Source organism: Lutjanus erythropterus, chromosome 15 (genome assembly GCF_056507025.1).
Source record: "Lutjanus erythropterus isolate fLutEry1 chromosome 15, fLutEry1.hap2, whole genome shotgun sequence".
NCBI lineage: Eukaryota > Metazoa > Chordata > Actinopteri > Lutjaniformes > Lutjanidae > Lutjanus > Lutjanus erythropterus.
In genome coordinates, this window is record NC_139331.1 from 28,514,856 (window position 1) to 28,739,317 (window position 224,462).

The 224,462-nt window shown below is 40.7% G+C and overlaps 4 protein-coding genes, 1 long non-coding RNA gene and 1 other non-coding gene across 20 annotated transcripts in view; 3 read left to right on the forward strand and 3 right to left on the reverse strand.

The window, feature by feature from the left end:
* Window positions 1-10,794, reverse strand: part of LOC146314580 (testis development-related protein) — a 21,135-nt gene extending 10,341 nt beyond the window's left edge. For both annotated transcript variants that reach the window (XM_084738182.1, XM_084738183.1), the window contains exons 1-2: window positions 10,360-10,794; window positions 153-209 (exon numbers count right to left, since the gene is read on the reverse strand). In XM_084738182.1, the coding sequence (XP_084594308.1) occupies window positions 153-209; window positions 10,360-10,446 (144 nt within the window). In that variant the 5' untranslated portion in view covers window positions 10,447-10,794. The remainder of the gene's footprint in view (window positions 1-152; window positions 210-10,359) is intronic.
* A 15,153-nt stretch (window positions 10,795-25,947) lies between these two features.
* Window positions 25,948-29,140, reverse strand: LOC146314581 (uncharacterized). Its single transcript, XR_014771958.1, has 2 exons — window positions 28,861-29,140; window positions 25,948-26,214 (listed from the first exon to the last, which is right to left on the reverse strand). It is a non-coding gene; the product is annotated as an uncharacterized LOC146314581 (long non-coding RNA).
* A 2,794-nt stretch (window positions 29,141-31,934) lies between these two features.
* Window positions 31,935-47,306, forward strand: cmtr1 (cap methyltransferase 1). 2 transcript variants are annotated; one of them, XM_084737134.1, is made up of 24 exons: window positions 31,935-32,352; window positions 33,974-34,078; window positions 35,935-36,080; window positions 36,248-36,406; window positions 36,620-36,712; window positions 36,830-36,901; window positions 38,736-38,830; window positions 39,405-39,477; window positions 39,583-39,781; window positions 39,868-39,986; window positions 40,157-40,253; window positions 40,450-40,582; window positions 41,919-42,098; window positions 42,184-42,240; window positions 42,348-42,405; window positions 42,527-42,595; window positions 43,065-43,196; window positions 43,473-43,598; window positions 43,881-43,972; window positions 44,060-44,128; window positions 46,219-46,266; window positions 46,384-46,496; window positions 46,578-46,686; window positions 46,862-47,306. In XM_084737134.1, exons 2-24 carry the CDS (start codon window positions 33,979-33,981, stop codon window positions 46,995-46,997), a joined length of 2,475 nt encoding a protein of 824 aa, XP_084593260.1. In that variant the 5' UTR covers window positions 31,935-32,352; window positions 33,974-33,978; the 3' UTR covers window positions 46,998-47,306. The 2 variants fall into 2 exon arrangements, with proteins under 2 accessions (XP_084593260.1, XP_084593261.1); XM_084737135.1 differs by having other exon boundaries at window positions 31,935-32,123.
* Window positions 47,307-49,593: 2,287 nt separating this feature from the next.
* On the forward strand, window positions 49,594-56,730 carry hebp2 (heme binding protein 2). The gene is made up of 5 exons (XM_084737136.1): window positions 49,594-49,732; window positions 50,001-50,099; window positions 51,496-51,631; window positions 53,678-53,858; window positions 56,270-56,730. The coding sequence occupies exons 2-5, from the start codon at window positions 50,028-50,030 to the stop codon at window positions 56,451-56,453; spliced, it is 573 nt and encodes a 190-aa protein (XP_084593262.1). The 5' UTR covers window positions 49,594-49,732; window positions 50,001-50,027; the 3' UTR covers window positions 56,454-56,730.
* A 4,869-nt stretch (window positions 56,731-61,599) lies between these two features.
* Window positions 61,600-223,624, reverse strand: nhsl1b (NHS-like 1b). Of its 13 annotated transcripts, none has more exons than XM_084737979.1 (8): window positions 222,891-223,624; window positions 92,459-92,611; window positions 86,079-86,206; window positions 81,415-81,607; window positions 76,876-77,007; window positions 70,416-73,697; window positions 67,995-68,127; window positions 61,600-64,028 (listed from the first exon to the last, which is right to left on the reverse strand). In XM_084737979.1, exons 1-8 carry the CDS (start codon window positions 223,210-223,212, stop codon window positions 63,377-63,379), a joined length of 4,995 nt encoding a protein of 1,664 aa, XP_084594105.1. In that variant the 5' UTR covers window positions 223,213-223,624; the 3' UTR covers window positions 61,600-63,376. The 13 variants fall into 13 exon arrangements, with proteins under 13 accessions (XP_084594105.1, XP_084594104.1, XP_084594107.1 ...); XM_084737978.1 differs by having other exon boundaries at window positions 70,416-73,700; window positions 222,891-223,623; XM_084737981.1 differs by lacking the exon at window positions 222,891-223,624 and adding an exon at window positions 150,951-152,295 and having other exon boundaries at window positions 70,416-73,700.
* Window positions 178,693-178,774, forward strand: trnal-aag (transfer RNA leucine (anticodon AAG)). Its single transcript has one exon. It is a non-coding gene; the product is annotated as a tRNA-Leu (tRNA).
* Window positions 223,625-224,462: the final 838 nt, after the last annotated feature.

A 224,462-nucleotide genomic window follows, 5' to 3' on the forward strand; every position in this document is an offset into this window, starting at 1 on the left:
CATAAGAGCAATATTAGAGAGTGTTCAGTCAATGTGTGATAAGATAAGAGCGTATCTACAGGGGGTAACTGTCAGACGTACAACTGTGTGTGCATTGAATATAAGTCTGCATCTGTGTTACGTCCAAATAGCTGTGAAGTGGTGCTGTTTACCTTGGATACTGCAGTGACAGCTTCCTCCTCCTCTTCCTCTCCTTCTATGTCTTTGTCCTGAGACACACACACATACAGCAGCAGTGAGTTAACACAAATAGCAACTCGCCCCAAAACAAACACACACACACACACACACACCATCCACACTTTGTGGCACAGGGATGTGTGTGTGTGGAGTGTGTGCAGACTTTCCTGTGAAACACAGGTCAGCCTTTTTAAAGCTCTAACATAAACATGCAGTGTTTGGAGGGCGAGATGGAGGAATGGATGGATGGAACGATAGATGGGTGGAGGGATGGATGGAGGACTGGAGGGGGAAGATGAGAGGAAGCCACAGAAGTCAGAGGGCAGAGTTAAACAAAAGAGACAGAAAACAAATTCATGACCTGCTGCATCATCATTTGGTTATTTAAGTGCAGCTATTTTGGTTCCATTGTGCTCCAGTCTGCCGGCTTATTTTTTCATTTTTTATATATCCTTTGTATAATATTTGTATTACAGTTTCATTGTTTTTATTAATTTATGTGAAGCTCTTGGTTACTTTGTTTTGATCAGTGCTGTAAGTGGGTGTCAGAGTAAGAAAATAAATGTGGAAATATAAAGAATAATAAAAAAGGATATATTAATGCAGAAATATGGCAAAAATAACAAATTATAATAGAATAAGAAGCACTTTCATTTTATTTTGACCTTTACTTTGTAATTTATCTGTGTATTTATTTCGTTTTCTAGTGTTCCTTTTTCTGTTTTATGACCCCATACTATAAATCTAATAAAAATAGTGATAATATTGCCTGCCTGTCTCATCGCCTGCCAAACTACAGTAACATTTTGCTTAAATTAACCATAACATAAGCATCTGCTCCACCTAAAAGATTATTAATGATATCTTACAACTCATAAAGGGACATTTACTCATTCAGCAAACATTCGGCATTAATTTGAACTCTAATTAACATGAAATGAGCAAACAATAACACAACCTATGTGGCCAAATAGACTGTGTCTGCAGTGATGTTGTCAGAGAAGCGAGAAATTCAGTCAAGCATATTTCCTCAATCTCTGATGGCATATCATGGTCATTTTTTAATTTATTAGAGTAAAATATATTACAGTTTTATCCTTTAAGAAATCCATTTTGCCATAGATTTGCACTTTCCCTGGAAAGGCTTATGACTCGACTTCGACCAGCTCCGAAGGACTTAAACCCATTAAATTATGAGGAGGGGGCAGCGAGAAGTCATCAGACGTGCAGCTGAGCCTCAGATTACTGAAGCGGAGCCAGAATTCTTGTAAAATGATCAAAGCTGTAAGAACTTCCAACATGTAACGACTGCATGAGAGTGAGAGGAGGAGGAGGAACTGTGGTCGGACATGTCTGAGCAAAGTCTGCTGGGTCTCCGCCACCTGAGCTGATCAAAGACACACACTCACACACACACACACACACACACTGATCGCTCACTACTGTTTTAGAGAGCGTAAAAGCATTAACAACTTGGAACAGAGGGAGAGAGTGAGAAGAGGAGGAGGGGGGGATTCAGAGTAGTGTTTCGGGGCAAAAAAAAAAAAAAAACACTCCTAACAACAGAAAGCAAGAGTTCTGTTTTCACAACTCAGAGGGGGCATTTTTTCCCCCCGTCTGTCTCTCTTTCCCTCTTTGACTGAGACTGAGTGTGTGAGTGTGTAAATTTTAGCACAGTGTTGTCTTTAAAAAAAAAAAAAAGCCAGATTACTAGGCAATAAAGACGCACAGTGAATTCTAATGCCAAAGTACCAACACTAGTTTCCAAAAGCCACCAACAATACTCCTACACCCTCCGAGCTCAGGGAACGGTTTCTTTCATCAAACATTTCACCAAATATATTTAAAGAAATCTTTCAGCATTTTGAGAAATACACTTTTTTGATGAGGCTTAGATGAGAAGATTGATACTAATCTCATCTCATGAATGCAGCACCTGTCCAAAAAAAAAAAAACCTAGTTGCATCTCTATAGCTCACTAAAGCCCCTTTTACACTGGACAAAAAAAAAAAAAAAACACCATCACCCACAAACATCTGGCTTTTGTCTGAAGTGGAACAGGGTACAATCAGCATTCACTTCCTGGTCAAGTGACTCTGCAGGAGTCATAGGCATAGGCATCAACTTGAGTATTAGATGGTGTCATGTGGTGAGGTGTAAGGATAAATCAGACTTTTTTTTTTATTCTGGAATAGAGGCTCATATCCCATGAAATGCACATGTTATTAAGGTATAATTTTGGATATAAAAAAAAAATCAGTGATTAATTAATTAATTAAAGGAGCAATATGCACATCCAAAAAATGAGTATAGCAGTCCAAATAATGAGTTGGAGCCATAGGCTGTATAGGCTGAAATCTTATTAAGTTTACAGTCTATGGTTGAAGCAGGTTGAAGCTGAAGGCCTCCTCTTCCCAGACTCGAGGAAGCGCAGGCAGGCTGCAGGAACACTGTAGGAGTGCAAGACGAGTGCAACATTGTGATTTGATGATAACGAGCATCCGACAAGTCAGCTGTTTATAACTGTCGACTACCTGTCAATGTAAAGCTAAACCCGTTGTCCTGAAAACAAAAGTCCAGTGCTCTGGAAAAACATACTCTGGAGTTTGAGTTCAGTCTCTGCCTGCCAGACTCCATTCACATTTTGCTCAGTTTAACTATTATAAACAACTCTCCATTCTCCATTAAAGTTGTAAGATAAACCTCTCAAACGTTTTACCTGATCTTAACTCCATCCCCTTCAACAGAAGATCCGCTCAGTTTTATTTTTTTCCCCTCACCACTAATGATTTAGATATGAGGCCGTCTGAAGTTTGTGCTCAGACCTGATCTGTACTCTGAACGATCCCACTTCACAAAGAGGGAATTAGAGTGGTGTTATTGAAGTATTCAGGTGTGTTACTGCTTTAAGCCAAAGACAAACAGGCGCACGCACCTCCTGCAAGCTCACAGCTGCCTCTTACAACCCGCTGAACTTCAATAGAGAGCTGAGCGGTGAGAAAGCAAGCTGCTGCTGCACAGGGCCTGGACTGTAGTCGCCCTGGAGCACTGTGTTGGGAGGACCGATATTAACTTCAAATCCTGCATTTTCTCTCCTCCATCTCCCCTTTATGCTCCCCCTCTTTTCCTTTGTGTTGGTCTATGGATGTATTATCCCTTTAAACTTGTCTGTCTCTGTCTTTCTGCCTGCAGGTCTCTGTCTGTACGGTCTAATGTACGGTTTCAGCTCATTTCATTGGCAAAACATGTAAATCACCCGTTCTGCAATAAAACATTAACAGAGATAACAGAGAGCGAACGAAGTACAGAAGAAAGAGACCTGCTGTAGCTTCTGAGGATGAAGTAAACACAACATTTTGATCAAGTGATTTGAGAGAATATTACTTTGTACAAGAGTCACTGTTTCCATCACTGATGCACCAGGACTAATACTGGTGGGGAAAGAGAAAGAACATCACTTGTGGGGCCCTTGAGTGAGGCCCCTGACCCTAACTGCTCCAGTGGTGATGTCCAGCAGCCAGCAGATCAGACTGTGGTTGTTCTCAGGTTTGAATGTGTGTGAAAGCACAGCTTTCTTTTTCAGGAAAACCGCTGAAACCTCTCTGGATAAATAAAGATACAAATAAGCAGACCTGCTTGTGTCTATTTAAAGATTATTTGGCAACACCTTATTTTGCAGCGAAATGACACTGTTGTAACCTTCACATGAGACCTGTCATAACATGGAGTCTGTATAAATGTTTATGACTGTTGTCAGTGACTGTCGGTGAGTGTCATTCAGTCAGTTGCGTTGTTTGAGATGTCTTTGTGACAACCTGACATAACTGTTAACAGTTTAAGAATTCTGCTTTTTTAGAAAATTCCAAAGGTAAATGCTTGAGACATTTTTAAGATGTAGAGAATATATGATAATATTAATTGGCTTACAAATTAATTAAAGCTAAAATATGTAAAAATGTATGCATTAAAATGTCTAAAAACTGCCAACAACTACTAGTTGCTTCAACTTCCATGAAAACACGGGATACACCGAGTACTCAACATGACTAAACGTAACGTGAATAAAAATTAAACCAAGACAACATAAACATAAACACGTCATAAACATGCCATAGCAGGCCTAGTTATCAAACTTAAAGAAACAATTTAGCTTTATGTTTTAACATCACATTATACTGTCATATATGTTGGTTGGTTTTGACATTGGCTGTCATAAGATCATTGACCCTAATGGGAGACCTGTAAAAACGACATATAGTTATGTCTTATGTTAGCTAATGTTAGCAAAATGCTAGCTAACAGCTAGATTATTAGGTAGGTAGTTACATCTGATAGTTACTGCTAGTTAGCTTGCTTTTTGTTAACTTTAACTAACTTAAGATGTGACTATATATAATTTTTACAGGTCACCCAGCAACAATTTTAGCCATCTACAAAATGTGGTTTTCTTAAAAGCATAGACAAGCCTGGCGCAAAGCATATCGAAGTACAAGAAACAGGAAAGGAGAAACTTGACCGATGTTCTGCTGTGTACCAAGCTCACTCATCTGTTATTGGAGCACAGAGCAAAACGGGGCAGGACTTAGCACGATTATGATGGTGCTATGAATAATTACCTCAACTACTGGTACCATCTGGACTTGTCATAAATATTAAATGTTATAAGGCCAGTTTGTCAGCAGAATACAGTACCAAGGTGATTTTACAGACTCAACTGATGGACACAGCTAGCTTACCTTGTTATAAGAGTAGGCTAAAGCTGCTCCTAGATCAATTGTTAGCTTGCTAGTTAGCTAGAAAGTTGACGAAGGTTCTAAAAGGGACAGAATTTAGAAAGGGGCAATTAGAGCTGCAACGATTATTCAATTAATGGATCAATTGTAAACTGTTGAATTAGTCACCAACAGTTTTCATATTCGATTAATTGTTTTGAGTTTTTTTTCCCCTCTGATGTGAATATTTCCTTGTTTCTTTAGTCCTCTTTGAAAGGAAACTGAATATATTTGGATTGTGGACAAAACGAAAATTTGAGTATGTCATTTTGGGTTTTGGGAAATAGTGATCAACATTTTTTACCATATTTTGACATTTTATGGATGAACAACTAATCAATCAAATGGCAAAATGATCGACAGAATAATCAGTTATGAGAATAATCAGTAGTTGCAGCCCTTGGAACAATTTTGAGAATCAATTAACCATTAAGTGATTGTTCAAACAAAATCGACATAATTAAATTAAATATTTGAGTTTTGAACTGTTGGTCAGACAAGACAAACTATGAAAATATCAGTTTGCATTCTGTGAAAATTTTCGCTGTTTTCTGACATGTTACAGACCAAACTATTCATCGAGCAGTCAGGGAAATAATCAGCAGATTAATAACCCTATTTTAACTTACATTTATGTAGCTTTAGAGTTGATCAGACATATTTCTAATTCAGTCTGACATGTTTATCTTTGGTGACTCTAGGATGGCCGAAAGACTTTTAAAAAAGAAGCTCAGCAGATAGTCATGCAATGTGACCATGACGCAAACATTCTCAAGATAATCCATCTTTCACCCTCTCCCTGCTGGGTGCACAGACAGCGTAGCGACCACAATGTGAATGAGGGGAAGGAAAAGCCTGCATGTCCAGACTGTGTTATCATAACTTTTTATCCTGGCTTCATCCTGTATCACTGCTGCCGGGTTGGATCAGCCTCTTCTCTGTGTTTACGACATTTTATGATCCAACCTCTGACCCCTGGATGTGTTTTATCGCCATGGCGACTGGATGAGACCTCCCTGGTGACTTTCCCAGGAATTCTGAGGAGAAGTTGCAGCTCTGACTTCAGTTCTGGTCGCCACTGGAAGCAGCAGCAGCAGCAGAGTCACCCAAGCTGAACTCCTCAGAGGTAAAGACCACATGTGACGGTTCCCAGGGTGGACGTTAAAAACGGCCAATAAAAGCCAGCCAAGGGTCACAGATCTCGACATTATCACGACAACAGATGAAAAATGCTGGGAAATGGTGTTGACTGATCTTCCCAATCGCCCACTACATGACACATTTATACATCCAGTGAATGCTGTCAAGCAATGCACTGAAGGATCTACAGGCAGTGAATAAAATCGGACATGGTTTAACATCAAAACAAGTTCACACTGTTTTAAAGAACCAGTGTGTAGGATTTAGTAGCATCTAGCACACAGCTTGTACATTGCAGACACGATGCCTCACCCTCCCCTTCCATGTGTGTAGAGGAAACTATGGTGGCAGCGAAACTCAATGGAGTCTTTATGAATGTTTGTTGTCATTGGGTGTCAATCATTTCATGTTTAATTTTAATTACTGTTTGACAACTTAACATTAACCAAGACAGCACAACCCATCATAAACATGTCATAGCAGGCCTAATTGACAAAACCTTTATTGACTGGTCATGTTTCCACCACCAAAACAACAAAATGTGACATCAAAAATAAATTTTTTGAATTAAATGCATGTCTTACTTAAGTACAAGTACAGATACCTGTGTAAAAAAATACTCTGGTAAAATAGAAGTAGTGATTTAACTTCTTAAAATAACTTTAAAATCACATTTTGAAGGACATTTCTACAAGCTGTTTCTGTGCAGCCAACTGAACCTCGCCCTCTTTGATCTTGATCGCAGGATCAAGTCCCCTCTCGTCTGTTTCATCTTGTTAGGTCTTGTCACATCTTTTATGTCGTTTTGTTGCATCTGTCATTCGTGATATTCACTGATAGATACAAACTGAAACCGGTCTTGATGTTGGGCTTTCACATCAGGGACTTGGGCCCGAGTACTCTAAACCACAAAGTTTGCGCCAGAGTCCACTTGAAACGGTGGTCTCAGTCACAGTTTGCATCTGGTGTAGGGATGCACCAGTACTGATACCAGCATTGGGTATCGGGTCCGATACTGTCCTCACGTACTTGTACTCATAAAACTACTCCAATACCCAATAACCGATACCACGTCACGAAAAATAACCGCTTGACACAAGCAAACATCTCCAACACGACGCAGAAACAAAACTGTAGCACATGGCACCACACTCATACCTGTCCCCCCCAAACAATGGCAGGTAGGAACTAATTAGCTCTTAGACAAGAGGGACATGAAGAAGAAACTTAAATACTACACATGTAAACAGGTCATTAAAATACTAGTTAAAGTGCTGTAAATGATAATGAAATAATTATCATATATAACACCATTTGTAATCACCATTTGATTCTGCAAGTCCATAATAAGGTTGGGTAATTGTTGTTAGTAAAATAACTTACTACAAATGGCCCAAAAATGTAATGTGTACAGTAACTATGGTTACACCAGCAGCAGGAAACAGCAACAACTTGTTACATTTAGAAATTGAGGAACATCTGATGAAAATAAAACAGGTTTTTTTAAAGTATTGTAAGAACTGGCATTATTAAGTACTCGTATCGGTACTCAGTATCAGCAAGTGCCCAAATGTAAGTACTTGTACTTGTACTCGGTCTGAAAAAAAAAGTGGTATCACTGGATCCCTAATCTGGTGGGAAAGTGCACTGTACCAAAACAAGTAAGTGGGCTGCAATTGGGATCTTGCGATTACAAGGATTTTCTGCACCATGGCAATGACATAAACAAAAGGCGGGATGGGGGAGTGGAGAAGTTGGGCAATCGTACTCAGATACAGTACGAAGCAATCATACCCATGCAAGCAATCATGCCTGTTTTGAAAATTTTAGGGGTAGAAAGGACAGATATATCCGCTAAAATGTAGGGAATAAAAGTGAAAACTTGTCTGGAAAATCAACACTCAAGTAAAGCACAGATACCTGAAAACTCTGTTTAAGTAAAGTAATGAAGTATTTGCACTTTTAAAGACATTTAACGATATTTTGATCACATGTACAGTAATCTAATTACACACCACAAGCATGATGATGTGGCACATTATTTAGACTCCATCAAGGCTTCAACCTTTATGAAGAAAACTGCACTGTTATAACTGGTATCTACAATAAGAAATCTGGGAATTACTAGAATTTGACCAGCACTGAACAACTGAAACTTGTCCCATCTGACCTAATCCATGCTCCACAGGTTTAAAAGGATTCTACTACAAGAAGTTCAAGAAATAAACATGTCAGCTTGCTATTTCTTATGACACAGGACTGCTGCATGCCTTTGTGTGCGTGTGTGTGCCTTATCTTCTCCCCTGTACCCCCCAACACCTTGACAGGGCCCAGCTGTGTGCATGTGCTGATACCGATGATTCAGAGGCTCTCAGACCTCACACACTGCTGCTCACCTTTGAAATGTGGACTTACACGACGGAGTGTCTGAGTGTGTTTGTATCTGAGTGTTTATCACTCTCTTTTTCCAACAACACAGAACATTAACACACACAAGAAGTAAAAAACAAAATGCTAACTGTCAGTCAAAACTTCATTCAAAACCTTCAAGATTTATAGGACACAAAGTAGATTCAAAAAGATTCAAAGCTGACACAAATTTGAGTCTGAAAGTCTGCCTACTGTACTTTAAACTACATATCACATTCCCATTTTATACATTTGGGTTTTTATTGTGTTCAAAGCACTCAATGATAATAGTCACTTTACCATACTTATAGTTTATAGTATCCATCTAAAATATATTAGGATTGTTGTGGTTCTTTCTGGGGAAATAATGAGCTATTTCTTCTTTGACATCTCAGCATTTTAGGAAGTTTAGCAGCTCTGACAGACAAGTAGTAAAAAAAGAAAAACATGAGTTGAAAACTGGCTTTGTGCCTAAATCAGAGATTCTTATTTTTTCCCCCTTACAAGATATAAAATTTACCAGGAATCATATAGATTTATATACAATATATATTTAGTAAGAGTTGCTGTTAGTTAGGTTAGAGTGTAATCTTTTATCTGTTTTAGATTTTAAAATGATAATATATAAGGGATAACGTACAGTGAGGAGATCATAAACCCAGACGAGGTTTGTTTGCTCACTGTTCATTATCCACATTAACACAGCTACATACTTTAAAAGAATAATGATCAATAATTTGACACAAAGTATTGACCGAAAAACAAATTTATTGATTTACAGAGTCTGTGATAAGAACTGCAACCACAGCAATGGTCCTTTATTGAGAAATATAAACAGACTGTAGACAGCTGTATCTGACCAATCAGGACTGATTGGTCAAAGGTTGTGTTATACTGTTTGTTGAAACTATGTAGCCTTTTGGGTTGCACTTAAACTTTACAATACACAAATAAGACTTAATAAGCCATTCTTTGTAGTAAATTAGACAAAAACTAGAAATATGTTCTTTATTAGACAATAATTATGCCCTAATCAGACACCATACACTAACAGTACTCTCAGTTCTGCTGTAATGTGTCCTTAATTACCCTCTAAGAAAATCTAATAATGGTCTAACAGTGAGAAATAATGCCCTTTATGTCTTTGTAATTTAGCTTTTGATAAAGCCTAAGAGTCTAATAAAAGGTCTAATACTGTCTAATAAAGAACATATTGTTTCTAATTCTGGACTAACCTGTTACAAAGCTTGATATGTCTTAATACTGTACAGTAAAATGATGTTCAAAGTTTTTTTTTGTGCTTAGGGTCACTTGAACCACTACTACTTAATTTGTGTCTAGTTTCTAATTGCTTTATTGATCATTTACTACATAGTAATATGTATGTTGGTCCACCGTTGAAAGAAATCAGTCAGTGCTTCTGTACTTCATTAAAAACATCTAAGGCTTTTGACTAATATCTCAAACTGCAGTGTAACTTTTACTTTCCTGTCTTATTTTTTATTTACTACTTAACTTTATGGAAATGAATGTGTTTTTATATTACCTCGTGTTCCTTTTTACATTTTGTCTGTTTACATTTTGCCTGTTATGTGAAGCACTTTGAATTGCCTCGTTGTTATAATGTGCTGTACAAATAAAGCTGCCTTGCTTCACTGTCACTGTGACACCTATTGAAAAAACATCCTGAAACAAGTGAAACGGTACACTGAACAAGTGGAATGACACACTTTGGTAGACTTACTCATACGCCTATCATTTTTGCCAATCTTTAACCCTATTTTTAAACCAAAACAAACGGAACATAACTGCCTGTCATTGTTAGCAGTGACTTGTCTCTTTCCATCCGTCTCTTTACCTTGTAGGAGTGATGATAGTGCCAGGACATGTCGTCTTCCTCTGACGCATAATCCACCAGCACTTTACTCTTGCTTTTCTTGAACATATCTCCACTTGTCGCTGAAACAAGCCCGTCTTGACCTTTTTGTTTTTTTAAGTTGCCTCCTGTAGACAAAAAGCCCTAAAGTTCTCCCTGAACTGTCCGTTTTCGTTTTTCTGGAGAGATCGCAGCGACGCACCACCTCAGCGCGTCCCGTGTCCGCTCTTTTGGTTACTTTCTGCAGCAGCAAAATCCAAGAGGCTTTCTCTGCAAACAGCTTATTCATTCAGAGAAGTGCCAGGAGGTTTTTTTTTTTTCTAATGACGCTCACATTTCGTAAGAGTTTGGCGTGTGTTTGGTGCGTTTTTACGCAGGCTCGACCACCTGGACCTCCGGCCGTCGCTCCTCCCACATCCCCCCTCTGCTCCGGTTCCCTCAAGTTGCCATGGCAGGAGGAGGAAGGGGTCATACGTCTCATCTCCGGCCAATGCAAGCACTGAGCCGCGCGTAATGCAAAATAATGTAACTTTTTCATATTCTGAATTAACTGAAGGTTGAAAAAAACATGGAAACTGACATTTGGATGCTGCAAACACTTTTCAGATTTTACAAGTAGATACATGTGTTTTATGTTGTTATTCAGTAGTAGACAAAGTAACAATAAAACAATGTAAACATCATCATTACAAGTAAAAAACAAAACAAAAACTTTTGTACAAGTATTATGAAAGTGTATAAAAATGCAACAGAACGTTGCCTGTCAGTGTTATACAGTATATTGTTATTGTTGTTGTTATTGTTATTGTTGCTACTGCATGTTACTGCTTGCTACATAAGCATGTCAGCTGTGTTTAATGTTATTGCTGGTCAAGATGTTTCCACATATTGTTTTAATGATGGCTGAATAAAAACAAAGAACTTAGGGGGAAAAAAATGCATTTTAGATGATTTGTTTCTTTGTTTGTTTATCTTTCTGTATTTGTGATTAAACTGATGAACTGGAGTAGCAAGGCATTTACTAATACATGTATTTACATAATGTCATAAACAATAAATATTCATCAAATACTGTATATCACATTTAGACAGTAATATGTATATTACCTCAAGCACACGTACAAAGGTGTTTTGAAATACTCACATAAAGTAGGCTACAAGTAACTCAAATTTGTACTTAAGCTCAGTACCTGAGTAAATGTAAGTGTACATTTCACCACTGGTGACTCCTTTAAGATATTTATATGTACTATTAACATTTTAGAAAATATGATACATTTTTATGGATGAACCTTTTATGTACGTTAAGATATTAAAGCAATATCACGAGAGAGACAGAGGGCTGTTGGACTGAATTTGAGCACAGCTGTGACTCAGGCATATATAATCACAGCCGTGCTGATATTCAGTGCAACAGAACTCCCTCCTGTGTGATATTGCTTTTATTTAACAGTTTAACAAAAACCATTTATTGATTAACAGTAATAAGTGAGAATTGATTATGATTTCTTTGTTTATGTGTTAATTTATGTGGCTCCGCTAACACAAATAGTTCTGCCACTGGACTGGACTGTTGCCAAGCAACACAATAATTTTTCCTGCACACTAACGTTAGCTTGCTACCTGCTTTGTGTAAGTCTACAAGTTACCGCAGCAGAGCTCTCCTTTAGTTGTAAGGATGGGTCAATAAAACTGTCTCCGGACTATAATCAGCTTGGACTTCTTACGAGACTGAATGTCCATGTATAATTTTTGAGACTCACCCTGGTGTGGGCCAAACAACAAGACTGAGACCGTATAAAAAGGTCCTGTCTGTGGTGTCCACCTATTAGTCATTGTAACATTAATGTAACGGTTATTAGAACACCTGTAAAGCAGAGTTATACATGTTGTTATAAGTCCCAGTGCCGTTATACTCCATATCAGCACTCACTGAAAGTCTCTCGTCCAATCAAATTACTTGGTCAGAACTAACTGTTGCAATGGTAACATATCATCTCAGACCCCTAAGAATCATCTCTATCTGTGACATATGACACTTAATAACTGCCAGTGAAGTACTTTATATGTGCTCTGTCTACCAACTTATTTATTTATTTTATATTCATTTGTATTTTTCGTCAGCCTCAGACTTGTCTGCGTAGCCATATAATTGTGCAACTTTGTCTCTATTCCATGTGTCCCACCTCTCAGCTCTTACAGATGATTATGTGTTGTTTTGAAAAGAAAAGAAAAGCAATAAAAACGATTGATCACCAAAAGATGAGTCATGAGTCTCTCTGCACTGTTATCTCCCAAACTTCAAAATAAAATAGATATTTTTCAGGGACTAAATCAATTCTTCAGTTAGTTCCTGTCAGATCCTAATTGGACATGAAAACAGCTGAATCATAGTTTTCTCCCCCCCGATTTTTTTAAGGTTGATCTTGTATTTACTATAGACAAGCACTGTTGTAGCTCTGCATGACAGTAATGTCTATGCTGTATACAGTTTTTCGTGTTTGGTGAATGCATACAAATAAACAGAAGTATTTTAGAGTTGGTGGTTGTGTATTTCACTAAAAAAAATAAAACTCTCTCTCACATACACACACACACACACTTTCTCTCTCTCTCGCTCTAAGACTTGTGACGCCAGGGGAAACAAATGACACATTATGCTGGTGGGCTGACCTCTTAAAATAACCACAGTTTAGCTCCGGTTAAGACCACTCACCTGATTCAAAGGTCCTTAAATTCCTGTTTCAATGTCCACATTATACAGTAAGTCAGCGGGGAATGTGGATTGTTAGATGTGTAAGAACTTGCCGGAAAAACCAAAAGGAACACACAGACTTGGCCCAGAAAAGGTTTTAAAGACGGTAGTGTTTTCAGTCATAAGTTGTTATTCAATGTTTCACTCAGCGTGTAATCGAAATATAAGCATATAATAATGATATTACAACAGCTTCATTCAGCTCCAGTACAGCAGTGATCCAGATCAATACTGAAAACAATGCTTGACTCTGAAGAACTGTGTCAAACAATGCTGCTTTGTGTGTTTTTGTGTATGTTTGTGCAATCATCAGGCTTGGGAAGTAACATTTTACAAAGGTAACTGTATTCTATTACAGTTGCAAAATAGATGTAATCAGATTACACATACATATAGGTAAAATGGGGATCATTAGTAGCATTATGATTTTAAAATAATTAATGATATACTGCCATGCATAACAACACTGTCAGTGAGACCAGGTAAATTTACATTCAATTCATTATCATGGCCTCTAGTGAAAAAACCTAGCTAACCGCTTACCGCTAACATTAGCTACATAGACCAGCCACTAATGTTAGCTACACAGAAATCCAGTTTGCAAGCTAACCTGTCAATACTACGTCTACTACTACTCCTACTACTACTAGTACTATTTTCATGACTGTGTTAAGCTAAATGTGGTCTGAAACAAATGTCTAACATTGGGCTAAATTTGAACAGAATCAGATGGACTAAACACAGCCTAAATTTTAAGGTCTATTTTTGGGCTAAACAAAAGCCACAACGGACCAATCAGGTTAAACCCAATGTTGAAATGATGCTGGGTGCTTGTTGGCACCAACTGCTAATGTAAATTACACAGACCAGCCATGAATGTTAGCTAAAAAATAGTTTGGGACTGCTGGTGGTGATGCTGGTGGCTGAGATGGTGTGTTGGTAAAAACAAAAGCCCCAGACTGGAATAAGTTTCTGTCAGTTTACTTGAAGTTTGACTGTGTCAAAAGCGTACATAAAAAAGTACATTAAAATCTGCAGAATTACCACTGTTAATCTAAACATTTTCACTTAACAAAGGAAGGAATAGCTGGGCAAACAAATTATAAACAATCATAATCAGTTGCTCTTAAATGGTCTGGTGTCAGCTCTTCTTTAGTACCAGCTGACACAGCCCACGACTGTGTCCATCACCTGTCAGCAGGGAGGTCAGTCACCTTTGACACTGAAGGTCATCAGTGGGTCAACTGTCCATTTGAGACCCATTTCTGCGACGTGCATTCCCACAGTATCTCTACAGTGGTTATTTACAGTCTGAGTGGCCCTGGTCCCTAAGCCATCCTCTTGATTGTCTTCGACCTACAGTGACCAGTTATTGCAATTTAGAAACCTTTCACGTTATTACAGCCCATCTGGGAGGACAAACTGACATGTACTCCTTCTCTATGTACCATATAGCTCTAGCATATTTGTAGTCTTTTTTTCCAATGCATATTTGAAATCTACTGAAACATGTCATGTGATTCGCTGAACCCTTTAATGCTGTAATGAAAATAGAGAGCTGTCTATATAAAACATAATTACAGGGGCTCAATTTTAATTTGTTTTATGTTAACAATTGTCCTTGTTCATATAATATTACTCTTGTGCACCGTTCTTATACAAACAACAATCAAAGCTTTAATTTTTGTTGATTAAATGAAGGAAAATGGTAGAGTAGTTGTTGTATTTAGGGAATTAAAATACCTTCAAAACCAAGGCAAATACTACTGATAGGTGTCTCTCTCTCACATTAAAACAATAATAAAACATGTAGTTTGATAGCATCATGAAGTAATATGGGATGATGGGAGTTGTTTTCTTTACTTTTAAACCACCACCATAGCTAAAGAAACCTGACTTAGGCAGAAATCATGTTCATGGATGAAGTAATATTGAGGTACGTTTTATTGACCTTATGTTAAGTCACTTCCTTCCTCACTCTCTGAACTATCCGACGAATCCCGTACTTTCCCTGAAGCTAACTAGCAGGCATCAGCCAACAGGAAATGCTTCTGAAGATTGTTGGAAATATTTGCGATGGTGTAAGTTTGAAACTCAACAAGACATATAACATTTGTCTAACGTTTTTAGACATTTAGTGCAGAAATGTGACATATTATAGCTGTGAAGAAAAGTGTTGCTGTTACCACAAAGTATTTACTGATCAGTCACCAAAGGGTCACTATGGGCCAACATCTAGTTTTTGTCCTGGGGCCCTCTAGCCCCGCTTGGCGATTATAGCCTTTCATGGTGATCTGTATGTGTGTCGACATGTTCTGTACCGTATGTGTATTGTTAAGGCGCATATAAGTCACTGTTACGTCAGCTGTTCTGATCATTGAGACAGCAGGTCAGGTCTGCAGGGTCACGCAGTCATGGTTGGACACAGCTGGGATTATCCAACCTGCTTCTCATGTCTCTCACATTGACACAGGGGTACTCTGCACAGTTTAGACTGCAGAGCTGAACCTGAAGAATGTCTATGGCAGCATACGTAGCTTCTTAGTTGCTTAATTGTGCTTCATTGATATGCTACAACAACTGGGAAGTGTTATTCAGAGAATGGGGTGAAAAGTTCCCATAGGTCACAGCTTGCTGATATTTTAAACTGACTATAATCAATGCTTTACATTAAGAAATGATAACACAGAGCTTTACAGCAACTCAGTGCATTTCCGCCATAGAGACTAGGGTCTAAATGAACTAAAGTATTTTCCAAAATTACAGGAACTTTAGGACAAGACATCACCATGGAGTGAAGTTATCCGTTTGTGTTCGCACCAAAAGTGGTGCAGCCAATCGGCATCCAAGGAGGGACTGCTTGCAACTATGGGTGTGGTTTTTAGGTGTGAAGACAGCGAGAAGCGTCCATGGAAGAAGCGTAGATCTGATTAGCTGAAGTTAGCCCATGTTAGATGTGATAGACAGGTGTTTTTTTTTTTTTTTTGGAAAGTGCCCGCCCTTTTCCAGGCAGTATCTAAGGACGACTTCCCAGACAGTTCTGTGTAACAACCCATCTGATGTGTCAGGTGAGACTTAAATCTCCTTCGTGCTGACATGCTTTTACAGTGTCACAGAAATAACGCTGCCAGTCAGTTGCTTTAAACGGCATCATCAATCTGCAGTCACACACAAAAATGAGGTGTAAAAGCCATAGTGGACTAATTGGCCTAATCTCTGTGGGGCTTTAGATTGTGGTGAAAACATGGTCAACAACAGGCTGAAGAAACCTTTTAGTTCCTTGAAAAGTAGTTCCTGGGATTTAAGGTTCCTGGTACTTGGGGTGGAAGCATGGCTTAAGCAGCCTTGTGTTCACAACTTGTTTCTGCTGCCCTCAAGTGGACATAAATTTAGTTATTACAGGTTTAATTAAATGAAAGTAACACCTGATTGCTTAAAAAAAAAAGTAAAGTAATCCAAATAATCTTCTTTTTTTTCCAGTTATTAAGTTACAGGTTTTTTTTGGTATTATTTAGCAAATCAAAACTGAAGGGGCAACAATGTGATCTTATCAGGTCACATACCTGTGCTTTGTATTTACATTCCATCAATATTTTGACTTATGAGTGGAAGAATTGTTCAAATAACCATATCAGAGATGTTTTCCATTCACTGCAGCTGTGGTTACACAGCAAAATTACTGTACACTACCTGATCAGCACCAAACACCAGACATTACTAGCTAACTAGCTAACATTAGCTAGTTGCTAAACATGGATATGTTCCTGAAGAGTTGGGGGAGACCCAAACAGAGCAAAAAGAGAGAGAACTGCATGAGTAAATGTGTAACTATTTGCGTACCACATCAACCTGGTAAGGTGATAATGAGTCAGTGTTGTGTTCATGATTTCATGCAAATTTAATTAAATGAAAGTAACAACACTTTAAAAAAAAGTCATTATTGCACAATGATTTTCCTTCATTTCTTTTCTTCTTCTCTTTTTTTAATTATACATTTATTAGGTCACGGGTTTCTTAATTTTATTTAGCACAAAAAAGTACTGTTGGCACTCGAGTGCCCTCTAGTGGGACACTGAGGAATCTCCTACAATTTTAAAAATGAAATAAATAAATTAAAAAATATACAAATTTTCAAATGAAAATACTATAAAATCTATAAGATCACACAAATGTAATTTTATTTAACTTTAGTCCTGTGATGTTTTTGTTTCAATATTAGCCTGGTATACGGTATACATATGTGAACCATGATTAGTTAGAAGCTATCTGTGTGGCTGTGGCGACAGTCAACAATAAATAATCTTAGAAATTAGAAATAAATTAGAGATAAATTAGAAATAAATCTCCCTCATGTGTGAACTGTCTGTAGCTGAATATTGTAAGCCCACATATTTTAATGTCAGTCATAATACTGGTACTCGGAGAGCCTAAATATCTTCTGAGGTGCTACCTGGTGTAAAAAGTTTAAGAAATACTGATTTATCAGCTTTAAACTGAAGGAAACATTGGGGTCTTATCAGGTCACCTAACACTTTGTATTTACATTCCATCAATATTTTTGATTTAGGAATGAAAGAATTGTTCAAATAACGATATCAGAGATCTCCTCTGTTCAGTCCAGCCGTGGTTTCAGACCGAGCGGAAGGAGCCAGCTGAGATTAACCATGACTCAGCGACTATCTGATGAGATTCACAGGTCACACGGTTGTCCAGTGAAAACCCACGGGACCACATCAAAACTCGTTAGCCAAGAACAGAGATTAAAGCTTTAATTATGTTCACAGGCCAACTCTCAGAGATGTTCCTCAGAGACTCTGCGCTGAGTGGAGCTTTAATGAAAGGTTCTGCATCTGAGGAGGGACCTAAAACTGTTGTATAGAATTTAAATTACTGTCTACGTTTAAAATATGTGTGACACTCTGAGAAATTAGGGTTCCAAAAGGGTTCTTCCTGAGGCTGAGGTTCTATCCAGAGCCATTTGCCACTGAAGAACCTTTTTTTGAAGAAAGAAAGGGTTTTCTATTAAGAACCCTTCTTGGAAGAAAGAGTTCTTGGAAGGTTTGTTTATGTACCATAATATAAAAGGATTCTTGGTAGAACTACCAGGGTGGGTTCTAAATAAAACCCTGACATTATAAAAGGGATTCATGGTAGGACCACCTGGATGGGTTTTAGATAAAACCCTTAGAATATAAAAGGGTTCTCTGTAGAACATTGTAGGTGGCTTCTACAGAAAATAAAAACCCTTGGAACACTTTCTCTCTGTAGAACCCCCCTGGGTGGGTTCTTGTTAGCAGGATGAAAGGATCTGGATCGAATCCCCCCAGGGATGGTTCTGGGTGAAACCATTACACCATAGAAGGGTTCTCCTTTAGAGCCTCTCACAGAGGTTTCTGGGCAAAACTTTTCACAGATGGTTCTCGGCATAACCTATCATGTTGGGTTCGAAGTTTTGCACCCTCTTAAAGGCTTCCAAGTGGAACCTTTGCAAAATGTTCTACCAAGAACCAAAAAGGGTTCTCCCACATGACTACCTAGTTATAACTCCTTTATTTCTAAAAGTGTAATTTTCATAATTTGTCTTAAATATTTTTTAATTTCTCAACACTGTAGAATATTTTGCATGCAGTGACAACTTTAACAAAGTTGTAAATCACCAACTTATACAATAAGATCAGGAAGGAAAGATCAGAGTAACAAAGAGTGAATCATAAATTAAATCATCAGTGGGAGAAAGCTTGTTTCAACAAAATACATTATAGTGCAATTATAGATACCCTCAGACCTTTACAAATGTTTGCACAGCAATTTAAGGAAAGATTAAAGGTTTAAATCTACAAATACAAACTAAAGAGTCACTATTATAAGAACTTTTTCCCATTTGACAATGCTTCCTGCTAAAAACCCCTTTATTTGTACTTTTCTATTTTTCATTAAGTTTACTCAGTTAAATTGGTTCTGGATGAACTAAAAACCTAAAAAGGTCAGAGACGGAGACGCTGGAGGTGAAGTAGTGGAAAAGTGAAACATCTTGGGGGGTCTTGAAGCTGCAGGTAGTTTGAGTGTTGGACACCTGTGAATTTGAAGTGCTGAGTCATTAGTGCAGCTTTCACACCGAAACTAGAGGAAAGTACGTGCTCTTTCACTCATGCAGTCATGCTTTGAAGTAGATATAACTTTAGATTTCTTTCCAGTGGGCCCTCAGGGATCTTGTATGACTTTCATACATCCGTGGACAAACTTTTCTGTTTTTGTAAAGAGGTGAACTTCACTTTTATATTTGCAAGAGGATATTTCTAAGAAAACATTATCAAAGACTTCTAATTGGCTGCTCAAGTCCATTCGCACGAAGGTAATTTTCAGTCACACCTCATCGGTTCTGCACAGTGGACCTAAAATAGATCGGATGTGTCCTGGCATACACACCACGTTGTGTTTGGTAATAAGCTGCCAGGTAACATCACACATCCACACAGCTGCTGTTTCCACTGTCAGCCTGTAAATTAGCCAAGAAAAACAATGTGCGCCTAATCGGATACATACAGTATCTGATATCATTGGTTAATAATTAAAGTTTTTTAGGTTTTATGCATGTGTCTGCAAACATGTGTGCTTGTTTTGTGGTTGTATGTGTGTGTGTCACTTGTGTTAGCATGAGGGGAAAAAAGTAATTAGGTCCTGTGCACGAGATGTGTTTTAATGAGCTCAAGCAGGTGGAGAACACATTTAAAACAAGGCTAAGCTCTTCCGCTGTTTAAGAAAAGCCCATTTAAAGGGGGGACGAATGTGCTGTGTCACTGACGACACACACACAAACAGATAAATCCGCCAGGCTAAAAAAGGAATTGTGCCTTATCATGCCAGACCTTGTGTGCACACGTGTGTGTGTGTGTTTATGTTAGTGTGTGTGCAGAAAAAGACCAAATATATACAGTTACAAAAGTAAGTAGTAGTAACTTACAAGTTAGTACAACTACTCTGCCACTGAACAAAACTTAAAGCTCTCAAAACTGATGTTACATACTGTATGACTCCTGAGAGGCCTCTCTATCTGCTTACATCCCTTCTATGAGGAGGTCAAAGGTCAAAATCTACCACAGAAGAGCCCGGAGCTGATCAGGATTTCTCACTCAAGAACACTTCACTGAGGTGTTTACTTGATACCTTTGGAGCTTGAACTTGGGACTTCACTGCCATTAAGAAAGTGCTCATGGACACATGGGAACAATGCTCACTTTTCTAAGTTAACAGTGTTGCCTGCAGCTGATCTGTCACCCTTTGACCTCTGCCATATTTCCTGTGCAGCAGTGTATAATGAACTTATTGTCATTTTCTTTACTTGTTAAGACTAAGAGTCTGTGTACTGAAGATAGTGTGAGTGGTTAAAATGCATTCCTTCTATATAGTTAGTGTGTATAGAGTATATTTGTCAAATAGAAATATATGTATAACTCCACTTTTGTTGTTTTATTTGTTTTTAACAGGTAATTAGTAATTGCATCAGGATACATTTTTAAAGTAACTCTCCCAAACCTGCTTACCATTTCAGGAGTAATTCTTCAAACAGATTCACCTGAGGCAACCGTTACAGGTGCAGCAGCACATCACATATAAATATATCAGGCTACTGTTGGTATTTGCTTTCATTTGCTACAGGTATGATACTGTAAGATTAGATTTTAAGAGACATAACACTCACAACTCCTCAAGGGACACACACACACATGAACATACACACACAGTCAGTATTAAGCCTTTAAATGTCTAAAAAAAAAGACCCTGTGGACATGTCCCTCACTTCTTCTCATCCATCTCTGTGGTAGCAAAGACATTCGGCTCTTTGTTGTTGGCTGTAAGAGACGGTAACAAGAGCCTCCTGAGGAGAAGCCACTGAAACAGACACACAATGGACCTCTGTATGTGTGTATGTGTGTGTGTGTGTGTGTGTGTGTGGATTTGGAGAGAGTGAGTGAGAGTAAGACATTGTGTCTGTCTGTCCCTGACTCCTGGCTCCTCTCTTCCCTGAGGGTGGGAACGTGATAAAAAGCCCAGACGAGCGTCCGTGTTTTCCCCTACACACAACTAGTGGTCAAACCTGTGTTAATGACTGCAGGTGTTGGAAGCTCCTGGTATATTTCCACACATTTTCTCTGGAAAGCTCAACATAAGCTCCCATTAAATCCAGAGAGGCACAACTGTAACCCTGAACGGCTCCTACTGGGAAAGATTTGGGCTTGTTTCCAAAGCAGCTTAAATCTATAACTGGGTCAGAACTCTGGGTATTAGCCTTGAATTGTTAACTGCTAACTACCAACTCCAGAGGTGATGGTATGGTAACACTTTTTAAATTAATGAGTAAGGTTCTTAATACAATACAATCAGTTCAACATGTCACATAATTGTCAGCTCTTCAAGAAATCAAATTTCATGATTCGACCTTATATGAGTTGCTAAGACCAATTACTAATGTTAGCTACACTAACCAACCACTAACATTAGCTACACAGGCAAAAAGCTAATGTTTGCTACACAGACCAACCCCTAATGTTAGCTACATAGACAAAAAGTTAATGTTAGCTACACAGACAAAAAGCTAACATTTGCTACACAGACCAACCGCTAATATTAGCTACACAGACAAAAAGCTAAGGTTTGCTAAGCAGACCAACCGCTAATTTGAGCTACACAGACCAACCACTAATGATAGCTATATAGACCAACTGCTAATGTTAGCTACACAGACAAAAAGCTAATGTTTGCTCGACAGATCAGCTGCTAATTTGATGTACACAGACCAAACATAAACATTATGTTAGGCTAAACATTTTTACCATATTTTGTAGTGAAGTAATCCAAATGCAATGGGAAGTAATCAAGGTACATTACTTTAACATTGTGTTACTTGGATTAGGTTACTGGCCACATTTTAATAGGTAATTAGAGATTGTATCAGGATACATTTTTAAAGTAACCTTAACAGGGATAGTGTTGTAACCCTACTGTCAGTTTTTACAATCAGAAAGCAAAAAGTCTTCCACACTGTCTCCTGCACTTTGCAAATTCAAGATTTTAGTAATAACATTTTGGTGCAATGACCTTCATCAGGTTACTTTTAGTTATTTTTGTTGAAAAACTAACCTGATGAAGCTCATTGCACCAAAACTTTGCTTGAGTCTTGCTTTTTACTGTTGACTCTTCTCCTCTGCACCTGTCTACTCAGAGGTGTGCAAAACTCTTAGTTTTAACAATTAGAAAGTAGAAAATACAATATTTCTCTCTGAAATTAAGTTGAATGGAAGTATAAAGTGGCATAAAAGAGAAATACTCAAGTAAAGGACAAGTACCTCTAAATTATACTTAAGTAAAGTACTTGTGTAAGTGTACTTGGCCAATTTCCACCACTGGCACACCTTAATGGATAATGGAGAAGTAAAACTCACTGACCTGTTGCCTCAGTGTGAGAACATGGCTGAAAATCTATGGTGACATCTAGTGCATGAAGGAAGCATTTCTTACTCTTTTTCTTCACAGTACTTTTCATAAAGTCACAGGAGACACACAAGAAATCTGCACAGTTTTTTACAGCCTTTTTTATTTATTTTTGCATGCAGCGTGATTAAATCATACAAAATAATGCATGTTCAAAGGTGCTTTCTTAAGCATTTATAATGCTTCACGTCACTCAGGCAAATCTAAACCAGAATGCCACCTAGGACTGGGTAATCAGCTGTATTTTTATATATAGTCACGTTGTCGTTACTCCGACGCTTGGTCTGTCTCTGTCTCATTACAAACATGAAAAACTAGTTTTGCCATAAACGTGTTAAGACAAAGTCAGGAACGAATGAAGTGAACCTTTAGAAATATATCACATAGTCGATCTGATTCCAAACTGAACTGAACTCACTACAACAGAACACATGTGAAATACAAGTACAAAAATATACAGCATCCTGCATATGCACACCTATGCAAATTTGTACAACAAACAATACGAAAGCGCCCCTACGTCTTTTGTTATTGATTCACAACACAAACTCAAACAAGACTGTTTTTTTTAAAGTGGCATTTGTGACATCTCATGCCTTTGTACCACAATGAGGACTAACATTCGACAAAAAAAAAAAAAAAGCTAAACTCACACAATTAGGCATGATGAACAACACTCTGCTATTCAAAATGAAATTCCTTGACCAATTAAAATCCCAGTCACAAGCTCAGGTGACATAAATAAAAACAAAAACGTCTTGCTCTGTCACACTCCTACATGTCTCCATTTCAGGGTCAGTGACCCTCTCATATGTAAGTATAAGCTGGTCTAAAAAAGACAGGTATCGTAAGAGGATCTGTCAGGGATCACTGTATCACTGCACACACCTTGTGACCTGTTAACGTGCTAATCTTTTCTTATTTAATCTAAAGACATCATCTCTCAGAACAGGACACATAATCTTCTAATTTTCATTCTTTGTCGGTGATACATTCATTCGCTGTCAAAGTTATAATTTTTCCTTACAAAGCATTGTGCACAACATATATACAGTCATGAAAAGTCTGCCTATGTTAAGAGACCGTAGCGGTCATGCATCTACATACATCTTGTCTGACAGTGGCGTGCAACGGGGGGAGATCCAGGTGGATTCACATGCTGTGGTTCAGGTGGTGTCCAGGGTGGCTGTCCTGGTCCCTCTGCCTGAGAGCAACACAGCCGTGACGCCGTGAGTCAATCCAGCTAGATGTCTCCCCCCGTCCAGCTCACAACACAGGCTGGAAGCACCCAAAGTCCCGCTCTAATAATCTCATACAGCATCAAGTGATATGTACATGATTATGTACAAGATATGTACACAAAAACGTGCAAAAGTTGCATATATTCAGACATCAAAGGTCACAGATTTCTTATGTTTCTGTTTGTACTGGATTTTCTCTGTGCATTTTCAGGTGTTTTGTCACCCACAAAAAAGAGAGATATCGGACGGACCAAAACTCATGCTGTCACCTCCAGAATCAAGAGTGAAATATAAATGCCTTCATTCTCTGAGTGAAGCTGCTTCTGATGTGATATCCAAAGAGAGCAAACAGGCCAAGATGTCACGACACTGGCCGTCCTCCGAAAGAGGAGGGAGCTGAGAGCTCTGTGTTACGTCATGGAAATTGCCAAAATGCCAAAGGGAAAGTAATGATGATTAAGAGATTTTGGAAGAGATTTCTTGGGGCTCAGCTCAAGCTGCATTTAGAAAAAACAACAACACTTAAATGGTTAAATTTGGACGGGATACTCCCATGATAAGGCGCAGGACACGAGGAGGGACTGTGGTTCAAGTAAAATGTCAACCAAGTTCATCAAAAACATCGAAAGCTGCCTTTCTGTTTCACTGCATATGAGTCACAAGAGAAAAACTGCACTGTGCGCAAAAGGATGAGAAGTTTTTAAACAGGGAGGATTTGACCTTACACTGTACAAACGGAGCCATAAGGCAACAATCTTTTAATCTTAACATCACAACAAAATCATAACGAAATCCAGAACATGGATGACACTGAACTTGAACCATCCATATTGATGGGATGCACAGAGAAAAACAAAAACAGAAACACAGAAATGGTAGCATCACTCCCCTCCATCCTGTTAATCTTTACATGTTGCCGTAAAGTAGTTTGACATTTTGGGAAATTCACTTATTTCCTTTCTTGATGAGATAGATAATTGATAATGTAGCAAAATAAATCCCAACAAGGTGGTGCAGAACTTGAATCACCCAGGATGGGTTTATCATGCAATAATGACCCACTCACTGTACATTATTACACAACTACTTTCTTAAAAAAATCAATAATTTGAGACAAATTTAATGATTTCATTGTTTGAAAACATATTTTATTGCTCCTCCAGAGTCTCTGATCACAATTGCATCCATAGCAATGGTCTGTTATTCAGATATAACAGACCATAGCATGCCATAACTGACCAATCAGAATTGAGTATTTAACAAAGCCATGTAATAAAAGCAGGATAATGTACAGTGAGTGGGTCAATATTGCGATTCATGACCTGCAGCACGCTGTCCAGGTTTATTTCACAATAATGACCTGCTCTCTGTCCCACCTTACAGCATCTTTAAAGCTCAATAATTACTGTTATATCTTGTTTTATTATTATTATTATTATTGTTTCATATAAAACCAGTGTAAAATCAATAGTTTGCTGTTTTATGTGGAGTTATATGGTGACACTCTTTTAACCACAACCACTAATTAGCTTCCTGCTGTGGTCTCCACTGGTTGCCTGGCAACAGCTCAGAGCCAAGAAACAGTTGGAATAAGCGGATTTCTCAAAATGTCAAACTTCACCTTCAAATAAAAGAAGTGTGTGTGTGTGTGTGCGTGCGTGTGTGTGTGTGTGTGTGTGTGTGTGTGTGTGTGTGTGTGTGTGTGTGTGTGTGTGTGTGTGTGTGTGTGTGTGGATGTGCATTTACCCACAAATTTGTTTTCACACACACACTGTGGGGATCTGACTTCGTTATGGGAACAAAACACAAGTCCCCATAACGTAAATCATAAATTTTAGTGTTAAGACTTGGATTAGGGTTAGGTTAAAGTTAAGATAAGGAAATTAATCCAAATCAATTTAATGTTCTCTGAAATAATAAAACACACCTATGTGTGTATGCAGATGTGTGTTACTGATGTTGTGGGGACACCTGCTAACACACTACATTTTGGGGACCCACCTTCCTTATGGGGACAAAACACAAGTCCCCACAACATAAATCATAAATTTTAAGGTGAAGACTTTGTTTATGGTGAGGGTTTTGTTTTAGGTTAGGGTTATGGGTGGGGTTAAGGTAAATGTCCAGGAGATGAATGTATGTCAGTGTAATGTCTTCTGACTGTGTGCATGTGTGTGTCTGTGAATGTCCTTCATCGTCTCATCTGAAGAGGTGACTCGCAGGCTTGTAGTTCAATGTGAGTTGGCGGGAGCTGTAGCCAGACATGCCGACCCCCATGAGTCCCAGCAGGACGGCCATGCGCGGCATCGCAGGTGCCTCCCGGCCCTGCAGCACAGTCTGGGCTGCCTGAGTCTGAAAGAGAGAGCAGGGGTCATCACCACCACCCACGTAGCCACCAGGGCAACCACCACCAGGACCACCGATCATCGCCAGGGACCAAGGCAGTGTGTCAGCAGTGTTCCTCCTGGCTCTGGCTGCGGTCGAGTCCTTAAAGAGGCGACCCTGGTCACACACCTGTCTCATCCCGGCGATGGTCTTACCATACGGGAAGAGCCGCACTATAATCTCCATTTTGTCAAGTTTTAATACATGTTGAACCAGATCAGACTCAAAGTCCTCTGCAGCTTTGGAGACATCTCAGAAATTTGAGCCAATCCAAGACATGTCCTAAAGTCAGATAAATTCAGTTATTCACTTTCTCTTTTATTATCTTGTATGTTTGCAAGAAAAACAAAAACTGAAACAGTCAATTGATCATCACAGTAGCTGCAGATCAACTCCCTGCTGATAAACCAATTCTCTTGCGGAAGCAAGATCAGATCACATGATTATGTGCTTTCCACATTTATTTATTTTAAGCTGCAAGTGCTTGATTTTATGTTTCTGCTCTTGTGTTCTTGTTGTTATGTTTGATACTATAAAAGTTATATATCTCCAAGCCTTCAGACTGAAATGTTGAGATACATAATATTCAAAGACAGCTACAGAATGTGTCTCCTCAGCCATATAAGTACGCAACAGGTGCTCCTTTAATGACATAATAGTCATTTGTGCAACCATGACCTATTTTATCACAGAGCGAGTCTGAGCTTTCTAACATGAACGCTGATGAGCTGAGACACAGATAATGAGGTTTGACACCGTCCATTTTTAAAACAAACACAGGCCACACTTTGGGCTTCTAAATCTGCAGCTGCAGGCCTCTGAAATACCCAGCAGGGTGATTGGGAACATGGATCTCATATTAGTCCTCTGGACATCCAATTAGAGAGCATTTACCTGACCCTGGCGAGCTAAGGCATCTCTGTTCAAATCCATTCAAAGACAGGCTGCTGTAATCCCCTATTCTAAATCCTGCCATGACACAGACAGGCACAAACAGGCACTTCGTGCACTTGGATGATGAGTCAGTGACATCAGTTCAAAATGAGCTTTCAGAGCAGTGAAGTGACAATTTAACACAAATCTAACTTCTATTTATGTTGCTCAAACAGTAAAGCAGAGCAGTTGCTGGATTGATACATTTAAATTCTACATGTTAGGGCTGGGCGATAATCATAATCATAGCAACAGCCTGTTTATCACAGCAGTGGTCTATTATTCATATGTGCATGTTGAGATTTATTGCATGGCTTTGTTAGATAATCAATTCTGACTAATCAATTACCACATCAAGGTCTGTTATTTGTGAATAGCAGATTGTTGCAACGAAGAACAGACCGTTGCTATGGACGTGTTTATGATCATTGACTCTGGAGGAGCAATAAAATCATTTTTAAATTAACATTTTGTGTCAAATTATTGATCTTTTTAGTCGGTGGCTGTGCAATAATCAGGACGATGTTCAGTGAGCAGGTTATTATTGCAAAATAAACCTTGACAGGGTGGTGCAGGACCCATATATAGCAACGATCTTTTCTCCATAGCAACAGTCTACTATACAGAGATAACAGACCTCATTATGCTGTAACTGACCAATCAGAATCAAGTGCTTAACAAAGCCGTGTAATAATGTGTAATAATGGCCTGCTCACGCATTCATTATCCATAGTGACCAGCACATGGTACATTATCCTGCTTATTACATGGCTACTTTCTAAACAAATCAATAATATCATACAAATATGAATTTTAAAAGGATTTTATTAATTTAAAAATGATTGTACTGCTCATCCAGAGTCTATGATCAGAACAGCATCCATAGCAGCAATCTGTTATTCACAGAAATGCTCTGCTTTTAATAACAGACCTTAGAATGCTGTGATTGACTTGATCAGAATCAAGTATTTATACGCACATTTTCTCCAAAATAAGACCATAAGGGCAGGGTGATATGGACATTTTTCACAGTTTTCTGATACTTTCTAGATTAGCAACTAATTGATGAATTGAGAAAATAATCAACAGGTTAATCCATAATGAAAACAAATGTTGCAACCCTAAAAAGCTGTAAAACATGCAAGACAGGCCTCCACTCTCACATTTATATGTATGGATAATTTACAGCCTCCAAATTACCTAACTTTACTGTTTTATTTTTATTATTCATGATTTTATTTATTTATTTTTTTTATTATTTGTATGGCCAGATGACTTTTATAAAAATCAAATATCACAATATTCCACTGATATTTATAGATATTGCGACAGTAGTAGCAGCAACAGGGATGACTGTTGGTACTTTCAGCCTTTAAATCCAGGAAAGACAGCACTTATGCCACATCACAATATAGTTTTATCCAAAATCTAGGACGATATCTAGTCTCATATCACAATGTTGACATAATATTGATACATTGCCCAGTCCTACTACCCATCATGGCTCTGTTAAATCAGGGAAACATGCAGGGCCGAGGCTCTAGAGCTCAACAGTTGTTTGTTATTAGAGACTCTAATGGAATTTGCTTTACTGTTGCTCCTCTGCAGATGTCCCTTGATGTCCAAGACTAATCATTAATCTATCTAAAGGAGTAAATCGCCCTAAAGCATCTTACGCACCTGGAGGTATCGAATATATCCAGGGGTCAATCGAGGGATGCGAAAAAACATTGTTGTTGTTCTCTCCAGCGTGTCACAGCTGAGACCACAAAAATCCCCTCTGCAACCGACCCTCAGGACTTCCTGCTAGGCAACTTTGTCCCCGTGAATCCCCCTCGCCCCTTCTGTGTCTCTCTGGCCTGGATCTTCTGCACCAGCAGCAGCAGCTCTCCCCTGTGTCCTAACACACACTCCTGGCTCCCTCACTCACCCACACACTCTGACACACACCTGCGCTGTAATGATGTCCCCTGAGGCAGAGCGGTCCCTATAGGTAGTATATAAAGCCTTGGCTTCATTGCGTAAGCCGGTCACATGGTGCTGGACTGTGTTTGTGTGTCTCTTCGTGTGAATGTGCATTTGTGTCAGTGGAGGATTAGCAGAGCAACTGGATTATTATACCTGTGAGAGATGTTCCAAGTCCAATGGCCGCCAATTATATGGGGAAGAAACACACAAGCCCACTGTCGGATGACAAAGCACTGACGTCTGTCAGGGTCACGGAGAGGCAGTTTGACAATTAGGAACAGTTAAAAGGCAAATTGGATTACAGCAGAGGCCACGGGTGTCAGTAGGCTTTACCAAAAACAAAACACATATATCAATGAATCAATCAGACTTCATTTACATATCACTTGCTCCATACAAACAAAGTGCTTCACACAATAAAACAAAGGTCTCCACCACAAACACACAAAGCAATCACTTTGTAATTAATAAAACACTAAAATACTAAGAGCATTCATTAAAATCAGGAACTGAGGAAACACTATCATTAGGAATGAAACACCAGAGTACAAACAGTAGATGAAAAGTACATGAAAGGTTAAGATCACAAGATAAAATAATAAAATACTGAAAGAAATGTATTGTATTATGTATTTAAATAAGTACAACTTAAAATAAAAGGTTGGGTATTGCAAGGAAAACAGTCCAGCAAATAAAAGATAAATAAATTAATGAAATAAAAGGATTTACCAGCTAATGAAACAGACTAATACATGGAAACTTTTAGATTTTTCCAATATCTCAGCCATAATAAATCAATATATTTTATACACTTCCATCATTCCTCCCTAGAGTCTTGGTGGGTCCCAGCATGCATTTGATGAAAACCAATAGAACTGCAATGACTAATTGATTAGTTGTCAACAACTGAATTAATTATCAACTGTTCTGATAATCAGTTTTATTAATTATTTAATAAAAACAAGTCAAAATTGTCTGATTTTAGCTTCTCAAATGTGAATATTTTGTGGTTTGTTTGCTCCTCTAGCTGAATATCTTTGGATCGTGAACAAAAAAAAAAGACATTTCAGGATGTCATCCTGGGCTTTGGGAAACACTGATTGACATTTTTCACAGTTTTCTGATACTTTCTAGATTAGCAACTAATTGATGAATTGATAAAATAATCAACAGGTTAATCCATAATGAAAACAAATGTTGCAACCCTAAAAAGCTGTAAAACATGCAAGACAGGCCTCCACTCTCACATTTATATGTATGGATAATTTACAGCCTCCAAATTACCTAACTTTGCTGTTTTATTTTTATTATTCATGATTTTATTTTATTTTATTTTATTTTATTTATATGGCCAGATGACTTTTATAAGAGATAACCATCTCTTTTTCAAAAGAGCCTATAGGTCCATCAAGAATTAACAAGCTGCTCAATTAAAGTTATATTATCCAGGATCTTATCAAAAAACAATGCATAGAACAATACAAAAAAAATGTGTAAGCCACAGCCCATCAGAAGTCTGGCGCCACCTGCATCCCCAAGGACCCCACCCTCCACCCACCTTATTCTCTCATTATTTTGCTGTGCTCCTGAGAATGAGACTCAACAATCAACTATATTATAATAATTAATCGTGTGCTCTCTCAGTGCACTACACTTAAAATGACAAATGTGTCAATTAAAGTGTGTGAAGCAGTATCCTGTAGAGGTCAGATCTGACTTAACACATATTACCATATTTTTGTTCACTATATTAAAATTTATTGAAGAATTACTGTCAGGTAGCAGAGGTCGAGTGCTTCCTCTTATTATCTCTTCAGTGTCACGACATCAGGGTATTGACACTGCTCTTCTAAGAAGGATTTCACAGACTCTTCAATGAAGGCATGCGATGCCGTCGCTTCAAGCTACATCACGAAAGGAAGAGCATTTATTTGAAACTTAATAACCCTGCAGTACTGAACCTTGCTGGGTGCTCGCATTTTGTAAATGCACTGAAAAGATTATTCATTTAGCCTGTGGGACAAAAATGATTTTCATTCCATGTGCAGACAGTCTGGAGCCTCAAAGTTTGTGTTGGCATGGTCCTGACTGTCTTTCTTTTTCATAGGAAACAATAGCTGACTGTTTTTTCATAAACTATTGTATAGTACCAGTGGAACTAGCACAGTAATTGTTTTGACCAACAGCTCAGGATCCCTTAACTTACATGCCAAGAACGGATTAGCCCAATGTAACACACATGCAAGACTGGTAAAGGAAAATCTAATCACTTAATCACACACACAAACAAATGCACACACACACACATGCACACACCCAAAACAATGCAATTAAAGTTTTATGTAGTCTTAACTAATGTTATCCTTAGGAACAAGACAATCCGAACTGTCTGCTCTGCACCCACATGAAGGTAACGCCAGGCCAGTTTAACTGCAGGCAGGTTTATTACAACTATCAAGTCCCTGAAATGAATTAAATCCAATTGTGCCAAAGATCTTTATTTATTATTAGAAACTGACCTGATGAAATGTATCATTCTGTAATATTTGTTTCATTTTTAATCTAGTGTAAGTAATCTAAGTTTACAGTAATACAATTTTAAAAAGATTTTGAATACAGCAGTCATAATCCAATATAACAAAGAGTAACCCAAGCAGCACCAATAAAATGAATACAACAAATAAAACAACTAAATTACAAAATAAAAACTAAAATAAAAACTAAAACAAACAGGCATTTATATAGACAGTCCTTACGTCATTCGCATCATCGCCGCGTGTCGTCAGAAAAGGAAGGACCCCTGAATTCTCTAAAAACAGAACGCGGGCTAATGTGAACTTCAAAAAACAGCGCATTTATCGGAAAAGTTTCCATTCAAATAAAAATCTAACTGGGAAATCTCGAAACATATGCGGAAGTAACGTTTTGTCGCTGCAGTCTCACCACAGAAGAGTGAAGTTTTGTCTTCTGAGCTGGTAAAAACTGGCTGGCTAATTTTAGCTAGCTAACAGCTAATGTTGCTACAGCTGCGCAGTTTCGTTGCACAGAAAACACCGTAAACACCCTCACTGACACCAACCAGTCAAGCCTGTTTGAGTTACTTCAGCTGTGTTTTCCTGCAAAAATACATGTTGGAGAGTGGCATGGGCCGACTTAACCAAACTTTGATAGATGACTGCTGCTAACTACAACATAAATACAGAGGTAACGGGTCAACTGTGCAGGAAATGCTTTCTCAGACTGTAACATTACAGCTAAATGTGAACTTCTGGCAACGTGGAAGAAAAGGACGTTTGTGTTAATTGTGATGTTGACTAGCCAGCTAGTTTACGTGTCTTCTATGTAATGAAAAGCACAAACTGGGGCTTTTTTTTTTTCCGAGATCACCAAGTGAGCTGTTTATGTGTGGGTTAATGTCAAGACTTGTTGATAATATCAGTTTTTAATGGCCCGGAAGAAAGTAATAGTCACCTAACACCTAATCCTATTAGGGCTCAGTATTGGCGAGAATCTGGTGTGATATTTTGCAATACTATAAGCAAGGTGCTATATTTCTTATTTTAATATCTATTCAATTCATGATTCTGCAATAAAAAAAAGAAACTCTTGAACAGCACTTGTCTGGGTGTCAGGGATTTCAACAGAAAATGAACCACTGCTACTAATCTTTACATGTATCACCGTATATTGTTTTTGTGAATCTATACAGTATCATAACATTTACTATTGCGATTCTCAGGTGTCTTACACCACTAAAATTTACATGTTTTGCATTGTTTACCTGGAGAGTAGGGATTGGTTTTGTTATGATTTCATTGATACTACAGGGTTTAATAAGAAGGATGGCCTGGGGCAAGTAAAATGGCATGTTGGGCAAGTAAATTTAGCAACTCACTTGTCCGACTGGACAAGTGGTAAAAAATAATCAAGCTATTAAAATTTAGATTTTTTTCAGTAATTGTTTAAGTAGTTTTTCATGCATAAATGACAAAAGGTGTTTTCAACAATTATGAAGATTTCCAAATTTTAGGAAAATAATCATAGTTTAAAGAACATTTCACCATATGCATAAAGTCGGAGTTAAAAAAGTGAACTTTCGTGCTATTATAACATTGAAGATTAATTACACTGCTGTCTAGTGGCTGGGACTTTAAACACAACACAAAATGAAATACTGCGATGAATCTTAAAAAGCAAGATCTTCAAAGCAAGTTTCCATTTTTTCTTTGTTGCTCAATTTAGACCTTGTATTTATGAGTTCAGAGCAGAAAATTGGTGGCAGTATCCACCGTATTCATACATGTTATTTAAATATGTTGAGCATTCATATATAAGAAAATATGAGTCAGTACATGTGTATTGCTAACCATTAAGCCATTAGAGTTGCAACTAAATGTTAACCTAATGTCAGTCAAAGTATAACAGCCTAAAGCGGTGTCTTAAAATATTAAAAAACATTTTAATATGAGAATAAAATTAGGAAAAGTAAAGTATCTTTATTAGTCAAGGCCGCAAATGTTCATAATTTCTACTTCATAAATAAGCTGAATTATATGCTTGTGGTTTCTAATTGATTATATTTAGATTTTCAGTTCATTTATTCATCTGTTGATTGACTAATTGTTTAAGCTTCAGCACTATCCTATCCATGCTTTTGGCTGCCTCTCAAGTCTACCTTTATTGTTTTTAATTTTTTATATGTGCATGAATGCAGATTCTGTCTCATTCTGAGATTTTGCACATATTCTGTTTTCTCTGTGTGCTGTTGCACCACGTCCATCAGACCAAGTGTCTTTTTCTTATTGTCCTCTCTGCTCTGTTTCAGCCACGATGAAGAGAAGAATTGAATCAGCATCGGCACCACTGCATGGGACAAAGAGGCGTCGTGATGACAGCAGCTCAGATGAAGAGTCACAGTTATCCAGACAAGGTAGATGGATTAATTTTTTGGGTAAAAATCTGATATTTTGTCATTAGAAGGTGGGGTAGTTGGTTGTGTGCAGGACAGATGCAGCAATGAAGAAAAAACAACAACAAAGAAAAAGAAAACTACATGCTGTTGATGAAACTGAATGACAAGACTGCTATTACTAGGACTCTGGATCTGAAAGATTTAAGTTCAGCTGACTAGAGAGCTGTTTCCTTTGTTAGCTTGTTTGTTTGTCTGCCAACAGAGAGCATGGCCTCTCACTCACCTTGTAATCCAGGTACAAGTACACCTGTAGAGAAAACTGATCTGAATACTCAAGAAACCAGAGTGAATAAAGAAGGGAAGAGATCATCATGTCATGAACTGCTACAAAGACTTGAGCTTACAGACACAGGACATAGCCTTTTATTATTGCTTGAGCTTAATAAGATGGACATTCTGGACGCATTGCAAAGGGATATAAAGGACTTGAAAGAAACTATCAATGTTATGAGGTTTGAAAATGAAGAAATGAGCAATGGCCACTGGAATATGGAAAAAGAAATCATGCCCCTCAAAGAGGAGAATGTAAGTGTGAGAGAGACTGTGATAGGTCTTCAATGCAGATTGATGAGTGATAATCTCTGGGATCAGTGAAGATGTGAAGTCAACCTCTCAGAAGAGCCAACAGTGGAAATCATCTTCTCCCAAGCACGTCATCTAGGAGAGATAGGATCGTTTGCAGAAACGGATGCCTCCTTCAAGGCCTATTGTTATTAAATTAGAGCACTTCAAGCCATGTCAGCTTATAAAAACTCTTGGCTCATGGCTCAAAGGTAAGCCTTTCTAAATCTCTGAACAGTTCCTGAGGGCGTTAATGGAGAGGAGGAACGTGCTTCTACCAATTTACCGCCGCAAAAGAAGAAAAGGCATAAAGACAAATTGATTGACAATAGATTATATGAAAAAGATAAACTTTATATGGTTTCAGACTTTACTCTCTGACTTAGAGCACAGTCCTGAGCTCACCTTTCCCCTTCCTGTTTAAACAGCACATTTATATAATTTAACAGAGTTGTATAGCAGTTGCGCATTCAAGAACGAGTACTGCAGTCCAGATAGTGGGTTGGAGCCATAAATTGTATAACTACAACTATAGACTGTATATTAAATCTTATTTAATATACAGTCTGTAGTTGAAGCAGATTGTTTCCCCTGCCTGCTCCTCCCCAGACTCGAGGAACTTCAGGCAGGCTGCCAGGAGTTCAAAAGAAGTAGAGCATTTTAATTTGACAATAATAAGTAACGATGAGTCCTACACTGTAAGTAGATCAACTTTTATAAAGATTGCTGATTTCTTCCAACTCATAAACTGTCACTTACTCGTTTGACAACCATTCAGCATTAATTACGTAACTCTAATTAATGCAAAATTGACGCAAAATTTCAAAGGAGGACACCACAGATGTAACGTTGTTGACCTGCTCACTGTACGTTATTTGACTGGACTGAAAACACAGACGGTGTATACAAGAAAGGTCAGAGCTGGCTGTATTTTCTCAGGACACTCAGATCTTTCATTGTCTGCAGAACCATGCTGCACATTTTCTCTCACTTGGTGGTGGCAGCATCATCTTCCTAGTGTGCTGGGGCAGCAGGGTGGAGGCAGCTGATGCTTACAGACTCAGTGAGCTCAGCAGGAAATCTGGTTCTGTCCTGGGAGTGGAACTGGAGTGCCTGGTGGAGGTGTCAGTGAGGAGGATGTTGAGGAAACTACTCAGTATTATGGACAATGCCTCTTAATAAAGTTCTGTCTCATTTTATCTTATCCCTCACATGATTTGTGCCTGTGTCTCTGTGTTTTTTTTCCTGTCTAGACTCGAGCCAAAATGATTCCCTCAGTGACCAGGATGATCACAGACCAGGATTCTCAATGCCCTCCATCTCGTCCTTTGATGACCAAGACACCACACAGACCTCCTCCAGTTTCTCTATGTACAACAGCGTGTCACAGAAACTTATGGTAACGTCCTGAAACTGGCACCAACACTGGATATTTAACAGTTGACAGTTTTGATTATATGTTTAAGCTTATTAAACAGTTTTTATTAAACAATTTATAGTTTTTTACAGATTTTCCCACTGTCCTTTTCTAATGCCATTATTTTCTCTTACCTCTTACGCCTTTAGGCCAAGATGGGTTTCCGTGAGGGTGAAGGTCTGGGAAAGTTTGGCCAGGGACGTAAAGAGATCGTGGAGGCCTCTACTCAGCGAGGGAGGAGGGGTCTCGGTCTCACACTGCAGGGCTTTCAGGGGGAGCTCAATGTCGACTGGCGCGATGAACCAGAGGTACGCAGCAGTAAATAAGAACTATGTAATGTTTGTGAATGTGAACTAAATGTCTATTATTGAACTAGCAATTGTTTTATTTCCTAATTTTTTTCACCCCTGCGGTCTATTTTCTTACATATCAATCATGATGACCTGTTGATGACATCTGTTGTTTCCCAACTCTTCTGTTTTCTTTTTTTTGTTTGTCTCTTTTTCTGTTTCTCTGTGCAGCCCAGTGCCATAGAGAAGGTAGAGTGGTTCCCAGAATGCACTACAGAGACCCCAGATTCAGATGAGCTGCGTGAATGGATGACAAAGGGACGGGTAAATACGAACCCATCAGATACTCTCATATAGATACATATCAAACATGTGTGCACTCATTGGTACTATTTTGCTTGACAGGTATACATTTTAATTCTTGTATTTGACTGCTTGCAGAGAAAACTTAAGATTGAGGACGAGACAGAGTTTTGCACCGAAGACCTCTTGCACACTCTTTTAAGGTGCAAGGTGAGTTATGATTTCTGTTTTCATTTTAATCCCTTTTTAATGGTACTAAAACAAACAAAATCTGTAACAGTTTGCAGTAGAAACGAGGAGGACTTTCATGGCTCTGATGGCTGATCTGACAGATGCTCTTTAGTGGGGCAGATCAAAGTACAAAACAACAAGACAGAAAAAACAACAAAAACAAACATCTTCATGTGAAATTATGTTATGAATGTGTTGTCTTTAGCACAGATAATCAAACAGACCAATGCATGTTGTCTCTAGGTAATGGGTCTGCAACCTGTGGCTCTGGAGCCGCACGCAGCTCGTTTGCTCCTCTCTGTTTGCTACCTGTGAAATTTCATTTATCATTGCTGTAGGCCTAAACTGATTCTTATGTTTTCAGATTGTAAAAATGTGTAGCCTATGCACCAAATAACAGTTGTAATATTTTGTCAACTAAAATGTCATGGCCTGTGTCTACGGCTCAGCACCTTTCCTTCTGGATGCCAAATCCAATCCAAAGAAAAGGAAAGTCTCTAAGACAAATAGCAAATTATTAAATTCTCTGTTTTTAAAAATCGCTCTTTTGATAGTAAAGGTTGCAGATCCCTGCTCTAGGTCTTCATTGGGGTCTGACTAACACATAATCAGTCTAAATTTTATGTCAGCCATGAGTAGCATTCTAGTAAATAACCCACAGAGGGTGCTAAAATAATAGCATGGATCCCATTAATGTGTTCATGCCAAAAGTTGTGAATCTACAATAAGGATTTATAAGAGTGATAACATTAAGTAAAAATATATCAAATGAACAACAAATACTAATAAACAATTATATTAATATATATTAATGAAATGTAAAATATATATACATGTCCATGTCCTAAAAATGTATTAAACAAACTTCACATACTGTCAATTAATTGAAGTAATTCAATGAGGAAATAATTATATACAAGAAAGATGAGCCAAAAGGCTGTAAATATGTTTACATAAACTTATAAAGCAATAAGCTGAAGTAAGTTCTTTTACACCAGAAAAAGATGTGAATTTTCTGAGGCGAATATAAAAATCTCATTTTGGCAAATAGTTATCTGATCTCCTACAGAATGGCAATATAATTAAAGCAAGTACTTGAGTCCTTAGAGCTTTTTCATGGCAGCCATACTGATATGAAATAGTAGACAGATATTGCCAATGATACTAATTAAAGTGCTGCTTCATTTAGTGCAGCAGGGTCTCGTCAGTGAGCCAACATGCACAATAGCAGCACCCTGACTCTCTTTGACCTGAATGGAACTGAACCCTCCAATTGCAGGCTCACATACCTTGTGTAGCTTTACTCAATTTCATTCTGGTATTATCCTGTAGTTATGTGGTGTGGGAACAACAGGAAAAACTGGAAAACACAGGGAATTTACATGAATACCCCCTCAAGTCGGAACAACAGCTTGGGAAATGGGACTAACCAAGGAGCATGTAACTGATGTGATGTGACGTTTAGGCACCTTGCTGTGTTTCCCTTTTTCAGGACTTTTGGGACTCACTGTTGTTCGTGGCGAGTGAGGATCTTAGTGGACATTTTTGCTTGCATAGCTCAGTAATTTTCAGTCTATGCTGAATGGACCAAAATCATAATAGTGTCTCAGGGAGGGAATTAGCAAACACCACCAGCTGGTAAAATATGAAAGTGGCTGGAACATTTCAGACAGAGTAATGATGATGTACTTTTAAGTGGGTTGTGAATTTTAACATTTATCTCTCAGTTGCTGGTTGAGTTCCATGTTTTAAGAAGTTAATGTTTTACCCCCCTGTAATAACTCTGTAACCACTGTGTCCTTTTGCTGTTCAGACCGTGTTTGATAACCTTGAGGGCGAAGAGATGAGGAGAGCTCGGACACGCTCCAACCCTTACGAGACGATCAGAGGAGGCATCTTCCTCAACAGGTCAGTCTTTAGGTAGTTAATGACGGGGTCAACAAATGTGGGTAATATTGTATTAAGTTTATTTGCTTTTTTTTTGTTGAGATTTTACTTAACTTAGTTATTTTGCACATATTGCAGTCCATCCAGGAAGCTGCAATGTTGCAGCAATTCATGCAAATTCAACCAACCTCCATGAATTCTGCACAGCCTTACAAATTTGACTAACTGCTGTGTTTGTGTTGATGCAAATTTATATATGTCATTTTATATATGACGTCAGTGCACCCAATGCAAATGAATCAATACAGTTATATAATTTAATTAATTCCTGCCTTTTGAAAAACTGTAGTGACAAGAATCTTCTTCATTAATGCATATATGAAGAACTAGTGGATTATTGTGTGTTATATTGCATATAATTGCTTCTTTTAATACCGTTTTTTGTATGGACATTGTATTCCCATTAATGGCAGATAAATACCTTACTTAAAGTTTACTTTCACTTTTCAAATGGAGAATCAATTAATGAGTATCTTGTGGTGTGCCAACCCTCTAAAGACATTGACCAGTTGTAGTTTGTTCTCTCTGTATTTAGAGCTGCAATGAAAATGTCCAACATTGACCACTGCTTCGACAATATGTTCACCAACCCAAAGGATCCACAGGGGGTGAGTTGGTCAAAGTAACAGCTGATTTGTGTTGCACTGAACTCTTGTTGGCTCAGCTCATGGCCATATGAACAGATGGTGAGAAAAACGTCTCTCATTATGTAGAAACCTCTGACAAAGGACCGCGAGGGCGAGCTTCTGTACTTCGGCGACGTGTGTGCGGGACCTGGAGGCTTTTCAGAGTACATCCTGTGGAAGAGGCGTTGGCACGCCAAGGGGTTTGGCATGACACTGAAAGGACCCTGCGACTTCAAACTGGAGGATTTCTACGCAGCGCCGAGCGAGCTTTTCGAGCCATACTATGGTGCGTGCATGCACATCACGTTCAGAAACTGGTTATGTCTCTGGTGATGAATGATTCAGTGGAGGCTTGACCTCTGTGTGTCCCAGGTGAGGGAGGGGTGGACGGCGACGGAGACATCACTCTTCCTGAAAACATAACGGCCTTCCGAAACTTCGTCCTGGAGAGTACGGAGAGAAGAGGGCTGCACTTCCTCATGGCAGATGGGGTGAGACTGTTTCACAGTTTCTTTACTGCAGACTATATTTGTAGCTACTTCTCAGCTTCAAAGCGTTTGAAAATCAGCAATTTGCATATCAAACAGAAGATGAAGTCACAGATTACTGCTCTTGGTGGGTTGAACTGAGATTTTCATGTTTTTTTTAATGTCTCTGGCAGGGTTTCTCTGTGGAAGGACAAGAAAATATCCAGGAGATTCTGAGCAAACAGCTGCTGCTCTGTCAGTTCCTCACAGCCCTTTCTACACTCAGGACAGGTGTGTGTGTGTGTGTGTGTGTGTGTGTGTGTGTGTGTGTGTGTGTGTGTGTGTGTGTGAACGTGCATGAATGGATGAGTCATACCAGCAAAGAGGAACACTCCTGCTGTCCTAAAAACCCTGTGAAACCAGTGAAAACATTTCTGCTCAGCCTTCATACACTCTCATCATATTATATTTATTTTGTCTCCTCCAGGTGGCCACTTTGTCTGTAAGACCTTTGACCTCTTCACTCCCTTCAGTGTGGGTTTGGTCTACCTGCTGTATCTCTGCTTCGACAGGATCTCTCTCTTCAAACCTGTCACCAGCAGGCCCGCCAACTCTGAGAGGTGGGGCTTTGTGTTTGTGTGAATGTAGATATGTGCAAGATGATCTGTGTGGCTGTTTATGCAGTGCAAGTTGGTTAGAATTATATTTTAGAGCTTGGGACTTGTACACATAAATAAATAGGATAGGCATTGTTAAGATTTCATCGATACCGATGCTTAGTGATGCTCTTATCAATCCTACTCTCCTTAATCTGATGCAAAAATTAAAAACATGATGCAAAGATGTTAAAGATTCAACAGTATTTTAACCGGGTTAGCAGGTAACTGGGGTCAAGGGCTGTGGTCATCTCTTGAGCGAAGGAGCAGCTTGTCACTAAAATGAGAATAGCTCATCTGATTCGCCTTTAAGGTCAGTCCACCTTAAGTGAGCCTGTGTCGAAGTTGTTGCTGCTTTAGAGATAACGCTAAAGGGGGAGCAATCTTTGCAATGAAGTAGGCTACAGCAGAAGCATCCATGAAAAGTTTCTGAAGCTCCACAAAAAAGAAATTCAGCATTCATAGGATGTATGACAAAACAAAAACGGACAAACACTCACTGAGGCATACATCATAAGCACACGTTGACAGTGTTTGTGTAATAACTCGCACTGCCAGAAGGGGGAGACAAAAGTGCTGCACTGCAAAGTTGCTACTACAGTAAATGTGGTTTTGCAGGTTGGTTTTATCAAGTGGCTACTGTACTGTACTGTAAGACTACAATACCCACACGTTCTGCAACATAACACAAGTAATCTGCAATGCTCTCCGACATGAATCCTTTCTTATTCATACCCAATGGGACAAACACTGTAAGTTAATTAAGTCCTAAATTCCTTTTTGAGCTTCAGATAAATGGCACTTTTTTTTTAAATGTCTGAATTTTGCCCTAAAACATTCAATCAATGAAAAATAAATCAAAACACGAAACTGTTAATTGACCATGAACACGTCACAATGGCAATTTGTTTATTTTTTTATAATTTAGTGCTGATTGGAAAAACAAAGTGCTGCAAGTAGTATAAACCTCACTATGGCACATGGCAGTGATATGATAGACATAGTGCAGCTGTGCAGACAAAAAAAGACATTTAAAAAACACTGGAAATATGGGGAAAATATCAGATATTTGGTTAAATTAAGTAATAATCAGTGATTCCCAGCTCTTAAAAAAAAAGAAATGTATTAATTGTAAATGTAGTCTCAGATTTGACATTTCCTGTGTGAAGGAAAGTATTTCTTGACCAGTGTCAGACAGAAGAAATAGGACTGTCTCTCTGCTTGCTGCTAGTTTTTGATTTTGAAGAAAGAATCTGTAGGGATAATCTGTAACTGTTTTTCTCCTCGTCACTGTCTGCAGGTACATAGTGTGTCGTGGTCTGAAGCCCGGTACGGACGCCGTCAGGGAATACATGTTCAAAGTAAACCTGAAACTGAACCAACTGAGGAACACAGACGAAGACGTCACTGATGTGGTTCCCATGCACGTCATCAAGGACGACACCGACTTCTACCAGTTTATGGTGAACTCCAATGAAAGGTAGAGACACGGCATTCACAAACTGCTTCTTCTTCTCATTTCAAAATGTGTGACTCACCAAATCTGTTTTTAACTCCCACTGCAGCCTCTGTGCAGTCCAGATCAAGGCCTTGGCTAAGATCCACGCCTTCGTTGTAGACCCGTGAGTAACCTTTCCCGTGCTTAACTGTGTGCATTTATCTCTACTGCAGTGTAGCCATGTGTGATGGCGTTTGTGGTCACTGTGTGACTCTGCGTCCGTTTCTTTAGGACTCTCTCAGAGCCGAGGCAAGCAGACATCAGGAGGGAGTGTCTGAAACTTTGGGGGGTGAGTGGAGAAACTTTGATACATGTTGGAGTAAAACTGATGTACTAGAAGTGATTTGTTGAATATTGACATTTTATTCTATGTTATTATATCTCTAAATATACTTTATATCCATTTTTAGGTCCCTGACAAAGCCAGAGTCGCTCCAGCTTCCTCAGACCCAAAGTCAAAATTCTATGAGCTGCTTAAGGTCAGTTTTTTTCCTGCTTGTTAATAATGAAAGTAAAATAAAAAATGTCGGTTATTTTTGTGCAATTTGGTAAATTTTCCAAAGTTTGAGGTTTATGCTGTGGTGGCGGTTCAAAATCTAATTTTGAAATTTAGTTGAGCTGTTCAGACAAATTGTATTAACCTCTTGCACTCCTTGCCTCCCTATCATAGGGAGGTAGGGAGGGAAGTGTTTTTTAGGGGGGAACAGAGGATCTTTAAGTACATAGCAAGTCAACAGAATGTGCCACGCAGAACTGGTATACATCATCTGAAAGCTGGGAACCTGAGGATTAATGTCAGATTATCGCTTAAACTAGTTTAAAAACGAAGCCCGCTACAGCCTCCTAAAGATGCCTGAATGTCGACCGCTGGCGTGGCCGTAGAGGTTGATAGGAAACACCGTTACTAATGGTCTGGTTTAAAATGTTAAATTTCTCTCCACTTCACAGAATTCAGATGTGGAGTCGTTCCAGTGTAAACTCACACCTCTCAACTCCAGCACACTCGATAAGCTGCGTCACATCCTGGACCACAGGTGCATTGTGGGAGGTGGAGAGCAGATCTTCCTCCTAGCACTTGGGGTGAGTCTTAAGAGACACAAAACACCAAAATGTAGGTCTTGAACTTGTGTTCTGCAGCCCTACTCCTATGCATTATTGCACACTGTAATGGGACAGTTCAGCTATTTTATTTGTAACATCATTTCATTTTTCATGGTGTTCATGGTGACCAGAGAGGCATTACTTTCTTTTTTTTTTTTTTTTTTTTTTTTTTTTTTTTTAAAGTATGGTAGCCTGTGATTGAACCTGTTCTCATCTTTTTTATCTGCTCTCTCCATTTCCCCTTGGCTTGTGTAGAAGTCTCAGATATACACATGGGATGGGAAGATGCCTGTGCGCTGGAGGAAACTGGAGAGTTTCAAGCTGGAGCTGCCAAGAGATACACTTCTGAGCGTGGAGATCGTCCAAGAGCTGAAGGGCGAGGTGAGAGATGAAATATCGCAGCCTGGATCCCAGCCTCTGCAAGCTTGGCTCCATTTCTATTAATGCTGAGACAACAGATAAGAGTTTTTCCTCACTGGATGATGTGTGCTTTATTTGCGTCATGCTTTCTTGATCTTTTCCTCCTTGCATTTCATGTAGCTTGTGGTCCTTCTAGTCCTTTTTCCCAAAAAAGAACAATTACAATTTGTTAGAAATACAACTGAACAAGCTTGTTATTTGCTGCTCATGGCTGTTTATTAATGCTGTGTATTTGATCCTCAGGGCAAAGCTCAGCGTAGAATCAACGCAGTTCACGTAATGGATGCACTAATACTGAATGGCACTGATGTAAGAGATAAGCACTTCAACCAAAGGTAGGACAGCATCAGCTGTATCATTGATTATTATACTTCTATTCATTTTCCTCTAGTTTTACCAAATAATGCCTGTTGTCTATCCAGGATCCAGATGGCTGAGAAGTTTGTGAAGGCAGTGGCCAAACCCAGCAGAACAGACATGAACCCTATCAGGTATTATTTTAAAGTTGCTTTTGGATTTTTTGTTAGTTTGTTTTTCAAATAGTTTTTGGGCTTTTTGTGCCTTTAACTTAACTCCGCTTTATTTATATAGCACCTTTCATATACACAACTAGCCCAAAGTGCAAATAGCACAATTAAAACAGCACAGACAGGAAACAAATACAAACAACAACAACAATAATAATACTAAAAAGAAAATGCAAGAATAAAATTACAACAGTATAACAGTAAAATGTTTTAAAAAAAAAAGATATATGAAGGTCAGTAGAATGAAATAAAAGAAATCCTAAGGATAAAAATACAATAAAAACCAATGATTGAAGCGTAAATGTTTTAAATTATATCACTCCCAATTACAAAATAAAAGCCAGTTTAAAAGGATGACTGTTTACTGTTTATTTAACAATAGTTGCAAAGCTTGCAGTTCTGATGTCTGATGTTAGGAGAACAAAAACAGAAAGCGCTGTCACTCGTACACTTATGGGACACACAAGGAACAATTAAAGAAAAGCAGCGGAGAACATGTGTGATCTGTCTGGAACATAAAATGAAAGATTGTCTGGTGTATGGAGGAGCCATGAAAAAAGAAGTAAAAAAAAATGTAAAAGTCAGTTCGGAAAGATACAGGTTTATTATTTTAAGGAAACAGATAATGTGATCACTTTTCTTGGTTTTGGTTAAGACTCTGGCTGCAGCTTTCTGATCAACTTTTTGGGTAAACCAGTGAAAAGGGAATTGCGTTAGTCTAAATGGTTAGGAATAAAGATGTGAGTGAGTATTTCTGCATTTTCTGAGTTGAAAAAGGTCTGACTTTGGCAATATTCCTAAGATTAAAAAAAAGAACATTTTAATAATGTTAAAATGAGAATTTGAATTTAAATCAGAAACTAACGACACACAGTAAAGGGCTGCAGACAGGGATCGAACCACGGCTGCAGCAGAGGACTCACAGCCTCAGTACGTGGGGCTCGCTCTGCCGAGTGAGCTACCAGGATAAATCCAACTATTCTGAATGCTGCTTTGTAATTTGCTTTCAGGGATCTGTTGTCACTGAAAGCACTGGAAGCAGAAAAGTCACACTTACATAACATAGTACTGGATCGTAACTAGATATTGGGGAACATTAAAGGAGTTTTATCATGAAGCTGATAAGCAGATTTAGTCTCTGGGTGCTCTCACACTTACATCATTTGATCCAGACTTTTGGACTTTTGCAGTTTGTTCCGAACAAAAATTTGGACCAAACAGCCGAATTTTGATCCAGCCGAAAGAGGTGGTCTCAGTCCAGATAAAACTGAACCATGGTTCAGTTTGTGTCTAGTGTGAAAACATTGTTTTGGACGATTCAGACTCTTGGACCAACTGCAGGAAGTTCTGGCAGCAGCAGTAACACATGGGGAGAGGAGGAGGCCAAATGTGCAATTGACATTTGGTCTGACAACTTCATAAAGAGTCAGCTGAGGGAAAAAGAACTCACAAAACTTCCAACACTTTTTATTATTTTCCAAAAGAATGAAAGAGTGAGGAAGTGAGTTGAACTGACAACACGCTAACGTCAGCGTTCACCCGTCAACAAACCAATCAACTGCAAGTATAATGAGACACAACTCAACAACAGAATGTAGGTATGTCATGTATAGTTGTTTAGTGCAGTGGTTCCCATATGGGGTCAATTTAGGGGTTTAGACGTGAAAACATTTGAGAACCACTGCCTTAGTGTAGACAATGGAACAAAAACATGAATCTTGGTTCAGATTTCAGACAAGTTCATACAATATTGAAATTAAATGCTATTTTGACAGTACTCCAGATGCTGACAAATACTGATGAGGTAAATCAAGTTCAAGTTTAGTCGAGTTCAAGATGCGTACATACAGTACAGGCATGATTTTGTGATGTCACAGTTAAAAATATGTGCATATTCATAAATGATGAATGTTTCAGTGGGTGAGATGTAATTTTAATAATTTTTCACTGTTTTATTTTTTTTGTAGAATAAAACATACCAGTTATAAATTATTATTCAAAACATATTTTTATATGTCTTAAAACTTAAATGTAACACGTCTGTTCCCAAACAGAGTGAAGGAGGTTTACAGGCTGGAGGAGATGGAGAAAATCTTTGTCAGGTATGAGCAGAACAGCTGTCCAGTAGTCAGTGTAATCTATTAAACATGTAAAGTTCCATGTAAAAATAATAATTTACTAAATGCTTTACACTTTTTTTTTTTCTTTGCCTCATCCAGACTAGAGATGAAGGTGACAAAGAGTTCAGGAGGAGTCCCACGTCTGTCCTACACCGGCAGAGATGACCGACACTTCCTTCCCACGGGGCTCTACATCATTAAGACCGTCAATGGTACGTTTAAGTATTTGTACTGCAGCCGGGTGTCAAAAAATGGCTCTTCCATCTTTTAACTACGTCCTTCTCATCCCTCAGAGCCGTGGACGATGGCGTACAGTAAAAACTCCAAGATGAAGTTCTTCTTTAATAAGATAACCAAGATGTCCACGTATGAAATGCCACTCAACTCTGCTGCCCCCTTCCAGTACGTACCGTCTTCTCTACACACCGAGTTCATTTATTTGCGATTTAATCAATTAAATCATTTGAGAAACTTCCAGTTCTGTAGAAAAAAGTAACTATCACATATGCATTAGCAGCAGTGATGATCTGATGAATGAAATGTGTCCCTTTGTCCCCCCTCTGTCTTCGTCCCCCAGCGTTTGCCACTCTGAGCGGCTCTTCTGGGCCTGGGTGGACGGCGTGATTGTCCATGACTCTCAGACGCGGATGGACCCTGAGAAACTGTCCAAAAATGACGTTTTGTCCTTCGTCCACCAGAATCACCAGCCCTGAAACACTCACAGAGCGCCAGAGCTCCGCCAGCTACAACTAGCTGGACGCAGAATGCACTAACGTGTGAAGGATGCAGAGCCATAGAAATGGTTATCAGACGATGCTTTGATTGATATTTATTTTGTCAGTAAAAGAGGGATTCATAAAAGAATGTAGGGCCACATAAATAAATACATCTACCAATACATAGATCAATGTATGGAAGCCCATTTCTGCCAGTATGATGGAGGAAAGGGAGAGCCAACAAGTCATTATGAAAAACTTTTTCAAAATAATGAGTTAGCATCTCAAAATAATGAAAAATGTTCTTGAAATAATATCTCAAAGTAGTGAGAACGCTTTGAAAGTTTTTAATTGTTTGTTTCTCATTTCTAGAAAGTTTTTTATTTTGGGATACTAAGTCATTATTTCAAGAAAATTTCTCATTCTGACTTACAGGACTTTTTCTTTCCCTATCAAATTGGCGGAAATTGACCTTCATATCAGCACTATCATGTCTATTTAGTAAACTATAGAAATTGAAGTTTTTATTAATCCCTATTTTTATTGTCCAGTTAGATATCAATTAATAAACTGCATTGCAACCATTGTCGAGGCCCTCTTGTTCCTCTGTGTGATGCTGCTTAGAGAAATCATTACAGGTTGTAAGTCAGTGGAGTTCTGGAGCTGAAGTGATGAATTGTTTGCTGTTATTTCCAGCGGTGACATTCGGGACTCGGACGTTTGACAAACAACTCTGTCTTTCTGCCTTTTCCACTGCCCTTGGCTCCATGAATTGTTCTTTGCCTCACAGGACAATACGGAGACAAAAAGCTTCTTCTGTCTCTACGCTGGATTGCATGTCTCTGTAGATGAGATTTTTACAGTTCATCGTCCGTACGATGCTCGTGTGTGTGTGTGTGTGTGTGTGTGTGTGTCACAAGAGAGATGCATCTGTGATTTGGATAAAGCTAGATACAGTTACAAATGTTAAACTATGCATCCATGTCTGTAAACACAGTCTCGCTCGCCTCGCTCTGCACCTGCTCAGAACACACGCCCTCTCCTCTCTTCATCTCCATGGAGACCGAGATCTGTTTACCCAGGCCGTCTCACCAACAGGCTCCTTGTCGTCACACCTGCGAAACCATAGCTGAAGCCTGAATGCAACAAACATGTTAATCTTATCCTCGCCATCATTTCAACGTTTACGTCAGTCCCAGATGTAGCAGCCTTTTCTCATTCATACCTGTTCTTTCACACCATGTCTGTGCGTGTGTTAAAAATTTGAATGGTGTCCTCCTGTTAGGCTTTAGGTTGTTTCTACTCCAACTTCTATTTGTGATTGTGCCTCATATCGCCTCAACTGTGTGTTTCTTAAATATTGCAAATGAGTTATTTTTTTCTTGTAAAGTCAGCTATCAATCCCTTTGATGTAAATAATAATAATGTAGTAAATAAATGGGAGATGCTCCTCCGAGAAATGACTTTCCAGCTGCCTGGTGAAATTTGATTTCGACCATGTTTATTCTGTTACTTTTTTAGAAGGGCCAGATTTGATCTGAAAAAATTTGGAATTTAAACGTGCAAAACAAATGCACCTTTTTTTCCTCCACTATATTACAAAAAAGACATGTACAAAAGTACTTGAAAAACTTTTGCAATCGGAAGTAGCTTGTTTGACTAAACACAGTGTTGTATTTAAAGGGATAGTTCACCCAAAAATAAAGATTCAGTTATTATCTACTCACCCTCATGCTGATTGAAGGTCAGATTTAGTTTTTTAGTCCACAAAACACTGCTGAGGCTTTAGGAGACTTGGATTGTGCCAGACAAGCAGTATGGGCATGTTTTGTGGGGTTTTTTGTTTGTTTGTTTGTTTGTTTTGTTTGTTTTAAAACTGGTCACCTTTCACTTACATTGTTTGGGAGATTCTGCAGCGCTGTTTTCCTGTTAAACTCCAGCAGTGTTTTTGCAGACTAACAAAATCATCTTTTTACTTCAGTTTGACTCGCCTAAATTTCCTCTACTTAAAGAACATGAGTTGAAACTACAGAAACATAAAAATGATTTTGGTAATTACCAATGCTGTTAATTTAGGGCAGCTGTGGCTTAAACCTTACATTGGGTGCTGGTCTAATACATTTGTTAAACACTGTATATTGATTTCCGCTATTAAAAATAAAAAAATAACGGTTGAATTTATCTTATTGATAAAGACCTCATTTACAATGTTGCAGAGCAAAACAATAAAATAAAAGCTCCTGAACACAGAAAACGCCAGATAAACTACACATTGTAAGCGCCCTTCTGTGCACCATCTTCCAGAAGAACAAACTCTTCTGAAGCAGGACAAAAAACAGATCAATTTCCAGCATTAAAGGCAGCAGGATTTTGCTAGAAATTCCTCACGACTGGACAATATGAAACAAAAGCAAAATAGATTGTGGATATCAGTAATAATTGCTCACCTAACCGTGTATTTGCGGTGTCATTTCATCATTTAGCCCTAGATTCTTCACTATTTTGTTGCAAGAGTGCTGGGGAGCTCAAACACACAGACTAATTTTAAACTGAGACTAAAGTTTAACTCTTGATTTACTCAGCGGCATCGATGTCAAAAACCGCGACTCTTATTTTGAAGTTCCGCTCGCTCAGCCAATCAGATTTCAGCTTTATGTAACAGACAGGAAGCGATGTTATGAAAACGCGGAGTCCTCAAACTGACTGCAGGGACCAAACGCTTGAAAACACAGGTGATTAAGTCTTCTTTTCTGTCTTTATTTAATAATTTCACAACTTACAAGTCGATAAATTTGTTTTAACAAAACTATTAAGTTAGGTCGTAAAGAATTACTGAGCCGAATATTAATTATTGTGTTAATATGTTTCATAAGATAAATTGTTTGGATACGTAACCAGCTGCACGTGACTTGATGTGACAGGTGGCATCTTTCCTAACTTAACATGTGATTATGTTGCAGTGGTTGGATAACTTGTTTGTCCGTATTTTACTTTTAACAGACACTTTGGACCACATTGACAGCAGTCATGAAGGCTGTGAAACAAGCTTTGTTCTCCACCGGACTGCAGAATCCTAAATTCACAGCAGAGGAGACAAAGGTAAATGTTTCTCAGAGTACCTCGTATAAAAAAACACCTTTGGCCTGATGTGGGTTTCTCTGTTTATCACACCGACATGTGACAAGAGATGTGAGCTGTGTGTGGTGTGTAGTTGACAATTCAGAAAATCAGTATTTTTTTAGGCATTAATGCCAAACTTTCAATGATTCCACCTTTCAGTTGTAGTAATTTGCTGCTTGACTTTGTTTTGTATGATAAATTGAATATTTTGGGGGGGTTAAACTAAAGGTAGGACAAAATTTGAGATATTTTAGGACATCATCTCAGACACTAGGACCGTATGATAGGCTGTTTTCAAAGTTTTCATAGTGATGAGGAGATTAGTTATTCAATTTATTGATCAGTTAGTGCCAAACATTTACTGAATCCAGCTTATCCACAGTTAAAATGAGCTGCTTTTCTTTATTTTTATTTCACTTCAAACTGAAAATGTTTTTCATTTGGGACTGGTGGTTGAACGAAACAAGAAGTTTACAGATAACAACATCGGAAATGTCTCCGATACAGACTAAAATTCTGGATCGGGTATTGGCAAGTATGTGAGTCTATGCATCAATCTGATATCGTGTAATTTGTTAGCACGGACAAAAATGAGAGTCTGATGATTCCAGCTTGGTCCTACCTGAGCCAGATGATACAACAGTGATATCACATCCATACAGGGTTAATGGTACAAATGTAAAAATCTTTAATAATATATAGACTTTACTTACTCCCCTTCTAGGTGTGTAGGTGTAGATGGTGGCTGTATTTAGAGCCAGTACTTGGTTTGTCTTTTCGCTGTCTGTAGATATAAACAGCTCATTCTAAGGTAACGAACACAACAGTTCTTATTTTCATTGGCTAATATTTCAAAACTTTTAATCAAGATCAGAGTGATCTGGATAGGATTAAATCTCAAATTTGGGTTCTTCACAATCAAGAGATGTGAATCTGATCCTACAAAATTGGAACTTGGTAATCCAATCCTACCCAGAATCCAAAACAAATGTTATTCTGGTTATTTCAGAACTCCAAGTTGGAAATTAGGATAGTTTTGATCCCACTGGAAAGATGGATTCATCATGGATTCAAGATGGATGCAGAGACATCTGGGGATTATGGGATGTATTTTAGCATTCTTTTATTCATTTCTTGTTGTCTAAAATGGGCCGGTGCAGAAACAAGAATTTCACATTTCTTCCTCCAAAAGTGCGAGAGTTCTTATTAAAAATAATACTGATGATGCTGTGATGTGCTATGGTGGTAAAAAAAAAAACAAAAAAAAAAAACTTCTGTTTCTGATATTTATTGTTTGTTGATTGATTGATTATTGAGAAAAAATAAGCCACAGATGGATTTATAATGTATGTGTGCATGTATGTGTGTTTTGCAGGGACAAGACTATGAGGTTCGCACCTATCATGCCACGAAGTGGGTGAGCACCACTCTGAGTGGGATGCAGTTGGATGCAGCCATGAATGCTGGTTTCCGCCGACTCTTCAGCTACATTCAAGGCAACAATCACAACAGTGAGTTTCATCAGTTTTGGTCCAAGAATGCCTCATGAATGTACTTTGAAATGCAAAATAAAAACCTGCGCCGTGCGGTGCAACTGTGGATTCTACAGTGACGTATAGGGCCTTTGTAGGTTTAAAAAAAAAAAAAGCCAGGAGAGGTTTAAGTTGAAATTTACGAGGAAAAAAACACAGATTTACAGAAAAACCTTAGATATGCTGTGAGATTATAGTCATACAGAAAAATTTCTTAAAGTCACAAATTTATGAGACAAAAACTCAGTTAACCTAATTTGAAATAATAATCAAATTATATATCTTTATAATTGGATTTAACATTAAGATCTGTTGTATTGTGTCCCCCTTGAATCGCTCGTAGATGCAGGCTCGGTGCTACACCAAGCCTGGGGGGGGGGGTGGGCGCTATAACCACCCCATGAAGGGTAAATACATTTCTTGTTGTGGCTGATTATAACCAGTGCACAGCAGGATGCGTGTATGTCATCGGTCTACAAATTTTGTTTTGTTTTTTTGGAATAGAATCACTAAGAATGTGATTATAGCCTGTTCTTTTTACTTTCACAGTTGTTTCTTGCACTTTATTAATTCTGATTATTATATTATTAATGTCATCTGTGTCACTGCAACAGCCATATGATCTGAAATATCATTGTAACCAGTGCACAGTTGTCTGATTGTGCATATGGAATAAATGCACTGCTTGTTGTTTGTCCCATTTTGGATGTATTGTATTTTTAATTGTGGCAGCAGTGTGCCAGATCTGCTTTCGTCCATAAAATGAGAACTTCCTTATGCAATAACTCTGAAAATGCACCGTTGGACTATTTCCTGAGCGTAGTCGATTAATTGGTTGATTATTGTCGTGATAAATAAAATTAGATTGTTGGAACAAATTTCCACTTGTGTTTCCCACAGCTTAAGGTGAAGTCCTCAAATGTCTTATTTTACTCAAGACCCAAAGATATTCAGTTTACTTTCACAGAGGAGTAAAAAGGCCAAAAAAAATTCACATTTAAGATGCTGAAATGAGAAAGTTTTGACATTTTCTCAAAAAAACAATTAATAAGTTATGAAAATAGTTGCCGATTAATTTAAAAATCGATTAATAATCGATTAAGAGATTAATCCTTGCACCTCTAGTTGATATAACCAGTGATATCTTTGCAACTGTCCGTTGCATCGTAGTTCCTGATGCACAAAAGTTGTCATGTCATCCAAACCAGCTGTGTTACACACAAAACAATATACTAATTTGGATGAGAGAAGTAAAGGTTTCCTTGCCAATAAGACACAATTTTTCTGTTTGTAAGTTTTTTCTGTGTATCACCCCCCTCTCTCAGCTCTGTAATTTATTTTTGAACCTACAATGGCCCCAAAATGCTGTCATAAGTTTCTTTTGTGAAGTTTGTGACAGTCTTTATTTTGTTGAGAGGTGTTGTTTTATTTTGTGGTGTCGTAAACAAACCTGATGTGAAGCCATCAGTGTAGCTAAATAAAAGGAAGCTTGATTAAACACAATCAGTCAAGTTAATGATGTTGCAGAATGAAATGAAGTTATGGGGAACTTTGGTGTGAATGCAAGGGAGTCGATGAATAAATGCAAGAGTGCACTTTAGTTCTTGCTCAGCAGTTTGTAACAGCACCACTGCCTTTGTCTTACTCAGCAGTTTACAGCAGCATTATTTATGAGAATATATATTGTTTGTGCTGTTGGCACTGAGGTCTGCAGCGCGAGGAGAGTTTGATCTGTAAACCTGCTGTTTTAATCCTCCACATCTGCCGCACGCTGTCATTATATGTCCACCATCTGTTCAGGTATCATCATGTACTGAAGTTTTGATTCGCTAGCTGGCAGCTGAGGGTTTGTTTACAAAATCTGTGCATCTTACAAAAGGCAATTACATGTCAGACTGATCATCAGTGTTGTTTTGATGCTTCTGACAACATTTATGGGTCCGTTTTTATGTATTATACCTGTCAGACGTGTGTTTTTTTTTCTGCCTCCTTTTCTCCTAAAATATTTATTTTCTTGTTCCTCAGAGGTGAAAGTTGAAATGACGGCCCCCGTGTCGTGCCGCGTGGACCCCGGAGCCGGCCCTGCATGTGAATCTCAGTTCACCGTGTCCTTCTTCATCCCAGAGGAGCATCAGGACAGTCCGCCGGAGCCGACCGACCCGGAGGTGTTTGTGGAGCACAGGAAAGAGTTCACAGCGTACGTCAGGTAGAGTACAACCTCTGCACCAACTGATTATATAAATGTAGGTGCTAATTCAAGGCGATTTTATGTCCCAATAAACACTGCAAGTCTTTTATATTTATGCTTTCCCCCCCTCTTTTTCTTAAAGCAAAATTTACTTTATTTAATTTAAGACAACAGTCAGACAGGGCAGGATGTGTGGGCTGATAGTGGTTTGCATTGTTTTATTTACTTTACTCTGATTATTTGCTCTTGCTGTTTGATTTGATTGAGTCATGTCTGGTGAAAATCGGGGCAAAAAGCTGGAATGGTCAAGCATTTTACAAAGTGTATCAGTGAAATGTGTAAAAAGGGGGGTAGGACTTGATTAAATACTCACTTCTTCCTTCTTTTGTTTGGACATAAATGATTTATTTATGCTAAACTTTTGTTGTCAAGTTAATTTGTTACTCTTGTTTGTTGTGTTTTTTGCTCTTACTTGTATATTTATCTTTTGTATTTTAACATGTTCAAAATCCAATCGAATCTAAAAAAAAAAAAAACTGTTTGCAGATACCAGAATAAAATTTTTTTAAGTTATATCAGTTTAAGTATACACTATATTTAGAATGTTTTCACTGCTTTACTTTGCCATCAGAGAGCCTTTTCTGACATAAAATCGCTGTTATATAAGCCAAAAATTACTCTTTCCAAACCAACCAAACTCCACTGGCAAAATCAGTTGTTTTACCTCACAGAACACAGGAGTTACTGCTCTACCACTGCCTCAATCTGTTAGTTTGTTTGTGTTATTGTGTGGCTTTGGTGTTTTAAAAGGTTAATTCAGATTCACAGAATAGCACAAACAAATTCAAACAAATAAATCAGTTGAGGCAGCGGTAGAGCAGCAACTCCTATGTACTGTGAGGTAAAATTACTGTTTTTTCCAATGGAGTCTGGTTGGTTTGAAGAAAGCGAGATCTGGCTTCTATAACAGCTGTTCCTGTCAGAAAAGGCTGTCAGCCTGCAAGGTAAAGTGGTGAAAATATTCTAAATATAGGTGGCTAAAATATGTTTTGTTGCTGATCCTGTCCACAGCAGTACATTGCTTAGCTTCCAGAGCTGCAGCAATTAGCTGATTAATTGATTCGTTATCAACTATTAGTCGCCATTTTGATGATTGAATAATCGTTTTGAGTAATTTTATTAGGACAAAATGTGTAAAATAATCTGTTTTCAGTTTTTCAAATGTGAATATTTTCTGCTTATTCTTCTAGTGAAACACAACCTCAATAAAAATTTAAAAGTGCTATTCTGTGTTACACTAATGAGTTAAGTGGGAGGATGGCTCCCTGTCAAGGTGTAAGCCTATTGGTCAAAAAACAAGGAAGTGAAACATCATCCAAATAAGGAAAAAAGGAGGAGGGAAGGGAGAGAGAAAGAGGAGATAAGGGAAGGGGTAAATCTAAATCTGTAAAAAGAAGAAAGGTGTAATGTGGCTGTCAGGGACCAAGCAGTGAGACAATGAAGTGAACAGGAGTTTGTTGAAAAACAAAAATAGGGTTTTTATTTACCCCCAAAATGCAAAACAGTATAAACCAAGAACTTTATAACTAGGCCTATAAAAGAGGTGAATAAAATAGAATTGTACTCAAAATAAGAGCAACAAAACAAACTGACTTAACAAAAGTAAAACCTGAGGGAACATATATACTGGATTGGCCAATAGATATTAACTAGAACTAAAACAAAGGACAAAAATTAACTAAACCCAAATCCCCCCTCTGACATGGCAGCAGATGGTACGGCCTGATGAGCTGACCACAGGATTTAACAGTCCTCTGGCCTTGGCCTCACCTTTTGCTTCTCCAGGAAGAGACCTCCCACCAGCATGGTAACTCAAAACAAACAAACAAACAAACGTGTTTTATTCAGCAGAAAAGTGCTCATTCTAACCCTACAGTGAAGATTTGTGCACTCGATTTAAACAGCGTGAGGCTAAAAGTGAATTAAAGAGATTTTAAGTTAAATAAACTGTGCAGCTTGAGCTTGGATTTGGATGTGAATTGTTTGGGGTGTGGCTGACTGCACCAGTGTACCTAACAAAGTGGTGAGGTGACTGTGTGAACAGTATTACCCCTTATGGCTGTCACTTTGCGTAGCTTTCGTTAAATGTACATACAACAAAATCCTCTTAATTTACACATCAACCTAACCATCAGCAGTTCCATGTGACATTTTATGGACCAAACAACTAATGAATTCAATCAGCAATGAAAATAATCATTAGTTGCAGCCCCTCCTACACTGGTTCTCCCGCTGCTTCTCCAAATTTGCGACGTGCTGACTGCCATCTACTGTAGATAATCCACTGACTGTGAACAATAACCTCATACAACCCCACTTAAAAAAAAATACGAACCATTCCTTTAATCTTCTGTCGTTCCTTCCTCCAGGACGTACGGGGGCTTCTCCAATGAGAAAATGAAGCGCGAGGAGCTCCTGAAGCTTCTGGAAAGCCTGCAGAGAGACGGAGTCCAGTACGTGGACAAGCCGTTCTACGCCGCCGGGTACGACAGTCCCTTCAAACTGACCAACCGCAGGAACGAGGTCTGGGTCCTCAAGAAGCAGCCGGAGTGACAAGTTTAAAGGTCACACAACACTCAAACCACTATAACTGTAAAAACAGACACGAAAAAAGTTTACATGATCCTCTGATAACACTTCATAAATTTCAGTTAAACAGCTCTTAATATTTGAAGGGACAAATAATCATTGCTATTTTATAAATATGATGAAATGGATGTTTTAAAGGTCAAGCTAACAGCTGTTTTAGATTACCTCACCTGACTAAAAGTTACTGAATTACAGACTCATTGGAAGTCTTGATAAAGAGACCAAACAAATGATTAGAGGAGCTCTAAGAGGTCATCATTAACTAATAAACCAAGAGGGAAAACTGGATGCAGTGGCACAATATGTCCAGCAGGTGGCGCCAAGTAGTCAGGAAACATTTCTCTCATTTGTTGCATCTTGTTATGACAAAGTGCCTTTTCCTTTTTTTAAAAAATGAGTGACTTGTTGAGAATACACTAATTTTCAGTTTTTGTTTTGCTCACATTGCTATTTATTTCACTGATAAAAAATAACAACAAAGAAACAAAGGACAGGTTCACATGTTTTCAACAGTTTTGTCAGTTGCCATAATTATTCCTCCTGTCCACACCGGCTGCAAGAGATCATTTTCTAGAGGTGAGGGACAAAATCTCGAGTCCTTGAACTGTCTGCTGTCTAAAGTTGAGCCAAAACCAACATGAGGCTCTAACAGGGTTAGTCTAGTTAAAGGTGCGGTAACCACTTCTGGAGAAAGGGTTAGATTTTCTAAAGCCTGAAAACACAGAGGAGTCTGATTTCCTCTCGGACCATTTGAATTACATTATGCTTAAAGGTTATTATGGACCAATGATTCCAAAAATTGAAACAGCCTGCCTCAGCTTTAATGAAGTTTTTCCAAATCCTTTTTCTTTCAGTACCAAATTCCCTCTTTGTGTTACAGCAGCAAAAAAGGACTTATTTTCTGAAAGAAATCCACTGACTAAAGCTTCATATCAGCTTCAGATGAAAGTATTTTTACAACATACGAAATACTTTTACAACATATTTAAAAAATGCAATGTAAAAAATAGCATAAGGGTTGTTTCAGTTGGGTATTTGTAATCTACAACCACTTGGCTAGAGTGTTATTAGTAGAAACAGCCACCCGACACCTGCAGTGTGCAGATAGCAAAAATTAAGGTGCATTCTGGGACATGTAGTTTATGGACACCACACTTAAATTCTGCAACCTCTCATCGGTCACATTAACTGAGGTGCCGGGCCGAGTTTAAAAGTCACTGTGACCTCATAAAACATGTCTTTGGTCATAGCTCGAGAAATCATGAACTGTTTATAACAAAATTTCACGCAAAAGTTTAGTCAGATAAAATGACGAGGTGATGACATTTCGTATCCAAAAGGTCGAAGGTCAACTTTACAGTGACATCATAATTTTCAACTCTGAATTGGTTTTCTGTATTTTTGCTAAAAAATACACTTAATACCCTTTATTAAATTCTTTCACTGCACATATTAAATGAGTCTCGATAAACAGTTTTGTGCAGCTGGACTGGTTCACAGGGGCGTACGACCATGACAGATTAATTCTGTCCTCTGTGAAATGTGCGGTTCTCTATAAAAATAAACCTGATCTGATCTGTTGATAGTCGTACCAGACCAGCTAAATGACACTGTAGTTTCAGTGTCAATATCTGTAGTATAAAGTATAAGCAGGCGGTGTGGCCCAGGAGTTGGGAAGTGATCTTTTTACAGCCAGTATGGACAGAAAGGGACCAATACCGCTTTCGGTGTCTAAACGAGCACGCTACTGTTTGTTTTAAGACGAACTTGGAAAAAATGCGAACCTGTCCTTTAACGTTGTAGGTCACCGGCAGGTCGCTCTGACAGCGGGCTTGTTCCCCTGTCTGTCAGCTGTCGCGCTGTGAAGGTGACTCTGCCTGCCTGCCTGACAAAATGTTGGTAAATCTCAGTTTATCTGATCTCACACCTGACTTAACTGTCACTGCTATCACGCTCGTTATGATGAAGGACTGAGTCACAGTCAATCTGCGCCGGTCGCTCCTGCATCGCTCGACTCTCGGCAGAAAACATCCCCCTGATGAATGAATAAGTGTGTAGTTACCTGCACGTGTGCTTTAAACTCAGATCTACCAGCGTTTGTGCTGCTTGGTGTGTGTAAGATATTAGCAAAGAGTGACACTTACAAGCCAATATAAACATTAAACCTTTTTTAATCAGTTTACCTCTTTTTATACATTAAATCATATCAATCAGCATGTATAACTCAGTCCTGAAGAAGGGATACTACATGGTACTTGATGAGGGAATGATGAAACTGCACTGATAATGAATTACATGAGGTGTTACCTCTAAATGTTTAAGAATGTATAATTAATTATCTCATCAATAATAAATATAACTCAGCATCAAATGATTGATTATTCTGCTCCTTTATTACCTTCGTCTTCACTGTAATTGTATTTTTGTCGTCCCTGTTTTGTGACAAACCACAGAAAGCTCCACCGTGAGCCGTTTTATCTGATCTGTGGTTGATATAGATCGGGATCGGGCCGTCCTCCACACTCCGACGATCGTGACCTTTCATCAGCCGGACGAAATCCTCGCCACAGTTCGCGCCGCCCTTTATCCTCCCTCACCTTCCCCTCTCCCCGCCGTCAGGTTCACGTCTGCTGAGTCACTCGTTTTATTTGTGGCAGAATTGTTCCCAATATCATGTTCAGACACTCAGCAGAAACGATGTCTCTTTTTTTTCTTTTTACCCCGTCTCACACACACAACAGAGTCCGTCTCCGTCTGTTGTTCAGCACTCGGATCGATCTCATTGGCTGCGCTCAGCGAGGTGAAACATTGCTGCGGATAGGAAATGTATAATGAGGCTCACAGTGTATTCTAATGTTATCTCCCCCCTCCAGCCTGGCGGAGACTCCAGTCAGGATACAGTTGATGTGGAGGACATGTAAAAATACTTCCATGACAAAACTCATTTTCTGGCGACGGAGATAAACTTGGTAGAAACTAATGTACACTTTTTTTTTCTTTTACAAGCCATGTAATAGTGAAGTCTTCTCATTTGACTTTATCAACGCTCCAGTTTTTTTCCCACATCCCATATTGCAAATTAGGTGGACTTGATTGCCAAAACTGTAGGTGTCAGTAGGTGTGGAAGTGGTGATTTTCTGTGCATCTTTGCAGATAAATTTACTTTGCTGGCGACTGTTCTCCAAAGCAGCTTTTATAATCATTTAATTTCTCCCAGGCTGCCATTAGTTTTAGTTTTAGTACACTATTAAGATTATGGCAGCAACGAGCAGTGAATTAATCTCTTTATTATCTCAATTAATTGATTAATTCTTTAGTCCATGAAACAGCCACCACAACTTCCCATAGAGCTCAAAGAGACGTCTTCAAACAGCTTGTTGGACCGAGACAGATTTCATTTACTCTCATTTTAGACATTTGAGAAGCTTTCTGGCATTTTTTGGTTTTGGCTGAATCAGTTAATTGATGATTAAAATAGCAGAGGATGCATTTTCTTACAATCAGTTAATAGATTAAATGACTAAATATTGTGCTCACGATATCTACGATTGGAGCACTCGACTACAAAAACGGTAACCTGTGTCGTCTTATAAGATATTCATAATTACATTGCTGTTTTCATAATTATTATTGTTTAATATTCTGACACCGTAACTTGTGAAAGCAACACCTCATATCAATTGACTCTCAGTTGTGATTAAGTGTGAGCTTCTCTGAACGTTTCAGTACAGTCCTGTTTGTAGCTGCTTTGTTCTGCAAAGAGAAGTTTATATTTAAAACAAATGTCAGTGTTTCCTCTACAGTTGTTTTGTAGCTTTGGTGGCAGGGAGTAATTATTTGTTTTTGTTCGACAGTCATCCCTCTTGGCCTCAGTTTTTGTTCTGGTGCTATGTTGTTGTTGAGTTTCTGCACAAACAAACTATGTTTTTATTGAAGGAAATTAATATACAAATAATTTGTAAATGGCTTCGGAGTAAAGCATATGTAAATCTTATGTGGCTAAAACAAAACGTCCTTAAATGCCCTGAACTCACAATGTGACAAATTCTTAAGGACAGGGTTTTATTTTCGATGGACTTATTGTCATTTTCTGACAGCATCGTCTGCAGCAATGCCTCAAATCCGCTGATGTTCAAAGTTTGCAAGTAGAAGCTTCTTTAAATGCATCAGTAAAGGCAGCAGGTTTCAGTACAGTCCTGCAGTGTTCCTGCAACCTGCCTGAGACTCCTCAAGTCTGAGGAGGAGAAGGTGAGGAAAACAACTTGCTTCAACCGTAAACTGCATATTAAATAGGATTTCGACCTATTTAATATACAGTCTGTGGCTCCAACTCGCTATTTGGACTTCAGGACTCATTTTTTGCCGTGCAGCTGTTAAATATTGCTCCTTTAAACGAGAATGAAAAAAGCCATCCACTGCTTTTCACTGTTTAGGACTGAATAATTGGAACAGCACCTGTTGACCAGGCTGAGTCACTCATAAAGACTCCTCAGGCACCGAAAACACAGCTGGAAACTGTTCTATTCTTGTGCTCGAGTCAATACAGTCAATCCGTTTAATTTGTCACTTCATATGTTAAAGGATGCTGCACGTACCGGAGGGCCTTGAATATAACAGCAGAGGGAAAGAACTGAAGTGTCAATAGTGTGATTATGGCTGGGAGGAGTTTGTATTGATTTCTGTCTGACAGCCAGATGGACGGACGCAGCGTCGTCAGAGGACAGGTGACTCAGGGGCGACTTGATTGTAAATACTAAAGAGGAGGCGGTCAGTGTTTCCGTGCCCTTGTGAGCGAACGGTCGACGTGCCGAGGCGTTGAAAAGGCAGCGAGGACCTGCGGGGAATGTTGAAGACAGTCACAGGGTGGTTCAGCACTGGAAAAGGTCTATTATGGGCTTTAATAGGATGTCCAGAAGGAGACATAACTGATGACCCTGCCTGGACGGGGGGGGAGGAGGGGGTGAACGATGGGCTCTGGAGCTTTCCAGATGACGGACGAATATGGGTGCCATGGCGACGGCGCTAATGAGGCGGTGATTTGGGGGTGTTGGGCTGGCAGATGGCTGTGAATCACACACACACACAGAAAAAAAACGACAGAGAGACCAGCTTCTTTAAATATCACCTTGTTTTTATTACACAGACATACACAACAGCGTTAGCAGCCTGCCTTCAGCTCCACCCCCACTACTTCTTCTTCCGTTCTCTCGTATTTTCACATCGAGACGTTCAAGCTCCGGGACCACCGAGTGCTCAATCACGGGGCCACCGGGCGGGAGCTGGGAGACACACTTTGGTCACAGGTGATTAAACCACAGGGTGTTATGGCTGTTAGGAGGTTATGAAGTCTCACGCCTGTCACCTCAGCTCTTAAGAGGCCACATTTACACAGCGGCGAGCACCAGCGTGGGCTTTGCATGACTCAGGATTAAGGGCAGTAAGAAGGCTTATGCAGAACTATCGACATTATTGCATTTTTCTAACTTTGAAGCACCTTTAAAAGAAAGAAGAAACGCCCCAGTGTGTTCGGCGGAGTAAATGTGGCCCGTTCCCCTGTGCCTCGACTCCGATCGTGACACCGTTCTGCAGCCCTGCTAATGTGAAAATAAATAATCTACAAAAAAAAAAAAAAAGAGGAAACCACTCCCTTCCAGCAAACACAGGGCTCTAAAAATGTACAAAGTCTTTTGAAAATAAGTCAAAATGTTACTTAAAACTCCTCTCTCTATTTATTTACATACAGAACCATATATAACTGCAAAAGGATAAAGGTCAACAGCGTTATAGAAATCATTTAAGCCCTAAAAAGCTTCTAGTAGGTCGCAGCTGGACCAAAACGCACAGGTGTCAGACAAGCGGCCGCACTCTCCGATTGTGTTCACGTCCAGATTAGTTTTTCAGCTCTTTGGTAACCGTCACTAAAAACACCTAGACTAGTGTCGAATCTGGCTTTTTTTTTTTACACTTAAAGATTCATACTTAACTCCCAAACACAAGTCATGACATCACTTGTTTATTAAAACGATCTTTAAAATGTACTTTTTAAAGTCACAAACAAGGAAAAACACCTATGCACAGTGCAAAATCTCCAAACTAAAATTTATTTAATAGAGGTTTTATGAGCCTTAGAGTACATTTGCTGATTCAGTCGAGCCTTTTTTCAACCCAACTGTCCACGTCCTGTCCATCTGAGCCCTCTGCACTTCCTCTGGACCTCTGAACACACACCAGCTCTGCAAACTTAAACCACCGATTCAAGAGCGGAAAAGCAAAAACCTGGCGATAAAGTTGTACCGTGGTGGAGCCACGTCCTCGAGTTCTTTCCCACAATATTACTTGCAAAACCATGGTGCTCTCAATCACTTTCCAGAGCCAACAGGAGCGACGCAGGAAGCTGAGAAGATTCACAAGGTGGCGGGCAGGCGAGCGTCCAGCCAGCAACGCCTCTCTACTCTCCACTCTTTCCAACTGCCTAGCTACGTAGCACCACAGCAGCAAAGTTAAGCAAATGACGTGTGACTTCTCAATTCCTTCACTTCACCTTAGTTTGCCATCTTAACCCTGTCATTCAAAGAAACTAAAGGGTGTTAAAGACGAGAAAGTTTAAAAAAAACAGCAAAACAAATGGAAAACAAACTAAAAGAAACACAAAGGGTGAGTCACCAAACAAAGGAGAGCGTAAGAATCATCAGCAGTTCTCCACTTCAGACTAAGTCCAGCCCGGTCCGTGATGGGGCGACCTGTTACCTCACATCAGGACCCGACACTCCCTCAGAGGCAGCGCCGAGGGGGTGGGGGATCAGGAAGGTGGTTCCTCCTCCTGTCCCCCTACCTGGTTTATGATGAGTGAGTCCAGCTCCCTGCGTCTCAGGGGCCGTCCCTGGTCCTTAACTCCTGCTCTCGTCCGATAAAGTGCCATTGGAGTCTTTGAGCGTGGGGAGACTTTCCGCCGTCTCTCCATACTCGCTCTCAGCCAGCTCCCCCTCGCGCTCGCAGATTACTGTCATTGGGCTGCTGAGGATGCGGCTGCGTGCGTTGTACTTGCTGCTGGCGGCGGAGGGTGGCGTGCGTGAGCGCCCATACTTAAAGCCGCTCATTGCAAACGATGATGAAGTCGGCGAGGACAGAGAGAAGGCCTCGTAACGGTTCCACTCGTCCGTTGCCCTCTTGCCACGCCCGGGGGAGGTTAAGGGGCTGTGTGGCGCAGTCGGCGAGGAGGGTGAAGCGGCAGGGGGGTCCAGTTCTGACTCGGAGCGCGTCCTCTGGAAGCGAGGGTCAGTGGAGCGGAGCATCTCGGCGGCAGACATCCTGAAGCTGGTCTCTGAGCGGCTGCCCTTCTTCAGCAGCAGGGCCTTGAAGGTGTCGCTGCTGGTGGAGGACTTGCGGATGTTGCGCTGGATGGACCCCGTCTGGCGAGGCAAAGAGGACACCGACCCCGGGGACATGCCTGTGGGGGTGACGGGTGGAGACTGTGGGTGGCTACCAGCCCGGGACTTGTCCTCCTCAGACTCCCTGCGGCCCAGGACCTTCCGCTTTGACCTACGGTAAGACGGATAACTAGATTAATGATATGCATGTAGAAATCCTGCAGGGTGAGTGAGTGCAAGCGGGTTAAAGTAAAATAACAGTGGGCAATTAAATGGATAGTTCAGATTATTTAAAGTGAGCCCATTTTGGAGAAGCAGCAGGAGTACCAGCACGGAAGAAGTCGAGACTGGAACACAAACATGACCTCCATGATCAGCATTCAGATTCAGAAACCTCAAGGTTCCATCACCTCACATTTTTCAAATTTGACCACCTAGTGATTAAAATGATAAAAATTCCAGGATTCATAAACATAATAATTTGTAATGATAAGTTTCTCCCAATTATCCCAAACACAGAATCTTTGTGTCCCATGTGCTATTTTTATTGCCCCTGGGACAACCAGACATCATTAATTTCGAGCACTGGCTGACACTCATCTCTGCTTCTCCAAGCTACGGGCTGCCGACCTCCATCTACTGTATCTAATACACTGACAATTGAGAAGAACTTCATACAACCCAACTTTAAATAACACTGACTATCCTTTTAAATGTTGAACTGATGAAAGAGCAAGAAGAATTAATGCAAGAGTTGGGGGCAGTTTCGTCTGGAAACAATGACATCAAATCCAGTTATTCAAATTAAAATGAGGCTGCAGCTTATGAGAGTTCATATAGCCGAGCAGCCCTTGGTAGACCGCTCAACACAGCCTGGTGAGTGTTTCTGTGTTGTCATAGCCTAAAAAAAAGGAGAGAGAAAAAGATTGCACTTAAAATACTTGGCCTGCACGCCTCAAATCTTTGTCCTAAATTTGCCATATGTTAGCACTGCCCCCAGCAGTCATGTGTCACAGCACGAATCTTAAAGAAGTAAAACAATAAGGAGCTTTGAGTGGCGTGAATGCTCAAAAAAAAAAAAGAGAGAGGAAGAGTTGTACGTTTACATTAAAGAAATCAGATGAGTTTTTACAAGAGAAGCTGCGGACGCTGCAACTCTGCAGGAAAGCTCAGACGCTGCACAATGAAATTAATCAAAAAACACAAACTGGGAAAAGTGCCCAAAGCGGTTTTAATCACACAAGGACGATTCAGCCTCCACTCAGCAGGGGGTATCAGAGTGGTTGACTGCACCGCTCAGCCTACACTGTCTGCAACTCCTGCACCAAAGCATAGCAATTAAACTGGCAGAATACGGGGGATTAGGGGGTAGCAAGGAAACAGCCTTATTATTAATCTGTGTTTCAGGGGGTTGCGCTGTGGGATTAACTGTTACTGCTAAACCAAAGGTAGCATCGCCGCCATGGCAGAAACAAGGCTTGCTAATTAAAGGGAACTTGCCACTTCGCACCTCTCTAAAAAGGATGCACCCACCCACTGCACGCCCCCTCTGCACAAGGAGGGAGAGAGGAGGAGACAGAGATGATCATAGGCATGAAAAATACAGATTGTGTGATAAAGGGAAAGCGATTTGATACTAAAAGTAAAGGGAACAGTGAAGGGCAAAATCTTTAATCCTCAGATTACATCTACAGAAAGAAATTCTTCCATAAAGGACAAACAACCTGTGAAGAATATAGACGTGTGAAGGTCAAATGAGAGGCAGAACTGGAGGATACAAACCTCAGTCTGCTTTGTGTTTCAGAAACGACTGCAAAATCTGTGTCTGTGCCCTAAATTCAACCTCCGTGTAGCGTCGTCCCCTGCAAGCTCCCTCGCCACATTAGCCCATCAGCATTACATAAGACTTTTCTCACACACATTCGCACGTGCCGACAGTCGCGCACCTGAATTCAGTCAACCACGACAGCTCCATACTGAATTCACGCTTTGTTAAATTCACAAACACACAGCCACACTGGGAAAGGCAGCAATACCAATCTCAGTTATAGAGGAGGTAAACAAGGCTGCAATTTAAGAGCCGTCTCCGACGACTTGATCGATTTCTCTCTCTTGGCTGCATTACATTTGGTTTAGAGGATCTCCCCCCGGACAAGTTGTGTTTTCTGCTGCTGCAGCTGTGAAGCCATTTCATTCAAGGTTTTCATCTTTCTCTTTCACAGAGGGATAAGACATCGTATGGATGGTAGGAAATCAAATAACAGAGTGAAAAACAAAGGTAGTGACAGGTAAGTGGAAAGAAAGCAGTTAGGTGGACAGAACTGGGGCAAAGAAGTCGCTATAAAAAAAAAATAGGGCTGCGCAATGAATCAAATACTAATCACAAACATGATTTCGGCTTCCTGCAATTAAACGAACATGATCGACTGTGATACTGATGTTTAAAATGCCTGCTCTGCTCATAGAAAACTCTGCCACACGATTCCTAAATCAACAGCCAGCCAACCTGCAGCAGCAGCCTGTGCAAACTTTACTGAATGTTGCAGCTGCAGCCCAGAGTAGAAGTGAATATGCAACAGACAGGCATAAAATGAAAATCAAATGTCTGGAGCAGAAGCTGTAGAGCGAGTCCCTCAAAACAGATCGTCATTTGTTATTGAAGTATTTTGGATTTAGGGCGAGTGATGTTAAGCAAGAACAAATCGTATGCAAGGAGTGCATGAGACTTGTATCTGCCTCGCAAAGCAACACAACTAACTTGTTCAAGCTCCTGAAAAATTTATTACAGAAAGTCACGTGCATCACATGCATCTACAGTGAGTAGATGCATGTTTCCTTCTGCACGGTCGGCAGGTGTAGTTTGGTAGGAAGACAGTAGTTCCTACTGAAACTGCTCACAACACGGTCTGTGAATTATCTTTAGTAACCAGGTCATGATTTTTGGAAAAAGACATTGCTGTTTTTCAAATGTATTTTTGGTGCTTTGAGCACCACAAGCTGCGTGCCGTCTAGCTCCTTTATATTGGGGAGAGGGCAGACAACTCTACGGCCTTTATCTCCTAAACTCTGCAACTCGGGCCAAAAAAAATCTGGAGGGATAAATAGCACAACAGGTAAGAGAAAAAAAAATGTATTTTTAATTTTGAACTGTCCCTTTAATTTGTGAGTTGAGTTTATTCCTTTTTCTTTTACAGTTGTTGAATCCTCTCACTTTGCCATCACCACCAGGAGTCCATCATCACCTCCCACTAATCAAAAAGCTGTAAAATTATTCTATATGTTCCATGCTGAGGAGGTGCAACGGAGGAGGAGACCAGTAAAGCCTGTTGTAAACAAACAACAGCTCCTCTGCGAGATTTACACACACACATGCTTACACAATCTTCACGTCTAATTAAACCACACAATAAATCGCACTTGCGCTCGTGACGCGCACGAACCATAAATACATTGACAATCTGTCTCCGGCAGAAATAAAATCCCGTGAAATGAAATCCTGTGATGCTCAAGAGAACTCCGACTGCCGCTGCACGTGACCGTGAAACACAAACTGGCGGGCTGCATGAGAAATTTATGTGTGTGCTGCCTTTGAAGAGCGGGTGCACGTATGCAATATATGTCAGAGAGACTGCAGAGCAAGAGAGGAATCTCTCCGGTGGCCTCTAACCTAGATTAGGACCTGAGGGTGTCGAGTATTTAAATAATGGATGAAGCAACCGCTTTTTTTCTCCGGCTGAGAGTGAGCGACGCTAATGTGAGTACGCTAACACGCTCGCCTCGATAAACATTTGACTACTGACTGGTTTTGCTTCCTGACGCGCTGACAGATGTGAATGTTCGCAGATGGGACAGCGCTGGGTAAAGTTATGACTGAAAGGTGGAGGAGGAGGAGGAGGAGGAGGAGGAGGAGGAGGAGGAGGAGGAGGAGGAGGAGGAGGAGGGGGATGGAGATGGAAACGGAGGAATTATGGGTTGAAGGATGACTGGGGAGAGGGAGTTCAGGGTGATGCGTTGTGGTTTACGAGGGGGTGAGACGCTGATGGAGAAGATGGAGAGAAAAAACAAACAAGAAAGGAAACGATGGAGTAGAAGAAGTTGGAGCAAAAGAGGCGTAAAAGAGACAAACGCATCATGGTACCTGTGAATGGCGGCAAAGAGGTCCTCTGTGGTCCGGGCCCGCGAGGGAGTCGGGGTCACCATGTTCTCCTCGGAGGCCCCGTTGGCGGACGGGGCCGGAGATGATTCAGCCGTGCTGGAGTCAAACACCTCACCTGAGAGAGAGAAAGTTACACAGTTAGAGGAGAGTAAACACACACACACACTTCATGAATCCACCATCCTGTCGCATCAACCTGGCAGCCTATAAAATCTGAAGGAGGTGCCTGACTGTCTTCTTACATTCTCTTTTCTTCTGCTCTTGTTTAGCCTCTTTTTTTCCTCCTCCTCCTCCTCTCAACCTCCGCGCTCACGTCTGCGCTTCGACTGCCTTGAGCCGCTGCAGGCAGTCTTACTTTACGCTCTCCTCGTCCTCCCCTTCATCCCCTTACCAGATCCGTTCCCCTCCCCTCTTGATACGATGCAAGCGGCCCCTCCCCCCTTCTCCCTCCAACCACGAAAAGCATCTCCCCTGGGACACTTCTTGCCCCCTCCCTTACCTCAGAGAGAGGAGAGGAGAAGGGAGCAGGACAGAGAGCAAGAGAGAGAGAGAGAGAGGCTGAGGATGAGAGATTAACAGTGAGGAAGAGGCAAAAATGGATATTTGGAAATTAGGATGAATGGTGGAGAGGAGGCGAGGAGACAGTGGAGGCTGAGGTGTGTGGTGGCGAAGGGGGTGGAGGGGGCAGAGGAAAATAGCAATGCGGAAAAAAAGAAGGGACAGTAACCACCAGAGATCTGTGCGTATGAAATGTAGAAAGATGAGTAGAAGAAGAGAGAGGATGATTTCAAGAAGCTGCAGCAGTGTTGTCCCAGAGATAAGCAGTCTCCCCTGCGCTATTTTCACAGTTTTCAAACCTCTAAAAGCTTGTGGTTTCAAGTTTAGATCCTTTGCTTTGGAGGGTAAAATGAATTTTACAGCTGCCTGGAGAGCTGGCCACACAGCTGGCAGGCATGCCAACCGTACAGGATTGTGGTAACGGGCTTAGGTGATACGCAAATGAAGGTTCGGACCGACACCATCTAAAGCGTCGGTTCTGCCCTCACAAATTCTGCAAAATTCTGACTTTGATTTGATTTTGAAACTTAAAAGCTACATTAAGTCCAGTCAAATCTCATGGGGAACGTTTGGCTGGAAGGTTGTCGGTGGTTGTTTTATCACACTTGTTCAGAAGTCTCATCGCTCAGGCTCCTCCAGCTGCTGGAGGAAATCGTGCAGGGCTGCATCAGATTACTTTGAAATGTTGTCAGTTACTGAATACAAATTACACGGCAGTTTCTGTCTTTTCTGTCATGATCCTCCAAATCCACAATTCAATATCACTTTTGATTTTAAGTTCACGGTTGGATTTGATTTTTCAGTTTTTTGATGTTAACATTTTTATTATGCCATTTCTAGACTATCAAGTCTCGATTTGTAAAGACAAACAAACAATCAGTGGTTTTATGATCTGACATTTATATTTTAAATTCTTTTTTAAAAAAGATAGTCAGTATGATATGATATGCATGTGATTTATAAAACTTTGTTGTCTTTTAAGTGTGGTTTTCTTTTTAGGACGTGCACCAGGTGCCATATGTAGGCAGGAGTGGAGAGAAAAACAGGGAGAATCTCAGATTTTGCATTTCAGTTTGATTGTAGAAACTGAAAGCTCATTTCAAGCGTTTTTTTAATTTAATATTAAGACTAATTAGTAACATAATTCAATCTAATTCAAATACTTTGGAATTACACTTGGACTGCTTCAAAATCAATCAATATTGCACCCAATACTAAAAAAAATGGACAAACCACAAACCTTTTTTTTCTTTTTAAACATCTCAAAACATTTCAGTGCAAATATCTGCCACAAAGTGCAGCGCTTGTCAATAACGTGTTTATCAGAAGTTAAAGAGCACTGGTTATCATGACAAATTTAAAACTGTCATATTTTAATCAAAAATGAACTGAAATAATCCTTGACATTGTATCTATAATCAAATACCACATTTTTCAAATGTAATCTAATTATAGTTACTTATTTTTTAAAATCTATCTACTATCCAGAGATTTAGGCAGAATTAGTGACTATTTGGGACAAAAATTATTTTTAACATCACACATATAATATTACTTTTCAATATAATGTGCAATTTTACATTCATTATCAGGTGTGGCATTACCTTTTACTACTTTTCAATATTATTGCCAAAATAACTTTCAATACCACTTTTCTATTCTAGTTTATTGTACTTTACATTTTACTTATCTTACTTTTATTGTTATTCTGTTAGACACTGTTTTTTTGTATTTACTCATCTGAGAATTTTCTTTGGGATTAATATATTTCTATGTTATCTTATGATTGTGCTGTAATTCTGTGATTCCAAATAAAGGTAAACATAAAATAAAACAGAGACTCACCGGTGTCGTCCTCCTTGGAGCTGATAGATCCAGTCGTGCTACTTGTTCCATCTCCCTCCTCCTCCTCCTCCTCATGAGCCTCTCCGTTGGCACAAAGTTCATTGTCCAGACTTGTCTCCTGGCTGGCAGACGCAGAGACATGAGACTCGTCCTGGCTCACTGTGGACGTCTCACTGCTCTCTGCGGGAGGCTCTGAGCTCTCTGAAATTTCCTCTTCTTCCTCCTGTTGCTCACTTTTGCTCTCCTTCTCCTCTTCCTTTATTAGAATTTGCGGTGCATCTACCTCGTCTTCTGTTTGTGACGGGCTGCTCGTGTCCTCATGCTGAGATGGAAGCTGCTCGCTGATTGGCTGGGGGGTAAACAGTGGGACAAAGGGGATTTTGGGTTTCTTGGAGACTGCTGGGGGCTTCTGTTTGACAGGAGAGCTTTGGGAGCTCTGTGGGGGACTGTGCAGTGATTCTTTTCCATTTAAGAGAAAGTAACTCTGATCCTCAGGTTTTCCATTGATGACAGCACTATCCGGTGTGTAATCTGTGATACTGCAGTCTAAAGACAGCTCCTCTAAGAGTTTAGACACAGGCGATGGTGAGGAGTGACGTGAATCTTCGTCTCTGGTGCAGTTTGACAGGGGTAACACAGTGGGATGCTCCAGGGAGTGAGATTTCTCCAGAGTCTGGGGTTTTAGATCCTGAAGGAGGTCCACGCCTGTCTCCTGAGCTTTGGTGTCGTCTGATTGGCCGTTAATCTCCTTCTCTGGCCGTTTAACAGAGCGGAGCTGAACACTCTGCAGGGCAAACGGGGTGATCAGGGGCTTAGACGAATGTGTAGGGGTGCTGGAAGGAGCTGGTTTAGGCGCATCTTTCACTGCCTTTACAGGAGACGGGGAGGGGACAAAAGCAGGCAGTGGAGGAGGTGGAGGGGGCCCCATGGAGGGGACAGGAGGGGGAGGCGGAGGGGGAGGACTGAAGCTCCCATTTAAGGATGAACTGGGCGGGATTAGCATTTCAGGAGATGGAGGAGGAGGGAATTCGGGGGAGGTGGAGCATTCAAGGCTCAGATTTGGACCCTGTGGAGTGGTTGGTAGTGGTGCAGCAGCCGAAGGAGTGCCAGCACTGGATGTTGGTGGTAGAGGAGGAGGGAAGGGCGGAGGTGGGCTGAGCGGGGTGCTGGGAGCTGAAGAGGAGGATAGGGGTAAGGGTGGAGGTGGTGGAGGAGCAGGTCCGCAGCTTTTGAGCGAGTCCGAGGTGTTAGAGGACAAAGAGGTGGAAGAGGAGGACATGGAGACAGAGGAGAGGAGAGATGATTTCCTCTCAGGTACTTTGGGTTTGGGGCGGCTGCCCGACGGAGACATGGACCTGACGATGGAGGGCACCGGCGTTCCAGCTGTGGGGGTGTTGGACTGGCTGGAGTAGCCGCTGGATGGTGAGGTCAGTCTGTGCACCCTGTCCGGCGAGGAGGTGGACATTTTGGGTTTCACCGCCACACCGTCCTCCTGTCCCGGAGCTCTTGGTGCCTGGCTCTGAATCTCACCTCTGTTTTGTAATTCTCCTGGGTGAGCTCCGCCCGACATGTTGTCTGTGGCGTGGGCCGGAGGCGTCTGCGCCCTCTGGTCTCCTTGGTTACGAGGGAAGTCCATGTAGTAGCCCCAGGAATCAGCGTAATCTGAGCGCAAGCTGCTGGTCTCGCTGTGAGCAGGCGTCACATGACAGAGCGAGTACACGCTGGATACGCCGCCACAGTTGGGGTTAGCTGCTAGTGATGCTGCAGAGCTACCTGCACTGATGCTACTCTGACTGCGTGGCCGCAGCACCCAGGGGTCATCATAATCGCTGCTCGGGCTGTGAGAGGGCGAAGAGGGTGACGCTCCTTTACCTTTCCCTCCTCTCAACCCCATCTGCAGACTCTGCTGCAAGCTAGCGATTAGAGTCTCATTGAGCTGGTTTGGCCCGCTACCACCGCTGATGGCGCTAACGCCTCCGAGGGGCTTTTTTGGGCCAGGCTTGCGTCTAAGAGAGTCTGTACGAGCTGGGGGCAGCGGAGGCTTCTTGGCCTTGCGGAGGGAGATGCTGCGGGACAGAGAGCGATCACTGTACAAGCTTGCAGAGTCTTCCTGATTGGCCATCTCCCGGCACTCGTACATGCTGTGCCTGGTGGCTCGTCCGGCTGCTGCGCCGTGCCCGCTGCCGTGGCTGCGAGAGCGCAGACCGGAGTCCATGTGCATGGAGGTGTAGTATCCGTCGTTGTCTTGGGAGTAGAGGGAGCTGGAGTCAGTAGTGGTCCTGGAGGAGAGGTCCAGGCTGCTGTACAGCTGGTTTATTGGGGTGGAGCAGCTGGAGGTCAGAGTGCGATGTGGGACCACCACGTTTTCCGGTGTGTCGTAGATCCACTGCTCCTCTGGCAGAGCAGACGGCGGTGTGGGGGCCAAGGTGCTGTGGCTGTGCACGCTGCTGTCCGAGTGGCCCGACTCGCTGGCAGGTGCCGCGACTACAGGATTCTGTGGTGTGTGAGTCGGGGTAGAAGTGGCCAAAGCCGGGCAGGTGGAGCTGTGTGTGAAGGCTGCTGGACTGGCGATCAGGGGGTCGGTGTTGGTGGAGGATGCCAGGCTGAGTGGCCGAGCTGTGGGGTACGCAGAGGCCGGGGAGTGGGAGGTGTTGAGGGTGATGACCTCAGAGGAGCTGGAGAGGGTGGCGTTAGGGATGACTGATGTGGAGTAGGCGGCATGTGGGGACACCACACACGCTGGACCACCACCCCACTCGTTGGACTGCGTCCCCCTCAGCTCCTGAGACTTGGGGCGTGGCAGCGTGCCCGTCCTCGGTGCGTTTCTCATGTGCACCACCGTATCGTCAACCTGAAGCTTTCCGATCTGCCTCTGAGGCGTTGTTTGCTCCTCCGACTTGATGGGGGTGCTGCTGTAGATGGGGTCGGCGCTGAGCGACACCCTGGCGCCCTGTCGGGGCAGACTGTGAAACCGGGAGGGATCTCCGTTAAAATGATGTGGCAGCATCAAGATCCCGGAGCTGTCGCTGCTGGAGATGGATATACTTCCTGTCGAAGAGGAAGCAGAAATGCCGGCCATCTGAGCAGCGATTCCCTGTCCTCTCTGAGCACGGATTCTCCTCATGGACGGTGGGACGATCTTCACTTCTTCTGTCTGGCAGCTGGAGTCTCTAGTCTGGGAACGTCGGAGCGTTGAGTTGACGCTCCCAACTCGGCCCAAGGTAGAGTACTGTCCCGGGATGAACATGGAATGCGGCCGAAGCTCTCCGCCGTGTCCTTTTGCTGCTGTCAAAGGAAGACAGAAAACAAGATAAACACATGATTGTTGGAAATATCTCATTTACTAGGCTATGTTTACTTTGCTGCTAGGCCTGCAACTAATGATTATTTTCATTGTTGATTAACCTGTTGATCATTTCCTCAATTAATCAATTAGTTTTTTGGTCCATAAAATGTCAGAAAATGGTGAAAGATGTTGATCAGTGTTTCCCAAAGCCCAAGGTGACATCCTCAAATGCAAAGTTTTTTCATTTGCCTGTTTTAAATATTAAAAAACATCAAAGACTAAAGTTAATTGTCATGTTAAAGGGCTCCCAGATAATGGTGACAATGTCCATCACAGTCCACAGTGATGACTAAATGTCTTGTTTTATCAGTCTATAACCAAACATATTCAGTTTAATATGATATAAAACATAGAAAAGCAGAAAATCTCCATATTTGAGAGGCTGAAAACAGCATTTTCTGCCAACATTGCATTTTAATTGCCCTGGGCAAGTGGGCAGTCATTATTATTGATCCCTGAAATGTCTTATTTTGTCCAAAGCCCAAAGATATTCAGTTTACTGTCCTAGAGGAGTGAAGAAACCAGAAAATATCCACATTTTAGGATCAGAATATTTGGACATGTTCTCATAAAAGTGACTCAAAAGGATTAATCAATAATCAAATAGTAGTTGTCCACCAATCGATAAACTGACTCTATTCTCTAGCCTCCTCCTTCCTCTCTGTAACTTCTTCAGCCACAATGCCTTCTGCTTCTTTGACCATCTTATAAACTGTGGTCACAGGGAAGCTAATTAATTTGATTTGCTGTAACCCTGTCTCATGCGTTAATAACTTCTGGTCGTCTTCATTAAGGAGGAAAGGATATGAGGGGAGACAGAGAGACTCCCTGCTGTGCCTCTGGCTCTGTCTGATAGAAACGCAAATAGTCTGCTGGGGTCCAGGACAAACACATACATGGACGCAAAAAGACACACGTGCAGGCATACACACTGTTGCCATGGTCATGCACTGCCATACAGAACAGGACGGACAGAAAATACAGACAGACATGGAGACAAGGACACACAAAGACACACACACACACGGAGAACATACCGGCTAGTAAACAAACAATTTGAAGAATGAGTTGTAAAAGCAGAGAGGATGTCTAGTGTGTCTCCCATCTGTGGTGGCTCTCCTGTTGATGCTCGTATCCCAGAACATACACACTCCTTTCTGTCCTCTCTCCCCCTGTCTCGTTGTCTCTAAACCACACATGCACTCTTCTTCCTTCCTCCTTCCTTTGCTAAAAGCTGGAGTGACAGCTTGGCTGCTGCTGCTGCTGCGATAGATTAAGCTGCAGGTCTACTTTCGCAGTGCAAGGAGAGGGAGGGGATGAAGCACTGGGACAATTACCCCGGCCCAGTAATCATGACATTCAGAGGCTGCTGTCGTCGTCAGCTGGGCACTAACCAGACTTTAAAGCTCTTTTTCCGATCAGCCTTGGCGATCTTATCACACACACAGAGAAATGACATTCTCCTTAAACGCTGCAGCTCAAAGACGTGTAAATAAACATCAGGCACGCGGTGCCGTCAGCACAGACAGCCACAGTGTCAGCTTAGTAAGCTTAGTGCCCGCTTAACACCCGGCTCAGCTGAGTAACTAACGGTGGAGGACCTCTGAACCGTCATATTATTGTTATTTAACCCTCATCTGTTTGGAGGGAGTGAGTAGGAAGAGAGAAGGATTGTGGGGTCTTTTAGGTGTCCGTGATCAAGGGGCCCACTATCTCAAAATCAGTGCATGTTGGTATGAGTGTGGAGAAACAGGAAGCTAGATTTAGTATGGCAGGAAAATTTTCATTTAAGTATCATTGGAAAGTGCCATTTCCTGCAATACAGAGCCTTCAGTCCTGACCAATAAAGCTGCTCTTTCACTATAAAGCTCAGTTTATATTTTACTATGATATATAAAAGTTTTAGTTTTTATTGTGCTCTGTATTTTCAGCAGTGAGTGACACATAAACACGGGATCCAACTCCTTTAACAATTCCTTTCGTGTCTGTAAGAACACATGACACAAGATAAAAGGCATCATAGTGTCTACAGTCTTCTTGTCAAGTCAGCATCAATAAAAATCTGTTGCTTCAACTCTGTGCTATTTTAGTGGGAGAAGACAGAAGGAACGAGAGCCAAACTGTTTCAAAGACAAATGAAGACACGCCAAATTAAACACATATGGGTGACACTGTTGATTCCCTGCCTATCATGTGTGTGAATGTATTTAAGAGGTTTTTTTTTTCGTCCTTTATCAAAGTAACTACCAGGTTTCGTGCTTGTTTGGAGCTGGAGAAGTCGCATCTACCTCTGGAAATCTGTTACATTTTATCAGGACATCAAAACAAGAAAAGACAGCTCAGAGTTTCGTGACCACCTTACAGATGATTGACTGTGGAAGGATTTTGCCTTGGCCTTCTCTAATATTCAAAAACAGCAAAGTTGAGACAAGAGGAGATGGAAAAGCACACATCTGCTCCTCCAAGTGTAATAACGTGGGTGAAGATGCTCCTTTTGCTCCATTGCTCAAGCGCTTATGCATGTTGGTAAGTCAGACGCACACGGGACACATGCTAAAGATTATCAATACAGCCACAGGATTAAAGCACGGACACACAATTAACACACACACAAACACACAATTCACAAAGACAGGACTGCAGAAAGTTGACCCCGAAGGATTATGGCACAAACCCCGCGCTTAACTTCTCCTATGTGACAAGACTTTCCAGCTTAAAGTCTAAAATGAGATTTTTCTAGAGGAGGAAAAAGGGCAAACTTAAAACCACAAATCTACTGAAAATGATTTCATAACTGGTTCCTGGCCGTGGACACAGTGAAGCAGGGTGGAGGAGAGGAGCAAATGAGGACACTTGGTATATAGAACTGAAACAGGGAAAGACTGAACAACTGCAGGGCCTTGATCCAACACTGTGGACTTGCATGTGTCATTTTCTCCCTCTTAATATGACTTACTCAGAACAATACTGGTGGCGGGGTGAGTTAAAGTATAAATCCACACAGAGTCAGTACGGTTATAGGAAGTAGCGAAAGAAGGAGGGATGCTTGTCCAGAGTGTTGGTTCAGGTCTGTGGACAGTAGAGGGCAACGTATTGGCCCACAGTGATCCATACCTAGCTCCTGGTTGATGTTGTCAGGCAGCCCTGATATAGTCTTTCTGCGTTTGACCTTCTTGGGCCGGCGGGACACGGTGTCAGTGTTAATGAGGGAGCGCCGGATGCTCGCCTGTCGGTCAAACACTGCCCCTGGTAGCCGGGAGGGCGAGAGCAACGCAGGCGGACACACAGGCAAACACAAGTCGGTTAGTTGGAACTCAACAACATGCAGAAAGTGTTTTTTTTTTTTTTTTTTCTCAGTTGGACATGCAGCATCATCAGGGCAGGAAACCTAAAGGGTCAGTTCAACCAAATGATGAAAAAACATGTTCTCACCTCCCTCTAGGGGCCCAGGCTTTGAGATATCTTTTACAGTTTGTGGTGCCACTTCAATTCACTGTGCATGGAAACCTGTTTGTGATGCCCACAGAATTTTTAAAGTTTTCAAATGGACTAAAAAGTTGTTCCACTTAAAACTATAGCCTAACTGTTTACCAACTGGATTTTTGAGTCTGATGAGGATGATCAATATTGGAGAGGAGGGATGTAATAATATATCTAATATCATAATATTGTAATAAAGATGTCTCAATACTGTTGTGGGACTGTGACGATATCTGCCACAATATTACACGGTTAATTATTATAATTTTATTATATTTCATAAAAGTACAGCTACTGGCTGTTGCATTGATTTTGTTTTGCAGTTGCACATAAGTCAACCATTCATTGCCAAAGACAATTAATGATAATTTTTTTTTTTTTTTTTTTTTTTGCACATGCATAGTTCATGGCTGACTGCTTTTACTTTATTTTATTAAAGAAGAAAAACTGAAACACTTTATGTTAAAAGGTAATAACAAATTCTATATGAAAAAAATATTCAAATCATTTTAATTTATTTTTTAATTTGCAATAAATACTGTATGGCAAACTTTTTAATCATATTATCATACCTCTTGTTTCTAGCCTGTGTGTGTACAGCTCTCAGTACTTTTGTAGCTTCTAATTGAATCTCTGTGGTCTGAAGTTTACTTCCCCTCCCATGACGTTGTTTGTACTATGAGGTGTCTGCTTTACTGTTTCACATTTGCTTTCAGCTAATGAACATTTCCTTATTTGAGTGCTTCATAATAAAAACTTTTAGATAACAAAATAATGGGTCACTTCTATTGTGAAAAATTTATAAGAAATAAAATGTTTATCCACCATTCAGACGCTTAACTAAAGATGAGTGGCTATCAGTTAAATACACATCTTCAAGCAGGTGCAGACTATTGACAGTGAGGTCTGCATGGGCATGTTTCAATAAATACAAGTGTAATTGTTCAATGCTTTGAGCACCACAAATAAAATTGTATTCACCTCCATTTACTGGGGTGGAGGCAGGTATGTAAACTTGGGCAAATAAAAGTAAAATGATCTATACTACAATATACTACTAAACAAAAGGGAGAAAATGTTCTTCTGTCATTTGAGTGACCTGACCCTTTAAGTCCACCAGCCAAAGTGCACAGAAATTTACTAAATTTAAAGAGACTGACAAAGAAAACTTTGCATTTTCGGCTGATGGTTTGTGTTAATTTCCAACCCTGAATATAAGTAACTGTAGTGTAAACATACATGTAAGATGTGTGAGATGTAGTGTGCATGCTCGTATCACAAAGACACACATGCACAGGACAGATATGAGGTGAAGAAAGCGCACACACACACACACACTCTTTCATTCTTCTCAATATCCTTCTCACTTTCTGTCCAGTTTCCCTGAAGGAAGAGCAATATCTCACTAGGAGCTGCTCTTCTTTCTGCTATTTGGTGAGCTTGTGACAGCCTGCAGGCGTTAGGGAAATAGAAATTGATATGAGGGCAGATAGTGTCTATCACATCCCCCCTCAAAGCGACAGAAAACTCCCTGATCTCCTTCTATCTGTGTGTGTGTGTGTGTGTGTGTGTGTGTGTGTGTGTTACTCTTTCCCAGTAATCTGAAGTGACAGGAGATGAAGTCAGCAGTGATTTGTGTGGACTGGGACCACATTAAGCACTCATTAGCGTGTAAAGGATGACGGGATCGCAGTTAAATTGGTTTTGACAACAGCAAAATTATACTGAACTGCAGTTTTTGGAGTTTCTGATCGGTTCTTCATCTTTTTTTTTTTTACATCTTATATGAAAAATCTGTCTGATGTGAGTTTACATCACACGAGCTGCAGTCTAATATGTCACACCCATTCTTGAGAACTGGGACAAAACACGTCCTACCTTTAAAAAAATCATTACAACTGACGCACTGAAAATGTGTCTAGGGATTTATATATATGAAATATATGCAATTTCATAAAATGTTTTGGTTTGCTTTCATTCTTTTTAAATTTCTGAACTTGCGCTGAACTTCCAACAACTAAAACATGTTAAACGCTTTCGAGCAATGCTCACTGATAACATATATTTTTTTTCTTATAAAAATGTAATGAGGCTTAAAAAAGTCTAGCTATACTTTTTTATTAAAAGGTAAATGTATGTTCACAAGGATTTATCAAATGAGTTCTTGTGTTCTAAACTATATTAATTGTTGTTTATACAATATTCATATTTTTATGAATCCTCCTCTATATATTCCTTGTTTACTCACTGATTATTTATTATTTTTTATTGATGCACTTTCCATTTTTGCCATCCACTTTGCTGCTGTAATACTGAAAATGTCCCCACTGTGGGACTAATAAAGGAATATTTTATCTGTGACAAAGACAAATGACATTATCAACAGAAACAGAGCAGAAAGTGGGTTACATTATAATTGTATTTATTTCTTGAATAAACAGATATCCAACTTTTTGATTACGGAGCTATTAAATAATCTTGCATTTAATGCAATAAAAACTATTAAACATTTCCTACATGTTTATATTATAAAACTATGACTTTTTGTGTGTCCAATGAAGTTGATGAAATTCAAGTCCTCAGCTTCAAATAAATGCTATTTAATAAAAACTTAAATCACTTGTTACAGGGTTTAACAGCCAAGAGTTTGATCTTTCGAAATATTTTTCATAGCATCATTGAAGATTCCCCTCAAAGTACAGCTTTGTCCCAAATCTCAAGAAAGAGTGATTGAAGTAAATAAAAACTGTCTAAATGAGATGTTATATCTCTAAGAGTGTTTGTGGCTCATGTTGGGCGGAGAAATGAGAAATGTGTCACGCCAACGGGGGAATTGCGTGGACACGTTCTGCTGTGTACGAGTGTTGATCTGTCAAACGCCCTGTGATCTGACATAAAGTCAGTGAAAAGCCTTGACCCCTGGATAAGCTGTCAAACGATTTTCACACACAAACGCTCGCTCACATGCGCATAAAGGAAGGTGAAGGTCGCTCGCTCTCCAAGACGCATGAAGGAAGAGGAGACCACACACACACACAGAGGTGCATGAGGAGACGCAGACATCCATGACTGACACATACACTTCTTTCCTCTGCGGATGACTGGATGCAGTAATTGATTTAGTCTGTATCCACTTAGCCTCAGAGGGTTGATTAAAGGACCAGTCTGACATTTTGCTTGTTTGGCTCATTCCCTTAATGCTGCTTTTCTGAGAATCAGACGAGAAGACCAATAAAATCACGATACATGAAATTAAAGGTCTAGTAAGCGATTTCTGGAGAAAGACTGTTGCTGGTTGTGTCACATTCACAGGTTGTGAAATACTGACAGGAGGAGGAGCAGAGGTTTAGTTGGCATTTTTGGCAGTTAGTTAAATATGTTGTTGGGTTTGCTGCATACATTCATGTTGCGCTCAACATTAATTAAAAGCTTAGGTAATCTGGTTTTTCATCTAGCGCCACCATCAGGTCAAAATTTTTAAATCTGTCCAATATTTTGACCGACACAACTAATGACATTCCCATCAGCCTCAGCTGTGCTTTACGTTTAGTGTTAATTTGCAAATAACAGCATGCTAACATGCTAAGACAAGATGTAGTCTGTGTCTTTCCCTCCTCTCTTTGAAAGTTTGTCCTCGTCTCTGGTCAAGAGTCCTCTGTATTTTCAGTGTTTAGGACGTTGTTCTTCCTGCCTGACCCTCTTGGATTTGTTTGCCCTCTGTAAGCCTTTTATATTTTGTCTTTGTATCTTCAGTTGAGTATTAAATCATTTGAGCTGTGCCAGCTCTGCCTCCTGTCTGCATTTCAGATCCGTCCTCCTGTTTTTCTGCTATCCTGCTTGACACATTGTGACACAGACATGAAACTGGTATTGATTTTCTCATTTAACTCTCAGTAAAACAACAATTGAGCAATCCAAAAATGTCAGAAAACTCCTTTCAGACAAACAAAACAGAATGTTGTGATTGTTGGTGAGAGGTTAATGTCACAGAACAGACACCGGGGATGAAAAAGACCAGATCGAACTCAAAGTAGTTTGATCTTTTCCATATGGAACAAATGGGCTGAGACTTTTTTTGTTTTTCACTATCATCACTGATGGGGACTGGTCGCTATTCGCTAGTGGCTGAGAGATGGACAAAATGATTCAGCGACTGTTACCAAGAGGTCGTACCTGTGACGTTGATGGCGACGATGTCTGTGGGCACGGCCTTGGCCGTCTGCCTCATCTTCTCCTCTGGGGTGGGGAGGGGCGGGACCTTGTTCCATACCACCTGTCCGTCAACCTCGGACCCCTCCCCTCCTTCACCCAGCGGGGTCTGGGGCCTCATGGAGCTTTTGTCGTCCTCCGTCGACGAAGCTGTGGACTGCATGAGAGAGAGGAAAGATGGGTTAAATGCACAGTATGTAAATTCACCCACTAGGAGTTTCTAACTTCAAAACAATACCAAAAGACGTAGGTTGATGACGTGAAGTAGCAAGGGATCATGGGAGGAGTTCACTGTTAAACAACCACCACTGCTGATGAAAATTTATCTGATGTGACTCAAGCAGAAATAATGTTCTCAAACACGGTAATGTATTAAAGCTTTATTCATGTTACTTTTAGTCAAATTTGTTCCGTTACTTCCTTCCTCATTCTCGTATTTGATGTATCCTGTATTTTCCCAGAAGTGTTAGTAGGAAGTAGGAAACGCACCGACGCCTTGAATAAATTGCAGATTTCTCTGGGTTTGAACATGGTTGGAAACATTTTGGATAATGTACACAACTCACTTACTGTCCATTCAAGGCTTTTCATGGCTAAAAATGCCTGATTTCATGACAGGTTTCCTAAAGAAAATATGACACGTTTCAGTGATTTTAGGCATTTTTTACAATGAAATTGCAGAACTAGGTGATAACGGACGAAAGAAAACTGCACTCTGATCTGAATCTTTTAAGTAACCTTACCAAAAGACTTCAGAATGACAAAAAATCTAACAAAATTTATTTGTAAATGGAAAAGTGCACCTGGGGGTTATTCCACAAAGAAGCAAAATCGTTTTAGAGCTCAAACCCAGTCAAAACACCCTCAATAACAATGACAGGCCTTGTGTTCTTTTCAATACCTGTGAGAAACTAAAAAGCTAAAAACAGTAAATAATCAGTTCATTGAGTCATACATGTATGACTTTCATGGTTGTTGGAGCTCATGGGAGGCTACAATGATTGGTCAAGTTTGCAGAGAAGTTGTGCAGAATTGACAGGGATTGGTTGAATTTGTGTTAATTGTTGCGACTGCAACACAGCAGCTCCCTGGAGGGTCTGATATTAAAACTCGAACAAGACGTAAAACATGAAGCGGTGCAAAGAGACGGAAAAGGAAATGGAAAATGAGCAGAGACGGGAAGAAAAGGGAGGTGAAAGAGGAGAGGAGACGGAGCAAAGGGAGCGAAGAGATAATAGAAACAAGGAATGAAAAGGAGAATAACAGTGACAGGTAATTGAGATGGGAGGAGGAAGAGAGTCGAATACAGAGGGGAGAGAAAGTGAAAAGACAGGAAAAGGGAGTGACAGAGGTGAGGTGGGATGAAATACAATGTGCGGTTAATGAGAGGCAAAGAAAACAAAGATTTTGTCATAGTGAATGAAAGCACAGAACTGATGAATAAAGAAAAATGTCAAGGTAACATGTCGAGATAACAGGAAGTTGTGAGTGAATATTATAGAATAGAATATAACTATAACTGACAGACTCTACAGGATACACTGACACACACAAACAGCCTTTAATATATTACATTGCTGTGACCTTTAGTAGCTTGTGGTGCAGTAAACATGTTTCACGAGCAATCAAACCCAAATGGAAACACACACACACACACACACACCCACACACACACACACACACACACACACACACACACACACACACACTCGCATCTATCAGAGTAAACTGACGGAGCGGCTGGAGATGGCAGGATAAAAACAAGAGAGAGAGCAACAGCGAGAGAATCACTCATGCATTAAACTGTGTTCGCACACTAACAGCTCTCAATCCTGACCTGAAGTGGAATTTACTGCAGAGAGGCAACAGACAACAACGTATTACTGCAGCATCCAGGCTTGAAATAGAGCAGTTAGTCAACAAACAACCAGCAATTTCCAGTTTGCCGAATGTTCAGGACAGATGTCCGTCTGAGATTTTTGAAATCATTATTTTGAATCGGAAAACACAGGTTTGGAAATTTAGAGCACAGTGGACACCAATAATCCAATCATTATCAAGATTCATGCAAAATGATTTTCAAACAGCAGCCAGTTATGAGCTTTACACTGTTAGTGGCACCACCAAGACGTACGCTTAGTGTCTCCATTTTCAGGTTGAGATTTAAACATGTTCATGAGTTATTTAAGGTTTTTCAAAATGAGCTATTTTGATAAAACTTAACGTATCAAAATTCTTTTCATAACTTTAGATGAGAAAAGTCTGTAGATGATCCTGACTGATTCTTGCAACGGTCGACCCATGGTCGGGAAGGAAAACGGGATTTTGATAAAATTGAGAGAAGTCATAAAATTTGACATTTCTGACGCAGAAGACGAACAGAGGAAAAATGCAGGTGGGTTAGGAGAAAATGAAATAAAATGGTGAAAAAAAATTGAGTCTAAGCCAAACCGAAGCGTAAACCTGATTGTTACAGCGTCACCTGGGGGTTAATGAGTTTGCAGCCCACCTGACCATTGTGGTGAGTTTTCGCCTTTAGTTTTTTGCTGCACAAACACTTTAGTGAAGAAGAAGAAGAAGAAGAAGAAGAAGAAGAAGAAGAGGGAAAAAGAAGGGGAGGAAGAAGGAGATCAACAAAATAACTCCTGTATAATAACACTAAAGACAACAATAATAAATTAATGCTTAAAAATTAAAAAAAAAAAAAAACATTCACAAATATTGAAGGTAACATTTGTAAATGAATCTGCAGGGATACATTTAGAACCCTACATAACAGATAAAACAAGGCAAACAAGAACAAAAATGAAATTTACCTCTGGCCTATCCAGACTGCATTAAATCAAGTAGGTCGCTATAAATTATTGCTGTGAGACTGGAAAAACAAAAAGCTGGAATAAAGTTCCAAATTCATCCAGTAGTCCTTCCCTGGTCCATTTCTGTTTATCCCAAACATCAGACTGGCTAGACACGACGGCTATTAGTGCTTTTCATACAAACCACACATGGATGGATGGATAAATGGGGGGAGGACGTAGAGAAAGAATCTGAGCAATAGTTTGGTGGTTAGCATGGCTTGTTATTTTGCATCATTGTGACTCGTCCAGGAGCCCTGTTTCTCCTTTTGAGGCTGCTGTCAGGCAAAGTTAGGCTCACTGGCCTCAGGACAACAGGAAGTGACGGGGAAGAGCGGGGACGGGGGACGAGCGGCGGAAAATGGGAAGCAGGGAGGACAGGGGAGGGGAGGGGAAAGGAGGAGGGGATTGGTTGGGGTTGAAGGGAAGGATGGCGAGGGCGCAGAAAGACAACAGCCAGTTATGAAGGTCAGGGGTCGAGGCAGGCATGGCCGCCATCGAGGGGCTCCGGGAGGACAAAGGAGACCCTGGTAATGACAGCAAAAGACCCTCTGACCCATTCAGGACCCCTCATATCACAGAGGAGAGGAGAGGAGAGGAGAGGAGAGGAGAGGAGAGGAGAGGAGAGGAGAGGAGAGGTAAAGAGGCATATCTGGCTGTCAGACCATTTACACTTCATCTCACACTAATGGTCTGCCAGTGAAAAGAGCAATAAATAACGTTTTCTGTCTCTGTTTCTTTTTCCATCTCTGCCTCGTTCTCTCTGTCTCCCTTCATGCATCACGCTCCTAAGAAATTACAGTCCTGCGACACTGGACGGTATAACAACAGCCCCACCAAGTGTGGAGGAAAGAGACAAGTATAATGGAAAAAAACAACAAAATTAGTGTGTGTTTATTCACAGTATATATTTTCTTCTGCCTGAAAAATTATGACAGTTTGGAAAATGAGACAAAAATACAACAAAGTAACTTTAAGTTTCCCTCTAGACATGTTTTAAAGAATTTAAAAATACTCTGCTCTTGTTAATATTTTGTTTATTTAACATGGTTCTCACACCTAAAATATTTTTTAATTGTTTGTTATCGGTTAAGGGAAATGCTCAAAATTTCAAACACTATGTGTCGATGCCACATTAACCAGTGTCAGTGTCACCACCAAAGTGGACCAGGCAAATTAAAAAAAAAACGGGAGAACTGCAGTTTTATTCTGGATAAACTCATTGTGATTTCATTGAGTCATGTTATATTCAAGGGTTTATTTTCTCAATGGAGCAGCAAAGTAGTTCCTCTAACTTACTCCACGTAGATCGTGAACCTTTGAATAATAAAACAACTCACTGAAATCAGCTGAGAAATGTTAAAGTGCTTTTCATCAAGAAGAAACACAGCTCCTCCATTTACTTGGGTTTGTTTACAGGTCAGTCTTGGCCTATCCAGTATGGCAGTGATGATGTTGTATAATCCAAAGGTTGTGTGATGCTTGTATGTATAACTATATATATAGCATTCTTTTTTAATGATCTGCACATCTGACTATATAATGTACGTTTATATCTGTGTTAAAAAAAAATTAGAAAGTATCAAGAGGGGAGACAAGAGACAGAAGTATAAACCGAGTCTGAGGAAATCATGCATTTTCATGTCTGGCCACTAGAGGGCAGACTGACACTGTTAAAAATCACTGGAAGGGAGTTGCCACGCTGCTGAATCAGCACTAGACTGCAAGGCACTGCTGGACAGTTGTGTGCAATATTTGTGTGTATGTGTGTACCTTCTTATCATTGTCGTCATCCTCGTCGTCCTGCAGGCTGCTGGTGGACTGTGTGGGGTCAGAAAAGGTGGGACCCTGAGAGTAGTACTGAGAGCTCCGGAAACCATCTTTCCTCAACTTGTCACATTCTGCAGGACAGACACAGAGACGGAGAAAGATGTTAGATATTTTGGACGAAAAAAAAAACAAAACAAAAAAACAGACTTGGACTGTACTGATCTCTGTCAGCGTGTCAGTCACGTGAGCGCCGGCCCCCGTTGGACGCTGCCCAGCGCTGCTCACACCTCCTCCCCGTCACCACCTGCTGTGACGGGACTGTGATGTATGTGTGTGTACGCCAGTGTGTGATAAGACTAGTGTGTATAAATGAATGTGTGCGTGTAACCAGAGGAGGGGGTATCAGTTTCAGTCTGTCACACACAGATGGCAGAACTGCCCCCCCCCAACCCTCTCAGGAGGCACTTAGCACATCATCTCTCTCTTTCTTCTTCTGCAAATATCTGCTAATGCATCCTTTGTCTCGTCTTTTAATTCCATTTTATATTCACGCGCTTCTTTTCCTGGTTTTAAGGCTTACAGTAAAATAAAATGCTATCAAAACATTTATCAAAATCTCATCATCCCTGCGATTTCCCTGCTGATATTGGAATTTGTCCACATCATTCAGCACTACTGTCCGTGTTTTTCTATTATATATGATGTTTTGGATGAACTGTATTTTTAAAGTTGAGCTAAAACTACTTTATGCACAATCTAAAAGATGACATGTCATGTTTGTATTATTTGAGAATTTCCAGTGTTAATTTAGAGAAAATGTGTACATTAAGATATATATTGTATATTGTGGAATGCCTAAAAATATTCAAATATTATGTATAAGTCCTCTCACCCAGATCTAACAGAGGGTTTTGTGTGTTTGCTGATCCTTGTAAACTGAGGGATAAAGACATCTAAACTGTGTGAGAACATACCTAATAACTTTAACATGAATAAATACAAACATTAGAGCTGCAACTATTGTTTTCATGATCAATTAATATGCAGATTGTTTTCACAATTATTCAAGGACTGATCATTATTTCCTAGAGCCCAAATCACATTTTCAAATTGCCTATTTTGTCCAAGCAAGAGTCCAGAACCTCAAAGACTCCTCATTCACCATCACAAATGACAAAGCAAAGCAGCAAATCCTCACATTTAAAGGAGCAATATGTGAAAACTGTGCATCCCAAAGTTAGTGCTGCAGTGTATTAAACAGGCTGAAATCTTATTTAATATACAGTCTGTGGTTGAAGTGAGTTGCGCCCATCAACCATCAAATGTGTGACATTTTTGCTTGAAAAATGACTGAAACGATAAATCAAAATATTCAACTAATCAATCAGCTCTAATTAACATCAACAACATTAATAGCACATCAACAGACATGCATGTCTTTTTTGTCTTTATCCCTGATCCATACTAATATAAAAATCCTCCCTGGTCTTTTATCTTCATTTATTCAGCGTGTGATGCCAAAATCAAGATCCCTTTCAGTGAATGACACACGTGCACATGCACATCAGTCCTCGCCTGGCACCTCAGCGCTGCTGCTTTTGATCCCTTTTATGTGCCATCTATCTCCATGGCTAATTACAGCCCGTCTCTGTGGAGAGAAACACTGCTGCATGTGTAATACTGTCGGTTAATGGATCCTAATGGGGCTGGCAAAGGTAGCTGCTGTAACACGGGGCTGATGTGGCAGCGGTGTGGAAGAAGGGCGATGATAATGAGGACGATGACGGGGTGCGCCGCCGCCGAGATGATTGGTGTTGCGTGATTGGGGACGGTTGATAAAAATAAATAAGCGTTGATGAGCTGAGCGCTGCTTGTTGCTAGGCAGAACTGAAGGGAGGGGACCAGAAAGTGACATGAGGGAAGATGAGCGGAAAGAATGAAGGACATTGAGGACAAAAATGTTATGAACAGGGTGTATCTGTGTGTATTTCACAGCAGCATGAGATTTAAATTCGTAAATATTAATAACCCAAGCAGTGTAGTGTGTATTTAGAGCCGCAAACAGGCACCAAAAGATCCACAAATGATAATAAGTGAAGAGGCAGTAAGTGTAAAATGTGAGAAATCTACACCTGTTTTAACAGTTGCCAGGTTGCAAACATTTTTAAACACTGGCAATCAATTCTTGACCTCTGGCTACCATCTATGGTAACCACTTTTTAACATATTAAAAACAGCAAAACATGAACCCAAAAATGAACAGATTTTTAATATTTGTTGCATTAATGATATTAAAATATTACTGTTACAGTCAGAACTGAAAGTGAAGCCAGACAAAGCTGTATTTGTAAGTGTCAAAATGGCAACTATACTTTTAGTTTCGGCAACAAAAAGCCGATGCCTGGTTGCCAGTCTGACAACTACTTTTAAACGTTAGTGTTGAGCCCTGAACACTAAGCTGATATGGTGAGGTTGTTGGAAAAAAGTTATTCAAAAAGCAGTCACAGAGAAAAATATCATTCAGTGTAATATTCACTTTCTTTTATTGCTCTAAGTTTGGTCTCCACCAACTCCTGAGAGAATCATCTGTCTCTTCAGCTGCTAAATGTTCCACCATGTTCACCAGCTGGTCACTAACTGTGTCTGTCTGCTGTTGAGTACTGAGCAAATAGTGTTCAGGGTTTTTTAGATGAAAACGGCTGAAAACTGCTGCTGAAAACTCTACATAAATCTTTGTACGGCTACAGATTTTGGTGATAATTCACATGAAACATGATTATGACGTGAATGGATGATGGTTATGCAACTGTCTTCTGTCTGACCCGACAACTAATGCATCATTCTTGGAATATTATTGACAACAATCACTCGTCTGTTACGTAACCTCCCTGATGTATTTCGACCTGTTGGCACGTTTACTGTAACTAACCAGCCGCCTGCGTAAGTCTCGCCGTTAAAGCACAAGCTGAAACCCATGTGAACGTGTGAAAGGAACGACAGAGTAGATGCACATTGCCATCTGATTGGTTATTGATTATTCTGCTTTGCAGAGGACTCGTGCACCTTGCTACGCTCGTGCTGGTGGCAGCAGATTATTGACTGGTTACACGTGCAGGTTGAGTCTGGTTTAACCCCCTGATATGACCTCTAAATTATAAAATAGCTTGTAAAAATGCAGTTATCAGTATTGCAAATATAAATTATGGAAGTTTAATAGCAACAGAGATACTTGTATTATTGCATTTGGGTTTACTATTAAAAACTGTAATTACTGAGAAAATACTACAACTGGGTTGCACCAAAGAAGTTTAATCAAATATTAGTTCTTTGCTCTGCAGCACAAATAAAATGTTATTTCCCTTTAGTACATGTTCATTGATTTAAAACAAAATTATAATAAATATGAAGATGCTTGCCTGGCCAAATTCACAAAAATAAAAAAAACAAAAGATAAATCTGAGTGCTAGTGGGACTTATTAAGTATAAAAGAGGGGTTCTGTTCCATATTGCTAAACAAAACATTACATTTTTTTTGTAAGCCAGCTAAAAAGTTTACATATTGTAGCTAGCTAGCTGAAAAGTTAATAAAATCTTACATACTTCGTTAGTTAGCTACAAGGTTTACAAAAAGTTACACTGTTGCTAGCTAGGTAAAAAGTTAACAAATCATTGCATTGTTTGCTTGCCACCTGAGAAGTTAAGGTGAGTTTGCGTACCTGTGGTGGCTCTAATTTCTCCTCCAACAACACATTAAGGGAAAAGAGACTGTCTATCAGTAACTGGCAGACTTTTAACTTTCAGAGGCAGAACAGTAGAAGAGATGCATCATCAAATCTCAACTGTCCTTCGATGTTCTTTGAGAAACTTCATTATTTTACCCAATCCATCAAAAAAAGCAGCTGCTTCAAAAGTTAAACCTCCTCAAGTTTTATTTTAATACCGACTGACATTAACTAATTAAATTTAATCTAGGTTTAGAGTGAAAAAGAGGTTTAAATTTGAACTTTCTTATTTTTCAGCTAGTTTAAACATTTAGTGTAATATAATAAGTGAAACCATTATTTAATTTGGTTTAAAAATTAATCCTTGTTGGTGCAACTCAGCATGTATTTCCTCATGACTCGGCTGTAGTTAGGTGTGTAGCATCGACTCTCAACAAGCCATTAAAGAGCTGAAACACACACACACACACACACACACACACACACACACACACACACACACACACACACATCAAGACTCAAATGGACAGAACAGGTGCTTTGAGTGGACACCTGCTGTCTTTCAGTTAGGACCCCTGGGGCTGGGTGGAGGTGACGGGATGACAGGACGGTGACAGGATGAAGGGGGGTGGCTGAATTTCTGCAACCTCCCAGGTGGTGTTTGCGTACGTTGCAACATCAATATTGCAGGAAGTAAGGTGCAGCAGCAACATCACAGGGGTCAAACAATGGGAAACACAAAGAAAAGTGTGTGTGTGCGTGTCTGTGTGTGTCTGTGTGTGTGTGTCAGAGCAGGTGACTCACGTTTTACACACTGTAAGCATCAGGTTACAACCGGCCCGTCCCCATTTATCTCCCTTTATCAGTCTCTTTTTTTTATCTGCTGGCACACAAGGCCACCCCAGCATGTAAACAACCAACCTTTACTGTAACACATCCACCCATGTATGCACACACACACACACACACACACACACACACACACACACACACACACACACACACACACACACACACACACTTCTAGGCTGTTTCTCACACCTGCCTTCAAACTCTTATCTGAAAAATGGGTGGAAAACACAACGTTCCCAGCAACTCTCAGCAGAATTTACTGGCATTCCCGCTTCCCACTCTGGGAATGTTGTGAGATTATTAAACAGTCAACACTTTGTTGTGACTCGACTCGCCGTGTTTGTCTGTTTGGCAACAAGGCTGCGTCTGTTTGTCTCTTAATTGTACGGGACAAACAGGAAGAAGGGGATTTCACACTGCTGTGTTGTTGGCTAAACTTTAGGCTGAACACAAATTACAGGTTTGGACATTTTTACAGTGTTGAGGACAAACACAGCTGATCTTTACCTCGATGACAAATGTGATGACGTCCAGAGACACTCCCTCTAGTCAGGTTAGTCAGTGTGTGTATTCTGATTCATCTGGCTGATATCGATATAAATGATTTATTGGAGGTAGTCACAGGTAGAAACTTTTCTATCTGAACAACGATTCCACTGAGCTGAAACAATAAGCTGATTAATCACTGCGTGCAACAGGACTGATAATTGATTAATGGTCAGTATCACTTCTCAAGAAAAAAAATCTCAAGAATTCTTGCTTGTTCCAGTTTCTCAAATGTTAAGATTTTTCTTTTTTATGATTGTGAATTTAATCTCTTTGGGTTTTGAACAGTTGGTCAGACTAAACAAGACATTTGGACAAGTACAACTGCATTCTAATGAATAGTAGTGGACATTTTTCACATTTTATTCACTGAACAACTAATTAATTCATCTACTGGGAAAATAATGAGCAGACTAAAGCTACTTAAAGCTACTACAAGGAACTTTAATATTGTGTTGATTTTGGAGCCCCCTGTGGACAGGAACGGTAGTGTTTCCACTGTAATAATCACAGAATATACTGTCAAAAATAAAATAACCTAAATAAAAATCTCCTCCTCCTTCTTTTTAACTGGCTATGGTACTTCTCACTGTAACTTTGACAATGAAAATATAGACACAGACATTAAGAATAACCATGTAGAAATAGCCGCTCTAACAGAGGCATCAGTAATAAAATGAAACCGTTTCTTAAAGCAAAAAATGATTTTCTTGCTCCAGCCTTTTATCTGTTCTCTCTGACTGTAATTGAACCTCTTTGACATTTGAACTAGTGAAAAATGCACTCTGAGTAATTGTAATGGACACCCTTTTATATTCTGACATTTTTCAGACCAAACAATTAATCAGTCTCAGTATATTTATCTAAATAATGGTTAATTAGGATAAATCATTAGTTTGCTGCCCTGTTTCAAGTTTTTGCGTTGATTTTGGAAGATGTAGTAATTTATCCAATGCCAAATAATAGACTAACACTTGTTTCAACAGGGAGACGAACGTCAACACCTCCTTTAAATTCTTTTAACATGTAACCAACTGTTACTTAACAGTTGTAACAGTTAACTGTTGGTTGGGAGGTTTGTTTGTCTGTTTGTCAGCAGAATTATGGAAAAACTACTGGAGTGAGTTTTCATGAAACTTGGTGCAAAGGTGTAGCATGACTGAAACTCTACAAACTCATCTCTTTCTCTGACCCTGATCTCGTCAGCCACCACATTGGATCCTGTCAGAGTCTCTGAAGTGGTTAAATTCAAGTGGTCCTTACCTCTCAGGGCGGTCTTGAGGTTGACTTTGGCCTGACGGTGGAGGTCCTCTACGCAAGGCGGCCTGCTGCCTGGTAGGAAGACGTTCTCCTGCTGGTGCCACGGAGCTGTGTAATGAACCGTCCACTTGCTCTCCTCGTCCAGGTTAGACACCGCTGCAGAGACAAACAGAACCAAATTTAGTTTATCTTGAGATATATTTCAAATTTTACTGACTCTAGTAGCTGATCTCCTGATGGGTCCTTTACTACATCCTCTTCTCAAGAACAGTATTGTGTTTCAAACTGAAAAAAAGCGAAATATAGTCCAGACAAAGCTGATATATAACAGTTTTTTTCTAGACAATAAATTGTGCTAGAACATGCTTGTGCATGCAGCACTGCCTCCTGAAGGGATCTGTTTATATTTGGTGGAGAAAAGGAAGTGGAAGGTGGTGATTTGCATCAAGGTGTCAGACTCCACACCAACAACACGACACGTATCTGAGACATCACACAGCGGGCCACACAAGTCAGAGGGGGAGGAGGGATGAAGAGTAAAGTTGGAGGGAAACACTAACCAGATTACTCCCAGCTCAGACATACAAACAAACTACTGAAAACTTACAAAAGTAAACTTGCAGGCAACTTAACTTGTCCTGAGAGAAACCTCTTATGAGAAAAATGAGGAAATACAACAAGACTGAACCAACTAGCACTGTTTAAACAACTTATTAAACAAATAAACAAATTTTAGTTTCTTTGTCTTTACAGGAGAGGAAACAACCCCTTTCCTGTGTTCCTTGTGTTTTTCCATCATCAAAGACATTAATTGGACATCATGATGCTTTCCCTTGTTTCGTTGAAGCTTCTTCCCATGCTGCATTTCAAAACCACCAACAAAACAACTGAGGTGTAAATAACAATATCAACAGACAAACATCTCCCAAAAGTTCGCCTTACCAAGTGAGCGTATCCAAGCCAAAGTTGGTGATCGTGGGTGCAGGACCACCTCCATTTATCCACATGTTACTAAACCCTGCTATCTGTTTGTCCCTGTCCTGACCATCCCAACATGTCCATCTGACTCGGACTGTGAGGGAGACGTCTGTAGGAATCAGGAGGAAGGGGACGGGTCAAGAAAGGGGGTGGGAGTGTCTGGACTGTTTTTGTTTGGAGTGTTTTTTTCACAGGTGCTAATGAGCCATCGTAGGATGCATAGTGAGTGTGTGTGTGTGTGAGTGTGTGTGTGTGTCGGGGGTGGACAGAAGGCTTGCAAGGTAGAGGTAAAGGGTGGGGTCCAATGGCTGCAAATAGGTCGCTGGAGAAAGTGTGAGACAACATCTAACTGCTTTGATATACAGATAACCTCTTTTAAAAGCCGCTCTGTGAACAGTCAAACTTCACTAATATGCACCTTTACATCACACACACACACACACTCTGTTACCAAACACTTTGTCTTTCTTTATTTCTTGTCCCAATTTTGCTGCTACCTCCAGAAGGACACATGTAGGTCTTGAATTACTAAAAACGCACATATGATATCAAAGCTGAGAGTCTCATTAAGCATCCATAAAAATCTGATTGAAAATGAGCCTGCTCACTTTTTTTTAAGACCATTTCTCAGGACTGTGTAGGCTCGGCAGCTCATGTTTTGATTGGCATCTCCCTCAGGAGAACTGACACAGAAGCTAAGCAATATAGTGTGTTTTAATTCTGATTTTGTCATGATGGGTTTACAATATTAAATGTGTAACTTTCACAATAAACGTGCAAGCATAATCACACCCAACTCAAAACTAGAATCAAGAAAGTGTAAACATAAGTGATAACATTTTGCATTTGGATTAAAACTAAATACTTTTTACTGCTTTAATGCTTACTATTGTGTACACATGAGCCTAAATTACACAGTAAGAAGGCTCTTGTGGATTTGGATTTTCAGTGGCTTTAAGCTATAACAAGCATGTGAGTGACAACAACTAGAACAATGCATGCTGCAGAAATACAAGCAACAGGAGAACATGTTCTGTGACTGCAGTCTCACCTGAACTAACGTCTTGTCATGATATCTATATGGCAGTGCAAGCAATTTAAACAAACACCAGGAAGTATTTGTAAATGTTGGAAGTAAACATAAGAAGAAGTCACACAGTTACACAATCCCTGAAGGGGGTCAACACAAACACCAATGGTTTGTTACATCAAGGTGTGTGATGGGTGTAAATAGTCAGGTGATGTGTGTGTATACGTCAACGGTGTGTGACTGTGGTTGTCTGCTCGTGCTGTTACACATGCTGTCTGCACTGGTCAGAGCAATCAATCAATACATCACGTGGCAAAAACTCCTCTGACCGCAAGTCTGGACTGGACAGTTGCACGAGACTGAAAAACCCACATGTTTATCACAAAACTCACCCGCACGCAGCTTAGTGGAAATTTCTATGAGATATAATGTACCTATGAACAAGGCAGCAACACTCCAGCTGCTGGCTAAATAAGGGTTTTACATACTCCATTTCTTCTACTTTTCTTTACTCTCCCACACACACTCAGCACAGGTAACCCTCCCCCACCCTCCTTTCTGACCATGGGGTTTGAATAGACCTCGGTCAGGCTATAGGAGACCAAGGACATGGGGACTATGGACACAAAGCCTGTATTGTCCCTCTGCATCAGTCTCCACATCAGGCCTTTCAGTACCCACAATACCCTGTAGCCCCTCATCACACACACACACACACACAGTCTCACACACATCGGACTGTGGCGCGAAAGTCTTTCAGAAGTCCACTAATCCCTCTGTCCATTGACATCCCAGCTCTCCCTGCACACATTAACAAACACAGACTGAGAGCAAACAGGCTACTGAAAACTCTGAAAGACACAAGCAGGCTGCAAGGTGCATCAGAGCTACAGGCTGCAAACAGTAATCCCTGGAAAATGCACCTGTATGCACACGAGGTCGTCAAAAGTGTAGACATATTGATACTTTATCTGTTAGTTATAGCATCAAAAGCACCGAATCTATTAAAAAAATGATCCAAGTGTTCATTCAAGACCTCATTTCAATTCAGTCTTTAGTGTCCTGCCTGAAATTTGGCTTGCAGCAGCAAAACCAGACAGTATTCAGTGACTTTTTCTGTACCAGCACTGTGTTCAGATTGTTAATAATAAAAAACTACTAGGGTGCACTCAGGAGAAGCAACCCACTGGTAATCACCAACATTTTGACTAGTAACTATAATTTAATTACATATTTTTGGTCAGTGATGGCAATGGGTTACAATTACATCAGTTTTATCATTTTATTACATGTACCTAGTTACTCTCCAGCACTTTTACTGTGTGTTTTTTTGTCATAATTAGCATATGAAAACTTGAGTTATGGCCAAAGACGTGTTTTGTGAGGTTACCATGACCGCTGACAACCAGGTCCAAGTGGTTTGAGTTAATTTTGAAGAAACGCCCTCCAAGTGTTCCCGAGATATTGAGTTCACAAGAGTGAGACAGACATTAGGTCACAATGACCCTGACCTTTGACTTTAACCACTGAAATCGAATCAGTTCATCTTTGAGTCCAACTGGACATTTGTACCAACGTCTGAAGAAATTCCTTGAAGCTGGTCATCGTGTTCACAAAAATAGGACGGTGTGCAACCATAAAAAATGTTTCTTCAAGAATTCTGAATCAATTTTTCAACATAAAGTCATGAATGTGCAAAAATAAAATTAGGCTGATTGGTCCAGTAATTTGTAAGACTGGCTGCGGACAAGCTGCAGGTCTGTTGATCAAGCATGCAGGCTTCAACTGGTGGAGATAAAAAATAACCTGCACCTTTTTTTTTTTTTACTTTTGCTGTGGTATTGAAAGAGGTATCACATATTTTTTATACTAGTATTGTAATAAAGTTTTAAATTAGGGTATCCTAACAATTCTAGCACACACACACAAGTTAGCAGCTGTTATAATCAATAACAGTGATCAAACTGTATTGACAACATCACTGTTAATCCTCAGCTGGGTCCCTGATCACCCACCAGCCAATACAGCATCGACTTTGATGTGTAATACAACTTTCTGTGTTTTGTCGGGTCGACACAGGTCTGATCAACTTTTGTATTGTTTCACACACGTGGTATTGAGAAAGTACTGAATTTTCAACACTTCCGACAACCTTACACTCCTGACATGAATGAAAAAGCTAAGTGGAACAGAGCCCTGCTCAGCGTGAAGCCGTCTTCTGGACTGCGAGCAGCTCAGCTCAGGAGCAAAGTGCAGGCATGTGCAAGATGTCAAGTTAAGATGTGAGAAATACAGAAACGCTGAGCTAATGATTTACAATATCACCCCTGCAGCCTTGACTGCTAAACACAAACACACACTCACACGCTATAAATACACCTGAGATTAGAGCCCACTACAAGTAGCTTGCCCTGCATGAACCAGGTCTTTGTTAAACATCCTCACATGCTTAACACACAGCCTCCGATAAAATAATACCCTTGCTGGATCATTAACTAATCCTCCTAACTATAATCTACTGTACATGCCTGGCACACAGACCTAGTGAGGTTTCCTTTGATATCAAATCATCTGAAACGTTCAGAACCAAATAAACATTTAAAAAAAACTTCAAAATTGTTCCAAGAAGATGGAAAAAAGTCCAACTACTTCTAATAGAGAAGCTGTTACTTTAAGTGCTTCCAGCTGCCACCTTTACAAACACTGTTGGGTCATTTGAGCCAGCAGTTATCGCGTCTGTGAAGTCTTGCCCCGGTGGTTACCTGGTTACAGGGTGCAACAGAGGGTTGTCTCTGGGCTCAGCGGAGGCAGCGATGGAAGAATTATACCCAGAGGACACCAGCAGTTTAGGGCTACAACAAACTACGGATTATTTTCCTCACTGATTAATCTGTCAATCATTTTCTCAATTAATTGATGAGTTTGTTGGTCCGTAAAATTGCGGGGAAAAAAGGGTTAATCACTGTTCACCAAAAAAGAAACAATTTGAAGACGTCTTTGTGGTCTTTGGGAAATTATGATGAGCAATTGTCACGTTTTTTAATCAATTAATCAATGAAAATAACCAGTAGATTAAGTCTGCAGCTAATAATTATTTTCATTGTCAATTATTTTCTCAATTAACTGATTAGTTGTTTGATCCATAAATGCCAGAAAATCCTGTCTCATGTCCTCAAATGTCTTCAACTCAAAATATATAAAACTTATTGTCAAAGAGGACTAAAGAAGCCAGAAAATATCTGCATTTGAGAAGCTGAAACCAGAGAATTGACTTTTTTTGCATGAAGAATTATTCAGAATGATTGATTATCAAAATAGTTGAAAAATAAATTTCATAGTTGACAACTAATCAATTAATTGTTGCAGCTATATGTAGTTGTAATAAAATGGTATACAAATCATTAAAGTTGGCGTTTGTCCACTTTTGACTAATATTTAAAATGGTTGTTTAAATCAGCTGAAATGTAAATAAAATGATGCAAAACAGTGAAAATTCTGATATTCTGCTAATTTTTCTAGTTTTTCATGGCCAAACTACTCACACGATGGATTTATGATCATTATAGAACAGCAGTAAACATATCTTACCCTTCCTTTTGAAGTATTTAATCACAGATTTTAACGAGGTCCCGATAAACACCATTATTCCGGTTGAGTGTCTCCCTCTTAAAAAAAAAAAAAAAAAAAGTGTCCTTGTAAGGCACAAAAAAATCCCACAAATCCCGGTGATAGGAGGGAGAGAAGACGGGGTGAAGGAGTGCTGGCGTTGGCTCTCCTCCACTCACATTCTCACTACACGGCGGCTTGGAGTGTGTGTGAGCGTCTACTACGCCGACAATGAGCCACTACCCCTATCTCCCTCTCTAAACACACACACACACACACACACGGTCCACCACTCCCCCCCATCGCCACTCCTCCCTCAGGCGGTCCAGTCCTCGGAGACACACACACACACACACACACACACACAAACACACACACACAGCAGGAGGGGTGTAGGACCGGCCCCTCTGTTCCTCTGTGCTTTGGTTACCAAGGAGTTCTGGCTGCCTCTCCCTTTATTTCTCATCATCAGTCGTTCTGTCTTTCTCTCTTTCTTCTGTCCTCAGTGGGATTCAGAATATAGCTGAGAGTTTAACACGCCTTATTAGAACGAACAGGCACGCTCATGCTATTTTACTGTGAAGGACGATTCTCAGTTCATTCCATCGCTCTCTCCTTTTCCTTATTTTATACTCTGTTCTGCTTCAGCCTGTTCTGCGGTTGCCTGTTTTCACCGCTACGAAAGACTCATCTGGGGAATATTTGTGCATCTAATTAAACTATCAGCCACCTCTACAGGAGAAGCTTGTAAAAAAAAACATGTTGAGCTTTGTACAAGGTGCTCTCAGGAGGATGCAGCTTCCACCTGCATCATGCAAAGTGTGGTGCAAACAGGAAACATCATTAGAAACAACAGACTAGAATTACCATCTTGTGCTTGTATGCTTCTGCCAACCAGACAAGTTGCAGTTTAGGTCCACATCTGTCCAGACTCATATGACATGTGTATTAAATTTAGTCACAATTAGCATGTGAGTTCTTGATTTATGTCCAAAAATGTCTTGTTTTGTGGGGTCACAGTGACCTTCTAATTCAGTTTAATTTAGTTCATCCTTGAGTCCAAGTGGGTGTTTGTATCAAATTTGAACAAAGTCCGTCCATGCGTTCCTAAGATATTGCATTCACTAGGCTGGGAAGGACGTGAGGTCGCATTTGACACCCAAAATCTAACCATTCATCACTGAGTCCAAGGGGATATTTGTGCCAGATTTAAAGGTGTTCTTGAGATGCCGCGTTCACAATAATAGGATGGACAAGAGGTCGCAGTGAGTCCAACTGGATGGTTGCACCAAATTTGAAGAAAGTCTGTCCACGTGATCCTGAGATAGTCTGAAAGGGATGTCAGGTCATAGTGACCTTTGACCTCCAAATTCTAATCACTTTATCCTTGAGTCTGAGTGGATGTTTGCACCAAATTTAGAGAAATTCTGTCCACATGTTCCTAAGATATTGCATTCACTAGGCTGGGAAGGACGTGAGATCACATTTGACCTCCAAAATCTAATTATTTATTATTGAGTCCAAGTTGACATTGCTGCCAAATTCAGACAGACATGGTGTCACAGTAATCTTGAACTTGGACCTTTGATCACAAACATCTAATCAGATCATTCTTGAGTTCAAGTGGAACATTTGTGCCAAATTTTAAGAAATTCTGTCAAAGCGTTCTTGAGATGTCGTGTTCACAAGAATGGGACGGACAGGCGGACACCCCAAAAAAGAAATGCCTCAGGCCACAGCTGTGGCACAAAAACACTAAAGCACTGACATTTACTGCGTTTGATGTAATTTTGTACTATTTTATGTATCATGTATTACAATTATTGAAAAGGACTAGACAGTCTGCTCTTTTTTCAGCTACCTAAAAGTGTCCAAAACCAGAAAAATAATTATGGTTGTGCTCATTTCTCTACATAAATGTCATTTTTTTCTTCTCTCTGGATGTTTTCCATCAACCCCTCTTCCTCTGTCTGCCTGCTGTGTGCACATGGCTACTAAATCTGTGCCACATGAATATAGATCACATACAATCCTCCCATTGTCCAATCCGCTCGCAATCTATCACACACACACATACACACTCTGGCTCTCACCCATTCAAGCCCATGCAAACGTGCCTACACCTACGCACACACACACACACACACACACACACATCCAGACGGGCAGGATTGCCCCTCCTTCTGTGAGCGTATTTCTTTTCAGCGCAAATGGCTGAAGCGGCGAGGGAGGGGGTGTGTGTGGCGGGGAGTGGGGCTGCAACAAGAGCTGAATAGGGACTGCAAATGATCCTTGAATTTGTGGGTAAAAAGGTTTCCCCTCTCATCCCTCCCCCCTCCTCCCCCCCCGAGACCTTGGTCATACGAACCTTTCAGCGTGACTCTGAAGTGTGCTGCATGGATTTATCGGTGTGTAAATGTGTTTTCTAACATCAGTCTACTGTATGCTGTTAAGTGTCTATTCACTGTACTTGTGGTTCCTCTTGTCCTTGAGTTATGGAGCTCCAAACGTGAGTAATACGTATCCGTAAATGTCGTATTCTTCCTGACAGAGTTCAACCTGTTTTTCACCTTTTCATTCAATTCTGGCTGTAATGGTTTCATAACTTATCATCAGTTTTCACACAGACGTAGCTCATAAGCTACACTGTAGAGTTACACCAGACTAAATAGAGACCCCTCTCCACTGCATGGTATGGCTCAACTTAGCTTGACTCTAGTCAGTCCTTTTTTCAGTTTAGGGTTAGGGATACTTTATTTTTTGGTATCACCTCAGTCAGAGGTTCCAAGCGAGCTGTACCAATTCTAAAAGTTTACCACTTATTTTCTCAGAGTAGATTAGTGAAGGCTCTGTTCCATTAAGAAATACATGCGCTGATCTAGACATCAGATTGATCCTTCGATGAGGGTTATGAGCTCAACCCCACGGCAGGCATCACCTGGCCACGGTATTGCAGTAAAATGTAATGTTATCGTCAGCTCCAGCGCGGTGTAGTGAGCGTGTGGTTGAAAAAGCAAGAACGCTGAGCAGATCAAAAGGTGAGCAGTGACGCTGCCCAGCTGGCAGTAAATGTACAGTTTGTCTGTGAATAAATGCTGCAGCTTCTTAAGACCAAAGTTAAACTCCCGTGTGGTGTTTCTCTCTCTTTCTTCTCTGGAATCATCTTCCTGTCCGAATTAGAGAGGATAGCCAGGTTGACTCATTCAAAAATAAACGCAAAACACATCTACTTGCCTCAGCCTCAACACCATTCAGCCTGCCCTGAATCCTGTATCTGCAGTTATTAAGACTATATTCACTTTTTATGTGTGCATGTTTTCATGTATGTACTATACATCACAAATTTTCATTTCTGTATTTTTTTTAATCTATTCCCAAGTATGAATATGAGTTTTATGTGCATATTGTGTACTGTTGTATATTACCTCAATCTTTATATAATTTGAAATAATTTATTATAATGCTTTACATACAGTTCATCTCACTGTTTTACATTTTTGCAAATGACTTTGACGTGACTTGGACAGGACGAAGGCTTTCAGAAATTGTGAGAGGTACTGCTTTTTACTATTTTTTGACATTTTATAGACCACACTGTTAATGAAAATTAATTATGGACAGAATAACCAAAACTAAAAATAATAAAATAAATAATTGCAGCCCCACTTCAAACCCAGTTAGAAGCAACATAAACCCCTTCAGATTGACAGTAAACTCAGGATTATCTCGGGTCATCATGACAGTCTGAAAGTCTCTCTCCGTGTTCTGTCAGTAGCTTGTGTTTGGCTTGTATCTCGCACTGTTTGGCACGCGTACAGTATTAGGATCATTAATGCAGACGCGAGCCAAAGCAGCATCGCTCATTAAAGAGCCTATTGTTCTCAGGACAGTGTCAACGCGCACACACAGGTGCACATACACACACACACACACACACGCCCAGTGTGTGACAGACAGGTCAACAACTCTATCCGCTGAAGGAGGGCTTCTAATCTAGGCCACCTCTAGGATTAGGGCTATCTATCCATTCAGCCATACGCCCATACATCCTTCCGCTCATTCCCAGTGAAGAATGGACCCCCCCCCACCACCCTTATACCCCAGCCCAAACAATATCAATCTTTCATCTGTTCATACTCTGAGCAGCATATGAGGGAAGCGTGAAGGACTCAGTGGCTGAAGCTTGGACCTCAGACGAAGAGCTTATTTACTGTAGCTCGACAAACATCAGGGATTATTATGAACATGATTACCAAGCAGTCTTACACATATTAGCCCCCGGATATGCAATTAATAAATCTTGTTTACCAAAGCTGAGGAAATGTTTGCTTTTTTTCTTCCTCACAACCTTTTCATGATCCTTAAAATCACATATTAGCAAACATCCTAGGACAGTAAATAATGATTATTATTGTCACTGGTTAATCTAAAAAAAACTATGAAAACGCCTGTCAGAAGTTTCCATATTTCCACGCTGACATCTTTAAATGGCTTGTTTTTTTCTAATTAACAGCCCAGAGTTAAAGGGATAGTTCAGATTATTTGAAGTGAGGTTGTATGAGGAACTTATCTGTAGTCAATGTATGACTTACAATAGATGTTGACACTCCCTCAGACTGTAGAAGCAGACAAGAATACCAGGACAGAAGTTAAGAAATGTACTGCTATGGGCAGGGTCAGTATTACACTGATTATAGTCACCTCAAAAAAGACCCACCGATAAAAAGAAACAAAACAATATACAATAATTTCACCACATAACCATGCCATCAGACAGCCTTTATGATGGGAAACCACCTTTATATGAGCCAAATATTGCTCTTTCTCTTGCTCCACCAAACTCCATTTGCAAAATCAGTAATTTTACCCCGCAGAACACGGGAGTTGCTGGTCTACTGCTGCCTCAACCAATTGGTTTGTTTGTGTTCTTGTGTGACTTTGATGAATCAGAACTATCATTTTAAACCACCAAAGTCACACAATAATGCAAACAAACTAACAGATCGAGGCATCAGTACACCACCAACTCCTGTGTTTTGCAAGATAAAATTACCGATTTTGCCAATGGAGTTTGGTTGAGCGAGAAAGAGTGCGCTCTGGGTCATATACTAGCTGTTTCTTTTTAGAAAAAGGAAAAGCGCTGAAAATATTCTTAGTACAGTGTACACTTAAACTGATATTGAAATTTTTAGTTGGCTAAAATGCATTTTGCTGCTGACCCTGTCCACAGCAGTACATTGCTTAGCTTCCTGTATATTAGCTGTGTGCAACTTATATCCTTACTTCTTCACTGAGATAATTACAACTGCCTTAAATTGTGAGGTTTTCTAAGAATTGAATCACGTTAATTAGTGATAAAACTGACGAGACTGTCAAGCACTCAAACGAAAATCTCAGAGTAACACATGTTCATTAGTATTAGGGCCTGTGGCAAGACAGTGATGATCTGTTCTCGTTAGCACAACCAGCAGCGTGTACACATGAAAAGGTGGTCACCTCTGAGAAAAAAAGGAGAAACTGAGGGGAGCGATGTGAATAATTAACATGTCCTGGTTCTCCAGACGTTATTAAGACTCAGGGGTGAATGTGGCAGAGGGATAATAAAGGAGAGAGATTGATGAAGGGCTCCTTCTCCTCCTCCTGTCGTTGTTCCTGCTTCCTTTATCTTCCCCGTTCTGTTTTCACACCCCATTTGGATCTCCACACCAACCTGGCAGAGACAACTAGAACTCTGAGAAATAACGGTTCCACGTGGGTTGTTCCTGAAGGGCTGAGGTTCTACCCAGAACCATTTGCTTCTGAAGAAACCTTTTCTGAAGAAAGGGTTCGTCAAGAGTTCTTTGTAAGACTAAAGGTTCAACTAAGAACCTTTTTCATCCAAAGAACCCTTTTTTGAAAGAAAGGGTTCAATAGGGGTTCCTTGTAAGACTTAGGGTTCCCTTAAGAACCCCTCCATTCAAAGAACTGTTCTACAGTGGGTTCTACATGAAACCCTTGGAATACAAAAGGGTTCTTGGAGGAACCCTTTGGGTGGGTTCTTGTTGAAACCATTGGAATGTAAGACTAAGGGTTCCATTATGAACCCCTTTTCATCCAAAGAAGTGTTCTACAGTGGGTTCTATATAAAACTCATGGAATATAAAAGGGTTCACTATAGAACCCTTAGGTGAGTTTACATGAAACCCTTGGAATATAAATGGTTCTTGGTAGAACACCCTGGGTAGCTTCCCCAGAGAGGGTCGTGGGTGGAACTATTACCCCATAGAAGAGTTCTCTGTAGAACCTATCATGGGGAGTTCTGAGTGGAACTTTTCACAGACAGTTCTAGGTATAACCCTTTATGTTGGGTTCTAGGTAGAAGCCTCTAAAAGGGTTCCAAGTGGAACCTTTTTAAAGGGCTCAACCAGGAAGCAAAAAGGGTTGTCCTATAGGGGTTCTATTAAGCACTTTTATTTCTAAGAGTGTCTGCAGACAGTCTCACACTTTCATACCCTGTTTTTTTGTTTTTTTGTTGTTTTTTTTATCCCAGACTGAAGTCTGATTCCCAGCAGCCCCTCGCTCTATCATTTGATCAATCCCCTAAACACACACACATACACACACACACCTCCCTCTCTGGTTCAATATCATAGTCTATCAAACATCCGTTCAAATTCCCAAAGAGCCTGAATCTGACATCTACACACACACACACACACACACACACACCTCCCCCTTCATCTGACAGGTCTCAGCTTTAATTTCTCTAATTGGACTTAAGAAGGGAGAGCTAAGCTGACCCCCTAAAACCCCTCAACTCTACCTGATCCGCTAACGTCAAATCTCCTTCTCTCTCTCTCCATCCCCAATTTTCTTTTCTCTTTCTCTCCTCTCTTTCCTTTAAGACATGAACACTTTCATGACTTCTAATGTAATCTAGCCTGTATTGATTTTACTCTCCCCTCTTCCCCCTCCTCTCTCTTTCCTTTCCTGCGTTCTCTTGTTCAGGCTCTGACCTTGCACACCTTCCCGTTAATAGGTAGAGAACCTGCAAGGCGGAGATAAGCAGGAAAATGTGCGTTGAGGAAAACGGGGACTTTTTTTTTTTCACACACCCTTGCAAACGTTGCATCTGCGGATGTTGTTACTAGAACTAAGCACGTTAAAGGTTAGAAACAGGTGCAGGGTTTGTCACTGGTTTGAACCCATGAACTTAACTAAGAGAACAAAAAACACTCATCTCAGCTCTTCACTTTTTGCTCTGATATTTGTATCAATTATTAAAATCTATTAGAAACTAAATTGTTTGGACTTTGATGGCTCAAACAGGAAATGTACCAGCGACCCTGAAAAAATGAATAAATAAATAAACTACATCATATTTCTCTTTCATCCCTCCTTGTCTCTCTTTTTCTATGAATGAAAATCTATAATTTATAGCATGCAGAGCAACATAAGTCACTCTCTCTGATCCCCTCCCCCTTTCTTTCATCCCTACATCTCTGTGAATGAAAGCGCAACACCGGGGGTCGATGGGAACCCGATCGCTTTGCTCCTCTCTGAGATGTGGAATAAGGCATGAATAATCTATCAGGAGAGAGGGGAGGAAGCAGTGTGGCATGTTGATCATACAGCATATTTAAACGGAAGATTTTCTTTACAAACTGTACCATTACTGACATTTTTTCACACTTTTACGTCATTTGGCATAAAGATAGTAATAAAAAGTAATCGTAGTCTGACACAGTCATGTTCTGATGATGCTAATAAACCCTAAAGGTGGGTCAGGCCAAGGAAACAACTCTCTACAGCGCTCATAAAAAGGCAGTTAAGCAAAGTTAAACTTCAAACTCACTCCTGAATAAACACAACTCTCTCTCTCAAACACAAGACACACACACACACACACACACACACACACACACACACACACACACACACACACACACACACACACACACACACACACACTGAAACCAAGGAGACGGAGAGGCGAGGCTGAGTAAACAAGCTGTTTTTCTGGCACTAATGATTTTAGCATGGGGTAAAGTTCCCGCGTATCACGCACACACACACAAACACAATAAGTTCAAACTGCTCCAGCTCTTGCTGAATGACCTTCCTCTGACACCAAGCTCTTGCTGTCTCCCTCTCACAGCCTCCCTGTCCGTCTGTCTGTCTCTCTTCTGCTGCACTTCTGTCTGTTCAGCAGACAGAGGTTACTGGGTAACGCCAGCCCTCCTTCCACTTCCCCTCACCCCTCGTGTGCTCTTTCCGTCTGACCTACTCCATTGAAGCAGCTGGGATTCCATCACACACACACACACACACACACACACACACACACACACACACACACACACACACACACAAACTATACATTCATACAGGCAATCTCCCATCCTCGAGCTACCCTCAGTTAAACACTGTATGCACTTTTTAAGTAGGGCGGCAACAATTATACGATTAATTGATTAGTTGATCAAAGAAAAAATAGTTCCCAACTAGTCTAACAATCAATTAATGGTTTCGGTCATTTTTCAAGCAAATTGCTGCCTCAAACATCCTAAATGTTAGACTTTGCTGCTTTTTGTCATGTATGACAGTAAATGAAGAGTCTTTGGGTTTTGGACCGTTGGTAAGGGTTAGACGTCACTTTGGGGAGAATTGTGATGCCACGTTTTACAGACTAAACGATTAATTGTGAAAATAATTGGCAGATTGGGGCTGAAACTAATGATTATTTTCATTGTAGATTATTTGCTCAATCAATAAATTTGTTGTTTAGTCCATAGAGTGTCAGAAATTTGTGAAAAATGCTTCCCAAAGTCCAAGATGACATCATAAAATGTCTTGTTTTGTCCACAACCAAGGGTGTTATTGGGTAGGGACAGTAGGGACATGTCCTTATCAATATCCAGGGATTACTGAATTATTATATCCGCTATTGTCTGTCAGTGTCTGTGTTACTTGTGTTACTACCTATAGCCATGGGTCTCTATTTGCTGCTAAATATATGAATTTACCAACTAGTGACAAATCTTGTGAGTTATTCAGACCATGAGGAAAAAAATCTATTATTTTGCAGTTTATTCCCATACGTGCTGTAATCTTAGTCAGCACTCTTCTGGCAGCGGCACAGTGACTCTCCGTGTTCCTTTGCACTGTGCACCTCAGGCAGGAGACAGCTTTTACTATGTTTATGGTGACATGTCCCCAACAACATCGCAAAAAATATTCACCCTTGTTCAAAACTCAAATATATTCTACATTTACTGTCATAGAGGAGTAAAGAAACAAGAAAATATTCAAATTTTAAGAAACTGGAAACTATGACATCGTTTCTTTAAAAAGTTACTCACACTAATTAATTAAAAAAATCAAAATACAGCAGGTTAATCATTAGCTGCAGTCCTAAAACAAATACATACCTCACATTTACTCTATGACTCAGTTTGACCGATCATTGTCATTGCTGACAGCAAAGCTCTCTGTTCACCGTCAGAAAGTCAGTTGTTTGACAAGACAAAGCTTTTGTTTTTGGTGGTTTTGTACGGACCCATCAGCAGCTCATTTGCATGATTATATGCAGAATATGGTGGGGTTAAAAGAGGTCAGACGGGGGGGGGGGGCAAATGTACTCAAAGCTACGGTGATGGCTCACAACACGTCATTTGAGTGAAAAGGATTTTGTGTGTGCAGCGGGGATTTAGCGAGGTGCAAATCAAAGTTCACTGTGTGTGTCTGTGTGTACATTTTACACCAACGTGAAAAAAGCAGCAGAAATTAGGGAGATGTGTGTGAATTCAAGTTAGCAATGAAAACCGCTGCATTTTGTGTGTGTGTGTGCGCGCGCTGGGTTATTCTTCTCAATGAAAGGCAGGGGCCTCCTTCTATAGGCTGCTCCTCCTTTGTGATCCATGAGAAAAACCCTCCAAGTCCAGGAGACACCCTGCAATCTACGCCCTGAGTCTGCACACACACCATCGCTAACATGATCAGCCTCTGATCTTTGTGTGTGTTTTCTGTTACACAAGCATATGCATGTGCACATCGTGGCCTTGATGTGGCGGCACACGTATATTTGTTGTTTTCTGTAGCCGTTCTCACGCAGCTTGACGTGTGCGTGAATCAGAGAAAACGTCTTTGAAAAAGGAAGCACAATACAAAAGTGGGAGAAAAAAATGGAGATGGTATCAAAAGCAAAACTTTGCACAAAGACTTTTAGAAAAGAGGACACGGAGAAAGAAAAGCAAAGTTTGCATCCACAAAGATTCTTTGATGTGGTAGAAGCAGAGCCATTTTGCTGAGTAGCGATGCGAGGCAGGATAGAAAAGGCAGCGTTTAGAGGGACAAAAGAAACGAGACAGAGAGGAGATAAAGACAGCGGGGAGAGAAAAGTTTGGGGTGGTGGAGGGAAGGGAAACAGATAGATAGTCCATAGGTATAGACTCAATAAAAACAGATATTATACACAGAAAACATACACAAAAGCCCAGCGGGCTTGGCGGTCATGCCTAATTTTCTCTCCCCTGGCGTCTGACCCGGGCATTCCCTGCCGACCCCCTTTGAAATTCAAGCCAGGATAAAAGAGAAAGAAAGACAGAGAGAGCAGATAGTGGATACATGTACCTCTGTGTGAGCATGTGGACAGACAAGACTGCATTAGAGTCTGATCTGGGCTGAAAAACACAGTTGTGCATGACACTGAGCTCAAAACAAAGACCAAGTCAACTAATAGGAATAACAGCTGGAAGAGCACAAACTGACAAGGAGGCGTGCAACCGTTAAATAAGTCCTCCCTATACGTTCATTTAACGAGCAAAGTTTTATGGCCCAATGTTAGCTTGAGCACAATAAAAGGCGGGTCACTCTTAAAATGTAAACGCCCGTTGAGCAGGGCGTTAAAACTCTGTTATTTTATGAGCAGGCTGATTTGTACGCCTGAGCTTTTGGTGCCTTCAGAGAGGGTGGCGGTTTTGTTGCTAACTTAAGGCGTTTTATGTTCCAGTCACGATGGATTTGTAGCTAACCGTCCACTTCCCCCCGGCAACAGAGTTTTAAATCTAATGCAATTTAACCCCACTGGTCTGTCACCCCCTCCCTGAAGCTGACAGGACAATAAGATAACGCTGAAACAGGCCCCTGTTGGACGCTGGAAAGTTTGCACGTTGGCTGGACAACACTCAGAGCTTGTTTTCCAAGTGTTTCGATGGACTTCAGAATTTTTAAAAAACATGTTAGCAACATTGCTCTGTAGATGTTGCTCAGTTTGTCCATCACTTTCATCAAGAGCAAAATACCTCAGTAACTATTGGATGGATTGGTATGGCTATCCAAAGTATCCAGAGGATGACTCTTTGAAGTCAACTAAAAGTTTCCAAAAAAGTCTGATGAACATTTAATTCGGCTTTGTTTGATGCCATGGTATCATGGAACGTCAAAAAAAGTATTTAGCCACCACGGTGTAAGTCATGATGCTGATGTTTTGTCTGTCTACAAAGTTGTGCTGCAGTTGCTGCTGCTGTGTCCCTGTGCTGTGCACCTGGTTTCCTGCTCTCACCAACGTGTTGCTGCTTACAACCGTCTCAAATGTCTGTCCATCCCTGACGCCCCACTGGACAAAGCGGTGTAGCTCATGCTGCCGGTGTTTCGTCGGTCTGCGTCCAGCTTGCGCTGAGGCAGCAGCTGGGAGAGACAGCACGTCGTAGCAAAGCTTCGAATTAACTCAAGCAATTGCTGCTGAAGCTTCGAAACCCCAAAGCAGCTATTTGGTACAGCCTCAATGTTAGCATCCTCCTCGTGAGCATGTTAGCATGTGGACTTTAGCATTTAGCTCAAAGCACCGCTCTGCTGAAGTACAGCCTCACAGAGTTGCTACCACAACTCTCAAATCTTTTTTTGACTTTGTTTAATTAAAAAAAGTCTTCATGTGTGACTCTCTACATTTGATTTGTGCCACAACTGAACAGAAAACAGGTTAAGTCATTCAGAACTAACCTTGGCTTAAAATTAGTTCTTAGCACACAATTATTCAATCTATTCTAAATTCTGACTATGCAGGTGTAACACGTGTCTGACACGCTATCATAAAATAATTTCCCAGTGGAAAAGCTCCATCCAGCCACTGGTACTATAACATAAAGACAGACCCCTGGCAGCCCCCAGACTATATTAAGAGCCATTACCATCCAGCCAAACTGTCTCCACTCATATTGACTCCTGGCCCTTCTCACTCTACGGCGGACCCTCTGAGGACCCAACACATCAATAACCACGAAGCTTAAGTGTGTGTTGTGTGTCTCGGCGGCCCTGTGCAAATCAGATGGCTTACAGCAGGCTGACATCACTCTGCATGCTTTTGTATGTATGGCTGTGCATGTTATTGTGCGCGTGTGAATGTGTGCCCGCAGCTGCGTCTACGATCGACCGCTTTTAGACAACAGACCCAATCACACTTTATGATCTATACCTTAAAGGAGGTCTAGATCACTGCGTCCCTTTACCCTTTATCCTTTTTGTGTCTTTGTTTCTGATATTAACACATGCACATATAGGTTATAAGACAAAACATGTGCATGAGCCTATAGTCAATATGCAGACAAGCATGTAACCACACACACAAATAGGGATGCTGACACACACATGTTGGCTGCCATGCTGCCTTCCTGACCTACATTTCAGCACCAGGACTGTCTGCTCTTCTCTCCTAAGGGCCTCTGTGTGTGTGCACATATATATGCGTGTGTGAGTGTGAGAGAGAGAGAGAGAGAGAGCATGCACTGCACACACAGCATCATTAATCCAATTTTCTAATTAACTTCACACACAAAATGCCATAAATTTGACGCAAACACATATATGATACACTGTGGACTGCCTCGCTTCTGGTTGTGTCCACTGTGTCCACTTTGTGTGCGTTTCTGCAATACAATTCACACCCCACAAATGAACCTCACGACCGGTTTAATTAAACGTGTGATGTGAATAATGTCCAAGCTGGGACAATGACAGCAATCAATATGTAGCAGCTGGAAAATTACTTTATTTGCTGTTAAGATATGATTAATTAGCATCAATATTTCACTGCACGTCTTACACAGAAGGCATTTAGCAGACTCTCTAATCAAGAAAGAAAACAGCTTAAGTTGAATTTCCCATCACATGCAAAACATGATACCATGAAACAGAAAGCAGAGGTGATAAATATTAGGGCTGCACAATTAATCACAATAAAATTGCAGTGTGGCCAAGTGCAATAACCAAATTACACAGTCAGATCCAAATCACAATTTTTTTTTTAAAGGACTTATATTGAGGTGCCATAGTGCTGCATAGATGACCAGGCCTAAATATTTTGTTCTCCAGATAAAAGAAAAGATATTTGTTTGGTACAGACCTCAATAAATATCACATTATCACAATATTAATAGTAGTTTTCTTCAGTGAACATAAAAATTGTAATGCAAAACTGGTCATTTCCACTAATGAATGAATAAATTAATGAAACCTTTATTGATCCCACAACGGGGAAATTCCATTCGGTTACAACCCGTATAATCGTATCGCGTATCACAATTTCAGTCGAAATAATCATAATATGACTTTTTTTTTTAATTAAATTGAGGTGCCCAGTAGCTTGTGTATACAGCAGTGTGTTGTTTCTGCTGTATTCAGCTCCTCCTGAGGATGAGAGGGTCTTGTCTGATTTTAGACACAGAGGCACAGAGACAGACTGAGCTAATTTAGGTTAAGTGCCTCCAGTAGCTCAAGGGCACAAAGCAACAAGCCACCTGGGGCAAGCCTGCATCACAACAAGGAGAGCTGTGTGTGTGTGCGTGTGTGTGAGCGTGTGTGTGTGTATCAGCACATACCAATAAGAAGTGGGTTAAAGCCATATCAACTATAACGTGCGCATGTGTGTTTATCTACACTTCCTCCACCACTGGAGCAAAATCGACACCGTGCCGTTTGACCCACTTCCCACATCGCACCTCACTTCTCATCAGCACCAACAGTGGGTCATTTCCATCCAATCAACGACCAGAAATACAGCTGATTGACCATTGGTGATGAATTTAGGAAGTGAGCAAGACAATCAGCCTGGAGGCTTCAGCAAAATCGGGAGGTTAGATGTGCAGTCTGACGCAAGCTCTGGTGGCCGGTATTGATTACTGTTAATAACCAATACATTTACACTGCATGATGCTCTGTTCATCAGGCCTGTAACATCGATCCAATTTAACTTTCCTCTCTGTTAGTTAGTTAGTTAGTTATTCTGCTGATTGCTTTCACAAGGCGAGGACACTGACTATTAACTTAAATAAACTCTCCTCAGCTAAAGAGAACTACATCCTCAAGAATCCCCAACTTTTTTTTTTCTTTTGCAAATACAACTTCCAGCCTACAAATGGAGCAGAAAAGGCAGCCTGACATCAGGGTCCAACAATAATGTTTGTCAATCCAGTCGTATTTTTTTTAACCAAGACGCAATGAATCTTACGTGTTGTTTTAGGATCTACCAGCCGTTCATCTATGAAGTAAACACGCCTGTCTGTGTTAGTGTGCTCTACTTACATCTGAGTTTTTGTGAGGACAGACACAGGCAGAGCAAAGCTTAGTCTTGGAGAGAAGAGCAGACGTTGTTACATGAAACAAGTTTTTTTTGCTTTTTTACTTTTTTGGGTGACCAGGTAAGTGGTGAAAAAAGGCAGAAAATGCCTCACAAATATGGATTTCCCATTTTTCTGCATTTATTATCATATTAAACTGAATATCTTTGGTTATGGACACAAAAAACACACAAGATGTCACCTTGGACTTTGAAAAGAGATGGGCACTTTTCACATTTTGACCCACTTTCCCGACTCTATGAGTGAAAATGGCAGCAATTGTGCCTCATTTGAAACTTAAAACTTAAACTTAAAAAGTTAAAAATAAAAAAAAAATAAGGAAAAAAGAGAAAGTAAGTATCTTGTTAAAGTAAGAATCTTATTAATCATTAATGATTAATCGATAATGTCAGTTCAGAAAAATCCACAAAATTTGCAACCCTAGTTGAACCCTGATAAATTTTTGGATGACACTGACGCAGTGTTTACAAGACTGATACAAAGAAGAGTATAATCATCATCATCATCATCATCATCTTCATGATATACTGAAGGAGGTCAGAGGTCACGGTCAGCTACATCACACCCCTGCTGCAGCTGTAGTGCTCGTCAACACTGGAGCTCAAACGGTGCTCAGACCACAACTATTATGAGGACAATTTTTCCAAATATACTTTCATCGTTACCTTCAGAGGTCCGGTACATAAATGTCACACTGTAGTAATGCAGCCCTGACATGGTATTAGAATAACTGTGTAGTAATCCCAGGGTTAAAACAGAGAGGGTTAAATATGTCTCAGGACAGGCTTAAAGCTCACAGGATGATTCGGATCAGTATCATCTGTAAAACACACATATGTGCGCACACACACACACACTCACACACTGATTGGTGCTTTCAAGTAACCTATCACACAGACTCAGGGATGCATTCTGCAAAAGTGTGCATGTGTGCACATGCATGTGCTAATCCTGTGCTGAGACTTCGTCTGGGAAAAAAGCAGCACCCCGAAATACACTCCCCCCCTCCTTTCCCACTCTCCTCCTCCCCCTTCTTTCCTCTGCTTCGCCTCCCGCCTCCCTCTCCCCGCCTATCTCTCCATCCCTCCCCCTCCCGTCCCATCCGAGCAATAATGAAGGGATGGAGGCATTAATAGAGAGCGCAGACCTCTCCTGGATGCAGCGAGCGCCCTCCTAATGGGCCCTGAGGGAAAAGAGACGAGCTCCCTGATCAAATACCCCCAAAATTTAAGACCGCCATTATTCCAAATTAAATTCCTCGTGACATCTCATGTGTCTCTTTTTGGTGCGGATGAATGGGTTTCTTCGGTCTGATGGGCAATTAATCCACAGGAAAGTAATTCCATTTGGAAGTGAGCATAATCTGATCAATTTGGTGGTTTAATGTGTGTGCTGTTAAAACAGATGATTCACAGGTGATAAAGTTTGAAACTAAAAGACTAAAGGCGCTGCAGTGTCATCCCCTGAACGACTCCCTCTGCTTGTCTGTATTAGGACGCCCCCTTGTGGTGAAAATTTGCAACAGCCGACACAAGAGCAGTTGGTTTTCAGTGTCATCCTGCATAGTGCTTTGGAAAAGGTTAACGGCAGTTTAGGAACAAACAAAATTAGAGTAAAACTGTCACCACAGCACGCTCAACTGTGGTTTTACAAGCAAAGAAAAAGCCTGTAGCTTCCTTTTCTCTACATTTTCCCCGTCTTTTTTTTTGTCTTTAACCCTAATCCATCTCCGCATGCAGAGTGGAAAACCCTCGAAAGAGAGACGTTGCCATGGCGAGGACAACTCATTAACAAGACAGATTTAAAGAGGCTCTTAAAATCACTTTCTCCCCCCCCCCCCCCCACCCTCCCTCACCTCTTTCTCTCCTCTTACAATCAGTCTCTATGGGGGGACATGAGCTTTTTCAGAGGCTAGGCTTTGCTTTTCTGAGGCTTAATGGAGCCTCCAGCTGATTGGGACATAAAGAGGCCTGGAGCTGAGGAGAAGGCAGGAGGAAGGAGACCAGGGCTGTGGTACATGCTGGAGCAGCGAGGGGGGGTCTGTGGTTGATGAGAGTTAGAGTGATAAAAGACGAGATGGATTAGATGGTGGAACAAAGTGTCCTGACCCGAGCATTTAGATTATTCTTTTGTGGTTTTTAAGTTGCATGTTATTGTACAGTACACTAATAAGACATAACAAGCTGCACTTTAGACCCTTTATTAGACCCTTATGTAGTTTATAATACAGCTCTGTTGTAATGTATCCCTGATTATCCTCCAAGACAGTCTAATAAGGGTCTAATACTGTCTAAGAAAAAACATAGTGTACTGTAAAAAGAAAGTGCAACCCATTTTTTAATGTTTTTAATTGTTTTTTTTTGCAGACTGGTTATGCTGCAGGACTCAACAATACGGACTGTCCACTTGCACGGGGTCAAGTAAAATGTCATGTCTGGCAAGTAAATCTGGTGACTCACTTGCCGGAAATAATTTTAATAATTCATAAAATAAAGTTCACATTTTCATGCACACGGGCAAAAAGCCGTTGTTTAAAAGAAGCCATGATAAGCTAAAACTCATCTGCAGTGAAAAAATGCAAGAGTCTGCCTTGACACTCTCCTAATGCCAACAGGCAGAGAACAAATGCGATTTCAGGACTTAATCCGGCCCCTGTTTGCTCCAGCAGCAGCTTTTGCCCTCTTCTCAGTTCAACAGTGGTTTTGTTTTTAGTAATTGAAAAACCTAATTGCCCCGTACTGCAGGATAAGTGCGTTTAAGCGCTCCGCGGCTGCGCCAACCTCAGTCACGGCTCATTTCTTTAATGAGGGCTGCTAATAGAGGGAGCTTTTTTTTTTCCACCTCATGCTGCTTCGAGTCTGGTCCTCTGAGGTTTCTGGCCCTGTTTGCCCCACTGACCAGTCTGCTCTCTGTCTGCTCCGCACACACGGTTACATTCCTGACTTCTACCGTATGGTTCATAAAAAGTGCACCCCCTTTAACAAAGGGAAAATAACAACGCTTAGTTGATCAATCTATTTAAACAATTATTAACGTTATCAAATCATTATTATTATTTGATAATAAATAAAACAATAAAACAATTTTCTTTGTCATTTATCACAGAAAAAGAAGACTTTGAGCTCTGGAAACCTGTGATCACATTTTTTTTTAACTTTTTAAAAAAAATCTTCAATCTTCAGCTTGCTCTTACAGATTCTGGGCACTATGTGGTGCAGTACACTGACCCGACCTGCAGGAGGCTCCCTTTGTCAACAGGGAGCAAACAGCAGGGGCAGAACCACACACTGAACTTAGAAGAGGAAATGGAAGATTATTCAGAGAGTGAAATAGAAAGAAAGAAAAAAAAACAGAAAGACAGATTTGGTCAATCGAAGGATAAATGTCTCTGTCGATTGCAGCGATTATCTGCCTGTTATGTCCTGATGTGATAATCAACCCGTTAAGTAAAACTCAACTGCACACACATGGTGCTGTGAGGGTTCCTCACACCTGATCCCTCCTCAAATAAACGCTGTTCTCTGCTCTCTCCTCCTCCATCACTTCCAGCCTCCCAAATGAAAAGCCAGCTGTGCCCAGACCAACACTATTAATCTGACCAGATTATCTATTACAACAATTTGTCCTGCAAACGACACGCACAAACACACCGAAAGACTAAATCGACCCCCCTGAAAATCCAAAAACACGCTCGCTTCAGCTCAATGGCAAAATTGAGATTTCAACTGAGCCTTGGATTACAGATATTATATTATGATATTAAATGGAGAAGAAAAAATAAATCTACAAAATATTGTTCTAAAAACAATTTAAAAGAATTAATGTACACAAAATTCTTCTGAATAAGTACGTATTGGTTAAGACATCTTAAAGATATGAGCATAAATTGGGTTTTCTACACCTCAGCTAGTTTTTCTAGAGCTTTTTTTCCCCGCCACTGTCCCAAATTCTACTTTCAGCAGTCGCAGACTTAACAACTATTTTCCTAAACTGAAGTTCTTTTTTTCCCCAATTCGACATATTAACTTTAACTTTATTAGACACGCTCTCAGCAAGAAGTTGACACTGGAACACAAGCATGACCTCGATCGATTTCATGTGGTGGAAACAGTTCAGGCCCACAGCACCTTGCAGAAACATCTGCCACATCACCTAAAGGTGCTTGAAGTGCCATCGCGTGGATCTCTTTGTATGATTGATTTTGTGTGTGTAAACGTGTGTGTGATCTAGCTGGTGTCCCTTTGGAACGACACGTTTCTCTTCTGTCAACACCAAATACCAACCAATAAATGCAGCCTAATGGAGTTTAAAGTACAGTATTTGCCAATGAAATGTAGTGGAGTGAAAGTATGAAGCAGCAGAAAATGGTTATGCTATGATTTTCATTTTTACTGCAGATGGAAATTGGTTCCAAAAATCGTTATGGGTCTCCTTGTGTACTAACAATTTACAAAAATTAAGCAGCCCTAGACAAAGAAAACAGTCCCACTAACTCCACAGCAATGACAACTAAGCAGCAAAGATAAATGGAAAAAAACACACACGGGATCTCTGGGTGAATGAACACAAAGACACCAACATGCACTCGTTCAGACTGAACCCTGACAAAACTCAATTACCTCCCAATATTTGTCAGTGATGACTTCATTAGCCGCTGGTCACACATGATAGAGGAGCACCTGTTTAGCCAATCACTGGCCAGCCATTACCTATTAGGCCTTTAACAAGCTGAGAGGTCTCCATCTGTTAGATACACGGCGAGCTATTACCCGCTGATTTACCCCTCGCCTCCTTCTTTATCTCCTGACTACATGAATGTCTAAAAAGATTCAGATTGGACCGCTGTAGCTATTAAATTCACGGCTGATGGATGGAAAAGGAAAAAAAAAAAACGAGCAGACATGCATTCGTTCGCACAAACAGGGTTAAAGACTTAACCAATGAAAGAGAGGAAGAAGAGGGAGAGCGGGAGACCGAGGCAGACACAGTTGCTTTGAAGCAAAACAGAGCCTTAACCCATTTTACAGTTGAATGACCCAGAGCAACCCCTGACCCCCCGATTCCTGAAAGTGTGTGTGTGTGTGTGTGTGTGTGAAATCCCCTTCTTTTCTCCGTCTCATTAAGCTGTGTGTCAGGCTCTCCACTCCATTGTTCTGCCACCTCCAACCTGCCATCGGGGGGGGGGGGGTTTCACGCACATTCAGGACTGAGGGTGTACTTGTCTTTACTCATCTGTGTTTGAGTGTGTGTGTGAGTGAAGCTGTGAGACCTGAACGGGCAGCTAACAGATCTCACTGTGTGGTTATGAATGGTGCTTCACCTCAAACCCTAAAATGTTAAGAGCGAGAGAAAGACGAGCCGCTTTGACTGGACGTTTTTCTGCACGGGATGAGAAAAATGGTTTTGTTGACAGTCAATCAGAAAGACTAGTTCACTGACCAGCCTGTCATTTGGCATTTTATCCATGTTTAAGGTAGCTAGTAGCGAGGGAAAGTGCTGCTGTAATGTTAACTGGTCTGTCTGTAACGTCGGCACAAGAGGACAACTATTTCAGTTGAAATGAGGCGCCATAATACGTGTTGTGATTTGGCCCGGCTGGTACCAGTTGTATAGGAACCGGTGCCATATTGGCATCAAGTTTTGGCACCAAACCCCAGCTGTCAGTCAGCTTTGTCCGATGGTAAACCACTGTTATGCAAGCCAAACATCTCTCTCTCCAAAGCCACCAGACCCTATTGGCAAACCCGGTAAATTTACCTCGCAAAAAACAGGAGTTGCTGGTCTACTGCTGCCTTGATTGGTTAGTTTTTTTTGTATTATTGTGTGACTTTAGTGAGTCAAAACTAACCTTTCAATGCACCAAAGTCACACAAACTAACTAATCAAGGTGGTGGTGGTCCAGTGACTCCTGTGTTCTGCAAGATAAAATTACTCTTTTTCCTACAGGAGTTTGGAGAAAGGATATTTGGCTTGTATAGCAGTAAAAATATTCTAAACATAACGTACAGCTGTTTGTTTTTTTGGTGTTTCTTTGTTAAGGTGGCTAAAATATGCTTTGCTGCTGACCGGCACTCCTCTCTGCTTCTCCAAACTGGGGGAAAGCAAACCTTCATCTACTGCAGGTAACAGACTGACTATGGATGAGTACCTCATACAACCCCATTTCAAATAATCGAACTATGGCATCAGCCTCAAACCAGAATTTAGGGCACCGGTTTAGAATAAGTGGAGAGGTTTTAGAGACGGGGAAAAGGAAAATGGAGAGGAGAAACAGGGGCAACCTTAAGCTTGTTTCTTCTTTTGTCTCCTTTCTCAAAACCTTTTGAGGATTAGAGTCCGTTAAAAAATGCACCCTACCCTTACCTGTTTTTTATCACTTTGAAAAGACGGGAATTATAGTTATGTTTGTGTGAATGAAACACTGAAGGAGAGGAAAGACAGTGAGCTGAACTCGTGACCAAACCCCTCCTGAGTCCCACCACCGCAATTACATTACCCTAACCGAGTTTCAGCATTGCTTCCCCCCTATAAATGCAGCCAATCCATTTCATTTGGCCTCATCTAGTTACTCTACAAGCCTGGCCTCCCTCAGGTGCTCTTCCCCTGGGAGCTGTTGGCACTGATTGGTCGATAGCTGAACCTGCCTCCCCACCGAGGGATTATAGGGGGATCCGGTGCAACACCTGCTCCAACACTACATAGAAAAGGAGGATAGAGGGGATGAAGCAAATGGAAAACAACATGTTTCCACTGCCAATCTACTGCAAGAAAATGAAGATTTATGTAAAGAACTGGAAACAAAGAGAAGAGTGGCACCAGCAGGAAGATAAGAGAGTAAAAACACAAGGCACGCATGCAGGAAACAAAAACACACAAAGGATGTATTAGCCAAAGTCCAGTTTGAGCGTGTTTGAGGGTCGTCTGCTCAGCGGTGCATGAGTTACAGAGTGATGGGGAGCTTGATCCAACCTACAGAGCCCAGACAATACTGTACTCATGGTGGCGACATCTTGAGCTGTCACGGCGAGTTAGCCAAAGCAGGCGTGAGGACGGGCCGCACTCGTCTGGCTGCATATTGTTACGCTAAACGCACAGGAATAAGTGGTTTCGTTTTAGATAAACATACATGCAGAAAGACATTCAAAAGTAGTGATTAAAGTGGTCGGGTAGAAAAATACTTAACTAACTTAAGTTTTAATGCAGAAAAAGTATCTCATTTAGCCTGCCTTTACCAGCTAACTTAAAACTTTTTGGCATTAGAAGTGCCACTAGCAATGAACTGTAATATGAAATCCTCAGGTATTCATGCAGCTAAATAATGATCATGTGACAGATCTTTCAGCACGCTTGCTCATCTCCCTGATGGCTCCTTTATGCAGTGGCAGAGGTGAAAGTGGGTCACCTCTGTAACCCAGTCAGCTCCATCACCCCAACACAGTGTCAGCTCTGTTACGCTTCCCTGCAGGCCTGGCCCATCACCTCCAGCTGCTGGCTATTGTGTTTTGTTCCCAGGGGTGGCCACCCAGGGGAGTTATGATGTCCTACTGTCCCAAAAGACAGCGAAGCGTGGGCGGGATGGAAGCACGCATGCATCATGGACGTACAGCGACTTAATTCAGGACAAACATGCACACACAAAGAGGCTGCACTGATGATACATGCAAGTAATGATTTTAAACTTGAGCCTGACCCATATTGGATTTTTACAATATGGCAGCCGGTATAGTGAATTCTTTCTTATAAACCTTTTATAAGCGGATTGCGCACAGATTTGGAACCAGTATAACTATGCAAAGGTACTCAGAAGGCTGCTTTCTTGAACAAATAACTATAACTTCTGCATTAAAATGTCCAAAAACTGTAGATTTATGTTACATATTTTGCTGAGTTGAGCACTTATTTTATCCTAAATGATCACAAAAATGGTGAAATCCTGAGAAATCCATAATTAATTCATGGTAATGGTGTGTTTCCTACCAGCTGGAAGTTGCTGTAACTTTTGGGAAAGCATGGGATATGTCAGAGAGTTTCAGTAAGGCTGCACAGTTGAAATATTCTCAAACTCACAACATCCAGATTGCAGAAGCTGCATGTTTTTGCAGAAGCTGCATGTTTTAGCATTTTTGGAAGAGAATCCAACAAATGTCACATCATCATGATTTTAATAGTTCTTTTTAATCAAAATGAAAATTGTGATGCAGAAATGATCATTCACACTAAATCATGGATGGAACTGTACCATAACCAGTATTATCAGTTACAGTGAATTACCGCATTCTGAAGTCTGTTATTTCTGTATAACGGACTGTTGCTATGGACACAGTTCTGGTCATAGACTCTGGAGAAGCAATAACATCAATTAAGTCAATAAAATTAATTTTAAACTTATATTATGTGTCAAATAATTGATCTTTTTAAGTAAGAAGCCATGTAAGAATTGGGATAATGTACAGTGAGCGGGCCATTATTGTGAAATTATCCCTGGACGGACCAGTTTTCACAGACTAAAGTGCTTTATGGCAGGACAAGTATTTAAGCATTAGTGACAGCATTCATGAGGGTCATCCAGTTCGTGCCTGGAGGACCCCTGCCACTACACCAAAGGCTAAAGGTCTCCCAAGTCACAAAGCCACAATCTGCACTGATTCTGCACGGGACTGGCAGCATAACACACATACACACAAGCAGACACACACTCGCGCACACACACACACACACACAAAGACAGACGGCACAGATCACTCGGTTACTCGGGGATGGAAATCACCTAATAAGAAGAGACAAAGCCCGGCTTGTGAACAGCTTCCAGCGCATGTGTTGTGACTCTCTGGCACTTCGACATACAGCGTGTCATTAATTCCCCCAAACAGTTCAGGTGACTTCAGTTCACTTTGAAGCAGAAGTCCGTGTCCCAGCCAAGGAAATACCACAATCACTACTGCAGAAAAACAGCAACGTGGTGTCATATTAAGCCTTACTAAGAGGCTCAGAGCGACTGCTACCTGGGTAATCCTGCTCTGAAGTTGAAGGCAAGAACCGCTACACAATCATAAAGCCTCTCAGTTAACATGAGAGGAGACAGAGCCACAGCCAGAGCCTGACAGCACTATGGAGGATAGACTTAATCAGCTGCAACGATTAGTCGATTCATCGATCAGCTGATCAAAAGAAAATTAATTGCCAACTATTTTGATAATCGATTAATTGTTTCAGTCGTTTTCAAGCGAAAATGTCAAACATTTACTGGTTCCAGCTTCTTAAATGTGAGGATTTGCTGCTTTTCTTTGTCATTTATTTATTTATAAAAGAAAAAATGTTGGTTTTGTATCATATTACTTATGAATGATGATCGATTAATTCATTGTTAAACTTCTTATAAATAAATAAGGGAAATGCACAAAATTTCCAACCCTAGAAATTAGCATTTTTCCACTTTTTTTTTTTTTGACATTTTACAGATTACACTTGTTTTAATTGGGTGTTATTGTTCTTTTCTTATGTATATTTGCCCTCTGTGTAGTTTTTATTGTTTATTGTTGTTTTTATCATTTTTCTGCAAAGTTTGCATTGTACAGCACAGTTGAAAGGTAGTTTACAAATACATTAAACTTTTGTATGTCATTAATTAATAATGATTAATTGATAAGTCCGTTGTTAGTGTTTTCAACTGTAGGTTAAAGAAAATGCAACAACTATGCAACCCTACTGATTGTCTGACCTTTTATAGACTGAACTTATTTTTATTGTTCAGTTTTGTTGTCTTATTATTATTTTGTAGTATTTTGTAGTAGTTTGTCCTCCATATACTTACAAGATAAATACTGTATTAACTGTGAAAATAATCAGCAGATTCAAAGTGTAAGAAAATATTGATACACTTGAGTATCTTGATATTATGTTTTTTGATACTGTATCGATTCTCAAAACAAAGTATCGTGATATTGTGATACATGCAAAAATTCATGTCAATAGTTCATTTTGTGTTTAAACCCCTGACCCTAGTGGTGTAATTTATCATCACTCCTCTGATTGCATAAAAAGTCAAATTTTTTAACTTATCTAACTTTTATGCATGGCAGTATGTTTTCTTAAAATTAACCAACATAACATCTTGCTTGGAGTATTGCAATATCGTAACCCCTGCATCTTGATTCTTGCCAATACACAGCCCTACAGCAGATTAATCAATAATGAAAACAATCATTAATTGCAGCTCTAAATGAGACACTTATTATCCATGGCAGCTGTTTGATCTCTCTCTAGTCTGTACCTTTGCCGTCCTGGAAGGATTGCGTTTTCCCCGGTGATCCTGCGTAGACTGGTCCGAGCAGCGGTTTGGGCGTCCAGAGAGAGTCCGGCTTCTGGTGGACCTTTGACACCGAGAGCAGACGTTTGCGCAGGCAGCCCTCCGGCCTGGTGGGCCTGGGGCTGGGGGCGGCCTGTGGCTGGAGGCTGTTCCCCATCTTGTTGGCGGGCTGGAAGGAGCACAGGGTTCGCTTCTCACCAGAGGGGTCCTCATAGCAGGCCCTGTGCCAGCAGCTGACCACCGGCTCCGAGGAGAGGCAGTGCACGTATGCGATCATCCCCGGCTAAGACCTAAACCCCCCCAACACCCACCCTCCCCTGCTCTATCCAGGACCAAAGCCCCCAACTCCTCCTCCTCTTCCTCCTCCTGCTCCCTCTCTCTCTGGACAGGCACTTCTTCTCGAGGTGGTGGGATGGAGGGGTGACTGTGAGGGAGACCTCCCCCCTTGCGCCCAAACTCTCAATAGGCCTCCCCCTCTGTTTCTGGGAAGATGGGACGGAGGTTTGGAGGTTTTTGCAACCCACAGGGGACCCAATCCCCCTCTGTCTCCTCCTCTGTCTCCTCCTCCTGTTTTTGTCCTTCCTCTCCCTCTCTCAGGGGATCCTATTGACTTGCATTGATTTGCCTGACAAAGGAGGGCTGTGCACAGTGTTAGATTACAAGATTTAACCCCAGAACAAATATTCCACTGAACTACTGCAGCATAATACTATTAAAAATCCTGCATGATTATCAGTCTGGCAGACGCCACAGCAGCTTGCAAAAGCAGGAATCCTGACTCCCAAAAATGGCCGCAAGAACTTGCAAAAACACTCCAGAGATGCAGAAATGAGGTTTAAAAAACAAAGGGCAGTGCCTTATTGGAAATACCTGTGGTTACAGCATGTTTTCCTTTGCTGTGACCCAGAAGCATCACCACAAATTGTGCAAAAGAAGATCCACAAAAAGTCAAGAAACAATCTCACGGCCAAAGACGGTGACCGCCTCGTGAGATGAAGTTAGAAAAAAAAAACTTCCAAGAGAGTGTTCACAGAAGTTCGTCCCAGAGCATCCTCCTTCCTCTCTCTCCACCTATCTGACACAGAGCACCATCATTGTTCAGCAGCGTCCACACGGCCTCTCCTCCTCCTCCTCCTCCTCCTCCTCCTCCTCCTCCTCCCTCTTTCCTCTGCTCCTCCACGCTGCTGTTCTAATCTGTAAACCCAGATTATCCAGCCCGAAGCCTCCGATTGTGACAGGCACACACCGCACACAACACAGATGGACACCAGGCTGTAGATAATTAACTACATCACCTCCCAGCGCTCCAATGTGTGGAAGTTCAAGAAGACCTGGCGTGCGGCGTGTCAGATGGCTAACTCTGATGACGCGCGTGTGTGAAGAACACTGCATGTGGGGCAAATATCAGCCTGCTGCCTCAGGTTCACCCTCAGCTGACTGCTGTTACCAACCACAGAGGAGATCCACGTGAAAATACACAACCTATTCTTTTAAAGTCAAGAAAAACACTCACAAGGAAGGCGCACTTCAAAGCTTTGATGAATTTAATTGGAGTTTGACCACAGACTGGCTGAGGGGTTTTACCTGACGCCAGATTAAAAGATAACCAGCAAACAAAGAGATACACACCAATTAAAAACAGGGTGAGGTGAGTGGTAAAAAACATCAGACTAACCTGCCAGGTGAGGGTGTGTATGTGTGTGAATATGATCCTTAATCAGCTTGGCTGTGAGGCAAGTCAGATGGATGAAAACCAGCAGAGGACGGGACTGGACCAAACTGAAGGCCGGACACTACAGTGAGGTCCCATTAACCAATAAAAGATCAGCTGACATTAAAATTCATTAACAGGACTGGGTGTTACAATCCCTGAAGATTCAGCACTACACTCACCTGAGGGGGGTTGTTCTTAAGAAAATGAATAAAAACAAGGTTGAAAAGAAAAGAGAAAACTTTAAAAGTGGACAAGAAGTACTTCAGAATACTGAAGCAAATGTCTCCCTCTGGTGGCGGCTAATGCCTTTGCTATATAACAGACACCAGCGTGATTACTCTGAATGCACCTACAAATACTTAAAAAAGTAGTCTAGAGATGAAATAATTTGTCATTTATTCACAAATGTGGCAAAAGTACTGATACCTGAAAATTTAAGTGCAATCAGTTAATCCATGAACAGAAAAATAATGCATTATTTTGGTAATTTAATAATAATTTTAGTTCATTTTTCAAGTAAAACTTTGAAAAAAATTAGCTGCTTTTCTCTCTCGTGGGCTGTTTGTTGGACAAATCGAGTTATTTGAAGATGTTGCCTTGACTCTTTTGCACAATTTTGATATTTCACAATTGTAGGAACCATTTTTGTTCTACTGGCGTTACAGTTTGAGTTTACAAAAAAACGCAGTCGCAGCACATCCATGACCACTAACAGGTATGTAAAATTAGGATGCCAAGAAATTGTTTTTCAGCTGCTCGCTCTCAAGCAAGAGAAAAGTTGTTTGTTTTTTTGCTTTAATTTTTGATATTAAGCAAAGTCTTAAGATATTTGAACACGGTACATCTTCATATGTTTTTTTTTAATGCATTCATTGAACTGTATCTTTACTTTGCAACAATCGTAACGCTCACCACATTCACCCTCCTGAAACCAAAGCCTAGATCTTCAAGCAAGTCAACTCATTAATTAAGCAACATACAGACAGAATATTGTGGATACTATTGGAAGTGCGTCTAATCAAGTCTGACTATAAAGGTGTCCATTGAGCTTAAAGGCATAATATGCAACATTTTCCTTAAAAAAAAAAAACAATGTAATCCCTTTCAATCATCACTTATGACTGACGTGTGTGGTAGTGTCTGTATCTGCAGAAACCTGGCTCTCTGCCTCTATTTCCTTATTTTCTTGTTATTTTGCTGTGCTCAAGAAGCTTTACTAAATCAAAACATCAGTATCCGACATCGTGGGAATGAGACTCAACAATCAGCCATCTTTCTGGTGCATTTTACAAACGGCTCGGACAAATCAGAATGATTCTACCTTTAACTATATGACTGAAAACCATGATATGTTAAACTGCACGACTAAAATGATTGGCAGATTAATCGAAAATGAAATTAGTTGCTAGCTGCAGCCCGAGTAAACACACTGACCTACTGAAACTTTAGGGGAACAGGGACAAACTGCGCGTGCATGTGTGTGTGTGTGTGTGTGTTTGTGTGGTTGTTATCCTGCCAAAGCCTCAGCAGAGAGCCAGAGGCTAAAACAGCCATTACCGATGGTTATCATTTCCACAGCACGGTGAGTCAGCCAACACACAAGCTGATTACAAAACCAAAACCACTACACACACACATAATGGACAAACCACTGTATACATGCGCACACACACTCATATAAAACAGTGTGCGGACACACGTAGCCCACTGGGCAGGCCAAAAGATTCTGACTGTGGCCTAAATTGCACTTAACACTGTTGTTGCCCTAAATCCATAAACACATAAACACGGTGGGTCAGACAGTTCACAATGACACACAACATCAGGGGTGTAAAGGCGGTTAGACTTGACCTGCACGCATAATAGCATCACAACAGGGGGTGTTTTACAGTGACACACAGAAAAACATACATTAGATGTTGTTTGGGGGCCTTCAGAGATGTGACAGTTACCCATGATGCCATGGGCACTAACACACCCCCATGCCATCAAAGATGCTGGCTGTTAAAGTGCAAGTGCAATCTGGATGGTCCTTCCAAAAACTAAATTGTGGACTCCTCAGACCACAGCACACTTCTCCACTTCGCGTCAGTCCATCTCAGATGAGCTCGGACCCCTAAGAAGTCTGCAGCATTTCAAGTCTTACCTTCTAGATGCAGCGACAAACTGTGTGCACTGATAACAGTCCTTTACACAATCATGTGGGGTTTTAATGCAGTGCTGTCTGAGGGGTCTGTAATGATGAAATCCCTAAATTCCTGCAGATTTTTGTTGAGAAACGTCGTTCTTAAACTGTTGGACTTCTGTCCACACAGTTTTTAACAGAGCGTTGAACCTTGCACCATCCATGCTTGCGAACAGCAGAGCTTTCCATCCCAGTCTTTTGTTTCCCTTGTCCCAACTTTTTTGAAATGTGTTGCAGGCATCAAATTCATGAGCGTATATTTACAAATAATAATAAAGATTATCAGTTTGAACATTAAATATCTCATCTTTGTTCTGTATTCAACTGAATACAAGTCAAAAAGTATTTGCAAATTTATGGTGATGACAGTTATGTGTGGATACACATACACACACACACACACACACACACACACACACACACACACACACACACACACACACACACACACACACACATACAGAACACATGTGATGTGTGTCTTAGCTGGCGATGAATGCTCAGGTCCTGTCCAGACCCAGCATGCTTGGCGGTCAGTCTCTCACAGCCCACTGCCCATGAATGAGGATTATTACTAGTAAGGAGATATGTGTGTTTGTGTGTGTGCATGTGCATGTGCATGTGCATGTGTGTGTCACAACTCTTGAACAATACAACATCCACGCTGAGTTCAAGTTGGGACAGTGCATATTGTGTATGTATCAATGGATGTGTGTTTACATGCTTATCAACTCTCCTATGTGCCTCTGAATGCTCACACACACACATACACTGTGTGTGTGTGTGTGTGTGTGTGTGTGTGTGTGTGTGTGTGTGTGTGTGTGTGTGTGTGTGTGTGAGTGGGGGAAGCCAAAGCGGAAGGCTTTGGGGAAGGGACAATGGTAACCATGGATACGCATAGGTCTGAATGGAGCAAGAGGAGCACCTGCACGCTGAGTTAGTCCTCTGTCTCGGGAAGTCATCCACTCATCCACAGGGAGTCGTCCATTGTCTTTTCAAACTTCACCCACAACAAAAGTTTTCAGCTTTGTCCCTGGAAACAGAGCAGCTTCACACTCGCCTAATAAGAAACTTTGTCTCCGAGCTAAAAGTACAGCAAATCCCCCTTAATGACTCCCAACATCTTTCTAAACTTCCAAAAGTTTCCAAAAAGTCATTGTTTTGCCAACTTTTTTGAGAAAACAAAAGGTTCGCTGGAGTCCTGACAAGAGTCCATTCAGAGTCACCATCTATTGTTTACTTATCAAGAGCAGAAATCTCCTCCTCCTCTGCAAGAGTTTGACCTGTTTAAGGCGCTCAGCATCCTGCTCTGAGTTTCCTCTTTATGCTAATTTAAGTTTGCGTAATTTATAAATGCAAAAATGTCTCAACACGTGAGGATTAAGCACTTTAGACAGATTTTTAAGTTAAATTCGCAAAAACAATCCAGCAACAATTAGTTGAAGATCTGGTGTGTAAGATTGAGGGGGATTTTTTTTGCAGAATATAACAGAAATGGAACGCTGCCTGGTTCTGCTGCAAGCCAAATTTCAGCAGGACAAGACTGAAGTGACTTCTTTAATGAGCACTTTGATATTTTCTTTTTTATAACTTTTGATACTATTCGATTTTAGTATTGTATTGTTTTGAAACATACATTACAGAAAAGTCCTGAGGTATTGATACTTTTGACAACTTTAGTTTCTACAGTAGCCCAGAACAGACAAGCCAAACGCTGGCTCAAGATACGGCCTCATTTCTCACAAGCTTCCTGGCCACTGTAGGTTCTCATACACGCTTGGAAGGGGAGGGTGAGATGAGGTGTTTGCAATCTGAAACTTCACACACTGGTCCTTTACTTAAATACCCACTAATTAGTTAGATTCTAGCAGCTGGTATAAAGCTGCTAAATGCATTTCCTGATGACCTGAAACAGTCTAGCTTCCTGAAATGTAAGTTTTATTTTGAGTGGCAAAAATGACACTTGGTCCACGATAGCTGGACTTTAATTTTTAGATAAAATTCAAAATGGCCATAGTGGAATTGGACTGGTGACTCTGAAACAATGACATAAATTAGAAGTGGACAACATTGCAACTTCCCAAAAGTGATGCCAAAACATTGTGACTGCCCCCTGGTGGCTGGCTGACTTCTTTGATGCTATAAAAGGGGGGTTTCGTGTCATGACTGACAGCTGAGCTCTGCTTGCAATTGAGCCAGGACCTGGATACCACCTCTCCACGCGATCACGACTGTGGCTCCAAGTGACGTCACCAGCGCAAGACACCAGCCTTCTTATCTGAGATATTTGTCTTCAGCTTTGTACAGTCAGAGGAAGTGGAGACACGTCGTCCATCTCTATTTACGTCAATGCTCTGAACACATGGGACTTGTCTACTTAGATCAAAATCTAGATGGGAACAGTCCGTAACTGCAAGTTACAAGTCCAATATCCTGCCATGTTGTGGTATTTCACAGTGATTTAAGTTTGATGATGTCAAACTACTTGCTGCCAAGCCCTTTCACCATCGTTTTAAATGACTGAAAACACTCGCTGTCTACGGTTCAACACCTCCCTGCTCCTCTCTTCCCCTCCACTGGAGATAAGCAGCCTGCCACATTCAGTGTGAGAACATCCATCAACACCACTACCCACAAGGCCAGAGGGAAGGTAAAGGGTCAGCACTGGTTCAAGAGGTCGCAGTCTCTCACAGACACACAGCACAGGTGCACCGGTTATTAAAGATCTGCCCTGGTTAACGAGGGAGGAACTTTAACGAGAACGCAAAAAAAAAGGTTGTCATCAATTTTTTGTTATGCATTCCTGAAAATCTTTGATTTTGATTTGTGCTGCTTTGTTACTGCTTTACCAAGTTGCATAAGATCAGTTCTTCACTACCAACAACGCAAATGCACACGTCTTTTGGGCTGCACAGTTTGCCTAAACATTAATCTCATGTCTTTGCTTTAATAATAAAAACTTCAATCACAACCTCTCATCTGTGTTTGTCCTCAACTGTCCAAATTCCTGTCTGATCTGACGTGTAGGAACCATAAAGGTGGTGAGAATCCTCGGTGAAATGCCAGGCAGGCGTTGAGGTTATATATAGGTTTAGACATATAGGTATGTGGGTCACTGCCCCGAAGGCCGAATCTAACCCGGCTGCCCCGCAGTAAAATCACACCAAGCCCCTGCTGTCTTCCCGAGAGTGTGTGGAACCGCACACACACACATTCCTGGAATTCAATTCACACACACGTGTAGGTCGTATACAGGAGAGTAAACATACATAGATGCTCGTAAATACGATCCGTTCCTTTCTGAATCAAAGTTCAAACATAGTTACTGTTAAACGGACACATTTTCTGGTCATTCAGGTGATAGATTCTCATTTTTAGAGGGAGCTGAGCATCACTTTTCCCTGACAAACATCACAGAAATGACAAACATCACGTACAGAAGATTATATCAGCTGTCACTTGTTACACCAGTTTTACTACTTTCTGTAGCAGCTACAATAAAACTGTTTGCTGTCTGGTTATTGTGCTCTGGGCCTGTCTAAGTTCGTATGCAACAAAGATTCATAATCCACATTTCATCTTACTCATCTTCAGGTTTCAGCTACAGGTTGAGAACATCGGATAGTCTTCCAGCAAAAACTGCAGTGTAAACATTCAAAATGATCAAACATTTGCTGGTTCCAGCTTCTTAAACATGAGGTTGTTTTTCCTGTTTTTCATGGTTTTCATGATTCTAAATGAAGAATCTTTTGGTTTTGGACTGCTAGTTGAACAAAAGATGTAATTTAAAGATGTTAGTTTGGGCCATTCCATTAAAATTACATAAAGCAGAAAAAGCAGCACAGCTTCACATTTTGAGGGACTGGATCCACTCAATGTTTGCCACTTCTTTTCTTTCTTTTTTTTTTTTTTTTAATCTAATGGATTGAATTTAAAAGAAATCTGACGCACTCGATTTAAAAAGCCTTTATTAAGTCAAGGCTATATTAGCAGTTATAAAGATGCCAAGACATTCAGGCCAGCAAAGCCTTCATCAGGTTGGCAAGTGGTCACATGATCACTGGGAAACAGTCACATGATTGGTGTAGACAGGTAAAGGCTCATGAGGTTCAGCAGAGGAAACCTAAACCTAAATGACCTCAATTATAAAAACAGTTGCAGATGAATTTTCTAAAAAATTGCCTGATTACGGTGTTTAATATTGAGCAGGAATAATCCTGTTCAACTAAAGGTGTTTAAAGCGGTTTGAATATCAAATGTGCTTCATGGATTATCTGGACATCTATTACAAACAAATGAAGGACAACATCAGGTCATTAAATAAACCTTAAAATAGTTCACATTCTGACTTAATTAAACTAAATTTATTCAAGCTGGATGATGGTTCAGGCTCCTTCGTACGGTCCAAGTGCACACTTCATTAACAAAACATCTGTGCGTGGCTGGATCTGCACATCTGAAATTCCCCCTCAACTGCCGTCCGCAACCAAAACATCTGAAGCCGCTATAATGCTCACACATCCGAGCGGTTAAATACAAACCAGGGAACACTGGAGGAAGTTCCATTCCGCCAAAGACATGTTCTCCCAGATTGGACATGTCCCGAGCTGGCCTTAAACAACCTCACAACACGGAGGTCGGATGAATTTTCTGCAATATGTTTGCCTGACAGGGCTTACGCTCGCTTACACGGACGGAGACGCATTCCCATACTCCTCACGCGGCGGGAAACCTCCAAAATCACCCCAGCTAATCCCTACTCAGTCCCATCTAATGTGTCCTTAACATACTCGACTGGAGTGGAGCTCAAGTGCAGAAAAAACTTATGTAACATACCAAAAGCCACACCAAGTGGTCTGGCCTGGCGAGCAGAGGGCTTACGCTAAAATGCAAGGCTTTACCACGGGAGAGGAGGGGGGGGGGGGCGTGTAGTCAAAACAGATGAGAATCCACTCTGGCCACAGCTGGATGTGGAGGAACATGGGCTGAAATATGTGTCACATCTGCCTCAGAGTTGGCAGCCGAGGGGACTTGTTTAAATCATAACATAAGCAGCAGACATTCTGCAACTGGCAGCCAATGTAGAGTAATCTACTGGTCGGATCACAGCGTTTAATGTAATGCACAGTATTTGGGTCAGTTTGTTGTGTCTTTTGAAGCTGGAAACCCAAACTGGCGGTGGTGCATTTGCCTGCAACTGCAGCTTGTATGAATGCATGACAACTTTTAAACATTATTCTTAAGAACGTGCTTGAAAGAGAAGTCCTGCTATCACAAAACTGATCACACAAAGTCAAAGAAACGGAGTTAAACCAGGCAAACTTGTTTAAAAATGGTAAATTACTTCATCTGACTCCCACATCTGTTTCTCTCGGAGTAAACGCATCGTGTGGAAACTGACAACATAAATCACAGCGTACAGCTGATGAGCTGGGATACTGCCACAATAGTCGCAGTGTTCAGTTTATGTTACCTCATTTCTGGAAGTCATAAATCTACCGGCTTCAAAAAGAGAAAATTCTGTGAGTTCATACGAGCGATGATTTCCTCATTTTCTGAGATAAGAGCAGTTTGGTCTGTTTAGTTAAGATGCAGCTGAGCTCCTCGGTTTATTGCATCTGTAGTCCTGAAGTTCCAACATATTTTTCAACTTAGAAACTCAAATGTTTTCCAAATCATTTGCATCAAACTCTATTTATGCCCAGATGACAACCGAGAAACCTTTAGTAGAAAAAGTTTTTAATTTTCTTGAGCCACCAGTGGAATTAGACATTAATTTCTCACTAAGAAGCACAGGCTGCACAATGTACAGTGAACTGTTACGTATAGGGCTGTGTATTGGCAAGAATCTGGTGATATGATTGTGAATGCAATACTGTGAGCAAGGCGATATACTGCTATTTTTCAAAATTTAATTTCAGGAAAACTGTCATTGCATAACGAACACCAGCACGTGCACAAAATCTGAGATAAAAGTTTACTTTTTTATGTAACCAGAACAGTGAAGATGGAAAACCTTCACTACAGTGAAAACAAAACACAATATCGCAATATATTGTGTATAGCATTTCACCTGGAGTCCAGGTAGAGAAGTTGTTGCCGTGGTTGACGAGGGACGTTGAGGCACCTAACCCCGTCACTCTACCACCTCTCCCACTGATTGCATGTGCAGGAAGTAAGTATATCGTCCTCTTCTTCTTCTTAACAAACCAGGAATATGTGTCTCTGTCAAATCAAGTAAATTCAACATGTGACAGATAAAGCGCTTAAATGCTTTGATGAAAAATATGCATATGAAAGGTGTTTACTGCCCACAATTTACACAAATAAAAAGCAAAAGAGAAGGACAGTTTTGTACAGTACAATTGAGGCAGACTGTTGCTCGGCAATACAAGTAAAAACTAGGTCAAACTGAAGGTTATTCTTCACAATAACAACAGGAAGAAATGGGAGCTGTTGTATACATACAGGAATGATCAACATTGCTTTTTACAAGTGTCTTCTGTCACTTCTGTTCAAGCCCTGGGAGTTATCATATCAATGTTCTTCACATTTCATGATATGCAGTAAGTTTGCACAGAACGCTACGGCTTTAGATCAAGATCAAAGATAAAAGGCTGCAAATAACGATTATTATTATAAGACTATCAATTATTCTGTTGACTGGTGATCATTTTCTCAATTATTTATCGGTGTTTGGTTCATAAAGTGTGAGAAAATGGTGAAAAATGTTGATCAGTGTCCAAGATGACATTCTCAAATGTCTTTTTTTTTGTCCACAATCCGAAGATATCAGTTTAATGTCACAGAGAAGTAAGGAAAACAGAAAATGTTCACATCTTTGAAGCGGAAATCAGACAGTTTGGACTTTGGACTTAAGGAATATTGTCTATGAAATGTCTTCAGACCACTTCTTTTATCTAACCCACAGTTCAAAACACAAAGACTCTTCATTTACGATCATAAATGACAAAGAAAAGCTCACATTTAAAAAGCTGGAACCAGCAGACGTGGGACATTTATTCTTGAAAAATGCATCTGACACTAACCTCTTTCAATCAACTAATCAATAATCAACTAATCATTGTTCATTCATCTTAAAGGAACGATCAACTGTGTTTTTTCCAAGTTTTTTCCAACACTTTTGTGAAACTTACAAGTTGTTCGAGAGCGGGACATTATTACATCAGTGATCTTTACATTTAATGATATTCAAAATCAGAGAAGTGAGTATGTTTGCACAGAACCCCGTGGCTTTGAATTGAGATCCATGATAGTCAAAGATGCCAACATGATGGCTGTGACTAACATTTGATGTCATTATCGATTAATCTGCTGAGAGCCCAAAACCTCAGAGCCCAAACTGGTGTCTTCAAATTGCTTCTTTTGTCCAACTTATCATCCAAAAACCACAAACTCTTCATGTGGTATCATGAATGACAAGGAAAAGCAGCAAATCCCCACATTTAAGAAGCCGGAACCAACAAGTGTTTTGCCTAAAAAGTGACTGAAACAACTGATCAACCATTGCGATTGCAGGAGATGAAGTTCTGCAGCTTTCCTTTGTATCAACAGCCTCATATAATCTGCTGGACAACTTCACGCCTTTATCAGGAGCACATGACTGGCGGTGAAGTCAGTTTCTGTATGAGTCATACAGAGTCACACATTGATCATTAAGTATATTGTAATTTAGCCAAACAATGAAACAAGACTGTGATGTGAGAATAGAGAGAAAAAAATGAGGCTGCCAGTAAAAGCGGAGCCAGTTTACCTCTTATCTCACTCTTAACTGGTCAGTCAAGTAATAGCCAACACATGGCCTCACTCTGCAGGACAGCAGCCCAACAACTGCTGCTCTGCCAGCTGTTACTGCAGACAACAGACACACACACACACACACACACACACACACCACTCATCTCTGTTAAAATATGCTTCCAAGTCTGATAAAGCTAATTCAAAGCTCATATAACACAAAGGTTTGAATATTGGTATTTACGTTTCCCTGAAGTCAAGAATGAAACAGAGAGAAACTGGGAGGAAGAGCGATCGAGTAGATAGAGGGGGGGGGGGAAAGGAGAGGTAGGATTAAAGTCGGTGAACCTGAACGAGTCTGAGACGGGGAAAAAACAGAACAAAGGAAGAAATGATTAAAGAGAGAAAGGAAGGATTCCTTCACTAAAGAAAAACACATGAGGAAGGATATTGTGTGGAGGAAGCCGCTGTGACACAGATTACTTTCCACACACACACAGAGGAGAGGAGAGGAGAGGAGAGGAGAGGAGAGAGATGGAGTTCAACTTTTCTTTGTCTCACAAAGTCTTGGGGAAAAGTCCCTCAGTCACACGGAGATGATACACACACACTTACCTTTCAGACAGAACATGGCTCCTCACTTATTTCTCCATTTATTTATCCACAAGAAACAAACGGCGTCTTCTCCTCTCTCTGCTCTTCCTCTTCACACTTTCCTGATTTCCCTCCTTCTTGCCCTCCTTTCCTCTCTCCTCTCCTCTCCTCTCCTCTCTCCGTCTTTCCTCTACAGCGCTCGGTCAAAGCGTTCACACACGGACACACGGATCCCGACACACACACTCCTCTCTCCCGTTGCCTCTCTGGCCCATCTCCCTCCCTCTCCTCGCTGTCTCCCCTCGCACACACGCACACGCTCCGAGTGGCAGCGAGCCAACTTCTACACCGCAGGAAACTGCTGTGCGACCCCCCCCACCACCGCCTCCTCACTCTGCTTCCCCCTCTCTGAACGTCTCTCCACCACGCTGACAACATCTCTCCGCCCCCATCAGTGCTAAGAGCCTCGATCTAAAACTCTTGAAGCTGCTGTCACCCCATGATTAGTGTCCCTAATCCAGATAAAAAAAAAAAACACACATATGGATACACACATTCAGTATATCAATTAATTTAAAGGATCAATATGTAACAAAATGAGTCCTGCAGTCCAATTAGTGAGTTGGAGCCGTAGACTGTATTTTAAATGGGTTGAATCTTGATATACAGTCTAAGGTTGAAGTGAGTTGTTGCTGAAGCTCAGGCAGGCTGCAGGAACACTGCAGGAGCACAAGACAAGTGCAACACTGTAAGTTGATCAGCTACATATATCTGTCAATTGTCTGTTAATGTAAAGTTAAGCCTGTTATCCTAAAAACAAAAGCCCACTGCTCTGAAAATACATTCTGCAGTTAGGAGTTCAGTGACTGCCTGCCAAACTCCATTAACATTTTGCTCGATTTAACCATTATAAACATCTGCTCTTTCTAAAAGATTATTAATGATTTTCTAAGACTCATAAACAGGCACACACTCATTTTGGTGAACATTCGGCATTAATTTGAACTCTAAATAATGTGAAACAGGCAAGCAATAACACAAATTATTGACCAGACTGTCAGAGCGATTGCTTTCCTTTATCTCTGATGACATCTCATGATCATTCTATTATATTTTTATTATAATAAATCAGGGCTGCAAGCTTTGTGCATTTTCCTTAAACAATAGTTGAGTTTAATAATAAAGTTTAATTTATTCATAAAGCGTCTTTTGAAACCACAGCTACAACGTGGTGTACAGTGCAAACATTGCAGAAAAATAATAAAAACAACAATAAATAATAAAAACTACCCAGAGGGCAAACGCATTACAAAAACACAGGTTTAGTCTATAAAATGTCAAAAAAAATTGTGAGAAATTCTCATCACTAGGGTTACATATTTTATGCAGTTTCCATAACCGATAGCTGAAAACACTAACAACTGATTAATCATATAAGTTTCCTTATTCAACAATCAGCAGACAAAACAAGGTCAACTTAAGTATTGATTAATAAATAAGAGAAAAGAAAAAGATCTATGGTCTTATAGGAGTTTGGCAAAAATAAAAACAAAATTACACACACACAGAGAGTGTGAGCCTGGTGGAGGATTGTGATTGTAGAGAATCTGGGCAGTCAGCAGTTCAGGGGGAGGCAGGGGGCCCCCCGGCTTGAGGCCGATCCATTGTGCACTGATCAAATATAATCGCTTTAATCCCCACAATTCAACTGTTTGTTATCAGAAGCAGCTACAAGCTCGGTGCATCCCAAACCCTCCGGGCCGTCCCGCTCTGAATCACCGGCAGCATCACACGGAGGGGAGACAGAAACACTGACTCACTCACACACTGTGGAAACACTGTCAAGTCAAAATACCGCCTGCCTTCGGGGCTCCAGCTGCTGCTTCTGTCTCGTTTGAGAGGTACGACAGCAGCAGCTCTAAACAGAGGGGCGACTGACTTGCAAAACAAGTCAGAAGTAAGAATCAAGTCTTTGCACTTAAGTTCCAAGTCGAGTCCCAAGTCCAAAACGTTTAGTTTCAAGTCATAATGCAGTGTTTTCCTTACTGCTCCTTCTGGGGGGAGAAGTATTTAATATCTAACACATATTCATGCATATATGAAAGTATTGATTTGATTTATGTTGTGGATTCTTCTCATCCAGACGTTTATGTTCAGACTTTTATTTTGAAATTCTGCATTCATTTCATGTAGCCCAAATACTCCACTCTCTCTGTTAGATGCTCATGATTTTGCACTACCTTGTTGATGTTTAATGTATTTATTGTACCGCTGTAATGATGGTAAAGACTCGTTTCAGTAATTAAGCTGTTCAGAGCTTAGCCCCGCCAACTGTTAAGCTAACTGGCTAGCCCAGGTAGCATGGTTCTCTCCTGCAACTTGATTAGACGCTGTCGGATTAGTCGGTCAACAGAAAATGAATCAAAAGACGCAATTTGTCACGTCACTTTAAGCTCTGGGAAATTGTAATGAAAATTTTTAAAAGTTTTATCAATTTATAAAAGAATTGGGGAACCAAAAATCACACAGAAGCTAAAAAGAGACATTTAGAAAGCAACGTTGAAAGGACAGGAAGTGAGTCCCCTGATCAAAAAATGTCCAATGACAAATCAATACACTATTAGCACTGTAGCGTAAGTGTCCTTTAATGTGTTCTGTGTGGTGCCGAAATCTGAACAGAGACAACAGAGAATGTGTCAACTCAAAGTTCGGCTTATTCACACGAGATAACTGAATACAAAATGTCATTGATTTCCAATGAGGCTCTATAATGGCTTTCTCTCACACTGCAAAAACACAGTCAGCTGCCGCTTAAAAGGTTGATAAAGCTTCAAGTAAAAACCACTCGAGCCTCATTAAACGGGCTGTAACGTAGGGCCAATAAACCGAGCCGGGTAACAGCTTCACAAAATACGCGTACGCATGTTACATTCGTTAATCAAACGCAACATCCACTGATTACGCTGATTAGAGGAGTCACACGCTCGGCCTACGAGGGCAATTTTTCTCATCAAAACTTGCATTTAATGTTATTTTGTTCTACTGTTCTGTACACACGGCATCTATTGCATGTCTGCCCATCCACCTCTGTGGCTCTTCTGTTTTATTTCCCTGTTAAAAGATTATATTTGGGAGTGTTTGTCTTATCAGAATCAAGGTTAGTGTATGACACCTTTTGTCCTTTAACACTGCACGGATTGCAAAGACCCCCCTTTGACTGGCCATGACATCCACAACAGAATTATATTCTGCAGCTAGTAATTAATGTAATGTAATATATCTATATCGCATAACAAAGGCAACATGCAGGAAACATTTTTGCACTGCTGCCATATTTAAATGTCACTTGTCACTCGACATAGTTTACTTTCTTACACTGTCATGTTTATAATGCCATGTACACAACTATCATGCAGGATTCAGACATACACTGCCTCATTCAATACAAGTATGTCAATATCTTACTATTTGCATATACAGTGTGTTGCTTGCTTGCACGTATGTTGCTATTCTTGTCTTTATATTTTTTAAATTAGATTTTATTTTGCATTTTTATGCACGTATGTCCCCCGTCTCCCCCCTCACACTGTCTTAGTCAAGACATAACCTTCCTCATCTTCCCTTACTTATTGAATTGCACTGAATTGAAGAGAACATCTGCAACCTTTCATGCAAAATGGTTAGAATAATTATAGCAATTGTGACAGTTAACCTTGAAAATTATTATGTTCTTACTTACAACTATTACTGCGATATATGTCATCATAAAGCATTATAATGGCTTACAGTGACATTTAAACCACTCTACAGATTGGGTTACGACCCTTTACAAAGGTTTTTATGATATATGACAGTTAATAGAAGAATCAGGTCTGTCAGTCAGACACTGAAACATACTGGAGTGAGTGTGTTTGTGTGCATGTGTGTGTGTATTATGAACATGTTAATCCCACCCCAGCACGGCTTGCAGGCTATGACACGTCTGCCTCGACCAGATGTCACCAATTACGGCCCGATTGGTGTGTGTGTGTGTGTGTGAGACGGTGTGAGCGACATGGAGCCCCTCTGCAAGAGTGCATAAAATGAGAAAGCCACAAAAACACAACCCTGGATATAATCAACAGTTAAAAAGCGCACAAATCCCCGAATAGACCCACCTAACCAGACAATAAAAACCTGACTTCATCAAACCTCCACCTTATTTGGATGCTGCACTGACCAAAATGGTTTTTCGCCATAAAACCCTCGACTCTGAGGAAACACTTGAGGTCGGCCTAATCACCGCTCTCACAAAACTCGAGCCGTAAAAGCAGAGAGGTGGAATTTCTTCCCTATTTTTAACCAATCATGTTAAGAGCATGTTTTTGTTCATATGAAGGCCAGAGTCGGCTTCTGGACTATTAAGTGTTACTGTCTTCTTCACTGAGGAATATTTAGGTAATTTAGGTTACAGTTTTAGGGATGTTAATGATTAATAATTAATTAAATATAGACATGGGAGTAACTGTGCCTTGTTTGTTTTGGGCAATTTGTTGAATGAGGTCACTTAAACTTTTACACAAATTAAGAGAGAAAAAAGCAACGCAGGTGAGGGAAAAGGGTGAAAAATGTGTTTTGTATCTTATTAATTAGTGGTGATTAATCGTTTGTTAGCATTTTCAGCTTTTGGTTAAAATAAATGGACAAAATCTGCAACCCTATCCAGTCTGTAGCTAAGTGACAAACGACAAGTTTCCATCAAATGGTTTTTTATGCATTTTTAAAATTCAAAACCCGAGTGGAAACACCAAAAACCTGAGGAATAAAAATGTAATTATTCAATCTTATTCTGTTCTACATTGTTTTTCTACTGGATAAAGTTTTATACTCTCTTTAGCACAAGTGTTTATGACTTTGTCTACCTCAGTCACCTTTTACACATATTTTTATACTCTTTTTCTACAGCACACAGTTTGTATTCTGTTTTATTCTGCATATACTGCATTATCTATTGTTTATCATCTTGTTCTTTTTTCTATTAACTAAACTTTAGTTTCTACTATATTTGTATATTTGTAAATAGAATATTTGATGCCACCAGGTAAAGAAAGACAGCAAACTAAGAATTTCATTGTATTTCATTCCTTTGTATACTCTCAACCCTTTTGCTTACTTTGATTGTAATCATGCCTCTCCAACACACCCATAATTCATTTATATTGTTAGTAAAGATTCATTTCATCATTCATTTTAGAGCTTTTTTTTTTGTTTAAATCACCTAAATACAAGTTTTGAAAGCAGTAAACAGTTTAAGAATAAGGTCAAGAGGGTCTAAAATTATACAGATTTATTTTATTCTAATTTTTTTCATGCTTATGCAATATTTTACTTGTATTTATTATTGTATCTTTTTTGAAAATGATGTATAAATATTATGGAAATCAGCGTCCTTTTGCTGTGAAGTTTGATGTCTGACTGATTCGGAAAATTGTCTTCCTCATGAACACTTCAGCACCGGACTGCGTGGCAACACAGCTCCTCTGGTTAACTAGCAGTTGTACTGAAACTGCAGGATATAAAGACTGTGTTCAGAGGCATTCCAACTGACCGCTGTTGTAATTCTCCAAAAACACAGTCTTTGTCTACGAATAACACACCATCATAAGGGCTGAATCATGTCAGGGGCTCCGTACTAGACAATATCATATCTTAAACATCAGTCACCATCTCTGCGTACGGCACACGAACGCAACATGTTGCTGCTGTCGGCTGTGAGCTCTGCGTCAGTGCGAGATAAAACTAAATAACACACGCTGATAAGAACTAAACGTGCTGTAGCAAACATAACATCTCAGGAACACGTAAGGAACTGGAGAAATCCGACTCCTCCAGACCTCTCGGTTGAAACCGACTGATCAGTAATCAGTAGTGATGAGTAGAAAATCTCACATGATTTGTGCTAAAGGTGACTAAAAAAAATAATCTCCTCTTGGATGACATCATCACAGCTCCTGTGCGTGTGGATTATAATCCCTCACCTCTGGATTGTGTTGGGACAACATCAGGGCACCCTATCAACACACTAAGCCCTCTGGACCTCTATCCCCTTACAGACTGAAAATCATCCTCTACCTCCTCTTTTCATCATCGAGCCAGATTAAATCCCATCATACAAAGGTAATAGGATACACGCAATATGATACAAAAAAAGGTGGGTGGTGCAAATCAGGGATTGTGTTTTGTTTTGGGTTTTTTTTTTGTGGGAAATATGAGTTGATGCGATTTAATGCTGGCCGACTTTGCAGGGGTTTTCAGCACACGGCAGATCTGATCTGGGATGAACTGGTAGAGACATAAAAAAGGACGGTATGTGGATCAGAGAGCAAAGAAATGACTTACCTGAAGATTATCACGTCATTGTCAGCACATAGGAGAGAAAGACAGAAAAAAAACAGTCATTAGAATATATAATATATCTCAAATGTGCATGTAAGTGTGTGTGTAACTGTATATTTCTGTGTACAGTAGGAGTGTGTGTCGCTCTGGGCTGTGGGCCACATCACCAGATTTCCATGTCTGTCCTTTAATGAGGCCTCGCTGGTTTATACATCACATCCCCCCCTACAGCGAATTATCATCTGCTAATCTGGATTTACACATGGACTACATAATGATGATCACGAGTGTATATCACTCTGTGTGTGTGTGTGCGTGTGTGTGTGTGTGTCCAAAACCCATCAATAAAGACTGTTACACAAGAGTTCGGTCTCCCTACAATTTCACTACACATCTCACGCCGATAAATACGTCGTAAAAGACCTTTTCATACAGACTAAAGTCACAAAAAGCTCATTAATGACATTTTATAATGTGAGACCCAATTCTGGTTCTGGCTGCTACAACACTGGAGTGCAAAAGTATAGTAAATATTTAGGCTAATATGTTGTTGGCCTAAATTTGTAAATGAAAATAAAACTAGAACTGCACACCTCTGCCAACCGATCAAGTTGCAGTTTACATCCATGTCTGTCTAGACTTATTTAATATATGTACTGAAGACTTTGAAGGAATTTAATAAAAGGTATTATGCATATTTTTTGGGAAAATGGAAGTTATCACTATAAATGTATGTTTCCAGTGAGTGACACTACAGAGGACTGATATAAAATGTCATCACCCTTTTATGCTAATAGACACTGTTAAAAGTTTTGTCATAATAAGCGTATGAAGTCCAGTGTTTCTCCTACTGCTATCGTGGGGGTGGATGTGTATGATGGGCTGCGAGAGGGTGGGAGTCAACATCATTAGCAGGACTTCAGCTCTTTACTGCAGATCTGTGATTTGTTACTGATATCCAGCATTAACTAAAAGCATTTCAGGATTGTAAAATGAGATCAGCACACTGTCTGTGTGAATATTAAACAACTGTTGCGGTAACCACATTAACTGTGTGCTCACAGTAATACAGAGCTGGCTGGGCTCAGCCGGTTAGCTCAACGCTTGATGAACCTGATCAGATGCAAAACGAGTCTTTATCGACATCACAGCAGTACAATAAACACTCTTAACATCGGAAAGACAGAGTGACATCACAAACAGCTGAGAGAGTCGAGTTATTGTGCTACATAAACCTGACAGCACATCGTCAGTGACTTGGACACTACATAAAATAAGCATAAAATTCTCAAATAAAATTCAAAATAAAAGTCTCCGAACTGAAACATCTGTGAAAATCAACAACATAAAATAACACAAACGCAAGTGGCCGATTCCTAAGTGGCCAAAAATAGGGCACAGCGACTTCGACCTCTGACCTTGAATTTCTAATCAGTTCATCCTTGAGTTCAAATGGACATTTGTGCCAAATTTGAAGGAATTCTCTCAAGGGATTCCTGAGATATCACATTCAAAAGAATGGGGCCGGACATGAGCTCTCAATGACTTCGACCTTTAACCCTGAATCCAAGAGGACGTTTGTGCCAAACTTGAAGACATTTCGTTAAAGTGTTCTTGAGATATCGTGTTCACAAGCAGTTTACAGAATGACACAGTCATGAGGTCACAGTGACCTTTACCTCTGACCACCAAACTTTAATCTCTTCATCCTGGGGTCAAAGTGGACCTTTTGGGCCAAATTTGAAGAAATTCCATCCATGTGTTTCTCAGACACTGCAGGTCATAACAGCTTTGATCTTTGGCCTTTGACTTTTGACCAACAAAATCTAATCACTTCATCCTTGGGTTAAAGTGAACATTTGTGCAAAGTTTGAACAAATTTCAAGGCAGAAGGACAAACTAAAAACATCATGCCTCCAGCCATAGAAGAAAAAGAAAAAGCCACAGTGACATACAGTAGATACATAAAAACGCATCACAAGATTCTACTAAATCCCTCAATCCGTCTGCCTGCATGTTAACACGGTTCACTCCTACTTGCCAACAACATAAAATCTCAATGAGTCATCAGGTTCATTTCATGTGGTGACTTGTTGTACACAACATATAAACAAGCGTATACACTGTGTGTAAGAGGCAGTGAAGTAATCATGTAAAGCCCTCATCCTCAGCCAAACAGGGATTGAGGCTCAGAGGGGCTGAAGGGGCCCGACTGTCCGATCCATCTCTCGACGCGGCCTTCCAGGACAGCCAACGTGCCCGCACATCGATTGATTCAGACACGTACGGAGGAGATCGATAGGCGTGATCGAGAAGATTGATCCAGTCGCCGCGTGTCTGCGTACGAGTGCGACAAGAGTAAAGAAGAGAGGAGACGGTGAGAGGGGGAGCGAGTTCAAACTGTTAATGGTGAGAATAAAACCACCACTGTTGCCACCTACAGGTTTCTGGCCTCATCATCATCAGAGGTTTTTCTCTGCCGGGCATCAGATCAGAAATCTGTCCCAGTTCTACCATAAACACTAAATCTAAGCAGGTTTTGAGGATGTACTGAATATATGAGAGGTCAATACGCATCTGGCAAGTCCTTTTAACATTTAATCAGGAGTAGCAACTGTAGATATTAACAACATATCTTTAACGTGATTTAGATATGTACAATTCATTTATTACTAGTCAAAACTACTATTACTATTGGAAATGTCCGTTGTAAGTATTTGTAATTTAATTCCAACTATTCATCTTTTGCCATTAACTTTTTTTCAAACTCATTTGCAGATTCAGTTTTTATTTGTTATTATTCCAAGCTGACACATCCATAATGCAATTTTGATCGGTGCAATTCTAATTACTGATCATCAACAATTCAGTTCTCATTTGCAGAAATGTGAGTGTTGATACAAGCGGTGCAATTCAAGATTACAGTTATCATAAATGGAATTCTAGAATAAATATTCCCATAATATGCATAATACTCTGTGTATCCACTTTTAGCGTGTGTGCTTTTGTTCCACAACACTCAAACTGAAAACTGAAAACTGAAAACCGAGGAGCTGCTCACAGCAGGAAAAAGCAAACTGACAGTTCCAGGAACATCTCATAAGACAAAAAAGCAATAAATCCATGAGACATCCTGCTGGTCTGGTGGTTAAGATGCATACCGTATAATCCGACCAAAGGACCTTTGTTGCTTGTCACAGCCCCGTCTCCCCTCTCTACTCATGTTGCTATAAAGCCTCAAAAAGTATTAAACAGGCCCACTAGGAAAATAGTCTGCATTCTCTTTCTAAGCTTAAATCGACAGAGGCATCTAAAGTTGATGTTTCTTTGCTGTTCATTAATGCAAGTATTTTATTATTTCCTGTCAGTGTGGATTGGAGTTTTTTATAAACCAACTGCGCAAACATTCTACTATGAAAATGAGCTTATAGTACATTAGACCTGCAATGATTGGCTGATCTGTCGGTTAGTGGTTAACTATTAAATGTATCACCGACTGTTTTGATAATCGCTTAATCATTTTGGGTAACTTTTAAAAGAAAAAATGTCCAAATTCTCTCGTTTCAGCCTTGGAAAATTAACTTAGAACAAGACATCAAGACACAACAACTAACTAACTAATGACTTAATTGAGAAAATGATTAAACAATTAATGTAAAATGACAACAATCATTAATTGCAACCCTATAGTACATACTGTACACCAGGCCTATTCAATTACTTTTGTAAAATGTCAAGGGTCAAGACATTTACATTTCCAACGTCTGACCTACGGATTGGAAAAGAAGCACTATGCACAAAAGATCAGGGGAAAAAAAACACAGCTGTAATCATAAATGAGAAGTAGCTTGTTGTTTCAATTAACACGAGGTTCCATTTTCTGCACGTAAATAACCAGTTAAAGGGCAAATTAGCCTCTAGTCATTGGAAGAAACAATTTATTTATAGTTCTTTCATAATTATAAATGAGCAAAGGGCCAGATTGAGGTTGTTATTCTGCCCAGGAGCGTGACTTGAATAAGCTAACTGTACATGATTAGATTAACGTAGCCTATATAGTAAATAGTACGGAATAGGGAGACTGAGCACTGTTCACCTGCAGTATAATGACTGAGTCTGAGTGAATCTTTAATTCTATGGATGAATCTCCAGGAATCTGCCTTAATAAAACTAATTTCACATGTTTGGCTCTATAAAACGTTGGTAAAACAATCAACAAGGCCATTCTAATTAAATCTGTCCTGTTTATTATTTTTCTGATCGCAGTCACAGCTCAGTGTTTTTGATCCACCTCAAGTCTTCAAAGTTCCTCATGTCTTCAGCCAATAGCAGCTTGTGCTAACAGATGGCTCTCTCACACATGATTGGTTCAGAGTTTCCCCAATAGGAAGGTCAAGCTGAACCACACCAGGAAGCGCACTGCTCTGCTCGCTCGCTCTCTTGCTCGCTCGCTCACCCGTCACCCTGGCAACCGGGGCAAACACCCAGCCAGTCGAGCTGGAGGGCTGCGTCAAAATTGCAGGTTTCGGAGCCACAGGCACTCATTTTAGGGCTATATTTACACACAGGCACGGTGCGCGGCTGCCCATGTGTCTTGTAATGGGTCCTGGCAGGCGTGTGGAAGCAGGAGCCAGATGTTATAAATACTGCAGGTTCAAACTAGAGAAGTATTCTTATGAGACGTTTCCTCTGTGTGCAGCGTGCATACGTACGTTATGTGTGTGTGTATGCTTGTGTGTGTGTGTGTGTGTGTGTGTGTGTGTGTGTGTGTGCTATGGATGGAATAATTTCATATTGACCTGTCTCTGACACTGTCTCCGGCCTAGAATTAGCTATAAAAAGATATAGACTGACTGTGCGTATGACAGAGAGGCAGCGAGAAAGAAGAAAACAGGGTGTGTGAGGCAGAAAAAAGAGAGCATCAGTCTCGTTTGCATGTTTTTTTTTGGCTCCTCCTCCACATTTTAGTTATTATTGTGTTGTTTTTTTAACCTCCTAATCATTATGAACTGTGTGTTTTTTTTGTTTCCTTTTCACTATTCCTTTATGTTTTTTCTTTTCTCATGTGCAATAAAGTGATCAGATAAAACCTGTCGAAGGTGCCCCAAAGTATTAATCAGAAAATGCATTTTTTGACGTGAGCAAACTGGTTCCACCCGCCGTGAAGCATCTAATCTGCTGCAAATGTGACAAAAGAAGAAGACGAGGACGTGGACAAAGAAGTGCTATTGTCTGGTAATTTTCAGGATGGAACCACATCGTATTCCAGACGTTCTTTAAATCTTTTAAGATTTCCAACAGAAAATTTATATCCACTACTGACATGTTCTGTTTTGCTACCACCATGTTTCTGTCTCTACATCTCCAAGCTGTTAGCTAATTTAACAAAATCAATAAACACTCCCGCTCCCTTCCTTTAAGTTTTAACAAGCAAATGCTCAATTATCATAGATTAAAATCGACCAATCTGGCTCTGTTTCCTGACTCAACAACCAAATAATCAATAGGGCGCATCAAACCTATCAGGCTATTAAATTAACAGTGATGGATTTTAAATTAAACGTGTCAAAAAGATGTGTCATGTTAGACAGAAAAGCTTTCCTACAGTGCATGACGGAGCAAACATGAACAAGACTGTTTTAAAAAAATGCAGGACGATGGACAGATCGAACACGAAGAAAAGTGCATTCAGATAAAGACATGCAACTAAATTTAGGTTTTGTTTACACCTTAACAAAATGCACGAAACACTTTTCCCTATAATGTTGGTGGACTTAATTCACCAATTCTCACTTAACTATTAAAGTAAGTGTTCAAACTGACAGCTTTGGTTTTTAATGATCATTCCACTCATTCCAAAACAGTGACCGCAGCTTCTAAACTTTGACTTCTGGGAAAAATGTGAGGACCTCAGACCATGCCAGCCATGCGCAGCCCTGAGCTGTTTTAGGAAGGGTCAGGTTCGGAGGTGACAGACCGACAAGGAAAGATTGAGACGCGCAAGAAACAACGGCAACGAGCTCCGCATTCCTGTGAGGCAGCAAAATGGCTTCTTTTGCTGAGGTAGCTCCAAGTTTTAAGGCCACATCAAGGAGAAAAAAAGAGGAGGAAGTTTTTTTTCCACTTTATTTTGCATTTAGAAAATAAAGTTAGAATAGAGATAATTAAGCTGAAATTAATTAATTAATTAAATTTCTACTTTATTCTCATCATTTCGACTTAAATCTCATTTTTTCCCTCATGCCTGGCCCTAATACTTTCTTTCAAAAGCAGCAAAAGGTTGTATATGTCGAGATTGAACTACTTTGCTTCACATATTGCCGGTTCCTCTGTCATAAAGACGATTTTACTCCAGTAGCTTTTCACTCATTGGTCACATCATTCTCATACTTCAGTCTGAATGTGTTGGCAACTTATGCTCATGCAAGAGATATTTAGCAAACCACTAGTTTGAAAGTTCTGGCGAAAGTTAGTGAATGAGTTGGTAAACTTGATGTGTTTCCTCCTTTGTTCAGTTTCTTTTCAAACTGAAAAAAATCAAAGCGAAACAAATTATACTGCTTAAAGTTATGTTAGAGTTTTCACTCTGTTCATTGGTTAAATGTCAAGAAGGCAACACTGGCTACTTTACTGAACAGGTCAGAGATTGATTCATTTTCTAGCCGGCTGCTTGCTTCATCCATATCCCAACATGCAAAAGGTTCCAGGCTACAGCAGCTGTTTAGCTCCAACCTGCAGGGTACACCTTGTACTTAGGTCAGACTGAGGTTGGATCACGTTCCCACTACATACAAACCACTTCAGAAACTGTCTGACTGGACCGAGACTACTTCCTCTAAAGGGTTTTGTTGTGGTTGTTCTGGCCTGTGCACCAGTACAATTACCGTGATCAGTTCTGCACAAAAACAAATCGTACCAAGGAGGAAAATGAACCAAATTAGTCCGATACAAGTGGACTAAACAAAACACCAGCGCACAAGTGCCAAAAACACTGCAGTTCTTCAAATGGTCAGGTTAAATTATATAAAGGCTTAAAGTTCTACATAATTAACGGCATGCATGCTGAGTGACAGTTAGGTGCCATCACAGGTGGGTAGTCGCTAGCTAGCTCACCTGCACCCACGCTCCACCTCTTTGCCCATTGTTAGATTAGCTGGAATAAGGCACCGCCAAGATGGCAATGGCCGGACCCAATAACCTGAGCTTCACAAAGGTTCTCTACAGAAATATGGATAACTTCACTGTTCATTGTTGTATCACACTGTGATTATGTTTACATGTGTACAAGCATCCTGGTTATGAGGCTTATCCCTGTTTTATCACATACATGATTCTAACAATATCCAAGTTTCTGATAATCTGTTTAGAGTTGTGTCTTGATCATCACCATCTCATCTTCTCTTTTCTGTCCTTATAAAGAATGCTCCGAAACAAGGATAAGCTTTTTCTACTCGAGAGCTCCAGGTAGCATATCCAGGTTTCTCAAAACCAGGATAAGGGTTCGTCCAGGTCTATGAAACCAGGGCATGACGTTCACCTATGCAAAACATAACCAGGATACTCCACTCACCAGGATACTTGTGCACATGCAAATGAAGTCTGCAGCTCCAATATCAGATATCAGTATCTTTGCTTTCAAAGGCTGACACCTCCCCGAGGATATCTGAATATAGAAAGTAATTTTACCAGGTATGATTAGAGTGAGAGATGATTATGTGACGGAGGCTGAAAAGAGATGTCACTGCAGGTGGAGACGACGGCGGTCAGAGTTAATGAAGAGAGTCGTGAGACTTCAGTGCGGCCTCTGTGTCTTTTTCCATTTTGAGGTAAAGGTTAGGGCTACAGTTACAACCATTGTCTCCAAAGTCTTATTGACACCGCTGAGCGAAAACACACACATGCAGCTACACACACACACAACTAATTAAGTGTTCAATAAATAACGAGCTTCATCAGGAAACACAATCCCCCCGAGGTACTGAGAGAAGTATTCTTACCTCAGTCAAGATGAGGTCCAAATATAAACTGGAAATGTCACTGAACAAATTTTGATTCTAAAGTTAATCGCTTGGTCTGAGTGATGGGCTATACAAGTCTGACACACACACTGTCCCCGTCACCAGAGCCTGCGCTCACATCGCCACCAGCCTGTGACATCACCATGCCCGTGACATCACCTGCTTCCGGCCTGATGCATCATTGTTTACCTATCACACACACAAAGTACCCTTTGACCCCCCCTCGACTGAGCGCAGACACCTCCCACTCGCTCCCTACAGCAACCAGGAAGTGCCAGGGACGTGGAGACGGAGAACAAGGGGCCATAAAAAGACACTGACCCACTTCTTGCTTTGCTTGTGCACGTAAACAAGTCATTCACTGGCTTCCTGGTCGAGAGCGAGAACAAAAATCCATTCAAATGAGCTGCGAGCACTGTGACAAGTTGTGATGCAGCCAAGACAAACACATCACATGGTTTGGTGGGTGTGCATCTGCAGAAAAATATACAACAGATTAGGGCTGCCCCCTAAGAGGTGACCGAGGGCCTGTGTCCACATTGTGGATTTTTTTTTTTTCTGGCAGAAAAGACTTAATACTACGTTTACAGAGGGTTGACTGCACAGCTGACAATAAGTTCACAGCTCACAGGGGGACAAAAGCACAACAATCACCGGCAACATTCAGTGTCCGGCCGAACTGCTCCACAAATGAGCTTTTCTGTTGCTGTTTATGGCCATCATATAGAGAGGGGGGACAGGAAGTGCTGAAACAAACACATGTGATTAAGTGATGCATCCCACCTCCACTCCATTTGGGAGCTGCACTTTGCTCTTAGCCCCGTGGGGATTGTTGCAACACACTGCTGCTAACTGTGCTGTAGCTGCTATTAGCTAGCTAGCTCAGTTAGCGGTCTTTTTAGACTAGGACACAAAAAGGACTTAGACTCCAGAGACGATGAAGAGACACCAGGTTCAGGAGGGGACAGGAGGCGCGAAGCGACAGGGGATTTGTAAGTATTTGTTTTTTGAAGTTATTTCTTTCCGTGTTTTGAACAACAAGACTCGTGTGAGATTATTCTCTGTTTCGTTGTTCTGACAAGTTCAGAATCATTACTGCTTTGGCTATCAGCATTTAACAGGCAGCTCGCTTCATGTACCCACAATAAATATATGTAAATAATTAAATTAATATCATAAATATGCAGCAAACAATCGACTAATGGCTTGGAGAAACGACTACTAGTCAATAAGGAAAATCTAAAATTGGGGACCACTCTACAACAATCAATTAATAAGCAGAGACCATCTCTTCATTGCTTTCTTTCCGTCCCTCTCACCTATTTTGTGTTGAGGATGGTACACCCAGCTGTCATCATCATCCTCAGCGTCTCTGTCTGCTGCGTGAAGGTGAGTGTGAGAGAATGAGTGCATTTGACGGCTGTGGATGGCGTGGAGCTCATTCTGGCTGTGGAAGATGCGCCTGCTCTGGCGAGACAGTGTGGACACGCTGAGCCAGCTGAGCGCCCGGGACAGGCCCGCGGGTTTCTCCTTACGAAAGGAAGAGGACCTCCTGTCCCCTCTCATCCTCATCGAGGGAAAAAGCAAGTCCAAGATGGGAGGATGCAGGAACAAAATGTCTTAAAAACCAAGAAAAACAATCCTCAGATGGTGATATTCACTCTAAATCCAGACCATTCCCAACATTTCAGCATCCAGATGCACACATGCTAAAATGCTTCAAACTATTCAGATTCTATGTGAAGTATTAAATTAGTTCCAGGTGGAAGTTCGGCCCAGTTTTCCTTCACTTTCTTTGCACAGTTCCACATCATGTCTCTGACCCGGACAGTCTCGACTTCCAACCTCCTTCTCCTTCAATTAATCTCTGTGTCACGATCCAAAAGTCAAACTTAAATCATCTCTTTTCCTTTCTTCTCCTCTTTTGTGCTTAAAGATTCTGGGCGTGATTCCCAAACCCAAAGGGGTAATTAGGCAATCCAGCAATCTGGAAAATCACCACCCCTCTGTGGCGGCACACACTCCGATATGCACACTTGTGTGTGCATGACAGGGTGGAGAGAGCTTTCCAAATCACACTGAGATACTTTTCAAATCACAACAAGTCAGGGGTTGTTGTTTACTATCCACGGGCGCCCTTGAGAGCCGTTATCTCCAGTTGTTAGCGCACACACCAGCTGACACGCACCGTCTCAGCGCCAGGACAGACCAGGAGGTCCCTGGGTCTATTCCCAGCCTGATGAAGTTACATGCATATTCACACACTGGCACAAACACAAAATCCTCCCGCCAGAAGTTCCAAACAGGGATCCTCTATTATGTGTGTGCAGATGACGACACCTCTCAGGGGTTCTGGAGAATTTTGTCCAACTTCTTGTCAAGACTTTCTTCTTTTTCCTCGCCGTGCATTCCTCCCTGGTGTATCGTCGTCACTGCTGGATGAGGAAGAGGCATGCAAAGTATGCTGCTGTTGCATCAAAGTCCCGGTGTTGACAGCCGTCTGGATCTATATCTCCAATCAGCTGGTCAGCACGGGTAAGAATCAGGAAGGGAGGCGCACACCTGCTAAACTCACACGCAGCGTGACGCTCACACCAGCTGATAAGAAGTCTGTCCTGGTGAGGATTCCCTGAACTCCGGTCTTGGTCACTCCTCAAGAGTGTAAGAGTGTGACTGACTCTCACTGAGAGTTGACTGTGTGTGTGTTGTGAGTAGCTATAAGGTTAGGATTACACCCAACCCTAGTGGCCACGGTGCTGAAATACGAGTCAGCCCGTCCCTTCTTCCTTCCTTCCCTCCCTCCCTGCTTCTTTTTCTCTCTGTTTTCTGTGATCCCTGATCTCTGCCCCTCCCCTCCATCCGTTCGCCGGCATGACAACCACGCCTCCTTTGCTCCTGTCTTCCCTCCCTTACACCTTTTTTTTTTCCTTCCCACTTCTGTTTACCTTCCTCGCTGTCCGTGTCGCCTCGAGTCCCTCAGGTGCTTCTTTGTCTGAGAGAGCATTTGATCCAGGTCCTCCCTCAGTAACTGACAGCACTAATCGCAAGTCATGTTTCATGTAAAAGGGATTTTGAATGTCAGTTTGACTGTATATCTGCAGAATCAGACTTCTTTAAGGAGAACCCGTGCACAAGGAAACCACTCTTTAAGACAAAGACAACGATTTTAAGACAATATACACCAACTATCAAGAAGTACCTCATACAATCCCAGTTCAAAAAAACCTTGACTATCCCTTTAACAATGTTTATGGACACTTTCAAAGCATTACTGTACCTGATATTCTGCCCGCGGTGCTGGAAGCAACAGGTTCGACAACAAATTTAAAGTGCCTGAAGACACCATATATTGGCAAGCTGATGAAAACATCCACCCAAGACAGATGTAACTGTCAAACATGGAAACAAACACAATCAAGTAGTTCTTGTTTTCAAAGATTTTAGGACGAATGTGCACTTGGTGTAAATGCTGTAACTCCACAGGTACTTAGCTGCACAACATATAGTTGAGGCAGGTTAAAATAGCTCACAGAGGCCCTCTGGGACAAAAACAAAGTCTTTATGGGGCGCTACAAGTGTGTACGGGAGGTGGAGTTTTCCCACCCAAGCGTAAGCACAGAGGGAGTATGTGACCACCAAGGTGTGACAATAAACAAGCGCTGTGTGTGTGTGTGTGTGTGTGTGTGTGTGTGTGTGTGTGTGTGTGTGTGTGTGTGTGTGTGTGTGTGTGCGCGCGTGTGTATTTATGTGCATGAGGCACATGTTTCACAGTAACCCCACAACCCTAATCAATCCCTTTCACTACATGTCCCCGCCTGCTCAACCTCGATTAGACCTGAAGACTGGGGAGGAATTCGAGGAAGTGTCTTCTTCTGTCTCGACACTGATTTGAAGCCATAATTCCTTTGTGAGGATCACCTTTTGTGGATCCGTTACACAGCTGAAAGCCGACCCCGGGTGTATGGATGGGATGTGGTGTAAACCTAGAAGACGTAAACCCCCATGGCTCTGACAGGTCCCTGAACTCATTTTCTTTTCCCCTTTACAGAGCAAATCTACAATCTCAGCAGCACTTGTTGTTTACACAAAGGGACAACTGGCTGCTACTGATGTCCCAGCTTAACTTACAAACCTGAGCAAACATGGAACACACACACACAGACACACTCACACACACACACACACACACATACATACAGGGTTTCTGCAGGTTTCAACAAGTTATCATTATGAATGCAATTTAAATCCTACTACAGGTCCACACTGGCTTCATGTTTTCAGTTCATTTAAGGTCTGTCAAAATCATATTTAAGGCTTAAAATTCAGATAATTGGACATTTTAAGGACAGACAGAAACCCTGTATATATATATTGTAAGACCTTTGTCTGCACTGATGACAGGCCACAATCTTTTAATAATTAATCTGCATTGCTCTCTACTGTGCAGTGATAAGAAGATCAGACAAACACCGGATGACAGCATAAACTACGAAACAAAAATATTAAAGATTAAAACATCACAGGGTCAGATGTTAACTGCCGCCGAAGAGGAAATGATTTGCTTGTTCACATTCGCACCGACAAACCAATGTAGAGGACGATGTACAATTTATACGGAGCAAAAAAGGGACGCAGTGTCAGAAGCAGTTCAGTCTATTGATTTCCTCTTTTCAGGAAGAAAAGCTGTTTTAGTACCATAACTCCCAAAGGGGATTAAAAAGTCAATGGTCATCATAAAAGGTCAGCATCCGGGTTCAACCCCCACCACACTCCCATGTCATAAATCTACTTTTTTTCATTTCCTTAAAGCTGCACACACAGAAACGTCAGCAGTGACAATATGTTCAACCTGATCGTTGTCTGGTGGACGTTTAAGAGCTTTGGTTTGGCTGCTTCTGGTCAGAAGAGCCCATTTGTCTGACAGTCCATTATCCTGAAAACGAATGTCCATTCCTTCAAGTGCTCTGAAAATGCACACTCGCTCTGCAGTTGTTATGTTTAGTGTAGGTGCACGTATTTTTGGAGCAATGGGCCTTTTGAGGCAATACCCTTTTTTTTCAGGATAACAGGGTGTCACACAAATGGGCTTTTGGTCCAGTGGTTCTTTTTCTGTTTCATTTTTATTCCTGGATAATTTCTTTGTTGCTGGAGTAGAGGTGACACTGATAAATATGCTTAAAGGCAAATTATTAACAAACCATCATCCCCAAAAAATAAAAAATAAAAACTGCCCATTGCTCCATACCTACATGCAGTAATGCACTCGCCCTAACAACTGAAGGGAGTGTGTGAATTTTTGGCGCAATGGGCCTTCGGAAAATTATGTGTTTGTTTTCAGGATAACAGGCTGTCAGACAAATGTGTTTTCGGTCCAATGGTACATTTTTCGGACCACTGAGGTTTTGGAATAATCAGCAGTTGGGACACTGACCATTGCCCAGTTTTAAGTGATGCTTAATTTAAAGTTTGATCACAAAATTTGCTTTTAAGCATATTTATCAGCATCAGCTCCACTCCAGTAACAACGAACTCACCCAGGAATCAAAATGAGGCAATAAAATTAATTCCTCATAACCTCATAAGTTCTTAAATTAATTAGAACTTATGAGGTAACGATAAAATAAAGGCTGTGCAAGTGTATGTAAACTTTTTAATGTTAGTCTCCAGCACACTGACAGATGCACTGTAACATGTACCGGTCATTTCTTTCTTAACGTTGGTATTAAAAACACAGACAATTTGAGTTTACAGACATTTAAGCAACAACTTAATCTGTAACAGTATCATTTCAGCACCAGGCTCTGCAGGTTCCAGGCAAGACGTAGTATCAAGGAAATGAGTTAAAGCATGAACATGTGATTATATCATTAGAGGCATGTGGCAGTGATTAGCAGTGAAATGATACAGACCGTAAACAAGCTGCTACAGGTCACAAAGCCAGTTTGGGACATTCCTCTCACACATGATAAGAAAGGAGGCAAAGTAAACATAAGACCAGACAGTGATGGACTAAACTTAAGCAACTGGCATATTTAAAGCTAAATTATATGAAATCAGATCATATTAAAGGGTTTTAGAAGATAAACTGGACTCACACAACCACAACACAAAAAGTTAAACAGCAGATACTTACGACAGTGTGACATTTCTCAGAAAGCGAGTGAAAAGAGACGCGTAAAACAGAGACTACAACTGCAGGTGACAACGTGGATACGGTGAATGAGACGGAGCTTTGAATGAAACCGCTGATTACGAAGATAAAACATCTGACTCTGAAAAACACTAAATCCTGTAATTTCACTCAAAATGAAGGAGAACTTAGCTGAACCGACCAAATGATACATCCTGCTAAATAAACACCACAAAGGTGAAAAGTATACATTTCACCTGGGCGAACGAACACATACACGCACGCACACGCTCGACATGTCGTAACGGGTTTGCGTGACACACACGGGAGATGGTGACATGAGAGCGAACTGGTTGCCAAGTAACCCAATCAGACATCAGAGGCCTGACATCGATACACGCTGACCAGACGCTGTCGCACAAAGGGTAAATATAGCAAGATAAACAAGCCTGTACCTGGCTGCAACACATGAGAGCATGCACACACACACATTTACACACACACACACACACACACACACACACACACACACACACACATACACACTCAAAAGCAGCATTTAGTGCATCTGCAAGTCCACAATTGTCTTTTTTTTCCCTCCTAAAAAAAGACAAAAGCTTTGGCTGAGTGTGTCTGCCAAATTCCAAATCCCAGTAAGTACAGTTTCTGTGTGTGTGTGCACGCGCCTGTGTGTGTGTGTGTGTGTGTGAGTGTGTGTGTCAGTGGTAACATTCACACAGCCGGTTAAACACAGGGGTTCAGCTACACCGCAGAGGAAAGCTTTTATTACGACACAGCACCCCACATTTACTGTGACAGTTATATGGGAGCTGGTGTTTATGTGTGTGTTTGTCAAAAGGGCCATTTTGGGACAAATTTCAAGCCAAACCTGTTGATTTGGGAACACAACTGGTTTCCCCAGTTTGGTTTCACTGTAATCACATTCAGATCAATATTTAGAATTAGTCATAAGTGAGGGTGAGCATCACTTGTGTATCAGTTATGGAGGAAGTTTTGAAAAAAACTAAACAAAGTTTTGCCGACCTAAAATCTTTTGTCAACATAATTTACTTCTCTCAGCAAGCACTGAACCTGATTTGTCATCATTTAGGTGCTTGAAAATTAAATGGTTGCAACTGAAAAATATTAATTAACGATTTTTGAAATACAAATTTTTGGTGGTGGTTTCTAAAACTCAAAGAGTCAAGTTTATCTAAAGTAGAAAAGTAAATTATCTATAAGTGAGATGCCTTGAAATGCTGAGTTTTCTCAACAGTGTCTCTTGAAATAATTTGTTATAACATACTTTGTGGCCTCTTGTTCATTTCAATAAAGCCATATTGGAGAACCTGTCACATTTTTGTAACCCTAAATATTATTTTTTAAATTGTTTTTATGGCTTTATGTTGCTATAGTGACCTGCTAATTGTACATTATCCTGCTTGTTACATGGTTATGTACTTTAAAAAGATTTTAGTGATTTAACAATTATTTTATTGTTACCACGGAGTCTATGATCAGAATTGTGTCCATAGCAACAGTCTGTTCTTCATAGCAACGGTCTCCTATACATAAAACAGACCTTAGAAAGCTGTAATTGACCAATGAGAATTGAGTATTTAACAAAGCCGTGTACGTTAAAATATTATTCATTCAAGCATGAATCATTTTGAAATGAATAAGTAATAATTAAATAAATATTTTAAAAACCACTGACTTATGGTTTAAATTAGGGTTCACCACCAGAAAAGTGATGTAAGTCAAGGAAAGAATGTTCAGGCTGTGTGTGTGTGTGTGCGTGTGTGTGTGCGTGTGTGTGTGTGTGTGTGTATGCTATATTAGGTGCCTACAGGAGGTGTTGGAATCTTGCAGAGGGGTACGGAGGGCCTCTGCTTCTTACTCAGACACACACTTGTCAGATGTGCAAATGAATTGCACTTGTGCAGAACTGTGTCTGTGTGATGCTCAGAGTGTTTGTCAGTTGTGTTTTGTTCACAGTTTAGGTTGTTCAGATTCACTCAGACACTGTGCAATTTAAAACACGGTAATACAGGGTGTTTTTATCAGTGCAATCATTTGCAGACTTGCTCATAACTGTTGTCAAACGCACTTGGTGGAAAGTTTGTGCTTCTTTACCAAACATATCAATGGATATTTAAGAGATGCGTTTTCTCAGATGAGTCGTATGGACTGTCTCAGTACTGTGGTTCCCCAACTTTTTAAGCTGCACACTCCCTTCTACATCTCAATCAGATCAACACACCACCCATCCTCACCATCTTCCAAAAAAAACAAAAAAACAATCATAGCCAAAAATCGTAGCCTATTGCCCTTAGAGATTACTGATAACAACTCTGCAGAGCACTCCTTGATTCTCTTACTGATTCTTGACAAATTTTCTCTGTGGTGGGGAAAAAAGAAGTAGGCCTATGTAGATTTCCTGCACCAAATGTTATGTTATTATCTGAGTCTGACCCCGGTGTAGAAACTGAATAGAAAAAAAATGCTCTCTGTAACTCTGCATCTTCATGCAGGTTCCCAGCAGTGCAGGCACAGAAGTTTTGCATCATTGTTTTAATTGTACGAAGAAAAAAAACATGCTGGTTTAATGAAAGGAACTGATTAACTCAGTCATACAACTGTCAATTTTTTCCTTCTATTTCTAAAACATATTCTTGAAAAAATAACAGAGAAACAACAGAGAGATATGCACAAGTAGTCTCAGTAACCCAGTAAAAAAAATTACATTACACCACCACTACGTTTGCCCTCTTGTCCGCCCCCTAGAGGCAGCCGGGATGCACCACACTTTGGAAAACCCTGCTTTAATACAAGAGTTTAAATTGCTGTTGACTGTTATCACAAAACATGCATAATGTCAACAAGACAACTTTATGAACCCAGATGTGTGTGGGAGCCCTGAAGGTCTGGTGTAACTTTATCATACAGTATGTAAACAATCGGTGGTGTGTTTACTGTATGTGGAGACAAGAAGTGCAGCAGGAAGTGGAGAGCAGATCGAGGACTGAGAGCAGCGAGGTTAACAAACTAAGACAAAATGATTTTGATTGCATTGGGGTTTTTTTGCCCTGATGAAAAGACGCACACGGACGTCGATCAGATGTAGTATCACATCTTTAAACTGCCTTCCTGAGTGTGTGTGTTGTGTCCTTTTGTTATCTTCACACAACACTAAAGACAGAATTACCTGCTGTCACCTCCTGAGTACTGTTTGACCTGTAAGGCTGTGACCTCTGACCTCTCTTTGAACCTGAAGGCTTAACCTTCACCTCTGCTGGCAGCATGTCCGACTGCCTCATTTATCTCCTCATTCCTCTTTATGATGCCCTTTTCCGTATGGAGTCACAAAAAAAAGAATACATCTGTTAACAGTAAGAAAATAAATGTGGCTAAACAAAGGGGACAGGTCTACAAATCTGAGGCATTTCAATCTGAGTCAATAATTAATAATTTAGAAAATACAGAACAACTTTCTTTTCGTTTTATCTCATTTTAAGTTCAAGTTTAGGTTTCTTTATTCAATAAATGGCTCTGAAAGACAAAACAATATCAAAAAAGGCACAATTACTCCCACTTCTAGACTATTAAATAATAATTGATTAATATTTTTTAATCTGGCAAATTGTTAAGAGTGATTACTCTATTAATCATTAATCATTAACATCCCTAAAAGAGGAATAAACAAAAGAATAAATAAGTAAGTAAAAATGTGGAAATATAAAGTGGAATAAATAAAAGAACAGTAAATAAAAATGTAGAAACTAAAGAGGAATAAATAAAACAATAAGTAAATAAAAATGTTGAAATATGAAGATAAATAAAATAATGGATGAATAAAGGAATATATATAAAATATTTAAATTTATTTTCAGCTTAATTTGTTTATTTAGTTCTATATATGTTTATTTATTTTTTGCATATAAATTAAATAAAAATAAATTCAAAAAATTCAAAGACACCCCCCCAAAAATTACTAATGTCATTCATTTATTTACATATTTTTCCCTAGTGTTTATGCCATGGCACTCCTATGACTCCATATATACAGGTGTATATTTAATGTAGTCTATTCTTATCCCTTGCCACAAATAATTTATTTTATCACAGTCTTTGGTGTTTTTAAAACTCATGTTTGTGAAACATGAAAAACTAGAGTCATGTTGTCTTTAACTGAATGTTCTTCCACGTCTTTCCATTAAAAGCTGCCTTCAAGGAAACTCAGACACCCGACATTTTGTTAAGTCGTCCTCCAGTCGTCCTCAACCGTCAGTCCTCCAGCAGTCATTCACATTAACAGGATTAATAAAGAGCGTCAGCGCTGAGCAGTGAACAAAAAGCAACATTAAATTCTGTTGTGGTAACTTGAGTGTGGGGGGCAAGAGAGAGCAGGCGACCTCTTCAGACTCCCAGGAGGCTTTGCAAAGAGGTGATCTGTCATTCACACTGACAGAGACTCGGCGTTCTGAATTTAATGTGTGTTTACGTGGTTTGTCAAAGAAACCAGATGATTTGTGTGTGTGGGGTAACATTAATGTATAGTGCCTGCATATGTTGTGTGGTGTGCGGGGGAAATTTACCACAGATATGCATAAACTGTGGTGTGTGTGTGTGTGTGTGTGTGTGTGTGTGTGTGTGTGTGTGTGTGTGTGTGTGAAGGACAACTCACTCAGTTCCCCATCTGAGCCCCAACAGGGTCACTAGAGTCCATAGATTGACCTCATATGGTGGCAAGATGCACTTAAAATGCCACTAAAAATGATGGGAGGTAGGAAGGGTGGGGTGAGGTCGACCTTAAATCAGCTTAATCATTATTGTTGGATGAACACACACACTCACACACACACACACACACACACACACACACACACACAGGCCGTCAGAACAAATGAAGAAAGCATATTTTTCTGAAACTCAACCTTGATCAAACTGCAGTCTGTGGGAGTAAACAAGATGATAGAATAAAAGTGACTAATCCTCATGATGATAGGTGAGAGGAGGATGAAGGGAAAAAGTGAGTCACTCAGTATAAAATGTCACTCCGCCAGGTTAGCTGCCCGGCAACTTCAGACCTCCAGGGGGCGGAACGGGGCACGGCAGGGCCGGTGGCCCAGCAACAGCCCTCTGGTGGCAGTGGACAGTGTCACTGAGAGCCCCTGATTCTCTGTGGAGCTTTGAAGTCTGATGAATCTGAGATATTATATTATTAAAGATAAAGGAAACTATTACACTGGCACTTTGTGTCACAGAGAATTACCTTTAAAATCTTATGTTTAAATTTTAAAGCTCTTTGTAATCCATCGCCTGTTTACCTCACAGATCTCCTGAACTCTTTAACTCCCTCTCACACCCAAAAATTCTCATCATTATCATCGTTGTGCAACCAGCCATCGACCTCTACACAATGCGCGCCACGGCCTGCTGCCATGCTGCACCCAAACTTTGGAAAACCCTTTACATCCACAAAATGTGGACATGCAGGGAAATGTGAACATGCCAACATTTAATGCTTACAGTTTAACAAATGTTTTAACAATGATACAATTAGGGCTGCAACCAGATATTATTTTTATTATCAATTAATCCTACAATTATTTTCACAATTTATTAATTAACTGATCATCTATAAAGTGTGGAAAGTCCAACCACCAATCCAAAATCAAGATTCTTGATTTACTGCCATAAATGACAAAGAAGGGCAGCAAATCCTCACATTTAAGAAGCTCAAGCAAGTAATTATTTAACATTTTTTGTTTGACATATGACTGAAACATTTAACTGATTATCAAAATAGTTGGCAGCTAATCTTCTTTCAATCACTTAATCCATTAATCTGGATTTTAATTTGTAATAATGTTGGAATAATAATATTTTATCATTCTCTATATTATTCTTATCTCTGGTATTTTGTTTATTGTATTCCACTTTTATCTATTGATTTTTAACATGATATTGTCTTATCGTTGTACTTTTGATTCTTGCAAAATTGTGTTGTAGTTTTAAGTGTGTGATGTGAAGCAGTTCGGACTGCATGTGTGTATTAAGGATGCTTTATAAAATAAAGCTCAGTTTAACGCGCACCACCTTGTCAGAAGTGTAATTACTACGTCTGACCACATGGGGGCACCATCAGACTGAAATTCCTCTGGGGAGAAAACTCTTCAGTCAGTGTAGCCTTGGGTCTTCATTGAAAGGTTAAATGAGCCAGAAAACTGTGTGTCTGTGTGTTTGTGTGTAAACGCCTGACACTTAACTCTACACTCAATAAACAACACAATCTCATGGTGGCCTGGAGGGAATGAAGCATGTTTGTGTGTTTACGTGTGTGTGTGTGTGTGTGTGTGTGTGTGTGTGTGTGTGTGTGTGTGTGTGCAAAGATAGCAATCTTTAGTCAGGGATAACGCCGCTATTTCAAACATTCAAGGCCTATATTTGGCCTCTGTGGTGCGAGCCCCTTCGAGGACACGCACTCGCACTCGCACAAACACACAGAGTGTCCCGTGTGGAGTTGTTAGACAGCAACTAAGCTGGTCCAAACCCCTGGAGTCAACTCTTGTCAATTCACCCTGGTTTGAAGACAAATCCCCTCATTCCTCCGGCCACGTGCTCCATTATCCCAACATCTATTATTCCTGCAGAAAGCACTGTGTGTGTGTGTGTGTGTGTGTGTGTGTGTGTGTGTGTGTGTGTGTGTGTGTGTGTGTGTGTGTGTCTGAGAGTGTGTTACTTAATTCTATTATTCTCTGGTAAAAGCTGCCGGCTTAGCTGAGAGCACCGTTTTCAATACACCCCCTCCCCGTGTGTGTGCAATTAAGAATGTGTGTATGTGTACATGTGCGTGTCTAAGAGTCAATGTGTGAGTGTGTTTTATGCACGGAGACAAAGAGAAAAGTGAATCAGGTACTGACCTTTGACCTGTCACCCCTGACCGCAGACTGGCAGCTGACTCTGAGCTTAAGTACGGCTGTAAGCCAGTCAACATTTGTTTGGTGCAAAAATGTTTGAATTTCAACATTTGAGCGTCAAACCAAAGGAAACTTGATTTGTTTCCTGCAGACACACACACTCACTGAACAAACAGCACCATCATCAAGATTTTTTAAGACTTAAATGTCATTTAATTTAATTTAAGCCAACTTTGCAATAAAAGTACGCATCAAATTTGAAACTATAGATGCATTCTTCTGAGTAAATTGTCAGTTCAACATTATAAGTGAGGCAAAAAGATAACAGTTGGCTAAATTAAAGAACATTAGATTAGGTCAATTAGTCTGCTACATATGAACAAATGATGGCTGTTTTCTGTGAGCACCCAACTGATTCGAAATATTCAGCGCTGCAAGCCTCACTCTTGAATTTCCTCTACTTTTAGGAAGCACTACCTCCCGAGCAGTGACTTTTTGAGGGGTGAAATAACGCTAGACTTAAGAATTTAGACCTTCATCCCTTTGACGGACACGCAGCGAGTTCCTCCAAAGGTCCCTGGTCCCTGGAGAAAGTTCCTGCAGTGGAGACGTGGCTTTTGGAGCATTTTCGCCACTTTTCTTTGCCCCCAGAAAGCCTTTTCTGTCGGGAAAGCACTGTTAATAAGCCAAATATCGGCACTCTCCAAATCAACTCCGCAGGCGAAATCAGCAATTTTACCTGACAGAACACGGGAGTTGCTGATCTACCGCTGTTTATCTGTGTTATTGTGTAACCTTAGTGTTTTAAAATCACAGTTCCGATTCACTGAAGTCACACAATAACACAAACAAATCAAGACATTGAGATTGTGGACCAGCGACTTCAGTTTTCTGTGAGGTAAAATTAATAATTTAGCTGCTTTGGAGTTTGGTTGGTTTGGAGAGAGAGATATCTGGCTTATATAACGGTGGTTTCCTGTCAGAACAGACTGCCTGATGGCAAAGTAAAGGCGTGAAAATATTCCAAATATATCGTACACTTCATCTGATGCTGATTTTTTTTTAGTTGGACCTTGCTAAAATGCGTTTTGTTGATGACCCCGTCCACAGAAGTACATTGCTTAACTTCCATGCTAGTGCTCCTCTCTGCTTCTCCGGCATCTACTGTAGGTAATACACAGACTATCGACTACCTCTTACAACCCTACATCACATAATCTAAACAGAATTGAAGTCTATTTAATACTTTAAGGCCTATTACTCATAAATATGAAGTATTAAGGCGTTTTGAGACTTTTTAAGGGCCTGGAGCCATCCTGCAGATTGGGTGCGAGTCTGAGCCACATCTGTTAAAACAGCGGAGTTCAGCGTGAGGGCTGGAGAGTGAACTCCTTCCAGCATGTGTATGATCATATAGCCTTCATAAGACTCCCTGTGTTCATGCTGTAGATTTATGAGGTGAGACGCCACGTCTCTGTTAGTCCGTGCAACAAGGGAGACGGGAGGAGAGGTGAAGAGAGCAACGAGGTGATACCGTAGCATGAAAAGAATAAAAGTTTGAGAAAGGAGTGGCACTATAGGCTCGCAAGACAAATGAACTAAAGTAATATGAGCAGGGCATTCACACACTCGCACTCGCACACACACGCACGCCCAACAGGCCTGCGTCCAGTGGTTGAAGGGGAGAAAGGGTGCGGTCGACGCTGTGCATTCCTGATCAGTCATGCCTGAGTGGAGGAGCTTTTCCAGCAGACCTAAGGCCAGATGTGGTTTGCATATGCATTGAAGTTTTCACGCAGACTCTGGCATTCATGAAATCAGGTACAGATGGTGAATTCCAACGTATATAAGAGACGGACTGTGGGCGATGTGTGAAAATTTGCAAGTGATGTGAGAAGTCTTATATTTAAGGGTTACATATCTGCTTTAAATCAAATGCAGTGAGTTTTTAACTGATTATGGAACAGTCTCAATTTAATGCTAACGCCTCCAAGGAACTACATAAGCAAAAGAGACCATCGGCGTAACGATTGTTTATGTCTGTGTAGTTATTCTTAATGGCTGGACTCTTCTTGAAATCAGATAAAACAAGCCTGTGTTTACATTTTCTCAAGCAAAACTAAAGTGTTAGCCACTTATAAAGAAGCAGGAGGAGATTTTTGTTTAGATAATTTTATTTTTGACATTATATTTTGTGGCTATTTTGGTGGAAACACTCCAGCTTTTGTCCCAGAGCCTCCAAAATCAATTTGCTTTCTATAGAGCTTCAAACTGAGCAGATATGACTTGTACCCGGCAGGAAACGAGTCAAATATTTTACCCTGAGTAAACCGACCAACCTGCATATCACCATGCAAATAACACTCTGTGTACACGCAGATAAAGAGCAACACAAAATCAAAAACGAGGTCAGGTTGGGTAATCAGCATTTTAAGTGTTCAGTGTCTTGATTGATGATGAGCTTTGAGAGTCTAATTCGACCGTCCGAAAGCTGCTCCCCGCTGAGTGTGGTTACGATCTGCCGAGCAGCATGTTTGTCATTGCAACAGTGTTTAAACTGGGTTTGTGTAGTTCTGATATGTGGCTGAACCTGTTTTTAAATCTCACAGGTACGACTGCGCTCCGGTGACTAAGTGTGTGTGTGTGTGTGTGTGTGTGTGTGTGTGTGTATGTGTGTGTGTGTGTGCACGTGTGACTCAATCCTGAGTGGTGACGGCAGTTTGACGAGCAGCTGTTTTTGGTAGGGAAGCACCAGTCAGGACAGAAGAATGTACAGTTTTAAAACACAAGCTGACACATGAATACAAACACTGAAATACTGTAAACATGGCGACGTGGACATGCAGGTGTGTGCACACACACACTCACTCTCTTTCAAATTCACTTGGGTTATAAAGGGTAACATAAAATATCAAACTCAACAAAGCACTCGGTCCAGCACTGGGCATGATGGGAAATGAGGGCTGTATTTCAGAGTGGGGAATGGTTTTACATTACATCATCTGTACCCCTAATATAATTTGCTTTAGAAAAGATTTTATTTAGTGTGTTTATGAGAGTCAAAGTGTGCATGTACATGAATGGACACATACAAAATAACTAATACTTTTTGCTTAACCAAGCTGCTATAGCCAGTTTTGCTAAGTTCTAGTGTCTGTTCATTCAAATTTTACCAGCTGCCTCTACATAACCTGCAAAATCTGCATAACCTTGTTTGTCTGTTTCTGCATTTATTTACATTCATATATTTCTATTTTTAAATGTGTAGATTTTTCTGACACACGGAGAGAAGTATAATGACAAGAAAGATCTTTCTGACTCTGAATGACCACTATGGAGTGATGGGATCTCAGAAAACTTTTTCTAGTTCAAGACTCAGGCTAACAGGAGACAGGACTGGACTGGACTGGACTGGTGTCTCAAGGTGGGTCACCTCAAAGTCCAACAGCAGCACCATCGCAAGGCGCCAGAGTTTCCAAAAAAAGCCAGAACTCTCGCCAAGCTTTGGAAATGTATTCATTTTATTTCTACTTCACATTTATTTAACCAGATAAGTTAACTGGAAACTGAATCCCATTTACAACGACGGCCTGGTCAAGAAGCAGCAACAGGAGGTGAGTCGATATGAGACATTACAACATAGACACAACGAGTGCAAGGACAAGATTCTGATTCATTTCTTACGAAAATTAAGCCGGGCTCCCAGGGGGGAGGTTTGAACGGTCAGGCAGAAGCGAAGACAAAGTCCAGCTCATGTGCTGACAGCCAATCTGGCAGCCCACCAGGAGTCCAATCTGGCAACGCGCCAAGCAAACCCCACTGGGGCCTGCGTACTACAGGTGCCACAGTCTACTGCTGAAACCTCTCTCTTTGTGTGAGACAGCGTATGTGTGTGTGTGTGTGTGTGTGTGTCTGACACAGAGTGTGAGCCAAAAAAAGTGAAACCAACAACATGCACGAAGAAAGTAAGAAAAAAGTGCACAGACACTGGAACATAGAACAGAGAGATGAAAGCAAAGGTGTTTTTTTAATCAGCGTGTGCAAGTTTACAGCCTGCTAAGAGGTGTGAGTATTATACGCCATGTGTTTACATACATAAAGACTCTTAACAAGCACACAAGTGAGAGGAAAACTCTCATAAAATCCAGCACGTGTGAAATAACAGTAGCAGGAGCCGCCTTGCAGTACACTGGAGTGTGTGTGTGTGTGGTCCGTCATGCCTGTGTGTGTGTGTGTGTGTGTGTGTGGGTTTGTGCTGCAGCAGAAACACACTTTTTATCTGCAGCTCTTCCAAAAACACTCAGCGCTGGCATTAACATTGATTTAGAGAGGAAGAAGGCAACATGGAGAGATAAAAGAAGAAATAAAATGGGGATGTGCGCGATTAGTCTAAAATTTTAAACGCTTTCTAGTCGGCAACAGAAGTACTTGTCCGTTAAATTAGTTATTAATATTTTATTAATGAAAACAGCTGTTAACTGTTGCCTCTAATGTTACACAGCCCCCCAACTCCCTGCACTGATGGTCAGACGTATTCAGCAAAGTGGAACAGATGACCAGTTTGATTCAAGGATGAACTGCTTAGGTTTTGGTGGTCAAAGGTCAAAGGTCACTGTGACCTCACAAAACACGTTTTTGTAAAAGTGGGACCGACGACAGCTCGTAACCAGCGCGATTGGGAAGTATTTTGATCTAGAAAGTGAAAATAAGGTTTTCAATAAGGCTGACCGGAGCAATGTGTAATCACGTTCAGCACGGGCACGAGGACGTTAACCTGCAAGGACAGCAGGCTGCTGGTGCTAGCACGCTAACGTTAGCTGTGATCCTGCTAGTGAGCTGTGGTCATGTTTTGTAGGACAATATTCAACATAATCAATTAATAAATTGTGCTCAGTTTTAACTGTTTTTTGGTGTTTTATTACCTTTAGACAAGTCAACTTGTCTAGATTAAAATTTCTGCTTAACTGACAGGGACATTAGTCACCAGGAACAATCAGTCTCTCTAGGAAGTTGCAATGTTGCGATTGCAACACAAGTTCAACCAGTTTTGACCAATCATTGTTGCTTCCCACGAATTCCACCAATCATAGCAATCCCCACATAAACGTCACACATGTACGTCTCTATGAACCGACTCAATGTTTTATTATTTACTAGTTTTATTAGGTTTTTTTTTGTCATAAGTATTGAAACACAAGGTTTGTCACTGTTATTGACATTTATCAATTCTCTGTGCTTTTTTATATTTTCGAATTTTGTGCTGTTTTGAGAGAGTTTGAGCTTAAAACAAGATTTTGCTTTGTGGAAGCACTTCTTCATTTACAAATAATGTCAATTTTATTAGAATTTTTGTAATCCTGAGCCTTTTTGGTAAAGTTGTGGTAAAGTTTCTTTGAAATATTCTCCCTGCAACAAGTTGCGTTTGATTTTGAATTAATTATACAAAAAAATAATCAACATTTTTGTTCAATTTCCAATAGATCCCACAAGTTAACTGCAAAAAAGCCCTAAAAATATTGCAACATGCATCACTTAGTTTTTTTTTTAAACAAAAAAGCCTGACCAACTTACAAAAAAAATAGCAAGTGATAAAGTGCAAAAGTGAGATGGCAGTTAGTGACAAAGAGAAAGAGACAGTGAGAGAGAAAGTGATTGAGACATGAAATAAAAGACAAAAAGACAGCGTGAGTGAGAGACAGAGTGAATTATGCTGATTGAGCAGACGGCAGGCCGACCGTTACCGTGACAATAGGGGCCGACTTTGGGTCTGGCGTTTTGCCCTCTACAGCTGTGAGCTGTCTGACACACCCACCCATCCACCCACACACACCCACACACAGAGAGACACACACACACACACACACACAGCATGCAAAATCATCCGTTACTCTGAGCTCATCCCTCTTATCCTGGCTCATAGCACTACATCAACCCAGCACAAGCCTCCTTTAAATGCTGGACTGAGCCCAGCTTTAATTTACCAAAACACACACACACACACACACACACACACACACACACACACACGCACACACACATACACACACACACACACACACACACAGATTCTTGTCTGCAGCCTCTTTCCGCCCCGCTGGCTTACTCTCCTTACTCCTGATCCAAGAACAGCTCCCAAAGCAAGTCAACCCGTTAGCGAAGGATTTAAGAGCAGAATCCAGATCAGCAGTGGCTGGCCAGACCAGCTGGCAGCTCTGACTTCCAGCCGTTACACACTCAGGGTTTCAAGGCATATTACAGACAAACCATGGGTGTAATGGTGGACCAACACACACACACACACACACACACACACACACACACACACACACACACAATAGATAGACTCAAAATAGAGCGTCTGAGTGGAACACACCCACACAGAGTAGTATGAACAGTGAGGGAGTTCATATTTGCTGTGCTATGATTAGAGCCTGACTGATATTGATCAGTTGACTGATATTATGAGCACAATATTGATCTAATCACACCTATACCAGCCTATATCAGTATCAACATATATGTTGTCCAATATGCCCTTATATGAAAACCCCTTTCTTTTAACAAAACATCATGCAGATTGTTTTGATTTGTTAGCTTTATGGGCACCTTTTTCCTTTAGGGGATCATGCATTCGCTTGTGTGTGTGATCGGCGGACCTGGAGATTGTCCACAGTTAATCTCACATACTACTAGAACAGTCTACCAAACTTTTTGTGCGTATTCGTGACTGTACACTGAAGGACCTCTGTGATTCACTGTTTTTTTGGGGTGATCCCCATTCTTGTGGATGTGATATCTCAAGAACACTTTGAGGGAATTTCTTCAAACTTGGCACAAATGACCACTTGGATTCAAGGATGAACTGATTACATATCAAAGGTCAGAGGTCAAGGTGATTGTGGCCTCATGTCCACTCTATTCTTGTGAGTGCAATATCTCAAAAACAGCTTGAGTGAATGTCTTCAAACTCGGCACAAATGTCCACAAGGACTTAAGGATGAATTGATTAGATTTTGGTGATGAATGTCAAAGGTCACTGTGACATCACGTCCATCCCAGGCTCCTGAGTGCGACATTGCAGGAACGCTTGGGGGAAAATTTCTTCAACTTTGGTGCAAACGAACACTTTGACTCAAGGAGGAACAGTTTAGTTTTTAGTCACTGTGACCTCACAAAACACATCATGGCCATAACATAATATGACATGTCACACAAATATAAATAATTACATATAGTTAAATTACAGAATAAATGGAACTGTAATGCATTAGTTACTGACAAAAAATTGTACTTACAGTAATTACAGTTACTAATCAAAATATTGATTACAAAGGAGTTACATGCTGTTATAGGTGAAAGTGTATTTTGTGTGAAAATATCAATATACTTGAGTATCACAATATTATGTTTTGCGATACTGTATCAATTCTCGTTATCCAGCTTCACTCTTCTGATTGCATTAAAAAAAAAACACTTTTGTAACACTTTAGATTTTAGACATATGGTGGTGTCTTCTTTATACTGTGAGAATTTTCCTGAAATTAGATTTAAAAATTGCTTTAAAGTGAGTTGTAAGTCCTGTGTTGTGATACGTACTGGATTGCCAGATACAAAGACTGCATCACGTATCTTTGTCACAAGTGTTAACCGCTTTTGAGGGATAATTACAAATACTGTGTGTTCATGTATATCTTCTGTATTATGTATATCATATTCTATATAAAGAATGGTGGCCAATATATTGATAACAGTTTGTTTGCATCGTCTCTGACACTCCAGTATCGGTCGGGTCCTAACTATAATTAACCACAGAACACGACAAGACTGTCAAAACACGCACGTATCCGAACACACACACAATCAGAAATAGAGTTCCCCAAAGATATTCCTCCCACGAGCTGTCAGAAGTTGCAGAGCGGAGTTCCATCTGGCCACCCTCCATTTCTCTCCCTCTTTCCTTCTCCCCATCTGTCTTTCTCCACGTCCCTTTGTCTCATCCATCTCTGTCTCGGGCTCATCTCTCCTCCTCGAATCGCTTTTCTTTGTTTGTTGATCTCGAATCTCACTGACACATCCAAGAAATTCAACATTTCTCTCTCTCTCTCTCCCTTTCCTCCCCTTTTCCTGGACCTCTCTCCTCCTCGTCTAATCTCTCTTTTCTCAAACACAGCCGGTCTTTGTGTCTCAGCGTTGAGGGGGTGAAACACAAACTCTCAGCCTACCTCGGACTCAGAGCCAAAGGCCACTGGTTGCGGCCACCCACCCACGGCCGACCGACACAGGAGGGGACTTTCCTGCTGTGTGTGTCTTCATGCCTGTCTGTCTGCATGCATGTGTCGGTGAAGCTGCTCACAGGTGTGTGTCTATGTCTGTGAACAGGCGTCAGTGTGTCTGGGTGTGCATTTCACACTATGATCTCTGCGTATGTGTTTGCATATTCTTGTCCTTGCATGCACACACTTGTATAAGCATGTGTGTCCATCTGTGCAAAGTTTAAAGTGACCAGACAACAAAGGACCACCGGACGAATCTACACTGATGTGTGAACTCTGGTGCTCAAACTGCACATCTTCAACCATCGTAAGAGCACACGTGTATTCAGTTACTAACCAAAGAAGAATATTGTTTTTCCAACAGAAGAAAATGAAAACATGAAATGCAGCCCCATCCCAGACAGGTATTGTGTATTTTTCATTGTATCTCAAGTTCCACAAGCACCATCACCTCCTCCGGGGCCTCTAACTGAGTCCAAATCAGCTCTGGTTTCTTATGTACTTGGGAAGAAAACCTTCATTAAAGCTGAACTCTGTAGATTTCACTTGCTTGTGTACACTGCTTTACGCTATTCTTCCTCAGGCTGTTGTCTGCAGCACGTTTTAGCATTTTAACAACTGTTGAAGTTACTCTACTGTTCATCCAGCATATGCTAGCCCAGTGATTCCCAAAGTGTGGGCTGGGAACTGATGGTGGGCCGTGAAAGACCTGCAGATGGGCCATTAGAGGTCATGACATAAATAAATAAAACATTTTTAAGTTTAATTTTTAAGCATTAGGTCCTCCCATTAGAAAAAAAAGTAAAATTAACCAACATCACAACTTTTCTTACGGGTTAAATACTTTTCAAGTAGTAAACTGATCCACATGCGTAAGATAAGTGGAATGGTCCTTTAAGGATGTAGAGGCAGGTGATATGAGTGAAATCTGCTATCAAGTCACAATCAGTTTTATACTGAAATATAAAAAAAATGTGGCTAATCAAGCAGAAAACTGTTCATGCATACAATATTTGGCTTATCCAGCAAATTAAAACTGGATAAATGATGATTTGTAATTCTTTGTGATGAAAACATTTTTGGTCAGCCATGAACTGGACTGCGAATGCTTTACGGATTAAACCATGATGGCGGTGTTGAGACTTCACCGGTCTAATCTCATGAAAAATCCACCACCCTGAGGTTACAGGTCAGACGCTCTGAAAGCCAGGGAAAACCCTTCACCACTAAGTCCTGGCTGCATGTGACACGCTGGTGATCGCCAAAAAACGAGCTGGAGAGAAGACGATGGACGAACGCGTCCAACGTGGGAAGACGGAGATAAATGAACGCGTCCACTGCCAACACGTGGAGGTACCAGCATCCAAACCGAAATCCCTCAAAGCTGCTGATAAAAAGACAAGAAATGGCTAAAATGGCAAATTGTTGAGCATTATTCTCAAGCACGACTCCTCTTTTAGTGGAGTGACACAACTCCTGTACATCACAGCACACAGTGGCCTCCGCAGTCGGCAGACCCTCAATAAAAGTCCATCATAAAGTCACTGACTCACTCAGCCAAGTGAAGGGTAAAGCCTCAATTCAGCCAAAAGTGTAAATACAGATATTTGTGGGTGACACGCTCTCTGTCGCCGTGTTTCTACAGACAATCTGTCCACCTCCCACTCGTCTAGACAACGCAGTCACTCCTTCATTAAAGCATCAGGCCTAACTGCAGATTTCCCCACATGAAAAAGACTGTCGCCTCACAGCTGGCTTTGCTTCGATGTCAAATAATTGCATGGATTAATTACTTTGTCACTGTCCTTTTAGTAAAGCTGAATCACAGTCAAATAAGTTTAAAGGCGAGTGAAACAGCGTTAAAGGTAGAGCAGCGCTGAAGCGAGCGGTTGGTAAATAAGTTTCAGCTCTTGTTTTTTTAAGCTGCATTTATTGCACAAAGAGCAACACAACAGCATGACAGGCCGTAACGTGACAAGTCGAGTCTCTAAGTCACCACAAACCACAAAACTAACTGTGGTGGAAGCGGAGAAGAGTGATGAAATGGAGAGCAGCTTGATGCTGGACAGCAGCTGCAGCAGGAGAGACTCTGCTACAGAGGCGTCAGCGTTTGATTTATAAAAACTGATTTATTTTAGAATGTCTCCAAAAAAAAAGAAGACGCTGCAGTTCAAGGCTGAATAACAAAGCGTCTGAGAGGGAGATAATCACACCAGAGCCAACGTCATAGAGGTACAAGAAACAGCATTAGCCTGACATTAGTGTTTCCTGTTCAGCTTAACCCCTTCATTTTCCCAGCAGATGAGAAATCAGATAGGACTTTTCTTGGTCTTGAGAAGCTGAAGCGTTTACTAACTGACACAACCTGTACTGTACATTTATTGCCAGACTGACGACTTACTGCTCTTCCTTACTTGCATCTTGCAGGCAATTACACAATCATATTTGTTAAAGGAGCTATGCTATGCTTATGACAGTATCCTTCAGCCACGGTAAACCACCATCCTGCAGGAACATGTTGCATCACAGAGAGAAAAAACACATACTGTAACAGCCCTGCAGGTAGTTAACTGGTGAGAGACGGTGAAGCAAGTGGTTGGTTTAAGCTCTTGAGTAATCCAACAGCATGGCAGACTGCAGCTACATAAACAGAGTCTCAAAATCACCACAAAAACCACAAAAACTGTGATGAAGCAGTGAAGGGTGGCAGACAAGGAGCACAGCTTGATGCTGGACAGCAGCTGCAGCAGGAGAGACTCTCTGCTCACTAACTATGAGCAGGAGAACAAAATCTGATGTTTTCACATCACATTTTAATGAAGAAAGGCTATGAAACGCCTGTCTCACTTAATATAGAAGTTTAGTTTGGCACTAAACTGACAAAAAGCCCTGAAAATTATTTATTTATGGCATTTCACACGATGTATTTGTGTATTTATGCCTTGTGTTGATGTTCTCCTCACTGGTTTGAAGTGGGCAGAGCTCAGTTTGAAAAATGTGATGTATCCGAGAATCAATCAGGATTAAGCAATATTTAAAATCAAAAACTAATGATAGAATTGTGGTTTTGTTCAAATATTCAGCTCTTGGTGAATAAAAAGTGAAGTTTGTTCCAAACTTTAACTTTGATTCTAGCTCATTTAATCATAAATATTCGTTTCTATAAAGAAATGCTTAGAGGCCTCTAGATTTACTGGTTTATTGATTTTGTGCAGTGATGATTACAAAGGCTACAAAAAGATACTCTGCTTCACAGTCAGACACTTTATATTCCTACAAGAAAGGGAAAAAAGACGGGAGTTCATCTCATTCTTGCCCAAAGGCTCAAATAATGAGCTGAGAATTGGAGAGTTAATAACGTGCAGAGACACACATGAGCCTGGATGTAGCCCACAGCACTACAGTACACACACACACGAACACACACATCCTTAACCTCATTTCAGAGGAAGAAAACCCAGGAGAGCCTGTGCAGTCCTTCACACACACCTACACCTGAATACACACATACACATCAGCACGTACAGATATACAACAAAATAAATCTACGGTAGAATGTCAGCCTTTTCCATTGGATAAAAAAAAAAGAGGAAGCCACCCAGGTAGATTCTTTACAGATGAAATAAAGAGCATCAACGCCAGTTTAATAGCTTTTTTTAGCTGTTTTTTTCTATCAGTGATTTAAAATCTTTGCCTCTTGATCAACTTTATTGGCATTTCCAAATGCTCAACCAAGCCAAACCGAACTTAAATGGAGTGAACAACTTCAAATTTGGCTGAAATTTCAAAAGCTTGAAACTCAATTCATCTGCAGTCGACTGAAAACTAAGTCAGTCTCCACCGACTGCCAACACAGAGATCTTTTAACAGCAACCACATGCTGGTGAACGCAATTCATACTTTTATTTTCTATAGATCTGACTTGTTCCAAATAAAAAAAACCAAAAACGTTTACACAAGAGTTTGAAGGTTCAGTGCGTAAGATTTACAGGGGTTTATTACCAGAATATGGCAGATATGGAATATAATATTCACAGGTGTGTTTTCATCACCTGAAAATAAGAATCACTGGGCCTCATGCAAGAACAATTTCATATTCATATCTTAACTGTCACTTTTTCTTTCTTTACTTTTTTCATACAGAGGACTCATATGAATGAATGAATTGAAAGATTCAGTAAATGCATGTCACTTCAGAAAACTATAAATGATCCGCCTGTGCATATGTGAGTGCACATGCATGAGACCAGTGATACAGTACGAGGCTACACTTCCTGGCCCATATGTCAGGGGGTGTTAATTCATGAAACTGGCACCAGGGTTAAAAGAAGAACTTTACAAGTTTGAACACTGAAGAGCTGCTTTCAGAGATCCATCAGGGAAAGTTTATCATTTTAATAGCGTAAGCAGTGGAATTAAGGGACCTGCTGAAGCCAAAGAACAGGAAATTAATACCATGTCACCTGAGGGTCATACTGTCACTGAGGTGGAATTGGTTCAATATGAAAACGGCATTAAAAAAAAAAAGTGTCTTGTCACAGCAAGGTGATCAATGACTCTGCGCCTCCGTCACAGAGACAGAGGACAGAGGAGGTGATGTTGCACTGTCAGGCATCACAATGGAGGTTTTTCACCTGGACAGAGATTTCATAACATGCATGTGAAGATGCGACTAACAGGCCTGACATCAGGTAAATGCATCATTAAGTTAATGATGATAGGCTTTATGTGTAAATTCAGAATTTTATTGTAATTTGAAATGTGGTCAAACAGGAAAATGTCGACATAATTATGAATTTATTTTGTCTTCAAACTAATGAAATATGCAGTTATTAATGAAAAACCTCAGTTTGGATAACAGCAGACAAGCTGCACATTGAGCCCTACAGAGAGTGTGCGTCCTCTTCCATGGAGGCCACCATTTTGCAATGGCGTGTTTCTACAGTAGCCCAGAACGGACAAACTATGCACTGGCTCTAGATACAGCGTTTCACGACTTAGCAGCCACCATAGTTTCTCCTACAAGCAAAGTCATGTTCTGTGGCATTTTTTCACTGAATTTGTTCATGTTTTAGTGTTTAGCCTGAGCCAGACCATACAACTGAAGTATGCAGCTGATGTTGTTTAACACACTGGTATCAGATCAGTACTTGGTACCAGATGAGGTACGAAAATTGGTAATGGGAAGGAAAAAAATGGTATTGGAAAATCTGTACTTGGAAGGGGAGAGTGAAGCAAGGTCCTTACAATCTGCAAACTGACCGCTAAATGCCACACAATCCTACAGACTGGTCCTTTAAAGACTTTGTCCAGTGCTCAAAGCGATGCAGTACATTATGATCATTTCTGGGCAACCCGATCCATATTATTATGAGGTTAAAGTTGTTTGTTTTCACGTCTAATTCAACATCTGGCCATGGAACAACACTTTTAATGTTTACAGTGCTGACGATCAATGTGCATTGTTTCTGCAGAGAATTAAAAATTAATTAAAAAAGAGAAAAAAGCTGCCTTTCACACTGACAAATTGTCTAGAGATGAATGAATGAACCCTCTCGTCGACTTTTTGTGCACTTCCCAGACCCACGAACGGCCCTGAAGTGGAGGTTCCCCTTCCTTAGAAAAACATTTTTTTTCCCTGTTAAAATAATAAAAACAGCTTGTAAATCTTGGGATCTAAGTGGTCGGTCCGACTGGTTGGACGAGTCGTCTGTAGCTACAGGCTGCTGCCAGCAGAGAGAGAGGACCGGTGTGAGGAGAGGTGATATGGGTCATAGAGGTGTGAGAGCAGGTCAGAACACTACAGTTAGAAAACACTTTATGGCTGAGCTGAAGGAACCGGAGTCTCTGTGGGTGGTTACCAAAGGAGTGTGTATGACTGTGTGTGTGAGAGTTACACAAAGACGGAGAGAGGAAAACAGAACGGCGCCTGCGGGCTCTGCATGGTATAGCATTGACAAAACACCGAGGTTGATGATCTCACACAAACACCAGGCACCGTCCCACTTTCTCACATCGAGGAGAGGACAGCCCTCGGGCCACGTCCACCACCTCAGAAACACACTGCTGCACACGAGCAAAATGTACTCAAAACAAACACGGCTGTCCTCATTTAACCTCGGTTCTACAGGTACGTCCTCCACCAAACCCGAGTATCTCTTTAGAACATAAATGACAGACTACGAGGAGTTTAAAACGTAAACTGTGTACAGTAGAGAGACAAAGATAGAGGAGGTGAGGGCAGGTGAAGAGGCGCTTGACAGAACCGTTCTGTTACACTCTTCAAAATGACGAGTCCAAAAGGGTTCTTCCTGAAGGGCTGAGGTTCTACCCAGAACCATTTGCTTTTGAAGAACCCTCTACTGAAGAAAGGGTTTGTCAGGGGTCCTTCGTAAGACTGAGGGTTCCATTGAGAACCCTTTTAATCCAAAGAACCATTTTTGAAAGAAAGAGTTCTTCAAGGATTTCTGAAATCCTTGAGAAACTCTTTTGTCTCTTAACTATAATAAGAAAGGGTTCTCTGTAGAACCCTATGAGAGGGTTATAGATAAAACCCTTGGAATATTAAAGGGTTATCAGCAGAACCCCTTGGGTGGATTTTAGATAAAACTCTTGGAATCTAAAAAGGTTCCTAGTAGAACCCACTTACTGTGTTCTAAATAAAACCCTTGGAATATAAAAGGGTTCTTGACAGAACCTCATGGGTATGTTCTGGAGCAAACCCTAGGAATATAAAAAGGTTCCCTGTAAAAACCCCTGAGTGAGTTCTAGATAAAACCCTTGGAATATAAAAAGGTTCTCCATAGAGCTCCCTGGGTGGGTTTTAGATAAAGCCCTTGGAATATTAAAGGGTTCTTGATAAAACCTTATGGGTGGGTTTTAGATAGAACCCTTTGAATCTGAAAAGGTTCCATGTAGAATTCACTCAGTGTGGTCTAGATAAAACCCTTGGAATATAAAAGGGTTCTTGATAGAACCTCGTGGCTGTGTTCTAGACATAACCTTTGGAGTGTACAAAGGTTCTCAGAAGAATCCCCTGGGTGGGGTCTTGTACGCACCCTTAGAAGGTGTAACGGTTCTTGATAGAACCCCCAGAGAGGGTTCTGAGTATTATTGTCATTATAGCATAGAAAGGTTGTCTTTGGGGTTCTAGGTGAAACCTTTTCACATAGGTATAGCCCTTTGTGTTGGGTTCTAGGTAAAAGTCTCTGAAAGGGTTCCAGTAGAACCTTTACAAAAGGTTTCTACCAGAAACCAAAAAGGAGTTCAAAAGTTCTCCTATGACGACAAGCTGAAGAACCATTTATGGTTCTAGTTAGAACTTTTATTTGTAAGCGCGTATAAATCAGTAGAAAAATACTTTGTCAAACATTGAATTTGTCAAATAAAATCACTTACCTGTTGAGTTGTGCACGGCGGGTCACAAAGAGGTCGGAGAGAAGTCAGGTAGAGGTCACATCGCAGAACGAAACCATGTGGAGGGAACAGAGACACGTGACAGAACATTAGTTTCAGTTTGAGACTCATACTAAATGTATTCAAACTTGATAGGTAAAAGACTGCATCAAAAAACAAACTTCCTCAGTGCTGCACCGGAGGGACAACAGTCACAGCGATGTAATGTCTTCAAGGAAAAACTGATTTTTTTCAGACAGAAACAGACTTAAACTGTTCCAGAATATCAACGTTCCAACATTAGCAACAGTTTGTGACAGCTGTCCCTACAGGAGACATCGGTAGCGTGGCCGAGCGGTCTAAGGCGCTGGATTAAGGCTCCAGTCTCTTCGGGGGCGTGGGTTCGAATCCCACCGCTGCCAGATACGTTTTTGACCATATCCCTTTGTATACACACGTGCTGTCAGCCTGGTGTGGCTGGGATTTGCATTTCTCTAAAACAGGGTTTCCCACTTGAAGGTGTGTGTTCTAACTGAAGACAAGCTGAGCTCAAGATAAGTGGCTGTAAAACAGTGAACAAACACAATATCGCCATAAATCCTTCACAATAAAAGTCCTATGTTTTTTTTGTAATCCAAAAGCTTTTATTAGCTTTTTATTATTTTATTAAAATCGGGAAATGCTGGATTTTCATTAGCTGTAACTTAACACAACTCGGTCACAGCTGAAAGCAAACATGAAACAGTAAAATAAAGCAGATATCAGAAAGTACAAACGACGACGACGAAAAGAAACGGAAATAAACTTTAAACCACAGAGATTCAGTTAGAAGCTACTAAAGTACTGAGAGGTGAACACTCAGACACTTTTAAAATGTATTTTTCCTGTGGTCTCCTGCACACACGAGTTCATTCTCACAGCACAAGAGAAAGGGGTGGCGCCACAGTCAGCGAGGTGTCACTGCAGCCCACGTGGAGGAGGGTCGGCCTCACTTTAGCCCGTCTCACCACTGCGACCCAGGCCATCCGACACCTCTTTGTCATCTCCTCTACCTGCTGATAGCCTCTTTTCCAACTGGGAAACCGAAAAAAACCTGGTCGACTTTTCCATCATTTCTTTCTTTCACACAACAGGAGTGTCCCATTTCACCAAAGGTAATGCTGCACGCAAAGACAACGCTCACTGTTGACTTGTTTACAACCTGTGACCTTCCAAAATGGCGATTCAACCCACAATACACCACAGCTACCGCGAGCGTTATGTCAGTTAATTCTCCTGTCAGTGCCCACTGTTTTTTTGGTTTTTAGGAAGTTACTGATCACAGTGGCATGACAGTCATAAGTCTGATGAGGAGACAAACAGCTGTGATGTTTGCATCACGTGTTGCATAACAATTAAATCATCAGAGAGAACATCAGGATCATAATGAGCAAAAATACCCCCGGGCGAGTTTGGTTTGCGTGACATGTTCCAACACGTCTGCTGATGCTACCGTTTGATAAGAAGCCTTAATAAACCAGTGTGATGGAAGCTTATCAACAGCTGTCAAGACACGGGAAAAATGAAGACACTTAAATAAGCACTTAAATGTTGTGTGATTAATGCCTGTGGAGACAGAGGAAATGTTGGTTCACTGGCAGAGCGATGCAAAATGTTTCTGTGCCTGAGTTTGTGTGAGTGTTCCTGCTCAATGCAGTCTTTAAAACCTGCAGTGATCTCTGATATTTTTGAAGAAAACATACAAAACATTGCTGGAGCTCTGAGAATGACGAAAATGAAGCTAAATTCAACTCTATTCAAGCGAGAAAGTTAAAGGACCCGAGAGAGGAAGAAGAGTTACTGTACATATTTGACAAACAAAACCGATCACGACTGCAGTGTATGAGTCAGCGCTCAGCAAGGCCATCAAGACTGATGTGAGGAGGAGGAGGAGGAACAGAGAGAGGCTGAGAGAGGGCACGAAGAGCTTCAGACACAAGATGACTGATGCACTGATACATAAAAGACGTGGACCGAGGACAAATCAATTCGACTGCTTAATCAAAAACAAATATCAATTTTCTTTTCTCAATTCCGAACGAAAAGCAAACAGACAGGAAGGATGAGTGGAACAGGTGGATTTTAACAAACGACAAAGAAGACAAAGAAACCATTATGATGAAGGTCGATCAACCAAACTTTCAACTGCAGATGTGGTGTCCAGTTTTTTCTTGTGTATATTTTTCACTGTATGTCTGTAATACTGTTTTCGCAGAACAGTGTACAGAACGCTAATGTTTATTATCTGTCACTGTGACAGTTTCAGTTTGTTATCAAGACTTAACAACTAGAGATGTGCGCTATTAGTCGACTATATGATTAAACCGCCACATTCCCTCATGCACATCAGAAATACCAGTCAGTAAAACTATTTATCAACATTTTATTCACATACAATGTCAGTTGACTGTTGCCTCTAAGATGCTAAGCAGCTGCCCGCCTTTAGCCGGTGCTGCAGCTCACACAGATGGCATCAGCAAACTGAGACAGATGACAGCTCGGAAAATCCAGCGTGGTTTGTCTGTAATTTGATGCAGAAAATGATAATAACGTTGAATATAGGCTGTGTCAGAATAAACTTGTGTATAACCACTCATGTGGAGCAATGTGTTACCACATTCAGCACTTATATTTACATTAACCTGCAAGCAGAGCAGGCTGTTGCAGCTAGCAGTGCTAATGTTAGCCACACCGCGTGTGAGGCTGACAGCTAACGGCTTCAAATGACTCTTAACAGATGCAGCATTTTTTTCAGGCGAGGTTAGACATTATAAATTCATAAACTGTGCTCAGTTTTACCAGCTTTCAAAGTGTTTCATTACTTTTAGACTAGTCAGCTAATATAAATTAAAATTTCATAAAGGTTTCATATAGGTTTGTCTATTTATAGTTTGACGTTTGTTTACAAGTTAAGAGTTACAGGTGTAAGTTACAACTTCTGGTAGAGCTGTGCTGCTTTCACTGAGAGTGAAAGTTAATCTCAGCCACATCAACAAATCTGTTGTTAAAATCTCACAACAGGAATGATGTGGGTCAGAAAAAAAAGCATAATAATTTCATTGTTTTCCTTGTGTGACGGGAGGAAGCTAGCGAACGCTCTCCTCCCTCCCCTCCCTGACTTTTGCCATCAAACCTGTTTCTGACTGCTCATATTTGTGACTGTCTAGACAGCAGTTACACTTTAATATCCCAGTCATCATGCAGCTGATTGTGTTACATAGGCACATGATAATTTCACATGTCGATTGTGATATCTGCAAATATTGTCCAAAGAATCAATGTAATATTGTATTGTGATGGACTGAACAACAAATTATCTTTGGTTTGAATCATTTGCATCCCAGGAAGTTCAATTTAAAAGAATTTGAAATTAGATCTAAAAGTTAAATTTATTATCACACACTGAGTTTAAACTCATCTAACTTCATTTAAAATTTCCCTTACAAATTCCAAATTAGATTTACATACATAAAACACACCTGTTTTTGAATCTGGCTTCTTCAATACGAGGTTTTCTCATGAGGGAGGAAAGGAGCAAGAAAGAGAACTGACAAGAAAATTAGATGATGGAAGTTAAAAGGAGCTACATGTAAGGGGAAAAAAAGGATTGACAGATAATTAAGCATCATGCAGTGATGAAATAAAACCACACCGGGAGAAAGGGAGAAGGTAATAAATGCACAGCAACAAATAATGTGGGTTAAAATAGGAAAACTGGTGAGAGTGTGATGTGTGAGAGGGAAACGTGTTGATGAATGAATAGCGCTGCAGCTCCACTAATAAGCAAAGTCACACCTCAGATATGTGCTTCCTGAGGTGGGGAACGCTGGTGTGGCATTAGTGTTTTTGTGTGTGTGTTTGTGTGGCAGAAAAAAAAAGAAATGGAGAGAGAACCTGCTGCATGATACAGACCAGTAAAACCTTTTCTCTTCCTGTTACACAAAGGTTGACTGGACAGTCACAACTGCTCAGTCAGAACACAAAGTGACGTCTTTAAATGACCTCTTTTGTCCAACCAAGAGTCCAGAACCCAAAGACTCTTCATTTACTGTCATGAAGAAAAGATGCAGATGTTTTTGACATTTTGTTTTTTGTTTTTGCTTGTATTTTTTGGAGCTTTTCTGCCTTTAATGGATTGGACAGCTGAAGATTAATCGATTATCAGAATAGTTGGCCATTAATTTTCTTTTGATCCACTAATAGATAATCAACTAACCACTGCAGCTCCATTTGTGGGCAGACAAATCAGTATAAACTAGGGATGCGACTAAAGATTAATTTTGCTGTCTATCAATCTGTTGATTATTTTCTCGATTAATCTATTAGTTGTTTGGTCCATAAAATGTCAAAATATGATGAAAAGTGTTGAATAGTGTTTCCCAAAGACCAAGGTGACATCCTCAAGTGTCTTGTTTTGTCCACAATCTCAAGATTTTTAGTTTACTGTCATAAAGGAGTAAAGAAACCAGAAAATATTCACATTTAGGAAGCTGAAAATCAAAGTAATTGGGCTTTTTTTCCTCAAAAATGACTGATTAATCTACTATAGATTGCAGATCTAATATAAAGCAATACATTTCAACAGCACCCAAAATAACAAGAATCAACGCACCTAGACAGACATATAAGATATAAGCTGTAAGCCGTGTTAAATGTATTGCAGGACTGTAATGCTGAATTGCATTAGATTTAGATTAGATGCATTTAATAAGAAAGCAATGCAGCAATTTTTATTTGCCCCAATACAAATTATTTTATTAGTGGTTGTTGAATAAAATTAAAGGCTAAAGTTCACTGTCATATTTAATCTAGGGCCATGAATGTCAGAAAATAGTGAAAAATATTCATCCCAGTTTCTCCAAGTCCAAGCTGATGTGTCTTGATGTCTTGTTTCATGAGTCCAGAACTCAAAGATAGTCAGTTAAATATGATAATAAACAGAGAAAACTGGGAAATCTCCATATTTCAGCAGCTGAAAACGGCATTTTCAGCCATTTTGCATGAAAAATTACTTTAACAAGTAACTGATCATCAAAATAATTTCATAGTTGCCTGACACAGCATTTTACTCACCCCGGGCAAGTAGGCAATCCTTCATGTGGCTTCATGCAAATTTCGTTAACTTTCTAAGTAATAAAATTAATTAATCAGTTAATGCATGGATAAAATACATTTTTACCAGGCTCAACATATGTTACATGTTTCCACTGAGGAAGGTGTAGTGTGTCATGTGTTTCCAAATATGAAACCCCTAATTAATAATACACTAATACAGGTTAAATTATTTAAATGGTAGTCACAGTGTGTTACTGTAATAATACCATCCTGTGGTACTGCTCTGGTCCAGACTGAGCTAAAGTCTGTAAAAAGAAGCAACATGTCACCTGGTCGCTGCGCTCCACATTAATAACTCGAGTTAATCTGAACGTCTGAGCTCCAGATTGCCAACATCACCTATAAGACAACGCACACTCATGTTACAGTGCAGAAACATGCTGACATCAGCCAGTTGGACCAGTTTGTTAAAACTCAGTCGTCAGCACAATAGTTTAGATCAAAGGAGAAAAGCCACTGTACCTGTTACACACACGTTCCATGACCCAGTCGCACAGATACCAAATAAATCAAAGAGCTAAACGCAAAGTCACCTGGAGTGACAAGTCAGTCAATCTCTCCAACAATTTCTATTCACTCACTTCACTCCAGGCTCCTGCTGCTCTTCACCAGATCGTCCAGCAAACCATCAGTCTGAACAAAGCGGACTCACAAGTCTACACACTGCCGCACAATCTCATGATGATCACCACAAGCTTTGTATCTCTATCTCCCCTTCCTCACTTTTTCCAATTCACACTCTTCACACATTTCCCTTTCTATTTTAGCTCCCCGTCTCACCCTCAGCTGTTTTATTCTTCCAGTAAGTTAGCTGTGAACACGTGTGAGTGTGTACAAATGAAGTGCCTGGACACATGTTCCCACAAAAACACACACAAGCACAAACCTGCGTAGGGGTTGGTCCTCTGCTTCCGGCTCCAGATCCCGATCCCTTTAACAGGCATGACGTTATCTGATCAATACACTGCTGCAAAACATAGTGCAAAGTTCGCCCCCAAAAAGTAGCATGCCGCTGTTAACATCAGTTTAAAGAGTACGCACACTGACACACACACCCACTCATGATCAACCTCTGCACCGCCTCGCTGCACGCGTGCAGAGCCCACACACACGCTGGCCAATCGAAAAAACCTGTCACAAAGAAAGAGGGGTGTGTGAGAGGAGGGAGTGGTGTATTCAAAGGGGCCCCTAACCGGTAACCTCCCAACCCCAAGGTTGCTACGGTGATGTGGATGCTATCTGCCAGTGGCAGTTGTTGCCGGGGCGATTCAGCATGGCCCGTACGCTCTTCTAACGGGTCCTCGGGCCCCTTTCAGTTATCAAGTTAAGGGGTCATCCACACACACACACACACACACACACACACACACACACACACACACACACACACTCTTCAGAAACAGGCTCTTTGTAGGGTTTAGCTGCTGAGCAATCGAGCCTGAAGGACGGTCAGGTTTAATTTGATGTGAGTCAGTTTGAAGGAGAACAAGGCCTGCAGAAGTCTTTACATACAAGCACACAAATTAAATTTCCTATAAAAAGTTAACTGTCCGCCTAACTTTGATTCCTGAGTTTCATATGCAAATTTTTAATGTCCTTAGGCGGGGCTCAACAATAATGATCGCCCAGAGCAAGTAAAACACCACATCGGACTTTGTTCAGGTGGTAAAAAAGAATTAAACACCTATTTTTTTTTTTCCAGAGCTGATGTTTTAAGTAGCTAAAGAGTGAGTCATTTAGCTTTCTCCCCATCTCTGCACATTTGCAGTGCCGTTTGAGCACAATCAATCGCACTATTATTGAAATCGCAACATGGCTTTCTGCAATTTTCAAATATTTGTTAAAGGTACAACGTGTGTCAAAAAAAACTTTCAAATTAATGAATGTCGTGAGAAAACAAGATCACACCATAGTCATTTAAACACGCTTTTCCAATAAGAACAATGATGTAAAAAAAAAAAATTATCATTACCTCTAATATCACAAATCGTACCACAATTGCAATATCAGTCAAAATGAAAGATATTTTCGCAAAGTCGCTCAGCCCTAATCTGAGCGCTCGTAAGCAAATGACGGCAGGCAGAGACAAAAGTTTCTGAGCTGAAACACAAGTGAGAATTTAAATTATCATGGAAGCAGGAGTTTAGTTGGGTGTCGTCAGAGGATGTGGGTGAAACTCCAACTATGTTTGACAGTAAGACAGATAAAACATCACTGGGATGCCATAAGTGACAGAATCACACTTGCATGGCAATTTGGAGAGCCACGGCACAAAATTAACTTCTTCAGTGTCCCACAACTGTCTTGAACTATTGTCGTTTTTAAGCTCTACATAATAAATCTAATTTAACAACATTGTTTTAGTAACTCATATCACTTCATTGACTCACCACTGAAGTTCTGCTAGTTGTTCCCTGAACAAATATCTGAATAAAAACATAAAATCACGCTACATGTAGGTGTTTGGCCACAGTCAGTTTTCATGACTCTTTTAGTCACTGGTTGAGTCACTGCTTCTTGTTTATTTCTAATTAATAAATACATCAGTGCAACTGCAAGCGAGGTGTACGGCGATGGAAATTTACATGAACACACTTTGAACATCTCATCGTAAACAGGGACGATGACGTCGACAACCCCTCCTCTGGGGGCCGTACCAGAGCTCGTATGAAACATGAACGCAGAAACTGATTACCACAACATTATCATGTTTCAAAAAAACATGCACTCTAAACTTTTTAACTTTAGTCTTGGATGTTATTTGATAATCACTAATATATAAAACAATTTGCACTGGGGCAAGCAAGAAGTTGGCTTTGGGCTTGTAGATTTCTGAACGTTTTTAATCCCGCTTTAGTTAGGTATTTTTAGAGGCGTGTGCAGCTCCAACAGTCCTTCAACTATTCACCATGAATCTCCACCTCAGGCCTTTAAGTGCAAATTTCCTCTCCTCTTCAACACGTCTTCACATTTAGCCTTGTGTCTCTGCATCATCCTTACGCCACCTTGTTTCTAGCCTTTTTATTTTTCTCTCCATCCATTCACTCCAGTCCTTCAGCAGACAAAGAGCTTTCTCCGTCTGATGTGATTACGTTGGGCCTCCACAAGCATCCCTCTCACTCATAAAGCATCACTGTTCAAACTGAACCAGAAAAGATACGAGAAACAAATGCGATCAGTGAGACGGACGGCGTTAGAAGTCTGTGTAAAGTCAACTCTGACCTACAGTATGTTTAAAGTCAGTGAAGAAGGTAATTATGTGCGTGAACAACTCTCACCACCGCTGCTTGCATTGTTTGCCATAATCATAACTTCCAAAGCATCCGGAAACTTTCTGACGATCCCTTTCCGCGGGCCAATCCATCACTGCTGTTCTACTTTTCCAATTCAGCAGGAAGCAGCGGTGAGAGACGTGTCACATCCTGTGGCTGCGTGGTGACGCTGCTCTGGACACGGGAACAATCAGAGGGAGGCGACAGCTGTCCGATTAAGAGCATTTTTCCTCTGAGGTCTGAGGGTATGGTCAAAGGGGTCTGGGGTGTGGGGAGGATGGCGACAGGGACAGGAAATGGAACAGGATGTAGTTGACAGCGCCATCTCCCACAGGATGCTGGGAAATGCATCTCTGACAAACAGTTAGTGCACGGTTGGACAGAAGCACAGCAAACATTTTAGACTTTCCCTGCAAATTCACATCAACGCGCTCGCTTTTGTTCATCGTTTCTTGCTGCCCAAATGAATGAAACTATTTAATCTTCTTCACGCTGGAGTGAAGACACTGGTATCATGTGAAACTAGAAGGAATCCACTGGTACCAACCATGTCATGCCAGCTTGTTGGGAAGGGGGCTAAATTCAGTAAAAAACCTCTTACCTCAAGGATTCTGAATGAAAATGGGATCAATCGGTTTCCAAGAGTACCTGCTTTATGCTAATGCCATGCAATTTTGGGCAAAAAGCAGGCTGTGCAGCATAAATGTGTTATTTTCATCTATTCTATTTGAATATTTCTGCATACTGGGGTCCCTAAACAGTACTGGAATTGCATAAATTGGGTCTGATTGAAAAGCTGTGACTCTTGTGGATTCAACGCGCCCAGCTGTATTCACACGTGATGCAGTGTTGTCAAAAATATCGTTTTATCGATACATATAAATTATGAATATTTGACATGGTATAATTACTCGATGCACTGATACCTTCTCACTCTCTCTTCTCTCTGACAGCGAGTTGTTACTACTAACTATATGTAATTTTTAAGACAAGTTAATCAAATAATATTCAAAATGGTTATGTTCACATTATCATATTATACTCTTGTTTATTTATCTTTGAACAAAATCAAAAAATTGATGCTGATGAAATTTGTTTTCCCCATGGTATTGAAAACGGTATCAAATATGTGTATTTTTCAAGGTGGTTAGAAATTCCAAAATCATGACAACATCACTAATGTGATGGTTGTTCCCATCGTAACCATTTTAGAGTAATGAGACTTGAAACTTCACCTCTCTGTATAAAATGACATACTGTGACCTCCAGGATAATCACAGTCTCATGAAACTTCACGGCCACAAACTGACAACCTGGAGCGTTCGGAGGATGTATGACATTCCAACGTATATTGATGATAAGGAAGAGCCTGTCAAAAATAAAGCTCTTACAGAAATCCCCAAATGTCGGTGTGCGACAAGTGTTTGCTACAGAATCACAGGATGAGTTTCGCTATGGTGTTCCTCAAGGTCTCGGTGTCTTAATGTGGTGTTTTGGGGGGGGATTGATTTTTGGAGTGGTCAAACATGATTACATGTTGCACCAAATATGTCAACCTAAAAACTGTTGCAACAACTTATGAGACATGATCATATACTTCAATCATAACATTCTGAGCCCTTATACACACTAAACTTTCAAAATCTGAACAGGTGCCTAAAGAAAACACAATGTTTATTACAGATTTTTGACTAGAGGACAGTGCGGGGCTGCATCTAAAATTAATCTTCAAATTCCCAGCTGTCTCCCACTTAAGATCTCCTGTCCCCCCCCCCAGCTGAAAACTGGTCTATGGTAGGGAGGGCGGGAGTGAAAGATGTTAACCTTTTCTTTAAAATAAAGTTTGCATGTTCACACCTGGATAAAATCCCAGTACAACTGGAGTCTTCAAAGTGCGTTTTACTCGTTCTCCAGGTCCGTCTTGCAGTTCATACATTCATGATGGACTGAAAGGTGGTAAATCTCACTTTCCTTCATCTCCTCCACAACCACGTTTTTCTAACTCCATTGATCTTTGAATGCCTCATATTCTTCCTTTTCTCACATCTTTGCAACTTTTTTTCTGTTTGCCAGAGTGTACGTGTCAATCTGGTACGTGTGAAAAATCAGAGAGAGAGTGGGTTAATCAGAGAGTGGTAGCCACAACTGTGGCACCCGTATTCAGCGTTCATAAACACACAAACACACACAGACACACACTTCCACAAGGATTTCCTCCTTCTCTTCCATTCTTCATGCACTTCCTCTCCTCCTTCCTCTCTTCGCTTCGCGTGTCTCTTCACTTATAACTATCTAAAACATCCCTGGTGAAGAAGACAATAACGCAGAGACACAATTACACCAAAGGAGAAACATCGAGAGCCAACGGCTAAATGAGAAAAGAATCAGAGTCAAAGAGTAAACAACACAACAACCTCAAAACCCCTCTAAACACGCTGAATAGGCCCGCTACCATTAAGGACGTGTTTTGAATATGAACAAGTACACGCAAACATGTCAACACACACGTACACAGAGTGAAGCCGCTGTGGTTGAAAGGGTTTGGTCTGAACTGACACAGCGGAGTGAAAACACTGCCACATGGGCTGCCTTGCATTTTAACTCTGCCTTCACACTGAGGGCGTGTGTGTGTGAGACCAGACCTTTTCTCACACTCGTCAACATTCGATGCCAAATTCGCACTCATTAGTAGCATGAGAAAAGTCGACAAGGCCTTCAATCAGACGCACATAAATGCAGTTAGGGATACAGAGGTGCACACACACACACAGATCTGCATAGAGATAAACACACACACACAAACAGAGGACAAGCTTCGCTGTCTGGCACCAGTGAGACCACAGGATGAAGCAATCAAAGGTTTGATTGAGCTCAGAAACATTTTATCATGCGCGTAACCCACAATTCCTGAGTCACGCTCAAACAAAAGAACGAAAACATAAAAACGCGATTTGTCTAATATCTGACACTGGTCGTGGGAGCCGCTGCACCGCGAGGCAGCGGTATGAACTTGTGTGTGAGCGTCTGGACAGCTTCAGAAGACGGCCGCAGCAGACAGAAGACAGAGACAGAGCGCTATCAGCGAATGTCAGCGCCGCACAGTAGCAGGACACGCTGACCACACATAAGGAGTCAGCAGGGAAGTGTGTCTGGGTCGCCTCTCAGGGGTTCAGCTCTTGTCAAATGCTACGTTTAAGTCTTAGAAACACAAGTTACAGCGTGTCCATGAATGAATTCAACATTTCATTGCTTTTCGTTAAGAATAATGCCTGTTGATATACTGTATGATATGCAGAGATGAGGAGGAACAAAGTACAAATACTCTGTTTCTGTTCCGAAGTAGATTTTCCAGGTCTTTGTATTTATTTTTCTGGCAAGTTTTTACTTCCACTCTCTACATTTTAACACAAATATTTGTACTTTCTATTCCTTACATTTCTAAAACTGACTTGTTACTTTAGTTTTAGTGGATTTCTGAGTTCCACCTGAAGGATGGATCCTGGATATTTTTCTGTTTTTACAGTATAAAAAATCAAATTGCCAGTACTCTTCCAGTAGACAAATTCTGCAACGGAGACACTAAAGTCACCTCATATCTAAATTACCACAAACCTACTTTGGAATCTCAGTACTGAGGTTTCTTTCTAACCTAAACTTAACCCTGAACTATTTACACTGTCATGATGTGCCTTCGGTGACGTAATATCAATTCACACAGCGCGTTTTGTTGCGTAACACCAAATGTAAACATAACTTTTGTTTGTTTGCAAGAAAACTCCACAGGGCACTTTTGATTGTAGTAATTATTCCTGAAAAAAATGTGGTGGAAATGATGGATTGTCTCACAGCAGGAGTATTGTGAAAGCAAGACTTTCTCAAAAATAAATACCATGTTTCTTGTAAGCTGCATCGGTCTGGTTGCTCCCTCATCTCCCACCAGCCAGGATTAGTTCCCAGTTTCTCCTTTCGCTTTGTTAAAGGAGAAATCTGTAATATATTTTCTGTAACAATTAATCAAAATGACCGCAATATGTCAGAGATTAAGGAAACACGCTAAGCTGAAATACCAGCTTCTCTAACAACAGCGCTACAGATGCGCTGTCCTGCTTAAAAACTTCTATTCCAGCCCATAACTTGTGTTACTATTCACCCGTTTCATGTTAATTAGAGATCAAATTAATGCCATATGTTCCCCAAATGAGTAAATGTCTGTTTATGAGTCGTAAGAAGTCATTAATGATCTTTTAGAAGGAGTAGATGTTTATAACGGAGGCAGACAGGAGGCAGTCACTGAACTCAACGTCCAGAGTGTTTATTTTCAGAGCAGTGGGCTTTTGTTTTCAGGATAAAGGGCTTCGATTTACATTGACAGACAAGTGACAGCTGTAAATAATTGATCAGCTTCTAGCGAAGGACTCGTCATCCCTTTTTGTTGTCAAATTACGATGTTGTGCTCGTCTTGTGCTCCTGCAGTGTTCCTGCCTGAGCTTCCTTGAATCTGGGAGGGGGGGTGGACTCACTTCAGCCATAGATCGTATAGTTAATATGGCTCCAACTCGCTATTTGGACTGCTGTACTCATTTTTTGTAGTTGTTAGAGTAGTAGTAGTAGTTATATATTGCTCCTTTAAGGGGGGCAGTAAGTTTGGGAGTCATTATTGCATCAGGCTGTAATTTATTTCCTCTACAATCTGCCTTTGTGAGAAACTCAGCCTCCTAAAAAAAACACAGTTATCTTCCTGTTTGGTGCCATAAAGCAATCAATCACACAGAACACACCATGGCCGCAAGCATAACTAATATAAAACACTGCCAGTGTTTGTGCTCCTCAGTGATTTATTGCTACTTATCACCTTCATTTAGCGCCTTCACAATGTTGCAATGAAGTAATTAAATGGGCCACCAATAAAACCGGGATTAATCGCCGTTTCTTATTGTCGACCACAATACGGAGCTCTTCCTTTTCATTATCAGGGTCACTGTCGCCACAACGATCAACGAGAGACCGAACAAATTAAAAAAAAAGAAGAAGTGAAGCAAGCGGACAAACTCGTTAACTGGAATGAAGAGAGCAGCCAGATTTGCTGCAGGGTGACACAAGATACGGAAAGAAAAAACACACAAACACACAAACACACACCCGAAGGGAAAGGATATGATCCCTGTGCAGAAATTAGACATGATATTCATATCAAGGTAGGCGTGCGTGTGTGTGTGTTTAAGTGCTAAAAGAGCGCAAAGTTTGGAAATCTGACACTGCATCAGCTACAATGATATGACAGTCGACATTCATCTTTCTACACGAGTATATGAGCGTGACCTGATTCCATTTACAGTGTCCCAGTGACCCACAAGGAGAAACCAGTCACAGAGTGTGTGTGTGTGTGTGTGTGTGTGTGTGTGTGTGTGTGTGTGTGTGTGTGTGTGTGTGTTTGACTTATGGTGTTACTACGTTTCAAGCTGTCTGGGCCACGCTATGAGTGGCTGGTAGACGTGAGCTCATACAATGGGCTTCTGTGTTGCGGCGGGGCGATGGGGAGGAGAGATTAAAGGAGAGGAGAGACGGAGGCTGAGAATGGGAAGGGCAGCGCCTCACATCGCTGTAAAATTAGACTTTGTAGCTCGACACGTGATTCAAAACACTGTAGATGAGTCTGTTAGTGTCAGAGGAGAATGAGAATTGGGGTGTATTCCTTTGTAAAAGACATTTTTCCTCTATTGGTGCATATCACTTTGTAGGATCCACCAAATCCGCTTTTCAGACACTTTAAATATTTAGCCTCCCGCCCCGATCTAAGTGAGAACATTTTAGTTAAAATGAAAGTCTGATGTCTCATTTGAAATGTTAATAATTAATTAATGGCAGTTATCTGTCAGATCATTAATGATTTGTGACACTTCCTCATTCGGCATCAGTTTGAACTCCAATTAACTCCAAAAAGTTACGGACCAGAATTGAAACTCAAAGGAGGACGCTGTGGATGTAAAGAATGAGTCAAGTGTCTGTTTATGAGTCATAAAAAAGTCATTAATAATCTTTTAGAAGGAGTAGATGTTTATAACAGTTAAGTTGAGCCATATCTTAATAGAGTTTGGCCGGCAGTGAGACAGGAAGTCTCTGAAAGTGTGAGTGTTTCAGAGCAGTGGGCTTCTGTTTTCAGGATGACGGACTGGACTTTTACATCAACAGACAAAACAGTTAAAAACACCTGATCAACTTACAGTGTAGGACTTGTGGTGTGTGTGTGTGTTGTTGCTTGTCCTGCACTCTTGCAGTGTTCCTGCAGCCTGCCTTAACTTCCTTGAGCCTGGGGAGGAGGGGGCGGGTGCAACGACTCGCTTCAATCGCAGCCTGTATATTAAATAGTATTATCATTTGTTACGTGTCGCTCATCACCAAAATTATGATGACAAATGAGTAGTTAACAAAAACTGGAGTAGAAATGTGTAAAGAACGTTATCTTCTGAGGCAACTTCTTCCACGACTAGCAATTCTGACACAATGAAAAGTTGCTTGTTTACTTAACGAGCAACTTTGTTGGAAGAAACGCACAGCAAAAAACTCGTATTTCATTAATTTTTATTTGACTCAGAAGTTGCAAGGGGGCTTAATTTGCTTTGGGTTTATTTATAACTCATTTAGAATTTGCATGATTAATTCCACTATTAATCAATGCCTGTGCAACATTGCATCAGTGTTTTGAGTGGGTCTTTCACAAACTATTGGGGTGCGACCTTTAATTGCTCAAGTTTGCACATGTGGCAAAGCTTAGTCAACTACACCCAAAGCGCTACACCCAAACTTTGGCAGAGAACGGGAAACTATTGGGGTCGAACCCAAACCACAAACCACTCCAAGTGCTTCAAACCCCTGAAAAAAAAAATAATAATATGTACCCCGACTTGTGCAAGAGTCAAGCGGAAACAAAGGGATGAGGCGAAGAGGAGTGGAGGAGGAGAACTGCTCAGACCTCGTGTGTCACCTCCCCTGCTCCTGAAATTGCCTCCCCTCCCATCCCTTCCCCAGTCCACAACCACATGAAAGGCCTGCTGGGTTGGGTTCCCATATGGTGAGGAGACGAGAGGGTGTGTGTGTGTGTGTGTGTTTAGACGGCTTAGCTGGTTACGGGGGCTCCATCCGACCTAGTGCCCCCAGCCTTAAGAAGCCACGCAGACAACTGTTTTCCTGAAGAGTCTCTCACTCTCTCTCTCTCTCTTTCTCACACACACACACACACACAAACACACTCATCCCTGCCCAATTAGGACACCCAGTTATGTTGTTAGCGGCTGTTTACCATAAACTCTGCTCTCCTTTCTTCCCTCTCGCCCTTCATCCTGCCCCTTCCCCTCCTGACCTCTCCACTTTTCCTCTCTGAATTTTCGCTCTCCTTCTTCCAACTCAGTTGCAATGTCACATCCTTGAATATAAAAAGATTACTTTGTGCACAAAATCGCATTACGTGCAACGATGCTCGGGTTAAGACCATTCGCATACAGATCCTTTTTACAGATTGTAAACAACGAGCAAGTCTGGCAACAGAAGAATGGCGGGCCGCGACAGCTTGTCAATGGACGCTGCGAACACGAGCGGTTTTAATCGTGTCTTCAGTCCAGTCGACACGTTTGACAGCTTGCAGCCAGAGACGCCTCTGACGGCTCTGAGGCCGACGTGATCCTGTCAGAACCCTGTACAACGTGAGTCGACCACTGACGGTGCCACTGAACTTTTTAGGTGAACGGAGGAAACACTTCAAAGGTATCAAAAGCACCTCAAACACACACATCCAGATTTATTCAAAAAAACTCAAGGTGAGTGAGTTTCATTCACGTTTTTGTTATCCTTGTTATCGTTGTTCTGAAATGTTACCATTATTTCAGTTTAAGACAGCTGGCGTTGCTCCTTAGCCAGCTATGCTCCTTGACGTTTGCAGTGGCTGAAGGCTAAAGGCTACCATGTTTAGACTCATGTAATGTAAACCTAGCTCATAGTAGCAGACTACTGTCCTGACTAGGGCTGCACAGTTAACAGAAATATTATCAAAACTGCAACATGGCCAAGTGCAATACCTGAATCGCAGAAGCTACAATTTTTTGATAAAGGAATCATGTGTTATAATGAAAGACTGCAGCGCTGCAGAGCAACCCTTGCTTACAAATCTTGTTCACCGGATGTAAGAAAACATGTTTGTTTGGTTCAGACCCCAACAAATTTCACATCATTATGATTTTAATCGTTTTTTCGATCAAAATTGCGATGCAAAAACGATCATTCCCACTAATCGCGACTCCTGACTCCTTACTGCTCAGTGTGCATCATCTGTCATCGGTCACACTGGATCTTTTGTTTTTGTTTTTATCAAGAATCGTGGAATTTCACTGCTACTGGTATCGACTACATCCCTAATAAGTACCGTCCAGAAGTATTCTTGTTTCCAGCTGTCTCCAACACTTCAAATGGTACTTTTTATCCTCACTGACCTTCTCTGCTCCTGCACCTTATCCTCTCCTTTCCGCTCCCTCCCCCTCTCAGCTCGCTCTCTTTCTATTGAGCCACTGGGTTGTGACTGTTACAGAATGGTCAGCTTGCTGGGAGGGCTCAAGACTGGCCAAGAACCTGTGTGTGTGAGTGTGTGTGTGTGCGCGTGTGTGTGTGTGTGATTTTAAATGTGTAACTACGCCGGTCTGCCAAAGGGAATTAGCCTCTATTTTCCTCTCTCTGTTGTGTATAGCCCTGTCTGACTTGTCAGCCTCAGCAGCACACGGATCCGTCCAAAAAACACTTTCAGAAACAGACGCTTGAAAGGAGAGAGAAAGTGGGGCGGAGGAAATGCAATGAGCTAAACGCCACAGTGAGACTGTCTGAGGTTTGGATGACCGTGAACAAAAGGCAAAGAAGAGAACATTTCAATGAACACTGTGTGCGAGAAAACACCAAAGAAAGCCAGAAACTTGTTTCACCTTGAACTGGCTGATATTGTCCCTCTGGTCTGACTGCAAGAGTTCAGTCACTGGTCCTCTGATTGTTGTTGCTGATTTTTTCTGAGCTGAGTTACATGTGTGTAGACAAACAGGTGTTTCATCGTCTCTGCAAAGAGTACAATTTTAGCCTCAAGCTTTCTCATCCACCGGTCACCGATGTATCACAAAGACTGAAAAGATTTCTTCATATTGTGGACATAAACCTATATTTTATCAAATCTGAATTCAGAATTGATTAGGGTTGGGTACTGTTTGGCGTTTTTTTCCGATAACAGAGCTAAAATTATACTTTTCAAGTGTTGCTGGTGCTGAAACGGTGCCTGAACCAATACTATTTTTTTTAAAAAAGGCACAAAATAACAGTCAATGACATGAAAGAGTGGCTTTTTTTCACTGCAAAACTTGAAATTGAACAATACATTAACTGTTAACAGTTTAAAATGTACTTAAATACATAAATATAAATCTCAAAACACTTAAATTCAGATAATACATTATAAATAGTTACATTGTGAAGTTAATACTAAATGACAGTTATCCTAAATATAGGTATTCTTGCTATTCTACAAACCCCAGCTTCAGCAGTAGCCAAATTCTTCTGCAGAAATATTATTACCTGAAGAAAGACGACTGTCATCATCATCAGTTCTGTCATCAGACAAAAGACAAATGTGGTTGGCACGGAGGTACAGAAGCAGTCGAGCGCGGCGCCTCAAGCGAGTCACCAGGTGCTTCCCCCCTTTACAGACAACTGTTTTTGAACATTTGCGAGGGCGAGGTGAAGTACGGCCACACTTTAGACCGTTTAGCTCAGCGTTTCAACCGTGTTTATGATAGCTACGAGCTAACAGAAGGCTACCTGCTGCGCTGCCGTGATGTTGACTAACTCTGACTAACTATCTCTCTGTTGCGGCTGCAGCGGAGGGCAACTAATTCAACTGGCAGCTCAGACGTGAGGCCCAAAAATGAGGCACCGCAATCTTTGTTGTGATTCAGATTCAAAAATATTTCAGCCTGATGTACTCTCTTACAGTGAGAAGACAACGGTTTAATTTTAGCTGTTACAGAATTAATGACTGAAAATGAGTAAGCCACTACCTGATTTTTTTTTCTTGTTCTTTGCTAATAAAAAGAGTGAGTTAACACATTTGATAAGAAATTAAGACCTTAATGAATCCGGCTGTTTTGCCAACATGGAACAGGAGGACAGTAATGTGGTTTAAAGGTTTCTCTGACAGGACTGTTAACTCTACCATCAAACTGTAAAAACAAACTGTATATATTTTCTGCTCTGGTGAAAGTTTGCATTTGTCCAAGTGAACCTAAAGTTCCCATAAACTTCATGACATTACTCATAAGTTTTGTTCCACTGCTGTTGTGTGTAGGAGTCAGAATGGTCCATGGAGGAAGGAGGTCACAGCGCTGCGTTTGCTTGTTTTTACTTCATACATATGAGAAAGAGTTGAGGAGAAAGAGAAAAATACAGACAGACAGAGCGTGAAAGGAGATAACATAAAAGACAAAATGGAAAATGTGGTGAGAAGATAGCTCGACACATCACAAAGACCAGACTCATTCATAAATGATTGATAAAAGAGAAAGATTGATGGATTTATTTTTTTTCCTCGCAGCGCCGGGGGATCTGACATTTCCATCCAGACTGCTCAGTGTCTGCACAACAAAGACCCTCAGTCTCCTCTCCAGACCTCCAGGGTAACAAGGGCCCAGAGGACCTCTGCTCCCCAAAGGCCGAGAGCCCTTACTGGACTTATTAACCTGCTTTCCTACCCCGTCTTCTTCCAGGACTTTCGGGCCTCTAGAGCAACAGTCTCAGGAGGTCGGGGGTGGAGTGGAGGTGAGGCCCTGACAGTAGGAGACGCGGCTGAGGGGGTGAATTCAGCTCGATTCGAGCAGACAGTAGGGGCACATTGTTGGGGTTGAGGGCGCTTGGGGGAGTTTCTTTTATGTGGTGCTGCCTTGTTAGCTGCTGCGGGCCTCATTGAGGTTAACGGATCAAACGAAGGAGTTATGTTTGAGTGTGTGTGTGTGTGTGTGTGTGTGTGTGTGTGTGTGTGTGTGTGTGTGTGTGTGAGAGAGAGAGAGAGAGAGAGTTAAGGATGGTTTGCTGCATTTAGGAGCAGGAGATGGATGAGAAGACTCCACCAACAACGATTCATTTTTAACCCTGATTAAATCGTGGTTTAAGTTTAATTTCTGTTGCACTGAACTTTTAAACTAGCTTAAAACCAAGAATGATTCAATTAAAACTAAATCTCAGTTTATCTCAAACTCTACTTTAAAATGTGATCCAGTATTAACTTTAAACTGACAAAATAATTCTCTGCTGATCCATCATGAGTAGGCTAACTATTAAGCTAGCTAGCAGAAAGTCCAGTTAACTTTTTAGCTAGCTAGCAAACAACGTAATTAAAAACAAAAAAACAAACAAAACACTTTTTAGCTTGCTGGCAAACAAAGGTTTTGTTTTGTTTTGTTTTTTATTTAGTCAGCTTGTAAACAATGAAACTTATTTTTTTTTTAGCAACAATAGGACCTAAAAAACTTTTTTGCTTGCTAGCAAACAATATAATATATTTTTTAAATGTTTTAGCTAGCTAGCAAAGAATGTAACTTTTAAAAAACGTTTAGCTTGCTGGCAAACAATATATATTGTTTAACTTTTTAGCTAACTAGCAAACAATTCTGTTATTTTTTTTAGCTAGCTAGAAAACTTTTTTCTTTTCTTTTCATTCTTTTCTTCTCTTCTTTCTTTTCTAGCAAATGATTAAATGTTTTGTTAAGGAATACAGTGCAGCTGAAAGTAAATGTTTCCCCCAGCAGCACTCAACATCATTTTTTATTTGTTTTAATTACTTGTTTAAGTAAGTATCATAGTGATTAAAATTCTCATTTTAAACCTAGTTTTGCTGATCTGAGATTACACTAATCTTTGTTGGTGCAACACACTCTCACAGATGATAGGATTTATGAGGAGATAACAGGATTTTTTTAAAATTCAGATCATCTGACTGGTCTGATATTGTGGAATACTCACAATATATGACCAAATACATACATGTTTATCTGCACATTTACACACAAAAAACAGATTTTCCCACATATCTGATGGAGAAGAAGCAACACAACTTGTGCTGAAACCATAACTTGGGCAAAGTGAAGCAAAAGGAGTCAAACTAAAATTACAGCGAGCGCCACGACTCCGCACAGTTACAGTAGAAACAGTGCAACTTGAAACACAAACCATGAACGCAGACAAAATGCCCAACGCTCTGAGGTAAGAACCTGATCCTTCACAAACACCAGTGGAACCAGTAGGAGTGAAACTGCCTACAACGACTTCAGCCCGATGACACCACTGACAGGTGCACAATAACAGTAACCTGATACACAAGCATCACTACACAACACTGTTCATATCGTACAGCTGCGCTCTCAGACCTTTTCAGCAGGAGAATCTATGACCTGAACAACAAGCCTGAAGTCATCGGACTGACAAACAGATTCTCTGTTAGCAGACAAGAAAGTTGGTGGGATGGTGTACCATTCCCAAAGATGGTGCAGTGGTTGGCTGGAGACGGTGAAAGCCTGTGAAGTGACTACATTAAAATAACATCTGGACCTTGAGAGAAAAACGTAACTGTGGAAAAATAGTTTGTCAAATGTCAGTGTGTCAAATAAAAGCACTTACCTGTTGAGTTGTGCAGGGAGGGTCATAAAGAGGTCAGACAGAAGTCAGGTAGAGGTCAGGTCCCAGAACAAAACCATGTGGGGAGAAGAGACAAACATGACAGTGCATTAGTTTCATTTCGAAGATGCTTTCGTCCAAAGAGAAACTTGACTTGAGAAATCAAACAGCTAGCAGTGCGTTCATTGCTGCAGTATAGCTACTTCTACTGGGGTTTTGCAGGTTTAAAGAAATTTAATTTAAGGCTTTTAAAGACCATTTTAAGACCAATGAATGCAATTTAAGACCTTTTCTAGTGCTGACAATTAATACCAATACTGTGGTCACGTGGTGCCTATTGCAGGGTTGAACCCAGGGCATCTTGGGATTGCTAGAGGGCAGCTAACAACCAGAACAAGATGGGAAAATGGATAAATAATGACAGCAGAAATTGGAGGTTTAATTGATCAATATGGTTTCATTTTTCCAGGTCACTAAAAAGACACTGTAGTTCAAGGTTATATTACAAAGCACAGTACAACATTTACGATGCTAGCAACAGCAATAGCTTAATGTGAGCCTTTCCTGTCCTGCTTACTTAGGAGCTAACCTCCTTCAGTTGGGAAGCAACAGATGAGACTTTTCTTGGTCTTGAGAAGCTGCAGTGTTTATTCACTGGCACACTGTAACCTGTACTGTACATTTACTGCCACACTGACTAGCTAAGTTTAAGTTTCACCTTCACTATAAGTTACGCCAAACCACCATTCTGCAGGAACATGTTGCTTAAGAAATAATCCATGCAGTCACAGCCCTAGCTACAGTCCCATCTGTATACAGTAGATCTAGGCAAGGCCTGAACTATGCCTAGGCACAGAAAGCTTTGTTGAACAAACATCACTGTGCATCTGAAAGCTTTTGTGGAAAAACACCTGAGGCTGGGGAACACACCTAATCAAACAGCTATAATGGTCATAGCTCGCTTCACTCACTGAACACACACACACACACACACACACACACACACACACACACACACACACGCCCTGAGTCTGGTTCCACACACAGAGCGAGAAGGTCAAAATCACAGCTGAGTCAATAAACCTGGACACAAACTGGCAGCGGCCTCGAAAGCAGACCTGCAGGTTCGCAACCAAAAGGTTTGACCACTCAAATCCAAACACTATCACTCTCTAAACAACAAACACTTTGTGCAAGGCACTTTTGGAGTCATATTTGTCTTTTTGGGGCAGGAAAAAGAGCAAATTTATATTTACAATCTCAAACCTCAACATCTGGGACAGAAGAAAGCTCAGGCCAACAACAGCAGCAGCTGAACGGCACCGTTGCCATAATACGTGAGCAGCATTCACTGTAACTTGGATTAAAATCACTCATTGTGATATTATAAAACAAGAACAAATGTCAACATTCACATAACAGGGAAGTAATTACTTATATCCATAATTACATGTCTCTGCACCCATCTTACTTATGAACCAAAGGGTAAAGACACATGCACAAACACACACACACACAGGTTGTTTCCCATCATACACTGCTTGTTGCCTCCATTACTGGGCAGTAACAGGAACGGGCATGCAGACTCCAGCTGGGTTTAAGGAGATTAACCATTCTGTAGCCGTATGAAATCATATTCCTCATAATCCCCATCAATGACTCCGAAAATCCCCTCTCACTGTGTGGCATTGGGAGGGCCTCTCTAAATGTGCTCTCTTGTTCTTTTCAACACACACACACACACACACACACACACAAGTGCACAAAACAGCTGGACACTCCAATATACAGATGTGTAGGATTACAGACTGAGTGTATAGGTGTGTGTGTATTTTAAAAGGGAACATTGCTGTACATTATTCCATCGCTGATCTGCACAAATATGCCTGGAACAAATAAATCAGTTAATAGTGACACACCCTCTTGCAATATGTTATTAATGCACCAGTGTTGCAACATATCCGCTGGCAGCGCCGAGGCACAGAGTGTCTTTTTCTTCTTCTTTTTTTATTTGTCACTTTTACTTAACAGCTGTACTGAATTGTGGCAGTTGAGTTTATATAGCTCTCTCAGGCTGCCCCCCTGAAAGTCGAAGGTTTGAATCATTCGCTGGAGACCCCTCAGTCGACTGAGATTCTTCCAGTTGTCTTGTATTTGTTGTCAGTCGGTGTGCATTACAATTACAGGATCGAACAGACTGAAGCTTATAAAAATGCACAGGGAGAACATTTAAATGAAGGATTATAAACAAGGGGAATCATCAATATTTTTATATTAGCAGGCACACTTATTAAAAACATACAACATGCAATGGTGGTTGACTGACTCTCTTTAGCTGTGTCATTATACACAGAGCGATGCAACAGAATGGCAGGCTGTAAACTTTACAAACCGAGTCTCTAAATCACCACAAACCACAAAACTAACTGTGGTGGAAGCAGAAACAGAGTGCAGGTGAAACACTGGCAGTGCTGCAGTGTTTCATGTGCGTATGGCCAGTCCGTGACCTGAGTGTATTCATGACTGGCACGAGGCAGAGGACAGCGGGGGATCATCTTGTCCTGGGCATGACCAAGACACACAGCAGGCCTGATACCACACACCAATAATCAAAATAAAGGATGTACTATGGCCAAAACAGGCTGTATCCTTCCAAAACTCTGTTGCACAAATTTAAACAACTTTACAAAAAAATCAGCAAATGAAAATGCAAAGTAATTTGCATTTCCACCCACTACAATTATGCAAATAGTACAAGTTAAGGGCCTCGAGATAAAGAGGTGCCACGAACCATAACAGAAGAAGTTGCTACGAGATTATTAAAAGAGCGACAGTCCGACCTCAAACGGTGGAAAATGATGTGGAAATAGTGATGGAAATGTGCCATTTCTGTTACTTTCAACCAGCTGTTTTTTTGAATGGAAATGATTCTGCAAAATGATCACCGTCGGCTCAAATAATCACGATGAAGCAGTTATGTAAGAGCTGTGACAGGCCTACACATGTAGTTATTTACCTCTGAGTTTTGATGGATAAACCCATGACATTTAAAAGCATAATTATGATCCCGCAGTACCGCTTGAAGGGCACTGACTTGTGTGCACGCATGTGTTTATCCAAGTTACTGTTCTGTTAGAGTATGGATGTGTGTGTGTGCGTGTGCGTGTGTGTGTGTGTGTGTGTGTGTGTGTGTGTGTGTGTGTGTGTGCTGCAACCTTTTTACCTTCAGGCAACTTTCATGTTTAATAGACTGTATAACAACAATCATAAAAGCACTTCCATTACCTTTGCAGCACTGTGTGTGTGTGTGTGTATGTGTGTGTATGTGTGTGCGTGTGTGTGTGTGTGAGAGACACTGTGCATGTGTGTTCAGCGTGGTGCAGAGGAGATGTAGATTACACAACAAGTGCTTTGGGTTTGTTTGGAGAGGGAAAAGGAGAAGAGAAGAGTGAAACGTATTTTAAAACTCATCAGTCAGTCGTACAGTTACTGAAGAAAAATGACATTAATGTGCAGCATGTGGTGACGAGGAATAGATGACAGAAATGGGACTGGACAAATGGAAAAGGATGGAAAAAAAGAAAACAGATGAGAGAAATAAGAAATGGAAAACTGGTCAATAAAAGACAAGGAGAAGGAGGTGGAGAGAGCAACATCTTTTACAGATTTTAGTCCAAACACGAGTTACATCACACAGCGCTGCAGCTCACACAGACAGGAACAGGCCATGCAAATACAACCCCAACTCCAAAGAAAAGGCTGAGATATTGTGTAAAATATAAATACAAACAAAATGCAATGATTTTCAAGAACTTTTAGACTTTTTATATTCAACTGAATCATGGACGTTGGAAGAACAGGATCATCCAGATTGTTAGCAGTGACCTCAAAAGCCAGCATCTGTGATGGTATGAGGATGTGATAGTGCTCATGGCATCATGGGTAACTGTTGCTGGAGCGACACATGCTGCCACCCAGACGACTTCTTTTTCAGAGACGTCCCTGCTTATTTCAGCAAGACAATGCCAAGACACTTGTGCACATGTTACAACAGTGTGGCTTTGTAGTAAAAGAGTTCAGGTACTGGACTGACGTGGATAAAACTCACAGTATGATGATACCATGATAAAAAGTCCACAATACAACATTTATCACAGTATATAAGAACATTTTAAAGAAAAAATACAGCTTGACAAAATGTCCATTGTTGAATAAATCTCACCTGTACAGCATTTTTTGTCTGTAGAAAATCAAATTGTCCTTTTAACCAGGGATGGAAATAATTAATCATTAATCGATTCATCTGCATTAAGAGTTTAACAAATTAGAAATCTATTAAATTATAATTAATCTAAAGCATAGAAATGGCAGTAATGATGCCTCATTTCACATTGTTTTGTCTGACAGGGGCATTTGTTGTATAAGGAAACTTAAGCTTAAATTTAAGATGAAGAAAATGAGGGAGAAAAGGAAAATGATAAGGAAATGCACAAAATGTGCAACGCTACATTTAACTTAAGTGCTTCTGCTTTCCTTTTTTTTATAAGATAAAATAAAATAAACCAGCCATGACCTTAGCATGTGCAAAAAATAAATTGTCTTGCAAATTCCTAAACTAAAAACAATCCAGCAGTCACTTGCAGTCCTTTAATAAAGTAAAAATAATACAATAAAATAATTAAGTATGTATTTTCACTGTCCGGTATGATATTGAGAATTTTTTATTGATTGCAATATTCAACATATTGTTACATCCCTATCATGTCCTGAATGCTTCAAAAGTATTAAAGGCGACGCATCACAGTGGAAAAAATTTGCTACTCTGCCAACTTTTTTTGGAACATGTTGCAGGCGTTAAATTCAGAATGTGTGTATATCTACAAAAAGCAATTAAGTTAATCAGTTAGAACGACAAATATCATCGTCTTTATACTGCATTCAACTGAAAATGGGTTAAAAAGTTGTTGCAGATCATTGCATTTTGTTTCTATTTATGTTTTACACAACATCCCAACTTTTTTTTTTTTGGAATTGCAGTGCTTGAGCAGGAGTAGCTTGTGTGTCAGGGGAAACACTGATGGATGGAAGCTTTAAGGGGGACGAGCAAGTGCAAGAGCACACATGTACGTGCACGCACACACAACAACACACACACACACACAATGAGGTCTCTGTGGACGCGTCAGACGGCTCGAGCTGCTACAGAAGAAGATTCAGTAGTCAGCGGGGGATTCCTACGCAGAGTATGTCATACTTCACAGCGACAGACGCTTTCTCAGACTCACACATGCACACGCCACGCAGCGTTCTGGGGAGACAGAGTGAGACGGATGATGAGCCAAGAATCTGGTCCAGGCTCAGGAGGGAGACACGGAGGCATCACATTACGGCCTATTTGTTTTGAGTAATTAATAGATAAATTAGCACGGTAAATAAATGGGCTCTGTGCGGGTCGTGTGGGTGGTTGCTGCACCCATAAACATGTTCTACATTTCTTCAGAGTGTGTCAAAGCGTCCAGCTGCAGGCGGGGACGTCCAAACTAAACACAGAGAGGAAACAGAGAATTTATCGAGAAGTGTAACATTATGGAAATTACTTTATTTATCCTTACAAAAGTTCCATGGTGAACTAAACTGAGGGTAAGGCAGGAGTGACACGGTGAAAGAGAGACAGCGAGGGACAGACGAGGAGGAAACACTCGACTGAGACAACACAGCTGACGGTGGCAGAGAAAGAAGACGAGCGGTCTTTTATTTTTAGTCTCGTAAGTCTCAGTGACTCTACAGCAGGCAGAGTGACGGATTAGCAGGTCTGACAATAACAAGGTTTAAAAACTACACTGTTAGAATAAAACGTTCCACAAGGTTTCTTCCTGAAGGCCCGAGGTTCTACCCAGAACCGAGAACCCTTATTTTGAAGAAGATGGTTTGTCAGGGGTTCTTTTAAAGACTCAGTGTTCTTTTAAGAACTTTTTTCATTCAAAAAAACGAAGACTTCATCAATGACTGTTGAAATCCTTGAAGAACTTTTTCACCAAAGGTTCTTTGTACCATAATATAAAAGAGTATTCTGAAGAACCCCCAGGATGGATTCTAGATAAAACCCTTGACATATAAAAGGGTTCTCAGTAGTACCCATGAGGCGGGTTTTAATGAAACTTTTGGAACATGACAGGGTTCTCAGTAGAACCTCCAGAGTAAATTCCAGATAAAGCCTTTGGAACATAAAATGGCTCTCCTCATAACTTCCCAGCTGGGTTCCAGATAGAACCTTTGGAATGTTAAGGGGCTTTCAGTGGAACATAAAACCTTTGGAATATGAAAGCGTTCTCTGTAAAAAACCCCAGAGTAGTTTCTAGATAAAACCTCTGGAACAGAAAAGGGTTCTCGTTATAATCCCCCCAGTTGGGTTCCAGATAAAACCTTTGGAATATAGAAGGGTTTCTGGTTGTACCCATCAGGCCAGTTTCAATAAAACCTTTGGATCATGAAAGGGTTCTCAGTAGAACCCCCAGAGTAGGTTCTCAATAATACCTTTGGAATATAAAAGGTTTCTTGGTAGAACATAAAACCTTTGGAATATAAAAGGGTTCTAGGTAGCACCCACTGGGTAGGTTTAAATAAATCCTTTGGGATATTAAAGTGTTTGTATAAAAGGAAAAAATTAAAAAACAATGTGAGTAACAAAATAACGAGAAAATCATATATTATCTTATTGATTATTAATGATTAATCGATCTATCAGTAAAGGAACCTGTACATTTGCAACCCTTGGTAAATAATTGCTAAATAAAGAAATCACTGATGTTTAAAAGTGCAAGACAAAACTGGAACAAGTAAAACTACACGCTGTTTACTGAAGACATGTATGTGGACTGTGTGAGTGTATGGGAGTCAGAAGGGGGTGGGGTGAGTTTACACACAGTACATATAATAACCTGGGTCAACATGTTGACAATGGACCCTTTGACCGTTGGCAGGAATTGAGGACAACAGATTGGTGTCACACACACACACACACACACACACACATACACACACATACATATACACACACACACACACACACACACACACACACACAGGGCAGGGCATCGACCAAGACAGGAAATAAAGCTTTTTGAAACCGAAGATTTCCAAAACATCTAAAAAAAATTATAGTTAATCATGAAATCCCTCAATACTGTCACACCAACTATTTGATTATTGGATATTGACTGGCAAACTAAAGAATGGAGAAAGACACGCCGAAGTTTAAAGAACACTTGACCCGTCTGTCTACAGTAGAGTCCCTGAGGCGACAATAAACGGAACCGTGACACCACAGTGACATCATACCCGCCTCACAGCACCAGCGTCAACACAACAACACTGCTGACAGTTGATACACAACTGACTCACAGCTGGGACTTTTCCATCACACAACGGGGGAAACATGTTTGTCTTATGAATAAAAGTGCTCACTAGAACCATAAAGGGTTCTTTGGCTTGTCCCCACAGGAGAACCCTTTTTGGGTCCTGGTAGAGCCTTTTCTAAAGGTTCCACTTGGAACCCTTTCAAAGAGTTCTACCTAGAACCCATCCTAAAGAGTTATAAATACAACTATCTGTGAAAGGTTTCACCCAGAACGCCCCTATGACAGGTTCTACAGAGAACCCTTCTATGGTGTAATGGTTCCACCCAGAGCCCTCTCTGGGAATTCTATCCAGAACTGTTCCATTCTCCATGAAGGGTGCTAACAAGAAACAGAACCCTTTTTATATTCCAAGGGTTTTATCTAGAACACACTCAGGAGGTTCTACCAGGAACCTTTTAACATTCCACGGATGTGAACTAGAAAACACTAAAGGGGTCCTATGGAGATCCTTTTTATGTTCCAAGGGTTTCATCTAGAGCATAATCAGTGGGTTGTACCAGGAACCTTTTAATATTCTAAGGATGTCATCTAGAAACCACCAGTGGGGTTCTATTAAGATCCTTTTTATATTCCAAGTGTTTTATCTAGAACCCAGCCAGGGGGTTCTACAGAGAACCCTTTTATATTCCAAGGGCTTTCTCTTGAACACACCCAAGGGGTTCTACCAGGAACCTTTTAATATCCCAAGGATTTTATCAAGAAAACACCAAGGGGGTTCCACACAGAGCCCTTTGATATTCCAAGGGTTTTATCTAGAACACACTCAGTGGGTTCTACCAGGAACCTTTTAATATTCCAAGGATTTTATCTAGAACCCACCCAGGGGGTTCCACACAGAGCCCTTTGATATTCCAAGGGTTTTATCTAGAACACACTCAGTGGGTTCTACCAGGAACCTTTTAATATTCCAAGGATTTTATCTAGAAAACACCGAGGGGGGTCTATTGAGATCCTTTTTATATCCCAAGGGTTTCATCTAGAACCCACCCAGGGTGTTCCGTCCAGAAACTTTTTATATTATGGTCCAAAGAACCCTATACAAAAAAGTTTTTCTAATTAATTTAGCAACCCTTGAAAAGCCCCTCTTCCTCTTCTTCTTCTTTCTTCCTCCAAAGCAAACGGTCCTGTGTAGAACCTCAGCCCTTCAGGAAGAACCCTTTTGGAAACCTTATTTCTGAGAGTGTAAATCCCAGTTCAGTAAATCGATCTATTGTTTAATTTACTGAACATTTTAAACTTCTACTTGACCTCCGACTTCGACTCTCAGCCACAGAGGAGATCCGCTGGCAGAGTCCTGAGTTGCACAAAACTCATTACAGAATAAACAAACTCCACGACGTCCCTGAATATTAAACGCCGTGTCTGCTCGCCTCAGACAAAACCCCGACCACACACTTGTAACTCAGCCTGTTTATTCAGCTGACGAAATGCAAGTTGTCTAATGTTTACAAGACTAAAAATATGCCTGAAAAGAGACAACCGACAGCTGTTTCGAAAGGAATTATCTGGCAGCACAAATACAGCCACAGCTCCTCCCCAGCGCCTCGTCTTCCCACTAGTTTTTAAGAGCAAATATTCGGTTTGATCCCAAATTCAGCTGTTGCTTGTTTGGTTTAGCCTTCACAACAGATTCAGTGGAAACCCTGGGTCTCTGCGGTCTACATTTTGCAGGTGTGTAACTGATTTTTAAAGTACGATTTTCCGCCTGCTGGGATGAGACGTACGTCGTTTATGTTTCTGCAGCTTCTGAAGTGAATCGTGAGGACGGTTACAGGACGTACAGTACCACTCACGACGTGCGTTTGTGTGCGTCTGTGTTTCCATGTGTGCGTTGGATAAGTGGCACAAGTGACAGATGTGGCAGAAAATCCCTGTTTATTTTTCCTGAGGCGGTCACAGAGTCATTGTGTGTTTGTCAGTGTGTGTACAGTGTGTGTACAGGCCTTGAGTGCAGTAAAGTGCAGATGCAGGATAACAATAGCCTTTATGTTCCTGTAAGATGAGCTCCCACCTGCTGCAGGATGTCATTATGTACTGTGTGGATGAGTGTCTGTCTGTCTGTCCGTCTGTCACACGCATCACCGCTAAACTGTAATATTACACAGGATGTCTTCAATCTGATATTTCACCGCCATAAAGAAATGGTTGCTCTGTCGCTTTTTACAGGATTCCTTTCGTCCAGTCATGTCATGAAAGTCTCCAACAGGTTCACTGCAGCACTCTGTACTTACTATAACCACCCATGTCGCAGCCCCGTGACACCCTGTGCTGAATCCGTTTACACCAACTGTAAACATGGGTTTTTCCCAAGATGTTGCTTTGTGGGAAAGGGGCGTATCAATGGCAACCATACATCGGCTCCTGCCGTGCTGCAGCTTCAATGGATAACTATCATCCGGCGCTAAAGGAAAAAGGCTAAATCTGAAAATCCAGGCTTATGAGTTTATTAAAAAGGGGTTTTAAGTGGGACATTAACAGAGAAATCTGCAATATATTTACTTCTCTTGGAGTTCAAATTAATGCCGAATGTTCGCTGAATAAGAAAGTGTCTGTTTAAGAATAATACAATATCATCTATAATCTTTCAGAAGGAGTTGATGCTTGTAACGGTTAAAACTTGCAAAAAGTTAATAGAGTCTGGCAGGCAGTCACTGAACTTAGACTCCAGACTTGTTTTGATTTGCATTGACAGATACCTGACAGTTATTAACAGCTGCTCAACTCACAGTGTAGGAGTCTTCCTTGCTTCTTATTGTCAAATTACAGTTTTGCACTTGTCTTGCCCTCCTGCAGTTGTTCCTGCAGCCTGCCTGAGCTTCCACGAGTCTGGAGGGGAGGGCAACAACTCGCTTCAACCATAGACTGTATATTAAATGTTTCATTTTGTAGATAAATAGACCGTCTATGGCTCCTACTCTCTATTTTGACTGCAGTACTCATTTTTGGATGCGCCATTGTTACACACTGCTCCTTTAAGTTCGATCAAGACATGAGGCTCAGCGTGATCACATCCACACAGATGCAAACAATCTCTGTTGTAGGAACCACAGAACAGAGCTGCTTGGAAACAGCTGGGAAAAGAACAGTTGCACATCTCAGCGACGGCGTGCCCCAAACAACACAGTCCCTGTCAAACTGGCCGTAAAGATGTTGCTGCTGGTGAACATCAGCCAGTGATTTTAATCAGGTCATCGTTAATTAGCTGGCAATCATGAGGCGACATCATCTAAACACAAAATGCATCACATGCAACAATGATGATCTGATCATTCTGCATCTTGAAATGATTTAAACAGCTATCAATTTAGCTCCACACTGGTGGTGACGGCCTTTTGATCTTTCGATACACAATAAATCATACTTTCATCGTCTCTGTGATATGAACACGCACGATAAACACATTGCATAAGACTGCCTGAAAGGCAATGAATAAGAAAAAATATTTTATTGACATGAATTGAATACATGTGCTACACATTCACACCATTGGCCAATCAGATGAGGAGCCTCAGCCAGCTGTCAGCTTCCCACTGATTAAGTTGTGTCTATTTGTTGGTGACTGCCAGCTAAGCTAGCAAGATGACTGAGAGAGGACAGTGAGGAAAATGTGCTGAAAAAGCACTTTAGCACTTCTTCCATCCGGATATATTTTGAATTGAGGAGAGACAACGCGTTATAAACACAGGCACACTGTAAAACTGAAAGCTAAAATTAACTTTTGTTTAGAGGTTCTACTAACCTAAAAATGTTGAGTGCCAGCAGAACTTTCTTTCATTTGTGTTGAGGGAAAAATTCCCTAAAAAGGTCCCTAAAACACAATTAATTTAAAATATTTTAAAATCCTATTTTGTTTAACGCTATATTGAGTTCACTGAAAATGAAAAAAGGTTGTTTTTTTTTTTTCATTTCTGCTAAGTGCAATGAAAGGGGAGAATTAAAATTTTGAGCTGCAATTACTGAAAATATTCGAGTTGGATTAATTATTTATTTTAATTTAACTCTAATCAAAGAGTACATGTGACACCAACAAATACTTAAGCTCAGATAACCTCAGACTCTTTCTGAACTAAAGCAAGTTGTGGCAACTGACTGGCTCATTTTTTTGAGTACTGCAGACTTTACACCGTACTGTGTAAAAAATGCCGAACAGTTGAGATCATCATTGCAATATTGAACATCACAGATTTTCCTCATATCATGGAGGCCTGCTGCCTGAGACCTGAAAGGCACATACAGGCTGTGACATACATTATACTCATATACAGTATATTGTGTCGCCTCTCATTCTCATACTGCACCACTTTATCTACAAGCAGTTGCCAACTACAGCTGTCCTGTACTTAGCCCTCATGGCCTCCCTGTAATTTCGACAATGACAAACAGTAAGAAAACAATGGACACAGACAACATCTGTGCAGTTTCCTTTGTGTATTGACTGGTTCTGATCAGATATCTGTGGGCTAGTTCATATTCTTCCAGACATTAACTTAATTTTACATAGGAAACTGGGCTACTGCGAGCTAGGGCTGCACAATTAATCAAAACTTTATCCTAATTGCAATACGGCTTTCTGCAACTTTCAAATCACATGAGGTGCAATATTTGTTAAAGGCAAAATGTGTGTCAAAAAACTTAAAGTGATGAATGTCGTGAAGCAGATCCTGCAGACTTAAAAAATCTTTCTCAATCAAACTAGGAATAATGATGTAAAAATGATCAGTACGCCGAATATTGCATCATATCATAACTGCAATATCAGTCAAAATAATCACAATTAGTTTAGCCCTGCTGCAAGCTATGATTATACATTAATTGGAGTATTACTTCAGTCTGGCTATTCAGTCTCATGGGGCTGTAATAGTTGTGTAATTATAGTATACTGATTGAGTACACATGCAAGAAGGACAAGGTTCATGAATAATCTTCAGACCACCTTAACATATAAGGAGAACTGTGTCTGATAATCATGAATATCAAACACGTTTAAAAGAGAGAACATGATAATAAATGCATAGATGGAGGAAGAATAAAAAGGCAGAAAGAAAGATAAAAAAGAAATGTATGAAGTGAGACAAAAACATACATTATAAGAGAGACAAAAGAGAGAGAGAAAGATAAACGGTGCACCGGGGTCTTGTCTTTGTTGTGGTCAGCGTGGCAGTATGGGGGCTGACATCAAAGTGCAGACGATGGACAGAGATGAGAGAGGAAAGGTCTGGAAGCCATATGAAACAACAGGAAGAGAGAACGGCAGAGAAATATAGGACAGGCGGTAAGAGAGAGGGGAGAGAGGAAGAGGCTTTAAAACAGAGGAAGCAGGGAGGGAAAGCCGAGGCAGAAAGCGAGAGTGACTTGACAATGGAATACGCTGAAACATCAAGTCACATCTGTGTGCAGGCTCAGTCGCACGCGCTCCACACGAGCTGCGACATCAGATCAGAACATACAACCTCTCTGAAGGCATATTTGGTTATTTTTAATTTGTCGAGTCAAGAGTGGGGGAACAAAGTCATCGAGTGCAGGCTCATCTGTTCTCTGCTGTCAGTTTGGTTCTTGTTTGGCTCTCCAGAGGAAACACAACTGGACCCGAACATCTGGCTGTTGGTGATATTTTTTTTTTCTGTAAAACAATAGTGTGAAATCTGGACCATGACCTCGACTTGAACTCTGCAACTGCGTTCTTCTATTAAACCATTCTTCAATATGCACAGAAATTAAAACAAATCTGCTCTACTGCAGCCAAAGTAAAATCCACATGCAAATACATACAAATTAGGGCCGTCGCTAATACTATTTTAAGGGCTTCAAAGCTTCAGTGAGAATTACGAGTGAAGCTTCCACACAACACAAATCAGACTTTTCTCAAACTTATTTACTTATACTTTACTATATAAGTCTAATGGGTGGGAATCACATGGAAAAAAAACAGAAAAAAGAAAAAAGATGTGTTCGTGAGGATACGCGTGCATCTGCAAATGTACTCGTACCCATCCAGGACATGGAGGGGTGTCCCGCTCCGTCTCTGGATCCTCCCTCCTCCAAGCAGAGGTCACCGCAGCGGGAATTAAATCTTGCTCATCTCCCCGCTGGCTGGTTAAACCCTGGATTACATTGCAACTGCCAACTTGCCAACCTCCCAAGCCCTGCATCTGGCTCCTCTGTGTGTGTGAACGTGGCACGTGAGTGTGTCTGTGGACAAGCCACGATTAAATCTTGACACAGACTTTTGACTGCGTGTGGTAAGCCATGTTGGAGCGACGCACGACCGATTCAAGGTCGTGTTATTGGACGAGAATTTTAGGAAGCAGGAAGAGATCAGACAAGGACATCTGTTTTTTCCTTGGTTACAAGAAGGGCTGGGTATAATCTAAAAATATCACAATACCAGTACCTTTTTTTTTTTTTAAGATTATTTTTTGAGGCATTTTTACCTTTATTTGATTGGACAGCCGATGACAAGGAAAAAAAAGATCCATTGCTACCTGCACTGGATCACTGGACTTGACTGGAGAAGTTTCTATTGTGTTGTTCTGTTCTATTTATTAGCAGTTATCAATAACAACAATGGCTAAATTTAATTGTCATGTTTAATCTAGGCCTGCAATGTCTACAAAATGTCAGAAAGTAGTAAAAAAAATGTCCATCCTAGTCCAGATCCAGGTGACATCTTTAAATCTCAGTCAGTCTAAAACTCAAAGATATTCAGATTAATATGATAATAAACAAATAAAAGCAGATCATCACCATGAAAACATCATTTTCTGCCACTTGCATGAAAAATTAGTTCAATGCAAACTCAATTGCAAAGTTGGGCAGGTGAGCTGTATGATTTACTAGAACAACAAGGTATAGACTATCCTTACTGTTGGGCCGACCAGCCGTTGTTCAAGCAGTAAGACTCCATGATATTTCCAGCACTTTATATATTATCTAAGTAAATCAGAGGCTTCCCATGACTTTCTTTTGCTCAGAAAATACTCTGCGCATAACTAGCCATGAAATAAAGGCATGAACTAACCATGAAATGTAAAAAAGAGATGCGCATGGCAAGAAATCACTGATAAAATAAATTAGATACCACTAAGTGATTTGATATTCACTGGCTTCCAAGCAATCCACACAGGCTTCACACCACCGTTCAAACCAGGGCTTAAACACAGGCAGCCCCCCCCCCCACACACACACACACACACACACAACCCTAAATTTAGCCAGTGTCTTATTAACTTCCCAGTGTCATACATACAAATTAAGTTTTACTCAATGGAAGACAGCTGTAGGACAGCAGCTGGAGTCGGGACATGACATGTGATGATCAACACGCATCTTATGGTAGCGCTGACAGACTGCTGAGGGAAGAACATGCATGTGTGTATAAATACACAAAGACAAATACAGAGAGAGGTTTAAGAACAACACTCGCATTCATCAGTCGGCTCTCCCTCTTTCTCCCTCGCATTGTCACTCCCTAACACGCCTCTCTGCCCTATAGCCAGGGCTGCGTCCACATCCTGAACCATCTGCGTGGAGGCGTGAGAGAGGGCGCCTGCATGTACACACACACACACACACACACACACACACACACACACACACACACACACACACACACACATTCACACAGACCAAATCAGACGCAGTTCAATAGCGATATCCTTCCACTTCTTGGAAATGCTGCAGCACTTTCCCACTCTTTTTCACTATTTTTCTCTCTTTTTTTTCCCTCCTCCCGACCCGTCTCTTTTGTTCCTCATGGGACCAGGTCGACCTCTAGAACCAGGCCAGGCTCCTTTAGCTGGAGGGAACCCTGTGGGAACTGACTTGTGGATTCTGGCGGCGTAATGACTGCTCTCCATCGATGAATGGAGGGGACCATGGCAGGCCTGAGTGAATAGTGACTAGGGGGAATTGAGGTGGGATAAATTAGGGGCTGCATGTGTGGCAAACAGGAAAGGAAGGTGGCTAAAGAACGATAAACAGCAATTAGCTTATCTAGGCATGACTGGGCGTTGTTATTCTTTGTCATGTGATCGGGGGCACGACTTGGATCTCGTCCACGCAGTTTAGTTTCACTGTCGTTATCGTCATTATCGGGCAGCGCTGTTTATGCACAAACACTCATGGCCCGTGTGGTGTCAGCCTGAGCCAAAACGTCCATCAGCACACATGCCAATTAAGTGCGTTTATGCCCACACACACACACACACACACACAGGTCCTTGAGAAGCACTTCAACATGACAACACACACTAAACATGATAGCATGCTGCAGATGAAAGATTACTGGGCAAAGATATACATCTATAAATAACTGAGGGATGTGGTGAGGAATGCAGTTTGCATGTGTGTCTATGAGAGGAAGATTGACTGCAGACATTAGCAGGACAGCTGGAAACATGTGTCCAGTCCAGGTTGTTTCTTCTTGCTCAGTGTGTGTGTGTGTGTGTGTGTGTGTGTGTCTTTTTCAGATCCCCGCAGCAGCAGGCAGCAAGTGGGCATCAAGATATCTGACAGGGAGGCCCTAAGTCTCTTCTAACTCCAATTAACCTTCACCAGTTCGACCTACTTTCAACATTAAAATAGCAAACTCCCCATTCAACCCAGTGCTATATTTGGCAGAGGAGACTTAGTGTTCAACACACTTCGCTTAAAAATCAAAGTTGCGACATGTCAGCGGGTGAAGCTCCATTAAAGGCCCTTTAAACTGTAATTTTTCTTTGACTGGATATGAGTTAGAGCTGTCGCCTCTTCACTGGCAAATGGAGGGCAAGGAACAATCACAAAACCTGTTCCTTATTGTCACTATAACGCCCTGATGAACTGCCATCCATTACCAGTGCGTTGGACAATCAGTGTTTGTTTCATTTTCATTACGTTTTACTTTATTGCTGTTGAATTTCTGGAGGATTCATTAATCGATTAATTGCTGTTAAGAATTCAACCAATGAAAAATGGACTACAATACTGATAACAATACTTAATCATTTAGGAATGGCAGTAATTGCGGCGCCCCTGTAGAGCATGTGCCCCACATACTGAGGCTATTAGCCACCAGATTGACTACTGCCTGTGGCCCTTTGCTGCGTGTCATCCCCCATCTCTCTACCTCCTTTCCTGTCTTCACTTCCACTGTTTCTATCAAATAAAGGCAAAAAAGCCCAAAAAATAATCTTTAAAAAGAAATGGCAGTAATTGCAACAAAAAAAACACAAGAAAAAATTGAAAATGAGAAAAAAAAGTAGGAGAAAACCTTATTAATCAATTCTATTTTTGGTTAGGGAAATGCAAAAACTTTGCAACCCCAGTAACCAGTCAAAAATAAATAAAAATAAATACATAAATAAATTCTAATTCTTTTCTTCTTTAAGGTCATGTGGCAAAATCTGCCTATAATGTTGCCCCACTCTTTTGTATTTAGTGTTTTGCTATTTTCAAAACATAAGAGTTCCAACAACAGATGACGCAAATCTATTTTCTGTCTATTTACACTGCAGCTCTATGATTCAAACAGGCATTCACTACACAGTCTGACAGATCTCAAAACTGATATTGTGTCTTACATAGACTGGGGCCAAGATCCACTTCACACAGTCTGACATGCAGTGATCATAAATTATTCAGGATCCTAATTCATTTTCACTGCTATGGACACAATACCAGGGTCACCCAGAGTTCACATGAAAGCTATTTAAGTTATAGTATCTGTTATCAACATTTCCTGTCTGTTCAATATGTTTTATTTATAAATTTTTAACTATAAGCTTTCTCATCTGAGCTGCAAACCAGCTCCCACAATCCTCTTTTCATATACACAGACATCATGATGTTGCCATGGATGCACCCTGGGACTGAACACTCTGCACTCTTGTTTTTCACTTCCAGTGTGTTTGTCTGAGTTGAACTGTCGTGTCATTGTCCCAGTCATCTTTAAGTTATTAATAAGATCAGGGTGTGGCGGTAGCGATCTACTAGCCAGCCCTGGCTGAACTGACCCTTGTTGGCCTACGGCAGAAATCCAAGCCGGCCGAACGAGACTTTGTTTAAACTCTTGACTCTGGAGTGTCAGGTGTTCCCCTCCGAGGCCGGAGAGAACGACCTCTGACCTGCTGACCTGTACTTCAGCACACATGGATTAGCAGTGGCATGAGACAAAACAGACACACACACAGAGGAAGATCCCAGCACTTTGCATATCATGTCCCTGTTCAAACTGCCCTGATGGTTACTTTGACTGCGTAGGCAGGCAAACAGCGAGATCAGACACCACACACACACACAGAGACACACACACACAGTCACTGCTACGCCCTTCCCTCAGTGTTAGTCCCCCTGTATATTGGGGCCCCTCTTTTTGCCCCTCACCAGTAACATGATCCACCTCCGACCTGAGGTTAGAGTAGAAATCCTGACCCACAGTAGATGAAGACAACAGAGTGAGCAGCGATCACTGTGAAATACTTACATGCAAATTACAAGATGATAGAACAGGGGGTTTATATATATCAGCAAATTAAATGTAAAACTTTTTTTTTCCCATCACCAATTTTGCAAAATAACTAAACATCAAATGTGGAAACAAAGGAACATTCCTAAAACTTCAATAGACCCTTCCAAAAAAGTTGATGCGGTCAGCAACTAAAGGTGTTTTAGCCACTTAAAAAGAAAGTGTATGCTATATTCAGAATATTTTCACCACTTTATTTTGCCATCAGACAGCCTTTTTTGACAGGAATCTGCCATTATATAACCCAAATATGACTCTTTTCAAACCAACCAAACTCCATAGGTGAAATCAGTAATTTTACCTGGCAAAAAATGAAGGGTGTTTGTCTCAATCAGTTAGTTTTTTTATGTTACTTTGTGACTTTGGTGAATTCAAACTATCTTTTTGTAACACCAAACTCACCTAAGGACACAAACAAACTAACTGATCACGGCAGCAGTAGACCATTAACCCCTGTGTTCTACAGGGTAAAATGACTGATTTTGTCTATGGAGATTGGTTAGTTTGGAGAGAGTGACATTTGCCTTATATAATTGCAGTTTCCTGTCAGAAAAGGCTGTCTGACGGCAAAGTGAAGCGGTGAAGCTATTTAAAATATATCTTACACTTAAACTGATCGATTTTTTTCAATCAATCATTTTACCTCACAGCACACAGGAGTCGCTGGTCTACCGCTGCCTCGCTCTGTTACTTGGTTTGTGTTACTGTGTGACTCAAAAGACATTAAAAGGTTACTTCAGATTCAACAAATTCACACAGTAACACTAACTAACTGATCAAGGCAGTGGTAGACCAGTAATTCTGGAGTTTTATTTCACCTACGGAGTTTGGTTGGTTTAGAGACAGCTATGTTTGGCTGACATAACAGCATTTTAAGTGGCTAAAATATCTTTTCCTGCAGACCTTGTCCACAGCATTGCCCTCTCTGTTTCTCCTAACTAGAGATGCGCCTGCAGGTAATACTTGGATTACACTCCATATTATATAATCCAAACTATCCCTTTAAAACTACAAGAAACAGTGAGGTGTGTTTATTAGAACAATATAAAACAGTGAGTAAGAGGAGGCTGCAAACACTACTACACGTCAATGGATGCATTGTTTCTGCATTACACATTAATTTTCATTCAAATACCCATTCAAAACTTCTCCGCCAGCTGTTCTGTATGATGAAATATTCAAATCCATCACTCCCTTCCTTCCTGGAGTTCTGCTGGAGGGCTTCACGGGACACAGACAGGTGTTTGTTTGTGTGGAAAGAGTTAGAGTCATGAATCTGAATCCACCGCTTCTGTGTACATCCAGCGCTGCTGGCCTTGGGGCTACGTGGGAGCTGGCAGCCACCTATCGCTAAGTAACACACCGCATTCCAGTCAAGTCTCTCACACCTCTGCTGAATGACTGAGTGTATGGACTAAAAGGAACTCCCAGGCTGCCCCACCTAGTAGGACTGCATCCAAACTTCAACAGGTATAGATAAAACAAGCGGTCGTGCAGTGCCACGCGATAACACGGGGGATTAGTTAAACGTCTGGTAGCTGTCATGTAGCGGGTACCCCCTAAACACACAGCTTCATGGACTATCAGGCTGCGTGTGCGTGTGTGCGCATGTTCAACCCATTGCTCATCGCACATCACATTTGCTTGTGTCTGGGAACTGTCTGCCCGGCTTATCATTTCCCTGCAACCAGTTTTTGAATCTGTGTGTGTGTGTGTGTGTGTTTGCGCGACAGAGAGAGTGAGTCACAGTCGGACCCAACACAGGGAGAAAAGATAGGAAGGACAGTAAAAAGGAAACAAAAGCTAATGACTCAACTTAAATCCTCCTCCTGTTCAGAGGAATTTGGGTTCGTCTTCTCAATCCTACTTTGCAACATATTTCAGAAGCAAATTCAATAAACAAAGAAGCCATACAGGGAATGAATGGGAAACATGATCCCTTAACTACTGTGTTTATAATCAGGACCACATAACAACCTATTAAACAGGAAGCAGTGGTATAAAGTAGCAGATATGTACTCACACAAAGGCTCTACAACAGGCTTGGGTGCAGACAGTATGTACGTTTGTGACAAACGTCTCACAGGTTAGTTAAAGGCATAATATGCAACATTTTCCTTAAAAACAATGTATAGATTCATAATAAAAAATAAGCATTAACATAATCCCCTTCAATCAGCCTGAGTTAGTCATTATTTAGCTGTGCAGGATTCTTTGCCAACCTAAAACGTCTATATTTGACATTCTGGGATTGTGACACAGCAGTAATATATCTTTCTGGTGCGTTTACTAACAGACAAGTCCTGCTGATTCTACTGATTATGCTTATGAGTAAATGTCATGTGTGCCGAATGTGTTTGCAGATCGAAGCAAATCAAAAAAGAGTTTTAGTGATTCTGTAAGCAAAGTTTTTACTGTGAAAAAATATGGTCCAACCATAAAACTCCTGCTTTCAGAATGGAGTTTGGTGTGTGTCAGTGAGCCCTATTGAAAGACCGCAGGGAGCAAAGGGTATTTTAACTTTGGAGGGACAATATGTAACAAGTGAGCGTCAAAAAATGAGTCCTGGAGTCCAAACAGCGAGTTGGAGCCACAGACGATATATTAAATGGGTTGAAAACTACAGTTGAAGTGAGTTGTTTCTTTCTCCTCCCCAGACTCGAGGAAGCTCAGACATGCTGCAGGAGTGCAAGACCACACTTTAATTAATTTGACAATAACAGACGACAAATCCTACAGTATAAGTTGATCAGCTGTTTATAACTGTCCATTGTCTGTCAGTGTAAAGTTTAGCCTGTTATCCTGAACACAAAAGCCCACTGCTCTGACATTTCAGCAACTGCCAAACTCCATTAACATATTGCTCAATTTAACCGTTACAAACATCTACTCCTTCTTAAAGATTATTGATGATTTCTTACGACTCATAAACAGACACTAACTTACTCAGCAAACATTCTGCATCAATTTGAACTCTAACTAACGTGAAACCTGTGATTAAAAACACTTACTCTGGCGTGGAATGGAAATTTCAAAGGAGAACAACACAGCATGGCAAGTATTTCGACTTTGCATGTTTCTGATGACATATCAAGCTCATTTTATGATTTATTACAGAAAATATATTAGAGATTTCTCCTTTAATACTTAACATAAATTGAGCTGCACTTCCTTCTAATAATGAACCTTGTAAACTGTATAAAGTAACATAGGAACTGGGGATAAAACAGACATGTTTTCTCATTTTTCTCATTCTCGGCTCATGGTATAAAGTTGTGTAATAAGTACAAACAGCAATCAAAAATGACCAAAACGTTGGTCCTTACTTGCTCTGTGTTATTTCATTTTAATTCAGTATAACTGCTTTCTGTTTATCTTGCAGAGACACAGCTTGTTTACATTGTTTGTAGGGACACTGACAAAATCCAATAAAAATTTAACTTTAAAAAGCAGAATGACCAAAAAGACCACTGTTCACCCAGAGTTTTAATAAGATCTGTGCTCTTACAGTTCTGTATCAGAGCAGACAAAATGACAGGCCTATCTATCAATCAATCTTTTTGAGCTGGCACAGTCGCCATATCATGACTCAAAGTCTGAGTTAATATCTAACCGCGCTGTGTGTGTGTGTGTGTGCGTGTGCGTGTGTGTGCATGTGTGTGTGTAAAGGAGGTAGCTCTACCAGGGTAGCAAAACAAATCACAAAACAACTTAAGTTATCACAGGCTGCAGCAAAGGAAATTGATTTTCCATTTATCTTTCAGTTGACCAACTGAATGAAACAACAGGAAGAAATGGGTCTGCAAGCCCCCCTGTGATCTCTGCGTCCTTTGAAGACCCAAACACAGATGGTCAGTGCGTTGAGACAGATCCATCACTTCTGACAGGACTCAACGCCCGACGCAACTTATTAACACAAGTCCGAATCGTGATAAACAAAGCCATGTGTCCAGCAGACACCCGTCACTCTGGTCACTCTTTACAACAGACTAAATGTGACAGTCACCTTGGACCTGACCACCATCTCTCCACACACACCAAAGACTGTGTTGTTATGACAACAGGGCTGCAACTAACTATAATTTGCATTTTCGACAAATCTCTTAGCTGTTTGGTCTAAAAAATGTCAGAAAATTGTGAAAAATGTTGATCAGTGTCTCCCAAAGCCCAAGGTGATGTCCTCAAATATCTTGTTTTGTCCAAAACTCTATGATATTCAGTTTAGAGCTGCAACTGATTATTAGTCAGTTATCAAATGAATCGCCAACACTTCTGACGATCAATTAATTGGTTTAAGTAATTTTTTAAGAAAGAGAAGTCACAATTCTCTCATTCCAGCTTCTTAAATGTGATTATTTTCTGGTTTCTTTACTTCTTTATGACATTAAACTGAATATCTTTGGGTTCTGGACAAAACAGGACTTTTGAGAACATCATCTTGGGCTTTGGGAAACACTGATCAACATTTTTAACCATTTCATGGACCAAACAACTAATTGATTGATCAAGACGATAACTGACAGATCAGTTGACAATGAAAATAATCATTAGTTGCAGCCCTAATTCAGTTTACTGTCACTGAGAGCTAAAGAAACCAGACAATAATCTCATCTATGAAGCGGAAATCAGACAACATAGACATTTATTCTTAAAGGATGACTCAAAAAACAATTAATCAGTTATCAAAATAGGTGATTAATTTCATTGTTGACAACTTATGACTGCAGCTCTATATGACGGAGCAGCAGAAGTGCAAAGGAAAAACACATTTACAGATGCAAATACATTCAAAGTTAATCATGTCAAAATGAAAATGTACTTATATTTCTATTTCTATGCAGAATTAATGCACATCATTTTGCAGTGAGACATTATATTTCACTACATGTCTGTGGGTTTTTATTAGAAGTTTACAGTGAGGCTGCAATTATGTGATTATTTAAGTATTTTCTTGTTAAAGTTATTAGTTGTTGGCCCATAAAATGTCAGAAAATTATGGAAAATATTGATTGGAGTTTCCAAAAGTGTGTAATTTTGTCCAAAACCTAAAGATATTGAGTGTACTGTCACAGATGTATAAAGAAACCAGAAAATACTCACATTTAAGAAGAAGAAATCATAGAATTTGGACTTTTCTTTAGAAAAAGTGACTCAAAACGATTGTTCAATTGCCAAATTAATTGACAATTAATTTCACAGCTGACAGCTAATCAATTAATTGCCAAAGTCAGACTTGAGTGATGATGGAAAACTTATATTTATATTTATATCTGGAATTAATGCACATCATTTTGTGGTGGGAAATCATAGTACACAGGTGTCATAGATGTACATTCATAATATAGGCTACAAATGACATGCCTGTGGGTCCTCATTAGAAGTTTATAGAGACTCCTGTGGTTTTCCATCAATTTTACTGTTGATATGGGGCCAGAAATGTAGATAAACCATCTGTAAGACTTCAGACTCTCACACCACATGTCAGCTGCGGTGCAAAACTTACGGATTTTGATCTTCTTGGGATCAAACTTGCGGATTTCCCCCTGCAGACCGAGCAGCCGCCCCTGAATCCTGCAGGACCTCCTGAACACCATCCCTGCCTCCATCTCGATGCCCAGAAAGATGTCGCTGGCATGTCGAGAAAGGTCCGAGAGTTGGTGAATTATGTTGGTCAGCGTGTGACAGCCGACCTCGTCCAGAGACGAGAACAAGACGGGTTTTTTCAGTCTGCGTCTCCCGTTTTCCTCCACCGGTGTCCAGCAGCCATCCCTCGCCGACAGCCTGCTCACACGGCGCGGCTCGATGCTCCTCTGACGAAAGGGCATTTTTATTTCACACCAATAACTCCAGCACGGACCGAAAACTGTTCACACGCAAAAAAAAAAACACTCTCGGTTTAAAACAAATCCAAGACGCACCGCTTTCCTGTGGCTGCTCTTATTTGCGAGGCTGAATAATCCTTCAATCCCGCCATATTTTTGTTTTTCAAAGCATGGGACTTTGTGCCGCTGTACACTGGAGACGTTGCCTCCCAAAGTCTATTCAAATTCAACTACACGGAGTGCAGGCTGGGGAGAAAAGAGAAAAAAAAAACACAAGGAAAAGTAGGGAAAAGTACAAATAAAAACCCGGAGAATACTACAACCACCTGTAGCGACTGGAACCGGAGCCACACATGCGGAGGAGGGTTTACCTGCCTCCCTCCGAAGTCAGTACAGAGGTCTGATGGAAAACCTGGCTTGGATCGCTTCCAACTGGAGCCGGAGGGACTGTGGCTGCCACAAACTGAGAAGTTAGAAGAAATCACAGTGGGAAGCTCAAATTTTTTTTATTCACGCTATGGACCACTATGTAGTGATAGAAGAAGAATTAAGATCTTTATTTGAATGAAAGTGGGAATACTACAGTCTATAAAGTCAAGAAAAAGTCTGGAATTCAAAATGGCACCTGTGGACAAAAGCGGTAGTGTTTCACCTGCCATAACCACAGAATATAAGGTCAAACATTTAGTTCCAGAGAAAAATCTCCTCCTGCTTCTTTTTATATGGCCATTAAAAATTTCTTCAGTTCTCCCAACCCATGAATGCACCTCTAAAACAACCAATATCTGTTTTTAGATAGCTTTTTTTTTTTTTTTTAGATTTTTTTTTTTTTTTTTATAGGTTAAACTTAGTTAATTTGAGAAATAATTAGTAGTTAGTTAGTAAAGTTAACACATATAGCTAGCTAGCATAGTTTGGTTATTTAACTAGTTAGATTCTAGATTTTAAATATAATAAACTTAGTTTACAGGGGAAATAATGACATTAAAATTAGTTAGTTAGTTAGTTAGTTAGTTAGTTAGTTAGTTATATTTCTAATAGAAAGAAAGTAGCTCCTACATCGCAGTAATATATTTTTATATTCTCCGTAGCAGAAAAAGATTCAAGTGACCCAACAAAAGTCCCCTTGTTATGTGACTGTGTACAGAGCCTGGAGAAGAAGTGAAGTAAAGGTATTATGTTTAAATTTGAATGTCAGTGTATAACTGTGTGTACCTCATGATGTTCTTTTGAGTTCTAAGTAGTTTTTTGTT

What these genes read in the sequence shown, in the direction of transcription:
- cmtr1 (XM_084737134.1), top strand. Translation starts at nt 33,979, where the DNA reads ATGAAGAGAAGAATTGAATCAGCATCGGCACCACTGCATGGGACAAAG. An exon ending in CACGCCTTCGTTGTAGACCC is followed by an intron (nt 42,241 to 42,347) that starts GTGAGTAACCTT and finishes CCGTTTCTTTAG; the next exon opens with GACTCTCTCAGAGCCGAGGC. An exon ending in AATTCTATGAGCTGCTTAAG is followed by an intron (nt 42,596 to 43,064) that starts GTCAGTTTTTTT and finishes TCCACTTCACAG; the next exon opens with AATTCAGATGTGGAGTCGTT.
- hebp2 (XM_084737136.1), top strand. Translation starts at nt 50,028, where the DNA reads ATGAAGGCTGTGAAACAAGCTTTGTTCTCCACCGGACTGCAGAATCCT. An exon ending in TCAAGGCAACAATCACAACA is followed by an intron (nt 51,632 to 53,677) that starts GTGAGTTTCATC and finishes CTTGTTCCTCAG; the next exon opens with AGGTGAAAGTTGAAATGACG. An exon ending in GAGTTCACAGCGTACGTCAG is followed by an intron (nt 53,859 to 56,269) that starts GTAGAGTACAAC and finishes TCCTTCCTCCAG; the next exon opens with GACGTACGGGGGCTTCTCCA.
- nhsl1b (XM_084737978.1), bottom strand. Translation starts at nt 223,212, where the DNA reads ATGCCCTTTCGTCAGAGGAGCATCGAGCCGCGCCGTGTGAGCAGGCTG. An exon ending in CCTCAAGACCGCCCTGAGAG is followed by an intron (nt 86,207 to 92,458) that starts GTAAGGACCACT and finishes TCTGTCCTGCAG; the next exon opens with AATGTGACAAGTTGAGGAAA. An exon ending in CGTCGCCATCAACGTCACAG is followed by an intron (nt 77,008 to 81,414) that starts GTACGACCTCTT and finishes CCCGGCTACCAG; the next exon opens with GGGCAGTGTTTGACCGACAG.